Genomic DNA, 288,358 nt, shown 5'->3' with positions numbered 1-288,358 from the left:
GCACGTCCGGAGCCTGTGCTCCGCAACGGGAGAGGCCACAACAGTGAGAGGCCCGTGCACCGCAAAACAAAAAACAAAAAAACCCCACAAATTTAGTGTTGCAAAACAACCTCCACTTATCATCTCTCAATTCCATATTCAGAAGTCCAAGCATGGCTCACCTGGGTTCTCTGGACAAAGTCTTGCATGGCTGGAATCAAGGTGTCATGGGGTAGAACCCGAGGTTTTTTTTTAAGCACATTCCAATTGTTGGCTGAATTCAGTTCCTTGTAGTTATAGGACTAAGGCCCTGAGACCCTAAAAGTCACTGCTTTCTATAGCAGTTCACAAAATGGCTGTTTGCTATCTTCCTCAAAGCTATCAAGAGAGCATATCCCTGTTTACATTGGCAAACTCTAGACCCCTTCTTAAGAGCTTACATGAGTAGATCAAAATCCCCTTAGATTATCTCCCTTCTGATTAATTCAATTGGGTACTTCAATTAAATTTACAAAAATCCCTTTTGCTTATTATAAAACATACTAATGAGAGTTATATCACATCTTGTCCACAGGCTTCACCCACACTCAAGATGAAGGGATTATACATAATGTATACAATATGCAGGGAGTCATAGACTGATTATTTGTACCACTCAAAAATTCATACATTGAGCCCTAACTCCCAATGTAATAGTATTTGGAAATGAGTCTTTTGGGTTTATCAGTAGGGCCTGCATGATGGGATTAGTGCCTTTATAAGAAGAGACCTCAGAGAGCTTTCTCTCTCTCTCTCCAAGTGCTCATGCTTGGAGAGAGATGCAAATGTGTGTTGTTTAAGCCCAGTCCATGATATTTGTTATGCAACCCAAGCAGACAAATACAGGTGGGAATCTTGGGGGCCATCTTAGAATTCTGGCTACTGCAGCCATATAGAAGAACTTGTATGACTGTGCATCTTTGGGTTTTAGGAGGTAAAGAGGTCAGTCTACTGTGTGCTCTCATGTACTGGCTCTTAGATACAGGAATAATCTAGTAACTAAATGTGTTCCATAAGAGATTAACACAGAAATCACTGACCAACAGTTCAACTTGACAATAACAAGCTGTGGTAATTCTCTGTGCTGAATATGGTTGTAGAGTTGTAAGATGGCAAACAAGAGAGATTTAAGGAAATTTAGAGATTAAAGTTCTCAGCCTTGTCATATCTGCCACAATATTTTCATCCTGTTTCTTGGAATCCAGTTCCTTCCCCAGCAGTGCCTTTCTCATCCCTTGAGACCTAATGAATTGAGCATCTCATTGGCACTACAATTGCAACTTTTAAAAGCCAGTCCCAGACTTCCCTGCTGGTCCAGTGGCTAAGACTCCATGCTCCCAATGCAGGCAGCAGGGATTTGATCCATGGTCAGGGAAGATCCTGCGTGTCTTGGGCAAAAAAAAAAAAAAAAAGAATTCAGTCCCAGTATTGGTCCTCAGCTTATCTGCTCTGGCCCTTTAGGAGATGAGAGATTTGTTCTAAGTTGCCATTAAAGCTTTATCATTTTCCACTCATATTCTGAGTGAGACTTTTACAACCTTCATTTCCTCTTTTTTTTTGGTGTAAGCTTTGCAGAGCATTTATAAGATGCCACATATATACACTATTAATAATCATTACTGTTTCTTTAACAACTAAATTATTCAGCTATTTGATCTCCCAATGGCTTATCTTCCATACTCATCATCACCTGTGGCCACCAGGGGTAATTTGAATATCTATGATGGTAGCAAATGACATAGGTTACCATTCTCCCCTCTCCTAGCAAGAAGGTGATCCACACACACCTCAAACATGTGAGCAACCAACCCAGAATCTAACTTTGAGGGTGTGCTTCCTAGAGTTATACCTGCTACCAATTACTTTATTAGTAAGAGATCTCAAAATATATGGTTCCTTTGGTTTTGAGCATCATTTCATAAATTATCTTTTGTACAGAATTATGGGCAGGATTTAGTGAATATACCAAAGAAGTGTGCAGAACTCCAGGGCCAATAAAAATTGACATCAGTTACTAACAATAAACTCAATGTCCAAGGGGAATGAACAGTTATTAGAACCCAAAGAGAGGGCTGTATAAAACAAATTGCCTGATGTGAATATGAACAAAGCCAGAATAAAATATAACCCAATATCACTTTCCTTCCACCTTTCTAACTCCTGCCAGAACCTCTCATTGGCCAAAATAATCTAAAAGCCATAAGATAAAGATGGTCTAAAAGTTCAAGTATATAGTCCAATTGGGGCAGCCTCCAAAAGCACACAACAGGATGAGCAAAGATACAAGTTGTATCTTGAGGGTAACATAGAAGAAATCCAACTCACCACCCAATGATTCAAAGCATTTGCTTGTTAAGTATAGAGATGTGTAAAGTTAGGGATATTTCATACTAATACTTCCTAAGGAGGAAAAAACTGTTTTGCTTTAACCAAAGCTCCAGAAAATCCTTTACATTTAATTTTAGTATATGTTATAGGTAAAGTCTAAAGGAAAATTCGAAATAATCTAAGTAAGTGTCAAAATGCAATAATTTAACACAAAAATTTAAGCATATCTAAACCATGCATATGACATAATAATTGAAAGTTAAAAATATGTTTCAAATTTCTATCAGTTTCTTCATTATAAAACTAATATTAAATGTAATATTAAACTAATAAACAAAATTTAATAAAAAGTTGAAGCTAGGACAAAAGGAGAAAAATATGTACTCTACTCCAAACATAATTAAATTTTGGTATATACTCTTTTTTTTGAAAATTTGAATTTTATTTTATTTTTTTAAAGAGCAGGTGATTTAGTTATCCATTTTATACATATTATTGTATATATGTCAATCACAATCTCCCAATTCATCACACCACCACTCTCTCCTGGCCACTTTCTCCCCTTGGTGTCCATATGTTTGCTCTCTACATCTGTGTCTCAATTTCTGCCCCGGAAATAGGTTCATCTGAACCATTTTTCTAAGTTCCACATACATGCGTTAATATACGATATTTTTCTCTTTCTGACTTACTTCACTCTGTATGACAGTCTCTAGATCCATCTACATCTCTACAAATGACCCAATTTTGTTCCTTTTTGTGGCTGAGTAATATTCCATTGTATATATGTACCACATCTTCCTTATCCATTTGTCTGTCAATGGGCATTTAGGCTGCTTCCATGTCCTGGCTATTGTAAACAGTGCTGCAATGAATATTGGGGTGCATATGTCTTTTTGAATTATGGTTTTCTCTGGGTATAGGCCCAGTAGTGGGATTGCTGGGTCATATGGTATTTCTATTTGTAGTTTTTTAAGGAACCTCCATACTGTTCTCCATAGTGGCTGTATAAATTTACATTTCCACCAACAGTGCAAGAGGGTTCCCTCTTCTCCACACCCTCTCCAGCAATTCTTGTTTGTAGATTTTCTGATGGTGCCCATTCTAACTGGTATGGAGTGATACCTCATTGTAGTTTTGATTTGCATTGCTCTAATAATTAGTGATGTTGAGCAGCTTTTCATGTGCTTCTTGGCCATCTGTATGTCTTCCTTGGAGAAATGTCTACTTAGATCTTCTGCCCATTTTTGCATTAAGTTGTTATTTTTTTTAATATTGAGCTGCATGAGCTGTTTATATATTTTGAAGATTAATCCTTTGTCAGCTGATTCATTTGCAAATATTTTCTCCCATTCTGAGGGTTGTCTTTCATCTTGTTGGTAGTTTCCTTTGCTATGCAAAGGCTTTTAAGTTTCATTAGGTACATTTTGTTTATTTTTGTTTTTATTCCCATTACTGTAGGAGGTGGATCAAAAAAGATCTTGCTGTGGTTTATGTCAAAGAGTGTTCTTCCTCTGTTTTCCTCTAAGAGTTTTATAATGCCCAGTCTTACATTTAGATCTCCAATCCATTTTGAGTTTATTTTTGTGTATGGTGTTAAGGAGTGTTCTAATTTCATTATTTTACATGTAGCTGTCCAGTTTTCCCAGCACCACTTATTGAAGAGGCTGTCTTTTCTCCGTTGTATATCCTTGCCTCCTTTGTCATAGATTAGCTGACCATAGGTGCATGGGTTTATCTCTGGGCTTTTTATCCTGTTCTATTGATCTATATTTCTGTTTTTGTGCCAGTATCATATTGGCTTGATTACTGTAGCTTTGTAGTATAGTCTGAAGTCAGGGAGCCTGATTCCTCCAGCTCAGTCTTTCTTTCTCAAGATTTCTTTGGCTATTCGGGGTCTTTTCTGTCTCTACACAAATTTTAGGATTTTTTGTTCTCGTTCTGTAAAAAATGTCATTGGTAATTTGATAGGGATTGCATTGAATCTGTAGATTGCTTTGGGTAGTATAGTCATTTTCACAATGTTGATTCTTCCAATCCAAGAACATGGTATATCTCTCCATTTGTTTGTATCTTTAATTTCTTGCATAAGTGTCTTATAGTTTTCTGCAAACAGGTCTTTTGTCTCCCTAGGTAGGTTTATTCCTAGGTATTTTATTCATTTTGTTGCAATGGTAAATGGGAGGGTTTCCTTAATTTCTCTTTTGGATTTTTCATCATTAGTGTATAGGAATGCAAGAGATTTCTGTGCATTAATTTTGTATCCTGCAAGTTTACCAAATTCATTTGTTAGCTCTAGTAATTTTCTGGTGGCATCTTTAGGATTCTCTAAGTATAGTATCATGTCATCTGCAAATAGTGATAGTTTTACTTCATTTTTTCCAGTCTGTATTCTTTTTATTTCTTTTTCTTCTCTGATTGCCATGGCCAGGACTTCCAAAACTGTGTTGAAAAATAGTGGTGAGAGTGGACATCCTTGTTTTGTTCCTGATCTTAGAGGATATGCTTTCAGTTTTTTGCCATTGAGAATGATGTTTGCTGTTGCTTTCTCACATATGGCCTTTATTATGTTGAGGTAGGTTCCCTCTATACCCGTTTTCTGGAGAGTTTTTAGTATAAATGGGTGTTGAATTTTGTCAAAAGGTTTTTCTCTGTCTATTGAGGTGGTCACATGGTTTTTCTTCTTCAATTTGTTAATATGGTGTATTACATTGATTGATATACATATATTGAAGAATCCTTGCACCTCTAGGATAAATACCACTTGATCATGGTGCATGGTCCTTTTAATGGGTTGTTGGATTCTGTTTGCTAGTATTTTTTGAGGTTTTTTGCACCTCTATTCAACAGTAATATTGGTCTGTAATTTTCTTTTTTTTTTGTAGTATCTTTGTTTGGTTTTGGTATCAAGGTAATGATGGCCTCATAGAATGAGTTTGGGAGTGTTCCTTCCTCTGCAATTTTTTGGAACAGTTTGAGAAAGATGGGTGTTAGCTCTTCTCTAAATGTTTGATAGAATTCACCTGTGAAGCCATCTGGTCATGGACTTTTGTTTGTTGGAAGATTTTTAATCACAGTTTCAATTTCATTACTTGTGATTGGTCTGTTCATATTTTCTGTTTCTTCCTGGTTCAGTATCGGAAGGTTATACCTTTCTAAGAATTTGTCCATTTCTTCCACATTGTCCATTTTATTGGCACAGAGCTGCTTGTAGTAGTCTCTTAGGATGCTTTGTATTTCTGCAGTGTCTGTTGTAACTTCTCCTTTCCATTTCTAATTTTTTTTTTTTTTTTTGTGGTACACGGGCCTCTCACTGTTGTGGCCTCTCCCATTGTGGAGCACAGTCTCCGGATGTGCAGGCTCAGTGGCCATGGCTCACAAGCCTAGCTGCTCCACGGCATGTGGGATCTTCCAGGACCGGGGCACGAACCCATGTCCCCTGCATTGGCAGGCAGACTCTCAACAACTGCACCACCAGGGAAGCCCTCATTTCTAATTTTATTGATTTGAGTCCTCTCCCTCTTTTTCTTGATGAGTCTGGCTAATGGTTTATCAATTTTGTATATCTTCTCAGATAACAAGCTTTTAGTTTTATTGATCTTTGCTATTGTTTTCTTTGTTTCTATTTCATTTATTTCTGCTCTGATCTTTATGATTTCTTTTCTTCTTCTAACTTTGGGTTTTGTTTGTTCTTCTTTCTCTACTTCCTTTAGGTGTAATTTTAGATTGTTTATTTGAGATGATTCTTGTTTCCTGAGCTAGGATTGTATTGCTATAAACTTCCTTCTTAGAACTGCTTTTGCTGCATCCCATAGGTTTTATTTTTTTTTATTTTTTTTTATTTTTTTTTTGCGGTATGCGGGCCTCTCACTGTTGTGGCCTCCCCCGTTGCGGAGCACAGGCTCCGGACGCGCAGGCTCCGGACGCGCAGGCTCAGCGGCCATGGCTCACGGGCCCAGCCGCTCCGCGGCATATGGGATCCTCCCAGACCGGGGCACGAACCCGTATCCCCTGCATCGGCAGGCGGACTCTCAACCACTTGCGCCACCAGGGAGGCCCTCCCATAGGTTTTAGATCATCGTGTTTTCATTGTCATTTGTCTCTAAGTATTTTTTGATTTCCTCTTTGATTTCTTCAGTGATCTCTTGGTTATTTAGTAACGTATTGTTTAGCCTCCATGTGTTTGTGTTTTTTACGTCTCATTCCCTGTAATTCATTTCTAATCTCATAGTGTTGTTGTCAGAAAAGATGCTTGACATGATTTCAATTTTCTTAAATTTACTGAGGCTTCATTTGTGACCCAAGATGTGATCTATCCTGGAGAATGTTCCATGCACACTTGAGAAGAAAGTGTAATCTGCTGTTTTTGGATGGAATGTCTTATAAATATCAATTAAATCTATCGGATCTATTGTGTCATTTAAAGCTTCTCTTTCCTTATTCATTTTCTGTTTGGATGATCTGTCCATTGGTGTAAGTGAGGTGTTAACGTCCCCCACTATTATTGTGTTACTGTCAATTTCCCCTTTTATAGCTGTGAGCAGTTGCCTTATGTATTGAGGTGTTCCTATGTTGGGTACATATATATTTATAATTGTAATATCTTCTTCTGGGATTGATCCCTTGATCATTGATCCCTTCCTTGTCTCTTGTAACATTCTTTGTTTCAAAGTCTATTTTATCTGATATGAGTGGTGGTACTCCAGCTTTCTTTTGATTTCCATTTGCAAGGAATATCTTTTTCCATCCCCTCACTTTCAGTCTGTATGTGTCCCTAGGTCTGAAGTGGGTCTCCTGTAGACAGCATCTATATGGGTCTTGTTTTTGTATCCATTCAGTGAGCCTGTGTCTTTTGGTTGGAGCATTTAATCCATTCAAGTTTAAGGTAATTATCGATATGGATGTTCCTATTACCATTTTCTTAATTGTTATGGGTTTGTTTTTGTAGGTCCTTTTCTTCTCTTGTGTTTCCCACTTAGAGAAGTTCCTTTAGCATTTGTTGTAGAGCTGGTTTGGTGGTGCTGAATTCTCTTAGCTTTTGCTTGTCTGTAAAGCTTTCGATTTCTCCATCAAATCTGAATGACATCCTTGCCAGGTAGAGTAATCTTGGTTGTAGGTTCTTCCCTTTCATCACTTTAAATATGTCCTGCCACTCCCTTGGGGCTTGTAGAGTTTCTGCCAAGAAATCTGCTGTTATCCTTATGGGAGTTCCCTTGTATGTTATTTGCCATTTTTCCCTTGTTGCTTTCAATAATTTTTCTTTGTCTTTAATTTTTGCCAGTTTGATTGCTATGTGTCTCAGAGTGTTTCTCCTTGGGTTTGTCCTGTATGGGACTCTCTGAACTTCCTGGACATGGGTAGCTATTTCCTTTCCCATGATAGGGAAGTTTTCTACTATAATCTCTTCAAATATTTCCTCGGGTCCTTTCTCTCTCTCTTCTCCTTCTGTGACCCCTATAATGCGAATGTTGTTGCATTTAATGCTGTCCCAGAGGTCTCGTAGGCTGTCTTCATTTCTTTTCATTCTTTTTTCTTTATTCTGTTCCATTGCAGTGAATTCCACCATTCTGTCTTCCAGGTCACTTATCTGTTCTTCTGCCTCAGTTATTCTGCTATTGATTCCTTCTAGTGTAGTTTTCATTTCAGTTATTGTGTTGTTCATCTCTGTTTGTTTGTTCTTTAAATTTTCTAGGTCTTTTTAAAACATTTCTTGCATCTTCTCGATCTTTGTCTCCATACTTTTTCCGAGCTCCTGGATCATCTTCACTATCATTATTCTGAATTCTTTTTCTGGAAGGTTGCCTATCTCCACTTCATTTAGTTGTTTTTCTGGGGTTTTATCTTGTTCCTTCATCTGGTAAATAGCCCTCTGCCTTTTCATCTTGTCTATCTTTCTGTGAATGTGGTTTTTGTTCCACAGACTGCAGGAGTGTAGCTCTTCTTGCTTCTGCTGTCTGTCCTCTGGTGGATGAGGCTATCTAAGAGGCTTGTGCAAGTTTCCTGATAGGAGGGGCTTGTTGTGGGTAGAGCTGGATGTTTCTCTGGTGGGCAGAACTCAGTAAAACTTTAATCTGCTTGTCTGCTGATGGGTGGGGCTGCATTCCCTCCCTGTTGATTTTTGGTCCCAGCTGACCCAACACTGGATCCTACCCAGTCTCTTTGGTGGGGTTAATGGTGGACTCTGGGAGGGCTCACGCCAAGGAGTTCTTCCCAGAACTTCTGCTGCCAGTGTCCTTGTCCTCACGGTGTGACACAGTCACACCCCGCCTCTGCAGGAGACCCTCCAACACTAGCAGATAGGTCTGTTTCAGTCTCCCCTGGGGTCACTGCTCCTTCCCCTGGGTCCTGATGCATACACTACTTTGTGTGTGCCTTCCAAGTGTGGAGTCTCTGTTTCCCATAGTCCTGTCGAAGTCCTGCAATCAAATCCTGCTAGCCTTCAAAGTCTGATTCTCTAGGAATTCCTCCTCCCGTTGCCTTACCCACAGGTTGGGAAACTTGATGTGGGGCTCAGAACCTTCACTCCTGTGGGTGGAGTTCTGTGGTATAAGTGTTCTCCAGTTTGTGAGTCACCTACCCAGCAGTTATGGGATTTGATTTTACTGTGATTATGCACCTCCTACTGTCTCATTGTGGGTTCTCCTTTGTCTTTGGATGTGGGGTATCTCTTTTCATGAGTTCCAGTGTCTTCTTGTTGATGATTGTTCAGCAGTTAGTTGTGATTCTGGTGCCCTTTAAAGAGAGAGTTAGAGCACATCCTTCTACTCTGCCATCTTGAACAAAATCCCCTGGTATATACTCTTATAGCCTTTTCCTTTTTTTCTATGCATAAATTTATGTTTTATTTTAACCAGTATTATATACTTCTGTAACTTTGGATGACTGTGAGGAAAACTTGAGTGGGCACGGAAAGTTAATTTCAAAGTTAATTTCAACTGCTTAGAGGGCTAATTGTACATGAAATTCACATGACTACTTATGTGTCTATGGTTATGTGTCTATGGTTATATGTGCTTCATGTTATGTTGTACTTGTGAGAATTATCACAGTTAAAATGATAAATATTACCTATAACATGAAAGTGCTTTTGGCACAAGAGCATAGCCTCAGATTATTTTTTAAAGGATACACTGTTGCCAAACCCTGAGGTTCTGAAACTACAGCTGCTCCAATAAATATATCCCAGGTCTGCCAGGGATCTCCATTGACCTAGCTTTCTATTCTCTCTTTCAAGTTGTGACAGAACCAGCCACTGTCTAAAATTACATCAGTCCTTGTGTTAAGCTCCAGTCAGCAGCCCAGATAAACCATTCTCTTGGCTGTAGGTGAATTTCTCTTTGGAGTCTTTGACTCCTTTGTTTCAAGGGACCTGATCCAGACCACCTTAATCTATCAGACATATTTTTCTAGAAGAAAAGGTTAGGTTTGTATTTCTTTCCTCCCAAGAGGTACCTGTGTAAATTGGTTCACTTCCTCCCACAAGAACTGCTCCTTGTACCAGGTGGTACTGCCATCTTTTGAGGCCACAGAATGTCCTGTTTCAACCTGCTGGAGCAATGAGTGCCAGGGTGGCTTACAATTTCATGAATAAAGAAAACTGTTCAAGTGATTAAATTAAAATAATCAAAAATCAGCCTCCAGATTAGTCACAGCTCTCTCTCCACACACAGAAGATATGGACAGAATGTCTTAAATTCTGCCTTTTAATTCACCTACCTCATACACAAATATAATTGTATTTAGTCTACTTTGTATCCTTCTTTGTTTCATTTAACATTATATTCTAACTTTTTCAATATTTTTACAAATTAAAGTAATAAATTTAGATGGGTACATAATATATAAAATACTTTTAACTTACATCTAACATAATATCTAACAGATGTAAAAATGTTGGCATAGTAATTCTACTATTGATATTCAAAGTGACCATGCCATGTTCTCTTGAATTAAATACATTAATATGTGGAGATCTAGGGTAATTTCTTTAAGAAATAAAAGGAAAATTATTTTAAATGTTTTATCCAAGTATAGTTGATGTACAACATCGTATAAGTTACAGGTGTACAATATGGTGATTCACAATTTTTAAAGGTTATACTCCATTTATAGTTATTTTAAAATATTGGCTATATTCCCTGTGTTGTACAGTATATGCTTGTAGCTTATTTTGTACATAACCATTTGTGCTATTAAGAAGTTAAAGGAAAATTTTTATAACAGAAGAGATGGTAATGACTTATGGGACACATATAGCCCATTTTTCAATAATGTTGATGATTTCTGATGTGACAAGTGATTGATTTTTTAAGGTGTTGGTTAGGCTATAGTTCCTGCTTATTCAATTAAATACTAATTTAGGTGTTGCCATGAAGGTATTTTGTAGATATAAGTAAACCCCATAATCAGTTGACTTTAATAAGGGAGATTATTAATAAGTAATTTGGCTGTGCCTGATTCAACCAATTGAAAGGCCTTAAGAACAAGTCTGAGGCTTCTCTGAGGCAGAAGAAAATTTAACCTGTGGCCAGAAACTGTCACCCATACTCGAATATTCCAGCCTGCCTTTCCTGATGACCTGCTCTAATAATTTTAGACTAGCCTAGCCAGTCTCCCTGATCATGTAAATCAATTCCTTGTAAAAAATATCATATGTATCTCCTACTGGTTCTGTTTCTTTGGATTAACCTGATCATCTAAATTGAAACATATTTTGGTATCAGAAGTTGTTCTAGAGGAACACAAATATTAAGATAATTTTTCTGAACAGTTTCTGGGGTTTCTGGAATTGGTTCTGTCATCTGATTAGATTTAAAAAAATTTTATCAGTGATAAAAAAGACATGAGAAATCCATTGCATGATATGCAAAAGAGATATGGAAAATATCACCATTGGATAGTTCTAATCAAATATATATATAGGGGGAGGTTATGAGTCATCCATATATATTTGTCACCTTAGAACATTTCAGTCAAACTGAGGAGTATAATGGCAATGGCCAGTTGCTCTTAACTGTGCTGGAGAAAGTAGGGAAAAAAAGAGAATTAGCTCAGGGCTTCAAATTCCCAGCTCAAGTTCTGCATAAGTGACTCAAAATCCTCTTTATATGAAAATCAACCTCTATCTTCTATAGTTACAGAGCTGAGATGTCTGAAAATTAAGCCCAGAGTCTCAACCCATAAGTGGCTGAATTACAACACAGCTGGAATTTCCAACCTCATAGTGTGTCTGCTGTTAAAATAGGGCAAACATTGGAAAGAAATATGATTCTGAAAATTGGAATAAGGATAGATAGATAGATTCCAGTGAAGCTGGGGACATTGAACCCTTGAATTTTGTCATGTTTTCTTTGCTAGTAGAAACTGCCATCCCACCCCTGCCTAAGGGAGTTAGCCCTGTTTTACCTGAAGAACTTTGTACTTGTCTTGCAAGGCACTGCTCATTCTCCTTAGTACCTAGCTCCATCACCCCTTTCTGCTTCCAGATCTACATCCCCTCTCTGCTTCTAGATCTATTAACTAGAAGTCCCAGCAGACCCCAAAGAGTAAAGTACAAAAGTGTGACCCACAGCAGAACTGCATAATTTTTCTAACTTGTATATGCAGAAATCTGGGGGTATATTTATAGAAATGGATCTTTAGAGTGTGGGTCATGGCAGAAAGAATATAAGGTTGGATCAGACTGAATTTATTGATATGTGATCACTAAGATTGATGGGCTAGAATGGGATCTAATAGCTTGTTTGTTTGGTTCATTGGTTGAAACATGGCTCCAAAAGAGGTCTATACTACATTAAATTGAAATGTCAGGACTGACTTAGTATACTATAGATGAAAGTATCCAGAGTCTTAGGGAAGTTGGAATACTCAAATGACTTTATCATGTTAAGACCTGATCACCCAATTAGAAGGGTCCAGAGGAAATCTTTTACAACCACTGTAAGAAATAAATTTGTGAGGGGAACTCCAACATCCTTGAGAGCTCTGTATTTACTCTTCTTTGTAAGTAGGAATTACAAAGGAAACTGCTAACCATTGTTACTGTAATAGACAGCAGATTCTAAGCAGTAAGCAGAATAAGCTAACTCACAGAAATGTATGGCATTAGTTAGTAAGTCATGGTGCCCACAGGGGAAAAAAAATAGAAGGGCTATTAAACTTTAGTGAACAGAACTCTAACTTGAATCACCAAATCAGGTTATTGAGGTATGGCACCTCAATCAATTCCCAGACTGAGATAGTCTATTGTCCCAGAACCCTTTTCTGTTCTTTGCTTTTTTTACATCCTTACTGGAGTATAATTCCCTTACAATGTTGTGTTAGTTTCTGCTGTACAACAAAGTGAATCAGCTATATGTATATGTATAAATATATCCCCATATCCCTTCCCTTTTGCGCCTCCCTCCCACCCTCTCTATCTTAACCCTCTAGATCTTCACGAAGCATCAAGTTTATCTCCCTGTGCTACGCAGCAGCTTCCCACTAGCCATCCATTTGGTAGTGTATATATGTCAATGTTACTTTCTCACTTCGTCCAAGCTTCCCCTTCTCCTGCTGCATCCTCAAGTCCGATCTCTACTTCTGCATCTTTATTCTTGCCCTGCCACTAGGTTTATCACTACCGTTTTGCTTTGGTTTTTTTTGTATTCCATATACGTGTGTCAGCACACAATATATGCTTTTCTCTTTCTGACTTACTTCACTCTGTATGACAGACTCTAGGTCCATCCACCTCACTACAAATAACTCAATTTCGTTTCTTTATATGGCTGAGTAATATTCCATTGTATATATGTGCCACATCTTCTTTATCCATTCATCTATCAATAGACACTTAGGTTGCTTCCATGCCCTGGTTAATGTAAATAGTGCTGCAATGAACACTGTGGTACATACTTATTTTTGAATTATGGTTTTCTCAGGGTATATGTCTAGTAGTGGGACTGCCGGGTCATATAGTAGTTCTATTTTTAGTTTTTTTTTTAACATCTTTATTGGAGTATAATTGCTTTACAATGGTGTGTTAGTTTCTGCTTTATAACAAAGTGAATCAGTTATACATATACATAGGTTCCCATATATCTTCCCTCTTGCATCTCCCTCTCTCCCACCCTCCCAATCCCACCCCTCTAAGTGGTCACAAACCACAGATCTGACCTTCCTGTGCTATGCAGCTGCTTCCCACTAGCTATCTATTTTACGTTTGGGAGTGTATATATGTCCATGGCACTCTCTCACTTAGTCACAGCTTACCCTTCCCCCTCCCCATATTCTCAAGTCCATTCTCTAGTAGGTCTGTGTCCTTATTCCGGTCTAACCCCTAAGTTCTTCATGACCTTTTTTTTTTTTCTTAGATTCCATATATAGTGTTAGCATACGGTATTTGTTTTTCTCTTTCTGACTTACTTCACTCTGTATGACAGACTCTAGGTCCCTCCAGTTCACTACAAATAACTCAATTTCATTTCTTTTTATGGCTGAGTAATATTCCTTTGTATATATGTGCCACATGTTCTTTATCCATTCATCTGTCGATGGACACTTAGGTTGCTTCCATGTCCTGGCTATTGTACATAGAGCTGCAATGATAATTTGGTACATGACTCTTTTTGAATTATGGTTTACTCAGAGTATATGCCCAGTAGTGGGATTGCTGGGTCGTATGGTAGTTCTATTTGTAGTTTTTTAAGGAACCTCCAAACTGTTCTCCATACTGGCTGTATAAATTTACATTCCCACCAACAGCAAGAGTGTCCCCTTTTCTCCACACCCTCTCCAGCATTTATTGTTTCTAGATTTTTTGATGATGGCCATTCTGACCGGTGTGAGATGATATCTCATTGTAGTTTTGATTTGCATTTCTCTAATGATTAATGATGTTGAGCATTCTTTCATGTGTTTGTTGGCAATCTGTATATCTTCTTTGCAGAAATGTCTATTTAGATCTTCTGCCCATTTTTGGATTGGGTTTTTTGTTTTTTTTTGTTATTGAGCTGCATGAACTGCTTGTAAATCTTGGAGATTAATCCTTTGTCAGTTTCTTCATTTGCAAATATTTTCTCCCATTCTGAGGGTTGTCTTTTGGTCTTGTTTATGGTTTTCTTTGCTGTGCAAAAGTTTTTAAGTTTCATTAGGTCCCATTTGTTTATTTTTGTTTTTCCATTTCTCTAGGAGGTGGGTCAAAAAGGATCTTTCTGTGATTTATATCATAGAGTGTTCTGCCTTATGTTTTTCTCTAAGAGTTTGATAATGTCTGGCCTTACATTTAGGTCTTTAATCCATTTTGAGTTTATTTTTGTGTACGGTGTTAGGAAGTGTTCTAAGTTCATTCTTTTACATGTAGCTGTCCAGTTTTCCCAGCACCACTTATTGAACAGGCTGTCTTTTCTCCATTGTGTATCCTTGCCTCCTTTGTCAAAGATAAGGTGACGATATGTGCATGGATTTATCTCTGGGCTTTCTATTCTGTTTTATTGATCTATATTTCTGTTTTTGTGCAATACTCTCTTGATTACTGTGGCTTTATAGTAAAGCCTGAAGTCTGGGAGCCTGATTCCTCCAGCTCCATTTTTCTTTCTCAAGATAGCTTTGGCTATTTGGGGTCTTTTGTGTTTCCATACAAATTTTAAAATTTCTTGTTCCAGTCCTCCCAGAACCCTTTAATGAAGGTGAGGATAGATTCCCTTGAAGAAGAACCCCACTATCTGCCAAAAATTAGTATTTTTCATCTTTCTCCTAGCCTTCTCCAAAGGGACCTAGGGCTATGTACCAAGGTGACTGTACTGGGGAAAGGAAATCATCACATTTTGGGGGATATTACTGAACTCTGGCTCTAACTGACATTAATTTCTGGACATTCCAAAAAGGTCACTCTGTTCTACCAGTCATAATAGAGATTAATGGAGGTAAGTTGTTCAGTGGGATTGTAGCTCAAGTCCACATCACAGTGGGTTCAGTGTGTGTTATAACCCATCTGTAATTATTTCTCTATTCCAGAACTAATAATTGGAATAGCAATGTTTAGAAATTGGCAGACTCTTCATTGGTTCTCAGACCTGTGAGTAAGGGATATTAGAGAAGCAAAGACCAAGTGGAAGTCACTACAGCTGCCTCTACCTAGGAAAATAGTAAACAAAAAGCAGTACCACAATCCTAGAAGACATGAAAGTTGTAAGCATATTAACTTCCCACCATATCCCCATTCAACTCAGCTATTTGGCCTGTGCACAAAACAGATGGATCTTGGAGAATGACAGTGGATTATTATAAATTTAATCATATAAGGACTCCAATTGCAGCTGCGGTTCCAGATGTTGTTTCATTGCTTGAGTAAATTAACACACCACTGGTATTTTGTATGCATCTATTCACCTAGAGAATCATTTTTTCACTATATATGTCAGTAAACCTCAGTAGTAGTAGTTTTCCTTCAGTTGGAAAGGTCAGAAATACACCTCACTGCTTTACCTAGGAGTATATCAGTTCTTCAACACTGTATCATAATTTACTTCACAGGGATTTTAATCACTTTTTCTTTCCATAAAATATCACATTGGTCTTTTATGTTAATGATATTATGCTGATTGGATCTAGTGAGCAGAAAGTAGTAACTACTCTAGATGTTTGTGTCTCAGAAGGTAGGAAATATATCCCACAAAAATTCAGAAGTCTTGCATCTCAGCTGTTTCTAAGGATAAAATAATGAGAGGCAGGTCAAGACATCCCTTCTAAGGTGAAGAATAAGTTGTTCTGTCTGGCCCATCTATAACCAAAAAAGAGACATAATGCCTAGTGGACCTCTTTGGATTTGGGGAACAACACATATCTCTTTCGGGTATGCTATTCTGCCCCATTTACCAAATGACCTGAAGAGCTGCTAATTTTGAGGAAGTCTAAAGAGAGGGCTCTGCAACAGGCCTAGAATGCTGTGCAAGCTGCTTTGCCATTTGAACCATATGATCCGGCATTTCTGATGATGCTTAAAAGTGTCAGTGACAAATAGGGATGCGGTTTGGAGTCTTGACAGGCTCCTGTAAGTGAATCACAACACAGAGTGCTAAGATGTTGGAGTAAAGCTCTGTTCTCTTCTGCAGATAACTACTCTACTTTTGAGAAATAGCTTTTGGTTTGCTACTGGGCCTTAGAAAAGACTGAATATTTGACCATGGGGCACCAGGTTACCAGGCAGTTTGAGCTGCCCATAATGAGCTGGGTGTTACCTGACCTTCCAAGCCATAGAGCTGGACATGCACAGTAGCACTCCAGCACCAAATAGAAGTGGTATGTATAATTTTGGGCGGGAGCAGGTCCTGACAGCACAAGTAAGTTGCATGAGGCAGTGACCTGCTTGCCTATGGCCCTACTCCTATTACATTACCTTCTATCTCTCTGCTTACACCTGCCACCTCATGAGGAGTTCCCTAATATCAACTGACTGAGGAAGAGAAAACTTGGATCTGGATTACAGATGGTTCTGCACAATATGCAGACACCACTGGAAAATGTTTAGTTGCAGCACTGTAGTTTTTTTCTGGTACATTCCTGAAAGACACTGGTGAAGGGAAATCCTCCCAGTAAGCAGAACTTAGAGCAGTTCACCTGGGTGTTCAATTTCCTTGGAATGGGAAATGGTTAGATGTATGAGTCAATATAGTTTAATGGTCTGAGGCCAGTGAGACATGGAAGGAACATATTGGAAAAAGTGGTAAGAAGGAGGATGGGAAAGAGGGATGTGGGTGGACTCCTATGAATGGGCAAAGTAGGTGAGGATATTTGCGTCCCATGTGAATCTTTACAAAAGGATGAACTTGTCAGAAGAAAATTTTAATAACCAGTTATATAGGATGAACTGTGTGGATATCAATTACCCGTTTCTCAAGCCATTCCTATCACTGCCAAGTGGCCTCATGAACAAAGTAACTATGGAGGCAGGAATGGAGATTATGCATAGGCTCATAGACATGTAATTCTACTCACCAGAGCCAACCTGGTTACATCCACTGCTGAGTGCCCAACCTGTCGGCAGCAGAGGCCAATATTGCCTCCCCAATATGGAATCATTCCCTGAGATGATCAATCAGCTACCTAATGACAGGTTGATTACAATGGATGTTTCCATCAAGGAAGGTGCTTTGTTCTTAGTAGAATAGACACTTACTCTGGATATGGATTTGCCTTCTCTGCATGAAATACTTCTGCAAAACCTATTATCTGTGGACTTATAGAATATCTTATGCACCATATTGGTGTTCCATGCAGCATTGCTTCTGGTGAAGAAATTTACAGTTAAATGTGGCAATGAGTGCATGTTCATTGAATTCACTAGGCTTACCACATTCCCCATCTTCTTGAAGCAGCTGGCTTGATAAATGGTGGAATGGTCTTTTGAAGACTCAGTTACAGTGTCAGCTAGATTGCAATATCTTACAGAGGTGGAGCAAGGTTCTCCAGGAGGATGTATATGCCCTGAGTCAGTGTCCAATACATGGTGCTGTATCTCCCATAACCAGAGTCATGGGTCCAGGAATTAAAGGATAGAAAAGGGAGTAACTTCCCTTATTTTGTCACTAGTTATCCACCAGCAAAATTTTTGCTTCCTGTCCCCTCAAGTGTAGGCTCTCATTGCCTAGAGATCTTAGTTCCAAAGAGAGAAATATTTCAGTCAGGAGACACAATGTTGATGACCTTGTACTGAATGGTGAGACTGCTACCCCATCCACTTAGGGCTCCTCAAGCTTCTCAATCAACAGGCAAGTAAAGAGAATATTCTACTGGCTGGGGTTATTGACCCTGATTATCATGGAGAAATTGAGTTGCTACTACACATGGAGGCAGGAAAGAGAATGTCTTGAATCCAGGAGATCCCTTAAGGTATCTCTTAGTACTCCCATAACCTGTGATTAAAATCAGTGAAAAACTACAGTCTGTTTCATGCAGGACTACTTATGGTCCAACACTTTAGGCATGAAGATTTGGTTCACACCACAAGGCAAAGGACCATGATGAGCTGTGATGGTTGCTAGGGGTAAAGGGAATATGGAATGGGTAGTGGAAGAAAGTAGTTATAAATATTAGCTACAATCATTTGATCAGTTGCAGAAATAAGGACTGTAATAGTTATAAGTATTTCTTCCTTGTTTTATTTTAAATAAGTTTGCACCTATATTAACAAAATATTTTTGTTCTCTTCTCTCTCTTATTCCCTTATCATCCAACATGAGATGCATTAATGTATCAATTTCAAATCACAATAAGTTATCACATATTGGAGAAGAGTGAACATCATCCAAGAACTTTGTACACTCTGGGGAAAAAAAGGTAAGTATCTTCATTTTTAAACAGAATAGTTATATCCTGTTAGGTAGAAATATGACTTTGTTACTGGATTTATTTAGATTTTAAGTATGGGTTAAGGAGATGTGTCTAGATGTCAAACTGTGGTGGTGTTTTTGATGTGAAACTTGGCCAGGCTTCAGGCTCCAGTTATTGAAATACTAATCTAGGTGTTGCTGTGAAGGTATTTTGTAGAAGTAATTAAAGTCTGTAATCAATTGGGAAGAAGGTATCCTCGATAATCTGGCTGGACCTGATCCAATCAGGGCTGAGGGTTTCCTGAGAGAAGAAATTCCGCCTGTTTAACAATAGCTTCCACCTATGCCCAAGACTTCTAGCCTGCTCTGTTGATGGATTACCCAGTAGATTTTGGAGTTGCTTAAACGTCCCCCATAAGATAATTTCTTGAATAAATTTCTCTGTATGTATCTCCTAACGGCCCTGCTTTTCTGATTGAACCCTACCTGATGTAGACAGGAAGCACCTGTCTGCTGTTATTACAATTTAGTAGACTACATACCAATAGGCCAGAGAAAACTGTAGGATTAGACTGAATCTGAAATGTTGACAATAGAGAAAACTCAAAATTGAAAATATTTATTAACAATATATTCTTCAGTAAATTTGACAAAATATCTCTTTTAGTCTAAGAACAAATCTCCGAAAACTTCAACTGTAGGAAATTAAGCAAATCCCTGCCAAAGATGTGGCATATTGATTGCCTTATAAATTTTCAAATACATCAATTATTGAATTTGTTTTCTATGAAATCATTTTTGAGATAACTAAGCTTGTCTAGCAAAAATCTGAGCTTAGATTCTTTTCCTATCTGGCAAATTTCAGAAAGCATTTTATCTGGTAAATGATGGAGAATAACCAAGTCCACTGCTTGGCTTTATCAGGATCTCATTAAATCCCTCTGTTGCTCTTGAGATTATCACATTTATAAATGAAATGTTTAGGTGTTTCTGGAATAGCTTCCATTATTTCTTGAGGTTTTTCAAAATGATTTTATGTTTAAATAAATGTGGCTTAGCTGTTGATCTTATTTATGATGACATTAATACAATTTTCTGTATTTCCTTTAAAATAATAATAATTATGCCATCATGTGTTGAGGGCTTACAATATGCAAGGCATTCTGCTAAACCTATTACAGTGATTATCACATTTAATCCTCACAATAGTCCTTAGAGGTAGGTACTATCATTATTCCCAGTTTACAGATGAAAAAATGTGGGCACAGGGAAGGGAAATAACTGGCTATAGGTCACTAAGGTAATAGATTCAGCTCTGTAAAACTAGAACTCATACTCTTAACCACTGTGCATCACTGTGGTTAGTTTAAAAACAAAAGGCAATTGTCTTTATTTTATTTATCATAATGGCTACTGTTTTATTTGTCCAGGTGAAACTCTGTAGCCTACTGCTTAGCTTGTTGGGACCCAAGGCAGGGGCCAGAGGCCCCAGAGGGTCAGATCTTGGCTGGCTTTCCAAAATTTGTTACAGAACCCAGGTTCCACTACTTGCTGCACAACAGGCCAATAAGTTGAGTTACAAGGTGCTGAGGCAAGGAAAGCCACTTTATTTGAGAAAGCCAACTAAATAAGAAGATGGTGGACTAGTTAAAACTATCTTAAAAACCATCTCCTTAAAAACCATCTTAACATCTCAGTGCAGCCAAAGGGCTTTTAAAGAGAGAGGCAGAACAAAGAAGCAAAAATAGGGCAAGTGGTGTTGGTGGTTAATCTTCGGCTCCAGATGTCTTGTGAAAGTCTGGACACCACTTGTGTGACACCAGAGATGTAGTCAGCAACCTTGAGTTCTTGTATGCATCAGCCATTCTGGCACATTTTCTCCCCCCAAAATCTAAGATTAAGTGAGTTAATATCAAAGACAGCAGCTATGGACTAAGATGAGGGAGGAGAGGCTTCCAGAATTTGGACAAGGAGCCTGCCCCTCCTGCCCATAGCCTTTAGTTGCAGGTTTTTATCTTTGTCCCTTAAAGACTGAGCAGTTTGGGGCAGCTCCTGCAAAATTTATTAGCTTAAATCTGGTCATTCTGACCCTACAAAGGCTCAAGCAGAAAGGAAAAAAAAAGATATATAGAAATCTAGAAAGGCTTTTGTACCTGGGAGGGCCCCACAAGGTCCTGCTTGGTTTTGATACCACCATGGAGATAAGAGGGGTAGGGTGCCTTGTTACTGCTCACTGTGTGGTCTCCAATGATGTTGCATCACGTGACTTTGTTATCATTGGACATTGGTGAAAACCCTTACTGGTCACTAAGAATCATCTGACACTCTCTCAGCAGGGAGAGACAGGGATGTCTCATTATTACCAAGTAGGGATGGAATTCCAGGCTCCCCATATCTTCTCCACTGAAACAGGGATGGGAGAGCTCACTACTGCATGGTGGAGATGAATGTACAGCTCCCCATTTGGTCTTTTCTGGCACCAACCTTGCAAGAAGAGTGCCTTGTTACACAGGGCAAGGGTGGAATTCTAGGCTCCCCAGTCAGCCTTTGTTGGTGTGTGTTGGGTGTGAGACCATAAATTTTTCCATGGTGTTTTGATGGAATAATGCAGTTATGTTCTAAAATTTTCTTGTCTTTCCCCTTGCCTTGTCCTTTGGACAGAGAGAGAAAGTTTTTATTCTTTCTGGGTTTTTTTGTATTGTTTTGTTTTTTTCTGTTTGTTCCTGTTAGTGTTTATGGGTTGCTAGCTTTTCTATCACCCAGTCCAGGATATATGTGGGAAAAAGAAAATCCAGGAAACTCACCACCATGCTGTTCCCCAGGTACTGTGGTTTCTAGTTGGTCTGCCTTTCTCTCCCCATTTTTAGTAATTTTTTGTTTGTTTTACATATATCTTCCAGGACTTGTAGCTGAACTTAATGGGAGGTATAGGGGAGGATGTATCTATTACATGCTTCTGCCATTGTAGTTCATATCATTATTATTTAAAGTCCTTTTTGCCATCTCTCCCTATAGAAAGAAAGAAAAGTAGAGTTTGGAAAAGGAAGATGTGGAGAAAAATGAAAAACTCTGACCTTGATAGCCCACAACAACACAGATGGACCAGCTTGGGTCTCTCATTTCAAAGCCTCCTGTAAGGCCTGGAAATTTTCTTCTTATTCAGTCTCACAAACTTCCTCAGCTGTCCAAGTACTAAACACAGGATGGATGGGGTATGGAGAAGAAGAGAGTAAGGATATAGATTGGGATGACTCACCATTGAGAAGGGAAATGAATCCCACTATGTCACTTAGTATGGGTAAAATAATGATCTTTATTGGAAAAACTTATGAGTCTTGGGTCTGTATATGAAGGCCCCAGCCTCCTATTTCTTCCATCAACCCACAGAGAGGGAATTTGTACCCAGGCACTGATGGACACATGGTGTGTTTTTGAGTAGAAAAATCTCATCCACTTTGTTATTTTTCCTTCTTACATGGTAAATGATGGATAATTAGAAAATTGACATCCAATCAGTCTGGGGTTTAAGCCAACTTGGCATCCATGGAAAGTAGAGCCTTTTCTCTAATCCTGTGGGAAGTTCAGCCTCTCCAGCCAAGAGAATGAAGGACCTTCCCGACCCCCACCTGCCTGTAGTTAGCATATTGTTCAGGCAACTCAGAGCAAGATATATAGGTGGCTTCCAGATGTGTCTACTCATTGTATCACATTCACTCCAATATATATTTCAAAACTAGTTCTTTTTCTTCTTAGGCACAAAATTCTTTTAATTTTAAAGTGTTAGTAATCAGAGACAGACTCAGATTAATATGTATAAAAGGAACCTGATGAAATATATTTTCTTTTTTTTAATAATTTCTTATATTTATTTTCAAACAATTCATAGTAGTTATTTCAGTTAAATAGACGTTATGGTATTAATATAAATTTTTAACATCTTTATTGGAGTATAATTGCTTTACAATGGTGTGTTTGTTTCTGCTTTATAACAAAGTAAATCAGCTATACATATACATATATCCCCATATCTCTTCCTTCTTGCATCTCCCTCCCTCCCACCTTCCCTATCCCACTCCTCTAGGTGGTCACAGAGCACGGAGTTTATCTCCCTGTGCTATGCGGCTGCTTCCCACTAGCTATCTATTTTACGTTTGGTAGTGTATACATGTCCATGCCACTCTCTCACTTTTTCCCAGTTTACCCTTCCCCCTCCCCGTGTCCTCAAGTCCATTCTCTAGTAGGTCAGCTTCTTATTCCCATCCTGCCCCTAGGTTCTTCAGGACCTTTTTTTTTTTTTTTTTTTTTTTTTTTTAGATTCCATATATATGTGTTAGCATATGGTATTTGTTTTTCTATTTCTAACTTACTTCACTCTGTATGATAGACTCTAGGCCCATCCACTTCACTACAAATAACTCAAGTTTGTTTCCTTTTATGGCTGAGTAATATTCCATTGTATATATGTGCCACATCTTCTTTATCTATTCATCTGTTGATGGACACTTAGGTTGCTTCTATGCCCTGGTTAATGTAAATAGTGCTGAAATGAACACTGTGGTACATGATTCTTTTTGAATTATGGTGTTCTCAGGGTATATGCCCAGTAGTAGGATTACTGGGTCGTATGGTAGTTCTATTTTTAGTTTTTTAAGGAACCTCCAAACTGTTCTCCATAGTGGCTCTATCAATTTACACTCCCACCAACAGTGCAAGAGGATTCACTTTTCTCCACACCCTCTCCAGCATTTATTGTTTGTAGATTTTTTGATGATGACCATTCTGACTGGTGTGAGATGATATCTCACTGTAGTTTTGATTTCCATTTCTCTAATGATTAATGATGTTGAGCCTTCTTTCATGTGTTTGTTGGCAATCTGCCTATCTTCTTTGCAGAAATGTCTGTTTAGGTCTTCTGCCCATTTTTGGATTGGGTTGTTTGTTTTTTTGATATTGAGTTGCATGAGCTGCTTGTAAATTTTGGAGATTAAGCCTTTGTCAGTTGCTTCATTTGCAAATATTTTCTCCCATTCTGAGGGTTGCCTTTTCACCTTGTTTGTGTTTTCCTTTGCTGTGCAAAAGCTTTTAAGTTTCATTAGGTCCCATTTGTTTATTTTTGGTTTTATTTCCATTTCTCTAGGAGGTGGGTCCAAAAGGATCTTGCTGTGATTCATGTCATAGAGTGGTCTTCCTATGTTTTCCTCTAATAGTTTTATAGTGTCTGGCTTTACATTTGGTCTCTAATCCATTTTGAGTTTATCTTTGTGTATAGTGTTAAGCAGTGTTCTAATTTCATTCTTTTACACAAGTGAAAAATAATAAAACTTATTTGAAAATCAACAAAGTCACACAGCCTCATGACAGAACGGGGAGTGAATTACAGGTTTGAGATGCAATGTCAGGCCTTCCACTGCAATGCCAGACATCCTAAGCTGACTCTACTGCAAGAAACATGATATATTTTTTGTGAGTTTCAAGAAATTGCCATCTTTTTTCCTTTCAGTCATTATAGCAAAATAGATCTATATATTTATTTTTTAAATGTTTTATTTTAACCATAATAGTTAACTTCATTTTCACTGCTACTGTCCCCACATTCAATTCTTGCTAAAATGTACATCACTTAACTGTGACAAACAGTTAAACTAGTATTTTAGTCTTATGTAAACAAAGTAATTAACAGACAAAAAGAACTTTCACTTTTCAACTGATTGCCATAAGGCTGTGCTGACAGTCAAAGGAAGAGATAAATGAAATTATAAACTATGAGGCTGTCAGCACTGATTTCAATATAAATCAGGACTGATTAGAATCAACATACAACACTTACTCATTTACTAAGAAAAATTTATCATATGTCACATTTTATTAGAAGGGCTTAAGAAGGCTCTTTACACATGATCGTTGATCAACTGGTAGTGTATATGGGCTGAACTGAATCCTGAGGTAAAGGAGTTAGTGATACAGTCACATAAGAGAAAACAACAGAGGAATATTCTATTAAACACCAAATCTCTCTTTGTTTCCAGCATAGCTGAGCAGGCAACCTATGGAAAAATTAGCAGTGAACGTGCTATATTTAGAAACATAAATGAAGCCCTGCTGAGAAATATCTTGATCCAATTACTTGGCTTCTTTCAGAATAAAATTGTCAGGCAACAGACAAAGATCTAATTTCTCAGGAATTAGAGTGTATGTGTGGTGGTGTGTGTGAGGGATGGTAGACAGAATATCAAAAGCGCCTTGATCCTAAATGGTTGGTTGCAATAGATTGACCCTTGCCAGTGAGTATAATAATAGGAAGGTGCTAATGGAAATCATCTTTTTAAAAATCTTGATTCTCACAAAGCAAACAGTTTTTTTTTCTTTTTTTCAAAAGACAGCAATGCAGAGATGAGAAAACCAACCTGTGATAACTGCAGATGTCAGAGGCCAGATATGTGTGTGCCACAGCATATCATTAGAAGGAACAAGCCAAGAAAGACATATTTCTTGACAGTATTGCTGAGCAGAAAATAGATAACGTGGCTCAAACTACAAACAGTTGCAGGCTTTACAGAAGCAGCTATTCACTCACAGAATAGAAAAGCCAAGGGCCAGCAAATGAAGGTCTCAGACCCCCAGTGGAAAGGCAGCAAGGCAGAGATGAGCAAAGAGCAAAGTATCGTTTTCATTTTTTGTGTATGAAAAATCAAAATATTTGCTTGTAATGGTCAGTAATGGCTAAAGTATACTGTTTTCTAAATCTCTAGCAAAATAGTCAGCAAGGGTCCAATCTTTGTATCTCACTCATTCCTAAACACACACACACCCGTCCCCTTTAGGTGCATGGCTGTCACCTGCTGTAATCTCTGTCAATACCTTTGCCAGACTGAGGTGTTCTAATTGGATGCAAAAGCAATCAATGTAATGGGACATAGTTAACCTCCCAGAGGCCTCTTAGTCTGTGACAGCTTGTAGGAAATTTAAGTAGTTCCAATAAATCACTCAAAGCCAGGTAGTAACTGCTAATAAAGAATTTCAGGAAAAAAATATCGGGTAGAAAACATTGTAGCATTAAATGTATCAATCTATGATTCTTTAAGCTTTGCCCTAATTTCTGTCCTTCTTTAGTATTCTCCATACAGTAGTGTTTTTCTAAAGGAGCAAGCTTGAATTGGATTTTCCTAAATTTGAGTTTTTATCCTAAAGTGTTTTCATAATGTTTTCTTGGCTCAATATCGACCTTCTGGTAATTTTTATTAATAAGGTCCAATGCTTAGCATCACATTCTCACATGGCTCATATTATGCATGTTTCTGCACACACATGCCACACACATGTCGACAATTCAAAATGAGACCTGCATTATGTCATGGACTCATGGTATTCAAAGATTTAGCATCCCAGGTTTTCGCTATTCACAAAACAAAACTTCAAAGGACCATGAGATCTTGTGATTTTTAATTTAGCCGAGGCAAAAAAAAAAATTTCTGAGGCTGTTTTGCAGGAGTATGTTATGTAAGTCATGGGTCAGCTCAGATAATCCTTGAAATTCTGCTCATATTTTGTATATTTTAGATGAGAAATGCTAAATTATGTTGAGGTTAAATGACTTATTCAGGGTCAACAAATGGTGAATAGATGTACTGCATCCAATCTAGATCTCCTGAACTGTGCCTAGCAAATCATTAAAATTATAAATTTCCTACATAATCACTTCAAGGTCAATTCCTAATCCTTCTTTTTAAGAATTTTCCAGACTTATTCTGCACATCAGGAAACAGATGTTTTTACAAGTTGAGAGTTAAATTGTTTAAAGCATAGTAAATTTATACTTTTATGTGTTTCATAAATTTTGAAACCTATATAACTTGGAGCTATAGACAACTTTCATAGTTAACTATTCTTACTGAATTGCAAGTTATCTGTTTTCCAGACAGAATCCACATCTCAAAACATTTTTTTTTAACTGGCTTCTTTTTCTCTCTCCGTTTTCTCTCTAGAATTCTACAGTGACATCCTGGCAGAATTCTTCAGGACCTCAGGGACATTTCTAACCCCTTGCTCCCTGTGTGTCTTTGAGTACCGCCAACCCTAAGAAAGCAGTGAACTGGTGGAACTACACGCTAGTGGGTGGAAGAGCCCCAGTCTGGCAATTGGGAAAGAAATGACTGGAGCAAGCACACCCTAAGAGGCTCACGCAGATGCCTTCTAGCTGTCAGCAGAGGGGTACCATTTATATCCCTTGCAGTCAGTCAAAAGAAAAGAAAGAGCCCCATTTTCCCAAACTATATAAAAGCAATAGCCTGACTTACAACACAAAGGGGAAAGACATCTATGGATAAAGAACAACAATAAGAAATAGAAGTTATTTAAGGCAGAACAACAGAATGTTTACTTAAGAAGAAAAATCAATTTGGAAAAACAAAAACTGGTAGCTTCCACTGAAATAGAACCAATAGAAAAGATGAACAAAATCTTTGGGCAAAAAGTAATAAGGGACCTCAAGGAGATAAAATTGGAGCTCCCCTAAGACGTTTTTAGAATAAATGAATATGGTTTCTGCTTTTTAAAAAAGTTGAATTTAAAAAATGAAAAATAAGAGAATGATAAATGCCAGTTGGCTATTTAGGGTTCTCAAGGATTAAGAGAGAGTGATATGCCATAACAAAAACTTAACTCCCACAGAGCTGGAATTTATGAATGAGAGAACATGAGACATGCAGAACAGATTCAGGAGCTCTAATGAGAGTATTATGAGAGTGCCCAGAAAGGCAGTGGAGGACAGATAGAAAATGGATCATTAAACAAAAGTTTTTTTTTAAAGGAAGCTACCAAAAAAGAAAAAAGAAGCTACCCTGAATTGTACACTCTTCAGATCAAAAGAATTCACCATGCCATAGGCAGTATTGATGAATACACACACACACACACACACACACACACACACATCTAGACACATCATAGCAACTTTTCTGAAATGCAAGGAGAAAAAGAAAATTTTACAGCTCTCAGAGAGAAAATTACAGAAGAAAGAAGACACACTTTCCAAATCATCGTTCACTAGAGTTAAGTCTATGTTGACGATGGCAGAATGATTGGAATTTTGTAAATTGTATTTTAAAAGAATTGTTGAAATAAAAAGACAATTTAAGAGACAGTCTCATAATAGCATGATACTAAAAATTCTAAATTGTTTTAAGTAAGGATTTGGAGCAAGGGTGGAAGGAAGTGGGAAACTAAATATTTTCTAACGGTTTCATTTCTACATGAAGTGTGAAGACAGAGCAAGTGAAACATCTTAGGAAGAGAATACTCAACACTCCTAAAATATTCTAAAACGCTAATTTTGATTGGTAAAGACTGGAAGGGGGCTTCCCTGGTGGCGCAGTGGTTCAGAGTCCACCTGCCAATGCAGGGGACACGGGTTCGTGCCCCGGTCCGGGAAGATCCCACATGCCACGGAGCAGCTGGGCCCGTGAGCCACGACCGCTGAGCCTGCGTGTCCGGAGCCTTTGCTCCGCAACGGGAGAGGCCACAACAGTGAGAGGCCAGCATACTTCAAAAAAAAAAAAAAAAAAAAAGACTGGAAAGGAATCAAATCAGAATCTAATTCTAAATTAATAAGGGTAAAGGGGAACAGAGAAACTTCCCCAAGACAACAAAAGTGAAGTAAGATAAAAAGAAGAAAAAAGTAATGGAAAAGAAGGTAAAGTAAAATTTAAGGAATAAAACCACTGTTATGTTACCAGAATAAATGTGCAGAAACACTGAAAATAAACGAACTATTTAACTTAAGAAAATAAAAGGAAGAAATAAATCAAAATGGAACTAATCATAATAAATAATATATGTAGTGAAAATAATTAGAATAGAATACAAAGAAAATATTGAAAGAATAATAAAAGCAAAATCTAGATTTTTTTGATGACTACTTAAATAGAAAAGCAACCTGAATAAGGAAATAAGAAATCTTAGGAGAGTAATATTAAGGAATATACATGTGGATAAGGTATTACAATTGCTTAGATAAGCAATTAAAAGTATTACAAGATAGTATAACACACAACTTCCTAACAACATATTTAGACAACTAGAACAGTGCTGCCTAACAGAATTTCTGCAATGATGGAAACGTTCTCTCTTTGCATGATCCCCATGGTAGCATTTAGCCTCATGTGGTTGTGGAGCACTTGAAATGTGGCTAATAAGACTGGGGAACTAAACTTTTAAAATTTATTCAATTTGATTAATTTACATTTCAATAGTCACATACAATTAGTGGCTACCACATGGGGCAGCACAGAGGAAATGATGTTCACCTCCTGAATTGGACACAAGGAGAAAATCTGAGTAGATCAATAATCATACAAAAGATCAAACAATTGAATTTCTGCTAATTTAAAAGGCAACAAGCCTAGACTTAACAGCTGAGTTCTTTCTAACCTTTAAAGATCAGATAACTCCTATGTTATTTAAACCATTTCGGATAGTTTAAAAATAAATAGAAATTTCTCTAACTCCTTTTATAAAGTTGGAAAATCTTGATCCCAGATTTGACAAAAATAATGCAGAAAACAAAACCATAGGCCAATTTCACTAATGAATAACAAAACAAAATTCTAAATATTAGCAAATCAAAGCTAGTAGCGTATTTAATGATTCATAACTAAGTTTTCTACTAAAATTATTGGTGTAGTTCAACAAGTGAAAATCTGTCAGCATAATTAATTGCACCATTAAGTTTAAAAGGAAAAAAACATTCTTATAACAACACCTGCTGTAAAAGAATATGATAAAATGCAAACTCATTCCTAAAAATACCTTAATTAAAAAAAACTTACTTAAACATGTTAAAGGTTACCCAAAATCAATAGCAAATTCTATAAATGGTGAAGTACTGTAACCGTTTCCATTAAATCATAAAAAAGAAAAATATTATCTTTACTGTTAGTTCAAAATTATTTTAGACTTCCTAGACAAAACTTCAAAACAATAAACTTAAATACTATAAATTTTCAAGAATATGTTGATTTATCTTTATTTGTAAATGAATGAATGACTTAAATGGTTTTCTGAATTAAAATATTACAGTAAATTTCAGGAAAAATTTTATGTAAACTTAGCATGTGAGAGATCTCTCAAGAAGTCAGGGACTCTGGAATACTCAAAATAATGAAAGAATAAATCTGACCACCAAAATCAAAATATTTCACATGTCAGAAAATAACATAAAGTTAAATACTAATGATTTAGAAAAAAATTTGTGACTATGAGAAAGTGTATTTATTTAATTTCTTACCAGTGTTACAAAAGAAAAAGAGAAATAATTCAATAATTGAAGTAATTTACCAAACTATTTATGAGCGAGGAATTAAAATGGAAAATGAGCAAATAAAAGATGTTTAATTGTATAAGTGGTCAGAAATATGCAAATTATGACTATAGTGAGATACCATTTTATTCACATTAAATTGGCCTACAGTTTCAAAAAACGGTATCATCCAATGTTGGTAGAATGTTGATTGCTACAGTCTTTGGGAATTAATCCGGCAAAATTTATTAAAATTAAACATACTATGACATGTTCCAGGAAAGTCACTTTGGAATTTATTCCACAGAAGTAAAAGTGTATGTACAGGAGCTGCATTGCAGCATTGGTTTTAATAATATAGAGCTAGTATAATGCCCATAGATGGAAGAACTGTGAAATATGGTGTGACTATTTAAAACGTGCAGATGTAAGCTATCATTATACATAAAATAGATAAACAAGGTCCCACCATATAGCACCCAGATGCATATTCAATATCCTATGATAAACCATAGTGGAAAAGAATATTTTAAAAAGGAGGTATATATACATACAACTGAATCACTTTGCTGTATGGCAGAAATTAACACAATGTAGTAAATCAACTATGCTTTGATAAAAAAAATGAATGAATGAATAAATAAATAAAGGGATGTGTTTGAGGTATCTCTGTTTTCCTGATGGGATGGGTATGTTGTACTGTTCAATACAAAAATCAAATTATAAATTAAAGTGTATAATATGATTCAGTTTTTATATAAAATAAATCCCACATATGTGTTTATATGTTTCTGGGAACATGAATAAAACTGTGGGCAGACACACCTATTAGGCAGTGTGTTTGTTGCTGTTTGATATTTTCTCCTTTTTAAACTTTCTTTTACATTATATTTTTTAATTTTAAAAAGTAAAACAATCTTGCTGTAGCAAATGAAGCCATGTAGTACAAAGATATACAAAGGAAAGCTAATTATTGCCTGCATCCCAGCTCTCTGTTCCCTTTCTCTAATACCACTCTTTGTGATAACAAATGCCAACAAGCCCAAGGTGCATCCTACCTCACCTTTATCTTTGCTTAAACAAATATGAATATATACAAGCATATGCACACACATAATGGTTTGCTTCTGTGTAAGGAAATAGAATCATACTGCACACATTACTTTGTGACTTGCTATTTTCACTAGGCAATCTATTGGGAATATTCCTGATATACAAGTGAAATATAAGTGTGGGTGTGTGCATGTGTGAGGTGTATGTCTTTATTCCCTCTCTGAGCACTTTCACACACACAATTTTAGTTGAGTGGATACGTCACAAATGTTGGGAGAATTTTTTTTTCTTTTTTGGTATCGGTTTAGATTGATTTTGTGTTTTGTTTTTGTTTTTTCACTGACCACTCTTCTTTCCCTGTTTCATAGGCCAGGTTGCTAAAATGAGAAAACTCAGATGAGTAGAAATTGAAGAATAAAGAGAAAAAGATGTTTACCTTTTAATAAATCTTGCTATAGCTTCCTCTTTAAAATGAGCAGTCATCATAGATAATTAATAAGAACCTGCTGTATAGCACAGGGAACTCTACTCAGTACTCTGTAATGGCCTATATGGGAAAATAATCTAAAAAAAAATAATGTGTATATGTGTATGTATAACTGATTCACTTTGCTGTACACCTGAAACTAGCACAGCATTGTAAATCAACTGTATGTCAATAAAAATTAAATAAATAAATAAGTAAGTAAATAAAATGAACAGTTATTGGTTTTGTAGTTTAGATAATCTAGCAGGGAAAAACTAAAGGGACAATGAATTTATGCTGTGTACTAATATGTTCCAATTTGCATTCCTTTTTTTCTATCGTATTTTTATCGTATGGTACTCCATATATATAAAGAGTAATTTAGTATTTATAATGTATGTGGAAATCCACCTAAAGAAATATAACATGTTCATCAGAAATTGGGGGGCAGAGGGTGCTCAATAAAATATATATTAACCCTGAAAATGATGAGGAGTCATTTGGCAAGAATAACACATAGCACTAGCATGTAGATGTATAGTCTATTTACTGAGACAGATTAATTCATTGAATTAATATATCTACCTGTAAAGTCAATTCTGTGAGAAAAACCCATAGTGTAAACTGTTTTCACCATAAGCGAAAGGATGGTTTAGAACACAAAATGCCAGCCTTGACATAGTATCTTTAGCTTTAGCTGTCTACACTTTGCAAGCCTTGAATACTTTGAGACTAATATAATCCTATTCCCTTTGGAAAAGCTCTTTACCAGCTGTCATCACTAAGAAGCTGTAGTGCGTAGTGCATAGTGTGTAGTGGGTAAGAACATGGGCTTTGGACCCAGACTTTCTGGATTTGCATCCTGGATTCACCTCTCCTTATCTGTGTGATCTCTGTGCTCTATTCCTAGGCTTAAGGATAGCATTTACCTCTGAGGGTAATGGGGAGGATCCAATAAATTATCTGTAAAGCTTTAGAACAGTGCTTGGCACCTACATAGTGATAAATGTTTGCATTATTTTTGTTGTGTTGTTGTTAAGATGTGGTTGGCCGTTATGCAATGGGTCAGTACCTAAGAAACAGTCAACCCAGCACTCTTCCCAGGAGACCCACTGCTAACTCAAGTCAGGACATTCACAAAGTGAACTCTCCTGGCTGACGCATCAATCTAAGGCCAAGGTGAATGGTAAAAGCTTCTGAGAAAGCCAAAAGGGTGATATTAAAACATGAAGTTAGGTGAAATTTTAAAAATCTGCAATCTAAAATATTTAGAAAGTTAAACTCTCAGCCATGACTATTACAGCTCCCAGTATATCTGCCTCCAGAAATGATTTCCCCGACCTTGTTCCTCATCCTAATTTCCCGCTTCTCATATTCCATGCATTAAAATTTTAATTAAGTTAAAATTGTTTCTAAAATAAAAGTTAATATCATCTTAGCCAGAGACAAAAATAACCTAATATGGATAGAATGTAAGAGCTTAATTTAAGATACCTTTGTCATACCTATTTTGGAGCTACTCAACTGTTTGCCATATGATTTTTACTTGTTTGTTTATTATCATAGTTTGTTTTTTGGCGGGTGGTTATATTTCAGATAGTTGAGTAGTTTTATGTGTCTCCTGGTAAGTGAAAGACAGCTTAAAAAAACACTTTTTCCTGGCAGCCAACACCCCCTTCCAACTTGCTTCACTCTGAACATAAAATGATCTTTCTCCCAACCCTTTTAGTCACTAAGTCTCAATCTTTAAATTATCTCTTTCATTGCATCTTCTCCATTTCTATCACCACTGCTGTTACTTCAAAACAGGATTGCCATCAATGTCTCCTATCTTGATTATCTGATTCCTCACCAATGCATCCTATATCGACATGAAAAAGGGACTTCCTTCTCTCAATATAATCTGTCTTCTCTTTTAAATTCTGAAATGCTCAAAGTCTGGGACCATGTTACATTCATTCCAGTTTTTAACCATGTGCCCAATACACAGCAACTGAGTGGGTGGAAGAAGATCGTGAACTTAAATTTTACTTACAGGGCTAAGAGTGCTGCCATTAAGTTAAATGCTTTTATTTTACTAAGATTAACTTACAAGCTCTTTTGGGTATGATGAGCTTGTTTAGGAATCAGGCTTTCTTTGTTTTTTTTCCTATTCAACCTTCTCAAATGTCTACTGCATATGCCAAGAGGAAAACCTAAATCTCTGCATGGTCATGAGTGAGTACTTGAAAACCTGTTTCCCCAACTGTTAGAGATGAAAAGATTTCCTGTAGAAAAAAGTTTCAAGAAGAGAATCTCATCTTAATATTGGAAATAATGATTTTGATGAGTAATTTAGGTTAAAAAGTATTGCCAGTGAGTCATTTCCTTGGTAGAACAACAGGTGGCAGCAAAGGGGGCTAATCTTGGCATTCGAATTTTTTACAATAATTAAAACTGAAAAATGTTTTTTATAGACCATTCTGAATCCCCTCTAAAAATTAACAGAAATTCCAAAGGACAAATGGACAGAGATGTGGACCTTTAAGAGCTCTCTTGGAACTTCACTTGAAAAGTTACTTTTTGGTAGATCTAAAAAGAAGAAAAATAAACCAACTGAACAGATGCTTTGCTTCCAAAAAGATGCTCACAGGACCTCTCCCTTGCGTTGGCAAAATTTTATCTTCCTGTTAAACAATCTGTCCATCACAGCAACATTTCAGTTTTTAAATCACCAAATTTAATTTATCATATGGTTTGGTGTATGACTTTTTTAATCCATAACTAAAATCTTTTGACAGGAAATGTTAAATTTGAAAAAAGAGCATTAAAGTTTTATAACAGGCACCACAATTTATCTATTTTTGGAAAATGAAAAGAACATTGGCCATTAACCTAATAATTTCAAAGGCTAAGGTACTCCTTCACATGAATTATCTGGATAATTGACTGAATTTTTAAGTTAACTATTTATGTGATTTTAGCAGTGATGGCAACTCTTTCTTTTACAGAAATCCTTTTTTTTTTTTTCTACATGTAGACTTATTTGCAGAGGAGACTAAGGTCAAAGACAGGGAAAAAGCTAAGATCCTCTTTGTACCCAAAAGGGAGCAGAGAGAAAATAATGAATAATCATAGCAAACCACTGAAGCAGCTCCAGATGTACCAAACTGATAATAGTCAACCATCCACATATTTGAAGTCTAGACCCAGGTTTAGTTACTAGTACAATTTTGAATACACTGAAGACTTTCAGCCCACTTACAAGTGTAATGGCCCCCTTTTTTTTTTTTTTCCTTTAAAGGCAATAATCTGTGTTTTCAGAAACAGATCTTGTTGGGATGGCTTACAGATACTTTTTTTTTTTAGCTGAAAGTGGGAGAAAAATAAAGCTTGCCGGATAACAAAAGTAATGTCAGAAGTGTAGACAGGCATAATGTTTTAAAATAAGTAGTCAGGTATTTATGTCCCCAACTTTCCTTCCATCACCTCCTCCCTCACTCCTGGCAATGCCACCTCTACCAACTCAGGCCGCCATGTCTTCTTACTCCCTCTTTCTTCTACTTTTTAAAGCTTACTTTCAGATTCACCTTCACTCTAAATAATACATAACTTATAACAGGTGTCAAAGCCCTAGGTTAAAGTTCTACTGAGTAAAATGTCAGGCTTTCAACTACCGAATAGAGGAGAGGCTTAAGAGGCATAGAGAGGGAGGAGTTATGGTCATTGGACTAAAAGCAATCCACGTAGGTGCTCCTTCCTCTATTTCCATGTACAACTTGCTAAAACCATTGTGGCCTCCCATTGCAGACATGGCCATGCGATTGGTCTTCCAGGTGAATAACTTCTCTATTATTGTAATACACATGTATAGCCAATACAATAAAAAGTTGTATAATTCATTTAAAACTGTCTGAAGGGCACAGTTTCTCAATTAGAAAATTAGACCTTCTCTAATTAACCAGTCTTTAAGAAATAAGGTCAACACCCACACTTATGTCCCTTTCTCTCAAAAGAAAACATTGAAGGGAGCTCACTCCCAAATAGAGGGAGCCCTGAAGTTAAAATGTGACTTAATAACAAGGGAAAGATAGCAAACCAGAGAAAATAGTGAAAAGGCAATCAGCACAAAGGAAGAAAGAAAAGAGAGTCATAATAAAGGAATTTTGTTTTCAGAGCAGGAAGAATCATGCACAACAGGACTGCCACGTTTCAGTCAAAAACATGTGGAAAATCTGTCCCCTAGTCAGGCCACTCTTGGCAACTGGATGATAAGTGTGGGTGTTGGGTCAATATCAAGTCCCCCTGACCATCAGGGCTTCCAAACAGGAAGCAAAGGAAGCGTCTGTGTCAGGTTCCAGAAAAGGACAACAATGTGTATGTCCTCACTGTGTTTGGTTATCTCTAAATGAAAATATATCTGGTGCCACCTGGATCATCACCAAAACAAGGTGATGATCTCGAGATGGATTCATTCTGCTTTCTATTCACTTATAACTCTTGTGGAAAAGAAGAGCTGTTAGGACACAATTATATCACTAAAAACAAGAACAGAGAGACCATGATGACGTGTTTTACCTCACAGATTTAGGATTAGGACATGTGGAAGCACATTAAAATCTGTGAAGAAAGCATAATTTGTGAGCTGGAAATTAAGCCACAGTGCTGGGACATCTTTCAGCTCAGCACAGTGCAACTAATCAATCGCATTATTACACAGATCCGATCAATGGCAAGAAAGCATAAATTGCATGGACACAAGCCAATATCTGTCTGATGTCCACATAATGAAGGTATATATAATTGTGGGAATGGGTCCTCATTGGCAAAGTATGTTTCTTGGTTTTAGGTACCAGATCTCCTCCAACGTTTCCGAATAGCTGAGACCGCCTAGGATTTCAGGCTACAGAGAAGAAAGTTTGTTTAATTCATGGAATGTTAGAAAATGCAACTATGATAACAATTGTAAATTATTACTGGATGTATATTATGTGGCAGGGACTGGATTAAGTCTGTCATGTGAATTATCTTGTATGATTCTCACACAACGTAATGGAATAAACCCTGAAAATTCATAATTACTGACCAAAACCCTCGGGGAGAAATAAGTTCTGGAAGTCCAAATATTTTGGATTATAGAAAGGCAATAGGATACATATGCCATATATTTTGTAACCCCTCTAGAAGGGCTTAGAGCAGGACACTGCAATCAGACAATAATATTTCAAATTAAAATATATAAGTGTTTACACTAAAGTGGGATAAATGAAGATGGTAAACAGGTAATGTTTTGCCACCAAATGAAATTATTCTAAATCTTAAAAACACTTTTTAAAGAAATTTTGGATTTTAAAATTGTGTAGAAAGATTTTAGACTCAGTTTCTTCTATATTTATATCCAACATTAGAATGGTACATTTGTCATAATTAATGAACTAATGTTGATGTATTATTATTAACTACATTTACAATTTATTCAGATTTCCTTAGTTTTTACCTAATATCCTTTTTTCTTTTTTCAGGATATCACAATCCATTTAGTTGTCATGTCTTCTTAGTCTCCTCTTGGATGTTACAGTTCCTCATACTTTTCTTGTCCTTGATGACCTTGAGTTTTGAGGAATACTGGTCAGGTAGCTTGTTGAATGTCCCTCAGTTGGGATTTGTCTGATGTGTTTCTCAGAATTAGACTGGGGCAATGGGCTTAGGGGAAGAACAGAGATGTAAAGTATTATTATTATCACATCATCTATTGGGTACATACTATCAACATGACCCATCACTGTGGATGTTAACCTTGATCGTCTGGCTGACCTCCTTTTAGTTTCATCCAGTTCTGCCTCATACAGTTTCACACACTCTTGTTAGTGTTTTTATGTCTTCCAGGAGAATTGACCACATTATCATTATTTAATGCCCTTCTTTATCCCTTCCTTGTTGTGAAGTCTATTTTGTCTGAAATGAGTATAGCTACTTCAGCATTTCTCAAACATTAGGGTTAACATGGCATATATTTTCCCACCTATTTATTTTTAACACCAGTCTTTATGGTTAAATAGTGCTTCTTTTAGGTGACACATAGCTGGTGTTGTTTTTTATCCACAAGAACAGTCCCTGTCTTTTAAGTCTTAAAGTAATTATGTGTATTTGAATTTATATCTACTATGTTTGCAACTCTTTTCTATCCATTGCTTCTTTTTCTTGTTTGTTTTTTTAACCCTTCTTTTCTTACCTTCTATGTTTTTAATTAAGAATATTATATGACTTCATTGTATTTTCTTAGTATCAGTTAAACTTTCTGTTTTGAACTTAGTGGTCGCTCTAGACATTACAATATCCATTTTAAATTAATCTAAGTCAAACTTCAAATGACCTATTCCACTTTATTATCTAGTGCAGGTATCATAATTAATTATTTCCAATTCCTTCCTCCCGTCTCTTCTAACGTTGCTGTAATTTATTTCATTTATTCATATGTAATAGTCATCTAATATATTTTTACTATTACTGTAAAAACTATTTACTATTGCATTGTAAAAACAAGCAGTTTTTTTGATCAATTAATAAAATATTTTACTTTACCTTCATTTTTTTCCTTCTCCAATGGTCTTTCTTTCTTCATGTAGATCATAGTTTTTGATCTATATTATTTTTCTTCTTCCTAAAGAATTTATTTTAGGACTTCCCTGGTGGTGCAGTGGTTAAGACTCTGCCTGCCAATGCAGGGGACATGAGTTCGAGCCTGGTCTGGGAAGATCCCACATGTCACAGAGCAACTAAGCCTGTGAGCCACAACTACTGAGCCCACGTGCCACAACTACTGAAGCCTATGCTCTACAACAAGGGAAGCCACCACGATGAGAAGCCCACACTGAAACGTAGAGTAGCCCCTGCTCGCCACAACTAGAGAAAGCACAAATGCAGCAACAAAGACTCAATGCAGCCAAAAATAAATAAAAATTTAAAATTTTTTAAAAAATATTTCCTGCAGAGAGGTCTGCTGAAAATTCCCTCAGTTTTTGTTTCACTGAGAAATTTTTTTTTCTCCTTCCCTGTTGAGCGAATTTGTTGGATATAGAATACTCAATTTTTTTCCTTCTTTCAATAATTAAATATCACTTCTTGCTTACATAGTTTCAGATGAGAAGTCCATTGTAATTCTTAGCTTTGTTTCTCTATACGGAGATGTTCTTTCCCTCTGGTTTCTTTCAAGATTTTTTTTTGTCATAATTTTCTAAAGAAGTGTGAATAGAATACACCTAGATAATTTTGTTTCTTTGTTTATTTGTATTTACCTCCTGGTGTTCTCTAAGCTTCCTGGTTTGGTGTCTGCCATTAATTTCAGAAAATTCACCATCATTATTACCTTAATATTACTATTATTATTATAACAGTTCTTCAGTTCCATTCACTCTTTCTTCTCTTTCTGGTATTCTCTTTATACTTGTGTTATACCTTTTGAAGTTGTCTCAGTGTTCTTGGATGCTCTGTTCTGGGTTTTTTCCCCATTCTTTTTTCTCTTTGCATTTCAAAATGAGGACTTTCTATTGATCTACACTTGAGCTCTCTTATTTTTTCATCAACCATGTTGAATCTACTGATGAGCCCATCTTAGGCATTCTTCATTTCTGTTATAATGCTTTTGCTTTCTAGCATTTCCTTTTGATTCTTAGAGTTCTCATCTCTCTGTTTACATCATACATCCATTCTTGCATGTTCTCTACTTTTTCCATTAGAGACCTTACCATATTAATCATGGTTATTTAAAATTCTATCTGATAATTCCATCATCTGTGCCATATCTGACTCTGGTTTTGATTATCACTCTGTCTCTTCAAATTGTATGTTTCTTATTTTTTGCCATGCCTTTAAGTCTTTTTGTTGTTGAAAGTTGGATACATTGTAATTGGGTAATAGGAACTGAGGTAAATAAACTTTAATGTGAGAATTTATGTTAACTGTGCTAGAAGTTCAGCTGTGCTTACTGTTTGTTGTAGTTATGTGTCAGAGACCTTAAATTCCCTTAATGTCTTTGATTTTTGTCTCCCCTCTTTATTTGAGATTCCCTAAATTCACCTCAGGGAGAATGGCTTGCAGCTCTTTCAGCTGTAGTCCACCCTGTTATACCAGAGTGCTGTTTGGAATGGTGGTAAGATGTGGAGGAGAGGGAGCATTCTATAATCTTCCAATTAAGTCTCAGGCTTTTAAGGTCCTATGTCTCAGGGCTGTGACTTTCAGTCATAGTTTTCCCACTAGTTTGGGTTTTCTCTCCCTTACTAGGTTCACAGGTGAAAAACAATGAAAGCAAGCAGTTTGAATAACTTTGCCTAAAATGAAGAAGAGCCAGAATTTGAATAGAATCTGTTATATTCCAGTTCTGCTCTCATAACTTCAATGCTCCACTGGTTTCCTGAAACTCAAACCAGCAGAGTATCCCTAGCTCATATTGAAAGCATGTGTTTTGGTAAAGGCGTATGTATACTCAAGGAACATCTGAAAGGAATGCTCTGATGCTTTTCCCTTTTCAGCCCTTATCTTCCCCACTGATGTTAAATGAAGTATATTGTCCTTTAAAGACCGTTTTATAGGTTATGTACTCTGATATCCAGTATTCAGATGTAAACACTAAACACTCACCAGCTGTGTGGATTTAAGCAATTCACCTAACATTTGTAACCTTAGTTTACTCAACTGTAAGATGAATAAAATAATGGCATGAAATTTAAGTTTTCTGAGAGAAATAAATGAAATAATGCAGGTGTTGGACTTAGCACAATGGTGGCATAGAATAGGTGCTCAATAAGTATTAACTACCATTATATTGAGCAATCTTTAAACACCATAGATTTATACATTGTCTCTTAAGAGAGCTGGATATGTAGAATAAAGGAGAAATAAAAGTTTCTTCAAGGAGGCATTTGGGGATCTGTGAGGAGATATTTCGATTGTTACAATGACTAGGGATTTCTCCTCATGTTTATCATTTGGGGGCCACTTTTTTCCCCTACACTATTTTTGTCAGAGTTTAAAGGCAACACCAAACTGCTTCATGAAAACTGCCTCCTGGAAGCCCGTGTCACCATTACTTGATCACGCATGTCCAAACATGTCTCAGTACCAGTATATGTTCAGACTGCTGGGCCCTTTGGTTACATGTACATTTCAATCAGTTTTAACTGTAATTATCTAGGACATTACAAGACAAAATATTTGTATGTATAAGGAACAGCACATGCTAACTAACCTGGTTTGCAAGGTACGTCATACACATTGTATTGCTTCCCTGATTTTCCCACTCTACACATGACATGTTGACTGTGTATATCAGTTGGTTCCACAAAATTCAAAGACATCTTTTTAATAATATCTGTCAGTCTTCTAATATAAGACTTTAAAAATAAAATTTTAGATGATAGGTAGATAGATAGATAGATAGATAGACAGATAAAGGCACTGAAACCAAAAACCATGGAATGAGACACTTGGACAAATTTCTCCCCACCACATCTATTTATATTCTAATCTTCAGTGGGCGGGTTTACAAACAAGTCTGGTCAGCCCCTATTGATGTACCTTATTTCTTTTCTCTTCTCCCACTCAAACTCACCATTTTACTTGTCTCATCAACTGAAAGACACTATTTCAGCTGGAATTCCCCACCTCAGTCAAGAGTACCATTAATCTGAGCACTTCTCTCCTTTCTCTTGGACATTGCTGGACCCATAGGATATCTCTGCCTGTAGTAGTCACCTCTACTGTGTACCCAGTCTTCAAGGTGTCAAAGTTTTACAGTATTCTGTGGGGGAAAGATAAGGAGAATGCTTTTCTGCACATCTTTTCAAAGAGGAGAAAAGTGCTGTGTTTATTTCACAATGTCTTGTGTTTACTAAACAGAACTTTTAACTTTTACTTATAATCTTCTTTCTATGACTCAAACAATTACTCAGGCATAAACAACAGGCATAACTGTTCTCAGCTTTGTTAGTTCTACCCATCTGAGATTTGGTCGCTGGATCAGGTTTGTGTTGGTATAGTTACTCTCCCAAGGATATATTTTTCCTCATGCATAAATTTCTAATGAAAATACCCCACCATATCTAGTCATGAGCATGAGCATGAATGAGACACAAGTTGAGAACTCCCAGAAATACGTGAGAAGAAATTCTGGGGAAGCTGGGAGTTGTTCTGAATTAAAGTCATGTGATAATTACCAATAAAACATGGTGTACATTTTGGGAGACCAAAGTAAGATGATAGTAGGAAGATGTAGATATGTTTCTAGATATAACTACATAACCACACTGAGTATTAATCCTGACTCAATCATCTCATTAGGGTACTAGTGAACGCTTCTGTCTCAGGTGCCTATCAATGTCTATTATAGTTTTGGTTCCAGTCCTTTAACTTTTTTTTTTCTTTTTTTTTTTTTTTGGCGGTATGCGGGCCTCTCACTGTTGTGGCCTCTCCCATTGCGGAGCACAGGCTCTGGACGCACAGGCTCAGTGGCCGTGGCTCACAGGCCCAGCCACTCCATGGCATGTGGGATCTTCCCGGACCGGGGCACGAACCCGTGTCCCCTGCATCGGCAGGCGGACTCTCAACCACTGCGCCACCAGGGAAGCCCCCTTTAACTTTTTTAATCCTTATGGTTCTTCAACTTTCTCTCTTCCTCTCTTTACTTGTTATTCCCCTCCTCCTTATCCCTTTCCCTCTTTCTTTCACATTTGTTAAATATTTAGAAGTGTGTTTCAGGCTCAGTGTTAACTTTTGTCCTCTCACTACAGTACTAATGGAATGGTGGTCTGCCAGTCCATGAACAGCCAGTGTCTGGTGGACAATGAGAAAAGCACAGAAATTGAGAGTAACCAGTTAGAAATGTTTACAGCCATTGAACATTACCGCAACATTGAATTTTAGGTCTAAAATGAATCTAGTAATAAAAAGTGGGGCTCAGGCTTTTCTATGTATTTTTTTCTTAATTCCATTTTCCTGGTAATATAGTTCCTGTCCTTTTAATTCAGCATAGGATCAATCTGTGACAGATTTGAATGAAAAATTCCAGACTAAAAAAATCTGATTCTTTACCACAGATTGTTTGAGTAGACCTGCTCTGACGTGTTGCAATATTCCTTTAGCAGAAATGAATGTGTTACAAGCGTATTGGCTGGTTTCCAGGATCCATGAGATGGGTGAAGTTTTAAGCTAAGTCTAAGGAACTAAAGGAAAACTGAGTGGTCAGAAACACCACCAAATTCAGGCCTCAGAACAAGCTGGTGAGAATGACCCTAACATTGTCACTGCCACCATTGTCAAAATGTAACCTGACACTGGACAGCAGGGGGTTGTTGCCACTGCTGCCACTGAACAAAAATGCCGCTGCCACCTCCACTGCCCCTGGAATGGTGTAGTCTCTAACCCTGACTCTTTGCATCACTCACTGTAGATTCAACCTACTGGGATAGAATATCTGCTTGCCAAGCCAAGATCCTTCATCAGATGGCTTCTTAAAATACCTATATTGTCTATGAATGCCATCTGCCACTGATGGCTGTCCCATTTGTGGTGGTCCACTTTTTCCCAGGAGCCAGACTTTGGTTATAGGCGATGGGTTAGCAGATGGTCCCTGGATAGTCACTGAAGATTCTGAAGAGACTCAAACCAGGGATTGAGAAGCAATGTCATGGTAACATTCCTAAAATATAGGTCACCTATTGCTTTGTCAATAAAACCACTTGTGCATAATTGCCTGTAACTCAGGAGTATCTGTTCCCCTAGTGGCAATATTTAATTAAGGGCATAAAACCTTAAAATTCTCAGAAATACAAACTCAGGATCAATATTGCTCCTTATTTAATCTTCATCCCCAGGAAGAAAGAGGAGGTATCTAATCTTTAAACCAGTGTTCTCTAGAAGTCATAAGAAGAAAAATATCAAAACTACATGGAAACTGATGACATACATATGATTCTGGACATTATTCACATGTAAAGCTGGCATAGTCTCTCCTTAATATCTTGTTTTCCTTTGCAAAGGAAATATTAATACAGAAATTTCATGCTTTCTCAGGAGAGAGACAGAATTATGTTTCTAATAAGAAGCTGCTATTAAGGAACAAGGCAAAAGAAGCCTCTAATAATGGGAATAAAATCACACAAAATAATGTATCATAGGAGACTTAAAATACTAAAAACTTTTTTGTGATATAAAATAGTGTATTTTGATTGTGGGACATGGGGAGGAAAATAGAAGAAGCTTGGGGAGAGCTTCCTATTTTCGTTACTGCAGAATTGAGTAGAAAATAGTTCCAATGACTTAGCACGTGACAAGCTCTTAGTTATTATGAAAATTAAAGGGAGTTTCTGGAGCATGGTGTGTCTGTAAGCCTGACATTTGTAGAAATGACAGTTTGAGAAAAAGCTTTTAGCAAATTCTCAGCAGTAGCTAAATGTGAAATGCAAGACCTCTCCCTGTTCTGTAGAAAGAATTTTTATAGAGACCTCATGTGTGATTATATCATTTTGCGGGTGAAGGAGAATTTAGGATGTCCTTAGCATATTTTGCATCAACGTTCCCTAGGCCCTTATTCTACAAAGTAATGAAGTTTAAAATTCACAGAATGTACAACAATTTATGATACTATATAAAATCCCAACACCATAGAGAGAGTCCTGAAAATTCTGGTGATGCAGAGAGGAGAAAACATTTTGGCAAAAGCAAATCTAACATACAATATCTTAAGTATGATGTGGACAAGGTAGCTGGTATGAGCTGTGAAAAATATGTCCCTGGCCAGCATTACATAAGTTCCTAGTTCCTGGTTCATGCAATAAAATGTCCTCAAGATCTGACCTGTCATAGAAGAACACAGCACACCATTGAAACCCTCTGACTTGGACTTGAGGCACCAAATTCTACTTCTGTGTTTTCAGGTAAGAGAAAACCACCCTTTTGACAGAGTCCAAGAGCTGCTATCCAAAAGCCCAATGTGACTCCCACATCAAACTTTCCAAGTTTAAATTGCAAGATTGGTGACATTACATGGAATATAGGCTCTGCTTCCCAACCTGCATTACTGAAAGTTTGAAGAGACAACCAACTTTTGCTCTGAAATGACAAATTTCCTGATTTTAGTATAAGACTATTACATAGGTTCTTTGAGAGTCATTATTCAGAGACCTGGCTAAGTGCCCCCTCATTCTGGAGATATGAATGAAATAAGGAACAATGCTGATAGCAGGTAGGAAGTGCATGTTCTTCCCATTTCACTGACTGCTATGAATAAGAGAGAAAAGAGATTAGAATACTATCAAAATTAATGGAATGCTATTTTCATGTCAGCAGATAGAATTTCATGGAGGTTTTGTAAACAATTCCGAACTGTTCTGAGTGCTGATATTACTACAGATTGTTGAGTCTGTATGGCTTGTCATTTGAGGACAAGACCCATTTCGCATTCATTTCTGCATGTCCACTGCCTTTCATGGTGCCTCACTTGTAAAATTATCTCACTTGTTAATGCATAAACAAACCTGAGTAGGTAAAAGCAGACACTGAGATATGGATTGTTATAAGAACTACATTTGTTTTTTCTCTCTTGATTTTTCCCCCTTCAAAAACAATAATAACAAAATTTACTAACTGATTTCATATGATAGACACTACTCTAAGTGCTTTGCATTCTAATTCATTGAATCATCACGACAACCTTTAGAGGTTATACTATTACCTTTACACGAATGAGTAAACTGAGGCCCAGGGAGGTTAAGTGACTTGCTGGAAATACTACAGCAATTGAGTGACTGAGCTGTGATTTAAACTAATGCAGCTCTGGGTCTGGAGCTGTGATCATAATCATTCTACTATGCTATTGAAGGCACAAATGTGTTTAAAGAAGAATAAAAAAACTGGCACCTCTCAAAAACTTTTTGGCAGTTTCAGTATCTAAGGGGCTTATTTTTATCTCTTGATTAATATAGCTTTTCACTGGGATCCACTTTATTGATAAGCAACTAGTATTTCCATGCTTTTTAAAATAAATTTAAAGTAAATCTCTTTTTTACAGCACTCAACACTGAAAACTTCAAATACCTCTAAATATGTGAGATAGGTTCTTCCTTTTAAAGATAATATTTTTTATGCAATGTTTCTACTAGTTTGCTTGGAAATCCTAGTATTTGAGGAGTATAAAACAGTAAAATATTTGAAGACATAATTAGATATATCTTTTATGTATTTATTGTATACGGCTAAAATGCAATTAAACTTTTTTTACTGCAGTGGAAAGAACAACGCCTATTTTTACCATAAAGCCCAGCCTTTACCTGACGCACAGTTCCTTACTTGACACATAGAATGCTATGGATTACAAAGCACCTTCCCTTGGTGTCGCAGCGGTGTCTGAAATCCTACTCACTCATTGCTCTAATTTTGAATTTCGATGGGCATTAATTAAATTCACTTGAAAATCCTTGCAGCTATTACATCTCACTTCTTTTTTTTTTCTAAATTGAGGTATAGTTGACTTACAAGGTTGTGTTAGTTTCAGGTGTACAGCAAAGTGATTCAGATATATATATATATATATATATATATATATATATATAATATATATATACACACACACACATATGTATGTATATATGTATACATACATATGTATATATATATTCTTTTTCAGATTCTTTTCCATTATAGGTTATTATAAGATATTGAATATAGTTCCCTGTGCTCTATATAGTAGGTCCTTGCTGTTTAGTTTATATATAGTTGTGTGTATCTGTTAATCCCAAATTCATAATTTATCCCTACCCCCACCTTTCACTTTTGGTAACCATAAGTTTGTTTTCTGTCTGTGAGTCTATTTCTGTTTTGTAAATAAGTTCATTTGTATTGATATCATTTTTTAGATTCCACATACAAATGATATTATATGATATTTGTCCTTCTCTGTCTGACTTACTTCACTTAGTATGATAATCTCTAGATCCATCCATGTTGCTGCAAAGGACATTATTTCATTCTTTTTATGGCTGAGTAATATTCCATCTTCTTATTTCTACATCTTCTTTATCCTGATTAGAGTGTTGGTGGCAATGCTGTGGTATCTTTTATTGTTGTTTGTTTTGCTTTGTGTAGGTACTGATATCTGTGCTGCCTCCTTTCCAAAGGCTGCTTTTAAAATAATTGCCATTTCCCAGCCCAGATGGATAGAGCACTATTGTTTTAAAGTTTAAAAAGCTATTCTACTCTGGTTACTTATCCAAAGAATAAAAAATAGTATTTTTAAAGATACATTGAACCCTATGTTCATTGCAGCTTTATTTACAATAGCCAAGATATGGAAACAACCTAAGTGTCCATCAACAGATATTCAACTGTTGAATAAAGAAGATGTGAGATATATATAAATGTATATATATATATATATATATATATATATATATATATATATATATATACACATACATATATATACACATTTACACACAATGGAATACTACTCAGCCATAAAAATGGTGAAATCTTGACATTTGTAACAACATAGATGGAGGGTATTATGCTAAGTGAAATAAGCCAGAAGGAGAAAAAAATACTGTATAATTTTACTCATACATGAAAGATAAAAAAAATAAAAAAAATAAATGAACAAACCAAACCAAAGCAAACATGTAGATAAAAAAAACAGATTAGTGGTTACCAAGGACAAGTGGGGTAGAGGGAGGGTGAAATGGGTAAAGAGGCTCAACTGTACAGTGATGGATAGAAACTGCACTTTTGGTGGTGAGCACACAGTAGTGTATACAGAAGTCAAAATATAATGTGTACACATGAAACATATAATGTTATAAACCAATGTTACCTTATTTTTTTTAAAAAGTGTTGACTGTGGTGTTAGCAGGCATGCTTTCAACTACAACATATTTTATGTGTAACAATCAATCACTTAACTTTACTTGCTTCATGTCCCTTACTTGTCCTATGGGAATTATGATAGTCCATTCCTTGCAGAGCTGTTTTGTTCATTCATTACTTCATTCCATCAGTCAACAAAGAATTCTTGAGCATCTGCAGGTGCCAGGCACTGTTCCAAATGCTGGGGTACCTATAATGAACAAACCAAGTCTCTTCCTTCTGAAATTTAACAGTGGAGTATATCTGGGATTAAAAAAAGAAAAACGTAGGTAAATCCCTCAGTGTTCTGTTCATAGTAAACCCTAAAAATACATTAGCTATTTTAATAACTAACTCAGAGCGTTTCCTTTGCCATAACGGTTTAAAAGGATGAACAAATGTATTTTCAGTCTGCAGGCTCTGATGATCTCTAGGGAAACAGAGATCACCAACTAAAGAGAAATGGGAATTTTGAAGGTGTATTGAAACACAGCTGTAAGTGATTACTTTTGCTTAAAGTTATATGAAAAGCTTGGTAAAGGAGGGTATTGGATATTTTATATTTGATCAGAATATGAGGAAGAGGAATTTGACAACTGGATAAGAAAAGAAAGGGCAACTGGGACCTGGGAGGAAGTAACAGCATGAGGAAAAGCCAAGAGATGTGAAGGTATGTAGCATATCATGGGAAAAGGAGCAAAACGATCTGACAAGAAGCTAGAGAATGACAAGAAATGAAGTTGGTAAGGCAAATAGTAGTCATATTGTAAACAGCCTCAAATGTCACGCATGCTAAGAAGCTGGAAACCATCCTAAATATAATGTGGAAAAATATGAAGTTTTTAAACCAGGCTATGACAGGACTAATAGTGCATTTTAGACACATCAGTACATATTGGAGTGTGCAAACTGAGAGATAAGAATGTCTATTATCATCTGTGGTAATAACTTAGGTAAGATACAAAAGTATCATAGTGAGGTGAGAAGATGGACAAATAGATTACAAAATCACTTTGAAGGAGAATCAGGACAATTTGGTGAAAAAATGTAGGCAAGAAAGAGATTGAGGGGAGTGAATCTTTCCAAATGACATTCTCAATCCTTTAGGAGGTAACACTGAGTATTGAAGGAGGCAAGAGTGAGGAGGGACAGAGAGAAAGAGACAGAGAGAAGAAGGGAGGAAGAGAGCGAAGTAGGAGAGGGTGGGGGTCGGAGGAGGGAAGAAATGGATGCCAGGTGTTTAGAGATTAATCAGAGGTTAATCAGTATATACATAAAATTGTTGCCCCTGGTAAATGGCTAAGTTGCTATAGTTTTCAAAATTTAGGACAAAACTGAACAAAATCAAAGATAACACATGCAGAATGCAGAAACAAGACACAATGAAGAAATGTGGTCAATTTCCCACAAAAAAACCCACAAATATAGTAGATTCATGGATGAAGAGCACATATACAGGGACTAGAAGGTGAGAGTAATGGATGAGATATAATAACCACACTGAATACTTTTACAGTCTAAAATGGCATCATAGACAGGATTTTTTCCCAACAGATTTCAGTACATTAAAAATAAAACCATCTAAAACTAGAAATTAGAAAAGCTCAGTGAAACAGACAGAGAAATGATGATTTTGTTTTATATATGAGGAAATTAAGGCTCAGAGAGGCATCATAGCTAATGATGAAATCTGACACTCAAACTCCAATCTCTTCTTTTATAATTTGAGAGATCTTTTCATTATACCACTCTTTTTGCCTTTCAGATGTAAAATAAGATACTTACTGATGTTATAAAAGAATACCGACTTATTGGATGAGGTGGACTTGGTAGGATACTAACAGAAAACAATTCTATTTTCTCTTACCGTTCCCTTTAACACTAGTTATTGAATAATATGTAATTAATAACATGACCAACAAAATCCAATATTAATATTCTCAACTTTTTGCCAATTAAAGACATCTTTACCTCTCATCTTGGTTCTACCTTAGGTGAAATATGCTGGCTTATTGTTTCTCTCCTACTGGCTCTAGTTTCAGGCCTCTTCAGAATGTGTAAATGGGGTTCCACAGAGACGTTAGGGGTCATTAAAGGTCCCAAGAGACTGGTCCTAAGGATTTTAATCTGGTCTTCTGGGTTTTCTGTCATAAGATGCTTTTATGGATTTCTCAGAAATATCTGTCTTAATGGAAACTTTTGATTACAGTTTCCAACACGAGTTGGAAATGCCTTCTTCCAACTGACTGACAGCTTACAAAGTAAAGCACCTTCATCTTCAGCTTTTGCACTGGGAAATCCATCCCCAAACTCTTTCTGAAGTGTTCCCCTCATTCCTGGAAGAAAGCCCTCTTGAGTGGAGTCATCCCAAGATATCTTCCCCTTCCATCTTTCATTCCGCCTTGCTGAAGTTGAGACTGCCTCCCAACATGGCCTCTTAGTTGTCAATAAACCAACCAACCCAGAAGTCAGGTACCAGTCACTGTGTCCCCCAAATCACTGTGTGCATGTCATGCTCTGTGAGAGGGTCTCATGAAGCTAGGAGTACACCCTGAAACACCTTTCTTCCCATCATCAAATGGGGGTTGTGGTAGGCAGCTTCTAAGATGACCCCATTAAAGAACATGTCAGTTTCCCTTCTCCTCCGCATTTCTCAGGGATCCTTCTCATGTCTAAACCACACAAATTCATACACATTTTACATTAGATGCTGAAAATCCTGTATTAGTTTTCTGTCATTTTGTGCTGATTGTCCTAGAGCAAATGATGAATCCCCCTGTTTTCTGTCTTTAGGGGCAAGGGGTGTCACAGGAAAATGGAACAATACATGCTGTTCAGTGTCTCAAGTTTTAATCTACAACAAATTAACACTTCACATACCACCTGCCACAATAGGAAAACTAGAAACAAAATAAGCACTTCATGTTTATTCAAATATGTGGTGCTGAAGCCAAATATAACAAAGAGGTTCTCATGCTGCACTTCCTCTTCCAGGACTTCCTACTGACCCCTCTCCCTCTTCCTCCTTCCCTAGCCTTTCTCTGACTTTCATTCATTCTAATTTTCCTTTTTATGACATTTTTTCCTTTATTTTTTTAAACTCTTCCTGAAAAATGATTGCTCTAGAGAGTTCATAGAGCTTCATTCACTGCAATGTAGGCTGTTTCCCCAGTACATGACAGTACATTTGTTTCACAGGCAGTTACATCACCTGAACTGGCTCAAGATCCAAGGAGAAATCTGCTATTCCTTGAACTATCTCAATCGGCAGCTTTGCATGGGAAACAATGTTATCTTCATGCACAGTGGACAACTGTTCCCAATAAGAAAGAATAAAAGGCATAAAGTATTGAAATATTAACTTGAGGACACTAAAACTTGAAAATAAAATTACTTTTGAATGGAATATGCATCTCACATTCATAAATATGATGTTATGCAGATTTTCAGAGAGAGAAAGACATCATGTGATGTTTGTATTGCTAGTACTTATCCTAAAACGTAGTAATGTGGATATAGAGTTTTTAATTTTTTTTAAAGTAAAGTTCGGGGCTTCCATGGTGGCGTAGTGGTTGAGAGTCCGCCTGATGATGCAGGGGACACGGGTTCGTGCCCCGGTCCAGGAAGATCCCACATGCCGTGGAGCGGCTGGGCTCATGAGCCATGGCCGTTGAGCCTGCGCGTCCAGAGCCTGTGCTCCGCAACGGGAGAGGCCACAACAGTGAGAGGCCCACATACCGCAAAATAAATAAATAAATAAATAAATAAATAAATAAATAAATAAGTCTGATCCAAGCTAACCACCATCATCATGTCTTGATTTGGTCTTTGCTCCTTCTGCCAATAATAATGCTGTGTCCCATGAATCCTTATACATTCTAGCCCCACTGGACTGACACAGTTGAGTGAACCAGCAATGTCCTTTTGCTCTCTTTGGCTTTTTAATGTTGTGATCAACGTTATATGCCTGGCAGGCTTCCCATGTCAACCTTCCCTCCTAACACTCATTTCCTCCTCCATCCCTTTGAACACATACCACACTTGCACATACATACAATCTGCGTACCTAGCACTCAGCAGGTGCTTAATAGTGTTTATTGAATAAATGAGAATGAAGGAGTTAATGAATGAATGTGTATCATGGATATATTGCTATGTGGCTCTCTGATGGAACTGAAGTATAAGAAACAGACACTGTGATTGACTACCCCGAATCCTCAAGCTAACTTGTTCCTTTGTAAGAATGGAAGCTGCAATGATCTCTTGAATTCCCTCCCTCTCAAAAACTATTCCCCAAGTTCTGTCTGATAATCTGGTATTAACAAACTATAACATTCTTCTATAAATTACTTTCTTCAAACAGAAATGATTAATCACTCTTTGCATGACCTTTTTTTCTCAACCTTTTATAGTATGGCTATCTTCACTATCAGACAAAAAGTTTTCTCACCCAAATCAATAATAATCTTCCAGTTGCTAAATTCAACCACCTATTTTCAGTCCTACAGAACTTCCCTGTAGCACTTGGCATGGTTCACCCTCACTGCCTCTTTCTAGAAATTCTATCCTGATATCTGTATTCAACTCTCTCCATTGTCTGGTAATCCTGTGGTCATTCCTGCCACAGGATTGAGACACTGTTGAGACACTGAACAGCTCTTTCTTTTGTTGGCTTATCTTTTGTCCATTCACTGTGTGTTAGGCTCCAGACTAGGGCCTTCTAAACTTGGACCAAGTAGTCTCCCCTGAAAATACACACACATTGCTTTAATTATATGCAAATTTCAATTATGTCTTTAGCTTTCATCTATTTTCCAGCCTCTAAATCCAAATATCCAATTGTCTCCAGCGAAAAATAAAATTTGATATTTTACGGCTCCAACTTAACATCCAAAATAAAATTCTTAACATACTTTACTTCACACACAGAATATCCTGCCCATACCTGCATCAGATAGGAAGCGTGTTTAGTGTTCAATAGCATGGACTCAGGGGCCACACTTCTTGAGGTTAAATATTGACTGTAGCATTACCAGTTCTATGACTTTGGACAAGCTGCCTAATCTTTCTGTGCTTCACGTTGTTACATGTAAAGTGGGAATAATAATAGCACCTCCTTTTTAAGATTGTTATAAAGATATAAAGAGGTTGTTCATGTAAAATATTTAGAAGAGTGTGTGTCCCCCAAAAGTCATAAGTTGAAAATCTAATCCCTCAATGTGAGTGGTATTAGGAGATGGGCCTTTGGGAAGTAATTCGGTCAGGAGAATGGAGCTGTCACGAATGAGATTACTGTCCCTTAAAAAGAAATTTGAGTTTACTTTCTCTCTCTCTGCTCTCTACCATGTAAGGATACAATGAGAAGACAGCTATCGGCAAACCAGAAAGTCCATACCCTAGTCAGATATGGGACCTGCTAGGACCTTGATCTTGGACTTCCCAGCCTCCAGAACTGTGTGAAATAAACTTCTGTTGTTTGAGCTATCCAGGCTATATTATAGCAGCCTGAAGGGACTAAGTCAGGTGGCTCGCATGGGTGATGCTTAGAGGATCCTAGTTATCCTTTAAGATTAAAAGTTTGCATTATTAATCATTACTGCATTTACCACAATGTAATTAACACTTTTTTTTCTTTCTTTCTTTGCGATATGCGGGCCTCTCACCGTTGTGGCCTCTCCCATTGCGGAGCACAGGCTCTGGACGTGCAGGCTCAGTGGCCATGGCTCACGGGCCCAGCCACTCCATGGCATGTGGGATCCTCCTGGACCGGGGCACGAACCCGTGTCCTCTGTATCGGCAGACGGACTCTCAACCACTGTGCCACCAGGGAAGCCCAATATAATTAACTTTTAATCCCATATCTGCCCTGCCCAACACTGAGATTCTTCATGGTAGGAACTACTTCTCAGTCATCTTATGCCAGATTCCTAAGCAACTCTTGGTGCACGGAAGAATCAGTGAAATGTGTGTTGAATAAATGAAAACCTTACCTGCATCTGTGTTCTCAAATTAATGTAGTGACATACCACTGTCGGGGTTCAGGGCAGGCTGCCCCCAAAATGTGCCTCAATAGCATATGGATTATTTTGAATTAAAGTTTTGAAAGAAACAGCCAGTCAAGGGAAATGATTAAAACAACACCACCCCCCTGACCCCAACCTTTCTCCTTGAAAGCGGGAAGTAAATCTCCCATGTGAACGTATCCTCCTTATACCAGGGGGAGAGAAAGCATCCTCAGCACCACAATTGGGGAATTCAAGACTAAAAAAGCTGCATAAACCAGCTTTGTTATTTCTTCATTGGTCTGCTACCCCTAGCGCAAGCCCCGTTGTTTTGTTAAATCTTCACAAATAATTGTTTCTTTGTCTAAAAATGGTATATAAACAGCCTTTTTTGGTCACTTTGGGGGACCTGTTTCTATGAGACCTCAATTTATACAAATTAAAATGATTTTTCACCTGTTAATCTGTCTTGGGTCCCCTATCTCCACTCCCACTGAGAAGCCTCATCACATCACTTGGGGCTATTGACATAGCTCTCCAAATAGTTTCTCTGTCAAGACCACCATACGTATCATCTCTAGATTTCCTGTCTTCAAAAGAAAAACAATTGATCACACTACTTCTCAGGTTGAAAGCCTCTGCTACCCACAGAATAAAATCCAAGCTCACCAGTATGATGTACAAGACTTTTCAAACTCTGGCTCCACCCTATACCATCACCTGCCACTTCCCTCAATACTCCTGCCACACTGAACTTCTAAAAGTGCAGCAAATATGCCAAGTTCCTGTAATGTCCAAGTCTTTACACAGCCTGAAAGCTTTTTTTTTCATATATGATCCTGAGTCCTAGTTATCCTGTAAAATTCAGTTCTAGCACTAATACTTCTTCAAACCTTTCCTGACTCCCCTGGGGAACTTGTCATTCTCCCTTTAATGATTCCACTGAGATTTGTTCCTGTCTCTTAATGATATTTATCAGGTGGCACTGTTTTTACTCTTTACCTGTATTTCTCTTCCATTAAGTACAGTAAGTTCTTTAATCACAGGGACCCTCTCCCCTTCCACAAAGCCTAGCCAGTGGTAGGTACTCAAAAAATGACTACTAAACTCATCACCAAATCCAATCAATCTACCTAACAAATATTTTCTGCATCTAATCTTTATTATATACTGTATTAGAGCTTTACCTACAAAACTAAAATGTTCCCCTATGTAAATAAATACAAACTGCTCGTCTATAAAACAAAGAGATTTCCTATACTTTTCTTTCAATTACAGGAAATAGGTTGGTGAAGGAAAACAAGCTTCCTAGGAAGGTGGATAGGAGTGTAGGGAGGAGGTGATGATGGGGACAATTTTTTTGTTCCAGTGAGGAGGTGAGATTACCAAAAAATAACAGGCAGGTGCTGTGAGTCAGACAATGAATTTATTTCTAGCCTGAGATACCAACAGCGTTTCTATACATTAAAGTCATTTGCTGGGGTCTCTTTTCCCTTCCTCCGGACACTTCCTGTATCTCTCCTCTTCCTTTTCCCCCAATTCTCAGGGCTGGACACTTTCTGTAGTAAGAATAAGAAAGACAAAAAGGAACCTGAAAGGCTGTGGTAGGGAAATGCCAAATGGATTAGAATGAAGGAATAATTGCACTTGCAGATTTTGCATCAATCATGAGTTTTTATCCCCAGGCATATGTATGGCTATGTAATAGTCGCTGGCTTCAATGCAACACAAAGGCTTAGTTTTGCTATTCCAACACACAGGACAACAGCCAGGGTTACTGAGTGCCTTCTACCTTCCTTTTCCTTAGTGACAACCAGCAGAGAATTTCTTCTCTCCTTTTTGCATTGTCCTTTTATAAAAAAGATTATGAGAAACTCAAGGTAAAATAAATTAAAAGTCTTGTCTGTCCAAATTTATAGTCAATGAAATGGAAGAATGTTTCAGTGAGGGTGGCCCTAGATTAAATTCCAAACACCGCTAACTGTGGGACATTAGTTGAAACACTTGTTTTCTCTAGGCCTCAGTTTTCTTCTCTAAAAACAAGAGTATGATCATATGAACACTTCTCTCTGCTTAGGGTCTAGTCAGGAACAAGACTGAACAAAGTGTAGAACTCTGTTAATTAAAAAAAAAATGTAGAGCATGTTGAAAAAAATCTGAACATAATAAAGGCCAAGCTTAGGCAAATGATAATTAAACATATAATGGCCACATTAAAACTTCAGGTCAAATTCTCTTCCTTCCATTCTTAAGTGACAATTCCAGCTGATGCTATTGAGGAAACTGCATTATTTCCCAATAGAAAGATTTTTTTAAATGGCAAAACTAAAATAAGTCATGCCAGGGTTCTTGTTTGTACTTGAATATGTATGCAACTTTATGTCCCTTTACAATACCCTTCTGTCCTTTACATCATTTTCTTTTTCATAATTAACACAATTAACCCTCTTTCATAAAAAAGGGGGAAAATATCTGCCCTCTTGGAAAAGCAAATTATCTGAATTGAGCCCACTGTTATTTCCATAAAAAAAGTAGAGAAATTATTGCTACATTTTAATCTTTAACTATTATAGATTGACAAGACTGAATGTTTCAGGCCTTTCACCTTAATTTACCTCTTTCTCACTCCTTGGAAGAACCAAGCATTAGAAAGAGCACCTAATGGGCGACAGTTCTCACATTTGCCCCTAAGACCATCTGTGACCTTTCTTATAGGTTTATTCCTCAGGATCCTGATCTTCAAAAAGTTGCAGTTAACCTAAATAATTGGCTGAATCTAAAACTCAATAAATATGTTTGTTCTTATTTTTCAATTTTATTTCTCTAGATGAGAGTAATATTAGTTACATCAATGACACTACTAAAGCATTCATTGAGCTTCCAGAATAAGAGTAACAATAACAATAAAATTTTATGACTTTTTCTCAAAGGAAATTGGAACACTTTACCAACATTATAGTCTCATTAATCTTATGTCTTTGAAAAATGGTGCAGGGTTGTATGGATAGAAGGGTATGAGCCAGGGAGTCAGACAGACCTGTTTTCCATTTACCTGCAGATTGCTTGAGTAATGAGTAAATGAGATAATGGACATCTAGTATGTGCCTGCATGGTAAGCACTCAACACATAATTCTCTCTCCCTCCTTCTCTGTCTCTCCAGACCCACCAGCCATTTCTCCCCAATCCTCTCTCCCTCCCCCTGCTCCAGCAACCTCTTTTCCATCCCTTCTTTCCTTTTACTGTAGTGCAATCTGAGACAAGTTTGTTGGGGGTTTTGTTTTATGTTGTGTTGTTGATCCAAAAGCATTCTGATCACCTCTGAGAGAAGTCGTTAAAGTTTATTATCACTATTCCACTGTCTTGCCTGGGCAATAGAGTCCAACTCTTACCTTCAGTCAAGTTTCCAGAGGGTAGGATAAGTAACTGCTCTCTGAGCATCATTCTTCTTAGGTTCAGAAGACTCTTAAGTTTGAAGCATCATAGTGTCTACATTTTGACACCTGGGTGAAACAGAAAATAACCAACTGGAGATAGACCAAAAATTAATGAGGAATGAGACCTATAATTCCAAGAACTCAAGTTATAATCTGCATGCAAGATTCTCTGTCTGTATGTCTCTATGTTGTCCAAAACCCTTCACCACCATCTTGTTTAAATATTGTCTCCTTGCCCTTGTGCACTATGGGAAAGCCTGCATGTCCTCTCTTGGGTCAGGATGGTAAGCAGTAAGGAGTGCACAACTTGAAGCCAGCATGGTGGTGGTGGTGGAACCATTGTGGAAGAAACAGAAATAACCACAAGAGTCTCTCCACCTTCCACAGAAATCTTGGAATGAAAGTTGTATCTTTAAGATTCAACTGAGGGTTTGCCTACCCTGACACCTTGAGTGGAGATTTTTATCTCTCCATTTCCAAGCTAGCAGAAGTGGGAGTTTTGTAACTGCAAAGTGTGGAGTTTTCTCTTATAAAAGATGGTGTAACACATGGCATTTTTAAAAACATTTAGATGGAATAACTTATTCAAGAAAGAGTCAGTCGTGCAGCTATCCTCAAGTTTTGCCCAGAGCAAGATGTATTAAATAACAGTATATTTATTCAGATGATATATTTGGACAGCCTGATACTCCAGGAAGAATTTAGAATTGTGAGATACTAAACTTAATGATATCCTGGAGAAAAATAAATCATGGCTTTAGGAGCTGACAGCAAATTTCTCTGAATCTTGGCAGAACTGTGAGGTCCAGTCACTGGCTTGAGCACCATATTCATTTTCTATAAGAATTTAGCAAACTCCTTGATTCTATAAATACACACACACACAAAAAATAAAGTTATATGAAACAGTTCCTGAATAAGAACAAGTGGGAATGTAGTGAATAACCCTTTAGAAGAGTAGTGGATTTAGATGAATTTAGCAATGAGGACTGATTTCCAAGGTAGTATTTTAAGAGGCAAATCTGTATAGCTTGGCTCAAATAATTACAAAGGAAGACAATAACAATGATGTCATATTACAAGGTTGTAGGTTTTAAAGGTGGGGGAAAAAAGGAAAGTGTGATTGCATTTTTAAAGGATATAGCTGAGCAGAACACTGTGAAATTAGGCAAAAGAAAAGCTGGACTGCTCTCAGCTATATTTTCTCAACAGGAAGACATATTATCAGAGAGTAGAGTCTCCCCAGGGCTGCTACAGATGCTTCACTGTTCATGTCATTTCACATGAAATGCATAAATCTGCTATAGGAGGATGGACAGGGTGACCTGATGGGTCTCCTGTCTCTAATTCCTGTGATTAAAAGGTTCTGTGCTATTACCAAGCAAGAAGCACTGCTCTTTAGTGATTTCATTTGTAAAATGACCCTGCAGGTGTTTTCTCTTAGCTTCCACCTTTGCAGAACTCTTTTTTTTATTCTCACCTACGTAGTGAGACTCAAGATTATAGTATTCAACATCACAGGAGTGGAGAGGGTATGGAGGGAGGGCTAAACAGGAGTAAATGGTTGCTTACTTAAGAGGGAGGGAAACTGGAGGAGAGGTGAAAAGATCATCACACATTAGCGAATTTCTTTGCATCTAAATGGAATTTTGACTTAGACACCACATTCCTGTAAGAAAAGCTGTATTGAGTGCAAAAAAACCCCCAAAACTGCACATTAATCTTCCTTTTGACAAGACTAAGGAAAAACAAAAAAAGGAATGAATTTAACACTGATTTATTGAAGTTCTCAGATTGTAATTTAATTCTCAAGGAAGCCACAGGGTAGTGACAACCTTTGGATGACACTGAATGTCTCTGACCTGTTAAAAGCCTTTTAATGACAATTCGAGAATGTAAACTGTATGTGCAATTTACATGATCTATATAAAGCTTTATCTTTTAGTCCAGATGGACTTGGGAGCACAAGATAAAAAAAAAAACCTTCAGATAGCAACCCTTGCTGGGTTTTAATTTTAAGTACAAGGTTTAGCCTGAATCTTTTTTTTTTTCAATTTTTATTGGAGTATAGTTGATTTACAATGTTGTGTTAGTTTCAGGTATACAGTAAAGTGAATCAGTTATACATATACATATATCCACTCTTCTTTAGATTATTTTCCCATATAGGCCATTACAGAGTATTAAGTAAAGTTTCCTATGTTACCCAGTAAGTCCTTATTAGTTATCTATTTTATATATAGTAGTGAGTATATGTCAATCCCAATCTTATCTCCCTTTTTGTGGTCAATTGTGAATGGGACACATTGTGAATCCTGTGTGTATTATAAGAGACTGGGTCACTGGTGGCTGCAATAGACCTCAGCAGAATTCAAAGCTGATTTTTGGTTGTCAGAATAAAAGAATTTTAAACTGTGTTTAATGTTTTAGGCTACAGTAGAATAGTAAATGAACTTCTTACTAGTTACCTAGCAAGACACACTACCACTGAAGCATGATGAGCTAGTAAGGAAATTCATTAAGTTTTCTTGTAAAAAAAAAACATACAATTATTAGTATCAATATTAATCAGTAGTAAATGCTTAGAAAAATGCAGCTGACCTACCTATTTACAAGAGCTACAAACTATTAACATAACTGTAGCATTTTGCCTACAAAGTAAGCATGAATTCCCATCTTCCTTGCTAAAAGAACCCTGATGGTGTTCAAATTCTTATATCTCAAAGAAGGGGACACCATTCCCAGATCAGAAATAAATTCTTGAAGACTATCAATTATTGATTTTTACCATTCTCTTTGCTTATGATTGGTTTTGGGGTAGCCTTTGAACCAATGAATAGTACATGGGAAATGTGATGGGTGTCCCTCAGAAAAGATGAGTGCTTGCTCTTAAAACATTAAACCAGCAACTTTTCTAGTAATTTTTTCCATGTTTGGGTGTGATGCCTCAGTGACAAGACAGGAACAAGCCAAAGGGCAAAAAAGAGACCTTAAGCATGATGGAGCTGAAAGATGGAAAGAATCTGTATCCTTGATGCCTGCTGAAGTCACCAAATTGATCAATCTTAACACAACTACTCTGGAATTTGTGCTGCATAAGAACGTTAAGTTTCCTTACTGTTTAAAACTCTTAACAAATAAGAGAGACAATCAACTCAGGGATATTATTAACAATACACCTAACCAATCAAGAATTAACATCCAGAAAGAAAAGAGAAAGAAAGTGAGAGAGAGAACAAGAGCTCTTGTAAATTAATAATAAAACTATAAATAAGCAAATGGAAAAATCAGCAAAGGATGTGAACAGGGAATTTACAGAAAAAGAACAACAGAATATTCATGAACATATCAAAGAATGCCCAACTCATCAGTAGAAAGCAGAGAAATGCAGAGTAAAACACAATGAGTATAATTTCCAACTCATTAGACTGGCAAAAGGAAAAAAAAGTCTGACAAAATTAAAATCACATTGATGATGGTATGGAAAATTATGAACACTCATGGAGGCTAATGGAAGAATGAATTGATAAACATACAGCAATTCAACTATATCTGAAGATGTCTGTATCCTTTGATCCAGTAGATTACCTTCTAGATACAATTCCTGGAGAAACTCTAGCACATGTGCACAAGAATACATGTACAAGAATATCTAAAAGCATTTTTATGATAGATAAAGGAAACTACTTTAATATCTATTCAATGGCATAGAATACCATAGTTTAAATGAATGAAATAGATATATAGCCTAGATAAATCTTATGCAGTCCAATATGGAAAGAAAAAAGTGGCCATACTTTCTATCTATTATGATATCCATTATATAGAATTTTAAAACATGGAAGATGTATATTATTTTTGAGGCATAATCACATAGTAGTAATAAAAGCAGACACACGAGGATAATAAAACACTAAATTAAGAATAACAATTTCCTCTGGATCATAAAAGGAAGCTTCAATTTTATTAAATCTTCCACTTTTGAACTCTTTTGAAATTCAACTTTTTGAAAGTTAACATTTTAAAAACTGACCACTTGATTTTAAGAACCCCACATGTACCAAAAATTTTTAAACAAAGAAAAAATTCCTCCTTTCCAGCATTTCCCATGATTCTTTATTTAATGACAAATCCATTTATCCAGGTGCTCAGATGAAAATCCTTGAGACACTCCTGACCCTTCTTTATCTCTTACACCTTACAACCAATCCATAAGCCAATTTTGATGGTTCAAATATCAAAATATGTACAGTGTATATAGAACTGAATCACTACTTACCAATTTCACCACCACGCTAGTTAAGTTTACCACTATATCTTTCCTGGACCACTGCGATAGTTTTCTTACTCATCTTCCTGCCTCCAAACTAACCCCTTGGAGTCTGTTCTCTAAACAGCAGCCAGACCTCTTTCCTTTAAAAGATTAGTTCAATCATGTCAGGAGTCTGCTCAAAGCACTCCACGAGCTTCCTATGATGGGAAGAATGAAACCCAGCTGCTCTGGCTTCCTTAATGCTCCTTCAATGCTATAAGCACATTTCCACTTCTGCAGGCATGGGACTGACCCTTCCATCTTCCAGGAACACCTTTCCTTCCACATGGGCTGTGCTCTCACCTCACTTAAGATTCTGCTTCAATGCCACCAGATCAGAATGGATTTCCCTGACCACCCTTATCCAAAGTAGCACCCCCATCAGTCTCTTCCCCTTCTCTGCATAAATTTCTCCACAGCATTTCTTAACCCCTGACATCCTATGTATTTTGTATACAAAATGTGTATTTTGTACTGATGTTTTGGTTTATTGCATGTTCTCCCCATTAGAATGTAAACTCCTGGGTGCAAGGATATTGCTTCATTGTTATATTGTACCTCTTGTAACTAGTACAGCACCTGTCATACAGTAGAAGCTCAAAAAAAATACTGAATGGCTGAATTTACTGAATTGGTATTTTTTAATCTAAAACAAATATGACAACATATTAGATTTGATAAATCTAACTGTTGTCATCATAGAATTTTGCTATATTTTACAATTGTAAAACCTGAAGGCCCCTTATTCTAGAAAACACCAATTATAAGAAATAAGTTTGGGGGCTTCCCTGGTGGCGCAGTGGTTGAGAATCCGCCTGCCAATGCAGGGGACGTGGGTTCGTGCCCCGGTCTGGGAAGATCCCACATGCCGCGGAGCGGCTGGGCCCGTGAGCCATGGCCACTGAGCCTGTGCGTCCAGAGCCTGTGCTCCGCAACGGGAGAGGCCACAACAGTGTAAGGCCCGTGTAAAGCAAAAGAAAAAAAAAAAAGAAAGAAATAAGTTTGGGACATGGGAAGGGCCAGATAATAAGAGAAATGCAGGAGGAGACCAGATAAAGACAGATATTTCCCTTACTTTCATCTGACAAGATAGATCATCAGTTCTTTTTTAGGAAGTGATTAGAAATTAATACTAGAAAATTATTACATATTATCTAATATCACTGTAAATAGTGTGCCTATGTATGCATGTGCATACCAAAATTAATTGTATAAAGTAAATAAAGTAAATAAAACTTTAAATTATGGATTTAATCATCCTCGATTCCTTTCCAGTTTTTATGATGTCCTAAGTTAAAGATGTAGATTGCATTGGTATCTACTGACAATTCTTTAAAGATAAATACTTTTTTTAGAAAAAAACTCTTTACAAGCTTCACTTATTCCTCTATATGCCATATTTTATACACTCATAAGGCCTCAGTTTGACAACATGCATTTTTCTTCTTTCCTTCTTCTTATTCAACACAATTTATTAAGCCCTTGCTATTTAGTAAGTGCTCTAGGAATAGAGCAGAAAAGAATAATGATAGCAATAATAATGTTATTTTGTTATTATATTATGTAATAGTGGTAATATATATTTATTATAACAAGCGCTAACACTTCTACAGTACTCATTATGTAAAAACAATGTTCTGAGTTTTACATACCTTCATTCACTTAATTGTCATAACATCCTAATAAGGAAATAGAATAGATATGAGTAAAAAGGTACAGAAGGTTAAGCACCTTGCCCAAGGTTACTCAGGGTCAGTTTCATGAGCATGCATTCTGTGTAGTTGCATTGAAGGATCCCCATATTTAGAAGGGCCCATGCTTGATTTAATGCTCTACTCTCACTATCTCAAAATTCTCAATAAATTTTTCATAAGTTGTTCTGCATTTTAATTTTGTATTGGGCTCTGTGAATTATGTAACTAATCCTGCTTGGATTTGAAACTGGGTTGTTGGTTTCTGGTGAACTTGTCATTATTCACTCCACTCCACTACTTCTCTCTTGAGACAGACAGGAGGCTGTTCTCATTCATTTATTCAACAAATATCAACGGCCTATCTGCTAGGTACCAGGAACTATTCAAAATATTGAGGATACAGTGACTAAAAAGTTAGGCAACATCCCCATAATCACGAAGCTTATTTTAGTGGAGCTACAGATAACAAATAAATGAATAACCAAAAAGCATGGAATTGTGATAAATTCTATAAGGAGAATTAAACTAGAGCCATAAGATTAGAAGTAGCTGGTGGCTGCTGCAGATTGGCCCAGGAATGATGGCTTTTAAAAAACAAAATCAAAATAACAAGAAGACACCCCCCACCATGAGAAACTCTAAAGGAAGAGTTTTTGACTTAGTTCTACATTTGCTCTTTATTGTTCACCTTCAGAAAAAGGCTTGACCAGAAAACAACAACAACAAAAAAATGGGAGCAAACATTTCCTTGTCTAGAAAATAGATTACTGTTATAAACATGCTTTCCCTAATTTCAAATGCTTTTCTTTATTTTAGTTTTGATTCCTGGCTAACTCACTTTTCAAAATGGAAGTGATGTCCAAAGACTCATTGAGAAATCTTAGTATCTCTTATATTGAAATGCCAAAGGAATTTGTCAGTGATTTATGTGTCTGTAAATTAAACTCGGTACGCTTAGCAAAATCTGGCCATGATGCTAATTAATTGCAATGAGAACAAGATACAATTAATTAAAATATTGACTCAGCAGATCTGGGCTGCCCTGTGCTCTACATGGGGAGTACCACCTGGAGCTGTGCAGTGTTACATCACTGATCAGAAATTGACTTACAGAGTGTGATTTCCAAAATCAGTAGAAATATAAAATATCACAGTTTAGACCTTTATTTTACAGTCTAGGAATCTAAAGCCCAGCAAGTACATTTAGATGGTCAAAGGTAGTTCAGGCAGGCTTCCTAATTCATTCCCAGTGATTTTTTTTTTAATTCAAACAGGAATAACCAATTAAAGACAAAACATAATGACACATTCCTACTGAAAATAAGGACCCTGGAGCAAGTCAGGATCATCTGCAGGATGATTATCTCTTCTGAAATGTTGATTACATCCCATCTGTTTTATCCTTCTCTATATCACATCCAGACACTAATCCCACCTCTACAGACAACCCCACATGCACATTTTATTCAGGAGGAAGAAGATCCTTATTGAATACAAACGTTCAAAATTTTAGAATTAAAACAAGACCCCATTCATGAGATCATTTTATTCTTTACAACCCCTGCCTGTCCTAAGTGTTTCAGTATAGGCTTCAGTAAATTGTTCCTCACAAAAATAAAGATACAATTATTAACATACCTTGCTCAATTAATAACAATTCCTTTCACATGTTTAAGAAACCTGTTCTCATAATAGTGATCAATTATTTGTAATTAGATTCTACTTTCCTTCATTTATCAAATTTCACATCACTGAAAATGACAAATAGCCCCTAGAAATTTGAAAAAACAAGGAGTACAGTCAGAAATATGAAAACCCTTAAGGACTTTAGGGGAAATTGTGTGCTGGGATTTCTAAGTACAGCTCACCTCAAAGCATGTTCTCATCTATTTGGAAACTCATTGGCTCTCCCTAACATCTTTTTAAGGTCTAAAGGTCATTGCTATGGTCTGTATTTTGTCCCAATAAAATTTGTCTCTTGAAGTTCTAACCACCGGTACCTCAGAAGATGATGTTATTTGGAAATAGGGTCTTTACAGAAGTAATAAGGTTAAAATGAGGTCATTAGGATAAGTCCTAATTCAATATGACTGGTGATTTTATTAAAAGGAAAAACTTGGACACATATATGCACAGAGAGAAGATGTGAAGTTATAGGGAGAACACCATGTGAACATGAAGATAGCCATCTACAAACCAAGGAGGGAGTCCTAGAACAGATCCGTTCTTCACAGCTTTCAGAGGAACCAACCCTACCAACACTTTGATTTTAGACTTTTTGCCTTTGGAACAGTGAGAAAATTCACTTCTATCATTTAAGGCACCCGGTTTGTAGTACTTTGTTATGGAAGCCCTAGCAAACTAACAAAGTCATTTTAAGAGATAGTCTCTCTTTCTGCAGGTTGCATAAATTCATCCCAAAGAAAGGAGCAGTTTGAAGAGTCAGGCCACTTAGATTACTATATGACTTCAGGAAAGCCACTTCAATTTTGGGGGCACAAATTTCTTCACCTTCAGAGGAGCCATGATGCCTCAACTACCTACAATGTGGTGTGAAGTTTTGAGGATGAATGAAGACATTGTATTCAAAAGTTCTCTAAAGAATGTGAAGCAATTTGACAAGAATATGTTTTTCTGCTATTAAAAAACAATAGACAAAGTTGCATCTATTTTACTTCTAGCAGTTTAATACAAGCATATTAATCAGATAATGGGAAAATTTAGAATAGAGTCATTTTAAGCGTTATTACTTTCATGATTGTACATTTAAAAAGTGGAAGGAAATGTAGGAAGTCTTCAATTCACAATGGCAAGAAAACCTAAGTTTGTAATACCACTTGCTTTAACGTTTAGTCATTTTCTTCTGATCTGTTAGGATTACTGTCCCCCTTATTTCTTAAATCTTTTCTATTTTACCTAGTAAGAGTTGAATAATCCAGTGATTAATAAGAATCAACATTTAAAGAAACTGGAAGTACCCTGTTACATTATCTTATATCAAAATACATTATAACACTTTCAAGATAGAAATATCCCTCCACATTACCTCTAGCTTGGAGCTTTATATTGTAAATTTGAATAACTATGAACGCCATAGATTGGATTTCAGTTTCATAAAACTGATGAGTGTACACACGGTTGCTCTCTTTTGGGTCATGTTCTTGATCTAATTTAACTGTTGTTACTGACCAGTGACATGCTTTTACTGGTGTAATACTAGATCAGAAGGCACCTCATCTCCATGCTGGATAAAGATTCAATTACTGAGTCTGTTACACTTGACTTTGTGGAACTTGCCTGAGAGATTTTTGTGGGAAATTGCTTTGTGGCAACTCCCTAAAAATCCACAGTGAAACTTGAGCTTGGAAAGGGGCTTTCTGCTACGTCTTTGCAAAGCCTCAGATAAATAAAATGCAGTTTCACTGTTCAATAAGTTAAACTTAACAGGATCCCAAGTATTGTTCAAATATGGCCTTTTTTGAGGAGGTTTTTTATTATAACTATGTTCACTGTGCTTTTTAAGTTAAAGAGATAAGTTCAATTTCATTTTTAAATTAATTTAAAAACAAACTACAAACTTAACATACATCCTTAGAATGATCAAACTATTTCCAGTTCTTTCTAAATAATAAATCCATTTAGTATTAAGTTCACTAGTAGCATTGAAAAAATAATCTATATCCAGCATCATAAAAATAGCTCTTCTTGTATTTTCTCCTTATTATTTCTCTGTTAGATAATTGAACCAAATATCTAATAGCATTGTTGACAAACTTGTCAGAACAGTTGATTTTTTATAACTTTCCTCATACTCATAGACCCTCCCCACAGCTGCTGTGCAATGTGCTGAAAAGTTAACCCTTCATGTTTCCTTACATAAACAGGTAATTTGACTTCCCTCATACATATTCTTAAGTTTACCAATATATTCCTCTAAACTGGGAATTTAGAGGAATATATTGGTAAATTATAAATTGGGCATTTCTTTCTTTTTTTTCTTTTTTTTCTTTTTTTTTTTTTTGCGGTACGCGGGCCTCTCACTGTTGTGGCCTCTCCCGTTGCGGAGCACAGGCTCAGCAGCCATGGCTCACGGGCCTAGCCGCTCCGCGGCATGTGGGATCTTCCCGGACCGGGGCACGAACCCGTGTCCCCTGCATCGGCAGGCAGACTCTCAACCACTGCACCACCAGGGAAGCCCCAAGACTTTTTAGTTTTTGAAGTTCACTAGGTGATTCCAATGTGCAGACAAACCGGAAATATGGCAATAGTGTCTACCCAATCTGCTTGATCATAAGAATCATCTGGGGGCTTCCCTGGTGGCGCAGTGGTTAAGAGTCCGCCTGCCGATGCAGGGGACATGGGTTCGTGTCCTGGTCCGGGAGGATCCCACATGCCGCGGAGCGGCTGGGCCCGTGAGCCATGGCCGCTGAGCCTGTGCGTCCAGAGCCTGTGCTCCGCAACGGGAGAGGTCTGTGTACTGCAAAAAAAAAAAAAAAAAAAAAAAAAAAATCATCTGGAATATTAATTTAAAAAGTAAAAGAGCCTTCATTCCAGATTTTAGAATCTGAATCTCCAAGGCAGAGACACAGGACTTTTTATTTTAATGTGTCATAGGTATATCTCATTATCAGGCAGGTATGGAAACAAGCTGTTGGTATGTTAGATGTACTCCTATATTAGAGTCTCCTAATAATTTATATTATTAATCTCTTTTTCAATGCAAGGACAGTGCCTCTTTTAACTTTGTTTCTTAACGTAGAGCTTACATATATTGGGTGTGCAATAAATGTTCTGAGTTGAACTGAATTAAGAATCATCAAAGTTGAGTAATTATTATAAGCCCATCTCTGAACTGAAACATTTCCAATTTGTATTAAAAATTGATGGTGGACAATTAGGATCCAAAGTACAAACAGCTGTATATAATCTGACATCTGAAAAGTGTTAGCATTAGTCTCAGCTTTGCCACTATCCAGCTTCAGGAACTTGGAAAGTCACATCACTTCTCTGGGCCTCAGTTTCCTTCTATGTATAATGCTATATATATGCATATGGATGATAAGTTCTCAAAGTTCATTCCTATTGAATACCAAACTGAGTCCAAATTTTATTCAGGATGCATGAGGAGAAACTGCAGCTACGATTTCCCTATTTTAAGCTGCCACTCTTAATTATTCTTCCTGGAAGAATAATTCTTCCATCACTTTTCTATAACTAAACATTCTTTCACATTTTAGTTTGCTTTTTAGTATCTACAAATGAAATGTGCTTAGAGCCTCGATGCCACTCTCCTTCCCCCAGGGACGACAGCCTCCATCGTTCCACTCTGCCATCGACACATATGCCTACACTTATTTTTATTCTGAGGCTTCTCTCACACTGTCTGGTTTGTGAATTATGTGTCTGCTTTCTGTTTCCTGCCAGAGTATTCACTCCTCACCAGTCAGCCACTTTTCATCAGTAGAGGCACACAGTCATCACCCTCATTGGTAATCCTCTCACTGTACCAAATGAAAAATGTATTTATTTTTGTGCCTGTATTTAACCCCATCTCTTTTCACTTTTCTGTGAATCTGGCTTTAAGATTAAGATGACCAGATTAAGAGAACAGTTATGGGATGTGTATTCTCTGGTCTTCCTATTCACAGATTATAACAGAATCACCTTCAGAAAGGAGAATAATTAGCTATTAACTGCCAATGTATTTTTCACGAATTATATGGAATAAAAATAGTTTGATATTGAAATACATGATCTCAATAAACTTAAACGGCTGTAATACCACTCATAAGTATAAGAAGTATAATATTTTTAGTTAACTGATAGAACTAAAATTGTTAGTGTTTCTATTTAAAAAAATTATGCGCTTAAAGATGATTAATTTTTAATATTTAGGACAAAATAGATATTAAAGGAAATAATAATAACCAAAATATAAATAATATCTGATATCAAAATATATTTTAAAGAAAAATAATATAGGACTACAATCATAGTGCATGTCTCTTGAATAAGAGCATGCTTATTTTCAGTACTGCCTTTTAGGAGATGTGATTGAAAAAGCCATCAAAAAAGGAGTTAAATTTTTATTACTAAATCTAATCTCACATTGGGACCAAGACCTGTTTCATTTTGTCAATTGATGATCTAAATGTTAGGTACAGGTCAAATGTCCCTGATCATTCTGTAGGTCATTCAACTACCCACAGTCACAATGAGTCATACAGCTTACAGAACAGATGGAGGTATTTTATGGTACAGATGAAAAAGTAGAAGATGAAGAAGAGCAAAGAATAACTGTCATTTCAATTTTTAAATGCATTTTGAGGACTGATCATACAGGAATGGCTGTTGAAGATAACTGGCTCATGAGACAGATGGTTTCAATAAACTTTAGGACTATAATCCAACTGAGTCCTCTTCCCATATCCATTGAGTACTGGTCCTCAGGATAATCACTTTGAACAGATCCACAATATTCTCCATAACTGCCATTGTTCAAAACAGTTTTGAAATACCTCTTTTGGCAGAGATATGTATCTTCCATATGACAGAATGACTTGCTTGTGATGGGCCCTAATTTTTTCACTGTCTTTGGTATATAGATTGTTAGCATATACGCATGCATGGCAAAATGGTTATGAACATGGAATCTGAATTAAAAACACCTGGGTTTAAATCCAGACCCTACCAATTCCTACCTGTAATACTTTGAACAAGTTACTTAACCCATCTATGCATAGATTTCCTTTTCTCTAACTCTACACATAATTTATTGAGAGATTGTGAGGATTAAACGATTATACATATACATGTGAATATGTGTATGTACCATAGACATGCATATATGACAGGTTAAATAAGTATTTGTTACTACTGCTACTATTATTATTTTTATTAAATAATTAAATAACATCCTTCTCTTGATATTTTATTTTTTCGGTAAGAAGTTTTCTCTGAAGTTATTTTACTTTCCACTTTGTAAATAATACCTTTAACCATGTCAAGAATATTTTCAAAATACTGCAAGATTTACTAGAAATACATTTAATATAACCATTTCAATAAAAATTTTGACATGGTAATCTCAGTATGGTGAATAGTATTATTATGTATTAATTATTCCATTCGTTTTAGAATAACTTTGTAATGGCTTTAATTTTTATATAAATTTAGAATAAAATATTTATATGATATTTAATCTTCCTACATAAGTCCATAGCCTGTCTCTCTATTTTCAAGCCTTCTTTTAAATAATACTCACTAACATTTTTATAGTTTAATTCATATTGTTATTTATAAGCATTTTACATTTTTGTTGTGATTTAATATGAACGGAATTATAGTTTTCCCTCATATTTTCCAGCAGGTAATCACTGATGTCTTAGGTTGGCTCCCCTAAAAGCAGATGTTGAAACAAGGGTTTATAGGCAAGTAATTTATTAAGAAAGTGTTCCCATGGAAAACTAGTCAGGGAGTTGGAGGAAGGAGATAGGGAAGGGGTAAAAGTCCAGCAAGGATACAACCTCAGATTAAGTCCTGAATAAAGTACCTTCAAGTTGATCCCACAGAGAACTGTGATGTGTAAGCGAAGACCCATGGCAAGGAAGCTATGGCTTTCATATGCCCAGACATGTCAATGTATGGTAATTGGACACACGCAGGAAATATACATTCCCAGACACTGCTTCATGTTCACTCAGGCAATGTAAGGCACAAGTAGCCTTAAGGCAATTATACAAATGCTATATAATGTTCACCAAAGCTGGCTGTTGGAAACAAAATCACACTAAGGCCATGGCACCTAAAAACAGTAAAAAGAGGATCCAAGAAGATATTGGCAAAGTACCAAAATTGTCCACTTTGGTCCCAGCCTTGCCTTTCTCAGGTCTACTCCCATCACACAATTAAGTTCCCTCCATCCTGTAACAGATTCTTCAAAACGATGGCTGGTCATAATTTCTGAGGAAAAAACTTAGAAAAAACCTCCATATTGGGAAGAGTAGCTGCAATTGCAGTTATACCTGATGACGTTTAAATAATGCAATTATTTCCAAAGACCCATCACCTTCTGTACAAGCTAGCAGGAAGAGATAAATGGGAATGTGAACAGCATCACCATCCTGCATCTTTCAAGCCTTTCACCTTGGCACTCACTTCTGCAATTCCCTGCAGGGATGCAGTGCTGCTTTCAGTTAAATATCCTGGCAGGGAGGGAAAGTTCAGAGGCTTCCACTTACCCTTTCTACCATAATAACCCTCACTTCCTGGATCAGAAGACCACTGCAGAGATTCTGCCAGATGCCAAGTGTGTCAGACAGAGGTCAATTACGCATTTAGGAATGGGAGAAATAATCACCGGGTGAGTCTGTGGACTTTACTGGACACTTGGTGATTCAAACTTGGAACATCATTTATTACCTGATTATTTATAAAGCCCACATTGGTATTCTGAGTCCCCAAGGATTAGTGTCAATCTCCAAGAGTTTAAATATTTCACTTTCTCTAAGGCACAATTACTGTAGTAATTGGTCTCAGATCTCTTTTGACAAGGTAAGATGAAAGATAAGTGGTAGATTTCTACTGGTAGTGTCTCAGGGGACCCAAAACTCTCCTTCAATCAAGAAGCACTTGGTCTGTGAAGTGACTTCAGTTTGGAATTAAGGGAGATCATGTGATTTTCCACTGTAGTGAGTCAAATCATAAATTTGGCACACTACTTGGAATTTTTCTTGTTCTACATCAAGTAATGTTTTGTTGGTCTGCATTTTCTTTGTTTTTAGGGACATGAAATTAATTATCCCCTGCAAAGGTTTCTGTGGATTAAAACTTCAGTGCATATGTATATTACACTAATATGCCCACTTAGTCTCTGGCAGTTAAATGTTGCATTATTCTCATGAGGAACACAACTCAATGATGCGATCTTCCAACATTATACCTGGTCTATCAAAGACGTTCCCATATTTTAAGGATATGGATGTTCCACTAACCTATGTACTTTCTCAATGACTTAGTGAAGGGAGTGCCTTTTGGGTCCTTTCAGAAAAAGCAATGTGAGAAGTACTGGTTGCACATGATAAATCCATTCCAACTTGCCTATTTCCCTAAGCCCTTGGATTTTTTCTCTATATTATACCAAGGAAGTGCTCATATTTCAACCTCACTGAGTAACCTCTGAGTCAAATTTTTACTCAGCCAACCAGGGTAAAATGCTAGAGCCCCTTCCACCTGCCACAACCAACACATTACATTCAAACTCACTTGTCGGTGCACCGTAATTTGACTTTATCCATTCATAAACATTTTGCAATTCATTTTGGAGTACAAAATATTTCCTCCTAGGTCACTTTGAGCATAACCTCTTGGACCATAATGAGAATTGACCCTAGTTACAAGATGGTTGAAGTAAATCTTGAGAAAAAAAAGAGGTGTTCCATATAAGCTAACTGTACCAGGAAAAGTTATTAAAGAATCTTTAATAAGAGAAAGCTAATTTCCTCAAACACAGAAGGGCTGGCTGCTTCCACTAGCAAAGAAACTCCAGAGTGTTCAGAAGTTCAACATTTTTAACATTAACCAAATCTTCCCAAATGTTCTATTCCAAGTTTTAGGGTCTATTCCTTCCAGACCGATGCCCTGAATTTCATATGGGAGACTTGATGAGGCTGTGAATTTACCTTCTGTAACCCATACAATTAAATTTTCTTTCTGATTTTTCAGAGAGATTATCATAGAACTTTAGGAAGGAAGATATAATGTTTAAATTCACTATAGAAATTCTTTGGCTCTCCAAATGTGACTTGGCTGAAAGTCACATGACTTGAGATTTTAAAGATCTGAGAGACATCTTTTTTTTTTTTTTTTTTTTTCTGAAAGCACCTCATTGCAATGAGGAGCAGCCATCTCACTCCAAGCGTTTTTGGTTTGGTTATCACCAGAGCCATAACAGGTAGAAGCAGCAGCCACTTCAGTTCTCCAAACATGTGCTTCCCTGGATACTTTATCACAATCAACTCTAAATAATAAGTTTATTAGTCATGATGTCACTAGATGCCATGAATTATTTGGATCCCATTTCCTTTTGGCAAGGATCTCAACACTAAATTCAAAGTTAGTTCAAAGAGAAAACTGAGCCAAGCCCTAAAGCAGGGGTCCCTAACCCCTGGGCCTTGGACCACTACCGTTCCTGTTAGGAACCAGTCTGCACAGCAGGAGGTGAGCAGCGGGCAAGTAAGTAAAGCTTCGTCTGTATTTACAGCCGCTCCCCATCGCTTGCATTACCGTCTGAGCTCTTCCTCTTGTCAGATCAGCGGCGGCATTAGATTCTCATAGGAGCGTGAACCCTACTGTGAACTGCGCATGCGAGGGATCTAAGCTGCATACTCCGTATGAGAATCTAATGCCTGATGAACTGAGTTGGAGCTGAGGTGGTGATGATAGCACTGGGGAGCGGCTGCAAATACAGATTATCATTAGCAGAGAGGTTTGACTGCGCAGAGACCATAATAAATCAATTGCTTGCAGACTCATATCAAGACCCTATCAGTGAGTGGCAAGTGACAATTACGTTCCATCTGATGGCAGGCATTATAGTGGCAAGTGAGTTGATGTACTTCAATTGTACAGCTGCATCTGGTGGCAGGCTTTAAGTCAGAATCCGACACTTATTTTAGTCCGTGCATGGCCCACCCATTATTTTATCTACCATTTCCATCCATGCCTCTTTCCCACACACTTGTCTCAGTCACAGTTTTGGTAAGCCCACAAGCTAACCCTAGCCAAAATGAGTAAAAATGTAATCATCGCTGGAGAGCTTCTTTGAAAATGGGGAAAGACCCAGTGATGAGAGAGCAGAAGACTCTAAGACTGCTAACAAAAAGAAAGTGCATTTAAAAGAAAATACCAAGAGTCCTACTTAAATTATGGGTTCATTGCAACAGGTGATTCACATTCCCCAAGCCTGCTTTGTATAATATGTGGAGATCTGCAGTCCAGTGAAGCCATGAAATCTTCAAAACTGCTTCACCACATGGAGACCAAACACCCTACGTTAAAAGACAAGCCTTTGGAATTTTTCAAAAGAAAAAACTGTGAACACGAAGAACAGAAGCAATTATTGAAGGCCACCACTTCATCAAATGTATCTACGCTGAGAGCATCATTGTTAGTGGCTACCCACATTGCTAAAGCTAAGAAGCCCTTTCCTATTGGTGAAGAGTTGACCCTGCCTGCTGCTAAGGACATTTGTCATGAACTTTTAGGAAAGCCTGCAGTTCAAAAGGGGGCACATGTTTCTCTTTCAGCTAGCACCATAACTAGATGAATTGATGAAACAGCAGAGGATATTGAGGCACAATTGTTAGAGAGGATTAATGAGTCACCGTGGTACGCAATCCAGGTTGACGAGTCTACCAATGTGGACAAAAAGGCAATAATGCTTGTTTTTGTGTGATATATTTTCCAGGAGGATGTGCATGAGGATATGTTATGTGCACTTTTGTTGCCAACCAACACCACAGCTGCAGAACTATTCAAGTCTTTGAATGATTACATATCAGGAAATCTGAATTGGTCATTTTTCATCGGCATATGCATGGATGGAGTGGCTGCCATGACTGGACAGCTTTCTGGTTTCACTACTCAGGTCAAAGAGGTCGCTTCTGAACGTGAGTCTACGCACTGTGTCATCCATAGAGAAATGCTGGCTAGCCGAAAAATGTCACCTGAACTTAACAATGTTTTGCAGGATGTGTTCAAAATTATCAACCAACCACGTTAAAGTACATGCTCTTAACTCACATCTGTTCACGCAGCTCTGTGAAGAGATGGACACAGAGCACACACATCTTCTCTGATACACAGAAGTGAGATGGTTTTCTAAAGGTAGATGACTGGCCAGAGTGTTTGAGTTATGAGAGCGGTGCCAGAGATTTCTTTTAGAAAAACAGTCACCACTGGCAGCACATGGGTGCATGATCACCTATCTCAGCTTTCAAAAGAGATTGAGCATTATTTCCCGTCCACAAAAGACCCCTGAAATGGGAAGGAATGGATCCACGACCCATTTGCGAATAAGCCAGGTGAATCGACTTTGTCCATGCTAGAAGAGGATCAACTGCTTGAGATCGCAAAGAACGGTGGCCTTAAAAGTACATCTGAGACAACTTCAGATCTCCATACCTTCTGGATTAAAGTCAAGGTGGAATATCCTGAGATTGCCACAAAAGTACTGAAAAGCCTATTTCCATTTCCAACATCCTATCTTTGTGAAGCAGGGTTTTCTGCAGTGACAGCAACCAAAAGGAGACCACAGAGGAGACTCGACATCAGCAACACACTTCGGGTGTCACTGCCTCCCATCACCCCTAGATGGAACCATCTAGTTGCAGGAAAACAAGCTCAGGGCTCCCACTGATTCTGCATTATGGTGAGTTGTATAATTATTTAATTATATATTACAATGTAATAATAATAGAAATAAAGTGCATAATAAATGTAATGTGCTTGAATCAACCCAAAACCATCCTCCCTGCCCCCAGTCTGTGGAAGAATCATCTTCCACGAAACCCGTCCCTGGTTCCAAAAAGGTTGGGGACCACTGTCATACAGTATTTGTCTTTCTTTGTCTGACTTATTTGACTTCGCATAATAATACTCTCCAAGTCCATCCATGTTGTTGCAAATGGCAAAATTTCATTCTTTTTTATGCTGAGTAGTATTCCATTGTGTGTGTGTGTGTGTGTGTGTGTGTGTACCACATCTTTTTTATCCATTCATCAGTTGATGGACAGTTAGTTTGCTTCCATATCTTGGCAATTGTAAATAATGTTCCTATGAACACTGGGATGCACGTATTTTTTCAAATTAGTGTTTTTGGTTTTTTGGATAAATACCCAGAAATCGAATTACTGGGTCATATGGTAGTTCTATTTTTAGTTTTTTGAGAAACCTCCTTACTATTTTCCCCAGTGGCTGCACAAATATACATTCCCACCAGCAGTGTAAAAGGGTTCCCTTTTCTCCACATCCTCACCAACATTTGTTATTTTGTTCTTTTTGATGATGGCCATTCTGACAGGTGTGAGGTGCTAGCTCATTGTAGTTTTGATTTGCATTTCCCTGATGATTGGCAATGTTGAGCATCTTTTCATGTGCCTGTTGGCCACTGCATTTCCTCTTTGGAAAAATGTCTATTTGGTTCCTCCTTTTTTTTTTTAAAACATCTTTATTGGAGTATAATTGCTTTACAATGTTGTGTTAGTTTCTGCTTTATAACAAAGTAAATCAGTTATACATATACATATATTCCCATATCTCCTCCCTCTTGCATTTCCTTCCCTCCTCCCCTCTCTTTGTGACCACTCACTTCTAGATGGTCACAAAGCAGCAAGATGATCTCCCTGTGCTATGTGGCTGCTTCCCACTAGCTGTCTATTTTACATTTGGTAGTGTATATATGTCCATGACACTCTCTCACTTTGTCCCAGCTTACGCTTCTCCCTCCCCGTGCCCTCAAGTCCATTCTCTAGTAGGTCTGCGTCTCTATTCCTGTCCTGCCCCTAGGTTCTTCATGAACTTTTTTTTTAAAAAACCTGGGTTGGGTTTGTTTTGATGTTGAGTTCTATCTGCTGTTTAAATATGTGACTATTAACCCCTTATTGGTCATATCATTTGCAACTATTTTCTTCCATTCAGTGGGTTGTCTTTTCATTTGTAAAGATCCCTTTACCTTTGGTGATCTCTGAGGAAACTCTGATGCATTTAGGTATTGATATCATCTTCCTTTTACCTGCTTAATGTTCATGTATGCTTCTTGAATGCAAAGATTCATGTCTTTAATCAATTATAGAAAACCTTAAGCTTTATCTCTTTAAATAGATCCTTTCCTTCATTGGTTCAATTCTCTTCTAAAATTCCTATTGGTTTGAGTAAATGTTTCATGACAAATATGTTTGATTAGCTTTTTCATTAAAAGTTTTTTTTTTTGTTTCCTTCTAAAATATGTTTGTTCTTTTTATTATTTGTGCTTCTTTCTCACATTTTCTATGTTGCAGTTTTTCTCATTCACCATGGCTAATTTCCTTGTGTTTTAATTTTAATTGTGAATTTATATTCGGTGGACTTTCTCTGTGGAATTTTCACCTGGCCTGGGATAAGGCATCCTTCTTCAGAGGACAAACATTTTTTCTTATAACATATGTGCAACATCTTATTTCATGCTGTTTATTTTGTCCATTTTTCTGTTTTATTTTACTTGTCTTTTGCTATGTATGTTATGTTTTGTTTGCTTTTGAATCAACTTAAATTCAGTTCTCAGCTTGTGGTTCCCTAAAACACAGGAGTTGTGTAAATTTGAACTCCAAACCAGTGTGGTCACGCATTCTCAGTGGAGACATTTTTGCTCCTTTTTTGCCCACTGAAAGTAATCGCCAAAACAAATAATCTTGTCTTCTGCATTTGTTCGCAAGAAACATTTCTTTTTGTTGTTTTTAGTTTGTTTGTTTTGTTTTATTTTTTCCATCTAATCTTTTACTAATAATAATTTAACTCTTTCTTTGCATTTTTATTTATTTATTTATTTAAATTTTAATTTTATATTGGAGTATATTTGATTAACAATGTAATGTTAGTTTCAGTTGTACATCAAAGTGATTCTGTTATACATATACATGTACCTATTCTTTTTCAAATTCTTTTCCCATTTAGGTTATTACAGAATATTGAGCAGAGTTCCTCCTGCTATACATTAGGTCCTTGTTGGATATCTGCTTTAAATATAGCAGTGTGTACATGTCAATCCCAAACTCTTTTCTCAGTTTAGGTTCAAGGCCTTGTCTCCTGAGAGAGCTTCTTTGTTTTCTGGAACTCTTCTGCAGGAAAGTTATGGATTTCAATTTTATTTCCTAATCAATTTTCTAACTCTTGATTTTTTACCTCTAGGGATTTTCTTCCATTAGAGTGAATACATTAAAAATGATTTGTTACATTTTATCCATATAGAAATGTACATTGTAGTGAAGCTTTTCAGGGTATGTATTTTGCATTCTTGACAAAAATACAAGTCCTGAAATTTTCTTTTTAACTTCCTCTTTAATAAAGAGCTCCTTAAAGGATAATTTTTAACTTCTACATAGTAGTGAATATTGTTGTTTAATTTTGAGATTTATTGAAGGATTATTCTTAAACAGTGGTCCCCAACCCCCAGGCCGTGGACTGGTACTGGTCTGCGGCCTGTTAGGAACTGGGCCACAGAGCAGGAGGTGAGCAGAGGGTGAGCAATCAAAGCTTCATATGCCGCTCCCCATCGCTCCCCATCGCTCGCATTACCGCCTGGACCATCCCCCTCCCCCTGCCCCCCGGTCCGTGGAAAAATTGTCTTCCACGAAACTGATCCCTGGTGCCAAAAATGTTGGGGACAACTGATCTAAAATATTACCCAACTGGGGAATTTACTGGGATTTCTTGTGTGGTTTAGTGTATCATCAGTTTGATAAATGTTGTAAGGAAAGTGAAAAGGATGAAACATCTTTAAAGGAAGAAATGTCAGTTATCAGTCTAATAATTAAATCTACTAATTAGACTGTTCTATGTCTTTATTTTATGTCTTATCACTTGTCAAAAATTGAAAGTGGTCATAACATGTCCCAAAGCCATTACACTGTCTTATTTTCTTCCCATTTCCTCTAGCAGTTTCTGCTTTGTATGTTAATACCATGATATTTGCTGCTTAGATTTTGATTCTATCATATCTTCAATGTGAATAGTAGCTTTTATTTTTCTTCCATTTACTGTTTTTGTTTTGGAATTATGTCTCAGCAGCTATTCATAGTCTCACTCATAATAAATAATAGATTTTGGTTGCTGAATATACCTTTGCCCATCCTTTTATTGTTTACTTTTTCTACTATTTTGTTTTGGGTTCTCTTTTCTGCATATTTAAATATTTTGGAGTGGCCAAATTTTAATCTTTGTGTTTTAATAGTGAGTTTAACCTTTTTTTTCATTTATGGTTGTATATGAAATATTGTCATATGTGCATCACTGTGTTTCATGCTCTGTTTATTTTGTGCTTTCTTGCTGTTTCCTTTTCACTTGTCTTTATACAGATATTTTCTTTGATTAGTTTCTGTAGTGATTTAGAAACCACCCTATTTTTATGTTTCTACTAATTACTTAAAAATTAACACTTAATGGGCCTCCCTGGTGGCGCAGTGGTTAAGAGTCCGCCTGCCGATGCAGGGGATACGGGTTCGTGCCCCGGTCTGGGAGGATCCCATATGCCGCGGAGCGGCTGGGCCCGTGAGCCATGGCCGCTGGGCCTGCGCATCCGGAGCCTGTGCTCCGCAACGGGAGAGGCCACAACAGTGAGAGGCCCGCATACAGCAAAAAAAGACAAAAAAAAAAAAAAAATTAACACTTAAAAAGTGTACTGTAATATATATATATTTAAATTTTTTTACATTATTGTAGAAGTGCCATCCACTAACTTCCTCCTATGAAAGATAAGAAACCTAGCAGGCTTTACTTCCCCTCCTCCTGCCATCAACCCCACCCCACTGCCTAGTTTTAGTAAAAGATTATCTGGATTCTGAGGTTCAATTTGGTATTAATGCATGATATGTATATTCCCTTATTTTTTTTATATTTACATGAATTTTTACAGCTGTTGATTAAAAAAAAAAAACAATGCTTGAATCTTTTCAAAGCTTATGGGCTGACAGTTTATACCACAACTTCCTCATTTTTGTGATCTCTATTTTAATTAATCTCTTGTTTAACTGGTGAATTTCTTTTTTTTTTCAGAAGTGAATGTTGGCAGCCTATTTTCTGAGAGTTTGCATATGAGAAAAGAACTTTCTGTTGCCAAAGCACATGACCAATAATCTGGCTGAGTACAGGATTTTTCAGTGGCAACATTGTCCTTCAAAAAATTATTCCTCCTTTTTTTTTTCCCAGGCATTTAGCAATGGAGGGTTAATTCTTATGTCCTGATGGGTTTTTATTTTGATCTTTTAAAAATATATATTAGGTCATAGATCCAGTTGTCCTTAGAGAAAAAGAGAGATAATCATTTCCCTGCATAATTCAAGCAGGGCCTTTGCCTCTCTACCATTCTTCCCTGCTGTCTTTGCCTGCAAAAGAAACAAGCCCTGACAGGATACGGCTTACCATTTGCCTAGCTGCTCACATAAGAGAGGTTTGGCCACACTGGGGTCTATCTATGTCAGGAGCCAACCTCCATGCTGTCAACTCTCTGCTTGGTTTGAGCTGTCCATTCCAGGAGCAAATTCTGCAGCTCTCTAATCCTACTGGTGGAACCCAAAACCATATGTTTGAAAAAGAGAAAAGTAATTCAAGTGTAACACTACAAGTCTGCTTTGCCTCCATCATTCACCTCCCGATTTAGATAATAAAAATTATTTTACTTCCTATCCCCATCTTTCCATATTCATGTATTTCTGTCCAACAATTGCTCTTCATAAGAAGAGATGTATGGACCAACCTTTTAATTCTTGATATCACCAACACAAAACAAAAACTCCTTGGCATAAAAGTAGATCATATATATCCATGGAATACATGCTGAATGGCCCTGCTTTGACTTTTACTGAACTGTACTTGATTTCCTATGCCATCTGCCTTTGTAAAGGATATTCAAGGAAATCATCTTTTGAAACTTGTAAGTGTACTCACTGTAAGATATTGGTGAAATAGTGTTCAGTACATTGCACAGTAAGGCTGTCATCTGTAAGTTCAGCCGTAACCTAGGTTTTTAAACATACCCTTTCCTTCAGCAGGGACATTTCTAATCTTGCTCTCATGGTATATCTTCATCTCTAAAATTAAGCTTTTGTCTTGTAGCTCATTTTCAGTAACTTTATTCTGCCCTAGTAAGGCTGTATCTTTTCTACCAGGTCTTTGTGCTGCCTTGTCCTTATCAGTCTGCCTAGGTATTAGGGCACTGCCCTGAAACTCCACTCCCTGTGATAGGATGAAGTCTATCTGGTGCTAGATGGACTGCCCTGACATAAACTCTTCCAACACGTAGTTCTCAACCTACTATTCTCCATTCAACTCTTGGCCATTGATCACACATTTCCTCAGAGCCTCCTCATTTCCTTCCAGTTGCCTACTTTAGAGGTTTTCCAAAAAACTCTGCCACACCTCAGTGGGCCTATGTGGTCCTAAGAACCTGCATTCCTAAATTCAATCTGTCCTACCATCCACCAAACCCCCAGTTTTAGCATAATACTTCTTTTTCACCAGAACTAAGTCAGTTCTCAAGGCTTTATCTGGAATTGCCTATAGATGCCAAAGTCTTCTGTGAAGGCAATAAATATTTGCACTGTGACTTACTGAACATGCCATCATGTATGCGTGGAGGTTTGTAGGACACATTCCCAGTCATCTGATACTGAAATTCAGTTCTTTCAGAGTAAGATGGAGTCTCCTCCACACCACATAATTTTACCCCTTTTTTGCACGTAAATAATTCATATGTCCTTGGCATGTTTTTCATTTTTTCTCTAATCCTCCTCACAAAGGAAACCATGAATAGTTATTCCTCCACCACTGAGTAGCACAAAGAAGAGAGAAAAACACAAGTATCTCCTTTTGTTTTGCATGCATCTAAGTAAACCTTAAAAGTATTTCTACAAGGCTTTCCAATAAGTAGAAATTCATTATCAATATATTGGCAATTTTTATTGTTTAAGTCAAGAAATGGCTACAAAAGTCAGAGGAAGAAGTTTTATAATATGTGCATTCAATTTTTTTTTCCTGGAAAAGGTTTTGATACTAAAATATTAAAACTAATAATAATAAGAAAAAAAATCTGGAGGAAGAAATTTTTCAGAAATTCTGTCTCAATAATCTCTTTGGAAAGTATGGATTGAAAAGTTCTAAGTTGAATCTGATAAAATCAAACAACTAAACCTTTTAACAGACAAATGTTTCATTTCTGTGATACTCATTTTATCTCCTTGAATCTTTATGTGGGTTGTCTGAGCTTTTCTGATGACTTTGCACATAGTTATTTCTATTTATCAGTGAGAATTTATTATGTGCCTATTATAGCCTAACTTTTCCCAAGCATTTCACATGTACTGTCTCACTACATCTCATATCAGACCTCCAAGACAAGATCATCATCACCATTTCATAGATAAGAAAACTGAGACCACACAACTCCAGAATGTATTTCATGTCCAATGAACTTCTGATACAAGCATTCTGGGTGGACAGGGAAAAAGAGACCTAATCATTAATATGAAAATGTTGACCTAGCGCATAGTGATGCTATGAAAAAACACATATGTGTTTTATTTAAACAAATTCCACTGCCAAGCACTGTTCTATTTCAAAATAAATATCCATAATGGACAAATATCAACTCATTTAATCCTCAGAACAGCATGGTAAGTACTGTTATTATCTCCATTTTACAGATGAGAAAACTGAGGCACAGAAAAATTATTACATGTTTAAGATAACTCAGTAAGTGGTGACACAAAATTTCAGATCCTAGAAGTCAGGCTTCAATGTCCATGCTCATCACCATCATGCTAAAAAGTAAAATTAAGACAGCATAGGCAAGTCTGTATAGAGCAATAACCAGTAATGCTATACTTCTTCATAATGCTTTCCACAGATTTGAGATTCTTTTACTTTTGCATATAGTTTATCTCATTGCAAATAACAATGCTTTATGCCCTTTGCTCAGGTTTTTAGAAAGTACAGTAAAGGATAAAGATCAATGACTGGCAAGGGAAGTTGAAATGTTCATGGCCTTTCTCCCTTGGGAAGAATATTTTCTAAGAATGTATTATTTGTGGGATTAGAACATCTGAGTAAACATATTCATAGAATTATTAAATTTGAAATGCAAAATGTAAAAAAGAGAACAGTATCCAGAAGTATTTTTCTGCAGAAAAATTTTATCAACCTAGCTTCAAACCTTAAGTTCATACATCTTTAGCATTAATGAAGTTGTTTATTTTTAAATAAGTAAAATAAATGCCATCTCATGTGATGTGCTATTAAAGGTGGCACCAGAAAACACATTTGAAAACTTATTCTTTTCATTTTTCTACCTTTTTGTAGCTCCCTGCTTGTCCTTGGGAATTTGTTTCTTTACACACTTGATCTGTCGGCGTCTGCCCCCTGCGGTAAGCCGAGGAGACAGCAGCCTTAAGTTTATTTCAGTTCAGGTTACAGAATGTGTGTAATTGAGGACCCCAGTACTTCAGCACAAAATCAGCCCTGTGGTTTTTTAAGCTGTGGCAGAGCCAGTGGACGACAAGGGGAGGCGAACACAGCACTCAGGATGCCCCATGCTTCTGAGGGAGCTAGAATATTGCAGGGCCTGACTGGAGCATATTTCCTGGGCACCTGTGACTACAGCTGTGGAAACACTGGCCCAGGGAATAATTATTGTGGTTGAAAGAGCCTATTACTTTCTCGGGAGTCTGGGAGCCCTTATGTATTTAATACTTTATTCACAAATAGTGTTTTAATTACCTAGTTCAAAGGCGGAGTTATGCTAACATCAAATAGAATATTTTTTTTGTCCAAAATGCTAATATTGAGGCAGTGTCTTTGTTAACACTTGTTGATACATTGAATATATTTGTAAGCAGCCTGGAGAGAATAAGAGGTTAAAGGAGATGAGGAAGGAAGAATACATCAATGCTGACTATGAATGAATATATTTCACCGCTATTCAGTGTTTGTAACTTATTTTTTTTATTGAGACAACATTCTATTTAAGGTGGTGAAATATCTTTGACTTCAACTCAGAAATGGGAATTAAAATACCTGATTCTAATTAAGCATGATGGGACGAAGCAGGCCAGCCTGCAGCCTTGTGAAGCAATGGAAGGCAATATACCAACCAACGCAGCTAAGAGTACTGGATGCAACCCCAAGTCTCTCACTCACCTGCTCCACGGCCTCAGGTAATTTGCTTAACCTCTGTGCACAACAATTGCTGTGGCCATGAAGTAGGGCTGATGGAGTTAATATGTGAGAAGACTCTGAGAAGCTTTAAAGTCAGGTACAGAGACAGTGGAGAAATGCCACGGTGATCCCAGGAAGCGCCCCACCCAAGAATCGTCCTACTACAAGATACCTGGCAAGCGGCAGGGAAATGTGACTCAGAGGCTTGTTTACAAGATGCTTGACATTTGAAAGAGAGGTTTTTCTGGGAGATCCAAGACCCTTCATTCCTGGAGAGAACCAGTGTGGTAGGCCTGCTCTGCCTGAAGGAAACATTTGAATAGTTTCCCCTCCCAATCCACACCCGCATAATATTTGTGGAAAAAAAATATTTAGAACACTTGATTCTCCTAGGGAAAAAAATCCATAGCCTATTATTTAATAACTGTTAATTAAAATGATGTGGTATCTCTAGTAGAACAAGGTTTTAGGCTCTTAATGTACCAAAGACCCAACAAGTGAGCCCACATGCCATAACACACAGCTGTTTGAATTGTTTGTTTTCAACCATAAAAGATATAAAATTTACTACTTATTTATTTTAAGTAGATTTGGGGACTCCCTCTGGTGGTTAAATAAAATATTATTTTTATATTAGTAAAGCTAAACAAATAAAAAGAAAAAAAAGGGAGCATCTACATAAAATACCTTCCTGTAGAATATGAAAGTTCTTTGATTTTTAAGATATGACACCCATTAAGGTATGGTGATGATCATGAGGAGGAGGAATTTATTCAACTCTGACTTGGGTTGATTGCCACAATCACAGATAAAAACAACCTGGCAGGGCTTCCCTGGTGGCACAGTGGTTGAGAGTCCGCCTGCCGATGCAGGGGACACGGGTTCGTGCCCCGGTCCGGGAGGATCCCACATGCCGCGAAGCAGCTGGGCCCATGAACCATGGACGCTGAGCCTGCGTGTCCGGAGCCTGAGCTCCACAACGGGAGAGACCACAACAGTGAGAGGCCCACGTACCACAAAAAAAAAAAAAAAAAAAAAAAAAAAAAAAAAACTGGCAAAAACCAGCAGAAAAGGCAAAGCAAATAATACATTTTTAAAAATGCATAAAATTCAGAAATGAACAAAATTCTAGAAAGCAATATGGAAATTGAAAAAAAACATTAAAATATTCTGGAGTTCACAAACAGTACCAAAAATTTCAAAGTGCTTAAATATCAAAAAATGCAGCATCAACAACAATAAAGATACTAATAACATTTTCATTGTTATAGCCAAAAGGTTGTCTCTACAACTTTATTATTTTGTCCCATTTTTTTCTGTCCCCAATTTTGTTTTGTCCCAGAGTAAAACTAATAATTGCTTTACTAATGAAGTCATCATTTGAAAGTCTTTGATACATGGATTTATTTCTCTCTCATTCTTTACTAGTCCTTATAAAAGAACAGGATTTGGTTTTCAGCTTTTCCTTAGCTCCTCTTTCCTTTCCTCTGATCAAGGATGGAATATTATGACTGTTGTCAGTGTCCTTTAGAAAGTGGAGTGAGCTCCCTAACTGCTTTCAGGATCTTGGGGCAGTAGAGTTAAAAATTCCCTTCTGCTGAAGTTAGAGGGAGCATCAATTTCCTACCATTGTCAAGGTTCTTTATCAAATACATTTTCTTGGCTGATGGCATAAATAGCACTTAACATGGTGGCATGTAGGTGTTCTGGAAGTAGAGATGGAAATGAGACAGTGGGTCTTATTTCTGGAAAATTTTCCAAGAATATAAAGAACACCTACTCTTCCCAATTATCGCAGTCTTCACCAAATTTTTCACGCTTATTTTTTCAAATAGCCTGCTAAGGGACACCATAAAAAAACAAGTTACATTAATCTCCTCCTCCTTTGTACCTGATTGAAATGAATTATTATTGTACTTTAAGAACTAAAAGCAATTTTTTCAGAGAGAAGTGATCTCAAATATAGAAGAATAAACTCATTTTTTCAGGTTTATAAGATCAGCTTTAGGGCTTCCCTGGTGGTGCAGTGGTTGGGAATCTGCCTGCCAATGCAGAGGACACAGGTTCGAGCCCTGGTCTGGGAAGATCCCACATGCCATGGAGCAACTAGGCCCGTGAGCCACAACTACTGAGCCTGCGCATCTGGAGCCTGTGCTCCGCAACAAGAGAGGTCGCGATAGTGAGAGGCTCGTGCACCGCAGTGAAGAGTGGTCCCCGCTTGCCGCAACTAGAGAAAGCCCTCACACAGAAACGAAGACCCAACACAGCAAAAATAAATAAATTAATTAATAAACTCCTACCCAACATCTTCTTTAAAAAAAAAAAAAAGATCAGCTTTAAATTTTTGAGCATTCTCAGAAATCATCAAACACTCCCATGGGAGTAAAACATATTTGCCCTTCATTTCTGTGTTCGTATATATTTACATAAGTATATCTGTACATCCATCTTTATGTAGCCCAGGTCACTTCTAGGGCAAACACAGCAAACAGGGAAGAAGGAATATCTGTCTGATCAGGTCACATTACCCTGGATCCCTCCTGCCCTGGAGAAATCTACTGAGCTATAAATGAGCAATATGAGAAGAATCTTAAGAGCTATTCATGAATTTAAGAGCTAAACTGAGGCAGAGAACCACTCCTGAGATGGAAAACTGGCAAACATTTAAGGAGGCAGCCACAGGCAGCAAAGACCACCCTCCAAATGGATATTTTCATCCCTTCTCTCAGCCTCTAACTGTAGTGTTACATTCCCAAGTATGATGCCCCAGGACACTTGTAGAGCAATGTTCTGAGGGAGAAAAAATACATTCAAAATCAATTGAGTTGGGGAATGTTTCATATTATATGATTGGAATGAATAATAATAAGAAGAAGATAAAGAAGAGGAAGGAAAGGGGGGGAAGAAGTGTTCAGGAAGTAAAATACATATAATATATAATATATATATTTTTTTTTACTGAATCTAAAAAAGAGAGAGAATGAAAGGGAGAAAAAGAGGCTTGGGGCTAGGAGGATTCCTTTACATTCCACTTTCCTACAAATGTATGTGGGTGAAATGGGTAGACACAGGAAGTACCATGGCCACAGTATGAAAGCATGGCGTTCCCCACTGTCAACACCAGCCTATAAACATTTCATGGAACTAGTATCCTACAGAACATACTTTGGGGAAAACTTCACAACAGAATCATAAAAATGTCATAGATAAGTGAAAAAGTAATAAGAGGATTATGTATATATTATATACATATATAATATATTATGTATATATTATATACATTATATATATATATATATATATATATATATATATATATATATATACTTTATATATATATATAAAGATTCCCCCAAAGTTTTACTATCCAGGTTCTTGTACCCAATTTATAATTCTTATATGTCTTTCAAATTGCCTATTCATAGAGGTCACTAGATCTTAACCCTGGCTGCATATCATAATCACCTGGGGAGATTTTAAAAAAACACTAGGTAATTAAAAAAAGAAATTACCTAGTGACTCTGGTAATAATGTTCCAGGATGACTAATATATTTAGAAGTACCCAGATAGTCAAGTTGCAAACCCAACATAAACAGTCAAAAGACACCTCCTTTCCTTTTGGTTACAGTTTCTTGATTTTCTTCCCATCCTCCTTCCTCTTCTTGCCCAATGTTGTTTCTGAGGAAACATCACCATTTCCCTCCTTTACTAAGAGCTGGTTCAAAGGGGCAAGAGTAATGGTGACAAAAGAAGTAAAAACAAGGAGAGGCAGGAGGGACCCACCTACTCTTCTGGACTAACCTGCTTCCCACATTGCCATGGTTCCAAGCCCTCAGGTGAGTCCTCCCATAATTCTTATATGCAACTTCAGTTTCTTGGTCAGTCCTTAGAGTAAGCAGAATAAGGTACCCCAATGATGCGTTTCTTAACCCTGAAATCCCCTGGGAAGAGCCTAATGTACACAGGTACATTAGAAAACCAACAGCCTCTGTCCTTCAATTTGACCAGGTCTTATCTTCAAGACACGTTTCTATAGGGGCTCCACCATGACTTCTGGACGTAGGGATTGTGGGTTCCAAACAGTGATGCCTGGAGGTATTTGTAGCCTTGGTCTTTGATCTGCCCAAGTATAGGACCCAATTGTCTCCTGAAATGCTGATTCCCTAGTCTGGCCTGTTCTTCTACCTAATTTTCTTGCTTTCCCTCTAGGACTTGAAGACTTTTCTGGATTCCTGGTCATGTCACTGAGTCTTGCGACCTCTGTAATTCTTTTCAGGCCCTTCCTTTGTGTGCCCAAACCAAGGCTTGGTTCTCTAGGAAAGGCACATGCCATGAGGTCTCCACATTTCCATAGGACTGTAGAGCTTGGTATACATACCTCCAGAGTTAGAACTGAGATAGATTCATCATCATCTCACTGCCTTCCACTGAGCCAACCCTAAGAGCAAGGTGAGTGTCCCTGAACCCAGCTCTGGCTCACTTTGCAGCTCTCAACAAAACCTCAACAGGCCTAACACCTTTTAGGATATACCTGCATCCAGGTGTATGACTTTAACCTCTCTACCCCAAAAACATTGAGAGCAAGTGTAAGAAAAACATTCTGTAAATGGCAAAACCCCATACACATTATGTATTAACACCAATTAGCTTTGCATTTCTGTTAATACAGTAGTAATGTCAGAGACATTTTGTTAAATAGGATCTGTGAGTCTCCTTGAGATGCTGAATGCCATGATGGGGGTTGTTTCTATGAACAACATGCATTGAATTCAAAAGCATCCATTGGCATATTTGTCTCCCCCAAATCAGTAGCCCTTGGTAGACATAGGTAAAATGTGTTTTGTTGGCAGTTTCCAAAAGGAATCCTGAATAATAAGACACATATTTTTACTGTATCTAAAAGAATACGTGCCAGTCAAGATAATAAAGGGTAATTCGGTGTGGAGAACTGGCACATAAAAGTCTATCTGGCTTTGTATTTCTGGCACTGTCTGCAGGACGGTGTACCCTAATGAAATCTGACCAAAAGTGGTTGTGCTGTGTCACAATTTTATATACTGCAGCACCAATATACAGGCACAATGCACTTATTCTTGATGCTAGATGCCCTTAGGTTAGTAGATGGGCAGAATCAGTCTGCCCTTAATCATAAAACCTGCTGCATTGCAACCAAGTAGAAAAGTCACTGTGCTCTTTCCCTTTAAGTGCTGAGGATGGCTTCTCCTCACTAGATATGTGTGCTCAGCATCTATTTTCCAATAAGTTTTGATTTCATCTGCTCTGACCATTAGTTCCAGTTAGTTTATAACTCTTCCCCTATATAAAATTATTTAACCCAAAAAGAAAAATCTAGGATGGCAAAGTGCTGTCATGGTTTCTGTTAACATCACCTTATGCACATAAAAATTCTCCTTAAAATATTCATACTTCACTCACAGCAAAATTGTGGTAGCCAAGCTGGTGCCTTCATCCCATGCTGTTCACAGAAATATTTGAATAAACTTTGGACTTTCTCTCAAATCATGTTTCTTTCAAGAGCTCTTAAACTCAGTCAGTACCAAGTGATTAATTCTCTACTATCCAGCCTCATGTGATTAAATCCATGTCTCAGCAACATTTCAAGTCACCACATCATGCACTTTGGAAACTGTTCTTAATTTACCAAAATGATGAATGTCCACTATGTCAAGGCACAGGGTCTTCTGTTTCAGTTCGCAATCTTTATGTGCTATCCCCACATATTACATAACAAGGGCAGAGACAATCCATCCCCAGGGCAATTCCCAAAAGATTGGCTAGAACACTTTCCCTTTTTCTCCCACTTGATAAATCAGGTCAGAAATCAAATGAATGACAATTATGTTATTTTATGTATAACCTGGAGGACAGTATATTTTGTCTTTAAAAAGAAAACTGTAGGCTTCCCTGGTGACGCAGTGGTTGAGAGTATACCTGCCGATGCAGGGGACGCAGGTTCGTTCCCTGGTCCGGGAAGATCCCATATGCCGCAGAGTGGCTGGGCCCGTGAGCCATGGCCGCTGAGCCTGCACGTCCGGAGCCTGTGCTCCGCAAGCAACGAGAGAGGCCACAACAATGAGAGGCCCGCGTACCGCAAAAAAAGAAAAAAGAAAACTGTATAATATCACACACTTGGATATATTAAGAACTTGCAACACATTTCACAATGAAGCTCAACACGTCCGTGTATTACAACAGCATATTTGAAAAGTGCTGGTCCGTGGATTTCATTGTCGGCCAATCGGGTTTTTATACCACTTTACATGCATTGCTTCATTCAGTTTTCACAATATTACTGTAAAGTGGGAGATGAACATATTAGTTCCTTCATATTAAAAGTTCCTTTTATATACATATTAGAGAGCATGAGTCAAGTATGCAGCTCTGTGGTGCGTAGCAGGGGCATTTAAGCATTTGCTGCATGAACAGAGGGAGGGAGGGAGCAGAGAAGGAGGGGGAATGAAGGGTGTTTTATGATGAAGTTGGCAAGGCTCACATATGAAAGACTGTTCCTTTATTCTTAACTTCTTCACCTGTAATCAGGAAAAGATGCTGTTATATATCCAGTGTTTTACATAATCTGTTCTTCAAATTTATTTTTCCTCTGTGATGATTTATAGAAAAAAAAGGTACTGAATTCAAATAAGTTCTGGGAAACACTGCATATTATGCCTGTCTTATACACTCACAATGTCCTTTTGCATGTTAACGGTGCTAAAAGTCCTTCAGTAAAACATTTTTTAATTGTTTAATTTTGTTTCACTTGTGTTATTAACATTTATTCGATCATGAAAAATTTTATCCTGTAACTCCTATCAACATGATGTAGAACTGGGTTCCAAAGAACATACTTTGAGAACTGCTGCATAAGGAGTTAATTGTCTCATGGTTCAAATAACCAAGTGCCTTATAGATGTTTTACTCACTCATTTTATTTGAAAGAAAAAAATGGACAATTCCTTAGGAGAACCTCTTATAAAGGCCTCCTCTTAGAAACTGACAGATATAACCAAAAAGAAATAAAAATGAGAAAGAAAATGTTTATCAGTTCTGAAACCAGTAAATACTGCCAATGATATAGTTACACAAATCTTTGGCAGGAATTACTACCAAGTACAGTAAATTTTAATCAGTGTGAAGAAAAGCATCAAAGGTTGATGAGCAACTTCTCTTCCTGAAAATGTGCAGTTTTCAGAGAAGACTAAAGCAAGTTCTGCCAGTTCACACTAATAGAGAGTAAATGGAGAACAGGACTGGAAACAGAGGAGACCTTGCAAGAAACAGATTTCTGCCCTAGAATGTCCCTTCCCCAAGACTAAGCAAATGCAGAAAAATGAATAGCCACTCCTTAGCATATTGTATGGTTTATTTAATGTTAACACTCTTTTTGAAAGTAACATATTTCTCCAACATGGCAATGGGGAAGGGATTCTCATCATCTAGAGACTCTAGAAGCAAGAGTGAGTAATTATTACAGATGCAAATGTGGTTATGCAAGAAACAGGAAAAAAAAAAAAAAAAAACATGGCCTCACCAAACTAAAAGCCCTTAGGCCCTGTAACTTTTCTCCATCCTGACTTCTTACATTTTCTTGGGCTCCTGGAACAAAGTACGACAGACTGAGTGGCTTAAACAACAGACATTTATTTTCTCAGAGTCTGGAAGCTGGAAATCTAAGATCAGGGTGCTGGCATAGGGGGTATCACAAATGTTCTCTTCCTGCCTCACAGATGGTCACCTTCTCACTGTGTGCTCACATGGCCTTCCTTTGGTGTGTATGCTTTCCCCTCCTCTTCACATAGGGCACTAATTTCATCATGAGGGTCCCACCCTCATGACCACATCGAAACCTAATCACCTCCCAAAAACCCACCTCCAAATACGACCCACACTGGGAGTTCAACATATGAATTTTGAGGTAATACAAGCATTCCGTCCATAACACTTGTCCAGCTACCATAGGTGAACAATCCAAAGTCAAATAAGTACTCCTTCATACCCTTAATGTAAAACATACACAAAATCCACCCCCAACCCCCCACCACCAATCCACACACACTGGAACTCACACAACTCACTAGAAGTGAAGTTTGTTGCATTTTTCCCCATCACATATAAAGAGCAAAACATTCAGAAATAAAGATTTCTAACAAAAGAACACATCACAACAACGGTCTTGCCATGGAAATCAAAACAGTGTTATCAAGCATGTGAATCCAGCTGTCAACTTACAGGAACTTCAGAAGATAAAGAAATATGGTGATCTGTGAAAAACTTTATATGTCCAATTCCTCAGGTTCTTCAAGATATTTATTATGATGGAATAAAAGGGAAAGAGAGAGAATGTGTAGATTAAAAAAACACTTTAAAAGTAATATAAAGTTTTAAAAAGTGGGCCTACACTCTTGGATGATAAAATCATAAAGAAAAGCAAGGAAGTACTTCTTATAAAAGTCAGGATAGTGGGTACTTTTGGAAGGAGAAGAGCCATAATTAAGATGGGACAATAAGATAAATAAGTGCTGGGATGTAATGTACAGGATGGTGACCACAGGTATTGTATATTTGAAAGCTGTTAAGAGGGTAGATCTTAAAAGTTCTCATCACAAGAATAAAAACAAAAATTGTAACTATATGAGGTGATGGATGTTACCTAAACTTATCATGGTAATTATTTTACAATATATACATATATCAAATCAATTTGTTGTACACCTAAAACTAATACAATGTTATATGTCAGTTATATCTCAATAAAAAATAAGATTCAAAATCAACAAAAAGAAAATATGAAAATGAAGGGGCTTCTGGAATGGCTACTAAAATTCTATTTCTTGACCTAAGTAATGATTATAAGATAATTCATTTTATTTCAGTTATGTAAGATAGGTAAGTTCTTGAGATCTTTACTGCATAGTGCCTAAAGCTAATTTCATATTCATATTAGTTTTGTATACTTAAACCATGCTAAGATGGTAGATCTTATGTTAAGTGCTCTTATCACAGATAAATAAACAAATAAACTTATAATAAAAAATGAGGTAGGAGGAAACTTTGATAGGTAATGGATATGTTTATGGCCTTGAAGGTGGTGATAGTTTCACGAGTGTCTACCTATCCCCAAACTCATTAAATTGTATGCATTAATTATGTACAGATGTTTTATATGTCAACAATACCTTAATAAAGTGGTTTTAAAAATTATTCTGTTTACAATAATTCATTAATCTCTGCATTCCTTTTTTGCTTTCTTTGTGGTTTATTTTACAATAAAATAGTTTTAAAATGTGACAGACAACACAGCATGCAAAACATAGACTAACATATTCTTTGCAAACAGATTTACTCCAGAAACGAGATGAATTTTTAAAGAGGAACTATAGTCTTAAGAGAATTATAAATATATGAAATAATATAAACTATTGTCTACAGGTAATTCCCCACCTTTTCAAGTTCCCAGAGAAGTTATTAAATTTATATAGGCATAGGTATTCAACCCTATGATTATAAGTTTGAAAATCTATTTGAAAGAAATTCTTCCCAGAAAATAAGTGAAGTAAATTGACTCAAAACAAATCAAGAACAAAATAAAGCACTGATGAAGCTATTATACAACAAAGAATGTACTACAAGAGAATTCTTTGAGATTTCACAGAAAAGTTTACTTCTATGAACACCAAGAAAGAAGGAAAGTTTCACTTTATGTAAAGTTAATTTAACCCTGAAATAAAACCTGGCCAAAACAGCGATAATAAAATCACAGTCGTGGGCCTCCCTGGTGGCGCAAGTGGTTGAGAGTCCGCCTGCCGATGCAGGGGATACGGGTTCGTGCCCCGGTCTGGGAGGATCCCATATGCCGCGGAGCGGCTGGGCCCGTGAGCCATGGCCGCTGAGCCTGCGCGTCCGGAGCCTGCGCATCCGGAGCCTGTGCTCCGCAGCGGGGGAGGCCACAACAGTGAGAGGCCCGCATACCGCAAAAAAAAAAAAAAAAAAAAAAAAAAAATCACAGTCGCATGTCAATAAAAATTCAACAGCAAAAATTGTTAATAAAATGTTAATATTTGTAATCCATTGCTGATTGAAATTCTACTATTATATGACCAGAATGAGAATTCTACTCATTCTCATTATGGGAATTCTCATTCCCATAATATAAGAATGATTTAATACTAGAAATCTTGTTAATATAAGTTCTCTCTAAAAAAAAACAAATGATGAAAGGAAAAAATACTCTGTAAACATAATAGGTGCCAAAAAGTCATCAAACACTTATTTTACACTTTTTAAAATTCTTAATAAAGATCTTTAACATGATTAAAAAAAAACTCACTAAGAACTTTTTACTCTCAACACTGCTGCTAATACTGTTCTAGAAATGACATAGTGTTCTAGAAATAGCAAAGGAATTGTTAAAAATGTTTTCTAAGAATATGAAATATAATGTCATAATAATTGAAAGGGCTCCTTACATAGTAGGGGCTCAAAATTTGTTAAATAGTTTTATTTGCAGATAAAAAATTGACGTATGTGCACTGCCATGTGCAAAACAGATACCTAGTGTGAACCTGCTAGATAACGCAGGAAGCTCACTCAGCTCGGTGTTCTGTGGTGACCTAGATGGATGGGATTGTGGGGGAGAGCTGTCCAAGAGAGAGGGAATATATGTATACATATAGCTGATTCACTTTGTTGTACAGCAGAAGCTAACACAACGTTGTAAAGCAACTATACCCCAATTTTAAAAAAAAAGTTTCTACATGAAGAAAACAAAATATTGACTAAAATGACTTAAGAGAGTTTCACAAAGGCATCCAGTTACAAAATTAATATTTTTAAATGTAGCTTTCCTATATCAGTAAATAACTACTTTAAAGAAAATACATATATTCCAATCAAAATAGCTATTGTTATTCAATAGCCTTATAGACATCAAATGTTAATAGTGAGAGATGGGATTACATGTGCTTTTTTTCCAATCCTTTGTTAGTTTTCTATGCTGCTTTTAAAAAAGACATGTATTAATTTTATCATCAAAAAACGAAAGATCTATTTTCTTTAAAAATTGAAAAAACACATCAACAAATTTTACCTTTGTATTTTAATAGATGATACTTTTAAAAGGAGTCTTTAATGAAGACTCACTTTGTAGAATTATTTTTTATTACTAGAAGAGTTTTTAGAAGGTGTCTAACTCAAGCTCTCGTTTTCAAACTGGAAATTTAGGGCCTCACAGTTTACAAGGTTTGTTTCAGGTTTCTAGTCAATGACAAAGGCAGGATTAAAACCCAAGACTTCTGGTTTCAAGTCCATATTTCCTTTGCTTTTACCTAATTTCTCTTATCCATTTCACTCACATTATATTAAGAATAATGCCTTGGCTATTAATGGTCCTTGTTGAATTTGATTTAGATTTTAGAGTATTAATAAAACACTTCTTTCAACTCACACTGATACTTTGAGCTTGGAGCCAAAATTTATCAGTGGAAATTTAGAGATTCAGTCTAGCCTGGTATCAAAAATTCTTGCACGTGTGTCTTCTCATTTGACACTGACCATTCTGCCACAGCCAAGAGATATTTATTTTCTGCTGTCCATAAAAACTAAAAATGGGAAAATGTTCCCCTTTCCAGTGGCTTCTCTGCCCCCTGCTCTCCTTTCTACCCATCTAAGAACAGAAACAGATAAAGGTGGCATATCTATTCACAAAAATACATGTCCTCCTTGCCCATTTGTGACAACTCTTTAAACAGAATTAAAGGTTTTGTGGCCAGATGCTAGATGTTGTTTTATTAACAAAGTGGTTGTACTAATTTATAATCATGTTTTCATGATTCCAATCCACAGACTTGATTCAGAAACATATCCTTCTTGTAAATCTAGTCTTAAATCCTAGCATAGCTAAACATAGCCACCATGGTCAACATTAATTATTAATAAAATAGGGTAATAAGTTACAAGCTGCAAATCGTTAGTACCTAGGACCATAAGTAAATCACAAGAGTGCAGGCAGTATGGGTTAGACTAGGAAAGGATGAGCAATTACAGGTCTAATAATCAGGAAGCAGAGGCAGATGAGGAGAGAGGCTAGGGATCCAGCAGTTTCTGACTAACTTTACAATATGTACCAAATTGCTCTGTGCTTATATGATGAGAAGGACACCTCCCACTTACCTGTACTTCTGCATTATGATTATCTAATATGCTCTTCTACATGACTTTTTTCATAAATATCTCCCTCCATATACACCCAAAACACCTCTCCTGTCATAACTCTCAACTAATGGTTGTGCTTCCTCCTTTGCTGAAAAGACTGAAACAATCAGAAGGCACCCTCACAGGCTCCCACCATCATATTTGCCGTAGTAACTACCCTCCTATACTCTGTTTTCCTATTTTTATAGATGAACTGCCTGCATCCTTATCTAAGACAACTTCTTAGTTAGCCACTATGTCACATCCAGCGCAGCTATTCAAGGATACAGCGCCTCAAATCTCTCTTCTACTTGCATCATCAATTTCCCACTCTATACCAAATCATTTCCACCAGCGTTCAAGCACTTTGTTATTTCTTCCATACTAAACTTGACCCCATCTCTCCATTCAGATTGTACTCCACCACTCTGCTCTTGTGTATGCTATCCAGCCCCTGTTCCTTTCCTTCTCTGGCCTTTTCCACTCCACAGAACAACATTCAGATCAGGTTCTCCACTGACCCCCATGTTACTAAATTCCCTGATCAACTCTCAATTTTCATTATATTTGATCAATTAGAAGCATTTAAAATGATTCTTTACTTGGCTTTCAAGATATGCTCTTGAGAAGTCTTTCCTCCTACACTGTTAGTGGGAATGTAAATTGGTTTCACCACTACAGAGAACAGTGTGGAGATTCCTCAAAAAACTAAAAATAGAGTTGCCATACAATCCAGACAACTCCCACTCCTGGGCATGTATACGGACAAAACTATAATTCGAAAAGATGTATGCACCCCCATGTTCACAGCAGCACTATTTACAATAGCCAAGACATGGAAGTGACCAAAATGTCTATCAACAGATGAATGGATAAAGAAGATTTGATATATTACTTAGCCATAAAAAAGAATGAAATAATGTCATTTGCAGCTACATGGATGGACCTAGAGATTATCATACTAAGCAAAGTCAGAAAGAGAAAGACAAATACCATACAATATCACTTATATGTAGAGTCCAAAATATGACTCCAATGAACTTATTTAAGAAACAGAAACAGACTCACAGACATAGAGAACAGACTTGTGGTTGCCAAGGGAGAGAGGGGATTGGTGAAGGGTTAGATTGAGAGTTTGGGACAAGCAGATGCAAACTATTATATATAGAATGGATAAACAAGATCCTACTGTATAGTACAGGGAACTATATTCAATGTCCTGTAATAAACCTTAATGGAAAATAATATGAAAAAGAATATATATATATATATATATATATATATATATATATATATATATATATAACTGAATCACTTTGCTGTACACCAGAAACTAACATAACATTGTAAATCACCTATACTTCAAAAAAAAAAAAGAAGAAGAAGACATGCTCCTGATTTTCTTTCCCCCCCTCCATGGTTATTCCTACTCTGTTTCTTTTACAGCCCTTCCTCTTCTCTCAGACCTTTCAATTCTTAAGAGCCTCACACTCAGTCCTTTAACCTCACTGCCTTGGTGATTTTATCCTCATTCATGGCTTTCAGTAACACCCTGTCATGGGCAAAACTCAAATCTATATCTGCAGCTCACAATTTTCCCCTGAACTACATATTCATATATCTAAGGTTCTAAAGTGACATTCAGAATTGAGATTAGCATATCCACAACAGAGCCTTTCTTCTCTCCCAAATGATGCTCCCACTTTCCAACCCAGTTAATAGAATTGCCACTTATTCAGGTGCTCAGATCAAAATCTTTAGGCTTATCTTGGTTCCTCTCTTTGCTTCACACCCTACATCCAATCCGTTAACAAATTCTGATGACTCAACCTTCAAATTATATATAGGACCTAACCTCTCCCTAAAACTCTCACTATTGTCAGCCTGGACTGTCATACTTCTTGCACCTGACTGTTACAACATCTTCCAAACTGGTTTTCCTGCTTTCGTGCTTAACCCAGTCCAGTCTGTTTCTCAATAAGGCAGCCAGAGTATCATTTTAAAATGTAAGTTGTATCATATCACTCTTCTGTTAAAACCCTGCATATAAAATAAATATCTCCCCACTTAAGAGCAAAAGCTAAATTCTTAATATTGTCTATAAAGCCCCACACATCTGATCCCACCACTGCCTCTCTGACCTTCTCATTTCTTCGTCTTAGTCCTTCTGCTTCAGCTACAATGGATTCCCTGGTGTTCCTGGAAGAAATGAGGGAATTTTACCTCAGGGCCTTTGCACCTGCTGTTCTCACAGCCAGATATACAATCTGCTAACAAATCCTGATAACTCTACATTCAAATTAACTCTAGAAGCTGATCTCTTCTTAACACAAAAGGGTTCTCACATATTCCCCCCAAATATCTATAGGGTTCACTCTGCTCAGAATTAGGCCTACCCTCATTGCAACCTCTAACCCTTCAGATATTCCCAAACCCTCTTATTTTCTTTATTTTTTTCATTGTACTTAGAATCTTCTTACATAGCATGCAACTTATTTATTATATTTTATTTTCTCTCCCCAATTACCGGAATGAAAGCTCTGTAAGGGCAGGATATTTGTTGTTTTGTTCACTGCTCTATTTATTTATTTTTTTAACTTTTTATTTTATACTGGAATATAATTGGTTAACAATGTTTTGATAGTTTCAGGTGTACAGCAAAGTGATTCAGTTATACATTTTCCCGCTCTATTCATACTATTCAGAACTATACCTGGCACATAGTAAACAAATAGACAATTAAGTGAGTGAATGAATGAATCTAATTGAGTAGCTCATTACCACGATGGGAATTACAAGAAGGATTTGTGCTGTCAGAATACCCTGTTACTAATATCAAAAATAATATCTTACATTTGTTTAGCATTTTATTTATTGTTTCTATATAGTTTTTTTTGCCATAGGTCTTTATACTCTTACAGTTAACAAAATGGTTTTCTAGAGAAATCAGTACTGAATTTAAGGCTGACACAATCAACAAGATATTTCCAAATAGCTGAATCGTTGTTGAAACCCAAGCTTGGTTTGTGATACCCCAGGATTCGGGAGCTATGATATTTCCACCCGACTTTCCTCAGATTGTTAACTGATCCCGTTCTTTCCTTTTGATTGTCACAGTATGTTTTAAATTTATTTAATAAAACATGTAGCTCAAGGTATCATAATTTAATCTGTAAGCCCACCTGCTCTGTGACCTCTGGTACAGATAACTCACCTGGAGATATACTTGGAGACTACAAGTATAAATTGCCCCAAGGTAATTTCCCACACAACACTGGAAGTATTTAGACCATATGCTGACTTTAGGTAGACATGTTGCAACTAATTTTTTATGTTAAAACAAGTATCAATTTGTGCTAAAAGATGATAATCATTTCTGATTTGTGGAATATACAAACCTGCCTTCAAAGATAGCAAGTTGGAGAAATGAGACCAGATTATTAAAAGAACTGATCTGTGTCTAAGCTCAGAAATTTGACCCTGTCAATATTTGGAAGACTTATTTTTAATGCACAAAAACATCACTGATGCATGTGTTTAGTTTTGGTTTGTTTTCCCCTCTTCCAGATGTTAAAATACAAGGGATTTCAAAAGAACAATAACTATAAAACTAATGCCAGTATTTTTCAGTTCTCTCTAATGTTAAACCAAAAGACCAGTTCTATGGAGAGTTCCAACTGCAATTTCCTGGGGAATTATAATGGACAGGAGTATTTTAACCTGGCACTGTAGGACCTGATGTTTCTACAAATGCAGAAAACTAGTAACATGGCTGCTATTATTTATCAGCTCTCTGTGTTGGTGGTACTAAAAAGATTCGTTTTCCTTTTCTCTTAGAAACATTGTAAACCTGAGCCACCAAAAATTCTTTGCAAGGTGTCAGACTAAGACAGGGTAGGGGATCCATCTTATGAAAGGTAAGACCCACTAATAAAGCAAAAGACTGTATACCAACCTGGTAAATAACCTGACTCTGGACTGGCTGCATCTGGTAAGGTATTCTCTCTCTCTCTTTCACACACGCACACACACACACACACACACACACACACACACACACCTTTATCCCACCACCATCACTCAGACACATTTCTGATTGCAATTTGTAGAATCTCTGTCTTGTAGGCTCTTACAGATCTCATGGTTTTGATCAGAACTTTGTGTTAAGGGAGGAGCATCTACAGGTTCTTGGTTAGACAACTGAGTATTAATTACTCCAGCTTAGTATAAATCTTAGGACACACGACATGCAACTGCAAAAAAAACAGTGAGATAATTTTTCACTCTCTATACGGTGATTATCTCCAAGTATCGTGAAAGTCCCCACGATTGTAAATTACTAGACTGTTTCGCCTACGCAACTAAGAAAAAAACCAAGGGTATTTCTCATTAGCCTGGCAAAATGCTTCTCAGCCCTCAATCTATATTTTACTATCACGTAGAAGATGGAATTACTAAGTGAAAAAGTAAAGTGCAAACTACACAGGTACCGAGGAAGAGAGTTGCTTCCTGTCTAGTTCCAGACTGCTTGCATCACTGAATCAGGCATTTCCCCTCGTGACGGGAAACGTCTCTGCTTCCTGCCTGTCCTCCTTTGATATGCTCTGCATCCCTGGAGTAGACAGACCTTCAGCGAAGTGCTAAATGACCAAGTCATCCTGAATGTGCTGAATGGATATTTAATGTCGTGAGGATGTTAAGAAATAATTCAAAAGCACACCCTCAAACTGTCTTTTTAATTTAGAAAGGAGAGCAAAGTGTTTTAAGATGCATGTATTTATTACAACACTATATCCCTACCCAATACCATGCATAAACAGAAATTATAGTAGGGGCTTCCCTGGTGGCACAGTGGTTGAGAGTCCGCCTGCTGATGCAGGGGACACGGGTTCGTGCCACGGTCCGGGAAGATCCCACATGCCACGGAGCAGCTGGGCCCGTGAGCCGTGGCTGCTGAGCCTGCGCGAGTCCAGAGCCTGTGCTCCGCAACGGGAGAGGCCACAACAGTGAGAGGCCCGTGTACCGCAAAAAAAAAAAAAAAAAAAAAAAAAAAAAAAAAAAAAAAAAAAACAAATACAGTAAATTACATTTCATGTTTTAAAAATAGGAATTAATTAAATTAGAGAAATGGGTGAAGGTGGTCAGAAGGTACAAACTTCCAGTTATAAAATAAATAATTCCTGGGGATGTAATGTACAGCATGGTGACTATAGCTAACAATACTCTTTTGTATGTTTGAAAGTTACTAAGAGAGTAGATCTTAAAAGTTCTCATCAAAAGATGAAAACTCTAATTCAAAAAGATACATGCACCCCAATGTTTATAGCAGCACTATTTACAATAGCCAAGACATGGAAGCAACCTAAGTGTCCATCGACAGATGAATGGATAAAGAAGATGTAGTATATATATATATATATATATATATATATATATATATATATACAAATGGAATAGTACTCATCCATGAAAGAGAATGAAATAATGCCATTTGCAGCAACGTGGATGGACTTAGAGATTGTCACACTAAATGAAGTAAGTCAGAAAGAGAAAGACAAATATCGCATGATATCACTTATATGTGGAATCTAAAATATGACACAAATGAACTTATCTATGAAACAGAAACAGACTCACAGACATAGAGAACAGACTTGTGGTTGCCAAAGGGGAGAGGTGGGGGGAGGGATTAATTAGGGGTTTGGGATTAACAGTTACACACTATTGCATATAAAATAGATAAACAATAAGGAACTACTGTATAGTACGGGGAACTATATTTGATATCTTGTAATAACCTATGATGGAAATGAATCTGCAAAAGAATATAGATATTATATATATATATATATAACTCAATCACTTTGCTGTACACCTGAAACTAACAAACACTGTAAATCAGCCATACTTCAGTTAAAAGAAAGTTCTCATCACAAGAAAAATATTTGTAACTATGTGTAGTGATGGACTCAATTTATTGTGGTAATTATTATTATTATTTTTTTTTTTCTTTTTGCGGTATGTGGGCCTCTCACTGTTGTGGCCTCTCCCGTTGCGGAGCACAGGCTCCGGACGCGCAGGCCCAGCGGCCATGGCTCACGGGCCCAGCCGCTCCGCGGCATATGGGTTCCTCCCAGACCGGGGCACGAACCCGTATCCCCTGCATCGGCAGGCGGACTCTTAACCACTGCGCCACCAGGGAGGCCCGGTAATTATTTTTTAATATGTACATGTATCAGATCAGTACACCTAAAACTAATATACTGTTATATGTCAATTATATCTCAATTAAAAATAAATAAAACTGAAGAAAAAGCAATCTCTCAAATTTCAGATAGCCTTTCTCATCTTAAAATGAGGAAAAGAAATTTTCAAAGATTTATAGATTACTCTATAAATATTTTAACACTTTTGAAGATAAAATACATATAAAGTCAAAAGGCAATTAATAAACTGTCAAAATTATTTCAGTATAAATGACATAAAAAGGTTGACGTCTATGTTAATGTATAACATATAAAGATGTCTTATAAATCAATGTGAATAGCCTAGTAGAAAAATAGGCAAAGGACATGAAGAGGAATTTTACCAAAGAACTAAATAAATACTAGGTTATGATGTGGCACTTTATTAATCTCAAAATCTCAGGAATTTAGCACAAGAAAATTGATTCCTCATTCGTGTGACAAGTTTATCACAGATTGCGGGGGAACTCTGTTTCACATAGTCACTTAGGGATCTAGCCTAAAGAAGGTCCCACCAATTTACATCTGTTCCATTTGAAACCTGTGCCCTTCTTAACCAACAAAGAAGTATGAGAAGAGGGAAGAGAATCACCTGTAATCTTTTCTCTGCCTTGGTGCCGAAGTAACACAGGTCACTTTTGCTCCCAACTTCCTTGGCTTGTACTAATAATGTGTCTTTCCAATTCCAGCATTGCTCTCTCTGCCAACCTCTCAAATTGGCAAAGATTAAGAAAAAAGAAGAGGGAAGAAAGGAAGGAAGGAAGGCAAGAAAAAGAATGACAGGAAAAAAGAAAGAAGGAATCTGTGTTGATCAAGGTATTTCTTGTCAAAAGAGCAGTGTGAGCAAAGGGAACGAGACATGAAAGTGTATGACATATTTGGAATTCTGCAAGGTCTTTAGCTGGGAGAGAAAGGACAGCAAGAAATAGGTTGGGCGGTAAAGAGAGGCCACCGGATAAAGGACCTTACAAAATTTAGGCTTCACTCTGAAGGGATTACTGATGATTTTTAAGCAGAAAGTGCTATGATCAAATATGCATTTTGAAAAATTGCTCTGGTTGCTGTAAAAAATATGGAGGTGGAAAAACTGGAGACTGAGATCAAGGAAGACACTGTGGCAGGGACTAATAAAAGTATAAATTAAAGATTAAGAATGTCCACTATATAACATATTTGAGGATACCTATTAACTTAACTCAGGAGGGGTGATCATATTCCCATGTCAATTTCATACAAAAACTAAGCATTATAAACCAACTTAATTAACCAAGCTACAAGATTTACAGTTAATATTGCAGCTGGTACAAGAAGTTGCAAAATCCTTTCCCCAACTATTCATACCACCAAGATCTTATCATTGTGAAGTTTTTTGGATACTGTGCCCTCCTTCTGGTTACTGTAATGAAATGGGTACTAATAAGCTCCAGACTCCAGAAAGCCAGCTATCTTCAACAGTATGCCTTCTCTCCTTCCAAAACCCAGAGGCTACATGCAAACCTTTCTCCGATTTCACAAAGGAAGGAGGGTTCTTAGTGTCATCTTCTTGCAGTAACCTTTTTTCTTCTATGGGGCATGTTCATTTTTTCTCTCTATAGAATTACTCCAAAGTCCCTTTGATATCTTTTGCCTTTCTTTCTCTATCATCTCTTCAACTGATTCAATATGCCACTTGCGAGAGAGCAAATTGTAGGAGTTAAGGACACAGACTAAAGTCAGACGGTCTGAATTCAAATACTAGTGCCACCATCTAATTCCTCCATGACCTTGAGCTGGCTACTTAGCCTCTCCATATAGCCTCAGTTCCTTCTAAAATGAGGATAATAATAATGCCTATTTGTGGATCCATACACTTAGCACTTTTTTTTTTCACTTAGCACTTTGACTTTGTAGTTTTTCTCAGTAAGAAGCAGAGTTTATTCTCCACCTTTTGAACTTGGACTAGTGTTTTGATTTGCTTTATCTAAGAGAATATTAGAAAGTGATTGTGTGCAGTGTAAACTTAGATTACAAGAAGCATTGCATGCATCCACTCTTTCTCTTGGAATATTGGTGTGGCCATGGGAATACTCCTAGGTTAGCTTTTTGAAAAATCAGAGACCACATAGAAAAGAGCCAGGTTGTCCTATCTAAGTCCATCCTAGACCCACAACTCCCATTCCAACTTGACAGCTGACTTCAGACAAATGAGCAAATGAAGCCAAGGTCTTTTGAGCTCAGCCCAGATCAGCAGAAACAGTGACTTGTAAAAAAACAATGTGTTGCTATTGTAAATTGTTTTACATTTTTAACTTTTTGAGTGGTTTGTCATACAATATTATTGTTGCAATAGATAACTGATTCACTATCTCATAGTGTTGAGGTTTAAATGAGTTGATACATGTCAAATATTTAAAACAATGGTTGACATTTAGTAAGTCTTATATAAATGTTGATTTTATTATTTGTAGTAGTAGTAGAGAAATGGGACTTGGATTGGAAAGTCAGATCTAAGAACAAGAATAAAGGTGGCAACGGAAAACATGACAATAGATGGGGCTCATAGAAAGCATTTAAAAACCTAATTTCATTTGTTTTTTAAAAATTGGTAGATTGAAACGTGCATTTATTTTTGCCAAGTCTAGAAACATTCCCAAAATTAAAGGAATAAAAAATCGTAAAATTCTATAAAGACAATGAGAACAAGAGGTTAGAAGATGAAAAAAGTTATATCAGTTAGAAGAGAACAGGTTCTCCTTAGCAAAAATTGTTTCATCAGATTCTATGCATGGAAGGCAGCAGTAAGTGTGGCTAACAAAGAAGCACTGGAGACAAGTGTCTATGCAACTTAGTTTGATTCCAGTCCCACAACCCTACCAAGCAAAGGAAGACTATTACTATTTCCATCCATCTCCCCAGCCCCTCATAGGAGTTTGAAGATAATTTTCTTGGGGGACAGGACCTAAGGGACTGAACTTGGAACAATAAGCAAAGTAGAAGGTGGTACTATGGTAAAGAGAAGAGATAAAGAAGGTTAAGAAGAAATCTGCATGCTTAAAAGAGTAGATCTCCTTTCTACCTTAGCATTTGTAGATAGCTTTATATTAACTACCCTCTTCTAAGAGATAAGAAGACTTTTCTCTGCTTTTAGCAAGAGACACCATGAACAAAACAAAACAAAACAAAACAAGAGGGGAAAAAAATCCTCAAGTGTAAATAATGCAGGTAAAAAACGGACATTTCAATCTCTCTCTGTCTCATAACATAAAAGAAAATATTGGAACCACAAATCAAGATTAGGCTACTATACAAAAAAAAAAAATCAGAGAATAAGAACTCAAAATGGAGGTTCTAATTAGCCACTCACTACTTTAAGACACCAAAAAAGTGTACCCTTATTGTAAACAGGCACTGTAAGTAACACAACCTTTGATAGACTTATATAGCCAAGCTTTTCATCATCTAGATGGTCCAAGAAATCTCATACCTGTAACTCAGATTAAGATGATCCCAGACTGGAAGTGCCTTCAGTTACCTGACAAAAGAAAACAAAAGTCCTTTCTAGGGGACGATATTCATCATTCTGGACTTCAAATTATTCTTACAAATGAGGTTTCTAAACAATGTCTAGCACACAATGTGATGTGCCATAGCCAGACACACAAAGAAATAAGACTCCATGAGTGAAAATAAGCAGAAAAACAGGAGATAGAAACATACCCACAAATACTTGATATTCTACCCTTATCATAAACAAGTAGTGGAGGTATAAGAAGACTACAAAGCATACGTGCTTACTTTATTCAATAAAAAAATAAAGGACCAGGGCTTCCGTGGTGGCGCAGTGGTTGAGAGTCCACCTGCTGATGCAGGGAACACGGGTTCGTGCCCCGGTCCGGGAGGATCCCACATGCCGTGGAGCGGCTGGGCCCGTGAGCCATGGCCGCTGAGCCTGCGCGTCCAGAGCCTGTGTTCCGCAAAAGGAGAGGCCACAACAGTGAGATAAATTTATATTTATTTATAAATAAATAAATAAAGGACCAAGTTTAAATATTTCAGCAGGCACTATAAACTATAAAAAGTGGCACAGCACATTAAAAAAGAACCAAATATAAAATCAAGAACAGAAGAACATAATAAATTTGGGAAAAAATTCTATGGGATTTATCATTTGATTAGACAATATTAAAGAAAAAATTAGTAAACTAGAAGAAAGATTTGAAGAAACTAAACAGTGTGAAGCACTGAAAGACAAAGGGATGAAAAATATGGAGGAAATGGTAAGAGATTTTGAAAGTATAATGATAAAGTATAACATCTCAGAAGTAGAATATAGAGAACATGGCAGAGAAAATATTTGAAGAAATAAGATCTAAGATTTTCTAGAACTGATAAAAGATAGCAACCCACAATCAAGAAGCTTCAAAAACTAAAACAAGATAAATAAAAAGAAATCCATATCTGGAAACACTGTAGTAAAACTTTATAAAAATTAACACCAGTGGGCAAAATGTTTAGAGTCATAGGGAAAGGGACAGATTATTTTCAGAATAGCAACGTATCCTATGACCAGTAACTCTACACGCCTGAATAAGTTTTCCAATGCATATCCTCAATAAGCAGATCTCTAAAATAGACCTAAATACCACCTGTGAGTTAGGCCATTCCATTGTTGGATAGCTCTAAATGTTAAAAAGTGCTTTCTTTTGCTAAGCCATTATCTGACAACTTGTGCCCAATGGTGTACTGGTAAATGATACATTTTTAGTATTTGCTGGTTTCTGTGGCAGAAGTACTCTCACCATGGCTTGCTTCAAGCAACCAATGGGACGTCACTGAATGCAGACCTGAGAAGAGATGCTTGTCATCAGCTCTCCCAGGCCAGTAGGAGCCAGTACTGGAACATTCTTGATTGTACTCCTGATTATGTCTTTTCTTGTCAAGGTTAAATATGACTAATTCTTTAGTTATTTCCCTGATGTAGTCAATTATCTGTGGAATATTCATGCATTCAATGGATATTTATTAAGGACTTACTATTTGCCAGGAAAGGTTCTAGGAATTAAGTATACATCAGTGAACCAAAAAAATGTCTTCATGGAGCTTATGTTATAGCGAGGAGAAAAAGACAAACAAACAAGTAAACATGCAATCTGTCAAATGTTGATAAATGACATGGAGAAAATTATATGGGAATATGGTAGGGGGAATTCTTATTTTATAAGGGAGAAGACCTCATGGATAAAAGGCCATCATATATTTCTTCTCTACTCTCACTCTTTGCCATAATACTACTGATTAATTAGAGAGGAAAACAGTTGGCATGAAGAAAGTTGAATTTATGAAAACTTTAAGACGAGATTAAATAGAGTATGCTGAGACTGCAAATCAAGTGTTCAAAAGAACTGATCCAGAAGATGCTTCTTACAGACATCCATGTGACTCGCTCAATCACCTTTCAGTCTTTGTTTAAATGTCACTTTCCCACTGAAGTCCATTTAGAATCACAACTCTTCCCCACTCACACTCCCCTCCACATACACACATTCTCTATCTTGATCCTACACTTTTTTTCCATAGACCTTAATAAATTTCTAACATTTAATATAATTTTTACTTTTTTATTGTCTATTGTTTACCTCCTCCACTAGAATGTAACTCAACTTAACAGAAATTATTTTTGTTTGTTCTGTGCACTGAAATATCCCACACAACCAGAACAGTGATTGGCACATAGTATTACTTGATAACTATGTGCTGAACTTTTTTAAAAGTATTATTTAGGGTTGGGAGAGACTTGAGCACATTTATGTGCTAACCTTGACTATTTCTAGGAAGATACAATGATTTCTTTAAACAATGCAGCAGACTATTATATATTTCTTGAGTAACATGTCCTATGAAGTGGCGGCTCTATGCTTTGATTTGCTTGTTTGCTTTACTATGTTAGCAATTCTCCCTAATGTTTAACAGGTTTTCTAACCATGTCTTCCTCATTAGATTCTTTTTTTTTTTTTTTGGCTGATCTGTCTTAACTAAGACATTGTTTTTGCCAGTGAAATGTAATATTTTCTATTTCTTGTTATTTCCATTCTTTCAAAATGATATTCTGTGTCATTTTCATTCTCTGAGATTTCTAAACTTCTATTCAGATTAGAAAAGGAAGGCTCTTTTGATTCTAACTCCAAACTAACCCATACTATAAGTTTTCTTTATCCTAAAGTAAGTTTTTGAAATTAGCTTATTTTAATTTAAATTAGCAAATTTTAAGATTTGCTGTTTACCAAATACAAATGTCCTTAATGTATTAAGCTATTTCAATTTATTTTTTAAGTTTTCAGTATATATATTTTCATTTTGTAATACATGCTCTAAGTGGCCTACAATGAGACCTAATAAAAAAAATAGGACAAAAAAATGGCTGTTGTGTGTACTGGTACATTGGTCACTTAAGAATGATCCTCTGAAACTAGCAGTTTTTGCAGGCATTCTCCAATAACTGCCAGATTTCAATCAGTGACTTTAAAGTAAAATCCAAAAACAATCAAAACAAAACAAAATTAAGGATTTTCAATAGCCACAAAGATCACTATCAGAAAGAAAAAAAAGATTAGAGGCCCAAAGAAATTTTGGGAAGTTGAATCTAGAAAAGTGATGGAGTTGATCAAATTCGTACTTTGTTGGTGTTGTTATTGTTACAGTTGGTTTGTGTTAATCTTGATTGAGACTACCATCTTTATGACTTTAGTTTTATCTAGGTCTTTTGAGGCCCTTGAGAAATATTTATTTTGGTGATGTAAATTTGACTTAATACAATTCCTTCTTTTCTTTCTCCTGATAAATCTTTATCAAATATTAAACTGTAAAAGGAAATTAACCTACAGGCAAACCTGTTTTTGCAAGTAAATCTCCTTGGCAGTTCTCTTTCGGTACTTTTCCTGTTGTGTAGGTGCAGCTAAATCAACATACCGTTTCAGTAAATGGAATTAACTGGACCTCCGATTGCCAATAACACATCCATTAGTATACAAACAGATTGGATAATGCAAACTACATAGGCTACAGCTGCTCCTTCTGAAAGGCAATTTGGGCAGTATTTTTCTCTTAGACTAGCCAATACTCAATCCAGAAGTAGACAAGTGAGTGCCCTAGAGAACATTTCAATAAGGAACATAAAATTAGGCATAGTGGATTTAGAGTGGATTCTGATTATTTCGAATTACAGAATTTAAGGAGTGAAATGAAAGTGGAGGGGGCACAAAGGAAAAAAATAAATCTGCTGTCTTGGGTTTCTCGGTTCCAACCTTTCCTACTTCTTCAGAAAAACCCAGTTTTAACCATTAATGTATAAATATGTTCTAGTGCCTCTCATACATGAAAACAGAAACTTCCATTATGCTTTACATGCCTTTCAAACCATTATCTGATTCCTTTTATCTTCACCAGACATCTTAAAGAGTTGTCTCCTCTCACTTTCTTTGCATCTTCCCTTAATGTCTCAGAAACTGGAATATTGCGTCTAACTACACTGCTTTTCTCAAACTGTTGTCATGAGGACCATAGACAATCTCTACTATGCCAAACTCAGTGGGCACACTTTTCAAACTTCATTTTGTTCAATCTCTTTGTGACATATGGAAATTCTGACTACTTAATCTGTTTTGAAATTCTATCTCCCTTTGCTTTCTGGGATGCTAATGCCTCTCCTACTTCACGGTCTATTATTTGTCAGTTTGTTTGTTGGCACCCAATTCTCCATCTACCCTTAATGCCTATGTCTCAAGCTTCCTCCTTGCACTGACTGTCTCTTTCTTCTCTCTTTGAAGTTGCAGGTTGGATGATTTCATTCATTTCCATGGCTCAAGCAATCATTGATATGCTGACATACACATTTCCAGCAGTTCCTGATATTTTGATGGGGCCGTTTTGATTCAGCCTTCAGAAGAAACCTTTTTATTTTCACTCTTGAAATGTTCAAAACTGGTAGTCACATCCTATCCCTGGGCTGCAACCCATGAAATTAAATATGTTTCATTGTTGAACTCAAATCAGTCATATAATGCTTAAACGTTAGTTTCTAGAAAACAACAGAATGCCCAAATCTTTGTATGAAGCTAAGAAAATTGGAAAAAAATGGCCCTGGCTCAGTCGAATATAATATGAAGAACAAACACTCCAATTATGAATATAATTGCAAACTTCTATGTAAAATATTATTAACTTGAATTTAGCATTATGGTAAATTTCTGATTTATTCAGGAATGCAACAATAAAAATTACCATGTAAATAGATGTTAGGTAGTCATTTGACAAAAGTTAAAACTCATCCTCAAGCTCAGGCTTGAAAATCAAACATATCTGATTTAGAATTATAGGTTATTCACTTATAGCTATCTTTCCATTGGATGTAAATTAACCTATTTTGGAGACTAGTTCCACTAATTTTTAAAATTAGTATAGACTGCCTTAATCCTCTGGTTTGAAATACATCTCAAACTTTCCTTTACATAATATTCTTTATCCTTGAAATTACATGTTTAACATCTGTTTTCTCCACCAGACTGAAACCACCTTGAAGACATGCCTTGCTATTCACCATGTGTAGCTTAATATGTGTGAGTATGCATGACCAATTATAAAATTTGTGGGGTCCGATGCAAAGTGAAAATGAGGGTCCCCTTGTCCAAAAATAATTAAGAATTTCAGGACAGTGCCTGCAGAGCATTAAATCAAACCCAGAGCCCTTTCTAAGCACAGGCCCCATGTGTTCTACACAGAACACATGCCCATGAAGAAGTCCTTCGTGTGTGTGTGTGTGTGTGTGTGTGTGTGTGCGTGTGTTTGAAATATGTTGAATATTATGCCTGGAAAATTAAGTTATAGGAACTTCAGAAAATATCTATAGACAGAATGATATCTAGCATTCAGATCTCAGACTACAAAGAATGGTCATATTAAGTTGGGTAAAAATAGTACAGATAATTATCAAGAAAAGATTTTCAGGTTACCCATAATGAACTATTTAGATTGAAGATTGTAGAACATTTAAAAAGACATTAGTTAATCTTTAACAATTCTCTCTTTAAGTTGATATTCATATTGCTTTGTTTCCATTTTTTTTCAGTACATTGTACTAATCATTCTGAAAATGTTGTCTTCCTTCTTAATGTTTATTGGTTATAATTCATAACCTTTAATACTACTTTGTTTACGTATTGGCTTTTCTGCACAATTCTTGTGTCTATGAGTGAACATAATGGTAACCACTCCATCTCTCTATTACAAAACATTGGCATATAAAAATTCATAAAACACTTCTTTTTTTCTTATCTGTCCTATGAAAAATAATGTTCAGTTTATCAAAATATCAAACACGCATTTAAGACTACATTTGGATTTTTTTTAAATGGTATTAATTCTGTCATAGAAGAAAATAACTAGATGTAGTTAGAATGTGTCAATTTTCATGTAACAATAAAAATGCCAAATGCTTTATGAATATTGTCTTCAGAGTGATCCTTCACGTTTGGGGTCAGAGTCCAGTGTGGAATTTACATCTCCTCTCCTGGAGCTCTGAATAATTTCTGCTCCCCAAAAGTTCAGTTATGCACAAGCCCTTGTTCAACCAGGTTTTACGGTGATTGCATGAAAAAGGAAGATGGATTTCCTGTTGAGCAAGTTATCGGTGGATGCTCTTTTATCTGTCCCTGAAAAGTTTAAAAAAAAATTAAAAACCTGCAGGCTTTGTGCAATTACATACCTCAATGCTGCTGTCAGGGATTTTAAATAAATCAATAGCCAAGCTAGTTGTGTTTAGTTACAGCATTCATTTTTACCAGTTACTCCAGCCTCCTGTTTCTCTACTCCCCACCTCCAGGCTAGGTTCCAGTCAGATGGACATACGTGGCTTTCCCCAGCGCATTCTGCCTCCTGTTCTCATTGGCTTCCCTTGTTCTCTTCCCCTTTCCTCCTATCCCCCTCCTGCCTTCACATCCTTTCCCTTCCACACATGTTCTCACTCATGCATCTCACTCAGTTCTCCCCACTCATTCCGTTACTTTCTGCATGGCTGTGTGTTAGATATTGTTCTAAGTGGAAGTCAGCTTGGCTGAGCACAGGGAGGACAAAGGCCATGGGTACCAGAGGGAGTCACAGAGGACAGTGGGGCCCAGATCACACGGGGCCTTGAAAGCCCAGTGTGCAGTGGGAAGTGGCCAGAGAGGGGTCACAGAGGGTGGCAAATGTAAATAAATATGCTGCTGCTATGAAGAGAATGAAAAGGTTGTGGGTAAGAGTGAAAGCTGGAAGATCCCTTAGACAGCAGGGGTTTAATGGTTTACCCTTAGGCAATTCACAGAATAGATTCGGGATTTATTTTAGAGGTAGAGTGGACAGGACTTGCCTATGGGTTGGATGTGAGAAGTGAGACTAAAAGAGAAATAGAAATCCAAGTTTCAGCCTTAAGCAACACCGCCTCAGTCTCTATTTCATTGTTTTTCTCCCTTCTTTCTTTTCCTCTTTTCTTCATTCACACTATAGCAGAATCTGGAATGTTCACATGGCCAAGTTAATTGACCTGCTCGGGTCTCAATTCAGAATTCACAAACTCTAGAAACTTTCCCCGAGGTCCCCATACTGGGGGAAAGGCACATTCACATGATATGTGACCCTGTCTCTCTCCTGGCATCAATGTCTACATTGTTCACAGGACTTCTAACACAGGGCTTCCAAGTGCAGACTCTAGAGCTGGTTTATAGTAGTTTTGTGTCCCAACCCTGTTACTAACCAGCAGAGTGAATCCGGCAGATACTTAAGGAAGTCTCAGTTCCTACATCTGTGAAGCGCAGATGACAAAACTGTCTACCACACAGAAAATTTTGCTTGAGATGACATACATAAAAGACTTAGCACAATACTAGTACAGAGCAAATGCTAGATAAATGATAGCCATCATACTATTAGCACTGTTATTACTTTACATTACCCACCTCCATTTACGCAGGATTTCTGCAGAATATCAGAAATCAAACGAAAACAGAAAATACCTAAATAATTCAGACCTAGGGAAAAAAATAATTCTTCTGTAACAGACAGTCAAGATGGATAAGTTGATTTATTAGCCAATTCAGATACATGCACACGAGGCAGTCATTGTTACCATTTATTGTCAGTCTCCACTTTCTCCACCTAATTTGGGCTTTGATTTTCAGGTCCAAAGATAGCACTTACCAGATTAGGTGGACACACCGGGTTATTTTTCTTTGAGGTCTCACCTGGGCAGGTGCATGTACAAAAGACAGAGAGGAAGGAGACTAGAGAGGTTAGAGAGGTTGAGGGCGTGGCCCGTGGCCCTCTTAATCATTCTTTACTTCCCCCTTTTTTTTTTTTTTTTTTTTTTAAACAAGACGACTGACTTGGCGTCGTCCACCACCACATCCGCGGCAAGAGTTGCGACGCCTCCTCCCTGGCGTCCGCTTGCAATAGCCCAGTTTTCGCCCTACACATTTGTGACTTCTGTGGACACATTAGCAACCGATGCTTTTAGATCCTAGTCGCCCGCCTTTGCCAAGGCGGTTTAGAGGTCATCTGGAAAGTCTTTGCCTCGAATCACCCCGATTCAGAAGGCCAACTCATTCCTTCTGCGGTGCTTTGGGACTCCGCGCCCTCCTCTGGTCCTGGTCCAGGTGCACAGGAAGCGCTAGGGGAGGACGCAGGTAACCAGGAGAAGGAGGTGTGCGGGGAGGTGCAGGTGCCCCAGTGATTCACTCAGAGATCCAACCTGCAGACCCAGCGCAAAGTAGAAACTGAAAGTACACTGTCGGCTGATCCTACGGAAGTTATGGGAAAGGCAAAGCGCAGAGCCGGCCCGTGGTGTGTGCCGCCCCCCTTGGGATGGATGAAACAGCAGGCGCGGCGTGGGTAGGAGGAACCAGCTGCAGAGACGGCCCTAGCCGGCACAGACTCCCGGCAACTCCGCGGAAGACCAGGGTCCTGGGAGTGACTATGGGCGGTGAGAGCTTGCTCCTGCTGCAGTTGCGATCATCATGACCACGCCCGCCTCCCGCAGACCATGTTCCATGGTAAGCGCTCCTCTCCCGGGCGCATAAATTCGCGCGCGCCGCACGCCAGGGTACTCTGGGACATGCTGCGGGGCCCCGCGCCCAGGCGCGTCCGGGAACAGCCCGGCCTTGCACTTTGGACCTGCGGAGAGCCCTGGCTCTGCCCTTGGGCAGCCGGCAGCCTCACCCGAGTACTCTGGCCCATCACCATTTGCACCTGGGACTGCTGAGCCTGGCGGGCTGCGTGGGAGAAGCAGTCCCCGACGCCTGCTCTCTGTCCCGAGACCGGGCGCTGCAGCCTCCGAGCCGCTCAGCGGTGGCAGCCCGCGCCCAGGTCCAAATGCTCTCCGTCAGTCTCCCCTCGCCAGAGCTGCCCGCTGTCAACCCGGTGCCCAACCCACCCTCCCCGGGCTCCTGGTCGCGCCACGGTACTCACAGGTGCCCCGGGATCGGCGAGGATCTGGGCTCTTGCAGCTCCAACCCCTTAGAGAAACGAAAGCGAAGCTCCCACGGGACACGCTTTTAAACCTCAAGGGGACAGGTCTCTGGAAAACCCCGCTTTTCCTCATTGAGGCTGGGAGTTTCCAACTGGGGCTGTACCTTGTGTCTTTTGCTGGGAACCCAAGTGCTCGGGCTGGCACAAGGCCACTTTCGGGTTTTGGTTTCTTTCCTATATGGGTACTCCTGGACGGAAGCAGGATTAACAGGCATAATTCTAAATTCTAGACCCTTGCCGAGATTTAGTCTATTTTATCTGTGTGCAATACGGACTTAAAATGGCCAAGGGCAGAGTTGAGGCGAGCTGGATTCCCATTGGCAGCCATATGGCCAAGGTAACGGGTCCAGAAGTTGACTGGAAGAAAACAGGGGGAAAAGAGATGTGAGTGGAGAGGATCTGCTGAGGGAAATTCTACTTTTTTTATAGTAAGTACTTCCTTAAGCAAAAGGAGACGGGTGCGGGAGGGTGCCAGAATAGGGAGCAGATTGTTCTTGTGTTTGACGCCTGGTCTGTGCCCTTTCCTGGTGGCACCGTTAGATCAAAAGAGTCCTATCCCTACTCACAGGTATTAAAGCAGCAAAAATTAACATAGTCAAGAAGTACCTGATCAGTAGCAAAGTAAAGGGGGGTGGGGAGCGGGTTTAGCGTATAGAAGATTTGTAATAGGCGTCCTCCAGAACTTTAATATAGAATTAGAAATTAGGTATATCCCTGTTTTCTTTACAATGCTCATGGATCTCCTGCAATTGCTTTTTTCTGGACCACTCCCAGTTCTAATCTTTTCATCACCTCTGATCTAGAGTGGAGAGGTGAAACAAGAAAAGGAAGCTAAGGTGCCCATTATTAACAAGGAACCTCTATTTCCTGAAGTATATCTACACTAATCGTGCATCATAAGTTATCAGCAACCAAAATATTAGAATTCTAAACTCCTCATAATAATAATGATGAGTGATTTTGATAATGATTTTTTTTCCAGTAGAGTTCACTAGAAGCTTAAGGATAGCATTACTTTTTATCCTTTTACTTTGCCACTTCTTTTGGGAGTTGAAGTAGTTGAGGACCTACTATGTGGTCCTCAATTGTGCTATCTAGTTTAGATAATTTAATCATATTTGAGGACCCAAAAATGGAATACTAATAAAAACAGAGAACTGAGAAAGATGAAAAAGCCTGAACAAGTATAAAGGAGGATCACAGAGGGTACCACATCAGTGTTGCAATACCTTAAACAAAAATGGAAAATGTTATTTTGTAGGACCAGCTTACATGTTGATGTCACACACGTGATGTGAGATTGCTTTTCTGGCCTCATCTCTGACACAAAACCTAATGCAATAAAGCAAATAATCAGTGTCTTTTTTCCTGAAATAGGAGTACGTGATGCCGTGTTTCAGGAACTGGCCAAGGAAGCGCTGTAGTGAGATTCATCTGGAGGAAGATGGACTTTTGTACATTTCCCTTGACTACACACATGCAGTTATTTTTATAGGAAGCAGTGCAGCTCAGCAGCTAAAAGCTTAGTTTCTAGACTCTTGGATTTGAATCATGCCTCTTACAAGACATATTTTATATGGGGAAAAATGTTTGAGCCCCAGATTCTCCATCTGTAAAAATGTTAGTGATTGGTAGTACTTACCTCAAGAAATGGTTATGGGATTAAATGAAATATTGTATGCGGTATTCTAGGATGGCTTCAGAAATGTCTTTAACTGTTGTTTATCATGGGAGTTGTGGATAGAATTTATAATCCAATCTTAATATGTTTGTGGAATGTATTAGAATTCTTTATGTGAGCATAATCACATTCATTTTTGTAACCTTAAAAAGCTGATTTTCATATATCATATGGTTATTTCCTACTGTTTATTAACTTTTTCTTTTTTATTCACTTACTTGTGCCAATTGTTCATATTAAAGCCAAGTCTTATATATTCAGATAATGTCTTTCTTTCCATCCTAAGTGTCTTTTGACCATTTCTTTAAAACCCCAGTGAAAATAGGTCTATATAATGTCTATAATAGACAATCAATACACACTGATTGGTCTTAAACACTAATGAAAGATTGGATTTGAAGGACTGTTGAAACTAATTTGTTCATGTTCACTTTGACCCCATAACTTAAGCATCTGAGGATTAAATGTATTATTTGGCTTAATTTAAAAACCAACAAGAATTTTTTTTTAGACGGCCATCATTCTGGTTTAACCAAATTCCCTACTGAAAACAAATTCTCCAGTTTCAATCCCTTCAGGAAATTTGAAGAAAATTCCACAAGCCCAAGCTTGCCTTGCATTATTCTTTATGGTTTGTATTTTTTGTAACCTAAGGGAAAGTTCAAGGTGGGGGGAAGGAATGGGTATCTATGTATAATCTAAAACAAAACAAAAATAAAAGCAGAGTCCTTTTCTATTGTGACAACAATGTCAAAAGCGGGCTCAAACTAGGCAATATTAATATGTTACTGTCTATGTGGTGTGGAGAAAAGACTTCAATTGCAGACCAAACCGTAGGTCATTAATGAGAAAGCTGGGAACCTCTGAGATGTGGGTCTGAAGCCCTGGGTGTATTTGCAACATTGTTGGTCAGGCAATTTCAAATCTAAAGAGTTATTGTATTTGGATGGCTAGGTAGATTCTTAGAATTAAGGTGCCTAAGAGTTGAAAGCGACATTAAGAGATCATTTAGTCTAAAGTGAAGCTTTTAAGAGGCTCTGTCCTTCAGTCAGTCACACGACTCATTGACATACCAACACACAACCCCGTGTCTCCCTCTGTACTTTGCATTACCCTAGTCTATCTGGGGCTAGCCTATTTAACAACAAAGATGGCAACCAAAGACATGCTTTACAGATAAGGCAAATATTGTTTTAGAATTGAGAAACTAGTTACTCAAAAAAGACTGAATTTTCCACGAAGCCATTATTTGAAAGCATTGACACAATGCCATCCAATGAGTAAATGGGTCGATGTGAATTTTGGGAGCACTAGTTACTGAAATTTGGAGTGAAGAGGGCACAACAACTAGTGCTCATAGAAAATAAAACCACCTCCTTTATTAAAACATAAAATGTGGACCTTTGAAATGATGTTTATGTATACTAGTAAAAATGTCTCTTTTTCATTCTAATATTTAATTATTTTGTTAAATTTCTTTTAAAGCTCATTTCAAGTTATATGCTGTATACATTTTCCTTACCATCTACTCCTCACAAAGTATCCCTGCTAGACATCTGTAAGATGACAGAGAAAGTAAAAAGTGTGGCTCTATGCAATCTATACAATCTATACAAAGCTAAGACTCAGTAAATAATTAGCAACTGATCATTGTTTGAGAATCTTCAGGATGAAGGGACTGTGGTAGAAGAAAGAGAAGTAGGGCTGTATAATAGTACATGGAAGTGGTTTTCATTCAGAAGACCAAAGTGATGACATGTTATCAGAAGATAATGGGCATTTCTGATCAAATCCTGGTGAAGTAACTAGCTCAGGTTAGAATCCAGACCTGGCACCTTACTATTTATGTTTTATAAAAAGATTAGCTAGCAGGTAGGACCCTTTTGCTCCTTAGATAGTAAGTATAAGGCACTGAACAGTGCTTGGTACATGACAGGTACTCAGTTAAAGGTAACTAGCATCATCATCATTATCAATCTCCAAAGTGAATTCTTGATCATCATGCATATAGAAATTTAGTGGCAGAGCTATGAATAGACTCCACATCTCATTTTGTTTCTCTTACCTTGTTAGGTGTCAGTGACATATTAAGATTAGTTGTAGGATTCATGTTTGTTCCCCTATCTGCTGCCCAGCCTACATTCTCTATTGTAAAAATATAGGTCACTAATGGCACATAACTTACTGGGGAGAGCTACTAATTTTTATATGACAGATAATGATGTAATAGATGAGAATGTTATGGGAAATTTATGATATATTTGATAGTCTTTAGGTTGTTTTCACAAAATTAGTTCCTTGGGTTCCAAGGAGTATTGTTTGTAATCTTAATCAGGAGAAGGCATACATGCGAAATATCTTGCACTCAACAAGAACAGTTAAAGTTCACTGGGGAAAATCACAGGAAATATATTGTCAACAATACTTGAGGGTTTACAGAAAGATGCAAACAAGACACTCCAGCAGGCTTATGAAGAAATAAAATCAGTCCCTATAAAACCGGATTTTGATGCCTCAGGGAATCACTGGCTTTCTATCAGTGTATTGCTACTGCCCAAAATGATACCATTTATAATTTCATTCCTTTTGATTAACAGTTGCCTCTAAGCGGCAAGACTTATTTAAAAACAGATATAAATCATTAGTTAACAGGGTATGAATTTATTTATTGGGTTTTCCTAACGTGTCAAGAAGCTAAACAGGGCTGTGTTTGAAGAGAATGTGGGTCTCTGGGCATTTAGAAAAAGAAGATACTGAAAAGATAAGGAGTCTCATAATATAAATATCAACTTTGTCACAGTTCTGAGGAGGATAAGCCTTCTAGGATCCATCATTAAAAAGAAAGAATATAATCACAGTGCAGTACCATGCAGATAAACTTCCTGCAATGTTGTTTCCAGGGAGCAGCTGGACACTTGAACAACCATCAAGTTTTACATAAATATACAATCACGTGCCACAGATCATAAAATTGCAAAAATGTATAATTGTTAACCTGTAGTTTACCTGTTTTTCTGTTGATGAAGCAAAGAGATTTTGCTGTCATCACACTTGTACTGCACATTCCCAAAGAGCTATATCTGAATAAAAACTGAAAGAAACCTAGACTCTAAAATATTGTCTTTCTTTGGTAGTTATATAATATTGAACTTTAGAGTTCTTCCTACACTATGTAAAGCCAAGATACATTTTTTAACTTATTAGAAATAAGTGGTCAGGCCAACTGAAATACTACCATCAAATGATATAATATGACTTATGATATTTAGCTTATTCTGACTTATTGTTGAATTTAGTTTCTTTTAGGTATATCTTTGGAATTCCTCCCCTGATCCTTGTTCTGTTGCCAGTAGCATCATCTGATTGTGATATTGAAGGTAAAGACGGCGGAGCCTATCAGAATGTTCTAATGGTCAACATCAATGATTTGGTATGTGTTTGTTTTCCTCACGTTTTAACTCATTGGGAAAATTTGAAATATACTGTTGGTATGCAGTTTTATATTCTAATATTTATTTATATTCCTTGAAATAGGCTGCTCACAATATTTCTTTTTAAGTTGGCGTTATTATATCCTGTAAAAAGAATTCTTCCCTAGAGCTCAGACTCCCACAGCTGTCCTCCTCAATCCTAGTTCCCTTCACTACCAAAATTTTTCTGAACATAACTTAGCATAATTATCTGCATTTCCTCACCTCCCATTAATGGTCCCTGTAAAAACATATTATATTAGGAGAAGGAAAATAACAGAATATAATGTTTAAAAATTATCATGAAAAAGTTGTATAGTTATTTTATTTTATCTGAAAGTGTGTGCATGCATATCCTTAGGTATTTTTATACATATGTGTATATATATAAAATTTGCTGTTATTTTTTTTACTCACTATGGACTTTTTAAATAATAGCTATTATTCTTTAGAGTAGTTTTAGGTTTACAGAAAAGTTGAGGAGAAAGTAGAGAATTCCCATATACCCACTTTCCCTCTACACAATTTCCCCTATTATTAACATCTGGCATTCGTGTTCTACATTAGTTACAATTGATGAACCAATATTGATACACTGTTATCAACTAAATTCCGTAGTTGACATTAGGGTTTTTTTTTGTGCTGCACAGTTCTATGGGTTTTGACAAACGCATCAGGTTGTGGATCCACCATTACAGTATAATACAGAATAGTTTCACCGCCCTTAAAAATTGCTTGTGGTCCACTGATTCATCCCTCCCTCCCTGCCTGTGAACCCATGGCAACCACTGATCTGTTATGGTGTCTGTGGTTAGCCTTTCTACAATGTCACATAGTTGGAGTCATGCAGTATATAGCTTTTTAAGACTGGATTCCTTCACTTAGCAACGTGCATTTAAGGTTCTTCCATGACTTTTTGTGGCTCGAGGGCTCATTCTTTTTTATTTTTAAATAAAATTCCATTGAATGGATGTACTACTGTTTGTTTATCCATTCACTGATTAAAGGATATGTCTTGGTGGCTTCTAATTTTTGGCAGTCATGAATAAAGCTTCTATAAACAATCATGTGCAGGGTTTTGTGTGGACATACGTTTGCAACTCATTTGGATAAATTCCTAGGAGAATGATTGCTGGATCATATGGTAAGACTATGTTTAGCTTTGTATTAAACTGCCATACTGTCTTCCAAAGTGTACCATTTTGCATTCTCACCAGCAATGAATGAGAACCCCTGACATTTGGTGTCGTCAGTGTTTTAAGTTCTAGCCATTCTAATAAGTGTGTCTTGGTACCTCCTTGTAGTCTTAATTAACAATTCCCTAATGTCATATGATGTTGAACATCTTTTCATACACTATTGCCATCCATATATCTTCTTTGGTGAGGTATCTGAACTCACATCTTATCTCTCTTAACAATATTGAATCTTACTATCCATGATCATGGAATATCTTTCTATTTATTTAATTTTTAAATTTCTTTCATCAGAATTTTGCACTTTTCCTTGTGTTGATCTTGTTAGTATTTTGTTAGAGTTATATCTAAGTATTTTGTACTTTTGGTACTTTTGTAAATGGTGTTGTGTTTTGAATTTCAAATTCCAATTATTTATTGCAGGTATATAGGAGAGCAATTGACTTTTGTATATTAACTTTGTATCCTGAAACCTTTCTATAATTGCTTTTTAGTTCCAGGAGGTGTTGTTATTGTTGTTATTGGTTCTTTGGGCTTTTCAACATAGACAAATAAGTCATCTACCAAAATTAATTTTTTTTACAGTTTAAGAGCTGTATTCAAATAATGGGATGTGTTGTTTTAACAGTGACCAATACTTGAAACCCCAAATGACAAAAGAAAAACCTCTCAAATGTTCATAAGATGGGAAGAAATTGTCTAACCTTTCCCCTCCTTCCACTCTACTGTCTTCTCTGCATACTCATAGAGAACTGGCATGACACCTTGGGAAATTCAGTGTTATACCTCTTGGAGGGATATGGGAAACTCAAGATGATATGTATTGAACATTGTATCACAAAGAACTGCTGATTTTGTCCACTGACAAAAAAAAAGTGCTCACTACATGGTAATTGCCCCATTTTATATTTCATTAACTGGGGCATTTTTTTGCATTAAATTATGCTACTAAATTAATCCTTTTGAGTTAAGATAATGTTTTTTACTTGTTACTTACTCTTATTACCTTCATTTCACAGAGGAAAAATCTGAGACCCAGGGCTACCCAGTTAAGTGGCAGAGCCAGGATCTGAGCCTCTGCTGTTAACCAGCACACTCTCCTGCCTTCCAATAGCAATCTCTCTGTCAGGTTATTCATTCAGCAAACATTTATGTGGAGCCTATTATGTGCCAGTTATTATGGAAAACCCTTTTTTGTGGTGGGGTGGTAGAGGTGTGACAGTAGACACAAAGGTGAACCAGATACAGACCCTTCTTTAAGAAGCTTACGTTTGGTGATGGTTAAGTCTTGGTGTGAAGAATGCAAGTTGCAACTTGAAAAGGAGTGGCTGCCATACTCTCATTTCAGACAGACTGGTTGTGAGTCAGATTTGTAAACAAAGAGATATAAACTGTGTTCTAGGAGGAGTTGAATAGATCAGCTTGATGCTAGGAGAGAAACCATATTGTGGGATAGTGTGCTGATCTCCAGACTTTTTAGACAGTACACCCTTTAGTAAAACTATCTTGAGCCTGCGCTTCCAATACACATTAGCATTTATTTATATGGCATAGCATTTTCATAGTAATTTTGCACACATTAGTAATGATAAATTCCAAATAATGAAAATTTATGAAAGATGAGGAAAAAATGTAGATAGAGTTCCTAAAAATTTTCCTCCCATACTTGCAGTGGATTGTCCATTGTGGACTCCACTTTGAAAAGACTGCTGACATAGTGGAAGACACAAATGGATATATGTTCTAACAAGATTGTCAGTGGTCTTGATGTGATGGTATTTAGACAACCAAAAGTCAATAGAGATTTGATCATAAAAGTAACATTGAATTACAATGCAAATTTTGAGCATTTACTATGTGCAATGTGAGCCATTAAAAATAAGATAGTCCTTGTTCTTCTATAATTTATGAGGATAAGATATACACATGTCACTATAATATGAAATGATAATAACAGTGCATTAAAAAAGTTTCATACACATTATTTTATTTGAGCTTCATCATATCTCTATGAGGTGATAATAATAATAACAACTAACACAAATTCAGGGTTCACTATGTGCCAGAACTGCTCTGACTACTTTCCATGTAATAATTATATAATTCTTATGATAATTCCATGTAATGAGGAAACTGAGACTGGACCACATAGCTGGCAAGTGGCAAGGCTGGAATTCAAACCCAAGCAATCTGGTTCCAGAAAGAGCCCTCATTCTTATGAGGCAAAGCAGATAATAGCCCTGGCTTTTTTGTTTGCTTGTTTTTTGTTTTTTGGGTTTTTTTGAGGGAAAACAGAAGATAGCTATGAGGATAACATAATGAAACAAGAGTATCAGGGACACTAGATGGTGACTGAACTGGTTGAACTGTAGGGAAAGGTGATGGGGAGCTGCACAGATGTTCTGAATACTGCTAAAATCATCCAAGGCTTCCTTGGTGGCGCAGTGGTTGAGAGTCCACCTGACGATGCAGGGGACGTGGGTTCATGCCCGGGTCCAGGGGGAGCCTGCATGCAGCGGAGCGGCTGGGCCCGTGAGCCATGGCCGCTGAGCCTGCGCGTCCAGAGCCTGTGCTCTGCAACGGAAAGGCCACAGCAGTGAGAAGCCTGCGTACCACAAAAAATAAATAAATAAATAAATAAAAATAAATCATCCAGAGCAGGTCAATAAGGTAGAATTGAGTTGTAGAAGTAAGAAAATAGAAATGATGGGAACTATTACATAGAGTCCAAATAGGGCCCAGGGTAAGTGTGAGACTCATTTTTTCACCTAGCTCAGAGGGAATGAGAGGTTCATAATAAATAACAAAGGTCCTTTTTCTATATGGTCTAGTAAATAAGGAATTCAGATTCCTAGAACTGGGATGACTAGGTAAAATAGAATCAGCACTTTAAGCTTCTTAAAAAATATTACCAAATTATTTTCCAGAAAGGACCCATCAGTTTACAGTTCTTATAACAATATATGAGATCATCATTTTTGTCAGCAGTATTTTTATTTTTGATAATATCTGCCAGGGTAGTGGAAAAATAACTTTCTGTTTGGATTTACATTTCTTTGACTGCTAGTGACATTGACTGTTTTTTTTTAACATGTATACATCATTTATGTTTTCTGTGTTTATTTTACATTGAGATAAAATTCAATGTACTCTCTAAAGTGTACAGTTTGGTGGCTTTTAGTATATTCACAAGCTGTGCAATCATCACCATTATCTACTTCCAGAACATTTTCTTCAACTCAGAGATTGATAAAACCATTTGCTATAGCTTTCCATTCCTCATCACCAGACCCTGGTAGCTACTAATCTACTTTCTGTTTCTATGGATCTGCCTTTTCTAGGTGATTCATTCAAATGGAATCATACCATATACAGCCTTTTGTACTGGACTTCTTTCACTGAGCGTAATGTTTTCAAGATTCACCCATATTATAGCATGAATCAGTACCTCATTTCTTCTTATAGATCAATAATCTGTTGAATGGATATACCACATTTCTGTTTCAGTTGAATGGATAAGTTGTTTCCACTCTTCAGTTATTACAAGTAATGCTTCTTCAAATGTTAGTTGTACAAGTTTTTGTGGAATACTCTTTGATATACACCTACAAGTGGAATTGCTGGGTCATATGGTAACTCTATTTTTAACTTTTGAGGAAATGCCAAACTATTTCCAAAGGGACTGCACCATTTTACACTCACACCATCAGTGTATGAGGGTTCCAATTCCCCCATATCCTCACCAATACTTGTTGTCTGACTTTTTTACTCTAGTCATCCCAGTGGGTGTGAAGTGGTATCTCACTTTTCCTTTGATTTACATTTCCCTGATGACTGATGATGTCAAGCATCTTTTCAATATTGACCATTCTTACTGGCCATTTGTGTATCTTCTTTGAAGAAAAAAAAATTTTTTCAAATACATTGCTCACTTTTAAATTGCATCATCTTTTTATTGTTTGGTTGTGAGAGTTTTTTTATATATTCTGGATACTAAACCTTTATCAGATGTACAATTTGCAAATATTTTTCCCATTCTCTGTGTTTCTTTTCACTTTCTTTATGGTGTCCTCTAAAGCACAAAAGTCGATTTTGATAAAGTCCAATTTATTTTTTCTTTTTTTAGTAATGCTTTTGGTGTCATATTTAAGAAACTATTGCCTATTCCAAGGTCACAAAGATTTACGCTTACATTTTTTTCTAAGAGTTTTATAGCTTTAGTTCATATTTAGGTCTTTGATCTATTTTTAGTTAATCTTTGTACGTGATATGAGATAGGGGTCCAAGTTCATTCTTTTCCAGTTGTTCCTGCACCTTTTGTTGAACAGACTATTTCCCCCCCATTGATTATCTTGGTGCCTTTATTGAATATCAATTGTACCAAAATGTATGAGTATATTTTTAGATTTCCAATTCCATTCCATTGTCTATCTGCCCATCCTTTTGTCAGTACCACACAGTCTTGATCACTGTAGCTCAGTAGTTAGTTTTAAAATTGGAAGTGTGAGTCTTCCAACTATGTTCTTTTTTAAGATTGTTTTGGCTCTTATGGTTCCTCATCACTTATATTAAATCAATTGTTGATATTTATTCTACTTAGGGATTCTGTTGTTCAAAAGCTTTAGAATTTAAATGCAGTACAAAACTCTGGTGATGCCATTCCTCTGTGCAATAATTATACCACATAACTCCATACACCTATAATCATGGCCGAGTCAGTGGCATGGACACAGGCAATGACAGTGGACAAGGCAGAGACCAGCTTAAGGATATCTTCTCCCTTATAGCCCTCAAGATCCTTTGCCATTCTCCTATTGGCTTTTATTGATATTCCCACCATTTTATCAGAGCTCATTATATATTAAGTATGATAACTTTACGACTGTCATATTTGATTAAAACATTTTCCAGTTTCCAGTTTATTTTTTATCTTGTTTTTTTGATATACAGATTTTATTTTATGTAGTCACATCTATAAAACAGAATTACATATAAAATAGGGCACAATGTAGGCATAAAAATGGGAGCTGCCATTTCCCTCTTTAGGGAGGAGGTCAGTCAAGACTTCATAGAACACATGAATTTTTTTGTCTTGACTTTTTTTTCAAAGACAACTTTTTAGAGTAGTTTTAGGTTTACAACAAAATTGAGAGAAAGGTACATATTTCTTATGTACCCATGCTCCCACGCATGCATAGCCACCCCTATTGTCAACATTATTTGCTTTTTTATGAAGTACATTTTTTTATGAAGGGTGCACCTACATTGACTTATCATAATCACCCAAAGTCCACAGTTTTCCCTTAGGGTTCACTCTTGTACATTCTATGGATTTGGAGAAAGTATAATGGCATATATCCATCATTGTATTGTAATATCATACAGAGTATTTTCACTTCTCTAAAGGTCCTTTTATGCTCTGCCTATTTATCTTTCCATTCCCCCCAACCTCTGGCAACCACTGATTTTATATTGTCTCATTGTTTTGCCTTTTCCAGCTTTATGCCTCCTTTTCCAATCTGTATACCTTTTATTTCCTTGCCTTATTGCATTAACAAGGACTTATTGCATTAGCAAGTACTTCCAGTACAGTTTTGAAAAGGAGTGGTGTGAGGGGATATCCTTGCTTTCTACCTGATCTTAGTGGGAAAACTTCAAGTTCCTCACCATTAAGTAAGACATTAGCTGTAGTTTTTTTGCATAGTCTTTATCAAGGTGAGGAAGTTCCCTCTTTTCCTAGTTTATTGAGAGATTTTTTCATGAATGGGTGTTAGATTTTGTCAAATACTTTTTCTTCATCAAACGATAAGATCATGTGATTTAAAAAAAATATGTTGATGTGGTGGATTAAATTAATTGATTTTCCAATGTTGAATCAGCCTTGCGTGCTGGGAATAAATCCCCCTTGGTTTTGGTGTATAATTCTTTTTGTATTTTACTGGATTGGATATGCTAATATTTTATTGAGGATTTTTACATCTATGTTGATGAGAGATATTGGCCTGTAGTTTTCTTTTCTTGTCATGTCTTCATCTGATTTTGCTATTAAAGTAATGGTAGCCTCATAGAGTGAGTTAGAAAGTGTTCCCTCTACTTCTGTGCTCTGAAAGAGATTGTAGAAATTTGGTCTAATTTCTTTCTTAAATATTTGTTAGAATTCACCAGTGAACCCATCTGGACCTGGTGCTTTCTGTTTTGGAAGGTTATTACTTACTGATTCAATTTCTTCAATAGATATAGGCCTATTGAGATCATCTATTTCTTCTTGTGAATTTTGGTCACAAATAACTCTTGAATCTTAAAATGCATGTAGGTTTTGCCAAATGGAGCAGAACAGGGTTGGGGGGTTTCCCCAGGAAGGGGATAGATCACCTTGCAAATGAGTGTAAATAAGAAAGCAACTGCATGGTGTGGTTGTGGTTAAGATACAAGAAGAGAACCGAATCCTCAGAGGAAGCCTGGACCACTGAGTGCTAGGCCTATTGTACAAAGGAGTTTGGATTTTTTATCTAAGCACTAGGAAGTCACTGAGGAATTTGCAGGGGAATAAAAGGCACTGAATATAACCACCACAATAGAAATCTTTGTTCTTTGTGTTCACTGCTGTATCCTGAAGGGTTAGAAGTCTCAATAAATATTTGATGAATGAATGAAGAATGAAATAACATCATCATATTTTTATCTTATAACTTTTCTGGCAACCATGTAGATAATTTGTGTGTTAGGATGGAAAGCAAGGAGACAGTGGGAAACAACTTCAGTGATTTAGGTGTAAATCATTGATGGTTGTAGACTAAGGCAGTGATTCATAACTTTAGGGTCTTTCAGGTGAACTGAAAGCCTTGTTAAAATGCAAATTTCTGGGCCCTACTCTCAGAGGCTCCTATTTTTGAAGAATTTTGGCGATCTGAGAATTCCACTGGATAACTTCACGTATGTCCTTGACGCATATGGAAAGAATTCATAAAGTTAAAGGAAAAATTAGAATAGTACCCTGATTTTAATCTGATACCTAAATTCTATTGCATCAAACCTGAAAAGCCATATATTATGCTCTGCGGGTAACAGCTGTTTTGAGGTTTCTGTGTTTTTTTTCAGTATTTAGCTCAACCACAGTAAGAAAAGTTACACAATAAATTCAATTAGCCATTATTTTAAAGTTATACACTTTATTTTAGAATCCATGATTAAACATATATTTTAAGGATAAATAAAGCAATCTTCTGTAGCATGGAAAAATATATTTTCATTGATAACCTTGATTAGATTTCTGTTCAGTGAAATAGCATTGCAGTGCAGTGTAAAGGACACTGAGTGAAGGACCAGAAGACCTAATTTGTTACTAGCTTTGTTATTAGCAAGACTGTGATCTTGGATAGCTCATTTAACCTCTTTAGTACTTTTCAATCCCCTATAAAATGTGAAAATTGAATTATCTCTGGGGTCCATTGTAGTGCTCAAATTTTTTGAGACAGGGAAAAAAAATCATGTTTTATTTTCTTCTTCCTCTTCCTCCCTTCCTTCATTACTGGCCTTAAATTGATTATTTTCCTCCTTTTATAAATATTTATCAGTCTTCTACTATCTGGAATGCTCTGTGTCAAACATTATGCCTCTAAGTTAATAATAATAATAAAATTAATAATAAGCTATCTGTTGCCAATAGATATATAATCAAGGACTGGAGTGAAATTTATTAAAAAATAATTATCTTATAAAGCAACAAGTAAACCATATTTGTAGAAGAAAAGACTATTCTTTCCCCCATTGATTAGTCCTAGCACCTTGTCAAAAATCAATCAGTTAACTGTAGATGTATGGGTTTATTTCTAGACTCTTCAATTCTATTCCATTCGTATACATATTTATCCTGTGTCACTACCAGAGTTTTATTACCATTGCTTTGGATTAAACTTTGAAAGCAGAAAGTGTGAATCCTTCTGGTTTGTTCTTTTTCAAGATTGTTTTGGCTGTTTCAGGTCCTTGCAATTCCATAAGACTTTTAGAATCATCTCTCTAATTTCTCAGTTGTCAGCTGGGATTCTGCTAAGGATTTTGTTGCTCCTATAGATCAATTTGATGGGTATTGCCTTTTTAACAATGCATAACAATGCTTCTTATCCATGAATATAGGATGTTTTCCCATTTATTTAGATCTTCTTTAATTTCTTTCAACAATGTTTTGTAGTTTCCAGACTGTAAGCTTTGAACTTATTTTGTTAAATTTATTCCTAAATATTTTATGGGGCTCTGATGCTATTGCAAATAGGATTGTTCTCTTAATTTCATTTTAAAATTGTCTGTGATTCTTAATTCTGTACTCCTTGTATACTTACCTAAGTCTGTGTCTTAGTTCCCCATACAACTCTATAAGTATCTTAAGGACAGTTTCCATCTGATTCATCTTTGTATCCCACAGAATGCTCAGCACAATACAATGCACGTTGTAGTTTTTCATGTAAATAATAATATGAATTGTGATAATGTATAATAAATAACTTATGAATTGTAAATTGACACCATAAGTTGATGGAAACCCAGAACTTGTTTCAAATAGGCTAAGTCTTTTTTTGTTGAACATGTGTTTGTTTAGAAATTTGTTATGAATCAAATGTCAAGTACTTTTCTGATATCCAATATGAGCTAGTTTTAGATGTTATACAACATTATTTTATCCATAAAAAATCGTTTTGCCTAAATATGACTCATATGATTGAATGATGTAACTCTTAGCCACCAAAACAGAGTCTGGTAAAAATAATAAAGGCTGCAAAAGATGGCCAAATACTTTCTAGGAATGACTCAGTCTGATTGCAGCCATATAAAGGGCTGTCCTTTAAGTTATTAAATTATAAAATCTAATGATTAATAGGTTATAATTGGCCTTTATCATTTCTAATATCTTTAATTCTGTATCTATCTCTATTCTAGGGGCCCTCACAGATTTAAATTCCATAGATAGCTCTCAAATACTCTCAAGTCTATACCTCTTTTGTGAACTTTAAAAACATTCAAGTCAAATACCAATTAGAAATCACTACACAGATGTATGTGGCACAATGGAAGACTGATTATCATCACTTTTAGCCTGTTCCTCCTTCTACATTCTCTGTCCTAGGAAACAACATTTGTCCAATCATTTATTCATCAAAGCCTGGACTCACTCTTAATACCTTGGCTCCTTCATCTCATTCATTACCAAATCCTACAGAGTAGTATATCTCCTTAACACCTGTATAAGTCATTCACTCTGTTGACTTCTACTACCTTAGTCTTAGTTCAGGCAATCATCAAATTTCATTGGAAACACTGCTATAGCCTTCAGTAAACCTCAGCTGATCTCCCTGTCATCTGAGTGCATCTGTCCTCTTTACTGGCACTTGAGTTATCATTCCAAAATCATATCTAATAATCTTTCTCTCTCCTTTTCAAAAACGTTTTAATTCTTTAAAGTCTCTCTCCCCTAATACCTGTCGATCTTGCATTTGATTGGTTTGTTAACAGAAGCAGCTAAGAAAATAAATGATCAAATTCTAGTCGAATATTACTTTAGAAATATGTCTACGTATATTATGTTTAAATAACTGTAATTAACAGAGAAAAGATTTAAACTGACTTAATAAAGACTAAATTAGTTCTCTATTAATCAAGTTATGCTAAAGATAAATCAAATTTCCTGTGTATATAATTTAGCAGCATGACTGAATCAGTTACAATTTAACAGGAGAAGTAACCTTTTAAGAGGTAAGTCTTTTTGTTCTATTAATGAATTTTTCCTTTTTATGATATTGGAACTTCTTGGAACTATTCTATTTATTTATTTCTTTAACATCTTTACTGCAGTATAATTGCTTTACAATAGTGTAATAGTATCTGCTGTATAACAAAGTGAATCAGCTACATGTATACATATATACCCATATCCCCACCCTCTTGTGTCTCCCTAACACCCTCCTTATCCCACCCTTCTAGGTGGTCACAAAACACTGAGCTGATGTCCCTGTGCTATGCAGCTGCTTCCCATTAGCTATCCATTTTACATTTCGTAGTGTATATATGTCAGTGTTACTCTCTCAATTTGTCCCAGCTTAAACTTCCCCCTCCCCATGTCCTCAAGTCCATTCTCTATTTCTGCATCTTTATTCCTGTCCTGCCCCTAGGTTCTTCAGAACTTTTTTTTTTAGATTCCCTTTATATGTGTTAACATATGGTGTTTGTTTTTCTCTTTCTGACTTACTTCACTCTGTATGACAGACTCTAGGTCCATCCACCTCACTACAACTCAATTTTGTTTCTTTTTATGGCTGAGTAATATTCCATTGTATATATGTGCTACATCTTCTTTATCCATTCATCTGTCAATGGACACTTAGGTTGCTTCCATGTCCTGGCTATTGTAAATAGAGCTGCAATGAACATTGTGGTACATGACTCTTTTTGAATTATGGTTTTCTCAGGGTATATGCCCAGTAGTGAGATTGCTGGGTCATATGGTAGTTCTATCTTTGATAAAGGAAGCAAGAATATATAATGGAGAAAAGACAGCATCTTCAATAAGTGGTACTGGGAAAACTGGACAGCTACATGTTAAAGAATGAAATTAGAATACTTCCTAACACCATACAAAAAAAATAAACTCAAAATGGATTAAAGACCTAAATGTAAGACCAGACACTATAAAACTCTTAGAGGAAAACATAGGAAGAACACTCTAGGCATAAATCACAGCAAGATCCTTTTTGATCCACTTCCTAGAGAAATGGAAATAAAAACAAAAATAAACAAATGGAACCTAATGAAACTTAAAGCTTTTGCACAGCAAAGGAAACCATAAACAAGACAAAAAGACAACCCTCAGAATGGGAGAAAATAATGGCAAATGAAGCAACTGACAAAGGATTAATCTCCAAAATATACAAGCAGCTCATGCAGCTCAATACCAAAAAAACAAACAACCCAATCCAAAAATGGACAAAAGACCTAAATAAACATTTCTCCAGAGAAGATGTACAGATTGCCAACAAACACATGAAAGGATGCTTAACATCACTATTCATTAGAGAAATGCAAATCAAAACTACAATGAGGTATCACCTCACACTGGTCAGAATGGCCATCATCAAAAAATCTACAAACAGTGAATTCTGGAGAGGGTGTGGAGAAAAGGGCACCCTCTTGCACTGTCGGTAGGAATGTAAACTGATACAGCCACTGTGGAGAACAGTATGGAGGTTCCTTAAAAAACTAAAAATTAATGACTTTTTAAAGTTGTAAAAATGAAGCAAAAATACACCAGCTAAAAGACAGAGACTTTCTGAGTGGATTAAAAAAAAAAAAATGAGACCCAATTATATGTTGTCTACAAGAAACCCAATTTAAATATAAAGACATATAAAGATTAAAAGTGAAAAGATGGAGAATGATGTGTCATGTTAACCTTAATCAAAAGAAAGCTGAAGTAGCTATATTCATTTCAGACAAAGCTGGCTTCAGAGCAAGGAAAACTCTCAGGAATAGACAGGGGAATTACATAATAATAAAGGGGTCAATTCTCTAAGAAAACATTACAATTCTTAATATGATTGTGCCTAACAACTGTATTGAAATCTTGGGAGCAAAAACTGATAAAATGCAAGAAGAAATAGATAAAACCACTGTTTTAATTGGAGATTTCAACACTCCTCTAGCAGTAATTGACAGATTCGGCAGACAGAAAATCAGTAAGGATGTAATTGAACTAAAAAGCGCTGTAAATTAACCAGACCTAATTGACATTTGTAAACTAATTAATCCAACAACTACACGATACACACTTTGTGCAAGTTTACATGGAATTTTCAATAGGGTTGAGCACATTCTGAGTCACAAAATATACCTTAACAAGATTTTAAAAAATAGAAGTCATGCAAACTATGCTCTCAAACCAAAATGTAATTAAACTAGAAATCAACAACAGAAAAATAGATGGAAAGTACCAAAATATTTGGAGATTAAAAAAACACACTTTTAGATAACATATGGATCAAAGAAGAAGTCTCAAGAGAAATTTTAAAATATTTTGAACTAAATGAAAATAAAATACATATTAACAAAATGTGTGTAACACAGTAAAAGCAGTGCCTAGAGCATTGAATGCATATATTAGAAAAGAAGAAAGAGGTAAGTTAATTCTCTAAGATTCCATATTAGGAAAATAGAAAAAAAGAGAACAAATTAAAACTAAATTAATCATACAGATGACATGATACTATACATAGAGAATCCTAAAGATGCTACCAGAAAACTACTAGAGCTAATCAATGAATTTGGTATAGTAGCAGGATACAAAATATTTGCACAGGAATCACATGCTTTCCTATACACTAATGATGAAAAATCTGAAACAGAAATTAAGGAAACGCTTCCATTTACCATTGCAACAAAAAGAATAAAACACCTAGGAATAAACCTACTGAGGGAGACAAAAGACCTGTATGCAAAAAACTATAAGACACTGATGAAAGTAATTAAAGATGATATAAACAGATGGAGAGATATACTATATTCTCAGATCAGAAGAATCAACATTGTGAAAATGACTCAACTACCCAAAGCAATCTACAGATTCAATGCAATCCCTATCAAACTACCAATGGCACTTTTTACAGAACTAGAACAAAAACTTTCACAACTTGTATGGAAACACAAAAGACCCTGAATAGCCAAAGCAACCTTGAGAAAGAAAAATGGAGCTGGAGAAATCAGGCTCCCTGACTTCAGACGATACTACAAAGCTACAGTAATCAAGACAGTATGGTACTGGCACAAAAACAGAAAGATAGATCAATGGAACAAGATAGAAAGCCAAGAGATAAATGCACACACACATGATCACCTTATTTTTGATAAAGGAGGTAAGAATACACAATGGAGAAAGGACAACCCCTTCAATAAGTGGTGCTGGGAAAACTGTACAGCTACATGTAAAAGAATGAAATTAGAACACTCCCTAACACTATACACAAAAATAAACTCAAAATGGATTAAAGACCTAAATGTAAGGCCAGACACTATCAAACTCTTAGAGGAAAACACAGGCAGAACACTCTATGACATAAATCACAGCAAGATCCTTTTGACCCACCTCCTAGAGAAATGGAAATAAAAACAAAAATAAACAAATGGGACCTAATGAAACTTAAAAGCTTTTGCACAGCAAAGGAAAACATAAACAGGACACAAAGGCAACCCTCAAAGTGGGAGAAAACATTTTCAATGAAGTAACTGACAAAGGATTAATCTCCAAAATTTACAAGCAGCTCATGCAGCTCAATATCAAAAAAACATACAACCCAATCCAAAAATGGGCAGAAGACCTAAATAACCATTTCTCCAAAGAAGATATACAGATTGGCAAGAAATACATGAAAGGATGCTCAACATCACTAATCATTAGAGAAATGCAAATCAAAACTACAATGAGGTATCACCTCACACCAGTCAGAATGTGCATCATCAAAAAATCTAGAAACAATAAATGCTGAGAAAACCATAATTTTTACCCTGAGAAAACCATAATTCAAAAAGAGTCATGTACCACAATGTTCATTGCAGCTTTATGTACAATAACCAGGACATGGAAGCGACCTAAGTGTCCATTGACAAATGAATGGATAAAGAAGATGTGGCACATATATACAATGGAATATTACTCAGCCATAAAAATAAATGAAATTGAGTTATTTGTAGTGATGTGGATGGACCTAGAGTCTGTCATACAGAGTGAAGTCAGAAAGAGAAAAACAAATACCATATGCTAACACATATATATGGAATCTAAAAAAAAAAAAAAAAAAAGGTCCTGAAGAACCTAGGGACAGGACAGGAATAAAGACACAGACATAAAGAATGGACTTGAGGACACGGGGAGGGGCAAGGGTAAGCTGGGACGAAGTGAGAGAGTGGCATGAACATATATACACTACCAAATGTAAAACAGATAGCTAGTGGGAAGCAACTGCATAGCACAGGGAGATCAGCTCTGTCCTTTGTGACCACCTAGAGAGGTGGGATAGGCAGGTTGGGAGGGAGATGTAAGAGGGAGGAGATATGGGGATATATGTATAAGTATACCTGGTTCACTTTGTTATAAAGCAGAAACTAACACACCATTGTAAAGCAATTATACTCCAATAAAGATGTTAAAAAAAACCCTAAACTAATCAGAAGAAAATAATTAACAGAATTTAGAGAACAAATTGAAAACAAAAAATTAATAGAGAAACTCATTGAAACTGATATCTGGTTGTTTGAAAGATGAATAAAATTGGTAAACTGCTCTCCAGCCAGGCTCACCAAGAAAATTAGAAAGAAGACAAATTACTAATGTTAGAAATAAGATGGGTCATTACTACTAGCTCCATAGGTATCAAAAGAATAATAAAGGAATATTACCATGATCGTTAATTTTATGGGTCAACTTGGCTTGGCTATGGTAATCAGTTGCTTGGTCAAACACCTGTCCATATGTTGCTGTGAAGGTATATTTTAGATGATATTAACATTTAAATCTATAGACTATGAAGAAAACAGGTTAAGTTACCTTCATGATGTGGATGATCCTAGGTTGTTATGGACTAAATACCTGTATTATTCCCAAAATTTATATATTGAAGCCTTAAACTGAACTGTAATGGTATTAGGTTGGGACTTCAGGAGGTAATTTTAGATGAAGTCATGAAAGTAAGATACTCATTATGAGATTAGTGCCCTTATAAGAAGTGGAAGAGACACCAGAATGTCCTCTCTCCATCATGTGAGGACATAGTGAGAAGATGGTCCTCTGCAAGCCAGGAAGATTCTCACCAGGAACCAACTTGAGTGGCACCTTGATCTTGGACTCTCCAGCCTCCAGAATTGTGAGAAATAAATATCTATTGTTTAAGCCACCTAGTCTGTGGTATTTTGTTGTAGCAACCTGAGCAGGCTAAGACATCATTCAGTCTCTTGAAGACTGTAATAGTAAAGACTGTGTTCTCCCAAGGAAGAAGGAATTCTGCCTCCAGATTGCCTTCAGATACAAGATTCCAACATCAACTTCCCTGGACCACCAGCCTACTGACCTATTCTGCGAATTTTGAACTTCCCAGCCCCCAAAATCACATGAGCTAATTATTTTATATATATATATATACTCCCTATTGGTTCTGTTTTTCTGAAGAACCTTGCCTAATGAATTATGAACAATTCTATGTCCACAAATTTGATAATTTGGATAAAAGGACCAATTCCTTAAAAGACACTGTGACCAAGACTCACACATGAAGAAATAGATGATCTGGATAGGTCTATTTTCTTTATTAAAGAAATTGAATCAACAATTAATAACTTTCCAAAAGACAAAATTCCAGGTTCAGATGGTTTCACCAGTGAATTCTACCAAACATTTAGGGAAGAAAGTATACCAACTCTCTATAAACTCTTGTAGAAGTAAAAACAGAGAGAATATTTACTAACTCATTCTATAAGGCCAGCATCACCCTAATACTAAAACCTGATGATGGCATTACATGATAGCAAACCTCCAGATGAATATTTCCATGAACTTAGGTAGGAAAAAAACTCAACAAAATATTAGCAAATTAATTCCAATAGTGTATTAATTATTCATCACGACTAACTGGAATTTATTCAAGGTATGTAAGGGTGGTTCCATAACTGAAAATCAGTTAATTTAATCAATTACTCAATAACATCAACAGGCTAAAAAGAAAAATCATGTCAATAAATGCAGAAAAAGGATTTTACAAAATCCAACAGGGATTCATTATAAACACTTGCAGCAAACTAGGAATAGAGAGTAATTTATGCAATCTGGTAAAATTTATTTACAAAACACCTACAGCCAACACCATACTTAATTGTAAGAAACTAGATGCTTTCCTTTAAGACTAAGGACAAGTTAATAATGTAACCCTCTCACCACTCGTATCAACATCATTTGAGAAATATAGCTAATCTAATTAAATGAGAAAAAGAAGTAAAATACATACAGAAGAAATAAAAAAGTGTTCTCTTTCTAGATGACATGATTAAAAAAAACCCAAACGAATCAACAAAAGAACTCCTGGAACTAATAAGCAATTATAGAAAGGTAAAGATACAAGGTTAATTACAAAGGACTATTGCTTTCTATATACCAGTAATGAACAATTGTCATTTGAAATTAAAAACACAACACCATTTACATTAGCATGAAAATGAAGTAATCAGGTAAAAATAAGTACAATAACAAAATAAGTACTATATATATATATATATATATGAGTAAAACAATAAAACTCTGATGAAAGAAATAAAAAAGAACTAAGTTAATAGATATTCCATATTTATCAATAGGAAGACTCACTATTGTTAAGATGTCAATTCTTCCCAACTGTCATGCTAATGTTCATAGAAGTTTTATTTATTTATAATTGCCCAAAATGTAAACAACCAGGATGTCCTTCAACAGGTAAATGGGTAAACAAATGTGGTATATCCATTCAATGGAATATAATCAGTTATAAAAAGAAATGAACTATCAAGCCACAGAAGGACATGGAAGTATCTCAAATGCATATTGTGCAAAAGAATCCAATGTTAAAGGGCTACCTGCTGTGTGATTCCAACTATATGACATTCTAGAAATGACAAAAGTATGGAGAAAGAAAAAAGGTTAACGGTTCCAGGGATTGAGAAGGGTGGGAGGGAGGAAAGAATAGGTGCTGCATAGGAGAATTTTAAATCAGTGAAACTGTTCAATATGACACTTTCATGGTGGACACATGGCATACATTTGTCAACACCCATAGAACTTTATAGCACAAAGAGTGAACCCAAATGTAAACAATGAACTTAAGTTAATAATAATGTAACAATATTGATTCATGAATTGTAACAAAGCTGCCACTAATGCAAGACATCAATAATAGAGGAAACTGTGGATGGAGGGGAGGGGATATATGTGAACTTTGTCCTTTTTTTAGGTAAACGAGGTCCTCTGCATAGCACAGGGAGCTATATTCAATATCCTGTAATAAACCATAATGGAAAAGAGTATGAAAAGGTATAAGGTATATATATGTATATGTATATATATATATATATATATATATATATATATATATATATATATATATATATATATATATATATATATATATATATGAATCACTTTGCTGTACACCAGAAACTAACAGAGCATTGAAAATCAACTATTCAATTTAAAAAGAAAGTACAGTTTATTTTTTTTTTACCAAAAGATGCAAAATAAAATAATTAAAAATAAAAGAAGACTAGTAATACTTATTTTATGGTGACGTAAATTCTACAAGTCCAATATGCTTTTTTATGCACAACTGGTTGCTAAGGAGGAAATAATTACATTTCCATAGATAGTTTCCTGGGCAGAATGTGGTTAAGAACCCAACCTCTTATTTTTTGAGGTCCCATGATTGTCTTTATGAAAGAGTGAATTGTTCCTGACTGATATTCACTGACAGGGTGAATTCATCATGAGAGAAAGGAATACTGACTGGTCACCTGGGCTCAACGCCAGGTTCAAGATACCTGTTGGGAAAAGTTTACTCTGGAAAAGAGTGTAAGGATTGGCATCAATTTCAGATCCAAGAACCCTGCCATTGCAGATCTCTTTGGAGACAATGCTGGGCATATAAATATGAATTAGATAATTATAAATTTGGGACTCAGACCTGTGCACCGTTGGAGATTGTACAGGTATCTGGACCAGCAAGAACATCAAACTATGTTGCACTGGTTTTCTGTGTTGATACCTTTTAGCTGCAACAAAAAATTGAAAAAAAATAAAAAGGAAAAGCATAAACCAAAAGCTGTGAATCGATCAGATAATCTTGTTTTCTCTAGATGGCATTTGGAAAGAAACCTAGTTTGTTCTCACTGAACAAACTCTGTATTCTTGGACAATTCAGGAGACCAAAAAGAGATTTCTACAAATTTAGCAAGTAGAGATAGAATTAGTTTAATTGGAAAAATTGAAAAGATATGACATAACGAGTACTCTCAATCTGCTGAAGTATGTCATACCTATTTTGATGGCATATCATACTCTTTTTAAAACAACTCATTACAGCAAAGAAATGATATAACATAGATTCTGACCTTCATAATGGACTTTAACATACTATTCTAATGATTACACAATAGAGTCTAAAGGTATATGTATCCCTGTTATTCATAAAGTAAAATATACTGGTGGGGTAAGATGACAGATGGAAGCACATTAAAATGAGCTAAAATTGGGTACCTAAAACCTTACAAAAGTATAAAATAGAGAATCAAACTAAGTAAAAGACACTTTATGCAAAAAAGTCATTGAAAGCTGGCAGCCCGAGAATGAGAAAAGTCTTTCAAGAGCCCACATGACTAACAGCATCTCCTAAAATGACATCCCTCCAAAAATAATAATATAGATAGTGTAGTGAATTGAGTGGTGGCACTCCAAATGATATATGCACCTAGAACCTATGAATGTGACCTGATGTGGAAAAAGGGTCTGTTCAGATATAATTAATTTAAGAATCTCCAGATGAGATAGTCCTGAATTAGGTGGGTCCTAAATCCAATGACAAGTGTCCTTGGAAATGAAGAACGGGGAAAAGAGACAAAGAGGAAAAGGCCATGTGAAGACAGAGGCAGAAATCGGAGTTAGGCAGTTACTAGCTAAGGAACACCAGCAGCCTCCTAAAACTAAGAGAGAGGCATGGAATTCTGTCAACACTTTGATTTCAAACTTTGGCTTCCAGAACTGTGAGAGAATGAATTTCTATTGTTTTAAGTCACCCAGATTGCGGACATTTGTTATGGCAGTCTTAGAAAACTTATATAGATGGTAACAACAGTGGGTAAAATTCTGAAACAGATCTCAGTAGTACTCCACCTTGGAGAGAGGCAGTGGACATGTCTGTTGGAGAAAGGCAAGTGAAGTGGGCAAATGACCCTGAATATCATAGTCTCTGTCAAAAGCAAAACACTTCACACTTAACTGGAAGGAAATCTTGAAGACCAAGTGACCACTCTCTTACCAAGAAAGGCAGCTCATCAAACCCCACAATGAACTTAAAAAAATAAATTGTTAAAAAAGGAGCACAGTCCTTGTTCACCAATACAACTGACAATAACTTTGCCTTCTTGCATTCCCCTGCTTTACTACCACCCTCACACACCCTATGCATACACCCTGTGTTTCTAGGCTTCATAAGAGCAGATAGAAGAGACAATACCATGTCCTCATTTAGAAGTGCTGAGAAAAGACAATGTTGTCTGGTAGGTGAGAAGAGCGTCACGAGATAAGGAGTAGAGAATAAATATTAGCACAGAGTGGGCCACTGTAAATTTCAGATGAAAACAACAGGGCAACTGTATAGAAATACCAGGGACAGTAATAAGACAATTTATAGATAAATGTTCCTACAAAATATAACCCTCAAATGGAAAAGTAAAATAATCTGTGACAGGGGAAAATTTTCCTCCAAATGACTGAAACAATGGAATTAACAAAGGGGAATATCATATACTATTTAAAAATTAATATAAAATGATTGTCAGTACATTATATCATGGTAGCATGACTGAACTTCAAGATAAAAGAAGAATGATTCAAGCGTTCAGGTAGAAACGGCACATCATCCTGGGGCGGGAGGGGGTGGTGATCAAAGTGGCTTCAGATTTTCCACACCTAAATACAAAAGATAATGGAATAATAGCCACAAAATTTCGAGGGAAATAAAACGTGACTTGAAGAATTTTATACCTAGCCAAGTTATTGTTTAAGTATAAAGTGCATGGGTAGAAAATTATGCATCCATGTCAAAATGTAGGGGACAGAGAACTCATGAGCCTTTTCTTAAAGAAGAAGAAAAAAACTACTACAGTAGCCACAAAATCCAACCAACTAAAAGAAAAATGCAGACTGCGGTGAAAGGTGAATTGATGAGCATAAAATTCACTTCCTTCTAGAATGAGAGTGGCCTCTCCTCTCCCTGCAATGTCTTATATTCTTTCATTTTCCTCATACTTCTTGCTATTATCTGAAATTTTCTTATTTGTGAGGACAGAGACTCTCTTGTCAATCACTCTCCCCCAGAAACTAGAATATTACCTAGCACAGAGTAGACCCCTCAAAAACAGTTATTGACTGAATGCACATACTTTACTATATTTATATAAAAAACTTGAAATGTCATTTTTAAATTATAGTGTAAAGATATTAATGTACATGAGTGACATTGTAAAATTTATTACATGACTTACAGTTTTTACCATACTAGCTATACTCATGACTTCTTACCACTCTTGGTTTATGTGCTACCAATACATGCACATATAACTTACCTAATGTCTTGCTTATTGTTGCTGGACCAGGCATTGTTTATAGTTTTGCTTTCAGAATAAAGCACTCCCTTGTGACTCTGTATGATAGTTTGGTCTACCATGCTTGGTTATATTGCTTTCCTTGACATTTTTCTTCAGTAAATCTCTATCTTTGTTCTACCCGTGACCATCACACTTCAGCTCACCAGAATCTTTAAATAGATTCAGTCTAGTACTTGGCCACTCATTTTCTCTCATTCATAAAATCCTATGAGTCCTATAGTTGGACAGTGATATATAAAGTTTAGGCAAGTAGTAAGGCAGTTAGAGAATAGAATATAAAAGTACCGCTGATTAGAATTTTATATTTGGCTCATTTGTTAATTGCTGATTGCCATGCTTATGACATAATATGTAACCATTACTGCATATTAACCTTAAGACAGATGAGTGATTAAAATCTCCTAAAATGATCATTGTGCATACGTTGGCAGATTTGTAATGAATTTTTCTAGATCTCTGTAAAATCTTAACTTCTGTTCCTTAATAGTTCAGTTTAGCATTTACTAAGCATCTGCCGATTATAATCTGCCAATTCAAAGATGTATGATATGCACTCTCTCTAAGAACTCTAGTGAGTGGAGAATTACAATTTTAATAGGACTTTGAAAAATGGGTAGGTTTTAAGGAAGTAAGATTGGAGTCCAGGTTTTAATGCAATTTTGTATGCATCTACAAAATGTCTGCTAGTCATTACCTGCAAGTTGTTAATTTTTTTCAGTTATACATATATATATATATATATATATATATATATATATACATTCTTTTTCAGATTCTTTTCCATTATGGGTTATTACAAGATATTGTGTATAGTTCCCGGTTCTATACAGTAGGTCCTTGTTCGTTATCTATTTTATATATAGTAGTGTGTATATGTTAATCCCAAACTCCTAATTTATCTCTCCTCCCCTCCCCCCATCCCCTCTGGTAACCATAAGTTTGTTTTCTATATCTGTGAGTATATTTCTGTTTTGTAAATAAGTTCATTTGTAGCATTTTTAAAGATTCCATGTATAAGTGATATGTGATATTTGTCTTGTCTGACTTCACTTAATATGATAATCTCTAGGTTCATCCCTGTTGCTGCAGATGGAATTATTTCATTCTCTTCTATGGCTGAATGATAGTCCATTATATATATATATATACTACATCTTCTTTATCCATTCATCTGTTGATGGGCATTTAGGTTGCTTCCATGTCTTGGCTATTGTAAATAGTGTTACTATGAACACTGGGGTGCATGTATCTTTTCGAATTAAGAGTTTTCTCCAGATACATGCCCAGGAGTGGCTGGATCGTATGGTAGTTCTATTTTTAGTTTTTTCTGAAGCCTCCATATTGTTCTCCTCGGTGGCTACACCAATTTACATTCCCACAACAGTATAGGAGGGTTCCCTTTTCTCCACACTCTCTTCAGCATTTATTATTTGTGGACTTTTTAATGGTGACCGTTCTGACTCGTGTGAGGTCATTGTGGTTTCGATTTGCATTTCTCTAATAATTAGTGAAATTGAGCATCTTTTCATGTGCCTGTTGGCCACCTGTATGTCTTCTTTAGAGAAATGTCTTTTTAGATCTTCTGCCCATTTTTTGATTGGGTTGTTTGTTTTTTGATGTTAAGCTATATGAGCTGTTTGTATATTTTGGAAATTAATCCCTTGTTTGTAAGCTGTTAGATATTGAACAGGAGTATAAAAAAGACCAGTCTACGAGACAAAGTCCCAGGCCTGTAAGATCACAGTTTTGAAGGAAAGACAAACTTTTAAATAAAGAATTACAACACAAAGGGATAATGCTGATATTAAAGATAAAAATATTTAGAGACAGAAACTTATTAAGTATGGGAGTTGGAGAGTTGCCTTTAACGGTCAATGGCCTATGTGGCTTGAGCTTTGGTTGAGATGTGAGTGTATAAAGTTTGGAAGTTAGACTGTGATCAGATCTTGGAAGGCCTTGTGTGGCAACGTGAGGAATGTGAACTTGATTTTCTAGGACTAGGTAATAGGGAGCCATTGATGGCTTTTTAAACTTCATAATGGTAGAATTAGATCTGGGCTTTAGAAAGATAATTCATATGGCTCATATAAAATAAATTAGAGATGAGAAACATTCAGAAAGATGGTTATTTCAGTATTCAGAGTTTACATATGACAGTGGATGTCCTCTGAAAGTTTGGGAATGTGTGATATTGATACTGTCAATCAAGCAGTAACACTTTGATTTTATGAAGATACAATGGAAAACTTAAAAACTGATGAAATGTAGTTCTTTCACCAGAAACAAGTAAATAAAAAGTAGTAAATACTAAGTGAGTGGATGGAGTTCTTAGAGCAAAGTGCCCAAAAGGAGTAGTGGGATGAAATACCCCCAGCAGCTGGAGAGAAAAAGAGGAGACTATAAATTGCTTGATTTATCAGGGTGAAATTCTATTGAACTTCAAACTTATGCATGACGATTTTGCATCTCTAGAACTTGGAAATAAATCATTAATAACTGTGTTTTCAAATGTTTATTTATCCATGAAATTTCTTTTTTCAAATGACCCCTACATAGAACTCCAGTGAGGCCCTGAAACTTGACTATTATGCATCATCTCATGCCTATTTATAAGGGCACCCAAGTCATCCTGTGGAACACCAGGATTACCTGGGGTAATCCTGTATGAAAACTACTGCTCAAGTTCAATGAACTCAGTTTTGCAGATGAGGAAATTCAAGGAGAGGCTACCATATGTCATCATGGTGTTATAGGTCTACTGTTCTGGAATGAAAATGTTTGGGTCAGAGTCCCAGCTTTGCCACTTTGGCTTTGAGACTTTGGACAAGTAAGTTAACTGCTGTTGTGCCTTACTTTTCTAATTCATAAGATTAGAAATTTGGCTTGCATAATCTCTGAAGTCCATTACTGCTGAAAAATTATTTAATGCAAATAGTGGAAATGTTAAGATGGAGTTATCCACACCTCAGTTTCAGTGTTCTTCCCATTGCACTGATGTAGGACTACAGTCTATTTAGAAGAAACAGAGAACGGATGCCCTGTATGAAACTTTTATATATGTCTCATAATAACATTCCTACACATCCAGAGTAGATATGCACAACTTCTTGATCTGTGGCACAACACCAGCTATAGGTGAATATGCTGCCAGGTTTCAGTAATTATTCAGTGTTTCTATTTGACATGAACATTGATATCTAGGAAAATCTGCCAGTTGCTGAATAATACCAGTCCTGGAACATGGTTTCTTATCCCCAGGCTTACCTAGCCACACCTTGATTAACACAAATGAGTAAAATATCAAGTTATGTATCTAAGGGGTGTTGTTAACACTGGAGAGTCATCCCATAAATATAGCAAATATATTCACTTCGAGAAAAGACATGCAAGGCATATACAATTTTACACAAGATAAAAAAATGGGTTTAAAACTAAGATTTATTCATTACCCTTTTGTGGTATCCCCCTTTGTTTCATATTCATAACACTATAAGAGTTTCTAATGAATTTTGCTGGATTGACTTTAAATTTTTTTTTTATTGAAGTACAGTTGATTTATAGTGTTGCATTAGTTTCTGGTGTACAGTAAAGCAATTCCATTATACATATATATATATATATTTTTTTCATATTCTTTTTCACTACAGGTTATTACAAGATATTGAATATATTCTCTGTGCCATATAGTAGGACCTTGTTGTTTATCTATTTTATATATAGTATTTTGTATGATTGACTTTTTTATAATTGTGCCTAATCAAAGAAATTCTCTAGAGGTATTTTCACAAGTTGAAATTCACATTAACAAATTTTCTTTTCTAACTTTTCTGCATAAAAAGCATATTGAGGGTACTTTTATTATATTATTTTGACACACTATATTTGATAATATAGTCATTTTCAATGTTATTTTTGGACTGGTGTTTTTTGCTTTTATTCCTGGACTGTTCTCTACAGAATGGCCATCAATATTAATTGTTAAAGCACTTAACTTTCTATTTCTGCTATTGTTTATGTACTATGGAGACATGCAGTATAAAACATACTATTTTATGAATGTAAGTTAAATGAGAAACAAAATGACAATAAATTTCATTAGAATTGCTTTACTTTGGCTACTCTTGGTCATAGGAAGGACTGGAAATAACATAATCACACTTTGGTAGCCTCAGAGCTTTGATTAATTAACTTATAGTTGTTAATTAATAGTACTGTATATTCACCTTAGAATTTTAGCATAAAATTTAGTAGAAAACATTTTAGCTATTAAATATCTCCCCCATTTCTTGAATATCAGAGCATAGTTATTCATAACAAAGAATAAATGTTAAAGCCAACAATATACCAAAATTAAAAAACAAATGAAAAGGAGCATAAAGAAATAGTAAAGAATATCTGATAATAAATATGAATTATTTTAATCTCTGAACTTAAAACCAATTGTATAAAAAATATGCATTATGTAAGAAATACATCTGAAACAAAACACAGAAACTTTATAAAAATTCCTTATATAAAATGTAGAAACTGATCAGTAAAAGACAGACAACCTAAGAAAATTGTTAAGAACAGGCTATTCATAGAAAAGGAAATGCAAACTGTCAATTAACATGAAATGGTGCTTATTCTCTAGTAGTCATGGAAATGAAAATTTAAGCTATAATGAGGCACAAATTTTCACATATCAGGACTGGTAAAATTGTGAAAGGCTTATGACATCTGGTGCTGACAAGGATTTGACAAAATGGGCTCCCTTATTTGCTGGTGGAAGCATGAATCAGTTTTACTGAACATAATGATTTTTAAATGAACATACCATTTCCTTCAGCAAGTCTCAATTATGGGAACCAATTCTACAAAAATGCAAACATTAATATAAAAGGAGATAATATAAACATACAAATATATAAACACACATACAAAGATGTCTATTGTAGCATTGTTTGTTGGAGCAAATATTGACTTTTTTCATCAATAAGAGAAGTGTTGAATAAACCTTGGAATACACTTACTGTAGAATATTATGTAGTTATTTAAAAAAAGCTGTTCTAGATATGTTTGATGTAGAATGATGATCATAATATAAAGTAAAAATAATACAAAACAAGTTGAAGAGTAATGTATATATTATGATCCTATATTTTTAAATGGTAAAGGAAAGTGCCTTCATAATCCCTATATATGCATGTATATGTGTGAATTTTGTATGCATGTATGTACATTACACATATGCATAGGTTTTTTGAGCAAGAAGAGTATTCTTATCAAACTGCTAATATGAATCACCTCAGGTATGTGATTCTAGTGGGGGCAGTGGAGACAAATATTAAGGTTTTCATTATATATCTCAGTATTGTTTGAATAATGATAAGCAGGTAATATATATGACATTAAAATATTTTTATGTTCAAACTAATTTAAAAAGTTAAAAGATAGGAAAACCATGTCATGCAAACCAAAATCAAAACACCATAGTACAAATAGGGTAAGAAAATACATTATTGCCCAAACTGAAACACTTTTAAGAATGCAAGGGGGAGCTAACCAAACAGGTTATAATTCTGGCATAATCCAGAATGATCCCAGAAAACTGGGAATTATGTCTTGGGGGTGTAATGTACAGCACAGTGACTACAGTTAATAATACTGTATTGTATATTTTGAAAATTGCTAATAGATTAAACCTCAAAAGTTCTCATCACAAGATAAAAATTGTAACTATGTGTAGTGATGGATGCTAACTAAACTTATCAAACTAGGCTGATTGTGGTGATCATTTTGCAATGTATAAAAATATCAAATTATTGTTAAACACCTGAAACAAATGTTATATGTCAATTATGTCTCAATTTTTTAAAATGTCTGAGGTTTGATATAGCTAAGGCAGGAATCTATGTTTTCAATATATGCTAGGCCACTTTATGGGACCCTAGGTGGCAAGAGAATGTTACACTCTTATCTCGGTATTCACCTTGTCTAGGTAAAATCACCTCTGGCTGGAATGCTGATATTAAATGATATTTAAAAACATTTAAGTTCTTAAGAAATCAGTCACTGTGGATGTAAGGCTAATCAGAAATGCAGTCATTAAATGATAGAATGTTAATCTTCTGTTGATTCCCCACCTGTCTGTATGAACAACCTTAGTAAACAAGTCCTCTCCTTGCCTCTCCATATAAGTTTTATAATCAGGTTATTTGATATCACAAAATAACTTGCTGAGCTTTTTGAGATTATGATAAATCTATAGGTGAAGTTGGGATAACAAACATCTTGACAACGTTGAGTCTTCCAATTCATGAACATGGACCATCTTTCCATTTATTTAGGTCTCCTTGGATCTTTCACCAGAGTTGTGTAGTTTTCCTCATAAAGATCATGTACATATTTTGTTACATTTATACCTAAGTACTCTAAACAGTGTTGTGTTTTTAATTTCAAATTCCATTTGTTCATTGCTGGTATAGAACAAAACTATTAACTTTTGTCTAACTTTGTATATACTGCAACCTTGCATAATCATTTGTTAGTTCCAGGAGGGTTTTTTTTTTTTCCCGTTGATTCTTTAGGATTGTCTGCATAAATTACAATGTCACCTAGTAAAAAAGACAGTTATATTTCATCCTTCTTAATTTTTATATCTTTTTTTTCCGTTTCTTATCATATTGAATCACCTAGGTTTTTTCATACAATGTTGATAAGCAATGGTGAGAGGGACATCTTTTCCTTGTTCTAATCATAGGAAAGTTCTGAGTTTCTCACCATTAAGTATGCTATTAGCTATAGGATTATGTAGATGCTCTTTATCAAGCTGGGGAAGTTTCCCTCTAGTCCTTGTTTACAGAGAGATATTTTTTGTTTTGTTTTCCATGGTTTTTTTTTTTTAATGAATGATGTTGGATTTTGTCAACTGTTTTTTTCTGCATCTATTAATTTGATCATGTGATTTTTCTTCTTTACCCTCTTAAAGTGATAGATTACATTCTTTGATTTTTTTGAATGTTGAACCAGTCTTACATATACGGGTGAATATCACTTGGTTATGGTGTATAATTATTTTATACATTGTTGGATTCAATTTTTTATATTTTGTTGAGGATTTTTGCATCTATTTTCACAAGATAGATTGATCTGTGGTTTTCTTTTCTTGTACTGTCTTCATTTGGTTTTGGTATTAGGGTAAGCCTGGCCTCATAGAACAAGATAGGAAGTATTCCCTCTGCTTCTTTCTTCTGGAAGAGATTATAGACAATAGCTATGATTTCTTCCTTAAGAGTTTGATAGAAATAATCAGAGAATCCATCTGGGCCTGGTGCTTCTGTTTTGTAAGCTTATTGACAATTGATTGAACTGCTTTTATAGATATAAGCCTATTCAGATTGCCTATTTCTTGGTAAATTTTGGCAGATTGTGTCTTTTAAGGAATTGGTCAATTTCATCTAGATTATCAATTATTGTCTAGAGTATCTATTATACTTGTTAATGTTCATGGGATCTGTAATGATGTCCCCTCTTTCATTTTTTTTTTTTTTTTTTGCTGTACGCGGGCCTCTCACTGCTGTGGCCTCTCCCGTTGCGGAGCACAGGCTCCGGACACACAGGCTCCGCGGCCATGGCTCGCGGGCCCAGCCGCTCCGCGGCATGTGGGATCTTCCGGGATCGGGGCACGAACCCATGTCCCCTGCATCGGCAGGCGGACTCTCAACCACTGCGCCACCATGGAAGCCCTTTCATTTTTGATATTAGGAAATTTGTGTCGTTTTTTTTTTCTTAGTTAATCTGGTTAAGGTTTATCAATTTTATTTATATTTCTAAAGGAGAAGTTTTTTGTTTTGTTGAGTTTATTGATTTCCTGTTTTTAATTTAATTGATCTCTGCTTTAACTTTTATTATTACTTTTTTTTTTGGCTTTTGCTTACTTTGGATTTAATTTTCTCTTCTTTTGTAGTTTCCTAAGGTGGAAGCTTAGATTATTGATTTTAGATACTTTCCTTATTTAACACATGCAGTCAATACTATAAATTTCCCTCTAAGCACTGCTTTCACTGCATCCCACAGATTTCAATGTTATATTTTTATTTATTTCAAATATTTGAAAATTTCTCTTGAAATTTCTTCTTCAATCCACATATAACTTCAAAGTGTATTGTTTAATCTCCAAATACTTTGGGATGTCCCAGCTGTCTTTCTGTTATTGATTTCTAGTTTGATTCTATTGTGATCTAATAGCAGATATTATATGATTTCTATTTTTTTTAATTTGTTAAGATTCAATTTATGGCCCATAATTTGCTCTCTTTTGGAGACTATTCTATGTGTTCTTGAGAAAACTATGTAATCTGCTGTTGTTGGATGAAGTATGAAGTTGTCTATGCATGCCAACTATATAGAGTTAATTGATTCTTCTGTCAAGTTCAAATATGTTCTTACTGATTTTCTGCCTGCTGGATCTGTCCATTTATGATAGAAAGATATTAAAGTTTTCAACTATAATAGTGAATTCATCTATTTCTCTTAGTATTCTATCAGTTTTCCCTCATGTATTTAGACTCTTTGTTGTTAGCCGAGTACACATTAAGAATTGTCATATCTTCTTGGACAATTGTCTCCATTATCATTATGTAATGTCCATTTCATCCTGATAACTTTCCTTGCTCTGAAGTTGGCTCTGTTTAAAATTAATATAGCTACCCTGCTTTCATTTTATTAATGTTAGCATGGTATATATTTCTTCATTTTACATTTAATCTATATGTGTCTATATTAAAAGTAGTTTTTTTATAGAAAATATATAATTAAGTTGTGTTTTTTTGACCCACTCTGACAATCTCTGTCTTTTAATTGGTGTATTTAGACTGTTGACATTTTAAAGTGATTATTGATATAGTTGGACCAATATCTACTGTATGTTTTTTACTTTTTTCTATTTGTTGCTCTTATTCTTTGTTCCTATTTTTGTCTTCACATTTTAGTTGTCTTTTATGGTTGTGACATTTTATATGATTCCATTTCTGTCCTTTCTTAGCATAACAATTACACTTCTTTTTAAACTTTTATTAGTGGTTACCCTAGAGTTTGGCATATATATTTGCAACTAATCCAAGTCCACTTTGAAATAACTCTGTGCCACTTCACAAGTAGTACAAGTACCTTAAAATAATAAAATATTCCTAATAATTCCTCTTTTCTTTCCTCCTGTCTCTCATATCACTGCTTCATTGATTTCACTTATATATAAGCATGTATTTTATATATATGTGTATATATGTATAGATATAATCAAATTATATATAGTTAAATGCATTGTTGCCATTATTATATTAATCAAAGTGTTAGGCCAATTCAGAATAAGAAGATAAAAGTTTTTATTTTTTTCTTCATTTATTCATTCTCTGATGCTCTTCCTTTTTCTATGTAGCTCTGAGTTTCTGATCTGTATCATTTCTCTTCTCTCTAAAGAAGTTTTTTTTTAACATTCCTTTCAAGGCAGTTCTACTGGCAAAAAATTACCTCAATTTTTGTTTGAGAAAGTCTTTATTTCTTTTTTTCCCTTTGAAGACTAATTTCTCAGGGTACAGAACTCTAGGTTGGTGGTTTTTTCTCTCAATATTTTAAATATTTCACCTCACTTTTTTCTTGTTTGAATGATTTCAGAAGATAAATTGGATGCAATTTTTATCTTTGCTTTTCTGTAAGTAAGTTTCCCCCACTGACCCCTGTGGCTTCTTTCAAGATGTTTTCTTTATCTTTGATTTTCTAAAGTTTGAATATTATATGCCTAGGTATATGACTTGGGGCATTTATACTGCTTGGTGTTCTGTGAGCTTTCTGTATGTGTGGTTTGATGTCTGGCATTGATTTGGGAAAAATTCTCAGCCATTATTTCTTCAAATATTGCTTCTGTTCCTTTCTCTCTTTCTTCTGATATTCTTGCTATGCATATGTTACACAGTGTGTAGTTGTCCACAGTCTTAGATATTCTGTCCCATTTTTTCCCCTGGTATTTTTTCTTTTTTCTTTTCAGTTTTGGAAGTTCTATTGTCATATGCTCAAGCTCAGAGATTCTTTCCTCAGCCATGTCTAATTTAATAAAGAGCCCATAATTCCATTACAGTGCTTTTTATCTCTAGCATTTGTTTTTGATTCTTTCTTAGAATTACCCTCTCTCTGTTTACATTATCCATTTTTTCTGCATATTTTCCCATTAAAGGCCATAGCATAATAATATATATATATATTTTTAATTCCTAGTCAGGGGCTTCCCTGGTGGCACAGTGGTTGGGAGTCCGCCTGCCGATGCAGGGGACACGGGTTCGTGCCCCGGTCCGGGAAGATCCTACGTGCTGCGGAGCGGCTGGACCCGTGGGCCATGGCCGCTGGGCCTGCACATCCGGAGCCTGTGCTCTGCAACAGGAGGGGCCACGGCAGTGAGAGGCCCACGTAACGAAAAAAAAAAAAAAAATCCCAGTCAGATAATTTCAACATCACTGCCGTATCTATCTCTGGTTCTGATGCTTGCTCTGTCTCTTCAAATTGTGTTTTTTGCCTTTTAGTATGCTTCGTAATTTTTTGTTGGAAGGTGGACATGATGTTCTGCATAAATAAACCTGTGGTAAATGGGTTTTTAGTAATATAGTGAGAAGGTGTGGGGAGATGGGAAGCTTTCTATAGTCCTTTGATTAGGTCTCAGTCTTTTGATGAGTCTGTGCCCCTGGATTGTAAACGTTATCAGTGCTTCTGGTAAACTTTACCAGATGCTTCTCAATACCTCCCCACTTAGGTGAGAAAGGATGTCTAGCAAGGACTGGAGTTGGGTATTTCCCTTACCCCAGATAAGTTAGGCTCTGATAAAATTCCAGCAGGTTAGGTTCTCATAAGGGGAGGCCTTGTTAAGAATAACATAACACTCTGGCATATTTCAAAATCAATGCTTTTTCCCTCTCTCTGCCAGAAGCACATGGGGATTTTTCTCATATTCACTGTGAGGACCTCATAGAACTCCTGTAAGTAAAGCTCAGAAAAAGTGTGAGCAAAGGGGGACCTCCAGTGGTAGGTCCCCTTGGAATTTTAACTCTAAGACTTGTCCATTCTGAGCTTCCAGTAATTCATCAATTACAGTTCAGGTTTTTCTATCCCAGCACTGGTTCACATGGAGGTTTCTGCTCCTGGGTTTCTGGTTCTATAAATTGTAATTATTGCATCAGCTGTCTGTTTCTCCAATATTTGGGGAGGCAGTTTACCCTGTGACCTCACTTCTCTGAAAGATATAAGAAGATATATAATTGCTGATTCTTCAGTTTGTTCAGCATTTTACTTGTTGTTATGATGGAATGGTGACTTCTAAGCTCCTTACCTCCCAGACTAGAAACTGGAAGTCCTACACACAACTATATTTTCATTCTAATATTCTTTGATTTATATAGTATTTAATTAAGTGATCTAATTAAATAATAAGTATAACTTAGTGTTTAGGAATTTACTTAGTAAATATGCAACTCCAATTGTGAATGCAAAAACACATGAGTATATCAGAAACTGGAGTTGGGAGTCTTTGGTATACTGTGAGCATTAGTCAATATGTTTTACAGAAGGAGTAGAATATTGATTATCCCAGCAAGTTAAGTGAAGATTAATTAGTCAATTCTTATACATATGTTCATGCTTGTGCATATGCATATACATTTGAATATATGCTTATATATAACACCTTTTTCTTTTGAAATATTTTTATTATAAGCATGTTTTATTATAAGCTTATGCTCTTGCTTATATTATCTCAAAACAAATAACATATCTGCTTAATACTTCATTTTACCATCTATTATCAGCTGTTTTTTAATTTAGTTTTGCTTTCTTTATGTGAATAGATTTTGTAAAAGACAACTTGCATTTTCAGTTGGCCTTGTACATTATGGATCACCACCTTCTTAAAACAGTCTATTCCCCAGATTTTCTAACTTTCTGGCTTCTTTATGTATGTTCTTGGATCTCTGAATGTCAACTCAAACTTCATCTGTTTAAAACCAAACATATTTTATTCACACCATCTCTACTACTATTCCCTATCTCAGTGAATGGCAACACAGTACATCCTGCTGCATACACCAGAAACCCAGAAATCATCCCTGGTCTGTCAATCTTCCTTAACTTTAATTCTCAAATAGTGTTATATTTGCTTTTTAAATATTTCTCAAGTCTATTCACCTATTTCTACATTCTTTCCCACCACCAAGTTCAATAAACCATTATTTCAAGCACTATGTAATAGTCTGCTAAAGATGCACACACATACTTTCTTGAACCTTTCCAAACCATTTACCATGCTGCTATTAATATGATCTTTGAAAAAGGTATTTAGTCATTAATTATTGATTTTAGGATCAAGACAAAGCTCCTTAATGTGTCCTTAAGACCCAGCATAATTTAGTTTCCTCCAGATCTCTTTCGTATGAAACCGGTAATTTATCTTGCTTTCTCAGCTATGTACCAGCTTTCCCTTGCTCTCTTTCATCCAGCAGCCTATCTGCCATTATTCCCTCCCACTTAACTGAAGCCATCCATGCTGTTTTCTACATCTTTACTCTTTCTCTATTTTCTTTTTCTCTAGTTTATTCATGCTTCAGATCTCAGTTGAAGTGTTCCTTTCTTAGGGAAGGCTTTACTGAGGTTCCTAAGTAAAATCCTTCTTTATAGGCTTTATGGTAGCATATACTTTTTATTCATAACAATTATTAATTTGAGATTTGATTGTGATTATTGGATTGATGTCTGTCTTTACCACCAGACAGTAAATTTCTTGAAGGAAGGAACCCTCTGTGATTTTGATCACAGTTCTCTCTCCACTACTATGTGGCACATGGTAGATTTTCGACAAGTATTTGATTGAAGAATAAATGAATGACTTTTAATTTAAGCAAGGAATTAACTACCAATTCTTACAATAATCTGGTAAGCTACTTAATGGTAAAATTTGTAACATTTGAAATAGGATTCCAAGAACAATACAGACCTTTTCAATTTTCATACAGGCTACAGATTTCATTAAAAATAAGTTTCACTTTTCAAAAGGTCCTCCAAATGAGTCTTTATATGACATAAGACTTTGGGCCGTGTGTGTGCTATGATAGTGATAATCAGAAATGGAAAATATTTCTGTAGGGACCAAGTTCATTTTCAAAGAATAGTAAGACACGAGACTGAATCTTTCTTCTCCATATCAAAATCCCAGTCCTTAGGCCCAGACCTATAAAATAGAAGAAGAATAGAAAGGAGACAGCTATCAGTTATGTAGCTGCCAATGAGAATCATTTATGGGCAGTAAATAGACATTAGTTCACTTAGAACACATGTAACCATGAGTGTCCCATTAGAACAGACATATGGAAGACATGTTGGAGAAAACCACACAAAATTGAATCATAAAAAAAATCAAAGATAAATATATAAAAGAAAAAAGTGAAATAGAAAATCAACTGTGTATATAATTAGTGTTTCTGGGGAAGGGGCTGCTGTGCATGCATTAGAAAAAAATTCAAAGATAGAAGAAAACTATGCTAAAATGAAAGAAGATGCAATTCTACACATCAAAAGAACATTGGGTATCTTAGGAACAACTTATGTAACATAATGTTTTACACTGGAAAATACTGAGTTCACAGTCAATGTGATCTTGCCTTGTCTCTTGTTTCTTTCATATTCATAATAAATATGAAGAAATATTCACATATGTCAAGATGCCTGTAAGAAACTATTACTGATAACGTAACTCTACTATTTGTTAAATCAAAAGATAGGTACATAAGGTTCTTTCCAACTCCATGATTCTACATATCTCAGTCTGAGCCATCCTTCTCACAGGGCTTAAATGGAGACAATTTCAGAAAGCAACTGTAGTTGGCACTCATGTATGCTTTGTTAAATCTATTCATAAAATGCACTAAAGTCAACTAGTCAACTATAATTGTGACCTTTATAGGATTCAACCTTTTAAGTCAAACTTTTAAGTGAGAATTTTATCTACTGCTGTACACATCTGGCAAACAAATTACCTGGTATAAAAACACCCTTTTTGTATCTGCCAAAAATGAGTTTTGTTAAATACCTGGAGCAATGGCTTAACCAATATGACTTTTCAAATATTCGTGTGTCATGCAATTGGTTAAAATGATCCAAGAAATAGGTACTAATTCATATAATATTTTTGGTAAATTGGAAAACATCATACAGATTAGCTGCACATTTGTTTATCTTCTTTTTTGACAGATGGCATGGCAAAAATGAAAAGCATGTTTTATCAGAGAGAAATGTATACATGATTTATTGTACTTCTTAGGGTTAAATGCAAGTCAATAGGAAAATGATTTAACAGGCAAACATTAATTTTCCACTATCTTTTCAGGAATACGTATAATGGCAACATGAGGATAGTAATAGAAAAATATATCTATTTGCACTTGAGATATTTGCAGCATGACTGGGATGTCTGGCACTAACAAATCTTCTGTTTACATAAGCATACTTTTACAAATATAAGAAGTTATGTACAAGTGTCCAAGGATGCAGCATCTGCCCTTTAAATCAAATGGCATAAGAAAATGGGACTGTGTTTTCTTGTCTTTGTTCCCCTATCAAGCTTGGCAGAGGACTTTGCCCATTGGCCTGTAGTAAGTGTTGAACGGTTAAATGAATGATTACGTGTTCAGGCTGTAATTCCTATAGATAAAACAGATACATTTAAAGTCAGGATAATTCCAGAGACCATTTATGCTTTTCAATGGTGAGAAGAGTAATGCATATGTTTCTGAGAGGCAGATGAAGATTAGAAGCCCATGATTACATCCTGCCATTACTCCACGTTTTATCTGTTCCTTAGATGACAACACATAGGCTAAGATTGCTTGAAGTCCTTCTAGAAGCTCTGATAGCATGGAATGGCTAGTTTGCTGGACAGAGCTAGTCCAATCTTGTGCATAAAGAATCTGAATCCTTAGGAAATTCTTCCTAATATGTCAAGTACATTCTTTTTTTTTTTTTTTTTTTTTTTGGTGGTACGCGGGCCTCTCACTGTTGTGGCCTCTCCCGTTGAGGAGCGCAGGCTCAGCAGCCATGGCTCACGGGCCTAGCCGCTCTGCGGCATGTGGGATCTTCCCGGACCAGGGCACGAACCCGTGTCCCCTGCATCGGCAGGTGGACTCTCAACCACTGTGCCACCAGGGAAGCCCTCAAGTACATTCTTGATTCAGCTAATAGCCACCTTCTAATACTACATTCCTTAGAAAAGAAAAATGAGAATGTGCCAGTTTGCCTTCCCCCCTTCGTACATGACAATGACAATGCACATATTCAATCTCACTTTTTTCTCAGCTAAATTCTACCTCAAACATCCCCAACTGAATTATTTAAAATGCTGCAGAATGAATTTCAAATTTACTCACTGTCAAGAGGCTTCACCTTCATTCTAAAGTAAATTCCCTTTGTCGCTGTTTGATAGTGGCAGGAAATTGGACCAAATAACCTCTTAAATGCATCTCAACTTCACGATTTCAAAATTTATAGTATGCTGTCTATATAGTATAACTTCTAAAATAGGTACTTTTATTTCCCCAAAAAAGCCAGTTTCTCTCCATGATTTCTGAGATTAACCTATAGAGTCTGGGGGAAGCTCTAAATACGTGAGGGTTTGTATATGCTTGTTTATTCTTCAACAATAGACAACTATTCTTCCTGCCTAGTCAGCTAAGTCAGACTAAAGTTATTTTCCTTAAAATGCACATATAAATACCAAGTATTATAACATTGTTATTTTTATAATTACTACATGCTAGAAAGGTCCCCAGTTTAACCATATTATTTTATATTATTTATTACAGGACAGCATGATAGACTTTGATAGCAATTGCCTGAATAACGAACCTAACTTTTTAAAAAAACATTCATGTGATGATAATAAGGTAATGACAATTATTTGGAGTTTATATGTCATTCAAGCTTGATTTCATAGAAGCTTATATTTTTTGTATCTCTGTTAATTTTATTGATTATATTAATAACACAGTCTTTTGGCTCTAACCCGACAATTCCCACTGATATGTTAAGTTATACTATGGTCTTTTATACTTTTATTTTACAAATAGCCCTATGCTTATTTGATAAATATTCCTTTTAATTTTAGCATTTCATTTTCACCTTGAAAATACTAGAACTGCTGAATTCAAAGACCCATATCTCTTATTTCTGAAATTTTTATGCAGGAAAATGCTTGTCAGAGTGACTGCTTGCACACATACACACACACACACACACACACACACACACGTAATGGGTGTAATTTAGTTTTAGGCATTTTGAAATTTTTTCTTTCAATATTTGCTTATCTTCAAACCACTACCACTTCTAGTTAGTATAATATTACAATCTACAGAATTTCCAACAAAAATTTGTGTCATCTCTTTCTGCAGAAACTAGTGTGTTATTCAATAGACTTTTTTTAAACTCACAATAGCTGAGTTAACTTCATGGCATTTAAAAATATATCCATAAATTCTTTTTTTTTAAATTTCTTACATTAAATATTTGAAAAACTTGTTTTAGGTGAATAGGCCCTTTATTTTCTTATTGCCAGCTATTCTTCCATAGCTCAAAAAGGGCAAAAATAATAATAAGAAAAGTCACACATACCTTTCACTATTATTGCTTCCAGAAGACCTCTCCTTTAGTTATCTTGTTTAAAATTGAATAAACTTGTTATATGTTCACTCATAAGCGATAAGATCACACATAGCAAAGAAAAGGGACTTTAAAAAGTCAGATAATCATTAAATTGGGTTCTAGGCACTTTAGGCTGTCACCTGGGAGCTAAACAGTTTCAGTCTAGTTTCTCTTCAGTCATGCGATTAACTGGAATAGAAGAAAACTGGGGTGGAGGTGGGGTGTTACTTAGGAATACAGTTCTGGCCTTAGGCTCCTTAGGAAAGCTTATCACTTCTTAATATTTTATATGAAACACAGCCCTTCTGATTTTTTTCTGTAATAGGAAGCTTCGTTTTTATATCGTGCTGCTCGAAAGTTGAAGCAATTCCTTAAAATGAATATCAGTGACGATTTCAATCTTCACCTATCAACAGTTTCACAGGGCACATTAACACTGTTGAACTGCACCAGCAAGGTAAGCTGAGGACTGTTTGAACAAAACTGTAGACAACTCCAGTGATAAGATACTATCATTCTCTGATGATCAAATTGTTAGCATAGAAATCTAAGTGCTTACCAGGAAATTGAAATACATTTACTCAATTCTAGAAGAGGAAAGCCTCAACTTGTAAAGTACCTATTCATCTCTTGGCTAGGGCAAATAAATTGTTTTTAAAAAGGTACTAAAAATAAATGAAAGCAACATTGTAAGTCAACTATACTTCAATTAAAAAAGGAAAATAAATAAATGAAAGAAAATAATAAATTTTATTGTCATAATAACTTTCAAGGAGGCTAGTGTGATAAGTTGGGTGAGGAATGGTAAATTTTTATGTCTAAAATGTCTTAATAATTTTAATCCATACATGTACACACTTATAAGAACTCATGGCCAATAAAATGGGTAATCAAATGTATTTAACAAGTATATTTGTATATAAAAATTGGGCATATTTATGTCCAACAATTTTCAAGTTTTTTGCCTCAATAATTTTGATAAGTATAGGGCTAATTTTTTCCTACTTCTCTGCTAGTGGTCATGAAATGTAAACAATAAAACAAAATTTGGAAGACATTATCTTGAGACTAGACAACAGTTTCTTCATCTGCAAAGTGGAGAAAAATATAGTACCTACATTATAGGATGTGAAAATGACATAATATAGAGTACTTAGTACTAAAAAGTTTCAATAAATGTTTTATAATTACTATTATTATTATTATTATTTTTACTCCCTCTTCATGAATTTTACCAGCTGCCACATAAGGCCAAAAATATTTCTTATAATTTTTAAAAGAAAATTTTAATATTTTTATGATAGAAAAAAGATTGTGTGTTTTTTTAATTTTTAATACTAGTAGTTGTCCACAGAAGGTAAAATGGTAAGATTGTCCTGAGCCCTACTGACAGTGATGAAAATATATGTTGGACCGTATAAGTTGGACCACTTCATTTATCATTACATTATCTACTTGATGCAAGCCAGTCTCCTCTTGGTGTTGTGGATTTGCCAAGATTATTTCCAATCTTGTCCCCTTACTAATGTTAGTTCCTTATATGGAATTTCTACTGTTCTCTTTTCTGTAAATCTGATCTCTCTTGTTCTATGCATCCTTCAAGGCCAAGCTTAAGATTCATGAAGACTTTACATTCTAGCTTACCATCTCTTAATCCTTATTTATAGTGATTTAAAGTACAGTCAGCCTTTCATATCCATGGGTTCTGCATCCTCTGATTCAACCAACTGTGGATCAAAAATATTCAGAAAAAAATCTCTAGAAAGTTCCAAAAAGCAAAACTCGAATTTGTCAAGCCACATCGACAACTATTTACACAGCATTTATTTTGTGTTTACAACTATTTACATAGCATTTACATTGCATTAGGTATTGTAAGTAATCTAGAGATGATTTAAAGTATACAGGAGCATGTGCCTTGTTATATGCAAATTCAGCGCTATTTTATATAGGGGACTTGAGCATCCATCCTTGGATTTTGGTATCCACTGGGGTCCTGTAACCAATCCCCCACAAATACAGAGAGACTACTGTACTATCTAATGCAGGAATAGCAAGTTCATTTCATGTTGCTTACACAACCAGTTACTTAGTAATGGCTTATGTTGTGTATAAGCTTCACATCAGGGCTTAACTGAAAAGAATGCAGAGCAAACTAGCGATATCACCTCTTGGCCTAGAAAGTGTTAAAGGTTAGAGGTATGATGTATATTTGCAATTCTTTCTCTCATGTGTTGAGTTTTGCATTGATTACCATATTCCAAAATCAACTAATTGTAGAAAAAGAAAATACACAAATAATTCAAATCTTGAAATTAAATAAAATTATGTTACAAAATTAACCTGCTACAATCCACATTTTTCTTGAAAAGAGAAGGCAAGATGTTAAAGATGGTCAGCTATATTGAATTTTCTTCGTGAGTTAGGCATGCTACAAGCTTTTTATAGTTATTTCATTTTGCTTCTGATGGGTAAAGCTTAATAAAATTTATGGTAAGGATTTAACAACTTAATGCTAATGTTATTTTCATGTTGATTAAAATTCTAGTTTTGTCTCTGTTAGTATACCCTTCTATATTAGTTTTTCATACCTCACAGCAATTAACACAGTGCTGGGCATATTTGAAAAATTATGCATCCAGGTTATTCAGAAGACTAACCTCTCTTGTTTCTCCCTTTTCCCTGTTATTCAATTTCTAAATGAGATTAGTATTCTGCCACACTAACAATAAATAATTTAAAGTAGATATTCAAATAGATTAGATGAGCTGAGAGTAATATGAATATTAGCAATTATATTAATGGAAGGAGTAATAAAGGATTAATAATCAATATTGTAAATATGATTTGGTTTTTAAGGGTAAAGGAAGAAAACCAACTTCCCTGGGTGAAGCCCAACCCACTAAGAATTTGGTAAGAGTGATTGTATAGTTTTCTTTTCTTATCAGCTTTTTACTCAACTTAATTCCTTAATATTTCTCTTTGAATTGTTTCCTTTTATATGCTAGATTTTGAAAATATTCATTATAATGTTGGTAAAAGGAGAAGGGAGGTACCCCTTAGAAATTGGATCCCTTTAAACTGCATTTTTAAAAACCACTATTTTAAAATTAAAGAAGCTAGAGAAAATGTCAGAGCATTGATTTTTTAAAAAGAAATACAATTAAAACCTCAGTAGGTAATAGCAAAGGACATGAACAATATAGGAGAAAATAAAATAGACAACAAGATACAATGAAAAAAAGCTACTCTAGTAAAGAAATACATACTAAACATGAGAACCCATTTTATACCTATTTTATTAGTATAGACTGTACAGTATATACTGTATATGTATAATGGTATATGAATATTCTATATTTATATATATTTACACACATTCTATTAGATTATTACACAAAATTATATAACAATGTAGAAAATATGAATGAAAAAGTCAGAATATTTAATTAAATCTGATTAAACATTACAATGATATAAATATTAACTAGAATGAGACATAGAAAAATGAACACACCTGGCTCATGAGAGCGATAGATTCCCTTTTCACACTTCCGTTATTATGTTATTTGACCACTATGTGTGTATATATATATATGGAAATTCCTTATTCCTCTTAGAGAAGCAGGGTGAGTCTGCACACCCTGGGACTCAGGAAACGCTAGGAATTCAACCTGAAGTGGAATAGTTGAAATGAATAACTGAGCAATATAAATAAATACATTGAGGGTCTCTGGCTAAGGGGAATTTAGAAAGAAAGTTTAGAAAAAGGAGATAACATCTGTGTTCCCAGGATTACAGAGGCAAAATCATGGTTCTTTGTTTTTTTGTCTTTTTAATGAATGTTCAATCTTGATCTTTGAGAAAAGTCATCAAATATTCACATCTATGTATTTCAAACCTGCTTAGTCACATAAACTTCAATTTGCACTTTTTAAAGATGTCCTGGGACCCTCATTAAAGAGAAGAATACGAGAAATTCTCCTTCATATTTATCTTTGAAATCTGTCCTCTAATCTTTTAAGTGCATTATTTAAAGGATATGTGTTACTGTTACTAAATATATAGCTAAAAGAGATCTGAATGTGACTAAACTAAAAATAGGACAAATAAGCTCAAGACCTAATCATTACATTTACTTAATGTGTGACCATGGCGGCTTATTTATCCTCTTTACATCTCAGTTTCCTCAAATGTGAAAGGTGAAATAGTCAATTTCATAATTATTAAGTAGATAAAATGAAATAATGCATTTATAACACTGAGCACAATACCTGACCTAGAAAACACCCAATAATTGGTTGTTATCTAAATGAAGAAATTACTCAACCCTGTACTAATCCACTTCCCAGAGACTCATGGAAATGTAACTGAGTATGTGCACAGCTACTCTCCTATATATCTTTTCCGTGTGAGGTATCTCTTTCTCCACTTTCTGTAGGGTGTACAAGTAGCCCTTATTAAGATTTTTGTCGGGGACTGAAAACTAGCTTATGAGGCAGTGATCTTCCATACTCTAGGGAAGACTAGGGAACAAGCTTTATCAGGTATGTCCTTATTAATCATCTTTGACAAAATAAACTGAATATTTTCAGTGTAATTATTCCTTCCATAAAAACATTTTTTCCATTGTAAAAAAATCAATTGAGTAATGTACAAATCTTTCTCACAAAAGTTTAAATAGCACTCTTTATGACCACTGTTGCAGTGGTGAAAATGACATCCACCTAACATAGCTCTTTAATTAATCCTAAATCTTAAACCGTAACAACCTTGACTTTTCTACACATCAATGATCACAATTATAGCTAGAAACCATGGTTTTAAAAAATATCATTCAAGATTCTTTTTAATTAAACCAATTTTTTAGTATAAGCTAGCATAATGGATATTAAAGATTAAATATTTTTAAATGTGTATTTTTATAAAAATGTGAACTTAAAAACTTTTTTATATATTTCTCTAGGAAGAGAATAAGTCTTTAAAGGAACAGAAAAAGCAGAATGACCTGTGTTTCCTAAAGATACTACTACAAAAGATAAAAACTTGTTGGAATAAAATTTTGAGGGGCGCTAAAGAACATTGAAAATTACGGAGTGGCAATATAAAAACTTAAGAGCTTTATTTGTATCCTCCAAGAATCTATCTGCTTATGCAATTTTCCGGGTAAAATGTCTTCTGGAAGTTACTGAATGCATCCTGGTAAAAACGGATTACGGCAATTGAGAAATCCTTACTGTAGTACTAGAAGATGGACATAAACAGTGGAAACCAAATGCTGCAATCAACAAACTATTTCACATGCATGAGGACATATATCAATCGGTATTAATTCTGAACTGATTTTTGTAAGACAATCTATGTAAGATATTAGTTGCAATAATACTTTTTAAACCTGTTTAAAATTTTCAGAAGACATATAAATTCTGTGAAATGTATAAAGTTTACAAGGATTAAAAATTAACATGTCATTATTACCAAAATAATTTTATGGCCCACTATGCATCAGCATACTGCAATGAGAGTGGAAATTGTTGTCATCTGTACTGGAAATGTTTCAGAGTTACAGTGAGATATGGATAAGGCCCATGAGAACAAGTGTCATACAGCTTAAAGAAGCAGTAGCATAAAGGAATCCAAGATAATTGAGAGATGTAATTAAACATGAATGTATAACACAGTGCCTTTAATAAATGATATAACAGATGTTTTAAAATGAAGATAAAGAATAATTCCACAAAATAGAAAGTCATCTGTTCTAAGGATGCTAAACCATAGTACTGAGTTACTGTTGTCATTTATGTGTAATAAAATTTGTCTAAATGAGTTTGCAACTTGGGAACTATATTTTTAAGAGAATAATATATGTTGGCCTTTTAATTAATGGAATGTATATATTTAATTTTGACACTCTATTTGTATATAAAAATATTTTCATACAGTATTACAATTGCTTACTTTGGATAACATTTCTCCTTTGATAATAAATGACCTATGTATTAACACTGTCAGATTCACTTAATGAATCCCAATAGGAGTTTAGTTTGTTTGGTTTTTGGCTGTACCATGCGGCTTGCAGGATCTTAGGTCCCCAAGTAGGGATCGAACCTGGGCCCTCTGCAGTGGAAGTGCAGAGTCCTAACCACTGGACCGCCCAGGGATTCCCCCAACAGAATTTTTAAGATCAAGATTTTTAATACTGCACCATTATTTGATTTCTTTCACTGAAATATAACCTTCAATCTCTTATTATTGAGAATGTACATGAGACCTGGACTGCCAAACTATACAAGAACAGGAACGCTGCTTTACTTCCTATGTTAAATTTTAGTCTTTTTAAAGAAACTTGTATATATCAGATGCAGCTTAGAAAGGTTTGCCAACAGTCTCCACTTATAAAGGGAACTGAAAACACTATTCTAGGCAAGCCAAGAGTTCTAAAACAGCCACCACGGCCTCATCACCATCTGGTTAAGAGCTGACTGGCTTTATTTGATCTACTGACAATGCTCAGATGCCATCCTCAATGTGTGGAGGTAAGACCTTCCTCTCAGTTCATGTCTGTCTCTCTGCATCTCTTTCTCACTCTCCCCAACCTACATGGAGTTTCTTCCTCACTGGTGCAGATAGCTGTATAGAATTGTACAGACTGTTGTATAGAATTCACTGATTATCCCATTAATGAGGTGTTGACCCAACTATGTTTTCTATTTGGTTTTCATTATTAACTCCAGAAAAGGGAGTTTACTAACACTTTTTAGGAGCAAATGATTCTTCACCAAGCTTTTTCTTCAGATGGACTTTTCAAAGTAGGCTATTCTTCCTTCCACCACTAAACAGGTCAACTATATGGTACATTTCCACCCTGATGAACTGGTGCTATTGGTAAACCATCAGCTATGAAATGGTGAAATTTTAAATTTCTAAAGGGAAACTTAAAATGTTCTTTAAGATGTTTCCTTGGGGGATTCTCTGGTGGCGCAGTGGTTGAGAGTCCGCCTGCCAATGCAGGGGACATGGGTTCGTGCCCCGGTCCAGGAAGATCCCACATGCCGTGGAGCGGCTGGGCCCGTGAGCCATGGCCGCTGACCCTGCGTGTCCGGAGCCTGTGCTCCGCAACGGGAGAGGCCACAACAGTGAGAGGCCCGTGTACCGCAAAAATAAATAAATAAATAAATAAATAAAAGATGTTTCCCTGAAGGCTGTCTATAACGTTTCCAACAGTATTGAAAAAATTCTGAGATTGTGGCAAAATAAGGAAAAATATTTTAAAATGCTTTATTACATTATTAAAATTTTCTTCCATTTTATTTTAACCTTTGACTTTGATTTTTATCATTGTTTATGATAGAATTGAATTTTACAGAAAATTTGCACTCAAAAATTTTTATTCATCATGGTGTGTCAAATACTTGGAAAAAAATACCCAGGCTTTTATGGTTATATTTCCCTTCTATGTTTCCTAGCTACCAGCAAGGTAAGTAAAGACAAGGCAGGCTGGTTAATAATGATCTTGGATACTATATTTTTTTATTATTTCTATCCCTCAGTTCGACTTGTTTTATCTCAATGAACATTTTCTTTGAAATATGTATGTGGATGCTTTCAATCAGCATTTTCTAAAGCTTGTCTCAAGAAACCCTAAAACTTATTGATTATTAAAATAATGATAATAATAATAATAATTAAAACCCCAGAGAATTCTGAGTTCTGAGGTCAGATAATTTTCTCTTGGAGACTCATAATTCATGTAAGTAATTTAAAACTCTGTAAACTCATAAAGCTTTTTTTAAAAAAGTTTAACACTAACATAGCATTTCCAAAATTTGACTACAGAACACTTTTATGTAAAAACCATTATCCTACCACACTTTGAGGAATATTGCTTTATACAAAGGAACTCCGTTAGAAGTCTTTTAAAGTAAGCTTTAAAGGGATCTGCTGAAGGAAATACTCCTTTCAGGATTAAGATAGTTCTATTACAATTAGAAGTGTTTCTTTTCTTTAAGCCATTCTTTCATTGACAGCCAGTTTAAGAAGGACATCTCATCAAATCTACTGTAAATATTTCTCCAGAAACATACATTTCTACTCTACAGTCTGTATAGTACTCTGTCAATGCAATCTTCATATCTTTAGTCATTATGTTCTTACTGCTTAGAAAGTTCTCCCAAATTCTATTCAGATCCTGCTCAAACTTCTAGGGGCATCTTAATTCCTTTCTTCTCAATTGCTGTGACTTCTATGATAGTTGTAGATAAGGGATAAACTTGTTTTATTGTGCTTCACTTTACTGCGCTTCACAGATACTGGGTTTTTTACAAATTGAAAATTTGTGGCAACCCTGTGTCAAACAAGTTTATCTGTACCATTTTTTGCAACAGCACTTGCTCACTTAACGTCTCTGGTTACATTTTGGTGAATCTTGCAATATTTCAAACTTTATGATTATTATTATATGTTATGGTAATCTGTGATTTTTGATGCTACTATTGCAAAAAGATTATGACTCACTGAAAGCTCAGGTGATGCTTAGCATTTTTTAACAATAAAGTATTTAATTAAGGTATGTACATTGCTTATTTTTTCTTTAGACACAATGCTATTGCACACTTTTTACACTACAGGATAGTGTAAACATAATTTTTACATGCACTGGGAAACCAAAAACATTCATGTGACTCGCTTTATTGCAGTGGTCTGGAACTGAACACGCAATATCTCAAAAGTCTGCCTCTAATGCTAATGTTTCCTCCTTTAGTTGTGCGTAGAACTTAATTGCCTGCATTGTGCATTATTATTTGATATGTTCCTCTTACTACTTTATCTTAAATACAATTATTATTAATTTTTCTATTCAGAGTTGTTTAAAATGTTTTCTCTCCCCTGAAAGAATGTATGACCTTTTGTTTCCTTCAGCACCTAATGGATAAAGCCACACATATGGTAGTTAATAAAGATGAATTTTAAATTAATTAATAAACCTATTTAAATAATCCAGAAAATACATTTCTATAATATAGATTACTTAAAGATAGATAAGGCCCTAAAACATAACTAATTTAAATGAACATGACCTCTCAACGTCATCTTCTCACAATCTCAATGGAACTTTCTTTGATTTCTAAACGTTATTAGTTGTGAAACATCTTTCAGTCTTGATTCTGATGTAATAGGAAAACTTACAGAATAAGAGAAACAAAATAGGTAGATACATTGATAATTGCCAATTCCAACAGTTTTTAATGTCTAAATATCAAAATATATGTATTCATCTAGATCCACAAAATTAGTATTTAAGAAAGATGCAAAAATGGTTATTCTCGTTTAGGAATAAACTGGGGTTTGTTTTTCTACCTCTCCATACAAAATGGTAAGAAAGAAGTACATTTTTTTGTATAAGAAATTTTCTAAGTGGGGGATTGGTTAGTGTTCTTTAAGATACTATCTTAAAGGTGAATTAATTTTCTATCACATTTAAAATGAAGAAAATGTAGACAAGTGGCAATATTCACAATTTAAGTTTAGCTACTCTTGCATGCTGATTTATTCCTTTTCTTCCAAGACTCATTCTAAGGGTACCTACCATCCTTTCTGAAGTCTTTTCACACCTTCCCAGGTGGGGTTGAAGATTCCTTTGTTTGTGTCTCCACTGCTCAGCTCAGCAAATAACTCAATCACCAGATGCTGCCATGTGGAAAGTGGACATGTGTTTGCCAGTTTCCATCTTTGATGCTTATCACAAACTTTCTTATGTCTGAAATAATCTGGTTCTAACAGGAGCATTTTACTTAAAAATTTAATTAAACAGAAGAAAATCTAATAAATTGTCCTGGCAGTGGTCCAAATACTATCACAAATGAAAGGAGCTTAGTTTGCAGAGCATCCAATATGGCGAGATAAAAACCTTCTAGTAGAACCAGAAAGATCTGACAGAAAAGTACAAAACAACAGTTATTTACTCTGTCATCTTCTTGCCTCCTTCCCAACAGAAAGGAGGAAAAGGATTTGTCTTTTTCTGTGAAAAATCTTAAGTGTGTAGACCAATACATCTTTCTGCTTAGGAATGAGTTTCACTCAGGGGAAATTACTAGGGTTGGGACAAATATATTCAGAGCCAGTGGGTTTAAAGAAGAAGCTCCAACTTCTAAATACTGACCACTTAACAGGAAGATGCAACACAAATAGATAATTCATTCACTCAACAAACACTTATTAAGCATCCGTCTCTAATGTGATAGTCCTGATCCTATTGGTACAATAAAGTCTGTGCTTTCATGAAGCATATATTCTAGGAGAGGAAACAGTAAACAATAAATAAACAAAATTACTACAGAAAACAAGTTCTAATGGAAAGGAAAAAAAAACAGACTGGTGGAAAGAGGTGATATTTTAGGTTAGATAATCAAAGAAGACCCCCTTTTAAGAGAAGACTTTTGAAAATATTTTCTTAGTCTCAAAAATTTTAGCATTTAATACATGACTGGCAATATTTACACATTTAATACATTTCATTGAAGGATTCAAGTCATTTTGCAACAGAAATCAAAACAGAATGCTTCAACAATAGTACATGATGCTGTCATAGAAATAAATCATGAAATTACCAAATGTTTGACTTTGAAGTAGTCTGCTACTCTAAAGTAGTGATACGCAAGCTTTACTTTTTAGTTTGAAATAATTTCAGATGCATAGAAGAGTTACAAAAAGAGTACAGCATGTTCCCAAATACCCTTTACCAAGTTTCCTCTAACACTAATATCTTACAAAACCATAGTACATTTATCCAAACTAAAAAAATTAGCATTATTTGTTGTGGGTATGGTTGTGCTGTACATTGTAGGATGTTTAGCAGCATCCCTGGTCTCTACTCACTCGACACCAATAGCATCCTCCTCCAAGAAGTGACAATCAAAAATGTCTCCAGGGCTTCCCTGGTGGCGCAGTGGCTGAGGGTCCGCCTGCCGATGCAGGGGACACGGGTTTGTGCCCCAGTCCGGGAGGATCCCACATGTCGCGGAGCGGCTGGGCCTGTGAGCCATGGCCGCTGAGCCTGCGCGTCCGGAGCCTGTGCTCTGCAACGGGAGAGCCCACAGCAGTGAGAGGCCCGCGTACCGAAAAAAAAAAAAAAAAAAAAATGTCTCCAGCCATTGCTGAACTGTCCCAGACAGAGAGTTGAAACCACTGACCTAAAAGTTTTTAGAGTCATATGTTTTACAGTTAGGTCTATGACTCATTTTGAGTTTTTTTGTTTTTTTGTTTTTTGGCTGCATTGAGTCTTCGTTGCTGCACACGGGCTTTCTCTAGTTGCAGAGAGCAGGGGCTCTTTGTTGCGGTGCACAGGCTTCTCAGTACGGTGGCTTCTCTTTTTGCGGAGCATGGGCTCTAGGTTCATGGGCTTCAGTAGTTGTGGCGCATGGGCGTAGCTGCTCCGCAGCATGTGGGATCTTCCCAGACCAGGGCTCGAACCCTTGTCCCCTGCATTGGCAGGCGGATTCTCAACCACTGCGCCACCCGCGAAGCACTTGAGTTATTTATTTATTTTATTGGAGTGTAGTTGCTTTACAATATTGTGTTAGTTTATACTGTACAGCAAAGTGAATCAGCTATACGTAAACATATATCCCCTCTTTTGAATTTCCTTATCATTTAAGTCACCACAGAGCACTGAGTTCCCTGTGCTATATAGTAGGTTCTCATTAGTTATCTATTTTATACATAGTATCTATAGTATATATATATCAATCCCAATCTCCCAGTTCATCCCACACCTCCTTCCCCCTTGGTATCCATACATTTGTTCTCTACATCTGTGTCTCTATTTCTGCTTTGTAAATAAAATCATCTATACCAAATTTTTCAGATTCCACATATATGTGTTAATATACAATATTTGTTTTTCTCTTTCTGACTTACTTCACTCTGTCTGAATATAAGGTGTGTATTAAGGTTCATTTTTTTGCACATGGACAATCATTTGCCATTTGTTGAAAAGACTATACTTTATCAACTGAATTACTTTTGTGCTTTTGTAAACTTCAGTTGACTGTTTTTGTGTGGATTGAGTTATGGATGCTCTATTCTGTTCCAATGATCTAAATGTCTATCTTTTCTACAAAACCACACTGACTTGATTACTATGACCTTATAATATCTAGAAATTGGGTTGAATGAGTTCTCCAAGTTTTTCTTTTTCAGAATTGTTTTGGCTATTCTAGCTATTTTGCCTTTCCATATACATTTTAGGATCAGGATGCCAAACCACAAACTCCACCATCCCCCCAAAAAACCCCAAAAACTTGCTGGAATTTTGATTGAGATTGCATTGATTCAACTGGGGAGAACTGACATCTATGTTATGTTTATTCTTTGAATTAATAAACACAGTATATATATCCTTAAATTTTTGTGTTCTTTCATCAGTGCTTTATAGTTTTCAGCATACACATATATTGTTACATTTATGCATAACTATTTGTGTGTGTGCGTGCCTGCATGCTATTGTATTTAAAATTCAAATCCCTATTGTTTATTGCTGCCATATAGGATTAACTGAGTTTTGGATATTGTCCTTGGATCCTATGACCTTGTTAGAACTAAACTTATAAGTTCTAGGTTTTTTTGGTAGATTCCTTGAGATTTTCTACATAGAAAATCATGTCATCTATAAACAGAAGTCATGTGTTCCATGAATGTAGAAACTTCTAAAATCACTTTTTAAATTCTTAATTTACCTTCAGCATAACCCCACCAGCCAAGATTTTGTCAAGCTTTACTTTCTGAGGTATTATGAAAGTAAGAGATGCAATGAATTTGCTTTTTTAAACTATACATTACTCCACTGCATCATCAGAAAATTTGGATACGTATTTCCCAGAGGTTTGTCTCTCTCCTGCCATTGAGAATCTTTGCACCAGATTAATACGAATAAAGAGTTATTAACAAATTTTCTACATAAAACATTTCACTTCAGTTTTCAAATTTTCTAGTTTGAAGACTATTACAAATATAAGCAAATACTTGTTTTCTAAACATGTCAGTCATTCCCTGACATATCCACGCCTCCTGTAAGGGAGTCTGCACCACCCATGACTTCTGCTAAGTGACTCTGTTCTTAACCACGTGAACTCATGCCTCTATCGCAACTAATGGGAAGAGGGTATAGGGCATCTGCTCAAAGTACAACTAATTGATAGACTGGGTAATGATCTGTGACGTATATCACATAGCTTGAGAAGAGGAGCTAGAGTTCACGTGCTCTGTTCCAGAAATTTGAGCCACAATCCTAAATAAATTTGCCCAAAGTTAAGTCTGAAATAGAATGTTTTAAGGTTTTATTAAGTTGGGCATTGGCAAGCTAAGGAATGGGAGAACAAGGTACATAGGAGTGAGTGAAGAAGATTGGCAATTAGAGAATGGACAGATGAGCAAGAGAAGCATAGAGGCTGGCAGATGGACCAATACTTAGAGCTTCCTCCGGACCTAATGACCTTCCAGTTTTAGTCCACGTGCATCTTTTACTAACCCTCCCTCCTGCTTTTCAAGGTATCTTAGAAGGATCTCTGTTCCACACATTTGAAGGTTATGTTGAGATTATTTTACACTGATGAATGAGGAAATAAGAATGAAATATAAGTTTATGAATATTAGGTACTATATTAAGAAGGTAAAATTAATGACTAAACTTTGCCTCCCTAAGTAAGACAAAATAGCTGCGTCAATAACAAATAGGGCTTCATTTCCAGTGAGCGGAAACCTGTGAAACGAAGAAGCAGCTCATTTTGTGTTATACTCAGGTGGGGTTGGAAAGTTTCAGTTTGTTTCAACTCTAAAGTGCATCATGTAATTCTTTCACGAAAGCTGAGTGTTAAGAGAACTTAATTTCATCGATACACACGGACATTTTAGAACAGAATGGGTGACGACTATTTTCTTTTGCCTTTTATTTCTCATTCATTTAGGGGCCAAAGAACACATATTCAGAGTATATGTTTAAGGCAGATCATGTCACTCCCTATTCCTATCTTACTCTGAGTAAGCCAAAATCATGTTGGTGGCTTCTACAGCATGAACAATCTGGCTACCTTAAAGTTCTAATCTTTTGTTCCTTGCTCACACCATTCCACATTTCCAGGGGTCCTACCTCAGAGGCTTTGTTCTTTTTTACCTTCCACATGAAATACTCTTTTCTCTCTTGTCCACCTGCATGCTTCAAGAGATTAAATACTCTTAACAGAAAGCACTTAACATTAGGGGGAATGATGCAACAAACAATTCAACACAGTAAACAAAAAGGACAAACAGTAAGGGCTCATCCCTCTAGAAGTTGTGCGCTCAAATGTCACCTACTGTCATCATCCTTCAACACCCTACTTAAAACTGCAACTCATGTCCACTCTCCCTCCTATCTCATTCTAACCATCTCTTCCCCGCTTCATTTTTCTCCATAGCACTCATCACATTCTAATACAACATATATTTATTGATTTAGCTTCTTTATTTTCAATCTTCCTCCACTAGAATGTAAACTTCAAAAGGTCAGGGACTTTTGACTGTTTTGTTCACTGCCCCTAGAATAGTGCCTGGCACATAATAGGAATTAAGTAATTATTTGAGGAACATGTACATATATCCAAAATTATATAAGTAATTTATATCATTTATTGAGAACCTGTTAAGTGTCAGACCTTGTGGCAAAGATTTTATACACATTATTGATAATCTTAAAATTAGCCCTGCCAGATGGATATAATTACATTAACTTAAATACATTTCTTAAAATTCAGTTTGTGATTATCTAACAGCATGCTTGGGATGAGGAAAGTTGTCTTAACTCAGTACATTGAAGAGTCCTGCTGTAGAATATGGTTTTAAGCACTTTTCAAAAGGGAAGCACAAGGTCATACTAAATTCTACCTTTGAAAGCTTTTTCAGTTCAAATAACAGATGCCAGTCTACTTAGTTTAAGCAAAAAGGAATTTATTAAAAGCTATTGGGTAACTCACAGAATTTCTGGAAGAGCCCGCTAATCAAGTCTGGCAGTTGTTCAGCCAGAAACAATGCCCAAATCATAATGAAACACTACTCCAGTGGAGGACAGTCAGTTAAAGTGCTACCATGGGGACATGTGACTTTAAGTTTTCAAGTTAAAATTAAAACAACTTTAAATCATTTAGCATTTGGACTTAGATCTGAAGCTCTGGACTCACATTCTAGGGCTGTTGTCACAGATATTGTGTATACAAATGTAAAAAGAAAGATTCCCAATTGCCTTTGAAAAAGCATCATTTAGCACTGATATTTTAATAACCCATTCCCTTTAATTCATTTGATGTCATTTGACTTCTTCAGATGAATCAGTGTGTTCTTCCTGCTTTTCCCCTTGGCATAGTCACTGGTTCAGAGTTAAAGAGTGACAAGTCACATCTTGCAATAGGGTGCCATTTCTTGACTCTGCCACAGTTCCCTTCAAAGCTCAGTGTCTCCCCACCATCCTCAATAGAAAAAGATGTTATACAGCATCTGCTTTCCCACATTACTTGTTTCAGAATCTGAGTCTGGTCGGTAGTTCCCAAGTCACATGACTACTCCTTACCCACAAGAAAGCATGGAAAACTAAACTCTGGCTATGATTTCAAGGCAGTGGGATTCAATACAGAAAACTCACCGAACACAGGATTTTCAAAAGATGCTGTCCATAAACAGGACAAATGCCCATTATAGATAGTAAGAAAATTTAGGTTTAAAATTAGATCAAGATAATTTTTCACTACTAGCTATGTTTTGAGCAGTGTTTATCTTCTAATATTGTTCAAAGTTTTCTACTTAAATTATAGTAAAGTATCTAAGGCAGTGAGTGATAAGTGCCCCTCCTCCTCATATCAGCTTTCTGGTAATGGCATCAGTGAGAAACAATCTTTCTAGAGATACTTGAGGGAGAATCATAACACTGTTTATCAAAAGCAAAGACCATGAGAATACAGTGCCTCACCAAGGATACAGAGCTGATCTAGCAGACGTGCTACTCATTCAAATGGTGTTTTGATTTTGTCTATAGTAAGGAATAAATTGAAAAACAAACCTATTGTTTTAAATTTTCAAGTTAACAGTTAGAATAGTATGTTTCCAAAGAGAATCACCCTTGAAGAACTAGTGTTCAAAATAAAGAATTTCTGATGTTTCTTGTGAGGTACATATGAGTTTTCCCTATAAGGACTCTTAAGTTTGGGAAGATTAGTAAAAATGGAAATCTATTTTTAAAACTTTCTGGTTCTTAAAGTATTCTTCTTGATTAAAATAACAAGGAGAAGAAAGTAAGATAACTTTTAAAAAATCTTTAAAGTTTTATAGTAGGTATGTGAAAATAGATGTGAATGTTTCAAATGCACACACACATACACAGACAGACACACATATACACACATACCCACACACATACATATACACACATACACACACACATACACAGATACACACACACACACAATTTTTTGCCCCCACAGCTCAACAACGGAATGGCAAAAAAAAAAAAGAAACCAAAAAACCTCTAAAATATTTAGACCAGGTTTTTTACTTTATGCTCTATAAATTAAAAATTCACTTGTATTCCTTGGACTCTTCAAATCACGGATGATAAACAGTTAAGGGAGGGAGGGCTATACAAGAATATAATATGACTAAAATTCAAGAAAAATTATCTTACTAAAATTATATAGAGTTGACAGAAACCACAGCAACAGAGGTATCAGAAACAAACTAGCTTAACTATATTACAAGGGCTATCAACTACATTTGTGAATGTCAGAAAACAAATGAAGATGAGGTAGTGATTTTAAATAAACGATTATCACATACAAGTGATTCTGAAAAACATAACCCTCATTTCTAAAGATTAAAAAAGTATTATATATTCATTTAAAAATTGACAATACATGGGCTTCCCTGGTGGCACAGTGGTTGAGAGTCCGCCTGCCGATGCAGTGGACACGGGTTTGTACCCTGGTCCAGGAGGATCCCACATGCCGTGGAGCGGCTAGGCCTGTGAGTCATGGCTGCTGAGCCTGCGCGTCCAGAGCCTGTGCTCCGCAACGGGAGAGGCCACAACAGTGAGAGGCCCGCGTACCGCAAAAAAAAAAAAAAAATTGACAATACAAAAAATATAAAGAATATGTAACATCACAAATACTTAGTAGAAACAAGGAAAATATGATGAGGAATATATTTCAAGCCTTTTTATTTGTGCAATCTTTTATATAGCTGGAATCATATTTTACACACATTCCCTATCTTAGGCTATTTGTCCTAATAAAACATAACCTCATCATGCCATTAAAAATTATTTGAAAGTGCTTTATTAACTTACTAAATTAATTTTTATCGCTACAAATAGTACTATTAAATGTATTCTGCATAAATATTTTTCTTTAGATTACTCCTTTAAGAAGAAATACATCTTAGAAATAAAATTACTGGGTTATGAGGCATGTGTATTTTAAAGGCTTTTAAAGTAAATTTAGTCAACTTCTTCAAAAAGTATTATCAATTTATATCTCCGTCATCAGTAGATAAGGACATTTATCTTAATGCCCCAGACGGTTTTCAGTTTTATTTATTTATTTATTTATTTATTTATTTTTTTTTGCGGTATGCGGGCCTCTCACTGTTGTGGCCTCCCCCGTTGCGGAGCACAGGCTCCGGACGCGCAGGCTCCGGACGCGCAGGCTCAGCGGCCATGGCTCACGGGCCCAGCCGCTCCGCGGCATATGGGATCCTCCCAGACCGGGGCACGAACCCGTATCCCCTGCATCGGCAGGCGGACTCTCAACCACTTGCGCCACCAGGGAGGCCCTTTATTATAATTTAAGATCACTGATTTGATGAGTGAAAATCAGCATTTCATTGTCAAGTATAATCTACTCACCAATACTGGCAGCCTCCTCTCCCCGGCCTTATTGTTGCAGATTCAAAATAGGCATAGAAATGGAGTAAAGAGAGGAAAAAAAAAAAAAAAAAAAAAAAAAAAAAAAAGGACAGGGCAAAAAAAGGACAGTGAAAGTTAAAGTGAAGAGTTATGTGAGATAAGATTGAACAGCTGGAATTTTTCAGTAACTTTTACTCAGTACTGATTTTCCTCAGTCCTCAGGACAGTCCACGTAGTTCACACTTTACAGCTCTGACAAACCCCATCACACACATATCCTTCTCCACTGCCACTTGCCTTTTCCTCACTAAAAGGTGGTGCAGCTCTCACTTATATTCTACCAAGTTTTCTCCTAAGCATTGGAACAAGGAAGGAAAAAAAAGAAAATAGGAAATGGTCAACTGTATGACTTGTGATAAGAAGCTTCAACACTTAATAAAGCATTTTGTTGGTACTTTTATAAGGAAAAGTTCCATTAAGATGAATCCTTTCACAACATTGCAAATCAACTATACTTCAATTTTAAAAAATCCTTCTTTTTGTCCTAAGTTGTAATTGTCTGTTTATATAACAGCTTTTCCAAATAAATTATCAACTTCAAGGCAGGGACTAAATCACATTTTACTTATATCTCTTGATTCCTAGCATTTCATAGATTTAAGAACATGTAAAGCATTTTTTTAACTGTTTGGAAAGTTTTAGCTTTGTGCATCTTACATTAGTTGGTCTAACCACTTATTTAGCTATCTAAATCGATGTCACTTGAGTATGTTAGATATAATGTTAAGACTAGCTGATTGATGGAAAACAAAATCCCCATCTTAAAAGGAGATTGTAACTGTTATACAATTAAGATGAAATGTTAAAGTAATAGTACAAGAATTATTTGGTGATGTGCATAAGTAATATGTTTGAGATGCATAATTTTGCTAACAAAATTATGTGAGGTGTTAATATGAAATATTTCTATCAAAAACTGCCAGGCTGGTACCCAAAATGAGCTACACTAGGTTTCTTAAAAACAAACAAACAAAAAACATATGGGTTATTAAAATCATGACAAAATAAACAGCAAAAAACTACATCTTATAAATCTGTGTAATTTCACGTTATCAAAAAAAATCATACTTATTGCTGAAGGGCCTTCAAGTAATAACTGGAGGCTGGCAATATAAATTATCCAGCTCGGTGCTTTGTGACCGCCTGGAGGGGTGGGATAGGGAGGGTGGGAGGGAGGGAGACGCAAGAGGGAAGGGATGTGGGAACAGATGTATATGTATGACTGATTCACTTTGTTATAAAGCAGAAACTAATAAAAAAAAATTATCCAAAAGCACCCTCTAGTGGCAAAAAAGCAATTCACATATAAAAGCAAAATTGTATAGAAATAATGAATATCATGACAATAATATTTAACTAAAAATTTTCTAAATGAAAAAAGGTGAGTGTGGCTACCATAAACTTTGTTTCAATGATTCTCCACTGCTCTATGCAATAACATAGTCAGTTGGAAAAATTAACCTATCTTAGTACTAAAAATACACTTACCATTAAAAAACTGAAAATATACTTAGCATATAAAATACATATATCTGCAATGCTAATAAAGACATAAGAGTTCTGCTGACTTTCTGTAGCTATGTACGTATTCTACTATTTTTTCATTCCCTGAGCTTCTACTCATGGTAGAAAGTGTCCACCTCTAGCCTAAGAAAAATTGAGTGCAAATTAAACATGTCTAACCTGATCATATTTTCACTAGACACAGCTCCTGTTTAAAATTTTAAATATGATGATCTAAATCACTAAGTATTCATCACAAATACTTTCTGCCACTGAACTGTATATTACCTAATTAGAAATATCCATGTTTCCTATCAACCTTGATTTCCCTAATGTTTTCAACTGCTAGATTTTATTGGCTATGAAGAGAATGATTCTATGCCTTAAAAATCTTGTGAAGAAACATATTTATAGTGCTTTAAATTTATAAAACATTTCAATTCAAGAAAATAGTAATAATTCCTTTAAAAGCTGACAGCACAAAAAAACTGCCAAAGAAAACTCTTTTTTCATTAAAAAGTCTATATTCTGACTTCGAATATTTTCTTTATATTTCAGTACATTCCTATCTTTCTACCTGTTTCTGGATAAAAGATAAGACATCAGTGAAAACCAACTAGCATTTTTTTGCTTCATGTCTTTATTGAATAGGTTCAAAAATGAGGACATTATTTGTAATTAAAAAACAGTGAACAAGAGACAACAGCAGCCATAATAATCTTACTTTTCCAAGCTAATAACTTTCAGAATATTACATAAGCAATTTTTACATTTTTAATTTATGCTTACAGTCATCTTTTTATCCTACCACAATGGAAAATACTTGTGAAAATAAATAAAAATAAAATAAATGATGCATAGATCAAGGAAAATTTCTTAAAAACTGAACTATTGCACAACAGATCAACATGAGAATAATATATGCAAGTAATATAAAAATGCATTTAAATACCTTGCATCATGTTTCATAATTCATAAATATATTTCACCTACTTACTGTTTATAATAATCTCTGGGTTCTGGAATTAGATGATTTCTTACCAACCCATTTCCATGTAGTACATTATAACATTTACTTGCCACAGTAAAATTCAGTGAGAAACAAACATGTGCCACTTTAAGCTCATTCACCTATCCCTTCCTTGGGCAGACAAAAAATGTGATCTTTAAAAATATATTTGAAAGAAGACAGTGCTCAATTCTAGATCAAGACAAGGGTTTGAAGTTCTTCTTCAAATGATTTATAATAATTAGAACAGAAGAACAAACTATTGAAATGGAATCCTAATATGTACATTATTTTCCTAAATTTACTACAGCTTATTCTAGTTGATGGAATAAGCTGTAATACATTTTTTTTGACTTTTGACCCTTCCTTTTGACCAATATGATTGAATAAAGGCAACCAGAAAAAAATTAATAGAAAGGAAAGAAACTATAAGGTAAATAATTCCCATTACTACTAAGTTACCCCCTACCCAAATGGGAAAGACAACAAAAAAAACCTCAAAACAAAAAAAACAATGAATAAAATTATAAAGTATATGTATAAATAAATTTCAGAGAAAGTTATAAGCCACAAAATTCTACACTGATCCTTACAACTGATCAGAATCATAAATAAGAAGCTAGAAACTACCTATAATAGATCTGCTTGTACCTTTATAAGATCAAGGCTCTGGTAGGTTTGATTCGACAGAAACTACTACTGAATTACTGAATATGGCTGCACAAGCAATCAAAGATGTCTACTACTAAATACTATGTTACACTGAAAGTGACAATGATTAAAAGCGGTATTTTAGTCAAAGTTAAAGAGGAAGTATAATTACATTTTTGTGAATGTTTAATTACATAATAAATCAGCTATCCATTAAAGCAATGCATTTTCAGTGGCTTTTTATTGTGATGTGAATGGTGATTCAGTGCTAAACACTAGAAAGGAAATATGAGTAGGAAAAATTAGATGTTCTCTTAACCTACCCATAACTACATATAATTATACTTCAAGTGACTAAAATGCAAATTCTTTTAAACCTGCATGCCCTGCACTAATGATTAATTATTGAAGTTACTGTCTATTAGCTGAGATGGTTTGTTTTAAAATCCATTAATATTTCTTCTAAATCAAGTCCATAGATATAAATGCAAGATTTTGCAAGGAATTTTTTGCATCTTCTATTAAATAATATGCAAACTTTGCAAAAATGAAGTAGTAAATTAAAATTACTGTTCAGACATGAGTATATGGAAAAGAAAGGAAAAAAAGTGAAATTTGAAGACAATTAGCAGTAGAAAGAATATATGTTCAACTAATACACACTGAGTTAAAAACTCATTCAGCTATAACTAGAATAAGATACATCTGTATTTTCAGCCTGTATCTCTGAAAAAAAATTGCATAATTACAGTTTAAAGAATTGAGTAAAGACCTCTAAATTATATAATCAATAATACACCGAGTAAAGGGCAACAGAGACCATAGGGGTTTTTTTCCCCTCTCTTTCTAAAAAATATTTATAAAATTAATTATGAAAGAGCTCTACAGAAAAATGACCTCACATAACTAAGTGTAACTAAAAATATTCTCTTCAGTTCCAAAATTCCAAGCATCCCAGCCTAAATGATACTATCTGAAAATAGGCACCAATAATAAAAATGTTTATTCTGATTTTTTGCTCAAAGTAATGATCATCCTAAAGCTTAAAGGGCTAAGCACTAGTGTTTGAGAGTTTGTGGAGGTATGTTTAATGTGCTTTAACAACAACAGAAAAGTAATACCTAAGTTAATGATTCCACTTGAAATTATTTTCTGACTGATAAGTGAATATCTCCTTGTATGGCACAGTTTAGGTTGTCAGGTATTTATTATATACAGTATATGTACACACACATACATACACACACACATTACACAGCCAAAGGATTATGCTCCAAAAACTGTTGAAAAAAGTATTATGAATGATTTTCGCACAAGATCACTAGAGGAAGTGCTCTAGATGTCCAAGCATCAACAGTCATAAAATTCTGGACTTAGCTCTTTCTCTTTTTGGATTCTGTTCACAGAATCATTCTTCGAACGCCACATTCACAGCAGAACTTTGCCCATTCTACAGGGTATTTAGTCCCACACTCATGGCAGAATTTTGGTAAGTGTCCCACTGAGTTTCCTTCAATGCCTTTAATGTTTCCACCATTAAGTGAAGAGACATAGTCTCCATCTGGCCTGGAGAGGTACAGAAAGAAAGTAGAAACACAAAGTTCATGTCAGTAGTTTTCAATCTGTAAGCCTTGGGAAACAGAACATAATATTAAGTGTAACTAAAAGCTCGCTTAATCTCATTGTTAATATTCTTCTAGTTCAGATTAAACAAAATCCATGGGGTCTTTTTCTAACCACTCCATCATGATCCATTGTTCTGTTTGTCTACCCTTGAATCAGTATCACACTAATTACTATAGCTTCATAAATCATTCATGCATTATTCTTTAACTTGTCTTGGCTAATGTTAGGCTTTTGTTCTTTCATATGAAAAGAACTTGTCAGGATTCATAAACTTTGTTTGAAAATGGCACAGAATTTATACACTGATTTAGGAGAGAACAGATAGCTTTATAATATTGAATTTTCTATTTTATAAAGAAGGTATATTTCTACTTAGGTTTTAACATCTCTGAAGTTTTGTAATTTTCTCCATCAAAATTAAACTTCTTGCTTGGTTTTTAAATTGATTCCTAAATACCTTGAGAGTGTATGTGTATGTGTGTGTGTGTGTGTGTGTGTGTATGTGTGTATTTCTGAAGACTGCATTTTCTGTTTGTTGCTGATAAACAGACTGCAATAACTTTCAATATAATGATAACAAAACCAGCAAATTTATTAAAATACTTCATTATTATTTATTCATTAGTCTTTTTTTGGGTATTCTATATATAATCATAATATATATATGTAAATATAACAGTTTTGTGTCCTTATTTCCATGTCTTGTAATTTTAATTTTTTTTACTACACTAGCTAGATTAAAATAGAAATTATAGCCGACATTCTTGTGTTATTTCTGCTTTTACAGAAAATGCTTCTTACATGCCACCACTAAATATGAAGAGTGACGTAGGGTTCTAGTAAATCTAGCATTCTTGTCAATTTAATGACATTCCCTTCTATTCCCAATTTTCTAAGAGCTTTTTTTTTAAATCAAAAGTAGGTGGTAAATCATATATTATTATTTGACGAATATTTTTTAATCCTTCCATCTGTTGATGTGAAAAATTATATTAATAGACTTTCTAATGTTAAATCAATCATTTTCTGTGATGAATCTACAGTGTCATGAATTTCACATCTGTGGCTTGGGTTTGATAAATTTCTTGGAGATTTTTATATGTATTTTCAAGTTTATAAGTAAGCCTGATCATAATTTTGCATTCTCATTAGTCTGGATATAAAGGTTTCACTAACCTTTGAAAAGAAGTTGAAGAATGTTGTTTTTCACCTCACTCCCCTGGAAAAGTTTGGTAGAACTTACTATATAAAACTATCATGAGCCCATTTTGTATGTGTGTGTGTGTACCGTATGTGTGTGTACGTGCACTCGTGTAGTGAGGAAGTAAGCATAGTTTAATTACTGATCCAATTTCTTTAATGATTATAGTTTCTAGTTCATTTGAAATCAGTTTCAAAAGTTATATTTTTCTAGGAAATTGTGCATTTTATCTGTTTCAAGTTACTGGCAAAAAGTTGTTCTTATAATTTTAAATCTCTGTTGCATCTGTGCTTGCATTCCTCTTTTCATTCTGCATATTATTTGTACCGTCTCTCCTTTTTTGTTGATCCATCTTGAGAAGTTTGATTTATCATTTTAAATCAACCAACCTTCTCGTTTTGTGAGTCTTCATCATGCATTATTCATTCACTTATTCATTTAAAAATAATCTTTACTGGGAGCCTAGTTTACGTAAAGTACTCCTCTTGATCCTAGAGTTAAGAGCAGTAACAAAACAGATAAGAATCCCTGTGCCTAGGGAGCTTAGTTTTATGGAGAAGACAAGAAACAACATAAATACCATATATAGCATGTCAGCTAGAAAACAATAAAGCAAAGAGGACATGGTACAGGGTGGCAGAGACTGGTCAGAGACATTAGGATTGCAGTAGAGGGGATGAAGAATGAAAGAGTTTGGAGCATGTTGTGATAACAAAGTAAGTTAGAACAAAGGCCCTGACAAAATTCAACCTGATGACAGCAGGCTGATGAGAATTTGAATTAATTAAAGGTGAAGTACCACACAGAATCCTGAAGCTCCCTCTCTACCTCCTGCCAACAAAGATACAGAAGCCAAGATTCGGATCTACTGGTCTAATCAGGATCTCTAGCAGTTGCTGAGCACCAACTGGGAGGAAGCTCCTATTTGACCACCAATTTATTTCCTTAATGCTCTCCATTATAATCTTTTTATTTCATTAATTTCTGTTTTATCTTTATTATTTTATGTACTATTAGTTTAGATTTACTTAATTACTGATTTCTTCACCAGTCCGCCTTGCAAAATTCCTCCTTTTAAGACCTTTTAAGACCTTCTCATGGTCTGTCTTCCCAAGCTTCATTACAGTGTATCTACATGTTGTTTTCATTTTATTTGTCCTGCTTGGGATTGTTGTTCTTTGATTATGAGAACTCATGTTTTTCATTAATCCTGGATTATTTTCAGGTATAAATTATTCAGATGTTGCCTCTCACTCACCCTAGTTTCTTTTGACCTCTGACTCAACAAATCTTAGACCTTATTTTACCACCTATGATTTTTAATCTCTCTCACGCCTTCCTTCTCTCTTAGGACTACACTCTAGATAATGTCTTTGAATCTTTCCTCTCACTCCTCTCTTCTTCAGTTGAGTGTAATCTACAATTTAAACACCATCTTTTGAGGTTTTTTTCCCTTATATTGAGTTGTTTGGTTCTTTTGTAAAGATGCTCTAATCTTTTTTTGATAGTATATTATCACTGTTAATGACTTCAATTCCCTGTCTTATTTCCTTATATACTTCAAACTGACTTATTTTATAAGTCATAATTATGATGATTTCAGTATCATAAGTCATGGGCACATGTGTTCATTCTTTTGCTTTCATGACTGATTCCTTGTTTCCTTGTACAGTTTGAAATTTCCATGTGTGTTCTGTAATTCAGAATTGCAAGCTCATGTTTGTTTACCTGTGAGAATCAGGAGGCCTGGGTTAACAGCATTTCACACCAGAGATGATTCTTTTTGCTTTTGCTTTTACAAGCTCCAAGGAAGCTCTTAAACCAAGAGTATCTAAGTTATTTTTTCAGTTAAGAATTTCTTAAAATATGCAGATGTTGTGCTTTCAAACCTTAAACTCATGGGAAGGTGCGCCTATAGTTATGAATTATTGGTGGGAATTCTCACATCCCTCTGAGCCATGGCTGAGACAGACAAGTTTCCTTGGAGTCTCTTATTCCTGGGTGGTAAAAAAAATTTTTTTCCTAGTCCATCCTTTCACTGAGAGATAACCCTCTGAATACTGTGAGAGAAGGGTTAACACACTCTTTCTCCTTTTCTGTGGACATATTTGACCTTGGGATAACTTCCTAGCTCTGTTTAATGAAAACCCAACATAGGTGAAATGCCAGCTGTGTTTCTAGGCAACAGTGCTTATAAGCAGTCCACTGAAACTGGATATCTCCCTCAGGATAACCTGGAAGCTATGCCTACGAAACTGTTATATGAGATACTGGTTCCCTTTGGGGACAAAGGATTTCTCATTAAACTGTCCCTACACCCACCTATGAGAACTTATTCTCTCACACCTAAGCTGTCAACTAGACAGCCAAGGAAGACAAGCTCCAGGACCGCTGCAAGTGCTCCCATGAAAGAGAAACACCTGACACTGCCCTGTTATTATCCTATATTTCTGTAAACAATTCCAGTGACAAATGTAATATACTGTCACATAAGTATCTCTGGCTGAGTCTAAGAAGATTCCTTACTGAATCTTTCAAGAGTCTTGGCTTAGAGCAAGAGGCATGGCGGGAAGGGTAAGGAAAAGTTGGTTTTAACACTCCACTTTGTACAAGTCCAAGAAGTCAACTCCTCTCTCCCACAATGACCTTAAAACCCAAATCTCTACATAGTGAAGATCACTGAAAACCTCAAATGTAGCTGCAGTGTCACAGTTAATTTACAATTTGACCTCTAGCTTCCTTTATATTTTTGTTCTGTAGAAGTTCCCGTTACTTTTCTGAGAGCTAAGCTATACATTCAGAAAGATAATTTTTCTTTTTTATCCAGCATTTCTAGGTGTTTTGGGTGGGAGGGGTTGTCCTGGAAATGTAGTCTATCACACTGCCAGAAAAGTAAATCTCTGAGAATTCTCTATCTGTTATGGTTGTAATTATTTCTGTCTGGGATGGGGGTAGAGTATAAGTCAAGTGAGTAAGGCCCAGGCCTTCCTATCACATATAAAGCTCTAAAAAGTAAAAAAAAAAAAAGAAGAAGCCAAACATTTTTTAATGTGATTTTTGCTCCTGCCTGTTGACACTTCTTTTGTCCACCTCTTTGGAAAGATAAAATGATCCTTTTATTCAAGCATATGTATTTATTAAGTTTTCCATTTTATAAGAACGTTAATCTTATACTCAGCATTGATCCAAAACACATGGTTCCACACATATACGACAACATAGTACAACCACACTCCAGGACTCTAAGAAACATAAGTTCACTTCTTTGATATTTAACATGTATTAAAACCTCAGGTGAGACAAACAATATTTATTAAAGAATCTAGCTGAAAAGACAGCAATTCAGCAATTCCTCTGCGGTCCTCATCTTATGCACAGGCATCACTCTTAAAACTTCCCAAATGGCAGATGCCCAGATCCCACTCTCCAAATTAAAGAAATCAAAATCTTAGGGAGGGACCCTGACATGTTCATTTTCAGAAAGCTCCACAGATGCTTCTTTTTAATGGGCAACCAGGATGGAGAGCTACCATCTTAGATACTTGAAAATCTATCCCCGGATTAAATCTGAATAATGACTATGTACATGTTACATACTTACAACAAAAGCAGACAATATATACAGTTACACATAACACACCCACGTCACAACTGGTTTTGGTGAATCATAGGATGTCATGTTATAGGCCTGCATTGAGGACGTCTTAAAAAAAACACCCTATGAAATCCACTGCCATATTTAGTATGGATTCAGTAGGGATGTTAATTAAGAAGTTAACAATTAAGTTATCCAGTGTCTCCTTATGAGAAATCAAAGGAGAACTTTTGAAGCCTCAGAACTAGTTGTACTTTCACAGAGAAAGTGATTTATTTTTCTGTTTTAGACATCATGAATCATGTAACTACTCCTATCCTCTCCTGTACTTTGGCTCCTAAAACAAAGTTCAAACTCCACTTTGTGGTCCAGGGCTAGTCCACCTACAGGGTCTCATGACACACATTTTGTGGACTAACCCCGTTCCTTCTTCCACTGTATCTTTTAATTCTCATCTTTCCTTTTCCTATTCTTCCTTCATTTAAAAAAAATGCTGCATCTCACTATACATCATGGCCTTCTGTACCTTTCCTTAAAATTTTCTGGAATAAACTGGGATACATATAAAAAATAAATATTTATAACTAAAATGATTTCATTATATGCTTAAAAACAGAGTGAATGTCGAAGCTGTACAAATACTGTGACAGATTAGAAAGGGAAGTACATAGATAATCACAATCTCAGCAGGGGAATTTAAATGTATTAAAATGCTGCTGAAAATTATAATAGCAGTGGCGTAAAGGGTCTATTTTTCAATTTCTAGAGGTAAAAATAAGCATGTTGCAGTTAAAATTAAGACATAAAAAACAAATGCATCCAGTGTAAATGAACAAACATCCTTGAGTATTTACCATAAAGATTATAACTGTAAGGTATAAGAAAACATTATTTATGCCCAAACTATTTCTTTAGTGTATAACATAAAAGCCACATTAAATCATATAGCAAAGGAAAACTTAGATTTTCTATAAATAGCCTGATAGAAAGTTTTGTATATGGTCCTTGGAAAACAGCATATACTCATTTTTATTTTAGTTATTAGAATATCAGAGTTAAACATACCTGGCCATGTAACTCTCAGTATATGTTTTTCTTTTGCTTGCAAGCATACTTGAGGCAGGAGTTCTAGCCAAACTAGGTGGTGTGGAATTTCGAGGTTTGATGTTAGCTCTAGAAGAGAGAAAGAGATGGCATAATGAAAACCCTACTGAATAGTAAGCATTTCTTTCTCGAATTGCTTATTTACATGATTAGAAAAATAATTAGGTACATATATACAATGGAATATTACTCAGCCATAAAAAGGAATGTAATTGGGTCATTTGTAGGATGTGGATGGACCTAGAGTCTGTCATACAGAGTGAAGTAAGCCAGAAAGAGAAAACAAATACCGTACATTAACGCATATATGTGGAATCCAGAAAAATGGTACAGATGAACTTATATGTAGGGCAGGAATGGAGACACAGATGTAGAGAATGGACATGTGGACACAGGGGGCAGGGGAGGGTGGGACGAATTGGGAGATTAGGTTTGACATAAATATACTACCATGTGTAAAACAGAGAGCTAGTGGGAACCTGCTGTATAGCACAGGGAGTTCAGCTCGGTGCTCTGTGATGACCTAGATGGGGGGGTTGGAGGGGGTGGTAGGAGGGAGGTCCAAGAGGGAGGGGATATAGGTATACATATAGCTGATTCACTTCATTGTACAGCAGAAGCTAACACAACATTGTAAAGCAATTATACTCCAATAAAAAAATAATAATAATTAGAAGCTGTAGAGAGGTATAAATTCAAAAGATTAAAATCCAAATGATTATTTCAAAATGAAATCCTTAATACTAAGGATAAGCCAAAGCATTCTGCATTTACTAACATTATCTTGATGGTACATAAAATCATTTGACATATGTGTATATTCTTTAGTTGAAATTTATAAGTTAACCATTCTAAAAGGTTTCAAATTTTTTAAAATTGAAATCTATAGTTCCCTCAAAATAGAGATGTGTTTCGTTAAGTGCCTATGAATAACTGTTAAATAATAATGTTAAAAGCGTATGAGATGTGGTTAAAAAAATCAGCTAACCATTTTAAAAGGATAATATTCTATTTACGAAAGTCTGTTGCTGGAAAGAGCAACTAAAATAAGTGGGTTAATATGAAGATTTAATTTCACCAACTATACAGCCTGGGCTACCTGTTACCAGTAAAGAAGCAGTTGTGGTCGGATCATAACTGAATTCCCTTTCTGAAACTGTCAGAATCAAAGAAAGCTTGTAAACTATATGAGGTAATAATGGTAAAAGTATAGGCTTTGAAATTCAGATGAATCTGGATTCAAATTCCAACTGCTTCTGAACAACTCTGTGGTAGTGGTAACCTCTCTGAGTCCAAGTTCCCTCATTTATAAAATATGACCATCATCGCTTATCTTACAGAAAGTTAGATATATAAATTGTAATTTTTATAAACATTTAGCATAGTTGATGGTGGTAATACTACTATTACTACTATGGTTATTGCTACTACAAATTAACATTTATATAACAGCGCTTACTACGTTTGGTATAGCTACATTTCTAACTGCCTTCATATAAAACTCATTTAATCTTCATAATAATCCTATGAAGTAGGAAGGATTAATAATTCCATCTTACAAAGGAGGCAATTGAGGCAAAGAGTAATTTACCCAAGGTGACAGACAGTCAGTATGTTGCAGAACCAGGGGTAAGATGTTTAATAAAGTGTTAGTTCCCTCCCACTCTTTAGAAATTTAGTCAAATCTTTTCATTTCAGAGATAAGCAATGTTGTGTTATATGATCAAATAGGATACTTTAAAAAATGCCTTTATATTGGAAGTTCTCAAACTGGCTGAAATTCTTCCTTTTCTACTTATACAGCAAAGTTGGAGAGAGTCTCCCAAAATTTTAAAGGGCTATCTCCAAAATACATGCAGGAAATAACAACATCTACTATTTTTCAAATGCCCATTACATATCAAATATGATACCAGGTACTATACATACTTTGCTTCTTTAATCTTCACAAAAATCTCAGAAGATATTATTCCCATTTTAAAGTTGAAGAAACTCATATTCAGAGAGATTAAGTAAAGTGCAAAGCTATTACATGGCCAGAGTGTTTGAACTTGAATTTAGGTGGGTCTTATTACAAATCTTATATTCAATATGCAAGTCCATCCATGAGGTGTATTCTACTCTACTTTTATACAGCCTCTCTAGGGATGTTGTAGAACTATCACATGCCTTTTTAGGAACTCAATCTCTGAAAATTCATTGCCAAAGGATGGCAATTCCTCCAAGTAATAAGAGTTATAAGAGAATCAGGAAGGACACATTTCTTTTTTGGGGGGGTTCTAGAATAAAGTCTTGTTAGAAATCCTATCACCTTCATAAAATATGTACATGAGATATATAGATAATGCAAACAAACCCATGAATATACACACACAACTTCATTAACAAGTTATTCAAATAATTAGAAAATTTTAAAAATTAGAGAAAAATATAAGGTTATCAACTACAGCAGCCATTATTCAATGCCCATTGTGTACTTTTAGTAACATCTATGAAGTAGAATCGGAACGTTGAGAACGATTCTTAAGAGACTGGAGAACTAGAACCATTTTGAGCAGTACTTAAAACATGTTACCCCAGTCTAACATGGTCAACACATTTTTCTTCCTGGCCAGAGTCTGAAAAGTGCTACCCATATTATGTATCTATAGTCTGCCTGCTGTAGTTCAAGCAATAATAAAAAAGGTTTAATTTTGGAACTGCACTTAATCTACCTCACTGCTAATCACTGTTTCTTTGAGATCTGCTTCAGAGGCTACACAGAGCTGGAGTACAAAGAAAAAGGCTCAGGGCACAAATTCTTCCTTCTAGGATTTATCACTAACTACTTAAAAATAACACATGACGGCTGCTAATGCATCAGACTTTTCCCATCTTTGTTTTATTGTATATCTAGTTAAATTTATTATAATCTAGTGTTAAGAGAATGTTGTAGCGGGCCTTGGTTTAAAATTTAACTAAGTAAACTCTATTTAACAACATATTTTTCAATGTTAATAAGTAGTTTAATTTATGAGACCCTAAGTTCATCATTTTAAGATGAGAGGGCTAGACTTGGTTTGGGGGCCCAAACTAGTAAACCTTGAAGGCCTGTGCGGGAGAGCTCCAAGACTGCCACTGCCACTCTTGCCTCACTCAGTCTGCTAGGCCAGTACACAGAGGGGAGTGTGCTTGGCAGTGTCATAACCTTTTCCCAGTTTTATGTGGAATTTGTAACCATCTAACAAAAAGACAGGATCCTGGACTGAATGTTTTCTAAGACTTCTTTTTTTTCCAGCTTTTTAATAATAATTTATCATCTGCTTAACTAAAAGATAATCTAACAATGTTATATATATGTAATATTCCCCATATTCTTCTTTAAAAAATGTTACTCCTAAAAAAGAGCTTCATAAAAATAACAATTATTGAAGGTGACCCCTATTTCAACCCCCTAAAAATTAAAATTTAATGGAATAAAATGAAAGCTCTAAAAACAGATTTAGGACAATAGAAATGTTCATCAAAAATCAAAGTGTGATAAATCCTAGAAGAGTATTTAGTACTTCTTGGCTTAAAAATGTTTAAAATAAAAAAAAATTTAAGTATAGGAATGTACAAATTTACAGTATTCCATTATATAAAGCCTTTAATGAAATATCTGAAAAAGATTAATCAAACTGAGTTACAAATACTTACTTGTAAATGGGTAATAACTCATGTCTTTTGATGGCACTGTCTGATTTTGTATCACTGTCATGCAACCCTTGCACATGTCTTCCAGTTTGAAGTGGAGGGCCTAACTTGTCCATCTTACTATTAAAATATATAAAGGTGTACTCATGAGGAGAATGCTACTGTTTGTTTCTTTATATTAAAAAAATTTTTTAAAGACATTATTCTGGTTCATCAGAAATCCAACCCCCAAGCTCTTAATTATCTGCCAGGGTAAGGACTAATGTCAAAAAAGAATCCTCAGATAGTTCATACAATGTCCATTATTAGATATGAATATTCTGACCATGCAGGCCACCCTGCCAGTTTGGATAAATATCCTAACAAATCCCACACTTATACACAGCAGGGCAATGGAATCAATAAAAAAAACTTAAGAAGGATTTGTTTCAAATAAAATTCGTGGAGCCAGAGATGAACTGAAAGCTGTTAGTCTGGTAAATAAAGACAGATTTGACGTTTATTCTTGTGGAGCTCACAAATAATCTAATTTTCCCCTTCCTTGAATCACAGAACCTTTCTCTGTTTTCTTCTTTATTACTTTATTTTATGATTTCCCCTACCTTTAAAAATGCTAAATATAAAATAATGAATCAAATAATGTATTTTTATCTTTATCCCTATCTGACTTTCTAACAAAGAATGACTATTTCTAAAATTTATCCAGAGAAATGTAAAACAGGATCCTATGAAAATGTGGATGGCAATTCTAAAAATCGCATGTAAAAATGTTAAGTGGCCATGCCATCTGAAGCTTACAATTTTTTTTTAACCAGAAGTGTAAAGGATTTCCAGCTAGTGAATAATAGAAAAACTACAGGTTTGCAAAGAACTCATTGTTTTACATCAACCAAATTATATTATCACCAACCAATATCCATTAATAGTAGGGAGCAGGGAAAATTAAATTAGGAAACTAGAATTATCTTAAATGACTACTGAATGACACATCACTACTTGATAACTTAAAAAGTATCAGGCTTCTCTGGTGGCGCAGTGGTTGAGAGTCCACCTGCCGACGCAGGGGACACGGGTTCGTGCCCCGGTCTGGGAAGATCCCACATGCCGCGGAGCGGCTAGGCCCGTGAGCCATGGCCGCTGAGCCTGTGCGTCCGGAGCCTGCGCTCCGCAACGGGAGAGGCCACAACAGTGAGAGGCCCACATACCGCAAAAAAAAAAAAAGTATAGATTTTTTTAAGGGATTTTTTTTTTTAACTCATTTAAACCTTGAGCACCTATTATGTATCAGGCACTGTGCTAAATTATGCAGATATTGTGGCAAATAAGACAGACCTGATGCTTGTTCTTACTAAGGAGTTTAGTGTCTAAAACGAATTTGTTCATTCCTCTAGATAATAAGGGTCTCTAAGGAAAGACACATTTTATCCACATTCTGTTCCTTCAGTATCCTATACATAGCAGGCATTTTGTTGTAAAAGGTGATATTAATATTTTGCTGGCGGTGATACTTAAATTAGGTGTTTACATCATACTCCTAAAAACATTTTAAAGGATTTTTTAGATGTCTCCATTAAATATATGTATATATATCAAAATTTCTAAAATTTCTGAGACTTTAGTCTCACAACATTAATTCTGAAACTCATGTCTCAGAATATTAATTTTATGGGCTTTATTTGTGAGAGACTACTGGAAAATTCACCTATTTAGAATTTTAATTAAGAAATCAGATTTTTCTTTAAATTACTTAATAACAATCAAAACATTATTGTTCCAAACATGTTTATCTCACAAAAGGCATCTGTGGATTTGGAAAAAGAAATACAAGACCTTACTTTCTCCCTCAGAAAAAAGTTATTGCAATTAAAATTTAAAAATTTAGAAACATTTTAAAAATGGATTCTAACATGATAAGAACTATTAAAATCTTATGTACGATAAAACAAAGGAGATGAGTAAAATCTAATAAAAATCTAAAGGTAATTATCTAGTGGGAATATTATATATTTTCCATATATGAAAAAACTGCTAGTATTTTCAGATTTTAAAAACGTAATTAAAAGGCAGTTCCAATGATGATTTTACCATACACATACCTGTGTTATGAAATTCAACTCAATTGATATATCTACCTATGTATATGTATGTGTGTGTTTAAATGTTACTTAGGCTAAATGTTGTATTAAGCTCAAATCACTTGAACTTATGTTCTAGTAAAATTTGCTACTGTTATGCTATGTTATTATCAAGGTCTAACCGTACAAAAATACAATTTAAAAATTTCATAATGTAATCAAGATTATATAATAAAGTTATACATAATGTATTTTCTATAATTTTTAATAAATATAATTTTATATAAATGAATTTATATATTTAAGTGTTTTTACATATAAATTTTGCTTACATATATATTTTAAATACCATGAAATAATAGTCAATGTGATGTAATTAAATAAATTTTAAAATTATCCTGGGACCTAATTAAACTTAGACGCTTTTGCACAGCAAAAGAAACCATCAACAAAACAAAAAGACAACCAACTGAATGGCAGAAAATATTTGCAAGTAATACGACCCTTAAGGGGTTAATATCCAAAATATAAAGAGCTCATACAACTCAACATGAAAAAAACAAACAAAAGACCTGAATAGACATTTTTCCAAAGACGACCTACAGATGGCCAACAGGCACATGAAAAGATGCTCATCATTGTTAATCATCAGAGAAATGCAAATCAAAACCACAATGAGCTATCAAAACTTACACCTGTCAGAAAGGCTACCATCAAAACGACTGCAAATAACAAATGTTGGTGAGGATGTGGAAAAAAGGGAACCCTTGTACACTGTTGGTGAAAATGTAAACTGGTGCAGCTATTGTGGAAAACGGTAAGGAGGTTTCTCAGAAAACTAAAAATAGAACTACCATATGGTCCAGTAATTCCACTCCTGGGTACAGATCCAAAAAAACACTAATTCAAAAGGATACATGCACCCAATGTTCACAGTGGCATTATTTACAATTGCCAAGATATGGAAGCAACCTAAGTGTCCATCAACAGATGAATGGATAAAGAAGATGTGATATATACATATATATGTACATATATATATACACACACATATGTATTGAATACACACATACACACAAACACACACACACACACCCCGGAATACTATACAGACTTAAAAAGAAATGAAATTTTGCCATTTGCAACAATATGGATGGACTTGGAGGGTATTACTATGCTAAGTGAACATAAGTCAGAGAGAGAAAGACAAATACTGTATGGTATCACTTATATGTGGAATTTAAAAAATAAAATAAAATAGTGAATATAACAAAAAAGAAACAGACTCACAGATATAGAGAAAAAGCTAGTGGTTACCAGTGCGGAGACGGAAGGAGGGAGGGAAAGTTTGGGGCAAGAGATTAAGAGGTTCAAACTACCATGTATAAAATAAACAGGCTACAAGGATATACTGAACAACAAAAGGAATATAGCCAATATTTTTAAGACTATAAATGGATTATAACCTTAAAAATTGTGAATCACTATGTTGTACACCTGAAACATATAATATTGTACATCAACTATACTTCAATAAAAAATTTAAAAGGTAAAATTATCAGTTTATGAAAGAAGACCTTTCAAATACTTAAATCGTTCCCTAAACTGACTCAGATCCAGACCATTTACCATCTTCATATTTATTTTAGTGAACAAGAACACTTCTTTGCTCTTGTCTCCTTTTCTATTAAACCCCTTCTTTTCTGTCCCTATACCTTCAGTAGCACTAAAGATAAGTCAAAGCAGAAACAAGATAAAGGGACATTTGAAAAGAAACTGAAATCTTTGCGAAAGTAGTGACATATATTCAATAGGAATTTAAAGTTTTAAACCCAACTGATTGCTCTTTGGTCAAAGTTTCTTCTCTATGTCTTTCTTGGTCTTGCACACTATCAGTAACTGACTTAAGGAAGTGAATAAAACAAGTAAAGGAACCAGGAGTTCTCTATTACATGTTTGGCCTGCCCTCAGATGCCTTAGATGTTTCAAGTTATGAAAAAAACAATCACCTTTGTTGATTTTAATACTGCATTTATACATCTATCTACATCAGGGGTTACTCTGATAATAAATTTTGAAAAAGTACAATGAGAAATCTACTTTATAATGTATTTTTACATTATTGACAAAGTTTGAGAAATTTCAATTTGATAGTAATAATTATGGACTATCAATATCAATGTTTTTAGAGTGTCTCTATGCTATTTTTCTTTTAAAGGGTCCAATTCAGTAATGACAGTGACACACCCAAGGTCTGAAAGAAATTAAGGCAGGAATAAACAAATCCATTCAGCAGTAAAAGAAGTCTTGCTACTGCTAAGGAAAAAAAGGAAGGTATTTTGAAGCCAAGCAAGCACATCTACACAGTGTAAATTTGGTGCAGAGTAAGCAATTCTACACATAACATAGAATCCCATATGAAATTCAAGGATATGTCCTGAAATTGGCACCTAGATTTGGTCAGAATCAACACGAAAGTGTATTTGTAATCCCTTACTGTTCTTTCAATTCAACCACAGAAATGTGTTTGAATGGATTAATAAAAGTTTTTTTTTAAAAAACCCTTTGGTTCACGGGAACACTAATCTTTGGCCTAACTTCCTAGATATTCTACATGACTTAAAAACAGTTCCATCCTTGGGAATAAATGAAGAATCCTTAAAACCCATACCTTCAAATTACAAATATCTAATTCCTATGATAACTCGCTCATTCAGAAAAAAAGGGAGTGGCAAACTTTTCCTGTAAAAAGCCAGACAGTAAATATTTTAGGCTTTGTAAGCCACACCATCTCTGTCACACTCAACTTTGTAACCGTAGCATGAATGCAGCCACAGACAATATATAAACAATTGGGTGTGGCCATGTTCCAATAAAAACAATTGTTGGGGGCTTCCCTGGTGGCACAGTGGTTGAGAGTCCATCTGCCGATGCAGGGGACACGGGTTCGTGCCCCGGTCCGGGAAGATCCACATGCTGTGGAGCGGCTGGGCCCGTGAGCCATGGCCGCTGAGCCTGCGCTCCGCAACGGGAGAGGCCACAACAGTGAGAGGCCCGCGTACCGCAAAATAAAAATAATAATAATAATAAAATAAGTACAAAAAGATCACCTGTTCTAAAATATCAAAATTACATACATGAGAGCATGCCAGTATTTTAGGACTTTGAAAATCTAAATGAAAGGCAGATTTCAATGACGATCTTTAAAATTTTACTATAAAGAGTTATGATAAATATCACTAGATTATCCTGTATTCCTAGACAAAAACACTTAACTTTTTGTCAAGCTAATACATTTCTGTAGATGATAAACTCTTCAATTTTGACCTAGACTTTTTAAAAGGACTATCTCTAGTTGCATGTAACTGCTATGATATGATTAGTATATCTAGAAAGGAACAATACTTTGGCAGGCTTTCCAAATATTTATACCTGAATGAACATTTAAAAAAAATATTTGGCAACAGTATCAATCTATTTCTAATTTGAGACAAACTTTAACTTAGGGGAGGTCCTTGTTTATTGTTGATACCATTAGAATGAACCCTTAGAAAATAAGCCACTCAGTCCTGTACGACTGTAACAAAGCAGAATAGATAAAATTAAAAAAAATGATGTCTGAAATAATTTGGGGAAAAATTTTATCAAGTGGTATTCTGTATCTCTGTAGACATCTATAGCTCTGATACTTTGAGGCACTCAAAGTTTTGAAATCTGTCATAAGATTAATGACAAATTAATTTTAATCCTAAACTCATCAATCCTATACAGATAATGTAGTATCTCAATTCCATGGCAAAGTGAGCTTCCCCAGTCCAATAGCCTAAATCATTGTTATCCATAAAATAAGTCAAACTCTGAAATTCTAGGTTGTGGCATTTCTAGATCAATAATAAAAGACAGAGAAATTCAGAAAAATCTAAATAATGGTCCACACAAACCACACACATCAAAAGATTGGCTTATAAGAAAAGCCTGCTTCCATTCATACAAAAATATACTTAAAAACTAGACATTTATTTCTCACTTTTGTTAATGTAAAGTATGAGAAACCAATTTCTTTTTTTTTATTAAAAAATGCTCCTTACATGCATTCTGTTTCTCTAGTTTTACCACATCTATTACGTTATATCTCCAAAGTAAACTCCTGTTTTTCAGAGTAGCTGAACAGAAGTAAATCTTTGAAATTTGATAATTTAGCTATTGAAAATTATCAGCTGACGTATTCATTTAAGCTAGTAATTAACCATTAAGAAAACACAATTCTCAAGGCATGACTATGTAAACTCTCTGATACAATTCAAGCGTGGCAATATTTATTTAAAAGCTCTGTGTTTCATCATACGTCTAAAATCTCTAGTAGTAAAGAAAATCATCTTTTAGCTAAGAAAAAAATTTTCTATCAGGGGTATGTTTTGCTTAAATAAAAATTCTGTTTAAATCAGTCAACCCACAGGTTGTCTAGAATTATCAAACATATGAGAATTTTTCCAAGTAAAAAGATAAATTTTTCTGTCGTATGACTCCAATATATGCTAAGCATTACAGACCACTGATATGTATGATTAAAGCTGACCACAATAAAGATTATATATACCAGGCTCTAAATAATCAAGCCACTAAAACAACTCATTTTACTAATCTCAGAAGGGTGTTCAGTTGCTTGAACATCATAGCTAGTCAGATGTCTTAATTCTATCTTTACTCAATCCTGAATTATCTGTGTCAATAAAAATGATTGTTATCATATAAACCTCTAGTAATTTTCTTACCACTACCAGACCATGATTCTGTGATGGGTCAAAAAATTGACAAATGAGGAATTTATTGATTCACTATTTTTTTCGTATATTCACCAAAAATTCGTGTGCCTATATGCCAAGCATTATACTATTTACATTTTGTAGTTATATTTGTAAGCAAAGCAGACACAGGGCTTTGCTATCACAGAGCTTACAATCTAGTAAGGGAAAGAGACAAATCATTATCTCAATAATCTAAAAAAATAACCAGCTGTGCCACTAAATAGTCATGAAGGATTCTATTCAATATAGTAATACAGTAATGTTCCAGTTAATACAGTAATATATTGGTTAGAAGCACACATCAGCACTTTCCTTCCAGTAGTTGGAAACAACGCCTTTAACACATAAGGATCATATATAAAATTGGGATTTAAACAGTTATGTTTGACAGTTTAATATAATATGGGACCACCAAAAATTTTAAATCTTTACAGCATTGTAGCAGTGCATAACTTATAAAGTTCTTGTGCCTAAAGCCTTTGCTAGTTAGTAAAAACATTTTCTCCTAAAGATCAATAAATGTTGGTCAGATTTTCTTAGATCATCTGTCAAGGTGTAAGCAGAGTCACAGAAAGTTGTCAGAGTGAGTCAGAGAAAAGAGATATGCACAAAGTCATATAGGTATTTAGGGGCAAAGTAGGATCTAGAAGCCTAGCTTTCTAATCCAAAGTCAGTGACCCTTTTCATTTTACCAGCCAGCTTCACATGTTCTCTTTTAAAAAGTGTCAGTACAACTTAATAGTGTCAACTGATAAAATTACCAGTATGCTAGGAAAGGTACTAAAAAACTACCAGCCTTTAATTCATAATCAACTAAATGAAGCTACTGTTTGTAAAGTTAAAACATATTGCTATGTCTATACTTCAGTGAAATATCTAGTGGGTCAACTCAGCAGAGAAGCAAAACAAACAAACAAAAAAAATCGATGAGTTTTTTTTAGCACTGGAAGATGAGAACTTTTTACTTTTCAACCACCTGTTCTACTGATAACCTGTCTCTTTCTTAAGGATAGCCTGTCTCTTCTTTTTGGAAGCACAACAAAGAGGAAAGACATTTAACTAAAGAGATCTCGTTCTTTTTCTATAATAATTACATGAAACTCTTTTGAGGTCTTACACTTTCTATGTAGTGCAAATTAGGGAACAAAAGGCAGTTAGTCTATATGGATAGATACCATCATATATATTTCCTACATAAAAACCAAAGTGAGAAATTAGATCTGAAAATAATGTATGCTATGTTTCCTAAATCAACTTTATCAGTATGTGTAAAGATAAAGAATAAGGCTGCATTCTAATAATCATATGGCAATTCCTTAATTTTCTAGTTTATCAAAATGGAAAGTGAGTTTCTACTGGAATAGAAAGACTTCTATTAAAAACTCTAGTGTTATCAACAAATTTTCCCAGATTAAAATAATTGTTGAAAGCTTAATTATGCTACTTTATTAAAAGCCATGTATATAAAACCATAGAAAGATAAAAAGTATTTTAAAATTATTAAATTTTTATAGCTTCTATCAAAGTATACATGGAGTTTGTATCCCACATACTTCTCCTATAATAGCAGGATCATCTTTTTAAAATTTATATATATTTTATGATTATATAATATCCTTTTGTAGATTTTCACAATTTGCTATTCAAACAAAGCTAGACATTTAGGTGATTTTATTTTTTTTACTTTATAATAAAAACATGAAAAGAGACCAGTGTTTACTGCCAAAGAGACTCCAATTTGTATCCTGCTTCCAACTCTTAACAGCTGTGTAGCTTTGAGTGAGTTACTCTGCTTCTCTGATCCTCTCATCCTATGGCAGTGGACAGTTTTAATAAAAATAATGTAAAATGTCTAGCACAGTGCCTGATACGTGCTTAAAAAATAATGATTATAAAAATCTACCATATTTTAAGTGATTTCCTTAGACGAGATTCCCAGAAATAAAATTATTCAATCGAAGATATGAATGTTAAGACTCTTGATAAATGCCACCAGATTTTCTTCCTAACTGGTTATACTAATTTAGATTCTCAATAGCAATGTGTGAGCTCCTAATGAGCAATATGTTAAAAGACAAACTTAGAAATTAAGATTAATGAAAAAGCCAATTACCTAAACAAAATAAAACCTTAGTATCGTGTGTGTATATATATATGCATGTATCACTAATAAATTAAATTCAATGTAGACTTACCCTACATGAGGGACTGCTATCCCTTTATGGGAGGGAGACAAGGTCTGAAGTTTGTTTCCCAAAGAGCTGCTAACTGAAGACACTTTACCTGAAGGAACACGTTATAATAAAAAAGGTATTAGTTTTAACGACAGTCTGAAAAACAAAAATCACAAAAAACAGAGCATCTGACAAGGAAAACAGTGCTTTAGTGGCAATAAATCTTTGTGGCAAAAGAACAAAATGAGTTATCAAATAAGAAAAAATAAATAAATAAAATTTCCAGGGAACAACATACACATCCTTCATTTATAATTTCTGTATTTCCTTCTTACAATTTATATACAAGTAAAGATACACTTCAGTAATCAGTATTTTCTTCAAACCATTAAATATTTGTCTATTAAGGATACCTGTCAAGTTCAGAGAGGGATAGGGAGAAACGAGGGGAAAAATACTGTGGTCAAAGAATCAAGAAAATAACTTGGTTGACTATTCTCAAGAGATGACATATCACTACAACACTGATGGTAGACATATAGCTAAAAAAAAAAAAAGTACTATAAAATATCTAAAGTAGAAGCTACTGAAAGTTACTTTATTTCTAAGCCAAAATAATTACTTATCCTCCACATCTCATCCTAATTATAAATCTATTTTGAATAATCCAGAACAGAATACTATATTCATTTCCTTCTGTACCAACACTGTTAAAAGAAAAAAAAAATCAAGTTATTTTATGGATCTCATTACCTACAACAGTTTTGCTAGTGCCACTTGGCTGTGGTAATCGTGAAGATCCTGATGAGGTGGCTCCAGGAGAATTGTACTTTTTGAGTGCAGGAGGCTTATACTAAAATAATGAAAATAAAATATTTGATCATCATCACTCTTTGATTATGGATTGTAAACCAGTATTTCAAAAGCATACATTACCTTAAATGAGCAATCTTTTTATTAGTTCCTGAATTATCCAAATTTAGAAACTGTAGGTTAAAATATATCACCTCACAGAGAGGTTTCCTAAAATATGTTTCTTCTCAAAACTAGAGAACTAAAAGTTTGGCTCAGATGTTGTACTGCTAAAATAAACTAAGAGCAACTATTCCCAATTCAAAGAAAACAAAATGGATGAAATGGAAAAAAAATTTCCTCAATGTTAAGATTTTAAATGCCAACCATAATAACAGAAAAACTTCGAAATGCCCAATGATGCTCACTCAGTGGTGTAGCTTTAAAGGTCAAGATTTTTACATGTTCCTGGGTATGGTTTTATATTTCATATATATAGTCCAGTCATATTTCTTACTGAAAAAATTCATAAGAGTACCTATCAGTCTGAACAAGTTTTACAATAGCTGCTTAATGGATTATTGTCCCAATGTGGAAAGAGCTAATTCTGTCTTTATTAACCTCACCAGACCATGTTAGATGAATGGAATGTGGGCTGAGAAAGACAGGGTATTTTAGCTTATCTCGTTTATTCTCATTTTTTCCTCTATTCTCTAGAGGTATCACCATTAATTTTTACTGTCTCTTACTTGAGTCAAATTTTGCTGTTACTGAATTTAAAAGAATCTTATTGAACACCTACTCCAATATAAAGAAGTGAATTTGCCCAGGGTTACACCCCAACTTAACAACAAAATAGGAATTAAGACTCACGCCACCTTAGTTCTAGCCCCATACTGCAACTATAAGGTGATTACTGTGCTTGCATGTATGTGTACTTGAGCCCAATGCATTATTTAGATTGCTCTGGACTTAATGAGAAAAATTGGTTTGAAACCTAATTTTCAAAAATCAAATCATATTTATAACCTATAATCAGTAAAAAATTTAAGATGTGCTACTAATGAAAACTGCTAAGCACAAATTTTGAAGTCAAATATTATCTCTCTTCAAAATTCAGTAACTGACCTTTTACAAAAACAAATCTTGGTAAAATGGTCCCTCTCTCTCTCTCTCTCTCTCTCTCTCTCTCTCTCTCTCTCTCTCTCTCTCTCACACACACACACACACACACACACACACACACACATCATGGACATTTGGCAGTGTAATGCCAGAAACTGCAATTTCTTAAGCACTTGACAACTAGAAAACCTGCAATAACTGTCTGTCAAATGAACAAATGACTAGGAGACTTTGGAGATGAGCCATATAAATATACTGTTTCTTTGAAAAACCTAAGGGGTATTTCTGGTTAGTGTTAGTCACTGCTACTAAAATGCCAATGCTAATGAAGACATGAGGCAAGATTTTAAAACTAACAATATGGAAAAAAAGACCTAACAAAGATTTGTCAAAATATTAGAGGCATGTCTACTAAAAATGGGGTCAATAAAATTGGATTAAGAAACAGGATTGGTAACCCACTCATATTGTGCTAATTACCAAAAACAGAGCAAAATGATTAGCATTAATAAAAGATACTGGTGGGCTTCCCTGGTGGCACAGCGGTTGAGAGTCCGCCTGCCGATGCAGGGGACACGGGTTCGTGCCCCGGTCCAGGAAGATACCACATGCCGCGGAGTGGCTGGGCCCGTGAGCCATGGCCGCTGAGCCTGCGCATCCGGAGCCTGTGCTCTGCAACGGGAGAGGCCACAACAGGGAGAGGCCCGCGTACCACAAAAAAAATAAAAATAATAAAATAATAAAATAAAATAAAAGATACTGGTATAGCGTATTACACATTGAGAGGTCAAATTTTAGGCAGGAAGGGCCCTGGCAGCATTACATACCGGTACTAGAAATTTTTATTCACATGTTTGGAATTACTATTATTAACTTAATGGCTTACAAACAGAAAAAGGCAGAATATTCCTTTCAAAAGGTGCTTTGTTTTTCCCCCTCCGTAGAGACCTCCTACTATTTTACTCAATTTTTTGGCCAGATCTTCTGAGATGACCAGAACCTAGCCCAACTTTATCTATCTCCTATAATATTTCCTATTATTTTCAACCAAAACTAGTCACATTAGTTTCCTTACTGAATCCTCATACTACTCTGAATGCCTCTTGTTTAAAACATATTCACCTGTCTCTCAGTAACTTGCTGTTCCCCTGACCTAGATAATATGACTCCTTCCTTACTGACCTGTATTTTATCTATTCTACAACATCAAGCTGAAATTCTACTGGTAGGATTTCAGGATGACTCTAGCTAGCAACAATTTTGTATAAATTTACTTTAATGATCAAAAGAACAAACTCTGATTTTAAAGTTATACTCAATACATATTTCATTCATCATGTAAGTATTTGTTAGGTGATTATTTCATGTGTTTTTATACAGATCACAAATCTAATAAATTTTGTTAGTAAAATATTTATATTTACGAAGACTTTTTATTGAAATTGGAAAAAGCTTAAAGAACGTGGAGGACGTTCATTTCTGATAAAATGGTAAAAGGTACTATTTGTACCAAACCTTCAATTAAAAATTTTAAAATGCTCAGGAAAGTACAAAAAAAATCATTTTAAAAGCACTGAATGTCAGATGAGAGGAAAAAGAACTGCCAGGCCAACACCATGTGAGATTGTAACAGGGTCTGGCCATCACATGGATTTGCTTTATGATTATGCATTACTAGATGGTACAGCAAACTAAAGCCAGTAATTTAATTTAATGTGTCTCCAGACTGGTAGATACCTGGAAGAAACAAGTACAAATTTTCTCTGAAAAAGGCACTTCACAAGATTAATCCTCGAGAATAACATTTTAAGAGCAACAGCAGAAAATGGTCAATAATTACAAACATAATGATATAAGGAACCACGAATGAAAAAAGCAAGAACATATCCATAAAGGTCACATGACATAACAATTATCAGACACATAACATAAAACAATTATGCTTACTACATTCAAAGATATAAAAGACAACTTTGAAAATATCAACGGGGAATTGGAAACTATAAAAAGTAACATAGGGGGCTTCCCTGGTGGCGCAGTGGTTGAGAGTTCGCCTGCCGATGCAGGGGACACAGGTTCGTGCCCCGGTCCGGGAAGATCCCACATGCCACGGAGCAGCTGGGCCCGTGAGCCATGGCCGCTGAGCCTGCACGTCCGGAGCCTGTGCTCCGCAACGGGAGAGGCCGCAACAGTGAGAGGCCCGCATATGGCAAAAAAAAAAAAAAAAAAGAGTAACAAAATTAGAAGAAGAAATTAAAATAACAGATTACAAATTCAATGGTGGAGAAATGAAACAGCTGTATAATCCTCCTATAGATAATGATTTTAAAAAGAGGATTTAAAAAAAGGATTTTAAGAGATTGGAAATCATCCAAAAGCAGTCCTTCTGGAAACTGTGTATCTCTGGGTTTCATTTCAGGAAACGAAAGAGAAGGGAAGCGGAAGGGAAGGGGAAAGGGGAGACAAGGAAAGGAAAATGAAAACAGGAAAGCATGACCCATATTCAGCAAAAAAAGTCAACAGAAACTGACTTCAAGTGGGCACAGGTGTGTAAGACTTTGTAATTAAGAATTTCAAAACAGTTATTATAAATATGTTCAAAAAGTAAAGGAACATATACACAAGAATTAAAGGGAAATATGGTAACAGTGAATGAACATATAAGGAATCTCAACAGAGAAATGAAGGTAAAATATAAGCATTTTTTCAGATAACCAAAAACAGAGAATTCATTGCCAGCAGATCTGTACTATTAGAAAGCTAAAGAAACTTATTCGGGCTGAAGGAAAATGACAAAATATGGCAACAGAGATTTATAAAAAGAAATGAAGAGGTTTGGAAATGATAATATGTGAGTAAATATAAAATGCAGAGTATATACATGTATGCATAAATATATATAGTGTGTGTGCCTATATACATATAAATATATGTTCACATATTATTTTCTCCTAATTTCTTTAAAAGACAGGTTTTAAAGCAGTAAGTATAACACTTATAACAATACACATCAAGAGTACTGATGGCTTAATAATGTCTACAGAGTTTTACATATATACAACAACAGCACTAAGATTGGTGAGAGGTATATAAACATATCAATAGACAGGGTTAAGTTAAAGATGCATTTTGTTATCCCTAGAGTAATGATTTTAAAAAACACAGAGACTTATGGTTAGAAAGCCAATAGAGAAAATAAAATGTCTTTTACTAAAACAAGAGAGGCAAGGAAGTAACAGAGGAATAAAAACAAAAATAAAAAAAGAGAAAATAGCAACACAGCAGACCTAAACACAAACATATCAATGATTACATTAAATGTAAATGCCGAAACACTTCAACAAACAGGTTGAGGTTGTCAGATGGATTAAAGAAAATTATAGGCTGTCTACAGGAGATGCAAATCTACAAATTTAAGTTAAAGAACAGAAAGAAAATTAGGATAATTAAGCTGAAACAGCTATGTTATCGATGAAACAAATTTCAACACGAGGAATGTCACTAAAGACAAAAAGGGACACTCCATATGATAAAAGAATCAATAAATACAGAAGATATTACATTTGTAAATGTAAAACACATTTAATAAGAGAAATTCAAAATACTTGAAGCAAAAACTGGCAAAATTAATGAGACAGAAAAGCTCACAATCATAAAGATTTTAACACATTTCTCTTAGTAACTGATGGAATAAAAAGAACATGGAAGATCTGAATGAAGCTACCAGCCACCTTACCAGACTGACATTTATAAAACTTTATACCCGACAACTTCAGAATACACTCTGCTTTTTATATGCCACAGAACATTCATTAAGAGACCACATGCTAGGCAATTAAACAAATCCCAATAAGATAAAAATCTTACCAAGTACGTTCTCAGACCACAACAGAATTAAAACAACAACAACAAAACATCTAGAACAGCTCCAAACACAGTTGGCCCTCTGTATCCATGGGTTTTATATCTACTGGTTCCACATTTACAGGTTCCGAATCCATGGATTCAACTAACCACAGGTCAAAAACAATTCCAAAAAGTTCCAAAAAGCAAACCTTGAATTTGCCACATGTACACAACTATTTACATATCATTTATACTGTATTTACAACTATTTACATAGCATTTACATTGTATTAGATATTATAAGTAATCTAGAGATGATCTGATTAAAATATGTGGGAAGGATGTAGGTTATATGCAAACACTATGCAATTTTACATTAGGGACTTATCCTTGGAGGGGCAGCAAGCGTGGGGTGGGGTTCCTGGAACCAGTCCTCCAAGGATACCAAGGGATGACTGTATCTGGAAGTAAATGACTCATATTTGACTAGACTTTGAGTAAAAGAAGCCACAAATTTAAAAATGTTTTGAACGAATAAGAAAAAAAACCACATATTCAGATTTTTCAGATGTAGCTAAAGAAATGCTACAGCAATAAAACCAAAAGCTGTTTCTTTGAAAAGATGTAATGAAATCAACAAATCTCTAAACAGAATAATCAAGGGAAAAAAACTAATCAGAGGGGAAAAAAAAAGAGAATACAAAATACCTGTATTAGGAATGAAAAAGAGGATATCACAACAAATTTCTACATTAAGAAGTTAACACCTTAGGTCAATAAATCCAATTACACAAATTACTTAAGAGATACAAACTGCCCAAACTGACACCAAGAAGAAATGAAAATCTGAACAGCTTTGTATCTACCCAAGAAAATGATGTAGATGAAAAGCTCTGAAAAAAAGAAAAACCCATACCTAGATGGCTTCACTGGTGAATTTTAGCAAACATACACAATAGGAATAATACCAATACTGTAAAAGTCTACAAAAAAAGAATTTACAAGCTCTTTCAGGAAATGGAGGAGGAAATAATTGCAAATCCATATGAGGCTAGCATTACCCTGATACCAAGACCAGCTAAAAACATCAAATGAAGAGAACTACCCACCAATATTTCTCACAAGCATAGAGGCAATAATTCTAAATTTTAGCATATCAAATCCAATAATTTATAAAAAGAGCAATAATTCATAACAAAGTAGAATTTATTCATGGAATGCAAAGTTGGTTCAACATCTGAAAATAAATAAGTGCATTTCATCACATTAACAGAGTAAGAGAAAAACTATGGTATTTCAATAGATAAAGAGCATTCGACAGAATGCAAAATGCATTCTTGGTTTAAAAAAGAACTCTCAGCAATTAGAAGAGAACTTTCTCAGCCTGACAAAGGGCATCAACAAAAATCCACAGCAATATCATACTCAATGGTGAAAAACTGAATGGTTTTCACCTAAGAACAGGAAGAAGGCAACTCTCTCACTTTCTCAACTTTTACTCAACACTGGACTGAAAATTCTAGCTAGTGCAATAAATTATTACAGGGAGAAAAAGGCATAGAGATTGAAGAGGAGGTAGTAAAACTGTCCTTATTTACAGATGACACGATTGTGTACACAGAAAAACCCTACGATATCTACAATAAGCTATTATAATTAATAAGTGAATTTAGCAAAATAGTAGGGTGCAAGATTAAGAAACAATGTCAAGATCAAACAAGATAAGGAAAACACTCTTGAAATAAATTTTGTTTTTCATCATAAGAAAAAAATTTGGTAATCATGTATGATGATGGATGTTAACTAGACTTATTGTGGTGATCACTTTGTAATATAAACAAATATTGAGTCATTAGGTTGTACACCTGAAACTAATATAATGTTCTACATCAATTATATTCAATTAAAAAGAAGAACACCTAAATAAGCAAGAAATATAACAAATTCATGGACTGGACAATTCAATATTAAGATGTTAATTTTCCCCAAATGATTTATGTATTTAATGTAATTTCAATCAAGCACTAGTAGACTTTTTTTGTAGAAATTAGCAAAACAAAAAAAAATTTATATAAAATGTAAACAACCTAGAATAACCAAAGTAATTTTAAAAAGGAAAAAGAAGTTAAAGAATTTAGACTACATGATTTTAAGGCTTATATGGTATAATATTTAGTATGGCAATAGTGTGGTATTGATAAAAGAACATACAGATCAATGGAACAGAACAGTATGTCCTGAAATAGACCTAAAAATATACATTCAACTGATGATCAAACAAGGTGCTTAGGCCAATTCATTGGGTAAAGAAGTCTTTTCAACAAATGGTGCCGAAACAACAGATTATCCATATAGAAAAAAATTAAAAATTGCCCTTTACTTCACATCATACAAATATTAGCTTGAAATAATCCACAGATCTAAATGTAAGAGCTAAAACTACAAAATTTCTAGAAGACAAAGGAGAAAAATCTTTGCAAGCTTCGTAAGGGTAAAGATTCCTTAGAAACAAGAAGAAAACAAAATCACAAAAGAAATAATTTATAAATTAGACTTCATCAAAGTTTTAAGCTTTTGCTTTTCAAAAGCCATCCTTAAAAAAAAAAAAAAACCAAGACACAGAAGGGAAGAAAATATTGTTAATACACATTTGAGAAAAGACTGAGAATATTTAACACATGCTTTCATTCAATTAGAGAACCTAAAAAAAGGACCAGAAAAACCTTCCAGATACTTCACAGAAGACACAAATGACCAATAAAAACACAAAATGATACTAAAATTAATTGGTTTTCAAAGAAATGTAAATTAAAATCACAACAATACACCACCATACACGCACAACAACAGCCAAAATGAAAAAGATTGATAATATTGAGTCTGGGATAAACCGAGACAGTGAAGATATAAACTCAATCCCAGCTGATTCAATGCAATCCTAATCAAAAATCAAATACAGGTGTGTATGTATGTGCACATGTGTGCAATGACCTTAAAAAGATAATTTCAAATTTATGTGAAAATGCAAAGGACCAAAATTAGCTAAAACAACCTTAAAAAACAGAAGGTAGGAGAAAAAGTTCTACCAGATATCAAGATTTATAAAGCTAAGAACAAAGCCAGAGGTATCATGCTCCCTGCCTTCAGACTATAATATAAAGCTACAATAATCAACATAGCATGGTACTGGCACAAAAATAAGACATCTAGATCAATGGAACAGGATAGAGAGCCTAGAAATAAACCCATGCACCTATGGTCAATTAATCTACAACAGGGAAGCAAGAATATACAAGGGAGAAAAGACAGTCTGTTTAATTAAGTGGTGCTGAGAAAACTGGATGGTTACATATAAAAGAATGAGATTATAACATTTCCTCAAACCATATACAAAGATAAACTCAGAATGGATTAAGGACCTAAGTGTAAGACCAGAAACCATAAAATTCCTAGAAGAGAAAACAGGCAGAACACTCTTTGACATAAGGCATAGCAATATTTTTTTTAGATATGCCTACTAAGGCAAAGGAAATAAATGAAAAAATAAGTGAATGGGACCTAATTAAACCTAAGAGCTTTTGCACAGCCAAGGGAAACCACTGACAAGACAAAAAGACTACCTACTGAGTGGGAGAAAATCATTTGCAAATGATGTGACTGATAAGGGATTAGTATCCAAAATTTATAAACAGCTCATACAACTCAACATGAAGAACACAAACAACCCAACTAAAAAATGGGCAGAAGAGGGCTTTCCTGGTGGCGCAGTGGTTGAGAGTCCGCCTGCTGATGCAGGGGACACGAGTTCGTGCCCCGGTCCAGGAAGATCCCACATGCCGCAGAGCGGCTAGGCCCGTGAGCCATGGCCGCTGAGCCTGCGCGTCCAGAGCCTGTGCTCCGCAACGGGAGAGGCCACAACAGTGAGAGGCCCGTGTACCGCAAAAAGAAAAAAGGGCAGAAGACTTAAATAGACATTTTTCCAAAGAAGACAGAGATGGCCAACAGACACATGAAAAAATGCTCAACACTGCTAATTATCAGAGAAATGCAAATCAAAACTACAATGAGGTATCACCTCACTCCAGTCAGAATGGCTATCATCAAAAAGTCTACAAATAATAAATGCTGGAGAGAGTGTAGAAAAAGGAAACCTCCTACACTGTTGGTGGGAATGTAAATTGGTAGAGCCACTATGGAGAACAGTATGGAGGTTCCTTAAAAAACTAAAAATAGAGTTACCATGTGATACTGCAATCCCACTCCTGGGCATATATCTGGAAAAAACGAAAACTAATTCGAAAAGATACATGCACCCCAATGTTCACTGAAGCACTATTTACAATAGCCAAGACATGGAAGCAACCTAAATGTCCACTGACAGATGAATGGATAAAGAAGATGTGGTATATATATATATATACATACACACAATGAAATATTATTCATCCATAAAAAGGAATTAAATATTACCACTTGCAGCAACATAAATGGACCTAGAGAATATCATAGTAAGTGAAGTCAGAGAAAGAAAAATACTGTATGTTATCACTCATGTGTGGAATCTAAAAAAAACCAAGCTAGTGAGTATAACAAAAAAGCAGATTCACACATACAGAGAACAAACTAGTGGTTACCAGTGGAGTTAGAGAAGGCGGGAGGGGCAAAATAGGCATAAGGGATTAAGAGATACAAACTACTATGTATAAAATAAATAAGCAACAAGGATATATTGTACAGCACAGGGAAATATAGCCACTATTATGTAATAAATTTAAATGAAGTATAATCTGTAAAAATACTGAATCACTATGCTATATACCTGAAACTAATGTAATATTGTAAACCCACTATACTTCAATTAAAAAAAATTTCATAAAGCTATAGTAAATAAAAATATTATTGAGGTCTGGGGACTATATAAAAAGGGAAAAACTGATTATATGTAAAGTCAAGATAGTGACTACTTCATGGGTGTTGGGGGCTAGGAGTGAGAGAACATTACATTCTGGGAGTGAAACACTAGAGGAGGCTTTTGTGAGACTAACAATATTGTATTTCTCAACTTTCCTGTGGTTATGCATGTATTTATGTTTTGTGCTTTTTTTCTATGTGTATAATTTACAAAAAAAAACAGGAAAATTGTAAGAAAAAATCAGAATAAAAGTGTTGTAAAAAATAAGAGCTTAGAGATAAATATTTAAAATGTTAACTATGTTGATAACTTTTAAAATATATATATTTCTCAAATTTTCCATAAAGAATAGGAATCCCTTTAATAATCAGAAAAAAATTTATTAAAAATTGCACATCATCTTTCCAGACTTAAAACTTCATTATTTTAGAATAAGTAGGGTAAGAATCAATCAGAATACTGATTTGGAAATCAGAATATGATTTCCTATCAGAATATGATTAGGAAAATTCCTAAATCATAAAATACTTATCGTATTGCTTTAAAATCATAAGGTAACTCAGTCTAGCCTAATTTGATGAAAAACTATTGCAGGATCTAAATTATGCATGAGTTATTTCAAAATAATTTGTTCTTTTAAAATAACAAGACATGTAATTTAGCATACATTAGATGATATTTTTGGTTTGCTATGTCTTCATGGGTCTACTTTAATACAACCATGCCTGAATTTGATAAAATTCCTAGTGAAGAAGAATTATGACAGCTTAACTGAAAGGTAGAACTTCTTGTTTTTACCTACAGAAACCTGATCTTCACTGTGTTTGTATCATTATTCTGATTAGAGCAGGGTCAAAAAGTGGGCGGTAATCAGGCCAGATTACAGTTGCTAAATATGACAAGGAAGCATTAAAGCATGTTTAGGAAGAGTACTCTACTTAGTTTACTAATGTAGATCCAGTACCGGGTACAGTGTCTGGTTCAGAGAGGGTACTCAAAAACTTCTTGAATGAATACAGATGAGAAAATATGGGGTCAGACTGAAATAAATATATATGACTAGGCATGGTATCAGAACTTATAAAATTTAAGGTGGGACCTTAAAAACTACTTGGATTTTACATTTACGAATCATTTGGCACCAAGCTGATGGAATACACCCATTCTATTGTACTTCCTTTGCTCTACTATTTTATTCTTAAAACAAAACAAAATCCTACTGATGTTCTTAACTGTTCAAAAGATATACATTGTTTGCCATCTGTTTTGGAAATTCTTCTAAATGAGTTTTCTTTGCTATTCTTTCCCCACAATGATGATGGTAATAATGATATGCTCCATTTCCAATAATATTAACAAAAATTCAATAGGAGGATTCTCTCAAGGAGGTCTCAATTGCAATGTGGTCTTTTAATCCAATATTTTATTCATAAGTAACAAAAAAAATAGATTTGATTATTTACTATTTGCTAAGTTTACAGTACTAAAAAAAGTTTACAAATGAAAGCTTTGTGAAAAATAAAATTTGCTTAAAAGTATGACATTGTCAAAGTTTTTATGTAACAATATGCTTAAAGAAAAACAATAGTAGTGTAAAAATAAATTTAATATTACAAAATCTTTACATGGTTTATGGTTCTCTAAGTGCTTTCACATACATCATTTCATTTGTTTCTCACTATAGTTATGTAGATTACCACTTCACAGATGAAGAAATGAAGGATTACATACATTAATGTCATTTGCCTAAAAGTTCAAAAGTAGCAGTCTGGATGTGACCCCATGTTTTCATTTCCTCAAATGTGTTACTCATATATAACATGGCAACATTCACAACTTACATGATTTTCAAATGTGGATTTTTATTGTCATTTTCTCACTCATCTAACCCCTCTAGTTTCCTCTGAATCTGCTGCATCTATTTTAAACTAATTTTCTCCCTTTTTTCCTAATACCTCTTTAAATCTGTATATTTTTAAGTCTTTACTAACTCAAGTCCACTTCAAATTTTGTTCTCAACTAGCCATTCAAATTTCTTACTAAATCCCTGAACAGTAATATATAAATTTTAGCAGGTGAGAAAACTGTAGTTAAATGTGCTGTAAAGAATAAATACAAAACTGTGAACTTAAAGTCATTTTCTCATTTATTTGTAGAAATGACCACAATGATTACCTGTGTCCGAGAAGTTGATTTTCCTTTGGTATCAGTAGAAAATTTGCCTTTATTACTAATACGTGCTGCCTGTTCTTTACAGAAATTTATATGTCTATCAGCTGCATTTTCATTAAATCTCCTCTGGCAATATGGACACTGAATATAATCTAAAACAGAAAAAAGAAACAGATTAGTAACATAATACTTGAAATGGGGCATAAAGAGTTATAAGTTTTATGAACAGTAACTCAAGACATATAACATAAATAACAACTGCTAAGCAAAAACTCTCATTTTCTTATAACCACCCAACCTGACTTATCTAAACTTAGTAAAGACATTTAAGAAAAAAAGTATGCTAGTATATGATAAACTACAATTTTCTCCCAGCTTAGAATCAAATTTGAGGGGAAAAAAAAGATAAATCATCCCTACATAAAAATGAATAAGTAAAGGAAAAATGTTAATTACTTTTTGCTTCTATATTACCATATGTTTTCATCACAAATATATATTTTCATAAGGTAGACTAGGTTAAGTAGTTAATAACACATTACATTATATAAAAATTTACATAAAATAAAAATTTAAAATTTGGGCTTTTCTGTTAAAATCTTTAATTTCAATTAGAGGAAAGCTGTCAAGATATAATTTAATAGACCTTATACAGTTTTATTTTCTCTTAGAGATCCCAACAGATGGAATAAGTAATAAAAATATATCTCCTTAACATAATTAATTCAAATTTAAGAAACAGCAAATGTTGCAGATTATGTATTCTCCCCAAATGCAATATATAGTAAAAACAAAACTTCTCACAAAATAAATCTTAAAGTTATCCCAGAAAGAACCAAATTTTATAGCACTGTGAAAGATTTCAACTCTATGAGATACAGAGAAGAAATAAATATAACAACTTAGCAGTGTCAAAAAAATCTTCAATTTATTTCAACAGGTTTACTTTTTGAGATGGAGTATTTTGCCCTTTAGAATTTACACTCATCTGAATCTCAGAAATTTGTCCTGCTAACTAGTGAAATAGGTCTAAAATCTCTAATAACAAAGAAGTTGTTCTGTCAGGACTAAGAGATCAAAAAATTTCTGAAGTCCAAATTATCCTGAAGAACTGCCCCCGACCCCAGCTCTGACTTAACATAAACATGAGAAATATAGCTGTGTTGAATAAGATGCAATATACAAATACCTCTAAAACAAAGAGAGAATTCAACTTCATGGGGAAAATTAAGGTAGAAATTGAAGAGATGCAAACCCAAATGGAACATTCCAGAAATACTCATAGCATTAAAGTTAATTACTAAGACTCAAACAGGAGTTGGCAAACAAGGGCCCATGGGTCAAATCCAGCCTGCCTGCTGCATGTTTCTGGAACACAGCCACATTCATTCATATACATATTTTCTGTGGCTGATTTCTTGCAACAGTGGCAGAGTTAAGGAGTTGAAACAGAAACCTTATGGACTGCAAAACCTAAGATATTAACTATTAGTCCTTTATAGAAATTGTTTATCAACCTCTCCTCTACAATAAAATGTTATAAAGGATCACACCTAACTTTCTCTTTACTAAGAAATTAATCCCAACTTAGATTACTAACACAATTTTAATGCAGCTAACTTGTTATATTAAAATAACTACCCCTTGAGGCTACTCCATTAACCACTGTCAAAATGTCAATGGTGCTATTTTCAATCTTTCATCATCTCAATTATCTCATATGTGGTTGCCAGCATCTTGCCTTGCTTTTGGGAACAATAAACAAGAAACTTTTACCCACCCAATGAAGAAAATATAAAAATACATGAATTTAGGGCATAATCTAGGTATATCTGTCTATGTGGTGGTTACCCCACTAGAATAATACATTTTTAGAAGCAAAATTATGATTTTTTTCCCTTCCTAGATTAGAAGATACCAAAGAACCAGGCAACATAATTATGTGAATCTTACTGAATCACTACATTTCAATCGACATTATGCATGATTAAAATATTTCCTGGAGGGGTTTCCCTGGTGGCGCAGTGGTTGAGAGTCCGCCTGGTTCGTGCCCCAGTCCGGGAAGATCCCACATGCCACAGAGCGGCTGGGCCCGTGAGCCATGGCTGCTGAGCCTGCGCGTCCGGAGCCTGTGCTCCGCAATGGGGGAGGCCACAACAGTGAGAGGCCCACGTATCGCAAAAAAAAAAAAAAAAAAAAAAATTCCTGGAATATTAACATTTAATAGTTACTACAATAATTTTTAAATGATATTAAATGCTTTATAAAGTATTGAGATAAAAAGATAATGCAATTCTATGTTCAACACTGATGTGTCTTTTATAAGCCTAAATGCCTGGATTGTCACCATTATTTTATAGGAAAACTTTTAAGATCATGCTTCATTAGGTTCAATTATTATAAGTTTAATAATATCTTAAAATTTATAAGAAATTTATCAATACTATCGATATTTCCTTCCCACATGAACAATTTCTGTCAACAATATGACATATACCAGGATCATAAGAAGGTGGAGGAGGGGGAGGAAGTTTGCCACCCTCTTTAAGGGCCTGACCAAGGCCTTTAGCTGCTCTTATGGTGGCTATGAACTCTTCGTGCTTCCTCCTCCAATTAGATGGCTTCTTTGGTGGTTCAGGCTGCAAACAAATTAAAAAAACAAACAAAAAACCGTTTCAAAACAATTTTTAATAAATTTAAATAAAACTCAAGAAAACGCCATATTATTTTAAATGTTCCCTCATCAGGAGTCCTTAAATGATCTCCCCCCCAAATTTATAATTTTAAAAAGAAACTTTAGGCAACTAAATTATATGCAATTTTTAAAATACAATTGTAATTGTGACAGACAGTGCTAAATTGCCTCTTGTAGGTGTTACAAACACTTAAGCCACCACTAAGAGTGTATTTCTTTATTTTCCCATAGTTTCTCCAACATAGTATGATACTAAACTTCTGGTTTTTTAACTGATTAGAGAGGTGAAAAATAGCTCGCTCTGTGGTTTTAACTGCCTTTTTTTCCTATAATGAGTGAGAGCGAACATCTTTTCAAATCATAAAGAATCATTTGTATTGTCTTTTCTGTGAACTGTTTATAAGCCTGGTCAACGTATCTATTGGGTTATTGGCCTTTTTTTTTTTTAACAATTTCTTGTAATTCTTTATAGGAGACTAGCCCCACCCCTCCCCCACAATACATCTCTTTTAACCTTGTTTAAGGGTCTTCCGATATGCAGAATTATTTTTAAATATAGTTTTAACTTACTTTTTCTTTTATAGTCTCCAGATTTGCAGTCAGTTAGCAAGGCCCAACCTCACACCAAGGTAAAATAAAATATTTCCATGTTTCTACCTAGAACCATTCTTAAATCGTTTATTCATTTGGAATTTATCCTGATTTATGACATATGGACTCTATTTTCTGTTTTTTTAACATGGCTATGTTGTTATCTCACCATCCTTTATTAACTTTTCTCCCCAGTGAATTGAGAGAACACCTTTATCATATTCTCTTTGGCATTTGGGTCTATTTCTGAATTCTCTGTTGTACTGTTCTGACTATATGTGTGTCAGTACCCATGTTTTAAATATTGAAATTTTATAATAATATTTTAATATCCACTAAGGTAACCCTACTTTATTCTGCTTTTCTTTCAATCTTTTCTGGTTATTCTTATATGTGTATTTTTCCATATGAACTTTAGATTCAGCTTGTCTATTTTTTTAAACTACATTTTAACTGGAAAAATTAAACATTACATTCATAAACAACTTAAAGAACTTAAGGACTCTATTTTGCTAAGTCTACCTGTCCAAGAATGAGATATATTTCCATCTGAAGAAGTATTCGTTTGTGTCTTTTAGTGGTTTTTAAAAGTAGTCTTTGTGGAAGTCTTGTACCTTCATTATTATAAGGTTTATTCCTAAATATTTTATATTTTGTGTTGTTATTTTATAAGGGTCTTTTAATCATTTTCATATTTCAAGGAGTTGTTTGCTGAAGTATGAAAGCTGATAATTTCTGTATATTAACATTACACCTCATTACTTCACTGATTTCTCTTATTGTTTGTACTAATTTTTCAGTTGATCCTCTTGGGTTTTCTAGGTATATCATCATCTAATAATGATAGTTTTACCCCCTCTTTCCCAATTCTTATGCATCTAATTTCTTGTTATTATTTAACTCTATTGACTAGCACTTACTGTATTGGTTGGAGCTTAATCTTGTTCCTGACTTTAATGGAACTACCTCTAAGTATCTTTCCATTAAACATAATGCTGGCTTGTGTGCTACAAAGAAATTTATTTTGTCATAATATTGAAATATCTGATTATTCCTATTATGTCTTTGTTTTTTAAATCAAGAATATTATGTTGAGCCAACAAAGTCAAAAGATTGTTCTTTAAAAACACTAATAAGGCAAGACTAATCCAGAAAAAAAGAGAAAACAAAAATTACCAAGGAATGGAAAACAGTTCTTACAAACATGAGAAAGAAAAGATATTATAAAAAAAAAACTTTATGGTAATACATGGGACATTTAAGATGAAATGGGTAATATCCTTGACAAACACCACAAAACAGATACCAGAAACAGAAAAATTATAATAGTCTTATATTTATTTTTTAAATGACTCTATTATTAAAAGACCCACAGAGAAAACTCCTGGCCCAGATGCCTTTTACTGTTGAGTACTTGCAGAAATTTAAGGAAGAAACAGCACCAATCTTTTAAAAACTCTTTCAAAAATAGAAAACAAGAGAACAACCTTCCAACTAGTCCTATGAGAGCAACAAAACTGATGAAATGAAAAATCACAGGCCACTTTTCTCATGAATATAGATGCAAAAATCTTAACTAAATAAAAGCAGATTTAGATGTTTGAGTTGACTGATTCTTTAGAGTTTCTTACTTTATAGTGAGATTCCTGATCACAACATTCATCTGCTCCACAGTGAATATTACTAATTTTTGCTGTTCTCATCTACCTTTTCTTCTCGAAGTATTATTATATATATTATTATATTAATGCTTAGCTCATGTTTTTTATTACCCATCATTGAATGAGTTAGGTTTTCCTGGTACAGCTATTTACAAGAGGTTCTGGGAGAAAGGAGCAGCCCAGGGTAGCTTTCTAGGCTACACAAAACACTTCTCTTCTCTGATGTACCAGATACTGATACAAATAAGGCCTCTGTGTGTGATAACACAGACATTCCTCTTCTGCTTCTCTAAAACAATGTGTCCAGGAGGCCTGCTGCTGCCATCCATACTTCCCTCAGTTCTTACACTAACCACTTGCAAAATAGGACACAGCCCTTTTAAAGTGGGCCCCTCACCTTCAGAGAGGATATTTTCTTTTCCATTAGTGCTTTCTGAGAGCCTCTGCTCGGGCCTCTTCAACTCTCTGTGCCTCTTCTCCCCACTTCCTCCCTCCTGGCTTTTGTCCAATTTCAGCCAGGCTCATTCCAGTTTCGGCTCATTCCAAGTTCCTGCAGCTCACCCCAGTTACTGCTTTGGCTGTGATAAACAAGAGATATATACTTCCAGATAAGACCCCTCATCTTTAAGGAGTCACCTTTAAGGGTGAGCACACCCTTCACCTTTAAGGTGGCAGGTTCCCAGATTCTGGGCCATGGGCTCCCCAGCAACTTCCTGCCCTTCCTCTATGGGTAGCTTCTCCTGGATCTCAGTTGTTTTGGGCAGCTCTAACATACATTTTGTAGTCCCTGGATTATGCCTGCCTTTCTCCAAAAATGGAGCTTGATTTTGCTTTGCTCCACTCTGCTTGTGACTTTGTAGGAGTTCCTTGATACAAGTAAAGATACTGAGAACTACACCATGATGTTCAAAATCTTTTAACACACTGCTTCTCCAAGTAACATGCATATGATTCACCCGAAGATTCTGTTAAAATGCAGGTTCTAATTCAGTATGCTTGGTGGGACCTGAGATTCTGCATTTCTAACAAGTTTCCAAATACTGCTGATGTAACTGCTCTATGGACCACACTTTAAGGAGCAAGAAAATAAAACTACTTAATGTAAAATAATGGTTTTTACTTTACTTTTTCCTAAAGATTAATTTTTTTTAAGCATACAAACTTCCTCGCTTAAAGAAACAAGATAAATAACATTTACTGAGAGATCACCATGGATAAACTTAATTCCCCTAATAATTCCACAGATAGATACTACCACTAATACCTCCATTTTACAGACAAACAGAAGTAAAGATTAAGTAACTCACCCAACACAACAAAGTAGCAGAGCCAGGGGCAAGTCCAGGCGGTCTGAATCTTGAGCCAGTTTTCAAACCCACTATGCTATACCAAGATTTAATTAATTTATCTAAGCTAATTAAAGCTAATACAGTCATACATCTGGCAGGTTACCAAGAAAAACTTTAAATAATAATGTACCTTATTCAAGCTTCTCCATCCTTTCCTTAAATATTCATAAACTGAAAAACAAAGATGAACTGACTTTTCTGTTATCAAAGGATTTTATTAGTAAGATTAATTGCCTCATAGGGAAATGTTTTCCTGTAACACTGGGAAAAGTTATTACCACTGAAAGTAGTTTGTTTCAAAAACCTATTTAAATCAGGTACTCAAATTTTGATTATTACACTGAAATAACTCTTTAAAACTATGTCGGACAAAGCATTTATGTGATTTATTCTTAGCAAATAACATCATGACAGGTGGTATTAAGGAGAGATGAGCATAGGAGATTCATTGCTTTTAGTTACAAAGAAGAAAATAAGCTGACAATGACCATATGTGAACAATTGAGCAACGGATAAAACTCTTCCCCAGAAAGCATAATAAGATGATAAATGCCGACAAATCAATCAGCCAAGATAATATTTATTATGCTAAGATGTTTGTAACTAATAGCTTTCCTTTTGTATACTACAGGGATTACACTACTGGTAATAGTGTAACATATTGAGACATAAACCTAATTATAGCTGAAGTAATTAACGACTCACAATGAATGTATGAGGACTTCTCAGTTATTTCCAGCCTATAGCTAAGCAATTGGCTCTCCAATGCTACAAAAACCTCCCTGTAATTGTTGGACAGTACTTTGGCCTCCCTTTTGTTGAAATTCAAAATAAACAAGTTTCTGATCACTTCTAAACTGAGAACATGACACAGAATTCTGCTTATTCTTCAATCTTAGTATAACATATTATTATAATTTTTTCATTACTCGTAGCAGCAATGTTCATACTGTTCACAAGGTCATATAATTACCCTAGGTTTAAGAGGTTTTACTGTTGGAATATCAGTTCCTTCAGCTCTTTGTCTGCTTGAATCAAAAGTCTTCCGTTTTTTAGTGGCAGTTTTCTGGCAAATAGGTCCGTGTTTTTTCTGTCAAGATGAGGAAATACAACGTGTCATTTTCTTTTCTACAAAGACTATAAAACTTTAAATTGTCATTTGAGACCAGTTTAAAAACCTGAAAGATGAAATAAATAATAATCCATAAATAAGAAACGTTTTAGCTAAAATTGTTAAAAAATATATGCAATGCATGTTACAAGTTATCTTTCTCACAACAAGGAAGTATTGATAAATACTCTCCCAAGTTTTTTTTTTGTTTTTTGTTTTTTTTTTGCGGTACGCAGGCCTCTCACTGCTGTGGCCTCTCCCGTCGTGGAGCACAGGCTCCGGACACGCAGGCTCAGCGGCCATGGCTCACGGGCCCAGCCGCTCCGCGGCATGTGGGATCCTCCCAGAGCAGGGCACGAACCCGTGTCCCCTGCATCGGCAGGCAGACTCTCAACCACTGCGCCACCAGGGAAGCCCCCCAAATTTTTTTTAAAGTTATTTAATAGTCTCCTGGTTTTTACACTGCTAAGAATAAGGAAACTAATGTAAGCAAGTCAAAGCTATTGAAGTGGGAAAAAAGTTACCTTTATTACTAAATACTTGAAAATAGATACTAGAAAAAGGAATGTAAATGGAAAACACATTAGCATTAGGATTACAAAAGCTAACATAATAATAATAGTTGGGATTACTCAAGTTAACAAAATAGTAGTTTGTTAACACAATATAGGACAAGGTGGTCAGGTTTGTGTCCTTACTCCACTATCATCCCTTCCCCCTCTCTGGAACTCAAATTTTCCACCTTTTTTTTACCAAGGATTTTTCTTGTGCTACCTAGTGTTCCACTCCTACAGTTTTTGGGTGGGGGGATGGGGGTTTGTTGTTGCTGTTGCTGTTTTAATATGGCTGCCAGCTCATTCAGTCATTCATATATTCATTTTAAAGACATTACAATGGAAGCTCTCTTAAGTGACCTCAAATTAACCTACTGGATAAATAATAGTTCTCCTTCCCCTAAATAAAACATTTTGACTAATAACATAGAGGATACTAGATGCCTTTTTTTTCTTTTGTATTTTGATAAACAATGAACAAGTCAGAACTGTTAAACTTTATCTGGGAAAATAGGAACCGCAGAAATGGCTGATTCAATGTTAATGGAGCCGCTAATATTTTCAATACACAACTGTTTTAGATACTTGTTTTTGGATATCATTCTGACAAACAAACACAGTAACTGTAACTATTAGAATAAAATCTCTTAAAAAAAAAAAAAAAAGGATGGCTAACGGGCGACTTTCTAGTGATGTCTGTTCTCACATTGAGCTGTGTATGTCAAAAGTATGTAGTGCCTGTTCCCAAAACTGATGTATACAAATTGTAGCTGTTATCGTGATTATATCATTTAAATATTAAATAAATACATAAATGAGGGCCAAAAAAAGGCATATTTTTACCAGTGAAAACTCAGCTTAATGCTTTGAAAATGGTTTGAAAAATAGTTAATTAATAACAAAAAAAAGTCGATGAATTAAGCGCAGGCAAGAAAGGTTTAAGAAAGAAAACTTAATATTTAAGAGGAGTCTGCAGTCAGGTGGACATTTTGGGTCATTAATTCCTCACTGCTTTAAAGAAAAACTGGAAACAATGAGAGGATGCAAAATAAAATGTAGCAAAACTCTAATCAGCAGACCCATACTCAAAGAAAAATCTTTATTCCACATCAAAATATTAATAAACACATATTTATATTTGAAGTTACATAAGGCATACTGACTTCCTTATTCTCTATTTAGCTAGAGATTTTATATTAAAATCAGTTAAATGTGCTTCTATTTGTATATACTAAGCATCTAAAGAATGCATAATATATTTTAGATGCACTTTTAACTAAAATATTTTTTCCTTTGGAATATTTCAAACATACATAAGAATTGACAGAATAGTGTCATCAGCTCCATTTACTCATCCCTGCTTCAACAATTACCAACATTTAAGCAATCTTGTTTCATCTATCCCAGCCCCAGCACTTTTTCCTAAGTTTAAAGAAAATCCCAGACATCATAGCCTTCTGCTTCTTTAAATACATTATTTCTAACAGTATTTCTAAGAGTTTATTTTGGTTTTATTTTGTTAATAGTCCCACAAAGGGAGAAACACTTTAATAGTTTAACAGAGAGGAGTTTTGAAGACCATTCAAACTCTGAAGGAAAGAGAGCACTCTGGAAGAATGACAAAGATGGAACTGATACTCTTGAGCAATGAATACTAGCCAGTATCTCTTTAAATTATTCCAAAGGTTCTTTCCATTGTCCTGAAGTATTAAACAATTAAAGATCAACCAAACTCCAAAAAAAAAAAAAAAGGTACTCACTAATGCCACTGGAAAGAATGTTCTTCCACAAATCTTGCAAGGTAACAATTCTCCAACTTGGACACTTCCATTTTCTAAAATCGAAAAGAATGTAGTCAATATACTCAGTGGCTCAAATTGTGAAAGTTCCAAATTTTAATGTCTTCACTTAGTTTCATGTGTAAGTTGTCAGTTCTTGTGAAAAATGTCACGTCATTTTGAAATAAGTAACATCATCAATTAAAATGGGCAGAAGACTTAAAATTATCAGTGGTCAAAAAGGCAAATGCCAAATACAGAACGCATAATTTAAGGAGAACCAAACTGATAATGTTGGAAATATCTGGTTTTCTTCTATTTTAACCAAATCAATTTGTCACAGTCTCTTAATTTATAGGCTGTCTCTAGTGTAAATTACTGAAGTTTAAAAACCAAATTTATCTGAAGGTTAAATACATTATTTATCTTCAAAGCATTAAAAAATAACACTGGTGGCTAGTGGAATAGAGAAGATGAGTAGGAAAACCCTGAGCTCACCTCCTTCCATGGGCACAACACAATTACAACTATTTACAGAGCAACTATCATGATGAGAACAACCTAAAGACTAGCAGAAAAGATCTTCCACAACTAAAAATATAAAGAAGGATCCACACTGAGACAAGTAAGAGAGGCAGAGACGTGGTACAGTCAAGATCCACACCCGCAGGTAGGCTACCCACAAACACGAGGATAATCACAACTGCAGAGGTTTTCCCCAAGGAGCAAGGGGTCCAAGCCCCACTTTGGACTCCCCAACCCGAAAGGTCCTGCAATGAGAAGATGAGACCCAGGGGGCTTACTTTCAGAAGACCCAGAGGGCTGTGGGAAATAAAGACTCCACTGTTAGAGGGCACACAGAAAATTTACATGCTCCAAGACCCAGGGCAGAAGCAGTCATTTTAAACTGGCCTGGGTCAGACACACATGCTGATCTTGGAGAGCCTCCCAGAGAGGAGGAGGCATGTGGGACTCACCCTGGGGACACAGACACTGATGACAGCCATTTTCTGGAGCTCATTCTACCATGAGGAATGCTCGTGATGGTAAGAAACATTATGGAGTCCTCCCTCTAGCTTCGAAGTGCAAGGACCCAGCCCTACCCACCAGCCAGTCTGCAACAGTCCTTGGGACCCACAGGCCAAGCAGCTAACTGTGGGGGCACAGCTTCACCCAACAGCAGGCTGGCAATGACTATAGGCACCTTGATTCCCCCAGCCACCCAGGGACCCAGCCCTGCCACCAGAGGACCCAGGACCCAGCTCCACCCACCAGAGGGCTGGCACTAACTCCAGAACCTGGCCTCACTCACCAATGGGCAGGCACCAATCACTGGACTCCCTTGGCCCCAGTGCTGCCGATCAGTGGACAGACCATCTGTGAGACACCTTCAGCCAGCCACACCAGGATCCAGCTCTGCCCACCAGTGGACCAGCACTAGCCTTGGGACCCCCTAAGCCTTCACAATCAGCCAGCCACCTTGTGACCTGGCCCTACCTACCAGCAGCTGTCAGCATCCACAAACGCAGAGCGTGGCAAGCAATCAGACCAGGGGCCATCCATGCCTACTAGACCACCAATAGAAATGAGCCCACCACAAAAGAAGGGCCCATGAAACCCACATAGGGGACATTCCTGGAACATAAAGCTCTGGTGACCAAAGGGAAGTGAGCTGCTGGGATGCACAGGACCTTTCCTATAAAAGACCACTTCAACAGGATCAAGAAAGGTAACCAACCTACCAAATACACAGAAATAAAAACAGCAGGTTAGGCAAATGAGGTGGCAGAAGAATTTGTTCCAAACAAAGGAATAAGATAAAACACCAGAAGAATTAAGTGAAGTGGAACTAAGGAACTTACCCAATAACGAGTTCAAGGTAATGATCACAAAAATGCTCAAGGAACTTGGGAGAAGAATGGAAAAATATAGTAAGAAGTTTAACGAAGAGTTATAAAATATAAAGAAGAACAAAACAGAGCTGAAGACAACAATAAGTGAAATAAAAACATACTAGAAGGAATCAACAGTAGATTAGATAATACGGAGGAATGGATCAGCAAGCTGGAAGACAGTAGTAGAAATCACTCAAGCTGAAGAGAAAAAAAAAGAGTTTAAAAAATGAGGACAGGGGCTTCCCTGGTGGCGCAGTGGTTGAGAGTCCGCCTGCTGATGCAGGGGACACGGGTTCATGCCCCAGTCTGGGAAGATCCCACATGCCGCGGAGCGGCTGGGCCCGTGAGCCATGGCCGCTGAGCCTGCGTGTCCGGAGCCTGTGCTCCGCAACGGGAGAGGCCACAACAGTGAGAGGCCCGCGTACCGCAAAAAAAAAAAAAAAAAAAAAAAAAACAATGAGGACAGTTTAAGGCACCTGTGAGACAACACTAAGCATACTAACATTTGCATTATAGGGGTTCCAAAAGGAAAAGGGGAGGCACAGAACATATTTGAAGACATAATGGCTGAAAACTTCCCTAACCTGGGAGAGGAAACAGATATACAAGTCCAGGAAGCACAGACAGTTCCAAACAGGATCTACCCCAAACCGACCACACCAAAAGAACATCGTAATTAAAATGGCTAAAATTAAAGACAGAGTATTAAAAGCAGCAAGGGAAAAGCAACTAGTTACATACAAGGGAACTTCCATAAGTCTATTAGCTGACTTTTCAGTAGAAACCCTGCAGACCGGAAGGGAATATCACGATACATTTAAAGTGATGAAAGGAAAAAAACCTACAACCAAGAATACTTTTCCCAGCAAAGCTATCATTCAGAAAGATAAGATAAAGAGTATTGCAGACAAGCAAAAGCTAAAAAGGGGTTTCCCTGGTGGCACAATGGTTAAGAATGCACCTGCCAATGAAGGGGACATGGGTTTGAGCCCTCGTCCAGTAAGATCCCACATGCTGCAGAGCAACTAAGCCCGTGTGCCACAACTGCTGAGTCTGCGCTCTAGAGACCGCAAGCCACAACTACTGAAGCCCGTGCGCCTAGAGCCCATGCTCCGCAACAAGAGAAGCCACTGCAATGAGAAGCCCGCACACCACAAATAAGAGTAGTCCCCGCTCACCGTGACTAGAGAAAAGCCCACACGCAGCAAGACCCAACACAGCCAAAAATAAAATAAATAAAATAAAATAAATAAATTTTAAATATTAAAAGCTAAAAAAGTTCAGTACCACAAAACCAGCTTTACAAGAAATGAAAAGGTGCTTCTCTAAGTGAAAAAGAAAAAGCCACAACTAGAAATATGAAAGTTACGAAAGGAGAAATCTCATTGGTAAAAGCAAGTACACCGTAAAGGTAGTAGACCAACCACTTAAAAAGCTAGTAGAAAGGTTAAAAGACAAAACTAGTAAAATCTTCTATACCCAAAATAAGTAGTTAAGAAATACCCAAAAGATGTAGACTATGATGTCAAAAACATTAAACATAGAAGGGGAGTAAAAACTCAGGGTTGTTAAAATACATTCAAACTTAAGAGGACATCACATCAACTTAAAATAATCACATATATATTGATTGCTATATATAAACCTCCTGGTAACCAAACTAAAAATCTATAACAGATACAAACACAAAAAACTGAAAGAAATCTAAACATAATATTAAAGACAGTCATCAAATCACAAGGAATGAGAGCAAAAGAAGGAATAACAACAACAACAAAACTACAAACTAAACCTGAAAACAATTAACAAAATGGCAATAAGTACATACTTAGCAACAATTACACTTAAAGTATATATGGACACAGAGTGCTCCAATCAAAAGACATAGGGTGGCTCAATGGATACAAAAACAAGACCTGTATATATGCTAATCAAGAGATTCAGTCCAGATCTAAAGGAACACACAGACTGAAAGTGAGGGAATGGACAAAGGTATTCCATGCAAATGGAAATTAAAAAAAAACCAAGGTAGCAATACTTATATCAGACAAAGTAGACTTTAAAACAATGACTGTAACAAGAGACAAAGTAGGACTTTACCTAATAATAAAGGGGTCAATCCAAGAAAAAGCTGTAACAATTGTAAATATATATGCACTCAACATAGATGCACCTAAAGACATAAAGCAAATATTAACAAACAAAAAGGGAGAAATGGACAGCAACACAATAACAGTAGGGGACTTTAACACCCCACTTACATCAATGAACAGATCATCCAGAGAGAAAAGCAATACAGAAACACTAGCCTTACACAACACATTAGACCAGATGGTCTTAATAAATATAGAATATTCCATCCAAAAGCATCAGAATACACATTCTTTTCAAGTGCACATGGAACATTCTCCAGTATAGATCACATGGTAGGCCAAAAAACAAGTCTCAGTGAATTTGAGAAGACTGATATCATATCAAGAAACTTTTCAGGCACATGCTATGAGACCAGAAATCAACAACAAAGAAAAAATACTGCAAAAAACCCCATAAACATGTAGAACTAAACAACCAATGGGTCACTGAAGAAGTCAAAGAAGAAATCAAAAAAATAACTGGAGACAAATGAAAATGAAAAACTCAATGATCCAAAATCTATAGGTTTCAGCAAAAGCAGTTCTAAGAGGGAAGTTTACAGCAATACAAACCTACCTCAGGAAACAGGAAAAATCTCAAATAAATAACCTATCCTTAAACCTAAAGGAACTAGAGAAAGAAGAACAAACAAAACCCAAACTTAGTAGAAGAAATCATAAAAATATAGCAGAAATAAATAAAATAGAGACTAAAAATCATAGAAAATGTCAATTAAAATAAGAGCTGGTTCCTTGAAAAGCTAAACAAAATTGATAAAACTTCAGCTAAACTCAAGAAAAAAAGAGGGCTCAAATTTAAAAAAATCAGAAATGGAAGTGGAGAAGTTACACTTAACACCATGCAAATACAAAGGATCATAAGAGATTACCATGAACAATTATACGCCAATAAAATGGACAAGTCAGAAGATATGGACAAATTCCTAGAAATATACAATACCCCAAGACTAAATCAGTGCTCATCCAGAGACGAATGGATAAAGAAAATGACACACGTGTATGCACACGTGCACACACACACACGAATACTACTCAGCCCTAAAAAATGAAATCTTATCATTTGTGACCAAATGGATGGAACTAGAGGGTATTATGCTACATGAAGTAAGACAGAGAAAGACAAATACTGTATAATTTCACTTATATGTGGAATTTAAAAAACAAATGAACAAACTTAAAACAGAAACACAGTCATAGACACAGAGAACAAACAGGTAGTTGCCAGGGGTGGGGAGGAAATAGGTGAGGGAGATTAAGACAACCAAACTTCCAGTTACAAAATAAATGAGTCACAGGTATGAAATGCACAGTGTAGAAAATATAGTCAATAATAATGTATATCTTTGTATGGTGACAGATGATAACTAGACTTATCATGGTGATCATTTTGAAATGTAGAGAAGCATCAAATTACTAAATTGTGTACCAGGAACAAAAATAGTTTTGTAGTCAAATATACTTCCTAAACAAACTCAGAAAAAGAGATCAGGTTTGTGGCTACCGGGTGGGGGGGGGGGTGGGGAGGATGGGAAACTGGATGAACATCATCAAAAGGTACAAATTTCCAGTAATGAGATAAACAAGTACCTGAGATGTAATGTACAATATGATAAAGATAATTAACACTGTTCTATGTTGTGTATAAAGTTAAGAGATTGGATCATAGGAGTTTCTCATCACAAGGAAAAAAAATGTTTTTTTCCTTTTATTTTATATCTGTGTAAGATGATGGGTATTCACTAAATTTATTGTGGTAATCATTTCATGATGCATATAAATAAAATCAGTATTCTGTACACCTTACACAGTGCTCTATGTCAATTATATATATAAAACTGGAAGAAAAAAATAAGATAAAAACAGGTGCTACAATTTGGGATGATGAAAACGTTCTGGGGATGGATAGTGATGATAGTTGCACAACAATGTGAATGTACTAAATACCACTGAATTGTACACTTAAAAATGGTTAAAATGGTAAATTTTATGTTATGTCTATTTTTCCACAATACAACATTTTTTAAACTAAAAAAAAAAAAAAAGTAAGAAATAACCCTGGAGATCAGTGAGGTGGCTTCCTGATATGATTAGGGAGTCTAGAATAAAAAGAATGTTGTCCTCCCCGACAACAGAAGTATTAGGCTTTAAGGAAAAGATCACCTAGTTACTACGCATTATGTGAATTGTTCATTATTTTATACATATAATATTACGTTAAGATTCACTGGACCAACAAATTGAGATAATCTGACCTTATGGGCACAACTGATTAAATAAGGAAGAAGTAGCTGCAACTTTCACAAAATCAGAAGTTAATGCATCTATCATGTACTTGCACATAACAAATTTCATCACATATACACACACACAAACTACATTCTTTGGGATCCTACATAACTAAGTCAATTTGTCATTTTATTATCTAGCCAAACATCACACCTAAATTTATTTCCATACCTGTAATTTTCATAAAAATGACAAAAATGATATCCTTATATCATCTGCTGAATTTCTGTTAAAATTCTTTTATCATATGAAAGACAAGTAAAAAAAAAACATTTTTTTAGAAGTAACAAACTCATGAAAAAAGTACAATTATGGACTTCATGTAATGTGTTGTTCCAAGGCATTTAGAGAGTCCACAGAAAACTTATTAGGAGAATCAAAAAAGACATTGGTGGGAACGCAATCAAACAGTAACAGAAGAATTGTTTTGTTCTCTCATTCTCCAAGTACTCTACCGCACTATTTCAGTGGTAGGTAGGCAGGTAAGCTGTGAACACTAGGAAAGCAAAAACTAAGATTTGCCTGATTTGTCCTTTCCAATAGCAAAGACGAGGTTATTTAGGGAGAGACAGCAAAGCAACTTCATTTATCTGGATCACTTAGTTCCATTAACTATCCAAAAAGTTGAAGCAGTTGCTGGATGGAATCCATTAGGTATATGAAGATTATAATGTCTTCATAACGACTGTCAAAGTGATACCACATACTGAATAATCTATTAGGCCTGCCTATTTATAGTTTTCATGTCTTCCTTTAAATTCCAAACAATAATTTAAAACTTTATCCATATAAAATGTTGAAAAGTACCACTATGTTACTTGCTTACAAGTATATTTCAGTATTTCCTTGTTAAATAGATAACAAAGCAAAATCTAATAAAAAATTAACTATTGAGAAAAATCAATTCAACACATGGAAATAATGTGAGTGTCTACTTGAGTACCTACTATCAATACTTGCCAAGCATGTACCAAGTAACAGTGACACAAGGGTGGAGTCACACAATCTTTGCTTCATAAAGCCAACAGTCTACATGAGTTACTTCTTCACTATATCAAAGAGCCAAATCATCTTCCTTTTCTTTTAATACAAAAGCTTAAAACTTAATATAACAGCAACTAGAATACTAACATAAAATAAAATCCAACTCCTGGGATTAATTCCTACAAGTCATCAAACATGTTCAGATTGTCTCTAAAGGAAAAGAAAATTATTATCGCTACAAGGCATACAAAAGAGAAAACAGCATTAAAGAGAAAACATTTAAAAACAATTATCACAAAAATTTTTTTAAGTCATTACTTTATTCAAAATAAAATAAATAAATAAATTTACAGTTTCCTCTTATAGAGTATAGCCCTATAATCCACAAAATATGTCATGTGTGTTGGTATCAACATCCCCTGAAAAGAACTTCTACCGACAGGTAACAATAAGCAGCTTAGGGTTTAGAGTCACATCACCACATTTTGTTCTAATGGCATTCATTAAAAGACACGAGAGTGTAGTAGAAAAGGCACTGGAATTTGTCTCATACTATCTAAGTTCACGTCCCAGCTCTGTCACTTAAGAGCTATGACTTGCTGGGCAAGATATTTAACCTAAGGTTCAGAAATTCCTCTTGTATAAAATAAGAAAGTTAGAGTAAATGAACTATGTGGCCCGCTTCTACCTCTATTATGCCATAATAAATATAGCATATTTATTTAATAAAATCTACCTTAAGACCACATTAATAAGAAAAGTAAATGATGATAAGACACCTCCCTTACTGATGTTATATTAAAAAAAAAAAGTTGGTCACATATAAGAATGATTAAACCAATTGACCGATTGTGGACAGTAGAATGAATGTTTCAGGTAGTGTGCAGGATGCTGAGGAAATCACTTCCACTTGTCTATATACAGAACTGAGAATCTGCGAGGACCTATAGCAAAGAACATGATGTCTCTCTCCTTGCTGGAAAAGTTTTCACTATATGAACTACAAGAAAATGTATGACTAATCATATAGGTAGCCTGAAGTTTAACATCTGTTAAATGCAGATAACATCCGCTCAATCTACCTTAAAATTTAAGAGGATCAACTGAGAGGTTATATATAAAAATGTTTCACAACCAGTGAAATAAAAAATACTACTCTCCAGGGCATGCAGGCAAACTCCACTACTTTCTCCTGAGTGGCGAATGCTAGAGAATTGTGCAGCTTATAAAAATGCAGTAGAGAGAGATGATATTCACTGTTGAAAGAAGCACTCAAACTGATGGACAGAACCGAGTGAATAAGTATTTAATATTCTAAAACTTTAAAGAAGCCAACCTCTCCTTACAAAATGTATCCTGTACATACTGTTGATTCTGTTATGAGTTACTGTATTGAGTAATTTCAAAATCTGCACAATAATAAGACTTAAAATGGTATCTTTATATAATACTATTATACAGGTGATGTGAAATAATATGCTCTTATCTAAAATAGTTATGACATCCTAAAATGTATATATTTAAGAAATAGTAGAGAACATTTCCAAAAGAAAAATCTGGAAATCAAGAACAATTCTGGGCTCTGTGTTTCATGTCTATTCCTTCACCACTGGTCACTGCTTATCTGAAACCAACCTTTAAAACTCAACAAACCTCTCTTTTGAAGTACATGGCACCCGTTTTACTACTTTCTTCCTACAATCTTTTTTTTAAAACCGAATTACTTCCAGGTCAACAATCTCTAATATCTCACAAGATATTCCTTTTCAGCTCATCCTAGATTTCAAAGTTTCAACATTCATGCTTAACCTACTCAGCACACATCCTTCACCCTCCACTCCACTTTAGTGACCTGCACTCCAGTTCAGCAAAAACAACCACTGCTAAAACAACTTAGAATGATCCACCTCTGGACTCTTAAAATACACAAGCTCCCTCCGGAACCACAGGCTTCTACCATCTACCTCTAAATCACCTTCTTGATCTCAGAGTGACTTGCATTTTCTTGATAACCCATTCCTGACTGCACTTCCCTTCCTATCCAGTCTGAACCTGACTAGTCATTTCCACTACTTCTACCAAGCACCCTCAAATCCTTTGCTCATGGTCAAATGTTTGGAAAATGCTAAATTAAACAAACAGGTTTTCTTAGAACAGAACTTCCTCAGTCTTAAAAAAAAAAAAAAAAAGACAGAGAAAGATTTAGTATGCTGTTATTTCCCCAACAGAAATCCTTTCTGCCCCTAAAAGGTATTTAGGACTGATGCCCCGAGTATCATATTTTTTGAAACACTGGCTTACATTTACTGACTAGCTCCTTTCTACCTTTCATTCTCCCCCTATCTGAACTGCAGGCAAGCTTTATCAGGATTAAACACTATATTAAAATAGACCCATTTGTTGATTCAACAGGTATTTACTGAGCACCTAGCATGAGACAGGAACTGTTCTAGGAGTTAGGCAAACAGTGATAAAAAAAACAAAGACCCTGATCTTATGGAGTTTCTATTCTTTGGGGGGAAAAAAATCACTTTTTGTCACTACCTGACATTTTATATATTTTCCTATGTATGTGTGTTTGAGAAGTGGGTAAGATCAGTGAAAGCTTCTTTAATAAGGAGACATTATGTGCTCTAGAGCTCGCGAGCCACAACTACTGAAGCCTACGCGCCTAGAGCCCGTGCTCTGCAACAAGAGAAGCCACCGCAATGAGAAGCCCGCGCACCCCAATGAAGAGTAGACCCCGCTCACCGCAACTAGAGAAAGCCCGTGAGCAGCAACGAAGACCCAAAGCAGCCAAAAATAAAATAAATAAATTTATTTTTAAAAATTATATGTACTTCGTTTCCTACCAATTCAGAGTGTGCATTTTTGTATGACTATAAAACGTGGAGAAATTGATGGTGTATTTGACCACCAAGAAAACTTTTTGAAAGGTAGACTACTCATAGAACACACAAAATGAGAAGTAAATAAAAACTAATGACTAAAAATATCTTAACAAAAAAAAAATCTTAACATTTTGGAAGTTAAGGAACACTCTCATAAATAACCTCTGAATCAGAGAGAAATTTTAAACTGAAATTACATACTATCTAGAAAGCATGGAAAGGAGAATACTTCACATTTAACACTTTATATTAAACCAACTGAGTTTATATTCAGGGAACAATGCATAGACTCAAATTCTTTCATGTCTGAAGAAATCTGAAAATAAAGTAATTTAGACTCACTGTTAAAAAAAAAAATGAGGCATTAGAGTAAAGACCTTAAGAAACAGAGGCAACTGATCGCTGCTAATCTATTAATTGTCAAACTGAAAGCCCTCTTTTGAATCCTCACCTTACTGGACCTTTCCACATCATAAGGCTCTGCTGATCAATCCCTTCTGCCTTTAAAGTCCTTTCTCTCTTGGCTTCAGTGGTATTTCTCTCTCCTAAGCCCAAGTTTTTCAGATTTCACAACGAAGCAGAGTTTGACCTAGTTAGTACTTAGATCTCCAGGAATACCAGGTGCTATAAGCTTTTTCTAGCATATTCATTACTAAATAAATATTTGTTCTCCCCCAATTCCCATTCTTGACAATTTTAAACCTTTTTAAAGACTGTTCCCCACTCCAACTTCCTTTCTTGCTCAACCCTAAAGCATCAGTCCCTCACAAGTTTTTTTCTTTGTTTTGTTAAATATAGCTTTCCTGGGCAAACACATCCATTTGCTGTCACTTATATGCTGATGGCTACTAAACTAAAAACTCCAGAGAGACATTTACAAGTAGCTATAAAACTTTTCCACCAGATATGCCCCAAATACCATACAAACACAACACTTCTAAAGCCAAAATCATTACCTCATCTTCCAAACTTGTCTTTGTCTTGGTTAAAGATCTTAATGTTAACTCTAAGTCCAAGCTAGAAAGCTGCTTTATCTTTGATTCCTTTTCCCTCTCGCTTCGAGCAGTTCTATTTCATCTTTCCATCTCAGATATGTCTTCTAAATCTATACCCCTTTTAATTCCTGCTACTTTTGCCTTAGTTCAAATACTTATCACATATATGTATTTCCAGCCTCTCCCTTCTCCAATCTATCCTGCTGCCATAATTATCTAGTGAGATTTCCCACAGTCCCTTCCAAGTCTGCTACGTTTTACCTATACTGAACCACTCTCAAGGTCCTAAAACATGTCCTGTGATTTTATCTATCCAATAAACAAGTACAGGAGGGGGCCTCCTATGTACTAGGCAGCTTGACAAATGCTTTATACATGTTTTCATCATTAAATTCTTAATATAGTTCAGGTAGATTGGTATTTACTAGCTCCATTTTTTATAGCTCAGGAAACTGAGGTTCAGATTAACCAAATCACAGAGCTAAAAAAACAAAACAAAACAAAGCAAGAATCCAAACACAGATCTGTCCAATACACTATTAAAATAACCTAGCATCAGATTCAGCACTCACACAAAAAATGAATCTAGATAAATTAATAAAGATGAAGAATTATTCAGTTAAACCATTGCTTAGATTAGGGAAAAACAAAACAAAAAACCCTAATGGGACAGCATGGCTGTCTTCAACTACATCAAGAGCTACATTAGAAAAGAGCAATCAGACTTCTAATCAAGTTTTACAGGGCAGTACACTAAGATCTACTAATTTTAGCAGTCCAAAAGAGGAAAAGGCAGCTTGATCTCTGTCATATTTGTTAATACTCACTTATCAAGATGTTATGAAAGGAATGAAAATAATATGGATAAAATCTGCTTAGGGTTTGTCACCTCTCCATTTTACAGATAAAAAGCTTATGAGAGACTGAACTCTCCCAAATCTAGAAATACTTCTATTGCCTTTAGATATACCTATAGGGCACAAGCTTTAGGTGAAAAGGAATTAAAGGCTTTACTCTAATTGCACACACAATGCAGAAGTGCTCAGATACAGAGTATACAAAATCATGAGCAATAATTTACATTTGATTTTGAAATACAGTGTTCAGCCTAACAGCTCAACTCCTGACAATCCAGGAAATATAAAAGTCCCAGAAAGACCAAAAATAATGTAAGCGATATATGATCTACACGCAAGTAATTTTAAAAATAAAGAGTATGATAATCTTCAATAAAAATTTTCAGGAGTCCATATATTTTCTGGTTTTACAATCAAGATTAGTCTGCTAACTGGCTTCAACTAAAAACATGGGTCTAATGCCAAGCAGTACAATATTTGTTCAATTACTATGATATATATTAAGCAAACTCTTAAAGATTTTCTACTGGATGTTGTAATATAATGTTCATTAGACACGTTCAAAGTGCTAGGTTTTAATTTCCAATAGGGAAGAACTATCTTAACTATCACTGTACCAATGTATCACTGTTTATTAAACGAAGGCATAGATGAATGAATTAATGAATGGTAACCTTGAGACTCAAAGTTCATCTTTATAAAGTATGACCTAACAAGGACTAATTTTAAAAAAGGAGTAAAAGAAAGGCACTAACTTCAACAAAACACTCTTAGAGCTTTTATTTTATTAAATAAAAAAATTTATTTCATTACTATTTGAAGTTACCAATATTCAACTGTTTTGGCCTACAAGAATAATTTCATATATTTTAACCTAATTCATTACAATTAAACACATCATAGTTAATGACAGCAACTTATTTTGTTTAAAAAAAAATGAGTAAAGAACAAGTACTGTTTAACATGAAACATCACAAGCTGGTCCCCTAAAACACGCCCACGATAACATACCATATTACACCAGAATTCATGTTTTCCTCCACCCATGTAATTGAGCATTATAATAGGTTTTCATTATATTTTAAAAGCATCCTTGGTAAGATTTCAATAGTAATGTCTTAGCATGCTAAAATATAAGATTCCCTAAAACGTAGGCTCCATGAGAGCAGGGCTTTGAATTTTTATTTTTTTCTGCATCCCCAGAGCCTCTCATAAACAAAGTCATTTATCTAACAAGAAATATTTACTGAATACCTATTTTGTGTCAGACACTGTTTTAGATGCTTAGAATACATAAATGAAAAATCAGATGAAGATCTTTGCCTCAATTATAAATGTTGAATAAAATAATAGAAATCTGCAGAAAAACAACTATTCTAAAGCACTTTATGTACATTATGATAATTTCATGAGAATTCCAGGACCCATGATCCTACCCACTATGCTATAATACCACGTTTGAAAATTTATTTAAAAAAAGAAAAAAAAAAGCTGCCTCCAGGAGCTCTCTAAACAAAAGTATCTTGAGTAAGGAATACTTTCATTACAATTCCTATTTCATGGAAACTTGAGTGATCTGCCTAAAATTAAACAAGCAAAGAACAAGAACTTCATTTGTCGTAGCATACTGCAGCAGCTCACAAGTGGAAAAATCATCAGAATTCTTGCTTATCTATCATCCTCAAGGTGTTTACTATGAGCTAGGAGCAAAAGCATGAAATACTATCATACTCATTACTGCATTTGTTTTCTGGTGACCCTAGGTCACTGCAGTCATCAGTTATTACTTTTCCTTTCATAACACAACCTGAAACAATTTACTCTCTAGCATGCAACAATACACAGAACTCAGTGCCTCTGTTTACTAATTCCACCTGAATCTATGTAAATTAAGAGGGGACAAAAAATCAAGGCTAAATCAAGACAACAGGATCTGTCAATTCTGCAGGCTTATTCTTCATCAGAAGGATTGACCACAATTTGAAAAGGAATTTTGACACTGTTGTTGCTAATGCTAGCTGGGTTTTCTTCCCCGCTTTGTTGTTTTTAAGCGAATGCTGTATTACACAAGATAAAATGGGTAAAGAGAATAGAGAAGTGAAAGAATTGGGAACAAAGCAAAATGTGGAGTCGTGGTTACAGCACAAAGATAAACCTAAAGATAACGAATCAGTGCTGGCTCTTCCTTACAGAGTCCTCGTGAATAAACCCTTAAATCCTGCGGTTAATCTATTGTCCCGGCTCTAAAGCTGATCCGTGACACTTCCTTGGGAGATGCTCTTGGCATCCCTCCCACAGAAGATGCTGTAGAAATGGAAAAACGGTTACCTAGGGAAACCAAGGGAAGTGGCCAAGAAAAGTATCAGAAGCTCGAGGTTGAAGACACACCACGGGCCTCCAGCAAAGGCTGGCGGCGGGGAGGCGGTAGACATTAACGGAGAGTCTACTTTGCAAGGAAAATAAAATCTGGCCGGAGGTTGTGATTACCAACAGGACCCTCAGGGAGTCAGGCAAGACCAGAAAATGGTAGGAAGGGATTTGCAGGCGTTAACCAGCATCAGGCCCGGGGTGGGGAAGCATCAGGTGAAAACCATCTGAGGAGGGGCAGCCTGAGGATCATTAGCTCGACCGCGCTGGGGCTGCAGGGCGCCCGCCTGTTCCCCGGGCCTCTGAGGAGCGGCGGGGTCCATCTCTCCGGACCTGCCCTGGCCTCCCCGGTACCGAGGTCCAGGGCAGCCCCTCCTGCCAGCCACCCCACCCCGAGACGCCCGGCCCGCATCCCTTCACCTCCTTACCTTCCACTGACTCCATGGCGCCACCGCCTCGAGTTCCGCCAGATTCCTCCAACAGCACCACGCCGCCGCCGTCGCCGCCGCCGCCGCCGCCGCCGCGGCGCAGCTCGGGCTGTAGCAACCCGGCCGCGCCTCCCACCCGCTAATATTCCGAGCGCCCATTGGTCCGGAGATGAAGGGGCGGGGCTCCTGGGGGGCGGAGCCTCGGTGTGGCGTTCCTCCCGCTGCCGCTGCACAGCTGCCTCTCGTTTCTAGGCTTAAGTGGTAGTCCTCCGAGTAATCCTAGAGCGGTTCGGTTTGCGTCCTGCCGTCTTTGTTCGATTCCAGCCTTGTTTTCTTCACGCCTTATCCTCTTGTTTAGAATATCTCAGCACCTCAGGCTTCCCGTCCGCAGTCCCTCAGTCAGTGCAGTTCTGAATTCCCGTCTGTCCCTCTCTGAGGGCTTGAAGCAAACAAGCAGAGCCCACGTCCTACACACTCCTGAGCAGCACCCTCTCTGTTACCCGCTATTGTCACACTTTACCTGAGTGTGTTCCCTAGACTTTATCTTTACACACAGATTTATGAGTTAAGGAACCTTCTTCCTACAGAAACCATACTTTCTAAGTGGGATTGTAGAACTGAGATTCCTCTCAGTATTTAGAAACAATTTCTTCAGCATGAAAGCTTGGGCCCAAAAGAGGTGAAACCCAGCCCTCCCTTCATCTTCAGCTACTCTTGGCCTCCCGTGGCCCCAGATTTGATCATTCTTGAACTAAAGTAGAATGCAGGTCTCCCAGCTGATGAGGTAACATCAAAACTATGCTTGATCAGGAAGTTTAAGGCGGGAACGAACATGACAGAAGGAGGCCTGTTTCTGTGAAAACCTCTTGGGGATGAAGGTAACTCCAAAACCAGCTAAAACCTCTGCTTAACATTTCACCAGAACTAAATGTCTTTGGAAATTTGATTTAGCAGTGATAAGCAAGCCATATCGTCGGGTAACTCCAGTATACCTCTCGGCAAGTTATCAGTATTAATGTAATTTCCATAACAAATCTTATATTAATTTTCTTATTAATCTGTTCAGTTACAAAGTTTGGGCATCATATCTAACTTTGTCTACTGTTAGAAGTATGTATCTTACGAACCAATAGCCTTTATGAAGCGAGAGTTCTCTCCACTCCAACGATGGCATTATAAACAAGTGAACAAGCACTTGAGGGCAGCACCATCTCTTATTGGGAAGATGATCTAAGTATATTTGAATGTAGTGCAGTCCATCTCTTATATGGAGTCGTGAGACAGCCCGGTCTCAACTCCTCCCCTACCCCTGGTCCTGCCCTGGCTTTTTTGTTCCTCTGAGATCCGAGATCCTAGGCCTAATGGGCCAGCCCACAGCCTTTCCTGCCACTTAGTCACCCTGGACTGAGTGTGGAAAGGTCCTTTCTCCTTGGTGCTGCTAAGGCTGAAGTGAGAATCGTGGGGGCATCGAAGTGCTTTAAAAGAGCACTAAGAAGGAAAAAAACACACTTGGAAGAAAAACCAAAAATAAAGAAACAATTTACAAATCACAAATTCTTAAAGTTAAGCCAAAAAATGGAGTTGGTTGATACACACCCTATTGGGCATAAATGCTATAGTAACAACAAAAACAATAATAATGATAATAGTAACAATTAAAAAAATCGTATTAGGCATGTTTTAGGTCCTTTTCATATATTCACTTATTTAATCTTAAAAACAGCTCTACCAAGTAGATACTATAATTTTCATTTTTGAGAATTAAAGTCTTCAGTTTCTAGATGTCTCGGAGAGATTAATTTTGTTGCTAATATTTTATACTCATAGTGAATGGTAGCTTGGATGTAAACTCTAGTCTTTCTGAATACCTGTGACGATTTCATGGGACTGCTCACTTCCCTTCCTCCCCACATTGCTTTCTAATTATCTTAAATGTAAATCCAAATATTCAGATTCATTGTTTAAGGTGTACTTGTGTAGGCATTACTACTGTGAATCTTAATTCTTTAAAATGTGCCTGTCAATCTCTACAGGTAATGGTCTCTCAACACTTTTATGCTCCAGCTACCCTGGCTTCTTCAGCTTTTCCTGGTCCTGATCCCTGGGTGAAGAGGAAATTTTCTTACTGCCTTCCTAAGTTCCTTCCTCTATCTCTTACATGCCTGGCCTGAGAGTCTCTTTGGTCTTGATGCTCTCCTCTGGCTTTTCTTCCTCTTGATCTATTCCATTTTTCTGATGCATTCATTCAACAAATATTTGTTGAGTACCTACTATGTTTCAGGACCATTTCATTACTATCCAGTTACTAAAATGAATGAAGCTCAGTTTCTTCTCTATGTTCCTAAGCTTTTATCTGTTCATAATTTTCTTTTGCTCTCCAGTGAGCTTTTTAGCTAATGGTAACATTCATAGAGGAATATGAATTAGAGATCTTCCCACCTCCCTGTCATACAAAAAAGAAAGGAAAGGATCAGAGATGTTTACTGACTCGATCCAGATTACAAAACTACTAAGTAGCTGAAATAGATATTGCACGCTTGTCTGATTACATCATACCCCTGATTCTTTACACTTTGCAATACTTTCCCTTCAACCACCATTCCCTGGAGCCCATCCACATCTCATTTGCACCTTCCAAAGGGCTGAGCAAGCTGCTTATATCTTCTTGTTTCAAAGCTCCAACCTCCTGTTGGATCTTACACAAAGATCAATTTCCCTTTCAGAGACACATCCTTTGGTCCTCATTCAAATCATTTTCAGAACACAGCTAAATGAGATTCTGAATCTCAGTGAAAAACCAACTCATTTTCTAAACCCACTCTGTAAGGTATTTTTTTCCCTCCACAGTCTCCAGGGAACTGACCCACCACAATTTAACACATAAAAAATCATTTATACATTTGGCAATCATAACAAAAATTATAGTTTTCATCAAAAACAAAAGAGACATATTTTCCTTAAAAATGGGGAGAAGGGTCCGAACAAGTGTTCTAGACTGAGGAACCATATTCTGAGTTAGGTCTTATTAGTTTTATTTTGTAGATTGAAGCAAAACAAAATCTGTAAGTGTTCAGGGACAAAATAATGATAGTCCTGAACAAGGAAACACTAAGAAAAGGAAAAAGAGAAGATCCTAAAGCAAACTTCATTGCCTTCATTGATTGGAGGGTTACTCCGTTCACAGTGTGATAGTGATTATTCTACCTCTTTCTCCTCTAGTTCCAGAAAGAACTCCAATTCCTTAAGGAGCCTCTATTCTCCTCCACTTTCAAAACTAATTCCCAGCTGCAAAAGGATGAATTTTTTAAACCTTCAATTATGATCCCATCTATCTGTCTCTTGCCACCACAATTCCAAATCTCAGATGAAAATCTATTAGTTCAAATACTTATTGAGATACTCCTACATATGTAACACTGTTCTAGGCACAACAGGAGCTCCAAAATAGTCTCTTTGGTCTCTATAGGAAGTTAATATCTAGTAAAGGAAGCCTGGGCAAGACATAATACAGAACAATAGAGGACAATATATACAATGGATTATTAAGTCTTAGATGTTGTGGTACAGCTTATAAGAGTAATTGGTGTTAAATAAATATTCATTTAGAGATTCACCTATGCTGCTGTATATAACACTAGTTTATTGCTTACGAATGCTGAAAAGTATTTTACCATATGCATACACCACAGTTTATTTTCTCATTCCTGCAGTGAAGGGCACCCAGCTGCCTCTAACCGGCTGCTACAATGAACATCTTTGTGACTGTCCCCTTATGAACCTGGGCTCAAGTTCCTCTGGGATGCATCCCTGGAATGGATTACTGGGCCATATTCATTTCCAGTAAGTATGCCCAGACTGTTCTCTGCAATGTCTGTACCAGCGTACACAGCCATCAGCAGTGTGTAAGACTGCCCATCTTCCTATATCTCATTAATACCTGGCTTAGCTCTAATTTTTGCCCATCTGCTGGGAATCACGAGTTGGGAATCTCTTCATAAACTTGCTGATTCAGATTTGCCGTTCAATGAATTGCCTAATTTTATCCATATTTTATATTGTGATCTCATCTTTCTGTTATGGATTTTTAAATTCCTTGTATATTCTAGATATTAACTTCTTGCTGATTTTGATTAATTTAAAAATCTTTTTCTAGTTTGTCAAATATCTGATAACTTTGTCTATGATCCCTGTCCTTGAATAGAAATCCTTAACTTTAATTTTGTCAAGTCCATCAATATATTTTCTTTATGAATTGTGCATTTGATTTTTTATTAAGGTTCTCTTCACCTCTAGATTATGAGGGTATTTGTTTACATGTTTTTCTGTTAGTGAAGCCAAACCAAATCCTAAGAAAATGGAGACAATTTAGATTCAAACTGGAGAGGACAACAAAAACATTTTTTTTCTAGTGTCTTTTGTGTTATGGGGTAACTCTAAAAATTCAAATAAGAACCAATGCCTAGAATGTTTTGAGACATTGTGAATTTCAGCTTTATCCAATTTTGCCTGTTGTTGCCAGGAAAGCAAAATGTTTTTAGGTGCTCCTTTTCCCACCTGGAGGAAGAAAAACAGAAAAAAAAAAAGTGAAAAATATTGAGTCCTTCTCCCTGGCTTTATTATTTATCAGAGCAGCTTCTCACAGGCTTTGAAAGAGTTTCCTTTAAAATGCTGTATAGTATTGCAAATAAATATTATATAACGTTGATGACGATGTCATCACCATTATAAATCACCTAAATGAATACCTTGGCACTTCTTTATGATTTTAAAAGCCTTATGGCTCTGTTTCTTAAAACAAGTATTAGGTACTATAGTTTTTGCAGGTACCTTTTAATGGAAACAACTATATAAGAATTCACCCTATAAACACATTCTAATTACTAATATAATTGATTACTTGGTTTTGCCTAAAGAACTAACAGGTAAAAGTGAAAAACTAAAGCTCTAATTTCCATCATGGATATACATGTTATTAGAATTATCTGCCATTAACTATTTATACAAATGCCCACATTTGCAATCCTGTCTTTCTAGAAAAGTTGCTTTTTACAGTTTTACAATGAAAGTATATTATTCTATTTACTTACTTGCTACTTAGAATGCATACCAAAAGTGTAAGCTTGGTATATTGTTGATCTACTTTTGTCATATGAATCCAACAATTGTTTGCTTGCTGTTTCCAAGAAACAGAGTTGCTTAAGCCTATTCACTTTTATGTTTCTTAGCAGCTGACAGATAATCAACAAAACAGAAATAAGAATCTCCTCTGGTTCTGTTTTCAAAACATAATAAAATGTATATTTTCATAAGAAAGAGAAATTACATATAATAAAATATTAGTATTCATAGGAATTTAATTTACATATAATTCAATTAAGCAGTTTTCAGAGCATTTGAATACTATAAAAGACCGTATGGGGCTTCCCTGGTGGCGCAGTGGTTGAGATTCTGCCTGCCGATGCAGGGGACACGGGTTCGTGCCCTGGTCCGGGAAGATCCTACATGCCACAGAGCAGCTAGGCCTGTGAGCTATGGCCACTGAGCCTGCGTGTCCGGAGCCTGTGCTCCGCAACGGGAGAGGCCACAGCAGTGAGAGGCCCGTGTACCGGAAAAAAAAAAAAAAATACCGTATGGATGTCAGTAAGGATTCAGAGAGTTCTTAACACCTTTGCAGTGCATCTGTTATTATTATGAACATCAGAGGCCCTTTGTAGTGAAGGTTATTGTTGCCCTGTTCTCAAATCTCCTTTACACTGGAAGGTGCATCCAGCCCCACTTGTTAATAATGTTGTCTGATAACCCATAGCTACTTCCTTCCCCTGAAAGGTTATGGCCTCATCATCAGGGAGCAGCCCGCAGCCAGTGACTGACTGACTCTGGGGTACAACAGGGTAACCTTTGACTCGAGGTGGGCTGAGGCCAGTCTTCAGGTAAGTCCACATCCTTTCTTACCTTTCTTCTTCCCTATTGCCCTACCTGCTTCCTTCACTCAAGAGGAGTCATCTCTAACAAATCGCTGCCTCAAGAATCTCCCTCTCCGTCCTTGCTTATAGGGAACCTGACCTAAGATCCCTTTATAGATAAATAGTAATGACAATTTAATGACCTAGTGCTATTATTAAAAGTTACTGCATCCCATGCCCAGTAGTAATTGAGTTGATAAGAACTATATAGAATACCAACCATTTATTCAGTGCTTTTGATAATTCTCTACATTTTTGTAGGATGTTGTTTTAGAGAAACTTGGTTTAATATTTCAATCAATGGTATTCAGTACATACTTGCTAAATGAGTGAATAGTTATGAGTGAATGGTGTGGTCTTCAAAACAGTTCTTTTAGGTAGGCAGAGAGGTTTTATTTAATGCATAATGGTTATGGTTAATATGTCACTATGAAGACCATTTCCCATATAGTTTCATGTGATCCTCATAACCTACCTTTGAGGTAGGTGTTATTCTTTCCATTTTTATGTCAAAGAAACTGAGATTCCATAAGAGTAAGTGACTTTTTCAAAGTTATAATGAGTGAGTAAGTAGCAGGATTAGAATATGTAAATATATTCTCTAAATTGAGATCCATCTACTGTAGCATAACTGATTTTTCTAAGTAATGACACTGAGTCTGATGAGAATGACAAAAGGGAAAGCATTGGATTCCTGTTCTGTCTCAGATCATGAAAGGGAGGACTCATAAACTGTCCATGGAATGAAATAAATGGGAATGAAGTAAATGGAAGCCATCTGAATTATTCTTTATTTCCTTCAATGACAGAATCTATGTCTGATGGTTAGTTTTATGAGTCAATTTGGCTAGGTCAAAAATTACTCTAGATATTTCTGTAAAGGTGTTTTCTAGATGAAATTAACATTTAAATTGGTGATCTTTGAGTAAAGCAGATTGCTCTCCATAAGGTGGGTGGGCTTCATCCAGTCAGTTGAAGGCTTACCTCCCCTAAGAAGGAATTCTGTCAGCAGAGTGCCTTTGGACTCAAACTGAAATTCTACCCTGGGTCTCCAGCCTAAGGACCTACAGATTTTGAACTTTACAAGCTTATACAACCACAGGAGCCAATTGCTTAAAATCAATCAAGCTCTCTCTCTTTCTCTTTCTCCCTTGATATAGATATAGATATAGATATAGATATAGATAGGTTCTAGTCCTCTGGAGAACCCTGATTAATACACTATGCTTACCCAAGTAGTTGGGTAACCAACATCTGGAAAGCAGCAAAGTAAAACCAAGAATATTCTCTGAAAGAATTCAAATCTTTATATAACCTTTGCCCTTATTCAGATACCCCATTGGCTGCTTCCAGTTGTCAGAGTTCTCCTTTGTTCCCATCCTCTTTTCAGAGGTAGATATTTCATCTCTTTGTGTCTCAATTTGGACACCATAGAAAGAAGCAAACTATGGCCCAATTTAAAAAAATAAACCTATAAAATATCTTAATCTCCCTCCACACTTTACTCTAGAAAGACCCAGAAAGATTTATTAAAAGATTGCCCAACATGGATGGTTGGTTGGCTAAACCATGGACTAGAACCCAGGTCTTCTGACTTCTGGCCCTTTGCCCTTCAGGCCGTAAATTTGTGTCTCTTTTTATACAAATTATTACATAGTTCAGTTCTAGGCATTGTAAGCATAAAAGCCTGTGACTTCAAGGAACTTAAATTCTAGTTCATTGAGCAAGAACATGTGAAGATAATAATAATAAATGACTAATAGCAAATAACATATTGGATATAATTTAAGGGATAAATGAAGACTATAGAAAATATGTACTAAATAGTCAAAGTAGAGAGATTATTTCAGGCTGAGTTTCTAGGGAAAGATTAATGAAGAAGAATGGATACTGAGAATGGAAACCCTACAGAAGTTTACAATCTAGATGGGGTTAATAAGATATAAAAAATTGCTAGGAATATATGCTCACACACAGAACATGAAAAATGCTAGAATGAAAAGTTTAGGTCAAAAAGGCAGAGGAGTTATAGGGAAGAAATATTCATATGGTTTGGAATTGGAAAATGGATTGTAGTTAATGGATTTTGTATTTGTTCTTTTAAGTTATGTAGGATTATGACAGATATTTTGGGTAGGGTGTTGATCACAGGATGAACCAAGGCCAGAAAAGCAGGAATGATAAGGGCAGGTTCAGAGGACAGTGAGAACATGGTGAAGATGGAAAATTAATTAGACAAGTATTTAGTGAGCATTATTATATGTGGGAAATTTAAATTGGGCCCAGATTACAGAGGGTTTTGGATTAAAATTTATTTTATAGACCATGAAGGCTCTTCAGCCTTGATGATTTTTGAACAGGATGAAACATTTTTTTAAAGTATAATTTAAGATGACTATCTCTGGTAGAGACAGTGAGTGGAGTGATCTTTTGGAAGGACACTGAAATGACCCAAGCCTCACATGATGATGGTTTAGCTTATTGTTGGTAACAGAGTTGGTAGATCCAAGGGTGTGGTTTTATAATATTTGATATTATCATTTTCCAGGATACAAGTTTATGAATCTTCCCTTGTCAATTACTCCAGCCACCAGTGGGTTACATTAAATAGATTATCCATGAAAAATAGTAACAAAATGTAAAACACTTCATTATTGGTTGGGCTAATGTTCAATAGCTCCACTGTAGAACTATTGGTGGGACTCCACAGTATAAGCATTGTATTAGTCAATTCAGGCTGCCATAACAAAATACCATAGTTGGGGTAGGTACTGTAGAAAAAAGAAACTTATTTTCTCACAGTTCTGGGGGCTGGAGTCAGAGATCAGCATGGTTGCAGGGTTGAGTTCTGGTGAATACACTTTTCATGGCTTGCAGACACCAGCTTCTTGTTGTGTTCTTACATGGAGAAACAAAAAGATCTCTCTCTCGCCTCCCTTCTTATAAGGCCAGCAGTAATATTGGGGAAGGGCCCCACTCTTATGACTTCATTTAACCTTAATTGCCTACCAAAGGTCCTACATCCAAATATAGTCACATTGGGGGGTTAGGGCTCCAACATGTGAATTTGGGGGTGGAGGAGGGACACAATTCAGTCTATAGCAGCATTTTTTTTTGATATACTAGTAAAAAATTAAAATGTGACATACAAGGTGTATGGCACTGTAATTTACAATGACTAGAATAAAATGGCTATAATAACTGAAGATTAACCATAACTCCATGACCTTCTGACAGTTAAGCTTACCCCAACTTAGAAGAAATAAACGGAATTACAAGATCTCTTTATCAGATATTAAGAAGTATTCTGACTCTTCAGGAAACTTCCTCCTAAAGTTGATTTATAAAAGCAATTTATGGTAAGACATGAGAATTGAAGGCAAATTAGAAAATAAAGATGACTAGTTTGGAGGATTAAAAGGATGGAAATTCTAATGGAAGGAAAGGGAAATTGGCAGAGAAGTTCATTGGAAACAAAAATATGCATTTGGTAATTTACAATGATAAGATATTTTATAAAACGAAAAATAAAGCTAAATATGGTATTTTCAATAATACACGAGATATAGTTGTCAAAGTAACACTTTAGTTTGTGTTGCTGTTTAGAAGTGAATTGTTAACATCATTGTGTTTTTTACAAATGTTTCTGTGGCAAGATATGAAGTAGTAAAAGTTTTGGTGCTTATTAACAAGTCAAACCATTTGTATCAGGGAAATAATAAAATAAAGATAATGAGGTCTTACTGAATTAATTATCACAAGATTGGTGGGTAAATTTCACCACCTTTCTACATCATGGGATTCAACCTTAAGCGAACAAACAAACATTTACAAAGATATCCTGGTAGTACCAATGTAGCCAAGACATTTAAAATAACGTAAAATTTATTTTGAAATTTAAAATGAAGTTTAAATATTTACAAATGGACCTTAGAAATGCAAAAATGAAAAGGGACATTTTGTTTTCATTAGGATTTTTTAAATTAGTTTCCTTTACACAGAATGAAGCATCTTCATAGCAAACACTTTATAGTGTTTCCTTAGGGACAAAAACAGAAAGAAATTTCAAAATTACTTCTTGTTCTCCAACTGAATAATGAGCACTTTGCCCACTAATTCTGTGAAGTCTGTCTAAAAATTGCAGCAGCATCACAGTGTTTACACAGCTTTAGAACAGAATTGACCTATTTGAAGTCAATCTGTCCTTTGAAAATTTATTTAAATTGAACACTCTTTTCTGTGGGAAGGCCAAGAGTTTTGCCAATTTATAGATTTTATATTTTCTTGGTCATATCTGACTCCAACGACATAGTTCTGCTGAATTATTAACTTTATTCCTGGTGCTGGGTCTCTTCCCCATGCTCCATGGTGATCACTTTGTGGAAATCAGACTCTTTTCCTTGAATCTCTATATGCCATTCCCATAAATATCTGCATGTACAATATAGTGGATTTATGATAATACAGTCTAAAGAATAATACACTGAATTAATCCCTATTTTATCCCTCTCCCTGCTTCCCCTTTGGTAACCATAAATTTGTTTTCTATGTCTGTGATCCTATTTCTGTTTTGTAAATAAGCTTATTTGTATCCTTTTTTTTTTTTTTTTTTGGATTCCTCATATAAGCAATATATATTTGTCTTTTTCTGGCTTACATCACTTAGTATGATAATCTGAGTTTGGGATTAAAATATACACACTACTATATATAAAACAGATAACCAACAAGTACCTATTGTATAGTACAGGGAACAATATCAATATCTTGTAATAACCTATAATGGAAGAGAATGTAAAAAAAGAATATACATATATTTATATATATGTATAACTGAGCGACTTTACTATATACCTGAAACTAATGCAACATCGTAAATCAACTTCAATAAAACTTTTTAAAAATTTTCCAGAAAACCCTAAAAAAAAGAAAGAATAATACACTGAAATCACAAGTTTTTGTCACTAAACTTAGAAACTAAAATATTAAAGATATAGTTGAAGACTCTTCTACAAGTCTCTCTAATTTAGATACAAAGTAGCTATTAAAGTTTGGTTTTAAATAACAATTTTTAACAAACTTATTTAAAAGGTGAAATTAAAATAGATATCTGAGCCAGATCATAAATTAATAGCATTTTTTATCATTGGAAATTTCTATTTTAAATCAAATCACTTCTTCAAATTTTAAAAATGAAAAGGTAAGTATCTACTCTTTATTGTTTTAGATGTATATCTGGATAAAACTTTCAAAATATCCAAATGACTTACAGGACTTTTCACATCTCAGTGTAATGGTTCACTCTTAAACAGCAGTGTCATCTAATTAATTTTACATTAACTTGTAGGAATACAGGGTATAAAATTGAATGAAATATAATACCATGTTTCCAAGTAAAAGGATAAACACAATAGAAGGCACAGTAATATGGCAAAGTTTAATAAATTTTATGAATTGTAGGACACTAAAAATCTTTAATTGATAGAATTAGGTATGAATACAATTGAAAATAATAGGATTTAGAAAAACTTATAAACAGATTGAGTCAAATGTTTTCTCTAGGGAAAGACAGGTTGAATTCACTTTTTTCTCTTCTCTAAATTGCCTTTACTGTTCCTCAATTTCACAAGGCAGAAATTTTATTTGGCTGCTCGCTAGATATCAGCTTTCAACGTAACTTTGTATTTATGTTAAAGAACATTACTTGAAATTTCAGAAGGTAATAAAATCAGTGACCATTCCTGGATAATATTTTCTGGCTGACACTCAACAGTGTCAGAGTTGAGTATTTACAACAGAAATTGCATGGCCCGCAAAGTCTAAAATATTTACTACCTGTCTCTTTAAGAAAAAGTTTGCCAATCTACCCCTGCACCACAAACCTGGATTTGCACCCTTCATTTCCTTGAAAAATAGATTGAGCTCCTCTGAGGCACCCATTTCATACTTATAAGATATGGATAATAGTAGCTAATTCATGAATTATTATGTAGGTTAAATGTGGAAGTTCAGGTGAAGCACTTAGTACATATTAGGTATTAATAAATGTTAGCTGGAATTATGAACCTGAATCAAGGAACACTTTGTTCTGTATTATCTCATAGATTTGTCTATAGATACTTCAATCATTAACCAACTCAATTCATAATCTTCATTAATGTTAAAAGTAATAAGTTGTTAACCTGTGTGGAATGTTTTAAAACAAAAAAAAGTTACATTCATTCATAAAATTTAATATAACATACATAATCATCTTTCTTACCAAGTAGCTTTATTCTGATTTAAAACCTTTGAAGAGCCTCCAGTACTGGTTAAGATAGAGTAAGTATATTCCACCCTGTCTCCCCCACTGAATGCAACTAAAATCCCTGGACTGAAGGTATGGAACAGCTATCTGAAATATATGGCAGCAGGGAGATTAGAGAAGAAAGGTACTACTTGATATATGAGCAATTTGGCAGTGGGTTTCCTTGTTTGTTTTAATTTTTTAACCTCCTGACCTGAGCTTGAAGGCAGCCCAAATGTCAGAAGTACATACCAGCATGGACCCAAAAAAAGAACAGAGAGAAACACTGTCTTTCTGGTTTGAGAAGTGAGAAGGGGAACTGTCATGGAATAGAGAGAGTGGGGGCACTTTACTGTCTTATTTTTACTGTCTTAGCCCTGCCCTCAGGTAAGCTCCAGTCCTGAAACTACAGTTCCATGGTGGCAGGGCAGTAGCAGGGGCTAGGAAAGCACTTATACCTCTCACAGAGAGATTCCTTCTCTCTGACTAGAGGGACTGTGGTTGAAAGAGTATGGAGAAAATCCCCATTGCTTTTGTTTTTTTTCTCTCTATCCACTTGCCACTTGGCTCTGGAGGCCAACTTAGCCACTGGAAGTGGATGATAGAGTGGAGAGGCTAAAGTCAAAATTACTCAACATAAAAACATGGGAAGGTCTTCCCTGGTGGTGCAGTGGTTAAGAATCTGCCTGCCAATTCAGGGGACATGGGTTCAAGCCCTGGTCTGGGAAGATTCCACATGCCACGGAGCAACTAAGCCCATGTGCCACAACTACTGAGCCTGCATGCTAGAGGCCATGAGCCACAACTACTGAACCCATGTGCCACAACTACTGAAGCCCACGCACCTAGAGCCCGTACTCTGCAACAAGAGAAGCCACCACTATGGGAAGCCCACACACCACAACGAAGAGTAGCTCCCACTCACCCCAACCAGAGAAAAGCCTGTGTGCAGCAACGAAGTCCCAACACAGCCAAAAAACATAAATAAATAAAATAAAATAATAAATTTATTTTAAAAAAACAAACAAAACAAAACATGGGGACATTTTGAGAAATTACAAGGGAAAACTCAGTCAACAGACAACAACTCTGAGAGAAACTAGATGCTGAAAATAATTGAAGACTTTAAAGCAGCTGTTAAACTATGTCCCGAGAAATAAGGAAAAACACTGTTGAAAAGAAATAATAGAAAATCACAGGAAAGAAATAGAAGCTATAGAAAAGAATCAAATGGACATTGTAGAAGAGACAAAGAAAATAAATCATAATCAAACCACTGAAAACCAGGCAAAGAAAGAATCTTGAAAACAGCCAGAGAAAAAGATGAACTACTGATTTAAATGACTATGGATTTTTAGTCAGAAACCGTGGACGTCATAAGGCAGTAGAAAAACAATTATACAGTGCTAAAGAAATGATGTGTCATTGGGCAGTACATTGGGCAGTATAAAGCCATTCTCAAGTATTATTAGTAACACCTGGACTCTGAGCCAAATTGTTAAGGTTGGGCATATTATCTATAAAAGGCTATTTTGATTAATTGCTAAGTCTCTGGAGAAGGACATATCCATATTAGCTTCATAATCTTATCTCCTGTCATCAAATGACTTTTGACAACTTCATCAGTTTCTGTTTCTCCACCTGTAAGTAGAGGTGGTAATAGCACTTCAAAAGGTTGTGGTAAATGTAAATCAAACAATACATGAACATACCTAACAGGATGGCTGTCACATAATAATTCATAATTACTAGACTCATGTAAACTCCAATTTCTGTTTTTTCTTGAAATTAAACAGTACTCTGTATTTCCAGCACACAGGACTGAAAAGCATAGCATCAAAGGCTCATCAGGTAACACATGTACCACCACCTCTACACTTGTGGGAGGAGGGGACCAGAACAAATATATCTGTTAGAAATGTGATGGAATTGAGAGAAAGATCAGGTGAAGAAGTCAACACCTTAAATTGTGAGTTAAGTCACAATTTTACCCATTGTATGTCATCAACAGGGAACATAAAAATATAACCAAAGAAAATCTAGGAGCACTTTGGAAAACTCAACTGTCACTGACACTTCAATTAGGCTATCTCTATCCAACTGCAAAATTTTTCATTACTCATTTTACTGAGTCCAAGCTTATACTGCTCGCCACACAACAGGCCAATAAATCAAGAGACAAGGTGATGGAGCAAGGATTAGTGACTTTATTCCAAAATCCAACAGACAGAGAAGATGGTGGACTAGTGTCCCAAAGAACCACCTTACTCATGTTAGAATTCAGGCTTCTTTTATACTGGTTGGCTAGTTATTGCAAACTTTTTTAGTGCCGGCCAGACCCTGGAAGGGATGTGATAATACTTTCTTCTTGCAGGTCTGGTCATTATGAGGTTCCTGTATACCTCCAACAAGACAAATGTTATTCTCTGTTCTGCAGCTTTTTATCTCTATATGAATGAAAAGTGTTATACCTTTTAACGATCAAGCCTGTGAGGCAGAGCCTTGAGATTGGGATGTATATTTCAGGCTATAGGCAACATTCTTTTACAACAGTGCAGAGCCAGCATGACTAAGCACAGGCAATAGAGCAAGCACAAAGGTTAGAGCTAAAGGATTAGATCCAATATGGAGTCAGGTTTGTTCTTCTCTGTGACACTCAGTACACACATTTCTTACCTAAATCTTTTAGTTTTCCAGCTATAATCATTTATGTATTCTTTCTTAGTTAACTGTGAAGATTTGAAAGGAAGTCCTTCTGTATCCATTTCCTAGGGCTGCTGTAAAAATATTATTACAAACTAGGTGACTTAAAACAACAGAAATTTGATTTCCTCCCCTCTCCTCTTCTCCCATATCCTCCCATCAACTACTCTAGCTCATTTTCATTTTCAAGGATAGAGACCATGTTTTTATATTCTACTTCAATCCCTCATTGAATCCAGCATAGTGCCAAGCCGTAAGTGTGGGTTTATAATCATTACAATTCTTTTCTATGATTTCAAAAAAATTTGTCACATTAAATTGTGTACAAAGTCCTTGAAATGGTATATTTTGAGGAACTTGTGAGGGAAAATTTGAAAGCTAAGGGAGGAGGAAATGATATATATGATATATACGAGAGGAGGGATGATATATAACAGTAACTAATCCCTTTGTGAGACAATGGTAGGAGTACTGTGAAGATGATGCATTTTGTCCAACCCACTCATCAAGATGCAGAGTTTCTCATGTAATAGTAATTCTACATTTTTTGAGCCAGAGCTTGGTGCCAGGCATACTGCTTAATGCATAATACACAGTATCTCAGCTAACCCACTGAGCAATCCCATGAGTGAGGAACACTTTATTCTCCCACTGTGGCTTAGAGAGGTTAACTAGTTTTCTGAAGGTCACACAATTAGCAAATGACCAAGCTTGATTTCAAAGCTCAGTAGTTTGACTCTAGAAGTACATTCTATCTGGAAAATAAGAAGATGGCATTGGCTTGCTTATTTATAATAGCCTGTTTCATGGTTCAAAAACTGGGAGAATTGACAAGTACGTACTTTCTTTTTAAGCACTCCTCTTTCTGTCGTCACTGATTTAAATAATAAATATTCGCTCCATTTTTGTAAACAAAAGATTTCTTTATTGTTTAGTTGCTCATTGTTTCAGAAATGTCAATAGAAAATTTAATTTATATTTTCCCAAATTTCTTATTAAGCTTCAGACCTTTGAGACTTAAAACTATTAACACTATTTCTTTTTAAAGACATAATTTTTCTATTTGTGATTATTAATATACTCTTTATTAAAGTTTCTCATGATAAACTTCAGTCAAAATTAGAATAAAACAAAAATTCATCTGTATGCCAACCGAGTTCTCAAAACATTGTTTATTATCGTTTATTATCTTTATGTTAGCACATAATTTTTCAAATGCTCGGAAACGTTCCTAAGCCTCATTGTTTTCATGTTACATATTTTATTTTCAAACTTGTAGTTAATTTAAGTAATACATAAACCTAGAGGGAATAAAAAATCCACTTCTGGTGGAGTAAACAACTTGTAGTTCACATTTGACGTTTATTCAGATTTTAAGATGATTGCAAACGTTTAATCAAATGATTTAAGACTAAACAAAATGGGGGATTTGGAAGTACTTAAACCTCTTGTGACTAACTTGTATTGGATTCAGTTTTGTTCCAACATTTCTAGTAACTTGGAAAATCTTCAGAAATACCAATAAATTAATTTATAGTGAAACATTTATACAACGTTAATATTATGTAAATGATGGTATTAACCAGAGCAAGAGAAGAAAAGGAAATGATGCTTGGTCACCCCCCAGTGTTTTTTGTTTTTTTTTTAAATAAATTTCTTTATTTCTTTTTGGCTGCGTTGGGTCTCCATTGCTGCGCGCAAGTTTTCTTTAGCTGCGGTGAATGGGGACTACTCTTGCGGTGTGCAGGCTTCTCATTGCGGTGGCTTCTCTTGCTGCAGAACACAGGCTCTAGGTGCGTGGGCTTCAGTAGTTGTGGCTCTCGGGCTCTAGAGCGCAGGCTCGGTGGTTGTGGCGCACGGGCTTAGTTGCTCCGAGGCATGTGGGATCTTCCCCGACCAGGGCTCGAACCTGTGTCCCCTGCACTGGCAGGCGGATTCTTAACCACCGTGCCACCAGGGAAGCCCCTGCTAGTGTTTTTTCATTAGGGTTTAGCTAGGAGAAACTGCACTAGTATGGGAACTACACAAAAATAAATTATATGTGTATTCACATGTATATATAAATAAGTATGTAAATTAATATATATGTAAAATAGTTACAGCTGTTTGGGCCATTTTATTATGTTGTCTGCATCATATTCTGAGATGTAAGTAAATGACTGTAGAAATAGATAATTTAAAAAGAGTTTCTCAAAAAATAATTACAATTTTTCTTTTGGAAAATAAAACATATTTAAATAGCTATTAGTGGCAATGACATAATATTAGTCTAAAGTTACAATTATTATAGGGTGTTTATTTTACTTTCTTTATTAACAAATTAATATATTCAGGAATTATCTGTTATATTTTAATAATTTAAACAGAGTTGATAGTGCCATTATTTACTGGATCTGCTGATTTTTCATGCTTTTTTTTAATGAATAAATAAATTTTCAGTATCATTTTATACATGTGTAAAATTTGAATTTCACATATCTTATTTCTGATCAAGATATATAACATGGCTAAAGTAAATTTTTAGGCTTTGAAAATGTAGTAAAAACTGTAGGTTGGACCATGTGTTTACTTATTTTAATTATTATTACTATTGTATCTTCTACGATGCAGTGCCTACATTTATCTGTCACTTTATAGTTGCTGGTAGGCATTTATGATTGGGAGTTAAGAGAAAAGTTTGATTTTTGAATCCTGTTTTTGCTACTTAGCAATATGATTTACACAAATAACAGTACTATACCTCTCTATGTCTGTGTTCTCATTTGTGAAACAGAAATACATTTCTCTATTGAGAAATCGGTATAGATGTTAGGGAAAAACCCAAATGAACTTTTTGGCCAACCCAATATAATAAAGATCAAGTATTTTGTAGTTACCAAGTGCTCAAAAGGTAATATTAAGATTTTTTTCCTGAATGTATTTCTATCCATATTAGCATTAGCTTAGTTGTTTGTTTGGTTTTTTTTTAAGCAGAGAGTTTTGTTTCGTTCTTTAGAATTCTTTAATTTTTTTATTTTCATTTTTATTTATTTTATTTTTATTATTTTTTTTTCTTTTTGCGGTATGTGGGCCTCTCACTGTTGTGGCCTCTCCCGTTGCGGAGCACAGGCTCCGGATGCGCAGGCCCAGCGGCCATGGCTCACGGGCCCAGCCGCTCCGCGGCATATGGGATCCTCCCAGACCGGGGCACGAACCCGTATCCCCTGCATCGGCAGGCGGACTCTTAACCACTGCGCCACCAGGGAGGCCCTATTTTCATTTTTAATTAGCATTGTTTAGCCTGTGCCCAGAAAGAACAATGAAAGATACTTATAAAGTGAATAACTTGTGTTCTGCTCCGATTTAGAGTTTCTAAGGTCTGTAAAAGTACTCTGTTGTTTCAGAATCTGAGAACTTTCTGTGAAATGGAGATTTGATTAAAAAAGAAAAGAGTACTTGAAGGAAGAGTGAAGGATTATAGATGTTAGGAAAGTGTGGTAGAAATAGCATGCAACCTTTGGCAATATTTGTAATAAAAGAAGGAAAGTGAGAAAGTTATTTAGATGCTATAGTTAGAGCATTATTCTATTCATTATTTTTTACTTTAGAACAAAAATAATTGGAGCCTGGTATTAACAAGACTATAGATAGATCTTAGAAATATATTTCATACTTTACTTTTAGTACAGAAATCCAATGGTGGTACAAAAGGTATTTAAGAAGTGTTCTTTAAAACTTTACATATGCCTAGTTCTCAGGTTATGTGAAGAGTAATCATAAGGTCAACATAGTTGTTGAGTTAACAGAGCTCTAGGCATTCCCATTTCTGATGGTCTGTAGGACGTTTACTCTGGGGTATCCTATCATGATCTTAAACAAAATATACTTAAAACTAAATGCATCAAAATCTCCCCAAAGTTTTCTCTTTTCAGATCTTCCCCAATTTCTGTCAGTTATTAGTACCATTCTTCAAGGCTAGAGGCCACAATCAACTTCAAACTGTTCTTTTATTCCTTGTGGTAAAACTATCTTGAAAACAAAATTTCAAATCTGTGAAAGGCTTTGATTATGTATTTTTAAAGTCACACTTGACATAAACTTGCATTTATAACAAGAAGACCATTTGATTCAGAAAACATGTGTAACTGATCCTATAAGTGAGATGGTTATTAATGATAATTCAAATTTCTAAGTAAATCAATTTGAATTACTACTAGGAAACATAGTAACTAGCAGTAAAATTCATGCTGGGAAAGGAAAGTTGCTTTTTCTACCTGGAAAGTCAAAGTTACTGAGTTAAAATTTTAAAATTAAAAATCCTAATTATGTTTCCACAATCCCTTTATCTCAACACGTGGAGGAAAACCAGGAGGCAGTATTTTTTAGAATAATATGACAAATTTAAAGCTTTTCCTCCCTACTAAAGTCTTCTTCTCTCTCTTAATGATACATGCCATAAGGGTGGCTCTGAGGATAGTTTTGAAAACATACCAGAAAGACTGAGTGGTTCTGGGAGGGTTCAATACTGAAAAGCCTAAGCAAGAGAAAGAAACAAAATTCAAGAGCTATGTTGCTAAAAGCTGACATAGGTAAAAGGACACACATTATACCTTATAGGAGACTATGATAAGAATAATAATGTCAAATTATATTTCATTGATTATTATTTAAATGTTTTGCTTTATCCATAATATATTTGGATAAAAATAGTTATAATGTTTTTGTCATTATGTACAAGATGTGAAGGTAATCTGGTCCCTGTTACTCCATCTTGGTCAAAAGTGAGGTCTGTACTAACAATTTGATTTAGAGAATATGTAATAAAATTTATGGACCGATGTGATAAATAGAGATTTACTGATCTAGATTTAGAATAATAGGTAGTGAAGAGGCCCTTTTTCTTTGTTTAATGTATAGTCAATGCACATGAATATTCCTTGCAGTGTCCGGAACTCATCTATTCCCATTCATGTTACAGAACTGTCTCATCATATATCTTATTATCAAGTGTGTCATTCTTGGTTAAAGTCGTAACCCCCCATCACAGTAAAAAAAGGTAGTTTTACAAAAGCCATGGGGCTTTTGTAAGCTGTTTGTATTGGGAAAAATATCTTTTTGCCACTATGCTTTGAAATATGATTTTAGAAGTTTGTTGTATCATCACTTATGTTGCTGCACCATCCATCATGCTGCCTGTGATTGAATATTGACTTCCAGTATCTCTCCCAAAGGATGTTAATGTGCTTCATTGATCATGCTACAATATAACTTACAAAATCGGAGTATACAGGAAAATATGAACCAATTCATTTTTTGTTCATGTTAAATTTACTGTTTTAAATTTCATAATATATACGAAGCACCATGTCTTCCAACCAGGTCTTCCCTTGAACTTTTTAGTTCAAAATCATTGTATTTCTATAAAACGATCTCTTTTAATATTGACCATACCACTGCCTTCTGCACACCACCACCAGTGGTGAATATGTTCAGATTGAGAACAGCATTCTCATTTGCACACACACAAAAAGTCCCATCCTTCCTCTGTCAGGATTTAAGAACAAGCATGATGTCACACGTTGGTCAGAAACAAGAGAAGGCATCAAAATTAGTAGAAAGTATTTTTACTTCAGTCTATATGTTTTAGTCAAAAAAGTATGTATAAAGATGAGTCAAAAAAGTTGAAGCAATAGAAATTGAAATAACGAAACTCTATTAGATCAGTAAATGTTAAAAATGTCATATGTGTGTATATATATATATATATATATATATATATATATATACACACCAAGCAGTATGCTAAGAGATTTTTCTTTCTAGCAAAAAGAATACAAAATTAGATTTTACAGCTGCTGCCCTCAAAGGAGCTTTCAATTTGGAAGATGGATGTGTACACAAATGCACAAAGTAATAAACAAACACATGCTAACAGTAGGAAGTTGAGGGAAGAGAGGAGGGGGTTTTGGTTGTGGTATTTTTTTCATAATATGCTTTAGACCATCAAGGTGAGATGTATCTACTATAAAAATATGAATTCTTCACAAGTCAGGAATAGATCATCAACTGGATATCATGTTGGTTTCCTATTGCCAAAATTATTGCACTATTATGGTATGTTTAAGTGTCCTCCCTGGATTCCTTGTAATAGGGCCTGAGTTTGTTGTGGAGACACTGGGGACATTGAGTTGAAGAAATGATAGCAACAGATGCTGCTAAATATAAACCTGATGCTTATGCAACCATTATACCAAGGGTAGAAGTATCTGTTTAATTCCTTTCTGTGGCGCATGTACAAGAATGTTTCTAACAAAATGAACTGAATTTGAATGTGCAGTAGGCCATTTATAGTTGATAGCTTTGGAAGGAAGAACGAATCTCTATACATCTTAGTCTCCTCCTAGAATCAATACTCAAGGCTGCTATGAGGACCAGGTACAGAGACCTTTAGCATATACTGGCCTCTCCTGCTTCCTTACTTTTAAAATTATCCATTTGTAGCACACTTATTTTCTTAAAGTTGTCCTTGATATTTCATTTTAGCCTAATTTTTATCTGCATAATTTTAGGTGCTAAGAAAGAGAACATACCCCATAATTTGTCTAGCAATACTCACTGTATGGCTCTTTTTATAGTCTACTAGTCTACCAAAATAATCTGTGACAATTTCAGAGCAATGTGACAGGGTACATTCAACCACAGTTGAAATCAAAATAATTGCCTCAAACCTGTAATATTATTTTATCCTGTATCATCAGGATAGTAAATCTTTGGAGGCAACTGTAGATAAGAGTTTATTTCCAAGGGACATATTCTCTGTGGATTTGTAACTGAAACTTTATCACTAAACCCTATATTATTCTCAATCATATGCTTTTTTGTTATTTTTTTATGAAATAAATGTCATTCTCAACCAAAATTTGGAAAGAATAATAATGTTATACTTTAAAGTAAGCAGTTTTCTATCCCTAAAGCAAATAGCCTATCCTAATAGGCAAACTGGGACTTAAGGGGCCATTTGGTATATTGCCTCACAGACAAAGATAACTGCAGGAGACAGATTTAAATTCTGTTAAGAATAGCAGGAAGTATTTTGGTTCTCGGCAGGATAGCACCACTTGTGGTTTTGTTAAGTACAAAAGACAAGTCTGCTCAACTCTGTGGATTTTGTGTGTGAATGGAAACAACTCCCTTCTGTCCTAGTTCTTCACTGGAGTGCTGACATGTGCGGTGCTTGAAAATTCAGATCATTTTATTGGAATCAGCCAGAGTTTACCCTGGCACTTGAAAAGAAGAAACTATTTCAATAGTACAGTAGCATCCATTTTCATGTTAGCAGAAGGCATATAATAATATTCAGATGTGAGATTTGTTGGCTATGTTGCTTTTATGGTAACAGAAGTACAGTGTGGTAGGAGAAGAGAAAGAAAGCACGGTTAGCCTTTACATTTCTTAAACCTGGCAGAAGTGGTAGATAAGAACAATTAAGAGATATTATCCCTGTATTAAAATTCTAGAATGTAGAGAATTTATGAATCTCAGATTAAAATTCTTAATGCATTTCACTAGTACTCCATACATTTGAACCTTTCAAAGTCCGTGACTGTGGATGTGTGTCTTTCAACTACTTTTGGTTCTATTTATGTTGGCTGCCATGGGCACAAATGCTGTGCAGTGAAAAATCAAGTGGAAAATGGAGGTTTAATTGGCAGTTAAGACACGAATAAACCTTTATTGAGCACTGCTGACTGACAAATGCACAACCTAAAAGTTGAGAATTAATGTTTTATTCAGTGGACTTACTGAGGACTTAAGCCTGGGATACAGCCTCTCAGATAGCTCTGAGAGACTGTTCTGAAGACTTAAGGGAGGAGCCAGGATATACAGGAGTTTTTGCAAACAAACAGACAAAAAACCCAGGTAGTTGGAACATCAAAAGATTACTGCTAGCTAAAGAAAACTAGACATCTCAAGCTAATGAATTTAGTGCTTTTCTATGTACGGGAAGATGCAGGAGTCTGAGCTTATTGAAATTAATCTTTTGATATGCACCTTAATTATCTAGGGCCAGTATCCTGTTTTCCTCCATCCTGAACTCCCTCAGGGTGCACTTTTGTGGGTGACTGCAGAGGCTGATGTCTTGGTGGAACGAAACCTTTTTTTTCCCTCAGGGTATACCACAAGGGGCAGCTGAAGTGGTTGATGCCTTGATGGCCTCAACATCCTTTGTTTACTGAAATGGCAGGTGACATTCTTTGTCCACAGCACCCAAGAAGGGTCAAACAATTTATATTCAATCAGGTTAGGGTTAAGGTCAATGACACTAAGTAGAATTGTGTACTCTAGAATCCTATTAGGGAAAGAAGTTGTTTGAATGTTGGGGTCAGACATGTTTGTGGTGAGAGTAGTCCCTTCCGTTTCACCATTTCTATTTGGTTTTACATGAATCGCTGGTTCGTTGTTGTTGCTCTTGTTTTATTTTGTTTTGTTCTATTCAAATCTTATATGTTTCACTTATGTCTCAAGCTGGATTTCCCACAGACCAGATACTATATTTAATGTCTTGAGAAAATGCATTCTTTCTGACCTCATATTAACTTTAGGAGGAATTTGTTCTGAGGGCCTATGTATAAGGAACATTGCTCAGTATTTTCAACTGTGATTTTGGACAAAAATAGAGAAATGTTTTTATTGTGGGTGATTTCTTATACTGTCTTCTCAGTGCTGAGAGTTTAAAGACAAATACTAACTCTGAGAGGGTATTGTTTGTTAAATGGGAAATTGAGTAATGTGGTTCAAGTGTATTGCATATTGAATATTTAATTTCACACACAGCCAAAGCTTTTACATCATAGGGAGTGACTATTTCAGTGAGGTCATGAAGCTGCCTCTCCTCTATGCCTTATTTTCAAGGAGGGTTTTATCAAACCTTACATCATAATTTCTTATTATTTATATATTGTGCAATTGAAACACCAGTATTTTGTAGAGTTTGAAATGGGATTTTTAATTTTTCAAAACGAGGACCCCTGGAAGTGATGTCTGGACATTGGAATCTTCCTCAGAATTGAGGGTGGGTGGAGCTTCTTTACTTCATCAAGATATGCTTCAGGTCTGACTCAAGAAGGCCCAACATGTCTCTCAGGTAATTGCTTAGGCTAACTCATGGATAACTGTGGATTTTCTAAAATTCAATAAAATCCTTGCCAGACTTAGCAGAAAATTAAGATTTCATGACAAACCATTCTCACTTAAAAATATTGATCCAGGGCTTCCTTGGTCCCACAGTGGTTGAGAGTCTGCCTGCCGATGCAGGGGACACGGGTTCGTGCCCTGGTCCGGGAAGATCCCACATGCCGCGGAGCGGCTGGGCCCATGAGCCGTGGCTGCTGAGCCTGCGCGTCTGGAGCCTGTGCTCCACAACGGGAGAGCCCACAACAATGAGAGGCCCGCATACGGAAAAAAAATAAATAAATAAAAAATAAAATATTGATCCAAAATTTCTTTTTATAAGTATTAGCAAACAGAATCTATTCACATTAAAAAATAATAAACCATGACCAAGTGGGATTTGTTACAGGGAAGGAAGGGGGAGGCAATATTAGAAAACCATAAATTGAAACCTATCAATTTAAAAGCCCAAAGGAGAAAAATAATATCAATACTATCATCTTCTTAGACTGAGAAAGGCATGAAATGCCAATTTGTGTTAAAAAAAAAAAAACTGAAATAAATAAGAATTGATGGCTACCTCCTTATCATGATAAAGTAAAGGTGTGTATGTATATATATACATACACACACACACACATATGTACATACATATATGTATATATTCCAAAAATATACATATATACACATGTATATATTCAAAAACCTGTATCTTACTTAATGGGAAAGTGAGAGTGCAAGAAAGAAAAGAGTGGTATGAGATATTTAAAGTGTTGGAAGAACAAATATTAACCTAGAATTCTATATCAAGTGAAATTATCCTTCAAAAATCAATGACAAATAAAGACTTTCTCAGAAAAACAGTAGCTGAAGGAGTTCAGAGAGAAGGAAAATAATAAAAGTCAAAAACTAAGATCTACATAAAGAAAGGAAGAACATGAGGAAGAGAAGGAATAAGTGATGGTAAAAGAAAATCTTTTGCTTTTTTTATTCTCAATGAGTTATTTTCCTTTACTTATTTTTATTTATTTAACAAATACATGTATTTATATTATCTTTTACTTATATTCTTATTGTTAAGAATTATTTTACTTTTCTTATTTTTAATAGATAACTGCTTCAAGTAATAGCAACAATTTTGGGGTGATTATAGCATATGGATAAATGAAATGAATGACAACAATGTTATAAGGGAGGGGAGGGAAGAATTATACATACTCAATTATGCATAATTTGGACTTTACTAAAAATAAAGATTTCTGTTCTGTGAAAGGCACAGTTAAGAGAAGGGAAAGAAGCCACATATTGGGGAAAATATTTGCAAAACACCTGTCTAATAAAGGACTTCTGTTCCAAATATAGAAAGAACTCTTAAAACAAAAATTAGAAAGCAACAAATCCAACTAGAAAACGGGCAGTAAATCTGAATAGACACCTCACCAAAGAAGATATACAGATGGTAAATTAGCATATAAAAAGCTGCTCAAAATTATTTGTTATTAGGGAATTGCAACTTATGAGGAAGTTGAGATAGTACTACACACCTATTAGAATGACAACATTTCATAAAACTTATAATAACAAATGCTGATGAGGACACCGAACACCAGGAACTCTCATTCATTGCTGGTGTTACAAACACTTTGGAAGACAGTTTGGCAATTTCTTACAAACCTAAACATAGACTTGTATGTTTAGCCATATAATCTAGTGATTATGCTTTTAGGTGTCTACCAACTTGAGGTGAAAATTTTTGTCCATACAAAAACCTGCACAGAAATATTTACAAGAGTTTCATTCATGATTGCCTAAGCTAGAAGTCACCAAGATGACTTTCAATAAGTGAATGGATAAACAAACTCTGATACAATGGCATATTACTCAGCTATAAAAAGAAATGAGCTATCAAGTCATGAAAAGACATAACTGCATAGTGCTTAAATGCATATTGCTAAATGAAAGAAGACATTATGAAAATGCTATGTATCAATACTATACTATACAATTCCAGTTATGTGTCATTCTCGAAAAGGCAGAACTGTAGATACAGTAAAAACTTCAGTGGTTGCTTGGGATTCAGGGCTGGGACTTGATGAATAGGTGAAGCACAGGTGATTTTTAGAGTGGCAAAACTATTCTATATGATATTGCAATAATGCATAGATAACACTATGCATTTGTAAAAACCCATAGAACTTTACAGCACAAAGTTTGAGCTTTAATGTATGCAAATTTAAAAAAATATTATTGCAAATTTAGGAGACTATAGTAGCAATGTGCACATTTAGCAACCAGATCTTAGTTTCTAATCCCCTTCTCCAAAAAAAGAGCCAGAGCTTGGAGAAATGGCCGATTCTGAGACTGGGCAGGAAATGTACAAAATAGCCCAGGATCATCTTATAGTCCCAGAAAGTAAGTAAGCACCCCAAAAAAAATCCACATTGGTGGGAATAGGGCAAAGGGGCACAGGAGCCAACAGAGAGAATCCCCGGTGACCAAAGCTGGAACTATTTGAGTAATAAGCAAAGTAGTATTGTTTTGCATTATGTATTATATACTGTATTATTTAGAATATAACCCAAAATATAAAATAAATATATATGGTCCATGAATACTGAATAAATAAATAAATGGGGGAAAAGAGACAAAACTCCATGCAGAATTCCAAATAAATTATACAGACGCTCTAGCCCTAAAGGAGAGGATACATCACTCTCCACTCTTTAGCGTGGGCTGTGCATGATGATCACACATCTTCTTTCGAAAGGTCATACATCTTCTTTCTAAAGGGTACAGTACGGAAAGGGAAAAGAATAAAAATAACTTTTCAAAGGAGAAACCTGACAAAAAGAACTTCTGCCAAGAAATCAAAGTCAACATCAACATGACATCAAATATATAGCATGTTGCTAATATGTATCTTTGATATGATGTAATGAAAATGGCTCTTTACCTTTGTGATCTTCTTCCTCAAGACCCAGAACCTGAGTCTAATCCTGAGAAAAACGTCAGACAAATTTCAATTGAGGGATATTTTACAAAATACCTGACCAGTACTCATCAAAATTAAGTCATTATAAACAAGGATAAAAAAAAAAAAAAAAAAAAACAAGGATAAGTCTGAAAACCTTCCACAAGCTAGAAGAGCCTAAGGAGACCTGACAATATATATACATAATGTGGTATCCTGAATAAAATCCCAGAATAGAGAAAGGACTTTAGGTAAAAACTACGATATATGAATAATATATGGACTTTAGTGATTAATAATATATCAATATTTGTTTCTCAATTCTAACAAATGTACCATAAAAGTGTAAGATGTTAATAATAAGGGAAACTGTTCCAGTTTTGTATGGGGACTCTGTACTATCTGCTCAATCTGCAAATTTAAAACTGTTCTAAATAATAAAGGCTATTAATTAAAAAAGGAACTTCAAGAGACTTCTCAATAATTACAATATATAGACCTATTATGAATTCAGATTCAAACTAACAATAGAGTCATTTTGTGAGATAATTGTAAACTGGAACAGGGACTAAATATTTGATAAGAAGACATTATTCTTTTTCTTTAGTTGTGATAAGGCTACTGTAATAATATATAGGATAGTCTTTATTTTTTAGAAATGCAAACTGAAGTATTTAAAATTAAAACTATAGGATGTCTGGACCTTCCTCAAAATAATCCAGTTGAGTTGTAGAGTGTGGGAGTGTAGATGAGACCAGATTCCCCAAGAATTGATAATGTTGAACCTGGGTAATGACTAGATAGTTCATCATACTACTTTTTACTTAATATATATTTAAATATTTCTATTAACATTTTTTTAAATTTATATTAAAGAGCTGTCATGAGTAAACGAATATTTATCCTTATATGTCAAATATATTATTTCTTCTCATGAATTCATTGTTCTTTAATTGTATAAGAGGGCATTCTTCTATGATAATGCAATCCTTTTATATTTCAAAACAATAGCTAAAAAAAAGACAAAAAAAATCCGATAATGTTTAACAAAATATTTTACATACAAGTCACTTCAGTGATTTGGGTTCAGTTAAGTTATTATGTTTATTACTTATATTTAAATGATAGCCATTCTATTCTTTCCCTTTTGCAGACCAGCACTAATCAAAGGAACATTGTGAGATATGTAGAATAAATCATAAATATTTTCTTTCCCAACTAAACCCTCATATTGGAAAAAAAAAGTGATGTAGTTGCTTAATTAGTCTTGTGTTAATTTATCTAACAATTTCAGAATTACAGATATTTACAAATTAATCTTAGCGGCTAAGATTGTCTTTTGAAACATGCTTCTTCTATTCAAAAATTATTCTGTATCATGAGCTTATAAGTATTTAAGTTAAATATTTATTAATGACATGACATACAACATATTTTACTATTATTTCTACTGAGGCAACATTTCAAAAATTGACTCAGATTTTGTTAAACCATAGTTTTAAAAATAACCTCAGTATATTTTTATTTTGCAAATCTCCTGCATTTCTAACATATAGTTTTAGTAAGCAATGCTATGTTCCTGTCAAGGCAGGTTTGATACTTCCCAAAGGGTTTTATGCTATTGCCAAGTAAAGGAACTTAACCAAACAAAGAAGCATATATTTCTCTGACCATCTCTGATTGACACAAGAGACCTTACCTCAGGAGAATGTATATAAAGAATATTCCACTTGGCTAAAGGTAATAAAGGCAAATCATGCTGTAACCTTAGGACTGTGAGGCTTTGGGGAAGATATTTGTGACAAATATATTAGAATTACCAGGTAAACATTTTAGTTTAATCAAAAGTAGTTTCCTGAGGACTCAAATTTATGTGCATATATTTATGGCTTACAATCCAGTTGAATAAAAAGGGAATTGTGCTCCACAATGTCCTTGAAAGGCACTCATGTTCTTGGCTACCACTGCTGACTTTTCCCTTCTTGGTACCAAGCTGATCCACCATTGCTTTCCAGAGTGAGTAGCTTTTTAAGCAAAATTCTAAAACAAAATCTCTTTGCTGTATTTTAAGAGACACAGGCTATTTTTTTCTTTTAGAACCGCATATGGCCACCAGGAGGCAGAAATCTATTGCTCATTATTTATCAATATTTACAGAAATATGATTAGAAATATGGAAAAATATAAAGGTATATTTTTATTTTACCCTTGAGATAGATGAATGATGATTTAATTATTAAATAACTTGATTTTCCCATCTGAGAAACGTGTCTTATTTAACACAAATATTCATTCAAGGACAATTATAGAAAACATTTGATTAATCAGAGTGTCTATTATATAGAACTTGCTTAGGATTAAGAGGAAAATTCTTTTTATTTAAAAATTATTTACAACAATAAAAATTTAAAAGTCAACTCTGCTGGTTTAGTAAATAGCTTCATATCCCCTATATATGCTGGCCGAGATTTTGAGGGCTTCAGGTCCATTTTGCTTTTGCTTTTTTTTGTTTTTTTTGTGGTACGCGGGCCTCTCACTGTCGTGGCCTCTCCCATTTCGGAGCACAGGCTCTGGACGCGCAGGCTCAGCGGCCATGGCCCACGGGCCCAGCCGCTCTGCAGCATGTGGGATCCTCCCGGACCGGGCGCGAACCCGTATCCCCTGCATCGGCAGGCGGACCCTCAACCACTGTGCCCCCAGGGAAGCCCGCATTTTGTTTCTAAATCAACAAAAAATACTTCTTTAGTATATATGAATGATGTGTGAGTGTTATATCAATCATACAATTAATACTGTATGCTGGAAATAGGTATTTATTAAAGATAGCTTTCAAGATATATCTAACTAGAGGAAGAGGAGTCTCTTAGTCTAGAAACTGGGATAGGAGGAAAAGCCTGTAGGTGAAAAGGGAGAATTTTGGGGGTAGTGTCTCATCACTTTTTAGAGGACCTCATGAGTAATGGGAGGGCCTGGAGATCTTGGACTGAAGTTAACTAGATTGAAAATAAGAAACCTTCCTTTAATAAGCCAATTAATTTATACTCTCTCTGTTTTTCCTCATTTTGATTTCCTTGGTGTTTATCAGACTCTGCCTGGTCTCAGTTTTACCAAGGGGAACCAAGAGAAAGGAATTTTGTCTGCACTTAAATCAGAAGGCTAAAAGGAAAACAGCTCTCAGAGGTGCCAGTAAGAAATCAACATCATCAAATGATTGATCCTGTCCAATGATTCCCCCTGTCCTCCTAGTGTCAATCCCTGATGGCTTCGTGTTTTATTTCATTATGAGTACTTATGTTCCCTTCTACTATCTATTGACATTGTGAAACTGCAAAGGTAACAGTTGTAAGAAAAAGTTAGAGCTGAACTTGAACTGACCCTAAGACAGTCCTGAGGTAGTTTTCCTCTCTCTTTCTCTTTCCTCCCCACTCAAATTTTGCCCCTCAAAGTTTGACTTTCCTATAGTACACTAGGGTAAATGTTCTAAGTATTTCACTTGCTAGCATCCAACTGAACTGGTTTTTATTAGTGTGGAACCTTCACATGGTTGGAGATCATCCCTATAGTTAAACCATTGTATAGAAAGCATCCTGAAAGTACCTTTCATGTAGAAGGGACTTATTCATCTTTGTTCAATAAATAAGTGAATAAGTAGAACCTCTGTGCTATTAGATAGCACTCCCCATAAAGAAGCAAAAGCCATTTAACTATTCTCTCTGAGTTATCTAAGACTATAAATACATATTTCATAAAACAACACAACAACAATATTAGTAACTAATATTTATACTGAATTCCAGGCACTGTTTTATAAGGTGCCTTATATGTATTAACTAATTCCAACCTTTTAACATTCTTCTTATCTACTATTATTCAACATCCCTAAGAGATGCTATTATTACTTCCTTTTGCAGACAAGAAACTGATACCCAGAGTGGTTAAGGAAATTGGGCAAAATCATACATTTACTTAGTAAGAAGTCTAGGTTCTGGGTCCATGCTATTAAAATCAGTCTCTCCTTCATATATTTGCCAAGTGTTTCCTAAAATTGTCAGTCACTGGGAGTTCCACTGAATGGACAAATGAAAACTCAAGGTGCCTCTCTGATATTTGGGCAACTTGTGAAATTTCTGACTTCTGGTGGTGGTGGCAGTTGGTATCCTCTACCACCTCTCCCATAGTTGGTAAATGACTCATTGGAAATTTGTAGAGATAGAGGTGAAAATTACTCTTGCCACCAGTGTCAGTTATGCATTCCTCCCCATCACTTTTCCTTATGCCCCTCTCCCTCCCCAGGACCTAGGGCTTATCTCCATACTTCCAGCTAACTTTACATTGATCCTAGAAGCTTAGGTATGGAGCTCCTTTCCTGTTTTCTTTCTCCCACGTGAAGTTAGGTAGTGGCTGAGGAGTGCAGAATGAGCTAGGCAGAGGGGTTGAGGGAAAAAGCGGGGGTTGGGAGGATGGAAAATGGCAAGCAATTCATTAGGTACTCCTGAGGATTATAAGAATCGTGAAGCGATAAAACAGAGGAAAGTAGTGATAAGTGAGTAGGAGGAGAGGAATGTGGAGAGACAAAATGTAAGTGAAGAAGCTTAAGTGAGAAACTGGTGGAATGAGGCAGGTGGGCCGAGTAGGATGGAGTCAAAGAGGAAGACAGCTGTGTTAGGATATTGTCAGATTGAACCATGAAGGGAGGAACAGATGGTCATGTTTTCCTATTTTCAGCTGCAAATGCTGTCTTTGCAAAGTCAGACTCATTCAAAATATTCGTGTATGGGCTGGAAGCACAACAAGTCACTGTTCTGAGAGCAGGGAAAAAAACCAACACTGTGAAGCAATTGTGATTCCAACAAGTGGCAGACTGAATACTGCTGGGTGTTTAACACATCTAGAAGTTGTTTACTCAGGATTCACTGTAGCATGGGACTCAAGGATGCAGTCCATTTTCATGTTTGCTCAAGTTGGCTGGAGTTAGGAAATGTCTTCATTAAGTATTTTTTTTCTTGATTAAACCAATGAGGGAACACTTGTGGAACACACAAAATTTGAATTTTCTTAGAAATGTGTTTTAAATCTCTTGAATCTGCAGAAAATAAATGACTAGGAAAACAAATGCTGTTTCCAAAGAATTGAATTTATAGGACCAGAGGGTGTGTGTAGTAATGAGAAGGGCTGGAGCAAAAGTTTGGGGAATGAAGTACCAAGGAAAAGGTTGTAAGCCTGTTGGGACTTAAGCCTGTTCAGTAGGAAATTGTAATCACTGTTACAGGCTTCACAAAGTTGCTGTCCATTTGATCCGTTGATGATCAGGGAGGTGAAACTCAGGTGAGAAAATAGGTGGATCATCCAGGAAAGGTGGGGAGAAGAGCAAATACCCAGTATCATGCAACTTAGAAGGGCTGAGCAGACACGGAGCCAGTGGTTCAGGACTGAATGGAAACTGGACCTGCATGGACCAGGGGATACAGTGGTTTGAAGGACCTGTGTTTTCTCGGGTAGAGATCCTCTAGAACAGGGGTCCCCAACCACCGGGCCAAGGACCGGTACTGGTCTGTGGCCAGGGCCGCACAGCAGGAGGTGAGCAGTGGGCAAGAAAGCGAAGCTTCACTTGCCACTCCCCGTAACTCCCCATTGCTCGCATTACCACCTGAACTATCCCCTCCCCTTATCCCCACCCACCACCCCTCGCCGCCGCTATCCATGGAAAAATTGTCTTCCACCAAAATGGTCCCTGGTGCCAGAAGTGTTGGGGACTGCTGCTCTAGAAGACAGATGGGTTAGCACATGGTTTATTATTTCTGGGCTACAAGTTGACCTGACAAACTCTAGGCTAGAACCCTGCAGAAGAGCAAGCTGTATTAGGTGACAGTTCTATAAAAGCAGATGTGGATTCACCATTTATCAGTCTCATGAGATGTAGCACTTTGGAGGGCATGGCAACTAGAAGGGAACCTGACTGGCGTTTCTCAGGTGTTGGAACGTTCCGATCCTTGATCTGGTTACCTGAGTGTGATCATTTAATAAAAATCCATAAAACTGAACACTTATGTGCACTTTTTTTTTTACTACTTAATTTTACTTCAACAAAATTAAAAGAATATTGATGCCTGTGCATTACCTTGCAATAAAATTAAAATCGAAGGAGATAGGGCCACATTCTTAATATGTTTTAAAAGTTTTCCAGGTGATTCTGACAAGAAGCCAGATTTGAGAATCACTGAGAAGGAACTATACACATATAGGCACACTCTATATCCCTATATCCCCAAAGTGCATCGTTTCTCTGCTTTATTCTTGGAAAGCAGAATAAGGTATATAATTTGTGATGTGCAATATGGTAGTCACACAACTTGAAATGTAGCTAGACTGACTTGAGATACGTGTATAAAACAGACACTGGATTTTGAAGAATTGGCACCAAAACAAAATGAAAAAAAGAATGTATCATTGATTTTTATATTGATTACATATTAATGGACATATTTTTAGATATACTGGGTTATTTTACTGCTTTTGTTTTAATTTGGCTACTAGAAAATGTTAAATTGCATGTCTGGCTTGTATTATTGTTCTATTAGACAGCTCTGGTATAGTTTGAAAAACATGGGAAATGTCAGAGAAGATAGACATAGGTTTCAGTCTTGGCTTTACAACACAAAAGCTGCATGGTCTGGGACAAGACACTTGACCTCTCTGAGCCTTATGTTGCTCACTTATAAGGAGATAGTATACTCATATTTCAGAGTAATTGTGAGAAATGGGGTTAATAGAATCAAGCATCCAATACATGTTTGGAACATGATAGCTATTATTACTCTGAGAGAAGATCGAGCCTTCTTCCCCCTTCCTATGGTGCTAAAAGACATTTTTTTTTCCTCACACTTGCACCACATGTTGTCAGCTGAGAGATACAGTGTCTATAGAAACTGAGGGGGTACATCAGGGCATGAGTAGAAATCATGGATAAAGGACAGCAGCAGCTGCTTTGCCAGGCAGGAGTCTGTATGTACTGGGATGCACACATCTTTCCTGCTTCTCACTTTTCTTCTGACGTCTGTTTTTTTCAGCTGCTGGATTCTTAACCTTGGTATAAGTCCTTGTGTCTACTTTCATCTTGAAGGCCTTAGCTCGCCTTTAAAAACTTAACTCTCACTTTCAAAATTCTTCTGTGTCTATGTTAGGCCCTTTGGCATGGACCCCAACTGTGTCTCAGGGTCTTTGTGCCTGAGACATGCCCCAATGCCCACACTCTTCCCTATGATTGATCGCTTGGAGCTTGGTCTGCCAGCTGCTGAGGAGCTGTCAGAAACACCCATGAGTTCTCAGTGACTTTCATAATCTTCTGGGTCTTCCAGGTTCCCTTCCTTAGGGTCTCAGATTTCTACTCCTCCACCTCGCTTGGTGTCTCTCCTCAGAATGTGCTCTAGCTAATTTGGATAATTTTAAAAATATATGACCCCGTGTTTTCCTACCTCTGTACCTCAGTTTATGTCATTTTGTTTCCTATGTAGAATGTCTAATATCTCTTTATTCAATGAATAAATATATCAATAGGTGAATTCTAGCAAACATTTAGAGAAGAGCTAACGCCGATCCTTCTCAAACTCTTCCAAAAAATTGCAGAGGGAGAAACACTCCCAAATTCATTCTATGAAGCAAGCATCACCCTGATACCAAAATCAGAAAAATATATCACAAAAAAGAAAATTATAGACCAATATCAGTGATGAACATAGATGCAAAAGTCCTGAACAAAATACTAGCAAACAGAATCCAATAACACATTAAAAGAATCATACACCATGATCAAGTGGGATTTATCCCAGGGATGTAAGGATTCTTCAATACAAGCAAATCAATCAATGTGATACACCACATTAACAAATTAAGGAATAAAATCCATATGATCTTCTCAATAGATGCAAAAAAAAAAAAGCTTTTGACAATATTTAATACCCATTTATGATAAAAACTCCAGAAAACGGGCATAGAGGGAACCAACCTCAACATAATAAAGGCCATATATGACAAACCCACAGCAAGCATCATGCTCAATGGTGAAAAACTGAAAGCATTTCCACTAGGACCAGGAATAAGAAAAGGATGTCCACTCGTGTTGCTCTTGTTCAACATAGTTTTGGAAGTCCTAACCATGGCAATCAGAGAAGAAAAGGAAATAAAAGGAATCCAAATTGGAAAAGAAGAAGTAAAATTGTCACTGTTTGCAGATGACATGATACTATACATAGAAAATCCTAAAGATGCTACCAGAAAACTACTAAACTAAACAATGAATTTGGTAAGTTTGCAGGATACAAAATTAATGCACAGAAATCTCTGGCATTCCTATACACCAACAATGAAAAATCAGGAAGAGAAATTAAGGAAACAATCCCATTTACCATCTCAACAAAAAGAATAAAATACCTAGGAATAAACCCGCCTAAGGAGTCGAAAGAATTGTACTCAGAAAATTATAAAACACTGATGAAAGAAATCAAAGATGGTATAAACAGATGGAGAGATATACCATGTCCTTGGATTGGAAGAATTAATATTGTGAAAGTGACTATACTACCCAAAGCAATCGACAGATTCAATGCAATACCTGTCAAACTGCCAATGGCATTCTTCACATAATTAAAACAAAAAATTTTACACTTTGTATGGAAACACAAAAGGTCCCAAATAGCCAAAGCAATCTTGAGAAAGAAAAACGGAGTTAGAGGAATCAGGCTCCCCGACTTCAAACTATACCACAAAGCTATGGTAATCAAGACAGTATGGTACTGGCACAAAAACAGAAAAATAGATCAATGGAACAGGATAGGAAGCCCAGTGATAAAACCACGCACATATGGTCACCTAATCTTTGACAAAGGAGGCAAGAACATACAATGGAGAAAAGACAGCCTCTTCAATTAGTGGTGCTGGGAAAGCTGGACAGCTACATGTAAAAGAATGAAATTAGAACACTACCTAACATCATACACAAAAATAAACTCCAAATGGATTACAGACCTAAAGGTAAGACCAGACACTAAAACTCCTAGAGGAAAACATGGGAAAAACACTCTTTGACATAAACCACAGCAAGATCTTTTTTGACCCACCTCCTAGAGTAATGGAAATGAAAACAAAAATAAACAAATGGGACTTCATTAAACCTAAAAGCTTTTGCACATCAGAGGAAACCATAAACAAGACAAAAAGACAACACTCAGAATGGGAGAAAATATTTGCAAATGAAACAACAGACAGAGGATTAATCTCCAAAATATATAAATAGCTCATGGAGCTCAGTATCAAAAAAACAAACAATCCAATTAAAAAATGGGCAGAAGACCTAAATAGACATTTCAACAAGGAAGACATACAGATGACCAAGAGGCACATGAAAAGATGCTCAACATCACTAATTATTAGAGAAATGCTAATCAAAACTACAATGAGGGGCTTCCCTGGTGGCGCAGTGGTTGAGAGTCCACCTGCCGATGCAGGGGACATGGGTTCGTGTCCTGGTCTGGGAAGATCCCACATACCATGGAGCAGCTGGGCCCGTGAGCCATGGCTGCTGAACCTGTGCGTCCGGAGCCTGTGCTCTGCAATGGGAGAGGCCACAGCAGTGAGAGGCCCGTGTACCACACACACAAAAAAACTATAATGACGTATTACCTCACACTGGTCAGAATGGCCCTTATCAAAAAGTCTAGAAACAGTAAATGCTGGAAAGGGTGTGGTGAAAAGGGAACCTTCCTGCACTGTTGGTGGGAATTGAAATTGATACAACCACTATGGAGAACAGTATGGAGGTTCATTTAAAAACTAAAAATAGAACTACCATATGACCCAGCAATCCCACTATGGGGCATATACCCTGAGAAGACCATAATTCAAAAAGAGACATGTACCACAATGTTCAGTGCAGCACTATTTACGATAGCCAGGACATGGAACCAACCTAAATGTCCAACGAGAGATGAATGGATAAAGAAGATATGGCACATATATACAAAGGAATATTTCTCAGCCATAAAAAGAAACAAAATTGAGTTTTTTCTAGTGAGGTGGATAGACCTAGAGTCTGTCATACAGAGTGAAGTAAGTCAGAAAGAGAAAAACAAATACTGTATCTTAACACATATATATGGAATCTAAAAAAAAAAAAAAAAAAAGAAAGAAAGGTACCGATGAACCTAGTTGCAGGGCAGGAATAAAGATGTAGACATAGAGAATGGACTTGAGGACATGGGGTGGGAGGGAGAAGTTGGAGCGAAGTGAGAGTAGCATCAACATATATACACTACTGAATGTAAAATAGCTAGTGGGAAGCAGCAGCATAGCACAGGGAGATCAGCTCGGTGCTTTGTGACCACCTAGAGGGGTGGGATAGGGAGGATGGGAGGGAGGCTCAAGAGGGAGGGGATATGGAGATATATGTATATGTATAGCTGATTCACTTTGGTGTACAACAGAAACTAACACAGCATTGTGAAGCAATTATACTCCAATAAAAATCTATTTAAAAAAAAATCATTCCAGTGTTCCCCATGATCTTTCCTATTGAGTGACATTTCTCCCCAAGAGTCTATATGGGATATTCCATATTCATCTATTATTGCTCCTTATACGTAGATATTTATTATAGATATGTATATACTTGTCTTACCATTACTATTATAAATGAATACACCTTAATAAACCTTAGGGTCCCATGTGGCCCTGTCTTTGTATGGAGCCACATTCAAAAGAAGTCTCATCCAAAACCCAGAAATAATTGAAAAGTATTCCCAATATTTACATGTATCTCTTTGAGAATATTAAAGAATATCTAATTAACAACCTATAAAAATGCTCTTTTCTGTCCACACTACATTGATACAGTTCTCTGTTTCTTCATTGAAGCCTCTTACTTGTCAAACCCCAAAAACTTGCTTTTGGAAACACAGTTTCATAGCTTTTTCTAATCCTCTTTCTAATTCTTAGCTCTTTATTATACAAATTGACTTAAAAATGCTAGCTTGATAATTTTTTTGTCTGCTTCAATCATTAACTGTTTTACCCCCCAACAAAGAACAATTGTGGTCCTGTTTCTTCATGAAAAAATTCTCCTTTTTCCTCTTATCACTCTAACCTGTGTCTAGATCTATTCTCCCACTTTTGTGTTACAAAGACCTGGGAGTCAGTTGAGCAAAAAATAAATTCTCATTAGACAGTTGAATAGAAGAAAAGTTCCTTATAACAAGGAATGGAATGGAGTGGTGATGGGGAAGCCTGGGAATACTGATAGAAAAACTATGAGCACCATGATATATTTCAGTTTCTATTGGTCAAAGATTCTGTGGTCTTTTAAAAAAATTTTACTCCTTACTGCACCTAACACAGAGACTTAAACTTACTAAAAGCTCATTAAATATTTCCTAAATAAATGTGATGACTTACCAAATTTTATTTAGGACCATCTGGGAAAGCAGGTTCTGTTTAAGTTGTCACTCCCTCGCTAGAGCTATTTTTACATAACTTTTTGCTTTTAAAATTCACAGTTATGTATTGTTTTATGGATTTCAAAAAGCATGTGGGATAAAAGAAAACTTAGAAATTTAACAGGACAGTCATAATAGTCACGCCATCCTACTCAAGTCAAATGTGTAAAATGAATCATGGCAGCCAAAGTGCAAACATGTGTTCTGTTAAAAATTACCACACCATTACCTTGGCCATTCTTATTTCTTGGTTTCAGAGTCAAAAAAGTACATAATACTTCTTTAGTCCTGTTAGGTTTCCAGTGTTAATTTGATTACTACTATTTTTCTGTTTTTTTCAATTGATACAATATTTAGGAAAAAGAATTTAAGGTCAGATGTATCTGACCTTAAATTCTTTTATATATATATATATATATATATATATATATATATATATATATATATATGAATTTATATATATATATCAGCAAGAAATTATATATATATTATAATTATATATATATATCTTATATATATATAATAATAATATATATATATCAGCAAGAAACATGTTTTTATATACTCAAAGAAAGCATATATCAATGTTCTTAATTTGAGTATATAAAAGCATGTTTCTTTTATTATTTCCCCATTTTTTTCTATGAAGTCCTGCTGTTGAAGTTCATCATATTCTTTTTAGAACTCCCATTTCTTTAGGCTATTACTGTATATTAGAGTTCATTTCTGTAAAGCATATTCTTAGAAACTCCAGTGTACCCTTGTTCAAGGCCCACAAACATCTCCCCAGAGATCTTCCTCTCTGGCTAATGTGTTACTTAGGCCAGGAGATTAAGATACAACCTCCTTTTTTGGCTAATAAAAATTCCAGCAAACTGAAGGGAATTCATACTACAGAATGACAATAAATACCTTTACCAAGGTCACTACTTAACTAAATGACATACTCTAACTTGCTCCTTTATTTCTATATTGTACTATTAAACAGCTCATCTCCATTAAGTTGTATCAAATCTTCGTGTGTATGTGTGTAAATGTGCAGCATAGAGTTTGAGAATCAAATTTAAAAATAATTTATTGCACACACCAGGAAAAAAAGTGATAGAAATCAAGTGTTTATCTTCTGTAATGCAATATTATGTAGCTTTTACTATTTTCAAACATTAACTTTGTCTCTGAATTGCATTTTCCCCTAATAGATGTGTGTGTAAACCTCTCTTAAGTATATTTTGAGCTTCGGGGGGCAGACATTTACTTATTAATATTTGTTGAGTATCTAATAGACAACAAGGATACAAAGATAAATAAAGGAGGGCTGCTGCCCTCAAGGAACTCATATTCTAGTTGGAGAAATACACATGAAAACAAATTGCTATGGTCTAGTGAGATATGTTTGCAGACCAAGTGTTAGGGGAGCAAAGTATATAGAACAGTTAATTTCCTAGGATGGGGTTTGGGAATGGGGATGCAAGTCCAAAAGGCTCTATAAAAAAGGGTGAAGTGAGGCATAGCCTGAAAGGATCAATGAGAATTTGCCAACAAGCATGAAGAAGGACATCTTAGGAACAGGAAAACAGCTACACAGAGCAAGGAGTTATATAAAAATAAAATATGGCACTTAAACCAAGAAGTGTTATCTGGCTAAATTTAAGGATTTTTTAAATTAGAGGAGTGAAACCATCAGACTTATGTGTTAGAAAGATACTTCTGATTGCAAGATGGATAGAAAGGGTGTCAGACAAGGTAGGCCATTGCTCAGACATTATATTAGATAAGAGATTTTTTTATTATTATGATGATTTTTTTTTTTTTTTTTTTTTTCGGTACGAGGGCCTCTCACTGCTGTGGCCTCTCCCTTTGCAGAGCACAGGCTCCGGACACGCAAGCTCAGTGGCCATGACCCATGGGCCCAGCCTCTCCACGGCATGTGGGATACTCCCAGACCGGGGCACGAACCCATGTCCCCTGCATCGGCAGGCAGACTCTCAGCCACTGCGCCACCAGGGAAGACCCTATAAGAGATGATTTAAAGGGCTGAGTGTAGACAAAAAGAAGTGGGAAGTTTCAAGAAGTAGTTAAAATTAGAATTGATGGACTGAAAAAAATTGGAGGAAGAAGAGTTAAGAGGAGTCTGAGAATTTTGATTTAAGGTTGCTGAGGAACCAGTACTACCATTATATGAGATCTATAGCATATGAAGGAAAGCAAGTGTGGGAACGGTCTCATATACTGGATTTAGCATCTGAATGTTGAATTTTAAGACGCTTTTGGGAAATCCATGTTGAGGTATCCAATAGGTCAGGTGATTAGGAAAACCCCTGGGGCTTCCCAGGCCCAGGATATGGGATTCATCATGGTAAATATGGTGATTGATGGTGTTGGAGTGGAAAAGCAGTGAAGAGTGGGATTGGAGAAGAGGAAACAGGATGGAATTCCAGGGAGGTAGTGGGGACATAGAGAAGGAAGAACTAGTCAAGCAGAGTGAGGAGTTGCCAGAGAGAAAAGGACAAAAGATAACTAACTAAATTTAAAACACCTGGGGAAAAAAAAATGAAGGCAACGAAACATCTCAAAAATAAATTAAAAAAAAAAATTCCACAGTAAGATTAAATGCCATACATAGGGTAGGCTAATAAAATATATATAAACTATCCATTATATTTCATCACTTGGATCAATATATTTATCTAGGTCTAATTCAGAGAATTAGAGTTTGACTGGGTACAAAGATGTTAAGTGTTTTTGCTTGTATGTGGCTGCTATTTCGAGGAACTGGTAATATCACTGACAGTCATCCCAGGGTATAATGAAACAGAGAACTCTAAAGCATCACAAGATAATCTTGCCCATCTCTGGATGTATGGGCCCTAGGTTAGTGCCTATACATGTAACCACCACTCCTATGAAGAAATGAACACTGTAGGATCTGGGAATGTAGCAAAGAAACATTATGGGAAGAATGTGGTCAGAGAGAAAGGACACATACATACGTAATGGAAGATTTGAACCTGGAGTAGAAAACAGACTTTTTCTTGGTATATGTAGATTCCATCCTTAAGAAGGTTTTTATTATGCAACTATACTGTGCCACACTAATATCAATCAAAATTATAAAATCATTAACTTTGATTTTAGGTGAAGCTTGAGATCTCTGTAACATCATCACTTTTTAATTTCCACATTGGCCAGGGCTTCAGTGACAATTACGGAGAAACCAGGAGCTATTAAAGATGTCATTGGGGGTCTTCCCTGGTGGCGCAGTGGTTGAGAGTCCGCCTGCCGATGCAGGGGACACGGGTTCGTGCCCCAGTCCGGGAAGATCCCACATGCCGTGGAGCAGCTAGGCCCGTGAGCCATGGCCGCTGAGCCTGCACTTCCAGAGCCTGTGCTCCGCAACGGCGCAACGGGAGAGGCCACAACAGTGAGAGGCCCGAGTACCGCAAATAAAAAATATAAAAAAATTTAAAAAAAAAGAAAGAAGGAGAAGCATGAAAACAGGGAGCGTAGATTGTTATTTTGGGAAACAAGTAGTGAAGGAAAGAGGGGAACTTGAGAACTTGAGCACATTTGCGGAAAAGGGTAAAGTCTGTGAAGAGGAAAGGATAATTAACAGACCTCCTGTTAAGGTCAGAAAGAAAATGGTTTAAAAACCTCAGATGAAGGAGTAATCTTAGACAGGAAGAGGAAAACTTCCTCTGTCCCCAGGCACATGAAAAAAAAGTAGCTGTGCAGCACTTATGTCTAAACTGAGGTTGGAAAGAATGAATAAACATTGTTATGAACTTTTTACAGTCATTCAAAGGACAAGCAAAGAGGGATGGTTTGGTTGATTTTGATCGGACAGGAGTGTGAGAAAGACAAGAAAGCAAGGAAATTGAAAGCACTGAAGAGAAAGATTAACAGGGATTCCAGACTGAGAAGGGAGCTGCTGAGAAAATATCCATCTTGATATGGTCAGAAAGTAAATGTGGTGCACATTCGAAAGATAATGGGTGATAGTCAGGTGTTTTTTTTTTTTTTTTTTTTTTGCTGTACGCGGGCCTCTCACTGCTGTGGCCTCTCCCGTTGCGGAGCACAGGCTCCGGACACACAGGCTCCGCGGCCATGGCTCGCGGGCCCAGCCGCTCCGCGGCACGTGGGATCTTCCGGGATCGGGGCACGAACCCGTGTCCCCTGCATCGGCAGGCGGACTCTCAACCACTGCGCCACCAGGGAAGCCCTGTCAGGTGGTTTTTTAATTTTGACTTTACAATGAGAGATGACCCGGACCCCAAATCCCTATATCCTGGACTAGACAGATGCAAAACATTTACAAGAAGAGACACGAGGGGCCGGAGGAAGATGGCGGAAGAGTAAGACGCGGAGATCACCTTCCTCCCCACAGATACATCAGAAATTCATCTACACGTGGAACAACTCCTACAGAACACCTACTGAACGCCGACAGAAGACCTCAGACCCCCTAAAAGGCAAGAAACTCCCCACATACCTGGGTAGGGCAAAAGAAAAAAAGAATAAACAGAGACAATAGGATAGGGACGGGACCTGCACCAGTGGGAGGGAGCCGTGAAGGAGGGAAGGTTTCTACACACTGCAAGCCCCTTCGCGGGCGGAGACTGCAGGTGGCGGAGGGGGAAAGCTTCGGAGTAGCGGAGGAGAGCACAGCAACAGGGGTGTGGAGGGCAAAGCGGAGAGATTCCGGCACAGAGGATCGGTGCCCTCAGGCACACACCAGCCCGAGAGGCTTGTCTGCTCGGCCGCCGTGGCGGGCGGGGCTGGGAGCTGAGGCTTGGGTATCGGCTTTCAGTCGGAGCGCAGGGAGAGGACTGGGGCTGGCGGCAGGAAGAGAGCCTGAAGGGGTTAGTGCACCACGGCTAGCCCGGAGGGAGTCCGGGGAAAGGGTCTGGAGTTGCTGAAGAGGCAAGAGTCTTTTTTCACTTTCACTTTCGTTTCCTGGTGTGCGAGGAGAGGGCATTAAAAGGGCTGCTTAGGGAAGCGCCGGAGACAGGCGCGAGCCGCGGGTAAGGCGTGGACCTCGGAGACGGGCGTGGGCCGCCGCCGCCCGCCGCCGCCGCCGCGGCCCGCCGCCGCCCACCGCCCGCCGCCGCCCGCCGCCGCCGCGGCCCGCCGCCGCCGCCGCCGCGGCCCGCTGCCGCCGCCGCCGCCGCCGCGGCCCGCCGCCGCCCCCGCGGCCCGCCGCCGCCGCCGCCGCGGCCCGCCGCCGCCGCCGCCGCGGCCCGCCGCCGCCGCCGCCCCCGCGGCCCGCCGCCGCCGCCACCGCCGCCGCGGCCCGCCGCCGCCGCCGCCCCCGCGGCCCGCCACCGCCGCCGCCGCCTGCCGCCGCCCGCCGCCGCCGCCGCCGAGGCCCGCTGCCGCCGCCGCCCCCCGCCGCCCGCCACCGCCGCCGCCCGCCGCCGCCCGCCGCCGCCGCCGCAGCCGCGGGGCCTGTGTGCGAGCGCGGGTCACTGTCCGCCCCGCCTTCCGGGGGACCTGTGCACCCCGCCACTGCCGGGGTCCCGAGACCCGGGGACGGCTTTCCCGGGAAAGCGCACGCAGCGCCACGGGCTGCTGCAACGTCACGCCAGCCTCTGCCGCCGCAGGCCCGCCCCACACTGCGCGCCCCTCCCTCCCCTCTGCATGAGTGAGCCAGAGCCCCCGAATCAGCGGCTCCTTTAAACCCGTCCTGTCTGAGCGAAGAACGGACGCCCTCCGGCGACCTACGCACAGAGGCGGGGCCAGGTCCAAGGCTGAGACCCGGGAGCTGTGAGAGCAGAGTCAGGGAAATCTCTCTGTGCAGCCTCGGGGGCAGCGGATTAAAGCTCCACGGTCCATTTGATGTGCCCTGCGTCTGTGGAGTGCATGAATGGACAGCGAATCATCCCAAATTGAGGAAGTGGACTTTGAGGACAAGATTTAAGACTTTCCCCCCTTTTCCTCTTTTTACAACGAATTATTCCAAAGTAAGGAGGTGGACTTAGAGAGCAAGATTTCAGACTTCTTGCCCTTTTCCTCTTTTTACAACGAATTATCCCAAATTGAGGAGGTGGGCTTGGAGAGCAAGATTTTTGATTTTTCCCCCTGCTCTCTTTTTGTGAATGTGTATGTGTAATCTTCTGTGTAAGATTCTCTCTGTATAGCTTTGCTTCCACCATATGTCCCAGGGTTCTATCGGTCCGTTTTTTTTTTTTTTTTTTTTTTTCAATAATTACTTTCTAACTTTAATAACGCTACTATATTTCATACTTTATTCTATTTTACTTTACCTGCTCTTTCTTTTTTTCCTACCTTCCCTTCCTCCCTCCCTCCCTCCGCTCTTCCTTTCCTTCTTTCTTTTTCTTTCCTCCCTCCCTCCCACCCTTCTTCTTTCCACTTTCTTTTTCTTTCCTTCCTCCCTCCCTCCCTCCTGTCTTTCTTTCTTTCTTCCCTTCCTCCCTCCCTCCCTTCTTCCATTCACTCTTCCTTTTGCTTTCATTGCCCCCTCCCTCCCTCCTTTCTTTCCCTTCTTTCTTTCCATCCTTCCTCACTCCCTCCCTCCTTTCTTTCTTTCTTCCTTCCTTCCTTCCTTTCTTCCCTTCTTCCTTTCTTTCCCTCTCTCTTTCTCTCTTCTACTAATTCTTTCTTTCTGCTTTTTCTCCCTGTTATTCTGAGCTGGGTGGATGAAAGGCTCTTGGTGCTGCAGCCAGGAGCCAGTGCTGTGTCTCTGAAGTGGGAGAGCCAACTTCAGGACACGGGTCCACAAGAGACCTCCCAGCTCCACATAATATCAAGCAGCGAAAATCTCCCAGAGATCTCCATCCCAACACCAGCACCCAGCTTCAGTCAACGACCAGCAAGCTACAGTGCTGGTCACCCTATGCCAAGCAACTAGCAAGGCAGGAACACAACCCCACCCATTAGCAGAGAAGCTACCTAAAAACATAATAAGGCCATAGGCACCCCAAAACACACCACCAGACGTGGACCTGTCCACCAGAAAGACAAGATCGAGCCTCAACCACCAGAACACAGGCATTAGTCCCCCCCACCAGGAAGTCTATACAACCTACTGAAACAACCTTAGCCACTGGGGTCAGACACGAAAAACAACGGGAACTACGAATCTGCAGCCTGCAAAAAGGAGACCCCAAACACAGTAACATAAGCAAAATGAGAAGACAGAAAAACACACAGCAGGTGAAGGAGCAAGATAAAAACCTACCAGACCTAACAAATGAAGAGGTAATAGGCAGTCTACCTGAAAAAGAATTCAGAATAATGATGGTAAAGATGATCCAAAATCTTGGAAATAGAATAGACAAAATGCAAGAAACAGTTAACAAGGACCTAGAAGAACTAAAGATGAATCAAGCATCGATTAAAAACACAATACATGAAATAAAAAATACTCTAGATGGGATCAATAGCAGAATAACTGAGGCAGAAGAACGGATAAGTGAGGTGGAAGATAAAATAGTGGAAATAACTGATGCAGAGCAAAATAAAGAAAAAAGATTGAAAAGAACAGAGGACAGTCTCAGAGACCTCTGGGACAACATTAAACGCACCAACATTCGAATTATAGGGGTTCCAGAAGAAGAAGAGAAAAAGAAAGGGACTGAGAAAATATTTGAAGAGATTATAGTTGAAAACTTCCCCAATATGGGAAAGGAAATAGTTAATCAAGTCCAGGAGGCACAGAGAGTCCCATACAGAATAAATCCAAGGAGAAATACACCAAGACACATATTAATCAAACTGTCAAAAATTAAACACAAAGAAATCATATTAAAAGCAGCAAGGGAAAAACAACAAATAACACACAAGGGAATCCCCATCAGGTTAACAGCTGATCTCTCAGCAGAAACTCTACAAGCCAGAAGGGAGTGGCAGGACATAATTAAAGTGATGAAGGAGAGAAACCTGCAGCCAAGATTACTCTACCCAGCAAGGATCTCATTCAGATTTGATGGAGAAATTAAAACCTTTACAGACAAGCAAAAGCTGAGAGAGTTCAGCACCACCAAACCAGCTTTACAACAAATGCTAAAGGAACTTCTCTAGGCAAGAAACACAACAGAAGGAATATACCTACAATAACGAACCCAAAGCAATTAAGGAAATGGGAATAGGAACATACATATCAATAATTACCTTAAATGTAAATGGACTAAATGCTCCCACCAAAAGACACAGAGTGGCTGAATGGATACAAAAACAAGACCCATATATATGCTGTCTACAAGAGACCCACTTCAGACCTAAAGACACATACAGATTGAAAGTAAGGGGATGGAAAAAGATATTCCATGCAAATGGAAATCAAAAGAAAGCTGGAGTAGCAATTCTTATATCAGACAAAATAGACTTTAAAATAAAGACTATTAGAAGAGACAAAGAAGGACACTACATAATGATCAAGGGATCGATCCAAGAAGAAGATATAACAATTGTAAATATTTATGCACCCAACATAGGAGCACCTCAATACATAAGGCAAATACTAACAGCCATAAAAGGGGAAATCGACAGTAACACAATCATAGTAGGGGACTTTAACACCCCACTTTCACCAATGGACAGATCGTCCAAAATGAAAATAAATAAGGAAACACAAGCTTTAAATGATACATTAAACAAGATGGACTTAGTTGATATTTATAGGACATTTCATCCAAAAACAACAGAATACACATTTTTCTCAAGTGCTCATGGAACATTCTCCAGGATAGATCATATCTTGGGTCACAAATCAAGCCTTGGTAAATTTAAGAAAATTGAAATTGTATCAAGTATCTTTTCCGACCACAATGCTATGAGACTAGACATCAATTACAGGAAAAGATCTGTAAAAAATACAAACACATGGAGGCTAAACAATACACTACTCAATAACGAAGTGATCACTGAAGAAATCAGAGAGGAAATTAAAAAATACCTAGAAACAAATGACAATGGAGACACGACAACCCAAAACCTATGGGATGCAGCAAAAGCAGTTCTAAGGGGGAAGTTTATAGCAATACAATCCCACCTTAAGAAACAGGAAACATTTCGAGTAAACAACCTGACCCTGCACCTAAAGCAATTAGAGAAAGAAGAACAAAAAACCCCCAAAGCTAGCAGAAGGAAAGAAATCATAAAGATCAGATCAGAAATAAATGAAAAAGAAATGAAGGAAACGATAGCAAAGATCAACCAAACTAAAAGCTGGTTCTTTGAGAAGATAAACAAAATTGACAAACCATTAGCCAGACTCATCAAGAAAAGAAGGGAGAAGACTCAAATCAATAGAATTAGAAATGAAAAAGGAGAAGTAACAACTGACACTGCAGAAATACAAAAGATCATGAGAGATTACTACAAGCAACTCTATGCCAATAAAATGGACAACCTGGAAGAAATGGACAAATTCTTAGAAATGCACAACCTGCCAAGACTGACTCAGGAAGAAATAGAAAATATGAATAGACCAATCACAAGCACTGAAATTGAAACTGTGATTAAAAATCTTCCATCAAACAAAAGCCCAGGACCAGATGGCTTCACAGGCGAATTCTATCAAACATTTAGAGAAGAGCTAACACCCATCCTTCTCAAACTCTTCCAAACAATTTCAGAGGAAGGAACACTCCCAAACTCATTCTACGAGGCCACCATCACCTTGATACCAAAACCAGGCAAGGATGTCACAAAGAAAGAAAACTACAGGCCAATATCACTGATGAACATAGATGCAAAAATCCTCAACAAAATACTAGCAAACAGAATCCAACAGCACATTAAAAGGATCATACACCATGATCAAGTGGGGTTTATCCCAGGAATGCAAGGATTCTTCAATATACGCAAATCAATCAATGTGATACACCATATTAACAAGTTGAAGGAGAAAAACCATATGATCATCTCAATAGATGCAGAGAAAGCTTTCGACAAAATTCAACACCCATTTATGATAAAAACCCTGCAGAAAGTAGGCATAGAGGGAACTTTCCTCAACATAATAAAGGCCATATATGACAAACCCACAGCCAACATTGTCCTCAATGGTGAAAAACTGAAACCATTTCCACTAAGATCAGGAACAAGACAAGGTTGCCCACTCTCACCACTCTTATTCAACCTAGTTTTGGAAGTTTTAGCCACAGCAATCAGAGAAGAAAAGGAAATAAAAGGAATCCAAATCGGAAAAGAAGAAGTAAAGCTGTCATTGTTTGCAGATGACATGATACTATACATAGAGAATCCTAAAGATGCTACCGAAAAACTACTAGAGCTAATCAATGAATTTGGTAAAGTAGCAGGTTACAAAATTAATGTACAGAAATCTCTGGCATTCCTGTACACTAATGATGAAAAATCTGAAAATGAAATCAAGAAAACACTCCCATTTACCATTGCAACAAAAAGAATAAAATATCTAGGAATAAACCTACCTAAGGAGACAAAAGACCTGTATGCAGAAAATTATAAGACACTGATGAAAGAAATTAAAGATGATACAAACAGATGGAGAGATATACCATGCTCCTGGATTGGAAGAATCAATATTGTGAAAATGACTCTACTACCCAAAGCAATCTACAGATTCAATGCAATCCCTATCAAACTACCACTGGCATTTTTCACAGAACTAGAACAAAAAATTTCAAAATTTGTTTGGAAAAACAAAAGACCCCGAATAGCCAAAGCAATCTTGAGAACGAAAAAAGGAGCTGGAGGAATCAGGCTCCCTGACTTCAGACTATACTACAAAGCTACAGTAATTAAGACAGTGTGGTACTGGCATAAAAACAGAAAGATAGATCAGTGGATCAGGATAGAAAGCCCAGAGATAAACCCACGCACATATGGCCAACTTATCTTTGATAAAGGAGGCAGGAATGTACAGTGGAGAAAGGACAGCCTCTTCAATAAGTGGTGCTGGGAAAACTGGACAGGGACATGTAAAAGTATGAGATTAGATCATTCCCTAACACCATACACAAAAATAAGCTCAAAATGGATTAAAGACTTAAATGTAAGGCCAGAAACTATCAAACTCTTAGAGGAAAACATAGGTAGAACACTCTATGACATAAATCACAGCAAGATCCTTTTGGACCCACCTCCTAGAGAAATGGAAATAAAGACAAAAATAAACACATGGGACCTAATGAAACTTCAAAGCTTTTGCACAGCAAAGGAAACCATAAACAAGACCAAAAGACAACCCTCAGAATGGGAGAAGATATTTGCAAATGAAGCAACTGACAAAGGATTAATCTCCAAAATTTATAAACAGCTCATGCAGCTCAATAGCAAAAAAACAAACAACCCAATCCAAAAATGGGCAGAAGACTTAAATAGGCATTTCTCCAAAGAAGATATACAGACTGCCAACAAACACATGAAAGAATGCTCAACATCATTAATCATTAGAGAAATGCAAATCAAAACTACAATGAGATATCATCTCACACCAGTCAGAATGGCCATCATCAAGAAATCTAGAAACAATAAATGCTGGAGAGGGTGTGGAGAAAAGGGAACACTCTTGCACTGCTGGTGGGAATGTGAATTGGTACAGCCACTATGGAGAACAGTATGGAGGTTCCTTAAAAAACTAAAAATAGAACTACCATATGATCCAGCAATCCCACTACTAGGCATATACCCTGAGAAAACCATAATTCAAAAAGAGACATGTACCAAAATGTTCATTGCAGCTCTATTCACAATAGCCCGGAGCTGGAAACAACCTAAGTGTCCATCATCGGATGAATGGATAAAGAAGATGTGGCACATATATACAATGGAATATTACTCAGCCATAAAAAGAAACGAAACTGAGCTATTTGTAATGAGGTGGATAGACCTAGAGTCTGTCATACAGAGTGAAGTAAGTCAGAAAGAGAAAGACAAATACCGTATGCTAACACATATATATGGAATATAAGAAAAAAAAATGTCATGAAGAACCTAGGGGTAAAACGGGAATAAAGACACAGACCTACTTGAGAATGGACTTGAGGATATGGGGAGGGGGAAGGGTAAGCTGTGACAAAGCGAAAGAGAGGCATGGACATATATACACTACCAAACGTAGGCTAGATAGACAGTGGGAAGCAGCCGCAGAGCACAGGGAGATCAGCTTGGTGCTTTGTGACTGCCTGGAGGGGAGGGATAGGGAGGGTGGGAGGGAGGGAGATGCATGAGGGAGGGGATGTGGGAACAGATGTATATGTATGACTGATTCACTTTGTTATAAAGCAGAAACTAATAAAAAAAAATGGAAAAAAAAAAAAAAAAAAAAAAAAAAAAAGAAGAGACACGAGAGGCTAATGCAAACTGGTCGCACTGTTTGCTAGTATTTTGTCCCAAATCCCTATGTAGTGTTTTATCCTCATGACCTGAGTAAGAAGAACTTAAAGATATACATCCTTTTTTGCCTCTTCGGCTTAAGTCCTTCCCTGGATCCAGGCTGAGTGCTATTTGATGCTTGTTTTCTCCTGAGCCCTGCCTTGGTCTCTGCTTGGTCTTTACTGCCTGTATGTGGCAACAGTAACATTTTGAAAAGAGAGCAACACTAAGATAAAAAAGAGTTAAACTCTTTGCTCCTCTATTCTAAGATGTTATCCTTAATATAGTAAAACCCTGTGTGTCTGTGAGCACTCCTTTTTGTTGATTCGTTTTAAAGTTTTTCAGTGAACAGGTTGGGTGCATCAGGAAGCCTTGTACTTCTTCTAGATAAGTGGTTCTCAAGTTGTGGAGGTGAGGGTAGGAGG

General features: G+C 36.0%; 2 protein-coding genes across 6 annotated transcripts; one reads left to right on the top strand and one right to left on the bottom strand.

The window, feature by feature from the left end:
* The first annotated feature begins 114,244 nt into the window (after nt 1-114,244).
* Nucleotides 114,245-163,302, top strand: IL7 (interleukin 7). Of its 4 annotated transcripts, XM_060116328.1 has the most exons (6): nt 114,245-114,254; nt 119,707-119,846; nt 157,379-157,459; nt 158,542-158,673; nt 161,076-161,129; nt 163,183-163,302. In XM_060116328.1, the coding sequence occupies exons 1-6, from the start codon at nt 114,245-114,247 to the stop codon at nt 163,300-163,302; spliced, it is 537 nt and encodes a 178-aa protein (XP_059972311.1). The 4 variants fall into 4 exon arrangements, with proteins under 4 accessions (XP_059972311.1, XP_059972313.1, XP_059972312.1 ...); XM_060116330.1 differs by lacking the exon at nt 158,542-158,673; XM_060116329.1 differs by lacking the exon at nt 161,076-161,129.
* On the bottom strand, nt 154,521-237,153 carry ZC2HC1A (zinc finger C2HC-type containing 1A). Of its 2 annotated transcripts, none has more exons than XM_060115622.1 (9): nt 237,057-237,153; nt 222,183-222,256; nt 219,731-219,847; nt 214,959-215,100; nt 212,465-212,613; nt 200,368-200,467; nt 199,636-199,723; nt 186,847-186,954; nt 154,521-154,752 (listed from the first exon to the last, which is right to left on the bottom strand). In XM_060115622.1, exons 1-9 carry the CDS (start codon nt 237,070-237,072, stop codon nt 154,683-154,685), a joined length of 864 nt encoding a protein of 287 aa, XP_059971605.1. In that variant the 5' UTR covers nt 237,073-237,153; the 3' UTR covers nt 154,521-154,682. The 2 variants fall into 2 exon arrangements, with proteins under 2 accessions (XP_059971605.1, XP_059971604.1); XM_060115621.1 differs by lacking the exon at nt 154,521-154,752 and adding an exon at nt 179,958-180,925.
* Between the last annotated feature and the right edge of the window lie 51,205 nt (nt 237,154-288,358).

This window comes from Mesoplodon densirostris, chromosome 13, assembly GCF_025265405.1.
Source record: "Mesoplodon densirostris isolate mMesDen1 chromosome 13, mMesDen1 primary haplotype, whole genome shotgun sequence".
NCBI classification, from domain to species: domain Eukaryota; kingdom Metazoa; phylum Chordata; class Mammalia; order Artiodactyla; family Ziphiidae; genus Mesoplodon; species Mesoplodon densirostris.
Note: the sequence above shows the minus strand (reverse complement) of the source record. Positions and strands in the feature narration are given on the sequence as shown.

Coding starts and splice junctions, on each gene's coding strand:
- ZC2HC1A (XM_060115621.1), bottom strand. Junction 212,614..214,958: donor TCCACCTTCTTATGATCCTG/GTATATGTCATA, acceptor TTTCTGTTTTAG/ATTATATTCAGTGTCCATAT. Junction 180,926..186,846: donor ACTGAGAGTTACATGGCCAG/GTATGTTTAACT, acceptor GTACCTCTCCAG/GCCAGATGGAGACTATGTCT.
- IL7 (XM_060116328.1), top strand. Junction 119,847..157,378: donor ACATCAATGATTTGGTATGT/GTTTGTTTTCCT, acceptor TATTTATTACAG/GACAGCATGATAGACTTTGA. Junction 161,130..163,182: donor CCCAACCCACTAAGAATTTG/GTAAGAGTGATT, acceptor ATATTTCTCTAG/GAAGAGAATAAGTCTTTAAA.